At 41.5% G+C, this 237575-nt stretch overlaps 36 protein-coding genes across 55 annotated transcripts; 19 read left to right on the top strand and 17 right to left on the bottom strand.

The window, feature by feature from the left end:
- The first annotated feature begins 18250 nt into the window (after positions 1 to 18250).
- On the top strand, positions 18251 to 19617 carry LOC108028279 (uncharacterized). Its single transcript, XM_017099984.2, has 5 exons — positions 18251 to 18396; positions 18461 to 18624; positions 19051 to 19184; positions 19243 to 19313; positions 19380 to 19617. The coding sequence occupies exons 1-5, from the start codon at positions 18316 to 18318 to the stop codon at positions 19470 to 19472; spliced, it is 543 nt and encodes a 180-aa protein (XP_016955473.1). The 5' UTR covers positions 18251 to 18315; the 3' UTR covers positions 19473 to 19617.
- A 48-nt stretch (positions 19618 to 19665) lies between these two features.
- On the top strand, positions 19666 to 22849 carry LOC108028278 (dynein regulatory complex protein 11). The gene is made up of 8 exons (XM_017099983.3): positions 19666 to 20401; positions 20462 to 20786; positions 20838 to 21127; positions 21180 to 21336; positions 21401 to 21664; positions 21725 to 21882; positions 21943 to 22526; positions 22579 to 22849. The coding sequence occupies exons 1-8, from the start codon at positions 19666 to 19668 to the stop codon at positions 22681 to 22683; spliced, it is 2619 nt and encodes an 872-aa protein (XP_016955472.1). The 3' UTR covers positions 22684 to 22849.
- Positions 22790 to 42899, bottom strand: LOC108028280 (fat-like cadherin-related tumor suppressor homolog). Of its 3 annotated transcripts, none has more exons than XM_044095266.2 (22): positions 42885 to 42899; positions 35206 to 38658; positions 35040 to 35146; positions 34775 to 34982; positions 34651 to 34712; positions 34414 to 34569; positions 33959 to 34331; positions 32883 to 33891; positions 32624 to 32809; positions 32389 to 32563; positions 32064 to 32326; positions 31275 to 32004; positions 31035 to 31212; positions 30539 to 30979; positions 30075 to 30475; positions 29708 to 30016; positions 24338 to 29633; positions 23997 to 24278; positions 23750 to 23938; positions 23446 to 23475; positions 23103 to 23234; positions 22790 to 23042 (listed from the first exon to the last, which is right to left on the bottom strand). In XM_044095266.2, exons 2-22 carry the CDS (start codon positions 38630 to 38632, stop codon positions 22906 to 22908), a joined length of 14091 nt encoding a protein of 4696 aa, XP_043951201.1. In that variant the 5' UTR covers positions 38633 to 38658; positions 42885 to 42899; the 3' UTR covers positions 22790 to 22905. The 3 variants fall into 3 exon arrangements, with proteins under 3 accessions (XP_043951201.1, XP_016955474.1, XP_043951202.1); XM_017099985.3 differs by lacking the exon at positions 42885 to 42899 and adding an exon at positions 41648 to 41856; XM_044095267.2 differs by lacking the exons at positions 23446 to 23475; positions 42885 to 42899 and adding an exon at positions 41648 to 41856.
- Positions 42900 to 44366: 1467 nt separating this feature from the next.
- Positions 44367 to 46661, bottom strand: LOC108028092 (fibrinogen-like protein 1). 3 transcript variants are annotated; one of them, XM_017099736.3, is made up of 4 exons: positions 46559 to 46661; positions 46391 to 46471; positions 45237 to 46315; positions 44367 to 45035 (listed from the first exon to the last, which is right to left on the bottom strand). In XM_017099736.3, the coding sequence occupies exons 2-4, from the start codon at positions 46460 to 46462 to the stop codon at positions 44903 to 44905; spliced, it is 1284 nt and encodes a 427-aa protein (XP_016955225.1). In that variant the 5' UTR covers positions 46463 to 46471; positions 46559 to 46661; the 3' UTR covers positions 44367 to 44902. The 3 variants fall into 3 exon arrangements, with proteins under 3 accessions (XP_016955225.1, XP_016955226.1, XP_050741762.1); XM_017099737.3 differs by having other exon boundaries at positions 45237 to 46312; XM_050885805.1 differs by lacking the exon at positions 46559 to 46661 and having other exon boundaries at positions 45237 to 46312; positions 46391 to 46552.
- Positions 46662 to 47139: 478 nt separating this feature from the next.
- Positions 47140 to 48717, bottom strand: LOC108028672 (mitochondrial import receptor subunit TOM20 homolog). The gene is made up of 3 exons (XM_017100604.2): positions 48521 to 48717; positions 48384 to 48459; positions 47140 to 47599 (listed from the first exon to the last, which is right to left on the bottom strand). The coding sequence occupies exons 1-3, from the start codon at positions 48648 to 48650 to the stop codon at positions 47290 to 47292; spliced, it is 516 nt and encodes a 171-aa protein (XP_016956093.1). The 5' UTR covers positions 48651 to 48717; the 3' UTR covers positions 47140 to 47289.
- A 1087-nt stretch (positions 48718 to 49804) lies between these two features.
- On the top strand, positions 49805 to 52053 carry LOC108028671 (4-aminobutyrate aminotransferase, mitochondrial). The gene is made up of 5 exons (XM_017100603.3): positions 49805 to 49989; positions 50044 to 50168; positions 50337 to 50508; positions 50682 to 50844; positions 50977 to 52053. The coding sequence occupies exons 1-5, from the start codon at positions 49953 to 49955 to the stop codon at positions 51938 to 51940; spliced, it is 1461 nt and encodes a 486-aa protein (XP_016956092.1). The 5' UTR covers positions 49805 to 49952; the 3' UTR covers positions 51941 to 52053.
- Positions 52054 to 52792: 739 nt separating this feature from the next.
- Positions 52793 to 58419, bottom strand: LOC108028673 (neurocalcin homolog). The gene is made up of 6 exons (XM_017100605.3): positions 58328 to 58419; positions 57172 to 57228; positions 53609 to 53708; positions 53428 to 53546; positions 53147 to 53335; positions 52793 to 53069 (listed from the first exon to the last, which is right to left on the bottom strand). The coding sequence occupies exons 3-6, from the start codon at positions 53676 to 53678 to the stop codon at positions 52875 to 52877; spliced, it is 573 nt and encodes a 190-aa protein (XP_016956094.1). The 5' UTR covers positions 53679 to 53708; positions 57172 to 57228; positions 58328 to 58419; the 3' UTR covers positions 52793 to 52874.
- Positions 54406 to 58417, bottom strand: LOC108028674 (neuronal calcium sensor 2). Of its 2 annotated transcripts, XM_017100607.3 has the most exons (6): positions 58328 to 58417; positions 57172 to 57228; positions 55698 to 55912; positions 55486 to 55629; positions 54804 to 54932; positions 54406 to 54699 (listed from the first exon to the last, which is right to left on the bottom strand). In XM_017100607.3, the coding sequence occupies exons 3-6, from the start codon at positions 55806 to 55808 to the stop codon at positions 54523 to 54525; spliced, it is 561 nt and encodes a 186-aa protein (XP_016956096.1). In that variant the 5' UTR covers positions 55809 to 55912; positions 57172 to 57228; positions 58328 to 58417; the 3' UTR covers positions 54406 to 54522. The 2 variants fall into 2 exon arrangements, with proteins under 2 accessions (XP_016956096.1, XP_016956097.1); XM_017100608.3 differs by lacking the exons at positions 55486 to 55629; positions 55698 to 55912.
- A 1179-nt stretch (positions 58420 to 59598) lies between the features above and the next one.
- Positions 59599 to 61310, top strand: LOC108028055 (flightin). Its single transcript, XM_017099693.3, has 4 exons — positions 59599 to 59667; positions 60233 to 60508; positions 60568 to 60723; positions 60789 to 61310. Exons 2-4 carry the CDS (start codon positions 60237 to 60239, stop codon positions 60919 to 60921), a joined length of 561 nt encoding a protein of 186 aa, XP_016955182.1. The 5' UTR covers positions 59599 to 59667; positions 60233 to 60236; the 3' UTR covers positions 60922 to 61310.
- Positions 61311 to 61852: 542 nt separating this feature from the next.
- LOC108028803 (N-acylneuraminate cytidylyltransferase) lies at positions 61853 to 62886 on the top strand. 2 transcript variants are annotated; one of them, XM_017100786.3, is made up of 5 exons: positions 61853 to 61927; positions 61981 to 62171; positions 62225 to 62429; positions 62483 to 62650; positions 62704 to 62886. In XM_017100786.3, the coding sequence occupies exons 1-5, from the start codon at positions 61860 to 61862 to the stop codon at positions 62810 to 62812; spliced, it is 741 nt and encodes a 246-aa protein (XP_016956275.1). In that variant the 5' UTR covers positions 61853 to 61859; the 3' UTR covers positions 62813 to 62886. The 2 variants fall into 2 exon arrangements, with proteins under 2 accessions (XP_016956275.1, XP_016956276.1); XM_017100787.3 differs by having other exon boundaries at positions 61855 to 61927; positions 62013 to 62171.
- LOC108028800 (uncharacterized) lies at positions 62887 to 64988 on the bottom strand. The gene is made up of 2 exons (XM_017100784.3): positions 64318 to 64988; positions 62887 to 64165 (listed from the first exon to the last, which is right to left on the bottom strand). Exons 1-2 carry the CDS (start codon positions 64859 to 64861, stop codon positions 62940 to 62942), a joined length of 1770 nt encoding a protein of 589 aa, XP_016956273.2. The 5' UTR covers positions 64862 to 64988; the 3' UTR covers positions 62887 to 62939.
- A 128-nt stretch (positions 64989 to 65116) lies between these two features.
- Positions 65117 to 66764, top strand: LOC108028801 (uncharacterized). The gene is made up of 2 exons (XM_017100785.3): positions 65117 to 65534; positions 65596 to 66764. The coding sequence occupies exons 1-2, from the start codon at positions 65296 to 65298 to the stop codon at positions 66638 to 66640; spliced, it is 1284 nt and encodes a 427-aa protein (XP_016956274.1). The 5' UTR covers positions 65117 to 65295; the 3' UTR covers positions 66641 to 66764.
- Positions 66765 to 66912: 148 nt separating this feature from the next.
- LOC108027992 (transcription factor SPT20 homolog) lies at positions 66913 to 73230 on the bottom strand. Of its 2 annotated transcripts, none has more exons than XM_017099618.3 (4): positions 72943 to 73230; positions 69616 to 69860; positions 69330 to 69548; positions 66913 to 69274 (listed from the first exon to the last, which is right to left on the bottom strand). In XM_017099618.3, exons 2-4 carry the CDS (start codon positions 69696 to 69698, stop codon positions 67195 to 67197), a joined length of 2382 nt encoding a protein of 793 aa, XP_016955107.1. In that variant the 5' UTR covers positions 69699 to 69860; positions 72943 to 73230; the 3' UTR covers positions 66913 to 67194. The 2 variants fall into 2 exon arrangements, with proteins under 2 accessions (XP_016955107.1, XP_050741761.1); XM_050885804.1 differs by having other exon boundaries at positions 72946 to 73230.
- On the bottom strand, positions 70933 to 191276 carry LOC127010806 (uncharacterized). Of its 2 annotated transcripts, XR_007763604.1 has the most exons (4): positions 191122 to 191276; positions 190949 to 191059; positions 190264 to 190426; positions 70933 to 70958 (listed from the first exon to the last, which is right to left on the bottom strand). XR_007763604.1 is itself a non-coding variant. In XM_050885813.1 (3 exons), the coding sequence occupies exons 1-3, from the start codon at positions 191251 to 191253 to the stop codon at positions 190316 to 190318; spliced, it is 354 nt and encodes a 117-aa protein (XP_050741770.1). In that variant the 5' UTR covers positions 191254 to 191276; the 3' UTR covers positions 190250 to 190315. The 2 variants fall into 2 exon arrangements, 1 of the variants encoding a protein (XP_050741770.1); XM_050885813.1 differs by lacking the exon at positions 70933 to 70958 and having other exon boundaries at positions 190250 to 190426.
- On the top strand, positions 71534 to 72650 carry LOC108028036 (uncharacterized protein C16orf52 homolog A). The gene is made up of 2 exons (XM_017099673.3): positions 71534 to 71732; positions 71798 to 72650. Exons 1-2 carry the CDS (start codon positions 71627 to 71629, stop codon positions 72196 to 72198), a joined length of 507 nt encoding a protein of 168 aa, XP_016955162.1. The 5' UTR covers positions 71534 to 71626; the 3' UTR covers positions 72199 to 72650.
- On the bottom strand, positions 74427 to 114452 carry LOC108028485 (adenylate cyclase type 2). 2 transcript variants are annotated; one of them, XM_017100348.3, is made up of 21 exons: positions 114195 to 114452; positions 103978 to 104325; positions 88277 to 88410; positions 87558 to 87755; positions 87365 to 87487; positions 86349 to 86543; positions 85923 to 86150; positions 85446 to 85573; positions 83226 to 83384; positions 80526 to 81283; positions 79692 to 79790; positions 78627 to 78745; positions 78020 to 78246; positions 77746 to 77953; positions 77218 to 77528; positions 76935 to 77097; positions 76653 to 76865; positions 76431 to 76535; positions 76294 to 76308; positions 75596 to 75838; positions 74427 to 75115 (listed from the first exon to the last, which is right to left on the bottom strand). In XM_017100348.3, exons 2-21 carry the CDS (start codon positions 104156 to 104158, stop codon positions 74984 to 74986), a joined length of 3939 nt encoding a protein of 1312 aa, XP_016955837.1. In that variant the 5' UTR covers positions 104159 to 104325; positions 114195 to 114452; the 3' UTR covers positions 74427 to 74983. The 2 variants fall into 2 exon arrangements, with proteins under 2 accessions (XP_016955837.1, XP_016955840.1); XM_017100351.3 differs by lacking the exon at positions 76294 to 76308.
- On the top strand, positions 96703 to 97460 carry LOC108028488 (uncharacterized). 3 transcript variants are annotated; one of them, XM_050885809.1, is made up of 4 exons: positions 96703 to 96906; positions 96965 to 97059; positions 97111 to 97267; positions 97329 to 97460. In XM_050885809.1, exons 1-4 carry the CDS (start codon positions 96762 to 96764, stop codon positions 97412 to 97414), a joined length of 483 nt encoding a protein of 160 aa, XP_050741766.1. In that variant the 5' UTR covers positions 96703 to 96761; the 3' UTR covers positions 97415 to 97460. The 3 variants fall into 3 exon arrangements, with proteins under 3 accessions (XP_050741766.1, XP_016955847.1, XP_016955848.1); XM_017100358.3 differs by having other exon boundaries at positions 97323 to 97460; XM_017100359.2 differs by having other exon boundaries at positions 96876 to 96906; positions 97124 to 97267; positions 97323 to 97460.
- Positions 98079 to 101103, top strand: LOC108028490 (uncharacterized). 4 transcript variants are annotated; one of them, XM_050885811.1, is made up of 11 exons: positions 98079 to 98260; positions 98352 to 98387; positions 98454 to 98539; positions 98597 to 98759; positions 98822 to 99152; positions 99202 to 99234; positions 99294 to 99364; positions 99427 to 99587; positions 99644 to 99979; positions 100034 to 100204; positions 100916 to 101103. In XM_050885811.1, exons 1-5 carry the CDS (start codon positions 98140 to 98142, stop codon positions 98902 to 98904), a joined length of 489 nt encoding a protein of 162 aa, XP_050741768.1. In that variant the 5' UTR covers positions 98079 to 98139; the 3' UTR covers positions 98905 to 99152; positions 99202 to 99234; positions 99294 to 99364; positions 99427 to 99587; positions 99644 to 99979; positions 100034 to 100204; positions 100916 to 101103. The 4 variants fall into 4 exon arrangements, with proteins under 4 accessions (XP_050741768.1, XP_016955849.1, XP_050741767.1 ...); XM_017100360.3 differs by lacking the exon at positions 100916 to 101103 and adding an exon at positions 100261 to 100637; XM_050885810.1 differs by lacking the exon at positions 100916 to 101103 and adding an exon at positions 100256 to 100637.
- On the top strand, positions 100072 to 101686 carry LOC108028487 (uncharacterized). Of its 2 annotated transcripts, none has more exons than XM_050885808.1 (3): positions 100072 to 100204; positions 100916 to 101099; positions 101154 to 101686. In XM_050885808.1, the coding sequence occupies exons 1-3, from the start codon at positions 100091 to 100093 to the stop codon at positions 101375 to 101377; spliced, it is 522 nt and encodes a 173-aa protein (XP_050741765.1). In that variant the 5' UTR covers positions 100072 to 100090; the 3' UTR covers positions 101378 to 101686. The 2 variants fall into 2 exon arrangements, with proteins under 2 accessions (XP_050741765.1, XP_016955846.1); XM_017100357.3 differs by lacking the exon at positions 100072 to 100204 and adding an exon at positions 100712 to 100871 and having other exon boundaries at positions 100929 to 101099; positions 101154 to 101462.
- On the top strand, positions 101517 to 102338 carry LOC108028486 (uncharacterized). 2 transcript variants are annotated; one of them, XM_050885806.1, is made up of 4 exons: positions 101517 to 101658; positions 101716 to 101883; positions 101942 to 102082; positions 102160 to 102336. In XM_050885806.1, the coding sequence occupies exons 1-4, from the start codon at positions 101517 to 101519 to the stop codon at positions 102273 to 102275; spliced, it is 567 nt and encodes a 188-aa protein (XP_050741763.1). In that variant the 3' UTR covers positions 102276 to 102336. The 2 variants fall into 2 exon arrangements, with proteins under 2 accessions (XP_050741763.1, XP_050741764.1); XM_050885807.1 differs by lacking the exon at positions 101517 to 101658 and having other exon boundaries at positions 101745 to 101883; positions 102160 to 102338.
- LOC108028731 (rho GDP-dissociation inhibitor 1) lies at positions 120848 to 124994 on the bottom strand. The gene is made up of 5 exons (XM_017100696.3): positions 124821 to 124994; positions 122732 to 122934; positions 122560 to 122669; positions 122387 to 122501; positions 120848 to 121787 (listed from the first exon to the last, which is right to left on the bottom strand). The coding sequence occupies exons 2-5, from the start codon at positions 122913 to 122915 to the stop codon at positions 121591 to 121593; spliced, it is 606 nt and encodes a 201-aa protein (XP_016956185.1). The 5' UTR covers positions 122916 to 122934; positions 124821 to 124994; the 3' UTR covers positions 120848 to 121590.
- Positions 121800 to 122372, bottom strand: LOC122819042 (uncharacterized). Its single transcript, XM_044095103.2, has one exon. The coding sequence runs from the start codon at positions 122035 to 122037 to the stop codon at positions 121933 to 121935; it is 105 nt and encodes a 34-aa protein (XP_043951038.1). The 5' UTR covers positions 122038 to 122372; the 3' UTR covers positions 121800 to 121932.
- LOC108028819 (angiopoietin-related protein 7) lies at positions 125245 to 126922 on the top strand. The gene is made up of 3 exons (XM_017100806.3): positions 125245 to 125517; positions 125574 to 126595; positions 126654 to 126922. The coding sequence occupies exons 1-3, from the start codon at positions 125443 to 125445 to the stop codon at positions 126784 to 126786; spliced, it is 1230 nt and encodes a 409-aa protein (XP_016956295.1). The 5' UTR covers positions 125245 to 125442; the 3' UTR covers positions 126787 to 126922.
- LOC108028831 (metaxin-2) lies at positions 126963 to 128445 on the top strand. 2 transcript variants are annotated; one of them, XM_017100820.3, is made up of 3 exons: positions 126963 to 127124; positions 127196 to 127905; positions 128346 to 128445. In XM_017100820.3, exons 1-3 carry the CDS (start codon positions 127041 to 127043, stop codon positions 128350 to 128352), a joined length of 801 nt encoding a protein of 266 aa, XP_016956309.1. In that variant the 5' UTR covers positions 126963 to 127040; the 3' UTR covers positions 128353 to 128445. The 2 variants fall into 2 exon arrangements, with proteins under 2 accessions (XP_016956309.1, XP_016956308.1); XM_017100819.3 differs by having other exon boundaries at positions 126964 to 127124; positions 127196 to 128445.
- On the top strand, positions 128538 to 129606 carry LOC108028062 (GPN-loop GTPase 2). Its single transcript, XM_017099703.3, has one exon. The coding sequence runs from the start codon at positions 128601 to 128603 to the stop codon at positions 129522 to 129524; it is 924 nt and encodes a 307-aa protein (XP_016955192.1). The 5' UTR covers positions 128538 to 128600; the 3' UTR covers positions 129525 to 129606.
- LOC108028041 (zinc finger protein sens) lies at positions 141033 to 146015 on the top strand. Its single transcript, XM_017099679.3, has 4 exons — positions 141033 to 141431; positions 142016 to 143064; positions 144852 to 145002; positions 145212 to 146015. The coding sequence occupies exons 1-4, from the start codon at positions 141272 to 141274 to the stop codon at positions 145442 to 145444; spliced, it is 1593 nt and encodes a 530-aa protein (XP_016955168.1). The 5' UTR covers positions 141033 to 141271; the 3' UTR covers positions 145445 to 146015.
- LOC108028766 (POC1 centriolar protein homolog) lies at positions 152797 to 154575 on the top strand. Its single transcript, XM_017100741.3, has 2 exons — positions 152797 to 153950; positions 154010 to 154575. The coding sequence occupies exons 1-2, from the start codon at positions 153060 to 153062 to the stop codon at positions 154310 to 154312; spliced, it is 1194 nt and encodes a 397-aa protein (XP_016956230.2). The 5' UTR covers positions 152797 to 153059; the 3' UTR covers positions 154313 to 154575.
- On the top strand, positions 155166 to 155528 carry LOC108028765 (ductus ejaculatorius peptide 99B). The gene is made up of 2 exons (XM_017100740.3): positions 155166 to 155314; positions 155366 to 155528. Exons 1-2 carry the CDS (start codon positions 155212 to 155214, stop codon positions 155419 to 155421), a joined length of 159 nt encoding a protein of 52 aa, XP_016956229.1. The 5' UTR covers positions 155166 to 155211; the 3' UTR covers positions 155422 to 155528.
- LOC108028741 (transmembrane protein 19) lies at positions 156417 to 158359 on the top strand. 2 transcript variants are annotated; one of them, XM_017100708.3, is made up of 2 exons: positions 156417 to 156956; positions 157022 to 158359. In XM_017100708.3, exons 1-2 carry the CDS (start codon positions 156848 to 156850, stop codon positions 157915 to 157917), a joined length of 1005 nt encoding a protein of 334 aa, XP_016956197.1. In that variant the 5' UTR covers positions 156417 to 156847; the 3' UTR covers positions 157918 to 158359. The 2 variants fall into 2 exon arrangements, with proteins under 2 accessions (XP_016956197.1, XP_016956198.1); XM_017100709.3 differs by having other exon boundaries at positions 156420 to 156956; positions 157034 to 158359.
- LOC108028740 (uncharacterized) lies at positions 158768 to 160015 on the bottom strand. The gene is made up of 2 exons (XM_017100707.3): positions 159948 to 160015; positions 158768 to 159897 (listed from the first exon to the last, which is right to left on the bottom strand). Exons 1-2 carry the CDS (start codon positions 160009 to 160011, stop codon positions 158903 to 158905), a joined length of 1059 nt encoding a protein of 352 aa, XP_016956196.1. The 5' UTR covers positions 160012 to 160015; the 3' UTR covers positions 158768 to 158902.
- On the bottom strand, positions 160918 to 162236 carry LOC108028137 (uncharacterized). 2 transcript variants are annotated; one of them, XM_017099793.3, is made up of 2 exons: positions 162079 to 162236; positions 160918 to 162004 (listed from the first exon to the last, which is right to left on the bottom strand). In XM_017099793.3, the coding sequence occupies exons 1-2, from the start codon at positions 162107 to 162109 to the stop codon at positions 160989 to 160991; spliced, it is 1047 nt and encodes a 348-aa protein (XP_016955282.1). In that variant the 5' UTR covers positions 162110 to 162236; the 3' UTR covers positions 160918 to 160988. The 2 variants fall into 2 exon arrangements, with proteins under 2 accessions (XP_016955282.1, XP_016955283.1); XM_017099794.3 differs by having other exon boundaries at positions 160918 to 162001; positions 162079 to 162147.
- Positions 163544 to 164535, top strand: LOC108028059 (nucleolin). Its single transcript, XM_017099698.3, has 2 exons — positions 163544 to 163662; positions 163729 to 164535. The coding sequence occupies exons 1-2, from the start codon at positions 163635 to 163637 to the stop codon at positions 164442 to 164444; spliced, it is 744 nt and encodes a 247-aa protein (XP_016955187.1). The 5' UTR covers positions 163544 to 163634; the 3' UTR covers positions 164445 to 164535.
- On the bottom strand, positions 164449 to 165823 carry LOC108028060 (uncharacterized). The gene is made up of 4 exons (XM_050886730.1): positions 165769 to 165823; positions 165369 to 165706; positions 165178 to 165207; positions 164449 to 164909 (listed from the first exon to the last, which is right to left on the bottom strand). Exons 1-4 carry the CDS (start codon positions 165821 to 165823, stop codon positions 164547 to 164549), a joined length of 786 nt encoding a protein of 261 aa, XP_050742687.1. The 3' UTR covers positions 164449 to 164546.
- On the bottom strand, positions 165809 to 166401 carry LOC108028061 (uncharacterized). Its single transcript, XM_017099702.3, has one exon. It carries the CDS (start codon positions 166391 to 166393, stop codon positions 165941 to 165943), a length of 453 nt encoding a protein of 150 aa, XP_016955191.1. The 5' UTR covers positions 166394 to 166401; the 3' UTR covers positions 165809 to 165940.
- Positions 191277 to 193926: 2650 nt separating the features above from the next.
- Positions 193927 to 200327, bottom strand: LOC108028742 (uncharacterized). The gene is made up of 9 exons (XM_017100710.2): positions 200228 to 200327; positions 199907 to 200172; positions 199303 to 199850; positions 198153 to 199195; positions 195956 to 198089; positions 195170 to 195313; positions 194832 to 195109; positions 194611 to 194772; positions 193927 to 194203 (listed from the first exon to the last, which is right to left on the bottom strand). The coding sequence occupies exons 1-9, from the start codon at positions 200248 to 200250 to the stop codon at positions 194023 to 194025; spliced, it is 4779 nt and encodes a 1592-aa protein (XP_016956199.1). The 5' UTR covers positions 200251 to 200327; the 3' UTR covers positions 193927 to 194022.
- A 21089-nt stretch (positions 200328 to 221416) lies between these two features.
- On the bottom strand, positions 221417 to 221958 carry LOC108028223 (uncharacterized). Its single transcript, XM_017099890.2, has 2 exons — positions 221813 to 221958; positions 221417 to 221761 (listed from the first exon to the last, which is right to left on the bottom strand). Exons 1-2 carry the CDS (start codon positions 221831 to 221833, stop codon positions 221537 to 221539), a joined length of 246 nt encoding a protein of 81 aa, XP_016955379.1. The 5' UTR covers positions 221834 to 221958; the 3' UTR covers positions 221417 to 221536.
- Positions 221959 to 237575: the final 15617 nt, after the last annotated feature.

Genomic DNA, 237575 nt, shown 5'->3' with positions numbered 1-237575 from the left:
TCCCAGTGCAACATCGCCCCCCTGGACTCCCACTGCCATGCCAGTACATATGTATGATGCTGTGCCAACACCACATGAACGTGGGACTTTGTTGGCTCAGTCCTGGCTGTTTGTCATATACCGCTAATATTGCCGAGCCGTTGGCTGTGGCTTAACATTCAATATGGGCGGAAAGCGGGCTGCTCTTGGCTGTTTGGATGCTTTTGGTTGCCTGCAAATGTCGAGGGGCCTTGGCCGGATGGCAGCTTGCACTTAATTGCCAGGCGAACAAGAGCACAGCATTCCAATATCGCCGTAGACATCGAAATGTTATTAACTCAATGCATATTACATTGGAGCGTACTTCACAGGAAAGTTTCCTCTCCCAATTAGTGAGACATGACGTTGCACTTGGCACTCGGCACACATGCCTCTTAATTGGCGACTAATCCATCAGAAGTACTAAATATGCAAATTCAAAGTGCATAAATCCAAATGCAGTCATATGCCAGCCAATGTATGAATGTGGCACGTTAAGTAATTTTTAAATTATTCAGCAGTTTAATATCCCACATTATTTCTAGCTTAATTTCTAGATACAAATGGAAAATGATACAAATATGTAAAGGTGCCTTTTGAGTTAGTGGGTATAAACTTTGTTTATCATTAAAAATATATTTTCAGTGATTTGAATGGACCATATTGCAAGACGAAGACAACTATGAACGGGACTGTGGGCATTTTCTGGGGCAACTGGTACAATGGCAATGGATACTCGCTGAAGTCCTGCAAAATGCTGATCAGTCCGCACGATTGGAAACCAGAGGAGTGCGCTTAAGAAACATTGTTTACTTTATGGGACGTTCTAGATTGCATGTCTTAATGCCTTCGGATGTCTTAATGCCCGCATTTCCCCCAGGAACCTGCGGAACAGATCCCCAATATACACACATACAGCTGCCTGGCTTGCTTTATCGCATGCGACATGCGTCAATATTAAATTAAAGCGATAACAAATTGTAATTACCCAGCATGTGGCGCTGCGCGGAAAACACCTCCCGCCCCAACCTCGACCCGAATCCGTGGAGTCTGGGGCTAATGGAGTTGCGCCGGCGACCGCAGTGCGGCACATAAATATCCAAATTGACATAAATTAGTGGAGATTGAAAAAATTGCCGGGGAGTGGCGGCCCGGGATGTGCCATCAGCCAAGTGGCCAATGCCTTTGGCTTTGTCTTTGTCCCCGTGCCGGTTATAAATGTCTACTTCGTGGCCCAGGCCCATTGGAGCCGTGTAAAGATGTCGGCCAGCATTAAATACTCGTATCCTGGCGCTTACACACGTCCTGCGCTGTGTCCTTTGTCCTGCGGCATAAATAAGAAGCCAAATAAGGTCAACCGATAAATTTCAATTTGATTGCCCCGAGGCACGCTAGTCGGCTGCAAGACTCAACCAGTTGCTTCTGAAGCATGGAATAGATTGGAAGAGGAGTTGCCAGACCTGACAACGATCTTAAGGATGTGGCACGTCAAGCTAATTTTACCGCTTTTAGAAATCTGAGGCATAAAAAGATTTTTAAAGGATCAGTAAGACTTCGACAGTGTTCTGTATTTATATCCCATTACTAAAATAAGTAACTTTTGTGTTTTATATTTATATCTTGCCAGCGTAAGCTGCTTGGCTCTTCAGTTCTCGATTTTCAGTGCCTGACATGTGTTGTGGATTTATGGCTTAACGTTGAAATGGGGCGTGTGCTCACGAGTTTTGTAAGCTATGCAAATGAGCCTAGGGCCCTGGACCGGGCTCTGACAAGTCGCTTAGGGCGTATTTAAATTGCAAACAAATATTTGCCTTCTAAGTGCTGCTTTTGGACGGGGGAAGTGGCTTTCGCTTGGCCGTCAAAATGCTGATAACATTTTAACAAGCTCAAAATGCTTTGCCAGTGCGAAATGAAATATTTGCCAGCCAAAAGAACTTAAATTGAAAACGTCTTTGTTCAAAACGCACACAAAGTTCCAAGTTTCCCGTGAGCCCACCCCAAAAAAAACTGAAACTTGAAACACCGTCAAGAAATCGAATTTCATTTCCGTCCTGCCATTGCCAAGGTGTTTCCAATTATTTATGGCACTGAGTAAAGATTTTCAATGTCCTTGGAAGGGAAAAGTGGAGGGCAGCGTGTGCCACTGGGATCTTTCAACAGGACACCATAAATTGACAGGCTTCAATTTGTGGTGTACTAAGTACATGTGTGGAATTGGTGCTCTGTAATTATAAATAAGAGGAGGAAATGAGCTTATCAAGTTGTATTTATAAACTTTAAAACCAAATCGATAAGTGAGGTTTAAAAACTGTCCCCCCTGCCTATTATGCCGTGTTGCATATCGATTTTGAAGGGAAAGTTCGTTCATCATACAGCCATCATCGGAGCCTCCACCTGTCGGACATTCAGTGCAAAAACACATTTTTCCCAGCTCCACTCACGAGGAAATGACCGAATAATTTTCCCCTCTACACACCAGCACTGTCTGTTGATTAAGCCCCTGTGTGTGTGCTTTACATTTCGAATGATTGATTGCAATTTGATTCTAGATACTGGAAATTGCTTTTCGGCCGTGGAACAGGGAGTAATGCAGGGCGAAACATGGGGCCAATCCAATCCCTATTCAAACAAATTTCAAAATCAAAAACCGTGGCGCGGAATAGGCTTCCAAAGGGTTAAGTATTTACGCATATGGTCGGCTGATGGTGGTTGAGGTTTATTTTCCAATTTGCTACTGTAAATATTTATGTGTAAAATGCTAGTAATGAAATGCTCAAAAAGAAATTCGAATTTTGTCAACTTTGGATGGAGCTCGAATCTCTAGTTTCACCATAGTGAGATAACATCTAATTATAAGTACAGGCCATTAGCCCGCCTATACTGTCACTAAATTTGGAAAACAGAGTTCGCACAGCACAAACTCATTAACCAAAAAAACAAATTCCACCAAAAGGCCGAAAAAGACAAAGACATCACCTGACTGAAGCAATTTGTCAGCGAGATGCCCAAGAAAACAAGGGAGTTACTTCCTAATGAATAACACAACAACAGAGGAGTGAAGAATAATACAAGGGAATTTAACCCTTTTTATCCCTACCCTTTTGTGTTGACCTCTTTTCCTGGGCCCAAGGCTCTTTTTCTGACCAACAACCTTGTTTCTGAATTAAAAACGCTTAAAGTTCCGAAGTTGCCATGGCCATTTGCAAAAATGTCGAATAAAATAAATGACGTCCTTGGCTGCCAATAAAAACCCCTAAAAACAAAGTGTCATTAGCATGACATGAAGCGTTTGTCCAGCGCAAATGAGAACAGAAAACCAAGTTGGCCAAATAACGAAGCATGAATAAGTAACTAATTCAGTAGTTTTAATTACTTAAATAAAAATGTTGAAAATAAAATGAAGACATTGCCAAGAAAATTAAAACACAAGCACTCATTTTCCTCACCGGGGACAACTTTTTACTTGCGCAGTTAAAAACGCAATAAAAAACCTAATAAAACATTTCACGAAGGGGGAGCGAAATAGTAGAGCTAAAAGGAGACCCAAGCGAACCAACACAAAGGGGAAAAACAAAAAGTTGATGCAGCAGAATAATAACCCAAAAGCTGGACAGGACATTACCGACAGGATGCTGAAAGTTTTGCATAGAACATCACAAACCCAAGGCTAATTTATTGAAAGGAATACGCTTTTTCCTCCCACTTAAAGCATAGATTTGAGTTTAATGGCCATCGCATTGGAGCCCAGAAACAGTGCAGCAACAAAAAGAAAGCAATTGAACAATGAAATTTGCTTTTAAAAACAGCTCAATGACTCAGTGCCGGCTACTTAGCCCTACTCCCAAGGACCAAGCGGCAAAAACAACAGGATTTGATACGCCCCTCGGTTTCTCATTTGTATTAGTCAGATACATTGTGAGATACTTGACCGCAGCGAACATTTCTCAAGCTTAACTATCCGCTGAAGTACCTAAAAAAATGGATAGGTCTTGGCAACAATGAATAACTCTTGAAATGCCTTACACAATTTCCACAGCTTGATTTTTGCCCTTCTGATTGTTTTAAATTAAAATGTGATACAGTTTTAATTCTAAAACATTCTACCTTCAAAAATTATACAAAAGTTTGTAGATACGCAAGCTATAATGTTATTTGGCTTGTTAATTTATAATTTATGTTTAATCTGTAAAAAACACACCCTTTTTGCTGTCAACTGACCCTCAAACTGGTGGAAAAAGTAATATAAATATATCACTTACAACAAATGCAATAAATTAATGTAGGCCTCTGAAAAAAAGTTTTAGGAAAAAAAGATCAGCAAAAAGGGCAACATTTAATTAATTTAATGGGCAGGCAATTAAGTGGGTAGTTATAAATGTGCGTTAAACTGTGAGTGCCAAATGAAAACAGTAAATAATAAATATGTCAGAGTTTTTAATAACTATATTTGCAATGCAAACAAAGTATTCAGCCCGGGTAATTTTCCCTTTAAATTCACCTTAAATTTTAGAGCATCCCCAACTGGCTTGAAGTCCTCGGGCTAATCAGCCGTCGAAGAGTGTGAAGGAGCCGTGGCCGCGGCTCATCCTGACCTGTTAGGCCTGAACTCTTTTCGCATAAATCACGGCCGGGAATCTGCGCCGGAGGGGATACCTGCCGTCACCGGATACCCGCCGCAGAAATGTCAAATTAATTTAGCAGGCCTCTAACTCTGGCTCCGGCACTCGAGCCCGATGCCTTCGCCTTTTTCAATCAAGCTAGACGCTGTGGAATCATTTTGCATTTCTTGTCACGTTTTATGAATTTGCCGACACAAAAACGCCGTGCCATCCTCAGAGAAAGTGGCTGAGACCGAGCAAACACGCCTCTTACACTCAGGAAAATATAGTATATATTAGTTGTATGTAAATAATAAAAATTAACTTTGGTTTCATTTAAAATGTTTTAAAACTAGTTCTTATATTGCAATTTAAAATGAACTTTGCTTTTTATACCTATAGAAAAATACCTGTTATAAGGCGGGGTTTTTAAGGAAATATCTATCAAATTAATATCAAAGCCATGGAAAGATGTTTGTAAGGCTCCGGGATTCGTTTATGTTCCTTATCCCACTGTAATACTCAATTTTTTAGGCGATGTAAGGGATTTGCATGCTATTTGTGCCGTGTGTACACAATATCCAGCTGAATGGTGAAAATGTCGCCGGCACTCGGCATAGATAACGCGCCGGCGGGCTTAAATGGCTTTCGCAGGGCCTCGCTGACTTCGGGGCTCACGGCTCCAAGACGGAGCTGCAAAGGGTCTCCACTTGGCTCCGGTGGCGGATGCGTAACGACAAACACGCATAAATTACTCAATTAGTGGGCGGGATGCGAAGCGATGCGAGGCGGCCTAACAAGACAGCCGGAAGTGGTGAGCCGTGCGCCCCACTTGACTGCTCCTGCCCGACTCCTCCGACTCGCATTGAGTAATCAAATGACGGGATATTAGGCACGCGTTCCCCGCCCTGGCACATCAGCCCATAAATCAGGGCGACCGGGCTCCCCGGCAGCAAATGCCACGGATTTCTAATTACAACGGCCGGACCAGATCAGATTGGAATCTCGAGGAGAGACCAGGGGAATTTTATTCATTCATTGGTACGGTTATTTCGGAATCTTATTTCATTTGGGTGTTTAACTTTGGGTGTCCCCAAAAACATGAGGATTAAATGGCTAGCATTTCACTAAAGTTGCTACTCCTACTTTTAGGAATGCCAGTGAACAATTAAATATTTATAAAAAATTTGTAGAAATATACCAATAGAACTATGTTGTTCTCCTTACCAGTTCCTTAAAATAAATTTAGAAATCATTTCTTTCGGTGTTTAAATACCATTTAACTGCTATTATTTGCTTCAACTACTAATGCTATTGTTTGTTGTGGCAAATAAGTGTTTCAGATCGGTTTTATTTTATAACGCATTTTACTTTTAGTTATTTTATTTAACAGGATTTCAAGTTTTTCTGTAGCAATCGGGTGCATTTAAAGATATCATTTTTGTTTAGTTGCGCATTGCTAACAGTTTTTTCTCCTTGAAATCTAAGCGTCCGCTTAAAACTCGAATGCGATTGAAGATTAGAGAGATTATATGTGGATTTCACTTCGGTGTTCGTGCTCTTGTTGATAATTAGCAGCATAATTTGTTTGCTCGTGGCCTTTGTCACTTCCCACTGGCCGTGTTGACGTGTCCGAATTGCGATAATGTGGCTATTTGCTTTGTTGGCAGTGTCCTAGCCGACAGTCCTGTCGTTTCAGCAAGCAATTAGAAAGTGCGCACAGTTATTATTAGAACCGTCGACGCCATTTGCTCGGACAGTGCCCAAGGCCCTGCCCACACACCTGGTGATGGCTATCAGCTTACGGAGACTTATTAACTTGATGAAAGTGAGCAATACCTGCTGGACAAACACGTCGAGGTGGCCGAGAAGAGATACTAAAAGGGCCCATCACAGGCACTCATTATTCAGGCCCAAGTACTACATTAATTAAAGCTGAGCATATTATTATTAGTAGGTTTGTGGTGCGACGGATTCGTGAACTTCTATTCTTTATTTAAATATTCATAAATATTCTCACATTTAAAATTACTCTTTATTCAACAAATGTAATGAAATAATTTTATAACTGATTGAATTTATAATAAATACAACGGGGTTAGTTGAAACAACTTCACAAAATGAACTTCGCATCAACACGGAGTCATTTGTGCAGAATGAACTCCCATAAGATTGTCATATGTTCATCCAGAGAATGAGTAATTAATTGCACTACTGGATAGTGCGTGCGTGAGGCATGACTTCCTCTGGAATCAAGGTCACTTCGAATGCCATTAATCAAAGCGGGGGAAAACAAAGTGGCAACAGGCAAATGGCCAGAATCCACGGCCCAAAGCAAACCCACCTAGGGATCCAGGTCCTTACCATCCCACCCCATCCTGCCGGGAAGCGTGGGAGGCCCACGGCAAGGAGATTGGAGTGAAAGGCCCGCCTCAAGTCACGTCACTCGCAAGATGGCGACGCGAAGTGTGCGAGGTGTACAGCAGTGCGTATGATTGATGTTGTTCAATGCGCTTCTGACAGCACCATTATCTGAGGTGTGTGCCTTGCCGGATCCGTGAGTGTTCGAGTTTTGGCTCGGGTTCGGTCTGTTTGTGTGCAGCCCGCACGTGACAAACAACATCAACGGCAACAACAGCCAGCTTAAATAGTGGTGGACACTCGGACATTTCCTTAACCCCCTTAATACTTTTTGATTGGAAATACTGTTTAAGAGATTTTTCAGAAATTACATAATTCATTTGAAAGAAAAAACGGGCTCAATTTCTGAATCTAATTATGCACTTTTTGTTCCAAAAAGAAAATTATTCCTTTAGATTGATTTAAAATTTCCTAAGAAACTATACCTGTCTCGACAATATTTTAAAATTATTTATTTATATTCGTATATATTTTTCCGATTGAATATTATTAAATAAAAATGAAGCGATTGGCTATTTGATCACCTCTGGCTGTCACCACTGACTAGCAACCCAAGGAGTCGCTGAGTGCCCTCAGCCTGGCAGTGAAAACAAAGACGAGCCTGCAGGAGAGGAAACCGAAGGAACTGCTGCTCCAGACCCCGCCACCTCCTTCCTGACGGCCATCTGGGTCCTTGTTTCAATTCCCCCTGACTTTGACAGGCGTCCGACAAAAGTTGAGCAGCCCCAAACAGGAAAAAAGGAGGGCCAAGGGGAAAAGACACAAAGGAAAGAAAACACCAGGACTGCAGGTCGCCATGCACCTCGGCTGCCAAGTTGGCTTAATTAAGCTGCCAAGCTGTTACCAAAAGCCAGGTCGCAAGTTTAATGCCCTTTAAAGGCTTTGGGGATCTGATTTCAATTTCTCCAGTTGAATATTTAAGTAATGGAAATATATTTTCTCCCCAATATCATACTTTATGTCCAAAATAAGCAGAAGAATTTTTTAATAATAAAGAGTTTAACCATTATTGATTTGCTTATTTTTTAAATTTTGTGATATTAATTAAAAGACATTCTAAATAAAATAATCAAATAATAATCAAATAATGGTAGTTAATATACCATTTTTTAATTGTATAATTAATTTATTGTTATGTTCTTAATTCAAAAGATTTATGTATCCAATCCCATTAAAAATATCTCATGCCTGACTTTTTTTGAAAACGAAATGATCAAAAATTAATTATATTTGGGACTGTGGGAACTTAATTGTGTTTTCCCCATTATTATGCAACAATGGGGCTGACAAGGGATGCCACCAGATTGCGGAATCCGGATCCGGTCAGCTCATCCACATCCCCGGCAATCCCATTTTAATCAGCCAAAGTCCGCGATAATTGCCGCCAGCGAGAACGTGCCGGCAGTCCGCGAATATAATTGCACCTATCGATGGCAAGGACCTGTGTCCTCTAGGACGCAATCGAGGGTCCTCCACATGGTAATGCAATGTAAATGAAACGAACCGCTTTGTCCCTGATGCGCCTTTGCCCTGCCTGAATTTCCACAGTGGCCGACCGTTTTCCACTTCATTACAAAAAGCATTCGATGAAAACAATTATTATGTATGGCGAAATAATAGTCCGGCGGACCATTGTGTTTGCCCTGGGTCGTTTTTAAGCTGATGTGCGTGCAGATCCGTAAAAACAATTAAGGCAAACAAATTTGAATAAAAAGTGGACCGAGGCAATGCCAAAAGCGGGTCACAGTTTGGTTAAATATTTTTATTTTGTCAAGTACATAATAGCAGTTTTTGCCATTTGCATCGGCCATAAAAATGCAATCTGAAGTGGTTTAACGCAGCGGAATATTCATATTTGGAATCTACATCTTTTTTATAATTGGCTCGCATGTAAAATATTATTTTTCATTGATTTGGGGATAAATGAGCACTGATATGTCTATTTTATCGACCTTTAAAACATGGGATCTTAAATTTAATTTGATTTACATTTTTTCTGCCGACTTTAACGCACATTTCCGAGAGCTCACGACTCAGCTGCACTAAGATGGCTTGCACAGAATAATTCTGTTTGCAGCTGCTTTATTTGAATTATTGAATTAAAGCCATATTATCCACAAAGGCGGTGACCACAGGGAAAAGTCTGAGGCGCAAGAAGTGCAAAATAAATTGAGACCTCGTCGTGGTCTCCACTTTAAGCCAAGAGCTGATCAAAGCAACAAGTTGCAGGGCCCCGGGCAGCTTGCCACTTGAGCACAGCGATTTCCCTGGAAAAGCCATGGAGGAGAAAAGAAAAGCCGCGTGGGCGGCCAGAATAAAAGTCCAAGTTGGTCCAGTTTATGGCCCTTGGCGAGAGAGCTGATCAAACAAAGTCCTTTGCAATTGTCCGGCCAAGGCCAGGCAGCACAATTAGAAGCCTTATTCTTTTACAGAAAATAAATAAGATATTAGGCCGTCACAGAAGCCTAAGCCGTCTGCCCTTTAAAAAAAACCACAAACATATCTTTGGCCAAAAAGAACACGCAACAGGTTCGTCGGATGAGGGAAAATCTCAAAATGTCAAAGGATGTAAATTCCCAAAAATGGAGTAAAAATGAACGCATGCGCCTTCGAACTCACTCAAAGTCTGGAGCCAAACTCCACTGATGAGTGAGTTCATCACTCTGCTGCAATGTTGGCACAGAGATTGGTTTCCGCCCCATTAAAAACCCAAAATGAAGCCAAAAACTGACCGGAGGATGTGAGTCCCTTGGGATGTTTCGTTTGATTTTGATTTCTTTTATATTTCCGCAAGAAATTAAATTAAATGTGGCTTGTAATATGATTGCAATAGAGACGAACAATCGGATGCGACTGGCGAACTGCAGGAAGTGGGCAATAAAAGGACACCAGGCGATTGCTGCTCCTCTCCGGTTTGGCAGGAAGCGGAAGCATTAGCCCAGGTCCCCCTCCTCCGGCTGGCGACGGACTCCTCCGACCTGGCTTCCAATACATTGGCCATTGTCAGACCAACCAGGGTGCTGCGAAGCGATTACTGGGGGCGGAGGAGCGCCATTTAGGTGACATGACCGAGTGAAGACGATGGTACGACTGCCTTCGCGCTTTCCACTGAAAGTGCTTTCCCTAACTGCTCATTCAATCCGAATGCTTTGATTATACACGGAGAACAGGAGTAAAAACAGTTTAAAACAGGATCTAACTAGTGCTCCGATTATCTGCGAACCGCTGAGAGAACTGCATTATTGAAAGAATAGAATAGAATATAATAAAATAAAAATTCATTTTCTATTTACCAAAAATTTTTTAATAAGATACATTTGTAGACTTTTAAAATTTAAATGATTTAAGCCATTTCTTTTTTAAATTATTTTATAGAATAATTTGCCGTTTAAGTCTGATTAAATAAATTTCTAAACATTTAATTGTATTATTAAGAGCATAAACGAAGATTTTCTATTGCATTCAATAGATATTTTTCTCCAGTATAGTTTCCCGCTTTCCCTTTTTCTTAGTCGGGTTGTTTTGTTGCTGCTGCCACTGAATGGTGCATTGTTTGCTGATGTTTGCTTTCAGTTCGCCCCTTAACCCCCTCAACCCCTGACCCCCTCGGGGTATTGCTCGAGTGTCAAGCGATGTCGCGTCGACATTTGAAGCTCAAGCACCCGCAAGGCGAACAATAAAAGGTGAACCAAGTGCGTGGAGTGCTCGACTCTTCAGAGGTGCACTGCCAAGTCATTAATATAAGTTCGAATTTGTCGAGTCAGTCAGCGGTAACAACAGCTTTTATTTCATTAGGGTTCGAGATTAAGCGGAAGAAATAGAATATCCCAACGAAATCAATGAGGAATTCCAATTTCAAACACTTGCAAGGCGAGCAAGGAGTGCTCAGAGTTTTCTTATTAACCTTTTCAATTACGTATCAGGGAAATTGGATGTGAGAAATGGGAGACTATTCTTGATTTGATATTTGAGTAATTAATTTACTTTATAACTTTACTGATGGAAAAACTGATAAGAAATAGTGCCCAGCTTGATAAATTTTCGCTTCATTATTAACTTTATACTTTCATATACATTTTCTAAGGGGAATTTATTCTAAAATATAATTTTCAAATTATCTTTTATATAATTTATTAGAAAAATGGAATTTCACGTTGAACCGGACACTTCTTTTTCTGTAAAAGGGCTTTTATAATCATGGATATATATTAAGATAGTATTGTAATTTGAATGTTTGATTGTTTAAATGAATTGAATTTCTATATATTTTGTAATTTCTAGCGTGCGTGAGTTTGGTCCTAGTCCGTCTCTATTGCGGCCCCAAAGACCCTCTTTTCCAGGTGTGTAACCTCCACCCCCCTAATTCAGAGTTGAAGAGGACGCCGACTCTGCCACCCCAAAATGCTTCCTTTCCCCGGCAGTTAATTGCAAGACAAATTACTTCTGTACAAGTGGATGGAGCTTTCATATTTTTATAATTACTTATTGCCATGTGAGGCGGCAAAAGGAATTCTCAGAATTATTCCTGCCGAGCGTAATTGTAAAGGCACATATGAAAGACTTTGCTGGGGTTAAAGTTTCCCCTACGGCCAAGCGGATTTCATCCTGTGCAACGATTGCACAACTTGGGTTGCAGGTAACCTTCAAAATTCCAAGTAATTTTGCAAATACGATTCCAGGGAAACCAAAGGATTTGGGCAAAGCTGAGAGCCACAGGAATTTGCATTCTCCATGCGGGCCTACACGTTGTTTACCTACCTTAGACTCGATTCGATTGCACTTAGTTAAGGCACTATTTCCGAAATTCAGAGGGAGCAAATCAGACAAGGCATTCAAGGTTTCTGAGAATTATAATAATATGAAGAATATTTAATATCATTAGCTGTTAATACCAACCACATATTTCAGTAGCTCGCACACTTTGCAGCTTAAACCCATTCAACTGCATTCCGAACTGCAATTCAATTTCTTGTTAAAGCGAATAATACGATGGCGACCCATAAACGCTCATGAAATTATTATAAAACATATTCCGCACACAACAGAAAAGATTCAGAGGCCAACGGTCCATAAAAATAAATTCGCATAAAATGAGATCGCAAGGGCACGCAGCCATATGAAGCATCAATATACAGAAAGCAATAAAGTGAAATGGCCAGTGGCGCGGCAAGGGGACTGGGGAGGTCGACTCAGGGGCGGCTGGCGGAGGGGGCGTGGCTGAGTGCTGCAATAATGCTGCACTTGCCAGAAGTTAAGGGCACCATCAACGATTTCCTTACAAAAGCGAAATCACTTACAAGTTTTATGAGCCGATTATGAGGCACTTATTTTAGAAATGTCAAAGGTTATTAAAAATATAACTATTCAACTTTATTTAAGATTTTAAAAAGCTCCGTAATTTTGGAATTTATTACCATCATCCTATGTTTAAAATCTTAACTAATGAAAAATATAAGTATAATATAAACATTTTTCGAATAAAGAAAAAGCTTGCATCGTGAGGTGTTGTATATTTTCCCATTGTTTGCCGTGAAGTTGAGACCTGCTGCTGGGTCAGTAAATAGTACATCAACCATATCAGCGGGACTTCAACTGAGCTGAGTTTGCTTTATGAACACTGGGGCTGTCAGCCAGTCAGTCGGTGCATGTGCATCCGTCAGGTGGAAAGTCAGGGAAAGCCTGGGCAAGCCAGGGAAACCTGGGAGGCCAGGTGGGCGGCACCAGGCTCGCACCGAATTCCGGTTGCACCATGCGGAAATTGCATTTACACGGTTGCCTACCAACGCCATGCCCATGTTTCTGGTCAGGGCGCGGGGCTTCCATTGATTTCGGGGCGAACTTCGATTACAATACAACACCGCCCACCGCCCATCGCCCACCCACAGTCTTCAAATATAGACGAGCACTCTGTAAACACAGCGGGTTCAAAGAGGTGGCTTGCGGGGGCTCCATCCGAACTTTGGTCATCCTGCCCCAGGCGCTGATAGCCCTAATCACCTGGTCAGGAAGACGTGATATGAAAGCCAAGCCGGCGAAGGTATATGACGGCGGAACTATGGCAAAGGTTTCACTGGCACTCAGCCACATTGAGGGAATTAAAGGTCAATTTACTCCCTGCTCCTACTGCAGGTCTAATGGCATACGTAAGAAATCGTAATGGATTGTGAGCTTAGGGAAAACATATATTGTGCATGTCCTCTGAAGAAAATTGCAGAAAGGTGATAGCTCTAATTGGCATATAAGCCAAAATATGCCTATCCATGATTTTACTTGGTACTTAATATGTAAACACTATATAAATAGGTAAATATATTTTATTTATCTTTTAAATCGAACCGATTTGCGTTGCAAATTTTGCACTTAAATATTTACTCAACTCCCAGGAAAACTAACCACACATGCCCAAGCCTGACTTGACCACAGGGCGCAAAACTCTAACCGAAAAGTAAAGCAAACACAGGGAAAACCAGAAAATCCGTACACATAATCGTAGCCAAACTATAAAAGCTTGTAAGTGCCGGAATATCTATTTTCAAACTGAAAACAAACAGGCGCCCAAGAGCAAAGACAAGTCCCGAACCGAGATGCCCCCGAAGATTAATCGGCGGGCATTCGAGCGGATCGGGGGAGGTAAATTCAAATAATTTGCGGCAAACTGAACAAACAGACCAGACGAACCGCTGGCCAAGATAATGTAAGTGGGCGGCGGCGGGGGAGGTGGTCTGAAAACTTTCACCGAAAAAGTTTGGCTCAAAAATTCCCCAAATAGTCGAGGTCAGGGTAGCAGAGGGGGCAATAAAACAAATCATAGCATACATCAAAGCGCAAACGAAGCGTGTGATGACACCGAGGATGGGATGGGAGACAGCACTACGGGCGGTCAGGGCGACAGGAGGACCGACAACAGCTGTCGGCTTGTTTGATGGCCAAAGTTTGGCAACAAGTTCAATTACTTTTCACCTGCCCCGAAAAAACAAACAGTTCGCAATTTGGCTAAAACCTGACACGTGGTTTTCCTTTCCTCGGCTGAAAGTGAATCCTTCAGCCGCTGCGGTGAAAGTTTCCTGCTTCTTTAAGCGATTTGATCTGGTGCTTGTTGTCTTCAGACACAGGTGGGCTATTAAGTTGTCCTAAAGTTAAATCTTGCGGCTTCTTTGGTGTGGGCAGGTGTGATTTCAAATTAAAAGTCAAGCTTGTGTGTAATCCCAGGTTCGGTTCTTGACCACACAATGATTTTATAAACTTTACTTTTCTCATATAATCTAACCCATTATTCCAAATAATGTCCCTCAACATGTAAAAAATAAAATAGTAAATAGTCAGCACCTGCATATTTCTGTTGCTTTATATTTTTAATTAAATACATAATAAATATTATTTACTAACCATTTTAGTGTCAAGTTGCCTTTATTAAAATGTGGTTCAAGGCCTCTGTAGCTCAAATGTATCTTTGCAGTTTCTTGGAAATCTCTTTATATTGGATAACCATCTTGTTACTTGCATATCAACCCCTTTTAATTAATTAAGCTTTTGCATTCCGTAACGGGTAATCCGATGCTGTAACTCACCGCCAGCTGTGTGTAAACAGAATTTACCATATTTGCTAATGGTCCGCCAGGTGGGAAGTCTGCTGCCTCGACTGTTTTGCAACCCCCCTGAAAAGAATCGATTTGCAAGCAAAATCGCGAGCAACTGCCAAAGCCAAAATGATCCACCGGTGTCAATTGAAAATTAAGCCCGGCTAAGTGAAATGTCGAACAGAAATAGAGCAAATTGCTTTGCGAAACGTTTTCGGTAAATTAAGGCCAACAATCCGGGGACAACGAAATCGAAAGTACCACGAGCCACCGCGGAGGAAATTGAATTGCATTCCAAATGCAGTTGTCGCACTCGCAGATGTCGTAGTTCACCTGCAGCTTAGACCCCGTGTAACATAAAGTTTATGGATTTTCCAGCGATTTATGACGGCTTAAATGGGGCAGTGGGAAAAATAGACGGATATATTTTTACCCGCTGCTTGGGATCGATATTTTTCATTTCCCCACAGTAGTAGTAGTTGGAAAAAAATCATTCATTCAGTATTTGAAATGATTCCTTTTAATGTAAAATAATATAACTTTAGAAGAGCTTAAACATATTCATTTTACACACATCAGCAAACGCTGATGCCTTTTCTTATTTTTTTATGACTTATATTGACGACTCCTAGACCTCGTTCGCTGCATTTTTCTGGGCCATTCCAAGTTGATCGTTTACCTTAAATATAGCTGCATAATCAGGTCCAACTTTATCGCCTCGGTCGGCGTTTATGGCCAAGAGCTAGCCAAGTCAACACAAACAAGCTGGGGCAAAAAAGTTACTGGAGTTGTAGGATGCACAACTTACACAGAGAGAAAGGGAAACCAGGTCTTATAAGGTTTATAAATAATAAAATTAAGTCTTTTCTATACTTTAAGGGTTGTCTTTTTAATTTAAACAAAGTATTCGAATTCCCCCTATCATTATAAGCAATATTCATAAAAGTTTGAAATAATCCTTATTATATTTGTACATTTTTGTGTAGTATTCAGAAATATTCATTATATTTTAATTTTTTTAGAAATATTCCCTGATCACAGCGCAGGCCTTTGGAAAGGCAAGTGTTGTGCATAAAAATGTTGTTCTTCCTGCTGTAAGTTTGCACCGCACTGTTTATCCGGCGAAGTGGAGTGGAGCTGGAAGGCGGAGGACGACGTGGCATCCGGATGCTGTCCGCTTTGCATATTAAAAACGCTGCCGGCGCACTTTTGCGGCCGGGCTGCGGGGCTCGGGGTAGTCGCTCCGATAATCCCCAGTTATTCTATGTAAATTGGGTTTTCTTTGTCGATGCAACAATGAGCCCGAGGATCCCGAACCTGGATCCTGGAGGGCGTGGCCCTCCCATGCGGGCGTCGAGGCTGCAAGTCTGAGGCGTAGATAAAACACCAGCTGAATCCAATCAGCCAGGACTTGAGCCGGGCCGCAGGCAATCAAGTGGCAAACTGCTTCGTGGGGGTTCATTAAGTCGTTAATGTGGCTGAGGTTTTTCGCCTACAGTTCCGCCGCGGAAGCCCATCCAGACCAATTGAGCTAGCAGAACTTGAACTGCGCAAAGCCATTAAATTAAATAAATACATGAGGGGATTAAGGCAAGAGGTAACTGCAAATGATTTTTAAAGCCGGAAAATCATTAACAAGAATCAGAATCATTTATATAACCCAATATCCCCTTCTATATTAAAGCGTATTGAAAAATTACAATGAAAGTCTTCGACTCGCAGACAAGAAACCTCAGACATATGCACGCCTTTAGATGTAATGATCGATATCCTTTGGGGCCGTGTGCATGCGGAGGATAATTGAATTGAATGGAAGCGGCTCCTTGTGGCAGTTATGAAATTTCTGGCCCGGCTTCCGCAGCCAGGGAACGGAAACAAAAGCGAGGCGAAATGAAGTTACAAGTTACCAGCGAGTGTGAGAGTGCGTCTGCCGCAGTGGATGGATATGGTGAGCCTGGAGTCTGGAGCTGGAGCCAAGGATCAGGGGATGAGATGGTGGCGAACCATCAGGGCGCACAGCAGTGATGCCAGCTGTACACTTTACAAACAGAATAAATTCACTTTAGGAGCCGGATAAGTGTTTCAAAAGATCAAAAATAATTAGGAAATAATAAAAATCTGTTTCTTGGATGACATAATTTTTGACTTCAATGAAAAGTTAAAATTCTTATTGAATGACACTCATTATGTTTAAAGACCCTAAGTGTTTAAATTCTCAACCTTAAAAAAAATGTAATACCAATTGGTTCAATGTTTTTGAATGCTAAAAATTCAAATACAACTGAATAAAATTACTAAATTGTGTTTTTCTACGACTTATATAAAATGCATTTTTTAATTAGCTTTTTGATATATCTTAAAGTTTGTGGAAAAAATGTATTCTGTAATAAAAAGTGTTTAGTTGTTATTTAGGAAAAAAAGTATTCTAAATTATTTTTTAACCACCTCTATATGCTGGAAACCCTATTGAGACCACATAAGAACCTAAGAAAGCGAAAGTTTTAGAATTTCCATGAAAGAATAACCTGACAACACTGGCACATGAGTTCCCATGTCTTGCAACCTCGGCAATGAATTTGCGTTTCCGCCTCGCTGCTTTTGCCATCATGGTTAACCGCATCGTTGATTTAAGGGCCTTCCTGCATGGGGCTGATGTGCTTCGCATCCCTCGTCCTTTTGACGCGAGCGACACAATTAAAAATGTGCAGCCCAATTCATTTGATTGGCACGAAGGAAGAGTCGCGATAAGCATCTTCCGTCGGCTGCAATTGCGACATCTTCATCAATCAATAATGTATATGTTTTTATGTGCTTGTGCCGGAGGATGTGGCCAAGTCGAAATGAATTCGCCATAAAATGGTAATGTACACGTTGCGTATCAAAAAGTACGTACATAAGTTCAGCTACAAAAAATTAAACAAATTGCAAAAACAAACAAGATGAAAATAAAAACTACATTATTATATGCCGACTAATTGACTGAATAAATATATATTAATTTGTCAACTCTAAAAAGTGTATATTAAAAGAAGATTTTAATAATATTACACTTTGTCTAAAACAAAATAACTAAGCCAATGGGCTTAGGCCGTAACGTTTATTTTTTGAATTTCGATAAAACAACACTGAGCGGCGTTGCCACCAAGGGCTTATACATTTTACTTGGTTTGAGATCTCGCTAAAAAAAAAGGTTCGAGTCATAGATGAACCTCTCCCATTTTGGAAAGTTTTAATAAAGACTTAACCCGGTGGTTTGTGTTTTGGGTATTTTTTACAATATATTTCCTGCTTTTGAAAGAGAAAATTTTAAAAACATCGTAATAATAGACAAAAATATATAAAAAAAAATTGGTACAAGATACAATCAATCGCCGAAAAGAGATCACTTGCCAGTATAGAAAAGAGGCGAAATTCAAGCTTCATATATTGTCCTGTTCCAACGACAAGAGTGGAAGCCTGTTCCCTCGTCATATCTTTAGCGCTTGGCTATCCATCAGCATCCAATTTGTGCCCTGCCCCGGAAGGGATGATCTTTACTTTACTCTTTTAAAATTAAAAGCATTTTAAAATTAGCGGGAAAGGATTTGTTTTTTATTGGAAAACCAGGGCTGGTTGAAAACATTTGGCATAAGAGCCGTTAAACAGTTTGGTAACACTAAAGAACTTGCATAAAATAAAAATAAAGAACAATTGCATTTAGGATGGATTATGTGCACTCTGTTTGGAGCTACTTCGCCTCGATCTGCAACTGCTGGCAATGCACCGAGGACACGGGTGCCCAGGTAACCTACATATCAAACTCTTCAAAAAATCCGTCCATACTGAGCATTGCGCTCTTATCTGCAGCCCAATGAGCCGAACGAGAGGACACACCTTCTGGTGGATCCCGTGAACCATAGTCCTGCCCTTCGGAGGAGCAATTCCGATGGCCTCAGCAACGACTACGCCCACTCCCTGCCCAAGAGGGACGACCAGAACGCCCTCTCCAGACTGGTGCAGAACACTGCGATGTACGTAGCCCCACGGGCGTGTTCCTACATGGGACCTTAATCTTGTAACATTAGCTTATGTTTTCTGATAGAGGTTTGAGGTCTATGGGTCCCATTAGCTTAATTGTAATGCAATATTCAGACTAGGTAGGGGTAGAAACAATACCCAAATGTTTAAATGCTTAGCGACTGTTTAGACGACCGCATGTTAAAGTATAGGTTTTAAGCGAATGAAAATGTAAATGTTTTCTAGATTGTAGTCCTAGTTTACTTCTAGCAAGTGTTCCATTTATATAATTTAATTATTTCACTCCCTAATTTGGTTTAAACTCGGAACGTTTGTAAAAATTTAGATCGGACATATGGAACTTTTGTAATCTTACATGTCATGATTATCTTCTACTTGATAACAAAGCCAATACTAATATTCACTCCTTTGTTCTTCAGAAACATGATAAACGTGGGGGCCATGGACTGCCACAGTTTGGAGCACCAGGAGTACGCCGACAGAATAAGATTGTACTCGCAGCGCTTGCATCAGCAATGGAATAATGTTCAGCACCCCAGTATCTCTCTAAAAGGTTTAGTCTGATACTACTCAATGATTTCCATTATTACTAACATGTTTTCCAACTGCAGGCCTCCTTAAAGATGTTCCCAGTCATCAATTCTATCTCTCTAAACCCATTTTAACCGAGGATACTGCTCAAGTAAGTCACTAGCTGCCGACTACATTATCTTCTCATTTTAAAGCGTAAACCGATTTATATTTTCAGATGAAACTCTTTACCGAGAAAGCACACATCAGTGTTTCGCACATTCAAATCGACCACAAGGAAGCTGTGGTTGTGCCCTTCCGGATTCCCTGATTACCTTATCATAAGTGAAATAAAGTGATACATTTATATGAAATCAAAATCTATATTGGTACTAAGTAACCCTTGAATAATCAGGTAATCGACTTATTTTTATTAAGTGTACAGCAACAAATAAATACGATCTATATTCCTATCACGGCTAGGCTCTTTTATTTAGCAAGGAACAAATAAAGCCAAAATCAAAATGTCCTTCGATTTGAATCATAAATTTTGGGTGTCCACTCGAAAGGAAATCGGTCAACTAATTAAAAAGCAGAACCGCTTGAAGAAGATCGATCCTCCCCAGGAAAAAGCCATATCATTTAAAATTTTCGCAGAACTCTACGTTTTGTATGTGGAGCTGGTCGCCAAGTTAGGTTTCATTTACCACAATACCTTCCAAGTCCAGAAGCGGGAACTGGTGCGCGTGTTGGTTGAGAGTGCGACCCAGCAGCTGATGCAGCTCAAGGAGGAGTTAAAGGAATTGGAAATGAGCGAGTACATCTATATAGATAAGGCTTTGATCGCCAGGAAGCTGACGCCGCGAGACCTGGTCATATGGAGATCGCCTCAGTTTCTGTACCGCCGCCCACTCGACATTCAAAATATTCTGGCCGACAACCGATTGTACATGAACGATGAGGAAAAGGAGGAGAAGGCGGCACAGGATTGGGTTCCCATAAGTGAGGCCGTGAAGCTCATCCAAGCTCATGAGAGGGCACGACGGGCTCGAGTATATAAATCCAGCATTAAATACGACAAGAAGAAATTCCTGAAGGTGTACCAAAGAAAAAAAATCAACTATAAGTTCACCTTTAAACCCGATCAAGCGATGAGTATTCCCGTCAAGAGAACCATATTTTCGGCGGATTTCTTGAAAGCTGACGAATCGTGTGAGAACTTACGAAAAAGGGACGATGTGGCGGAGACAGCAGCGGATGGTGCATTTAAAATGAATTTAGTTTGTTGTTTTATTTTTTACTTTCATTACTCTATTCTAGATGAGGAAGCCTTAAATAGATTAAGAAATATTGCTGCTTGTAAAATCCAGAGCTGGTGGCGAGGTTACAGAACAAGGAAAATAGTTAAAATACGAAAAAGATTTAAGGAAGAACTGTACGGAATGAAGAAAATAAGAAAACTGAAGAGGCCGAACCAGAATGCAAACTCCATTATGGAAATGTACAAAAACGAGATGCTTAAAAGAAAACTAGACGACGACTTCATTAACCTGATCAATGATGAGCGCACCAGGCTTTTGCAAGTTCGAAGTCCTTGGATGATGGAAGATATATCCGATCACATTCGGGCGTGGTTCAAAGAATTGTAAGGTTATTTAATAGGAATACATAAGATTAACATGATAATATCCTACAGCTACGAAAAGACTGGAAACTTTCATCCCTATCCTGATCCTGTTAAAAAGGGAACAGTGTTGGTTGTCATAGATGAAACAATGACCCCAATGGAGTTTCAACAAACCCTAGGTAAAAAGCCGTTGACTAAAGCAGAGAAAAAGAAAATTCGAGACAAGGAGAAGAAAGATAAGAGAAGAAAGAGGGAAAAGGAGAAGTTAATCAAAATGAAGGAAGCGAAACGAAGAAAGAAATTAAGAGATGCTGGAATCATCGATATCGGCTACGAGTTAACTGCAAGCAAGGCCATAGGTAAATTATTTTACTAATTAAGTTACACGAGTAAATTGTCTCTTATTTCTAGAAAACATTGAGGAAACCATGAAGAAATATGCTAAGGACTGGAGAAATGTCGATGAATATCTAAACAAAAATCACGATCCCATCAAAGATTGGGTTACAGAGGAAGAGCTGGCTAAGATACACCAGGAAGTAAGAGGTTTGGTCGACGAATACATGAGGTAAAATATTTCTTTAACCCCTATTTCAAACTTATAAATTTAAGAAAACCTATTTTAAATTTAGGGTAGAATATGAATTGCTCCGGGAAGCTTTAGCAAAGGATAACAATGAAAAATATAAGGCCCTTAAAGTAAAGTATCCAAAAAAGAAGAAGAACAGGAGGAAGAGAAAACCGAAGGATATCACGGGAGATAGAACTCTGGAATCCTTGTACCAAGAGCTAAAAGATGCTGGAATAATAGAGAAAGTTGCTCATAAAGACTTTGATGAATTTATTGCTGACTTTAACTTTGTGGCAGACGACACTCGAAATGAAGATGACTTGGCGTAAGTATTTATTTATTTTGAAAAAGATTATTTAACACCTATAAACTTTCTCTTTCTTAGAACTCTGGGTCCGGCTAAAGGTGATATCAAAATGGTCATTCAAGAGTCGATGTTAGGAATGGGAGAATTCGATATACCGAAACCCAAGTCTCTTCTATTAATTGGACCTCTAAATAGCGGAAAAAAATTACTATGCCAAATCATTGCATCTGAATTGGGTAAGTTTTTATTTTATTTTATTTGTTTTTAATCAGTTCAAAACCTAACTTAAAATATAGACGCAGTTTTTATGAATCTAAGTCCAGAGAAGACGTACAAGTATGCCGATGACTTGAAGTATTTTCTACATGTTGTTTTAAAAGTGGCGAAGGCATTTCAGCCGACCATAATGTATTTCGAAGAAGCCCATCGATTGTTTTGGAAAAAAATTCCGCCAGAGGCAGTCGATATAAAACCAAGACTTCTTGGGCCTTCCATAGCCAGTAAGATATTAAAGCCCTTAAAGAAAAACGACAAAATTGTAGTCATTGGCACCAGCAACATGCCATGGGCTGCCAAAGGAGGTATTAAAAGGGCGTTCCAAAAAGTTCTGCTTATTCCAAAGTGCGATTATGGCACCAGTTTCCTACTTTGGCTAGAACTGATGACCGAAAACGCCCCAGATGATATGAAGGAGCACGCATATTCCGCTCTGGCAAGAGTCCTGCAAGCCTATACCTCCGGCGACATCAATGAAAATGTAAAGCAGACCTTAAATATCGACCGAAAAATGCGACTCAAGAACGAGGCACTGGATCCGAACGAGTTTTTGGAATACTTTTTGAGCAAGAATGACCCGCCAATTTTCCCCCCAGAGGAGAAGGTAACTTTGCATCTATACTGTTTAACAAAAGTGAAACGTTTTTTCTTTTCAGCTCATGGAAAAGTTTAACAAGTGGTTCGGCAGCGCTAACAGATTGCAGAAAATGCGAAAAATGTATGATGCTCAAAAGTTGGCAAAAGCAAGCAAAAAGAAATAGGCAGCAGCGTAGAAATCTATTTAAATTAAAAAAACAAATATCTATGTCAACGTACCTTGGAAGAAACGATCCCATTAAATTTGTAATACGTGCTCAAAGTCAGAACTATATTTATGTATTTTTTATTGAAAATATATAACCAAAGTTTTTCCTATGGAAAATAGTATCTAACGAAATCAAATAATTTGTGTAAAATGTAGTTCTTATATATTAGCATGTCATTTAATTGTTTGTTTGTTGTTGTGGTAAAAACTCTTCCAACTCAGAATCTTCAATTTCACACAGTCGAACCGAAATATTGCTGTTGGAACCAATTTCTCCGACAGCGCATGGAAATAGGTATGCCTCCTCTGAATTCTCTGCAAATAATAGACGATTGTGATATTCCCAATACAAGGAAAAATAGTTCTTCTGCTTACCACTTATCGTCCTCCTGGTTTTCATTTCCTTCCTTGAAATCGGCCCCTCGGTCATAGAGCTCTCTCCATCTGTCTCACTTGGAAAATGCATCGTCGGTAAATACGAGTCAGGATGTCTTAAATATACTTTGCCTGTTGATTAAAGAAAATGAGAGTTAGTAAACCTGTTCTTATTTGTTTTGAGCATTTTCATAAAAACTATGTTAAATTAAAAGCTATGATTTAAAAAATATAAAAAAAAGAAATATCATTTTAGTTAAAACCTTGAAAAGTGTGTAAATAGGGAAAACTATTGGATGAAAAACAGTTCACCATTTGAACATGTAATGAATTAAAAACTTACACGAATGACTAACTTTCGACGGTAAAGGCACTGATTGCGTGAAATGAAGTAGGTAAGTAGATTAGTATACATAGGTGTTATTATAGTGGAAGAAAGCTCAAAGAAATACAATACAAAAAACAGAACCAAAAGCCTATAATTGATCAGAAAAATTAAATAAATAAATTGGGGTATTTTCTTTTTTTTTTAAGATACATTTTTTTAATTATAAATTCCCAGTTAGGTTTCCCAAATTCGTTGAGACAACATAGGTGCTCTTACAAAATATTAAGATTTTTTCATTAACAAGAGCAAGTTGCATTACCTGTATTTGATTTATAGTCTTCATTCTCGATATTATTAAAAGAACTCAGTCTTGAAAGTGGCTGATTACTTGATCTCGGCAACATAAACGGCTCCAAACAGCTCTCCGCCTCCGAATCCAAATACTCCGATCCGATATCCTCGTTCAATGCAGCTATATCCCTAGTCGGATCAACATCTCCGTCTTCCCCTGTTGATAATAAGCATTTTTATTATGGGAAACTTGAGTTTTTAAAATATATACGTACTGTGGACGAAGAACGCTTTCTTCGACTTGGACTCGTTGCTATCGTTGCTATGTAAGCTCGATGAGTCAGCTATTTCTGCTCCAGGAACTTCGGTTATGTCTGGCAAGGGATTATGGCTTTTGCGAACCCAGTCGGAACAGTCCCAATGGTACTGACCATTGGCAAGAGCTGAATAATCAACAAAATTCGCACTGGAAGAGTGGCACACGTTTGGCATTTCAACTTGGATTAGTTTTCCAGTTGAAAAGCGACTGACAGATGGGCCGAAATCTCGTTTGAGTTCTGAAAGGTAAAGGTTTTAGTATTTGTTCTTGAGTTATAAAGAAGATATATGAACTAACCATTGTTCAGTTTGTTTTCACTGAAGGTTCTTAAATGCATTTGCTCGCACCATTCCTGTTTGTAGGCATTGTCTGCATCGGCGGCATGACAGGAGTTTATATTTACGTGCTGCTTATTTCGATTAACCTTCTGATACTCGAAGGGCACATTTTCCAGTTCATCGCCGGCCGAGCCGTAGCTCCGCAATATATCCAAATTATTTACAAAATTCCTATTGCTGAGGAACAGGTTATCGTTCGGGGCTGCAGTGTAGCTAATGGGTCGCTGGTTGACTTCCAGATTACTTAACTTTACGTTGGGCTTGCAGTAATTGTCCTTGTCCACCAGCGAGTTTAGGTTCGCCTCCTTGTACGACGGCTTGTTCTTGTCCTTCTCCAGTCGGTTCCTTCGTTTCGAAGAGGAATTCCGCCGAATGACCACGCAGCATAGAACACAACTAATGATCACTAGTACTACAGCCACGCCCGATATGATCCCGCTTATGTGCTCTAGCGAAAAGTTCTTCAACTTCGTGGAAATCGAATTCGAATACAGGGGATCTCCGCAGCTAGCTCCTGTGAGGTAGGATGGACATATGCACCTGAAGCTACCGGGTTCGTTGATGCAGGTCGCTCCATTTCCGCACGGCTGGTTCTCGCACTCATCCACATCGATCTCGCAAGTGGGTCCAGTGTAGCCCCGGCACATGCAGTGCGATATTCCATCGCCTTCCTCGCAAATGCCACCGTTTTTGCACGGATTCGGAGTGCAGAACTTGCCGTACTCACATCTTCTTCCGGACAAGTGAATGGGGCATGTGCAGCTGTAGTTGTTTGGCCCGTGATAGTCGCACCTTCCGCCAAACAAGCAGGGTCCGGATGAGCAGGGATCAAGATCGATTTCACAATGTTTGCCGGAATACCTGGGCTGGCAGGCACATTCAAACACGTCCGTGTCCAGTTCTTTGCAGATTCCACTGTTGGCACACGGTTGAGATCCGCAGATACCCAGACGGACCAGCACATTCGACGGATCGCACTTAAACTCCACGTTCGTGAACCGCTTCAGGGCAGCAATGGTACTTCCGCCGGAAATGTACAAAGGCAGCGACTCCTTGGCGATTTTTATGTTGGCCATGCAGCCAATAAAGCCGCGTTGAATGTCCTCGTAGCCGATGATCGATGGGTGGGGTCGAACTTCAGCGCCCACAAAGATATCGTTTGACTGGATGTTCAGAATGCCATTCACACCTGGAGCACTGCCATGCGAGACGTGCTTGTTATCCACCATTACTTTGGCACTATTGAGCGATCGCTCCAGACTGATTAGATGCCACTCGCCATCGGAGATGTTTATGCTCGACACACTGATGACTCCCTCGCCCGAACCCAAGTCGAATCTGTACTGAACCGCTCCGTTGATGATCTCCAGGATATTGTAGTCCACCTTGCCGCTGGCATACAACAGGGTGCCAGTTTGCTGCACAGTTCGTATCTGCAGCGAGTAGGAAAATTCATTTTCCAGCGTAAACTTGGCCTTGATTTTGTTGATCTTATAGTGGGCATAACTCTTGCCGCCGAAGGAAACCGCGGTGAATAGACCCATATCACAGGATTCATTGCTGCACTTCGAAGACTTCCTTTCGCAGTAAGTTCCTGAAAAACCCTTGGGGCAGACGCATTGGTAGCCCAAAACCGATCCCGATGGCATGCAGATCCTCTGTGGGGAACAAGGATCCGTCGAGCAGGCGTTAACCGTCTCATTGCAGTGCTTTCCATCGAATCCTGGCCTGCAGACACATCTGTTCACCTGATTATACGAAGGAGCTGCAAAACTTATCACATCCGTAAAGGTGGTGGTAACGTTGTTCTTCTGGATTCGCAACGTCTGCTTGCACTCCCCGTGAACACAGGCGTCTTTGTTGCTCTGACAAGAGGATGGTAGTATATCCTCCACGACCAAGTTTGTTTCGTTTTCAATCTCGTTCTTTTTGTCGATCAGTGTTTGTCGAATTTCGTCACTGGTGAAGAATTCATCAGAATCGGGTATTATTTGCTGTTTTCGCACCGCAAACACCACATTTAAATTGGAGTCAACTGATCTCGCATGCCGACTGGTTACTGAATGCTTTTGCGCTTCCGGTTGAAGGGTTATTAGAATCACATCCTTTTGGCGGCATCGCATGATATTGCGAATCGAGCGCATGAAAGTTTTCCTGTGACTGAGCAGAAATTCAGATGCCGATATCCTGCTGAACCGAATTACAACTGATTCCTTGAGCATATCATTCGTTACCAGTTCCACATTGATCTTGACAATCGAGAAGACGTTGTATTTTCCATCTGAAACCGACACATTAAGCTTGTAGAGACCAATGTCCAGATTCGATATGGCATAGATCTTTCCAGTTTTGCTGGAAATGTTAAACAACTTAGAGCTCTGATACATGTCTTCCGATCCAGACACCAAACTGAAGTTTAATTCATCGTACTTGTCTTGGTCGGAGGCATGAACCTTTCCAATAAACGCGCCAGAGAAATCGTCCTCGAATGAATTAATTGTGACTTCAAGGGGAGTGACAATTGGAGGGTACTGACTTTCCTCAATTATTTTTACAACCACCCAGGCATCGGAATACAATGGAGGTGTGCCATTGTCGAACACCCGAACTTGAATCACGAACTCATCCTGAAGGTTGTGGTTAAATCGCGAGGCAGTGCTCAAAGACCCGTCCTGCTCCAGTCGGAAAAGTCCTCCCTCATTTCCAGATCTAATATCGAAGGTGTATGGAGTGGTGTTGGGTGATTCGTCTGCGTCTGATATTTTGAAAGTCAGGAATATGTAACCCAAAGGTCGGTTTTCTTGAAGAACTACGCTATAATTGGCGCTCGAAAAGATTGGTGCATTGTCGTTGGTGTCCAAAATATTTATATTTACTGGAACACTGTTGCAACGTTGAGGCACTCCCTGATCACAGGCTTGAATTTCCAGGTTATAGTGCGAAATAGTCTCGCGATCTAAAGGCCTTGACACGCTAATTGTTCCGTTCGTCTGATCTATTGAAAACTGGCCTATATTGTCACCCTTTTCAATGTTGTAAGTGACGAGCCCATTAATATCAGAGTCCTCATCAGTGGCTTTGATATCGAGAATCTTGGATCCTACGAAAATATCCTCATTGACATTAATACGGTACAAGTTTTGCAGAAACTTGGGGCTATTGTCATTGATGTCCAGAATAGAAACGTTCACATAGGCGTTGTTGCTAAGTGGTGGGGTGCCTCCATCGATAGCTTGAATGGTCAAGAAGTAAAACTTTGACATTTCATAGTCCAAAGTTGCATTTAACACCAGGTCGCCTGTCATGGAATCCATTTTGAATTTTCCTTGTTCGTTGCCACTCATGATATAGTAGTGAATATCCGCATTCACCCCTATGTCTATCGAAGCGGCAAACACCCTACAGACCTCAGTGCCATGGGTCGCGTTTTCCAGAACTTTGCAGGAATACTGACGCATACTGAACTCTGGTGGATTGTCATTGATGTCCAATATGTTTACTGCCACAGTTGCAATGGAATGTAATTTAGGAACGCCACAATCCTCCGCTTTGACAGTTAGGTTAAATAACGAAATTGTCTCCCGATCGAGATTCTTGTCCAGCCTTATAATACCAGTCGATTTTGATATTTTGAAGTAATCATGGTTTTCGCCCATTAGGGAATACTTGATTTGTCTATTAACCCCAAAATCTTTGTCCATTGCATGTACTTTCGTGATCAAAGTATTCAATTGAGCATCCTCAGGCACACTCACTCTATATTGAGCCATGGAGAAAACAGGAATATTATCATTAATGTCGTTGACTGTGATGATTACTTCCGAGAAACACTCTTGGGTGAAGTCCTTGCCATCCTGAACATGTGCTACTAGTTTATACTTTGGAGTTGTTTCCCGATCCAGTGCGTTTACCACCTTGAGAATTCCGCTTTCCTTTCCAATAGTAAAGTCGTCTGCACCCTTGCCAGAGAGATAGAAGCGAAGTTTGCTTTGTAAATCGAAATCTACAGCCTCGATCTCAACTAGTGTTGTTCCAATAGAGATTGATTCATTAGTGGAGATATGATAGCGGGGTTTTAGGCAGTAAGGAGTATTGTCGTTTATGTCTTTTACATCTATTTCCACGTTGGCTTTGGCAGTGAATTTTCCATCAGTTGCAATAATGCTTAAGTTATAGAACATGATTTGTTCGCGATCTAAGGGTTTGGCAATAAATAACTCTCCGCTTTTACCGATCTGGAACTGAGCTTGTTTGTCACCAGAAACAATGAAGAAGTCCATTTCCTGTTTTTCAATATCCGGATCAATTAGCAGTAGGTTGATTAACACAGTACCGGGCAGTGCATTCTCGAACACAGCAATTCTTTCGATGGGTAACTTAAATGCTGGTGCGTTATCATTATAGTCTACAATTTTAATAGTTACAGGTACTTTTGCATCGTGTTTTGGGTGGCCATTGTCGGCTGCAATTACTTTGAAATTATATTCAGACTGAACTTCTCTATCCAGAGAGGTCAATAGGGTGATCCAGCCAGAGTAAATGTCAATGTCAAAGATATTTTGGATGTTTTCGGTATCACTTTCTAGGTAGTATCGAATGTCTCCATTTGGACCGGTGTCAGCATCAGTAGCTGATACCTTTACCAAAGAGATGACCTTTTCACTGTTTTCCGCAACACTGGCACTGTAGAATGTGTTGTCGAACTTGGGGTAGTTATCATTTTCGTCCCTCACTTCAATTAAAACATCAGCGTAGGCGAAAAGCACCGGCACCGTAGAAGTTTCAGCCACAACAATCAAATTGTGCGATTCCTGTTGCTCCCTGTCCAGTGTTTGCTGAAGGATCAGTTCGCCACTATCGGATATCATGAAATGATCCTGATCTGCTGCTATGGAAAACTTAATCGTAAAGTTTCCAACCATGTGCAGCTTTGTGAGCACGGTTCCTGGAGAAGTCGACTCTATAATCTTAAGCAACAGGGATGATTTCTCAAAAACGGGTATGCTTGCATCTGTTTCAATTATTTCGACTGAAACTGGAACTTCCGAGTGAAACTTAGGTTCGCCGCGATCAGAAGCACGCACGAAAAATTGAAATGTGCCAACTCCATAGGTTCCGGCACCTTCTTTAAGGACAATATCTCCAGTTTTTTCGTTAATATCAATAACATTCTTTGACGCCTCGTCGATAGACTTTTGAACAATCTGGTAGTAAACCGAACCATTTTCATTGATATCGTCGTCCTTGGCTTTGACCTACAAATTATATTTAAATGTTTAATTTTTGTCAACACATTTTTAAAAAACATAAAATTTAAAAATATCCTTACCGTTAAAATAGTTTTGTTCGCTTCAGTCGTTGTGCTTACAACAATCTTGTATTCCTTTAAGAGGAAGTAAGGAACGTTATCGTTCACGTCAACTACCATAACCTTGAGGGACGCAAATCCGAATTTACCGCCGCCATCTGACACCTTCAACAGCACCACATACTCATCCCTTTTCTCACGGTCAAAAGTTACTTTAGAGGTTACAACCCCCGTAGATTGGTCGATAAGAAAAAACTTTTTCATTTCCTCCGATACAATTTCGTAATAAAGGTTTGAGTAAGTGCCAAAGTCACCATCCGTTGCTTTAACCTATAAATTACAATGTTTGTTTATCAAGTCTTTTAACTTTAGATATACCGTAACAAACCGTGATTATATTGTGCCCATGTAACAAATTTTCTGGAATGTTTGCCTCGTAAGCACTTTGTTCAAACTGTGGACTGTAAACGTTTTCTGGTAATAATGATATTTTCAAACGAGCATAAGCCGTATGCACTCCATCAGAAACAGAAATATTCAAGACTGTGCTACTTTTATCGGTGAAGTTAAGCATGTTTTGAAGAGATATCACTCCTGTCAGTTTATCAATACTATAGGTTTGCAGTTCATTTCCGTAAACAATTTTATACTCCAGTGAATCAGTATCAGAAATATCCTTATCGTAGGCCTTAGGCAGAGCCACAAATTGGCCACGAACAGCTGCGACTGACAGTTTTGTGAAGTAGGAAGGCTCAACAAAGCATGGCGGATTGTCGTTCAAGTCTTTAACTAAAATAAAAAATGTTTATAATATATATCTTGAATGACACCACAAATTATATTAAACAATACCTGTTATGAAAACATTTGATCGGGAACTTAATGATGGCGACCCGTGGTCCTTTACATTAACAACAATATGATGGTATTTCGTCTGCTCATAGTCCAAGGGAGACTTTAGGAACAGATTTCCATCTGTGACATCTATGTAAAACAGTTCAGAATTGTTTTGCCCATTGATGGATTCAATATAATAGGACAGTTTTGCGTTTGCTCCGGAGTCTTTATCAGTTGCGTTAATCTTCAAGATTTGAGTTCCAAATACAGAATTTTCCGGAATGGTTATGTTGTAGATATCACTTTCAATCTCTGGATAGCAGTCATTGACATCAATAATGGAAACAGACAAAACGACTTCTGCATAAACTCCAGAAAGACTATCAGTCGCTCGAATAGAAACATCGTGGGAATTCATTTGCTCATAGTCCAGTTCATTTACAACAAAAATTGATCCTGAAAAATTAATTACGTACAGAAATTGCAAAAAATTAATAGAATATAAATGTACCTGTATTGTAGTCAATTTCAAACGACTGACTGTCTGAAGATATTGTATAAATAAGACTCCTGCCCAAGGGACTCTCGGCTTCAATGGATACGGAAAGTGCCGAGTACATTTCCACGTCTTCCTTGACGCTAACAGTGTAAAACTGCTTCTCAAAAACGGGCATCGAACGATCAATCACCTTAAATATGAAACGCCAATCGTTATCAAAAAGTTTCTTATTTTAATCCTATGAAAACCCACCTTAACTTGAAGAGGTGCTTCGGAAGAACAAGGCGTTATGGCGCCATCATAAGCAGCTACTGTGAGCTCATAGTTTCGGTTGTGTCCCTCCACATGCTGCTTTATGGATAACTCTCCAGTTTTTCGATCCAATTTGAACAACTCCCCATTTCCCTTTTTAAGTTCATACCGAACTTCACCGTTTTCTGCACTGTCCAAGTCAACGGCCTTCACTTGCATTATAATCGTTCCCTTTGGATCATCGATTGAAACCGTGGCATAATACGGCATATTGACAAATAGCGGGCAGTTATCATTTACATCCAATACAGATATATAAACAGATGTTACTGCCCTGCGCACGTTTGAGTTCATTCCGTCGAATAATACTGACTTGGCTTCCACAAAGAGTCTGTACAAATCTTGCACTTCGCGATCGAAGATGACTCCTGTGGTCTTTAGGGCTCCCGAACTGATTCCAATATCGAACAGTTTTGTGGGATTCAAAATACGGTACTCAACGTTTTCGTTCAGTGAGTTTCCAATCACGTTAACCAATCCGATGGTAGCCACCTTTGTGTTATTTTCGAATGCAGAAAATCTGTACGATTCCCGTTGGAATGCAAAATTGGAGTCCAAAGCAGACAGCACCTTAATCTTTACTATTAAAATTGCAGAGAATATTCCGTCAGAGGCGCGGATGTGCAAGCTATAATCCTGATCATTTTCATTGTTTAAGATTTCAAAATTTCTGAAAAGATAAGGAAGTTTTGAATATTCTTTTAAAGGTTTTTTGGTGGCTATACTAACCTTGTTGTTATAATGCCGGTGTATTTGTCAATTTGAAAACATTCATTTGTGTTTCCATCCACAACGTCAAACCTTAAAGTATCATTATCAGCATCCTTTGCATTAATTTGGGCAACAAAAACATTTTCAAAAGTTGGAAGGAACAGGGTTACGTTGAGTTCTCTTTCATTAAATTCTGGAGGACAATCATTAACATTGATCACACGAATTGTGACGTGTGCCGTTGTAGTGGAATGTAGTTTGGGTTTCCCCATATCACTAACCTGAAATATAAAAATAAAAAATTTAAAAACCAAAGCTACAATTTCACTTTTATGTTACTCACCGTAACATCGAAAGTATAGCCAGCGTTCGTTTCGTAGTCCAAGTGCCGTAACAGTTCAATAGCGCCAGTTGTCGAGTCTATTTTGAATACATTTTTGGCCAGATCGTCGTTTATGTGGTATTCAACTATTCCGTTTACTCCGACATCAGCATCCTTAACTTGTAAAGTTAAGTGACTGAAGTACAAAAAATAAAATTACCATCAGCATTATTTATTAATATTTACAAACACCTACTCTTTGGATGAATCATGCACTTTTAGAACGTAAGATCCAATTGCGGCCGATTCGGACAATGCTCCAACATACTCATTTTGAACGAAGTACGGAATATTATCGTTAGCATCTAGGATATGTATAATTATATTTTGACAGGATGACTCGGCTGCCATGTTGGTTCCTTTAACCGTAAGGTTGAATACCCTAGAAAGAGCAAATAAAATATTTTGTAGTAGCTTCATTCATATTAATCTCTATTCTCACTTATATATCTTACTTGATTATTTCGTAGTCAATGTTTCCATTAATAACAATAACCCCAGTGGATGGGTTTATGCGGAAGCTTTCATTTGTGTTCCCAGAAATAATATTGTAGAATATAGACGACGAGGACCGAGCGGTGACTTGAGTAACAAAAGTTCCAATGCCAAGATTTTCGAAAATTTCTATGGCAATGTTGTTCGTTAAGAACTTTGGTGGATCGTTTTCAGACATTGTAACAATGATGTGCACCGGTATCTGCGAGGCCAAAGGAGGGCTACCCCGATCGGCAGCTATCACTTGGAGCATGTACTCTTGGATCTTGTTGATGTTCAAGCTGCCAGCCAATGTGATTATACCGAAAGTCGGGTCGATCTCAAAAACACTGCCGACGTTACCCGAGATGATCGAGTACTGGATCTCGGCATTGTGGCCACTATCTCGATCTATGGCACGCACTTCGGCCAATTTAGAGCCTATAGCTGCGCTTTCGGGCACCTTACTCTGGATAATTTTCGATGTAAATTCCGGGTGGTGGTCGTTGTGGTCATGTACATTTACAATGATCTTGGCATAGTTTCTTTTCCCCGGCGCTCCTTGATCTTTAACAAATACGATTAGAATGTGCTGCGCCGTCTTTTCGAAATCCAATCTCTGAGTGACAATAACATTTCCGCTTATAGAATCGATTCGAAACAAAGCCAGGGATGAGGGATCCTGGGTAGCGTGGAGGTGATAGAACAGCTTCTTGTCTTCATCTCTGTCAGTGGCGTGAAGTTGCATTATAACCGACTCCTCTTCAATGTTCTCCGATATGTTGACATGATAGACATCTTTAGGGAACTGCGGAGGATTATCATTTATATCGATCACTTGAACCAATAGGTGAGTAAATGATGAAAATGTGCCATCAGTGACGCTAATGGTCAGGTTATATGACTTTTGGGTTTCATAGTCCAAATACTTAGAAAGCAAAATGTTTCCATTATCTTGGCCAATATAAAATGTGTTGTCCTCATTGCCGTCTATAAAAAGGAATTTAAAAGTTAACGTTATTCGCACATTCATTTTGATTATGTTGAACAAACTTACTGGATATGTTGTACCACAGCTGATCGTTGTCATCATCGACTGCCAAAATCTGAGTGACCAAAAATCCAGGCTTGTCGTTCTCCGTTAGATCAACGACGTTATCAGAAGTCTTTTTAACTATCAACGGTGCGTTTTGCGAATTAGGATTAACAGGAACAACAACTATATTAACTCTAGCAGTTTGACTTTTCTTAGGAATCCCATTGTCCTCAGCCTTAATGTGGATTTCAAACTCGTTATCGGATTCCAATGGTTTTGCTATATGAATGTGGCCTCTTTGGCTGTCAATGCGAAATTTGTTTTTACCCTTTCCGGATTTGATGGAATAGGTAATGCGGCCATTTTCCCCGCTGTCGTTGTCTATAGCATGAACCTGTAAGGTAACACATAAGAAATAGTTAATATATAAATGTTATATACACCATTCCTATTAACAATTTAAACCTTAAACTCACCTGAAAAATTGATTGATTGACAGTAGCTGAAGACGGAACTTGCACTTTGTAAACACGTTGGTCGAACTCTGGGCTATTATCGTTAATATCTAAGACCGACACGACAATTCGCGAGGTCGACGATAGTACTGGAGAACCATTATCCGATATAGCCACCTGAGAAAAATATATGTTTTTTTTTTTACAATTTCAATGTAAAAAGTATACAAAATATATTTATTTCTATTGTTTTATTACCTCCAAAATATGTTCTGCCTGATTTTCTCTGTCCAGTTTACGTTCAGTGGTTGTTATAACTCCTTAAATTATAATAATTTGCATTAATATTAAACAATAAACTTTAGAACCGGAAAAAGGGTACCTGTTTTTGAATCAATTTCAAAATAGCCGACTAGATTTCCAGAAACAATATTATAAGTAATGGACTGGGTGGGGTCTATATCTGGATCCATTGCATTCAGGGTGATGATCTCAACGTTTTCTGCACTCGCTTCAGTAACATTAACGTAGTACACTGGCTTGTCCGTCAGTGGAATGTTATCATTTTCGTTTTCGACTTCGACGTAGACCTAACAACAGAATGCATTTATTAATCACCTTAAGAATTAGTGTAAATATGTACTCACCTCCACACAGTTGCTGAGGGGAACTATTGCGCAATCCTGCGCACACAGGGTGAGCCAGTAAAAGTTCTTCGTCTCGGCATCGAGTTGTGTCAAGGAAGTTATTAAACCTGCGATATTTATTCATATTAATGTGTTCAAAAATGTCCAGAACAAGGCCAACACAAACCTTGGTCGTTGACCGCAAAAATTCCCAGCCCATCGCCACCTGTGATGGAATACGTGATTTTTGAGTTCAAGTCAACCGTATCCATATCCCGGGCAGTGACATTCATGACAAACGTTCCCTTGGGCTTGTTCTCCTTTATTTTGCCCTCATACACAAAGTCCTCGAACTCGGGTGAAAATCGGTTCTCGTTGACATCAATGATCATTATAACTATGGACATATCCGAGGTTAGAGAGGGATCTCCGCCATCGATGGCACTGACAATAAGGTTGTGCACTTGTTTGTTCTCGTAGTCCAGGTATCCCTGAGTTCGTATAGCACCAGTGTGCTTGTCGATCCGGAACAGTTCTTCATCAGAGGTCTCCTCCTTGAGGGAGAAGAGGATTTCGGCATTGGGACCAATGTCTTCATCCACCGCCTCGATTACGGCCAACACTGTTCCTCGGGGCAGATCTTCGCGCACTTTAAATATGTACTCTTGGACTCCAAAGACCGGGGCATTATCGTTGACATCGTCGACCAGAACGTAAACCAAAGCCTCCGAGGATAGCACAGGATTTCCGCCATCCTTTGCCGTAATGTGAAGGGCATAATTATCCTGCTTCTCGCGATCCAGTGGTTTGTTTAGACGAATGCAGCCCGTTGTGGCATTGACCGTAAAATCACTGCACTCAACCGACAAGGCATAGGTAACCTGAGCGTTGACTCCCGAATCGGCATCCGTGGCATGAACGCAGTGCACCACAGTACCTATCCTGGCACTTTCTGTCAACCGGAATGTGGCCAATGTCTTCTGTATAGCCGGTCGATTGTCGTTTACATCGAGGATCGTAATTGGCAGCATTTTCGACGTCGATTTGGTTGGGCTACCCAGATCGTACACTGTAATATTCAAGACATATTCATTCTGACGTTCCCTATCCAAATACCCAATGATCTGCAGTTCGCCGCGATCGGGATCAATCCGAAAAACCGAATCGTAGTCGCCGTCGGAAATGGCAAACACCAACTTTCCATTGTAGCCCAAGTCCCGATCCTTGGCCTCTATCCAAGCCACTGTTTCGCCCAACTGAACACTTTCGTTGATGGACAGCTCCTGTGGAAAGTTTATAAACTCAGGTCTGTGCACATTCTGGCCATATCGACTGGGAGTCAGTGATAGGTCACTGAAAACCGATGGCGACACACTCTTTACGTTGTTTTTCTCGGCCAACGCCAATGTTTCCACCAGCCTTCTGGCTACTCCGGTTTCACGGCACTCAAAGGATCCAAATCCGTGTGGAATACTGGAATCTCCACCCAAGTCCTCAGGCATTATATGCACATTGATGATCAACTCATCAGAAAAATGGGTACCGTCCGTGGCGGATGCTTTGAGAATACGATTTGTTAGAGAGGTTTTCTTCAGGTCGCAGGAAATGGACAGGGAACCGGATGTGGGGTCCAAGTTAAAGCAGCCGTCCTCGTTGCCATCGCTCAACCGATAGGAAACTATGTCGCCAGCATCGAAATCAATGGCGGAGGTAACGAAAACTTCAGTACCCATGGGCGCCGATTTGGTGACCTTACCATAGCAGTTCACCCGCTCGAACTGGGGCCTGTTATCGTTAATGTCCTTTACGGCGATGGATAGTTTTACCTCCGTCTGCCTTCTGTACGGCAGTCCCCAGTCCGAAGCACGTATTATCAGTTCATAGTTCCGCTTCATTGTTTCATAGTCAATTTGAGATGTGGTCTTAACTATGCCGCTGAAGTGGTCGATTTCAAAGGGAACCGTGTTAAGATTGGCAATACTGTACGATATGTATGAATTCTCCCCAGAATCCCTGTCCTTGGCCGTGAGTTTTACAACGAACGAGCCGGCCAGATTGTTCTCGTTGATACTAATTATTTTATTTACATTCTCGAAAATGGGGTCGTTGTCGTTCATATCCTGAACGCTTATTTTCACCTTGGCTGAAGATTGTTTTCGGGACCCAACGTTTGCCTGATCAATGGCGGAAACGGTAAGGGTGTAACTGGATTTCTTCTCGGCATCCAGCCGCTTGGCTGTGTACAGCATTCCGGAATCGGGGTTGATGCGGAACTCGTCGCCCTCATTGCCGCCCACTATTTCCAAGTAGACCAATGCATTTTTACCCAAGTCTGGATCGCTCACTTTCAGCCTTATCACAGGCATGTTTATGGGGGCCGTTTCTGGAATTGAGACTTCGTAAATCTCCTGCGTGAATATGGGTATGTTTTTGCTCTCCGGCGTTATGTGTATCGGAACGGATTTATAGGCGAACCTACGCGGAGTTCCCAGATCCTCTGCCCGCAAAGTTAGGTTGTAAATGAAATGTTGTTGATTTAAGTGCGCGAACTGATTTAATTCGATATAGTACTCGTCTTTGGTCTCTGCTGCCTTCAGAAGAAACGTGCCATCCGGGTTTCCGTCGACTATTTCCAACCGTCCAATGTTACCATCGATCCCAGTGTCTTTGTCGTTCACGCGGACAATTCCGTAAATTAATGGGTTTGAAGTTGGCTTCACGCTCGAAAAGGTCTTTGTGAAAATTTCTGGAGCGTAAAAGTTAACCTGTTTCACCGAAATGCTGACCTTGGCTTTGCTAGCCTGGTGGTTCTGGTGGTTCACCCAGGATCCCCGGTCATAGGCCAACACCGTGAGCTCAAAGTGTGAGTTCTCCGCATACTGAAGCTGCTGCAGCAGGGTGATTTCACCTGTGGTTGGGTGGATGGCAAAGTGTTCACTGTCCATCAGAAGACTGTAGTAGATCTCGCCATTGATGCCGAGATCCGCATCGTCAGCTGTGACCTTTAGAATACTTTGATATTTGGGAGTGTCCTCTGGAATAACTACGGTGTACTGGGTTGGGTAAAACAGAGGACTCAGGTCGTTGCGATCCAGTACTCTGATGTGAATATTCGCCTCCGTTTCATAGCTTGATATATTTCTTTCGTGAAAATGTACATGTGCTTTTACTCTTATTACGTATTCCTCAGTTTTTTCTCTGTTTAGCACAACGTTGTTTGTTCGAGTTCGAATGGCTAAGAAGGCAAAGTCTCCGACCAGTTTCTCCTCAGCTTTAAACAGCTTCTCCTTATCGCCACTAATTATCCTATACTTAACTTCTGAGTTCAAGCCAACTCTCATGCCGGCCAGTCTTTCATGCAATACTCCCTTAGCGTAAGTCTTTCCCAGACTATTTTCTGGTATGGTAACATTATATACATTGTGGCTAAACCGATATAGATCTTGCAGTGGGTTTTCTAGTCTATATTCGAGGGTCGCCGAGTGCCTTTCATCGGGTTTGCTTTGTACAGTGGGGATGGCCCATAGACTACACAGTAGTGAAATCCATTGGAGTATGTTGAAAGCTTTTCTTTTTACAGGAGTTACATATTTTTTAATCTTCATAGTAAACATATACTGCTCTTATTTCACATAATATCCTGCAAGGTAAACAACAAATATTTTTTATTAAACAAGGAATATTGAACATATTTAACAAATTATAATAACTATTTAAGTCATATAGTTTAGTACTGAACTTCTTTTTAGATATACGATGTCGATTATAATAGGATCAAACTCAAGTAACACTCAAAACAAGAAAGTCATCGAACACTTCTCCTTGTGTTTGATGATTATTACATTGACATTAAAATTCAATGTCTTAGGGCAAAACGCAGTCTCAGACGAAACTTATAAATAAACCATATATCAAGCAAAATTATAGAAATTGCTAAATAAAAGAAGCATCACTGATAAAGAATATTGTAACTGGTATACAAGCTTATCGAACGATTGTCCAAAATAAATGACTAGTAGTGAGCATAGTAGTAGTACTCTATTAAAATAAATAACTTCAACATTGCTCATATCCAAAGTGGCACATCTTATCCTTCCTTTCCCTAATAATTTTAAGCTGGTCTACTTTATCTAAAATAATGATGCTGATATCAACAATAGTACAATTTAAAATATGCGTTTCATATTAAACCGGCCACCCTCTTTAGTTTACTTTTAAAGTGCACAGTTAAAAGTCTGTCAAAGCTCTTTTAAGATTAATCCTCAGACGACATTGCCACCACTCTTTTGCCGAGTATCAACGTGATATTATAAGTGGCGAACGAAAGACACGATTTTTTTGAATCAAAAGCAGGTGAATGTGTCTTTGGATGGCCGATTAGGAGAAAAATGAATTTTATTTAGATGCACAAGCCTTTTTTACACCTAAAAAAAGGCTTTCAGCCAAAGGGCCTGACGAAAAATTCTATTTTTCCCAAGAAGCTGTCACTTAAACGTATTTCAGTTCACATGTTTCAAAAGGGGATCTTTGCTGAGTAATAAGATATGATTTTTTTTTAATATATATATAGATTCTTGTTTACTTTCACAAACAAAATAACCAGCACATCTATTTCTTATTTGCTGATAATGGCATTTTAGATGCATACTTTTCATGGTCACTGCGTCGCACACTTTCATACAAAGATAATTAGGGTCACCAAAAATTCTTTGAATGGTACTGAACGCAAAAGATAATTAAAAAAGTGATTAAACATACTCAATGGGAACAAAGATCATATTGTGAAATTATTGCTTTGAACTTTGGTTAGGTAAAATATTTTATTGTGTAATGAAAAGCTGAAAAATTAAAAGTTTTTTATTGATATTTTGCGAAAGACTTTAACATAAAAAGTTAAGAGCGCTTAATAAGTTTATTGCGATAAAAAATTGTTCGTGTAACGCAAAGAAAATTACTATGTTTCAGCTTTTTAAGCATTGCGAGAGAAGGTAAAAATATAAATAAGAGTATTAACACTTCACATTTAAACGCTGATATCCAAAGAACCCAAAAATTAATATGTCAGCACTTTAGCGAATGTGATTTATGAACTTCCTTCTGTTCTTTTAAAGTTAAGTTTTTTATGATTTTCAATTTCCGAAAACTATTTAGAAGTTGTAAAGCCCGTTTTTTCAATCGTTTTGACCTACTTTTGCATTAAGGGCACGACCACCTTATCAGTCAACGCACTGTTTATTTTAGTAATACGTTTTTATTGTTAGTTGGCTGATATGTACACTTTGCTTAATTTGGCTCGTAATTTTTGTTTTAATTATGGCTCTTAGAAAATTGAACTGCTGCTTGCTACATGCATTTGTGTACCCAAAAATACGTAAAGCTATATAAAAAGAAAAATATTGCCCAGAAGGGGAACATCTATTAAAAAAACCACTGAAATGAAATCTATTAATTTTCTGTGCTACGCCACAGCAATTACGAAAGCCAAAAGATAAAACTTAAATAAGAGAAGCTTAATGTTAATTTAAAATATAAATATTTGTACCTTAGGGGTAATTATGACTTTAAAAAATCGAATATTTCATTAAATTAAGATGCAATAACCAAGTGTTCTGGTTAATGATTTTTCTAAAAACGTTTTTTCTTAGCTTTTTCATTTAGTCGAAATAAAAGTTGAATTTTTTCAGTAGGTACTTTTTTTGGAAATTTCTTCAAAATAAACTTTACTAATTTTAATTTGTTATAAAGCAAGATAGTTCTTTTATCAACTGTAACCCAAAGAATCCCCAACATTTTTGTGAAACTTTCAAAAATATAAACTCCCATAGGAAACGTGAATTTCTCCATAACTTGATACTCAACCGCTGGAGCTTCCTACAAAGCCCTAACTTGACACCTTTAACAGATAAGGAAAACTAATGAACCAAAAGTGTGAAAAGAAGGGCTGCTTTTCCCCTGTACACCTTATGAAAGAAGTTGTAGGAATATTTCACTAGCTCTCTTTTTTATAACCGGGAGAGAGGGGAGTTTTTAAATAATTTTCTGCTCCATAGACTTTTAAAGCACAATTATTGTCACTTGATCTCTTGATGGAAGACCACTTGTTGGCAGACCAAATTTCGAAACGATTCGTGAAAATGTGAGGTTGCGAAATCGGTGCGGCGCGTAGGTATGTAATTATGAGTAATAACCCCGCAGTACATAAGAAAAGAAGTCGAAACGGGTTAAGGGGCACCCAGTACGTGAATCAGTGGGTGGTGCAGATTTCCATATCTGTAAGATCTCAGATCTCAGATCACAGAGGTTGCCCCTTTGCAAGGCCCTTTCCTCACTCCGAAAATCAGTCCGAACTCCAGTTCTTGTACATAGGAGTGCAGCGTTTACATAGGTATGCAGCCCAAACACACACAGACATGTGCACGGCGGTGTACACAGATAACATGTGTCTCTTTTCCGTGGGCCTAATTTTCCGATAAGGTAGGCAAACACCACACTCCCAGTCGCCGTGATAACTCCGTGTGGGCAGCACTTCGGTGGAATAAGTCACAGAAATGCACAATCCGCAGCTGAGTCTTTCAGCCTTTTCGAAAATGTTTGGCCACATACAAGCGCACGTAGGTGTGTGTGTATACCTTTATGATTCGGAGTTGAAGCCACTGCGCAAACAGCTTGGCTGGAAGCCACTACACTCGACTTTTCGTTGGTCGTTCGCTGATTCAGGGGCGATCACTTTACGTTCTCATTTCATTCATCACCGGATTCTGGAGCACTACGCGCGATTTAAACATTAATTAAACTGACAGCTGCATGTATGCCTTTAACTACGATCGTCGATAACTGTCGATAGCCCTCCGCCCGCTATTCTCGCCCTCATCGACTAGATCGATTGGCTTGGCTCGCGAGATCGAATAGCCGAGAGCCGATTACTTGGTCTATCGAAATGTAACCGCCAGAATTCAAATCAAATCGATCAGCGCATTGCAACTAACTAAAAGTAAATAATACAGAAATGCAACAGGGCCTTCAGTTAATCCTTAACTGCCACTTTTAGCCAAACAGAAATGGCTTCCCATAATTTATAAAACTGTACGTATATGTAACTCTTTATTGTTTTTATAACACCCAAGCAACAAAACTTTAATATGGTCAAGTAAAAGTAATAAAAGCTCGGATATTTTTGCTTGAATAGAAAGAATTTCTTTGTAAAAGTTTTTGCCTCATATTCCTTTATATTAACGGAAAAGGCGATGGAATAGTATAAGGAAACTAGGGAAAATCAATATATTCCATTGGACATATTGTATATATTACTATTGAGCTGCACTCAGTCTGTTTAATTGAAAAGGTAAATATTTTCTGAGTTCATTTTGTCCAGTTAAAATGATTGCTTTTCAATTGCAGCTTATACAAAAATTAAACTAGTTCCAGAAGCAACAGCGGCAATTGAAAACTTGACTTAGTAGCAAAAGGAATATGATACTTTAAGCAGAAATTCTAGCCCTTTGTAATCCTTCTTAATGCGTTGACCTTTTGGTATTATATAACGAAATATCTAATAAAGTAATTTCCGGCGGAAATTCTTAAAACCAAGGCAGGAAACCGAACTCTGAGCCCTGCGTTCCCCATAATCCGCATTGCAATGGTTTCGCAATTTAAGAAGTGTCAGCCAGTCGATTGGGGAAGTTTCCTTTTCAATGGTGTATTATACTGCAGCTAATTCCACTGAAATTTGTTGTGTATATTCCGTCGCTGGAAATCTGCTTCGCCACATGGGGTTATGCAACCTTTAATCACGGTTTCACTTATTCATAGACAATATTATCATGGTAAGCCGTCGACTTGACCGTACTGTTGACCATACGTACGTACATATTTTAGCATTTTTCGGACAAACATCACTAGCACTGGAAATGCGTTTTGGCGTGGAAACATTTACTGAATCGCATACCGTCGTTCAAACACGCAGTCATATTAAAAGAACAGCGCGGCCTTTGATTGAAACATACTTTTCCTTCATTCAATGCAAGCTACCGACACACAGTACTCCGCGATCTAAACCAATATAAACCGCAGTCAATGAGAACAGAAATTCAACTGATTCGACTGTTCGCCATCGCAGTTTTCCTGGCCACCGTAGGTCCTTTCATGTTGGCTGATATCCTTTTGCAACCACGAACTGCAACCTCGAACAACAAGCCCCGTCGAGGTTCGAGGAACCCCTATTTCCCCTGACAGTAGCAGGCCCAACCTCATGTTACGGGTCCTGTAAATTAAATATTTTTAGATATAAACAACTTTCACTTTTTTTATAAAGTTGCTTAAATACCGATATTCGGATATTAGCAACAAAAAACATGTATTTTGGTATCAGTAAAAAAAAGATTACAAAAAAGAGTAAGACTCTGTTAAAAATAAATTAATAACAGTTAAAAAGGGGAAATGTAAGTAACACTACGTTTAACATTTTACCTTTAATGTTTATTTTTCCCAGCCTCACAAGAAATTCCCTTTTATTCAACAGAGAAATTAGGTAATGTCCCTACATTTCAGCCATAAAACCGCTGTGGCGCCACCTAGTGCGTATTTCCTGGGAAATATTTACGAGTTTCCCAAGTGAAGAGAAATTGGTATTTCATTAACAATTTAAGCGAAACTTGTATTCAATTTGAAGTTTCAGTTTTGTGTTACGCCCTTATTTAAATTATAAGTAATACTTGAAAATAAAAAAATGTATCATTTATTGTAGAAAAGTTCTTATTCTAAAGTATTTATTTTTTTTCGCAACTAATGTACAATTTCTGTGTTGAATTTGTACTTAAAGTCAGAGAGCGTAAAAATGCCTTTCTAAAACCCAAGAAACTAAATTACTGTTTTTCATGTACACACATAGTTTAAATAAGTTAGATTCTCCTTCTTAGCATAAGTATCCTTATATACATTATTCTTAATTTTACTGAAAGCCGTTCAAATAACCACCCATTTGTTTGCTATTACGAGATAGGTTTTTCTCTTCAGGTTTGCCGCGACTCTTCTTAAGAATCTTCGGATGATTGGAGGGGGAAAATTGGTTTAGGCATGTCCCTCTCGCTCATAGTCCAATCAACTTCTTCAGAGTTTTGGCTATTTGAAAAGCCATGATCGAGAGTTCTGTGTTTTGAATGACTGAAAGGTGACCAGTCAAATATTTCACTATATTATCAAAGTGTAGTTTGGGCGCAATCTCTCAAAAGAAGAATTGGGGAATTTCCAAATAAAATTCACGGTGGCATAAAAAACAAAACAACTAATAAACTATCACTAATATTCGATAGCAATAGCTTAATTCAGAATCCAAAGTGAACTCACACGGCATTTATTTAATTTTATTTATTGCCTTTATTCATAATCACCTTAACAAACTAACCCGACGAAAACTCATACATTAGAAACCACGTTTAACTTTGTGCGGTTACATTTAGAACAAGATGCTCAAATTACTAAAAAGTTAAAGTAAAGACAATTAAAAAATTTTCGCTTCAATGGTCTTAATTTGAATTTTAGGTGTGCGATGTGCTGTTCCTTCTCCTTTAGATTGGTCTCATGTTCCTGTACTTTCATATTTAGTTGAAAAAGTTCGGTGTGCATGTCTTGATTTAATTTAATTTGAAAATATTTTTCTTATATTGATTATTAAAGTATAGAGGCTGGACGAATTTTTTTCGTTAATTAAGGCCTGACTCTCGTACTAACCAACGCTATAGATTCCACTACAGATTTATAAATATAGTTTATATCCTTGTTAAAGTCGTAGTTATTATACAAAACACTTTATTTTTCTCTTTGCTTAAGTATTTATCAAATTTGCTTAAATTCAGTGTAAATAATAGTATAAAAATAGGTACATAATTTTACGGTTTTGGCCTGATTAGCATTTTACATGACTTCAAGGAATAGCGTTTCCCCATGTTCCAACGACCCCACCAAATTCCATCGCATGTGTTCAACTGAACTTTAGATCTGCAGTATGTTCCGTTCAAATTACTGAAAAAGTAAGAAATGTTTAACATGTTAATGTACATCACCATATAATCTTTGAAAAGATGAAATAGAAAGTGAAGGTAAACTATCCAACGAATTAAAATTCCTTTTAGAACAAATAAACCAAGGGACTTAAACGTTTCTAAATATTTTTCGATCAACAATACCATTACTATTAGACACTCTTAAAAAAAGTATACGTACCAATCATTTCTACCCCACCATTTGGAACTGGGAGCAAAATAAGAACTGTCCTCAATGCTGGTGTGGTTTATATGACTCCGCAAGGCATCGCCCGCATTTCCTGAGTATTTACCAAGGGAGACCAACTTGTACTTATCATTTTTGCCTCCAACAACAAAGTTATCATATCTTGCAAAAGCAGTCACATTGTCAAAGTCGACTAGGTGGATATATAATTCCAATCTACGACTTGTCGTTATCCTATGCAATTTTTCGAGGCCAATCCAGAATTCACCGTCCAGTTCTCCACAGCCGTTTACCAATTCTGGGACTATGACCTTATCGAAGCTTCCGTCGATTCGACGTTGAATGACCATCCAACCAGCGCCTGCTGAAGGAATATCTTCAAAAACCGCTGCAAAGGGTGCGAAATCAGGAAGTGTAACCAACTTCATTGAAGGCACTTTAGAAGAGTTGAGAAAAACGTGTGAATCACTTGTGTCCTCAGTACCCAGGGTATAAGCAGACAATTTCTGGGCCATTTCCACTAGTTGGTGCTCCTTATCCTGAACCACACCCTCCAACTTCATAATTTTGAGCTTCGATTCATCTACTTTGAATTCAAGCCTGGCGATTTGTTCTTCTTTTTCTCTCAGGTTCTTTTCATAATTCTGTGTTTCATCATTAAATTCGACAAGTTCGTCGCTCTTCTTTTTTAATTTTTCTATTTCCGAGTTCAGCGCATTATTTTTTTTCCCATGTTGATAGTTGGAGTCCGCCGATCCGGATGTTGAAGTACTGCTCTTGCTCAAATCAAGAGCGTTTTGCAATTCCACTATTTGACTTTGCATGCTCTGTAAGCTCAAGTCTTTCGTTTGGTTAACCAAACCGATGGACATTTGTAAGGTCCTTATAACATTGTCCTTATCCTTTATACAACTTTCAAGTAAATTGACCTTTTCTTTTTGGGCCTTGGCATGGATTTCAGCCTCTGCCAGCTTTCGCTCCAGCTCACATATTTTCCGTTCGTGGTTTTCCTTAGTTTTCCGAAGTCCCTGAGCGCTTGTCCCAACAAATTCCATGTCAGAATCACTGCTCTGCTAGAATTAAATGCCGCATTTAGAATTGGATCGCTCTAAGTACGCACACATGTATGTGTGTTTATTATTGCTCACCGAATTGTTCTCTGTGCTTGAGTCTCGGGACGATCGGCCTTTCGACAAGTTGTTCATGCTATCGGGTTTCATGACCAATTGCTAAGCAATAATAAATGATAAATGGAAAGCGATTGTGTATCAAAACAGGGAACACAAGTTGTCAGCGATGAAAATACATGTCTTTACCTCCTGGTGTGACCAGCTGTTCACTATAGCGATAGTGCTTTTTCCGCTGATAAGGCACAACTTATATTTAGGGTATTCCCAAATATAATCACCTTCACGGTTATATTTCAGCCTTTGGCAGTTGTCCTAAATAATATTGTATATATTAACCATGTATATAGGTTGGTAGGAAAAAAACGATTGTGTGTCAATACAATAACCAACAATGAAGAATGAAGCCTCTTTATCCTCTGGTGTGACCAGTTTTGTACTAAAGCGATAGTGATTTCTTTTACTGGTAAGGTAAAACTCCTAAAAAGGGTATTCCCAAAAATTGATCACCTTCACGATTCCGATACAGCCTTTTTATAAAAAATAAAATTTCTTTAATATTAATAAATAAATAAGGTGTAACTCCATATCCCAAGGTTTAAAACACTTTTGATATTTACAACATTTTCATAACCTTTTATTGTTGTTATACTTTCACACATTAACATACCCGTCATATGAAAATGCTTGGCAAAATACAGCTTTGTAGGGTTGATCTTTAATAATCGTTTAACGTCACTACCACACAAAACAAAAAAAGAGCTCAATCGTTAAGTGTTAACAGTTTACGCATATTTATTTTTATGTATTGGGAACATCCAGAGAAATCAATATATAAAAAAAATATTAGGTTTTTATATGAAGCCCTTAATTTCTACTGCTGAAATTTATGTTTCAATTTCTGTAGCCATCTCCAAATATTATTCAAGGTCATCGATACTTGCGTTGCCAGACGAAACCTCTATAATTTTGGCGCCGTCAAGCTGCTGCCCCGAACTTTGCCCCAAAACGATTGGCCCATCGTTACCCTCGGCCGCCCGATTGCCGAACTCCTGCATTTTGACGATCAGCATCGCGAATACTTGAGCTGGAAGGGAGGATTGCAGCACCTGCAGCAGTCGAGCCGGCTGGCCACACACCACGATGGCATTAGCCAAGTGCTCCACGCCAGTCTCGAAGTCTCCGCGGGCGATCAGGGTCTCGCCCAGCTGGATTTCTTGTAGGAAATATCTGAAAAGAATGGAAGAGATTTATAAAAGAAAAGAAAACGACTTTAATATATGCGAAGAAAGAAATATGGTTACTGATCCCATTAATGTGAATTAGATATTAACAGAGATTAAGAGCTCTTATAGTTTATAATAATAACATAAAATAAATTGTTGACGTCCACGATTGCATTAAATATATTAACATTTTCGCTTTTGTTTTTTTTTTAGAAACAAAAGGATTACCTATAATTTTATTTAAACAAAGTAGCTTTGCTGCCGTCACTACTAGTTTTTCATATTGAAAATTACAAATAAAGATGTTTCGATTTTAAGATTTGAAAATAAGATTTCGTATTAAATAGAAATTACTTGCTACTTCTATTTTAAAAAACATTTTTGGGGCTTGGGTTTTAAACAAATTATTTGTGGCGCGTTTTCATTCACTTTCCACCAAAGTTAGGCGGTTTTACGAACATGGATGATCGAGTCGGTCGTAATAGTATTAGGTTGGAACAGTGTAAGGTCTATTTTCAACCGCGTTGTAGGTGGGGTCAAATGTCAGCTGTAGCCAATAGTTTTTTTTGCTAACAAACGTAGCTTAGAATCACTTATGTTTTCGTCCCTCCATACGAAAATTAGGAACCCAAATCGGCCCACCCTAATGTATGCATACATCTGTACATACATACGTACATCGATTTCGTTGGGAAAACATGGACTTGCGTGTATGAATGGAGCTGTAATGAATCGGCACCACTACACGTGCCGCATTATATAATATAATTTCCATCGGGAAACCCTACCTTTCAATGGCTTCATGGTCGTTCAGGTTTGGAATGCCAGGTTTGGCAGTGCCGCTTTTCCGGTTGCGACGGCGACCTAAAACGTGATGAAACGATCAGTTTCTTTCATAATTTACTTGCAGCCCCGAGATTCTTACGCTCACGGACTTTCTTCTTGTACTCGGGGTCGTTGCGGCGCTTCTTGTCGAAGTAGATGCAGTATCCAATGAACAGAGTGCCAGCCACCCCCGCTGCAATGCCAATTGCAGTTTTGTTCATTTCTATCATTATTATCTCGCCTCCAACTATTTTATTTTACATTTAGTAGTGCAGTGTGACTGTGGAACTGGCAATCAATAATCCCGTCCGGAAATATACTTTTAATACCATTTCTGTTTTGTAAATATACCGCAAACATACCATTAATATACTTAATAATTATGCCAATAATCCTAAAAAGAAAAGAGTTTATCGTAGTTAATTGGAAAATAGCATTATGAATCTATGTATAAATAGGGAAAGCATTGATATCTATAAGCATTTTTAAATGTATGTTTACAATGATATTTATATAATTTTAGACTTAAATATAGACTTATTTTTTGCATGAGTCACTGCATTCACTTAGAGATTATTTAATGTCTTTCAGTAATATTTGCATCTATAAATTAGTTTTGAAAAAATCCACAGGGTCGCCATCTGCCCAATAGAGGTTTTGCCCCTCGGAAAATTTCCCACATATAGCCTTTTCCCACTGAATAGATCCGCTTGGAACAGTTGGAATTTTTTTGAAATAAGAAATTCGTATTCGATAAATGTACTTTTACCATCCAGTAGTAAATAAATTGAATTGCTGAAACTTGGTAAAACTGCTATGTTCTTAAAACCTGTTAATTTTTTTTAAAATCTTTTTTGTCTTTTTATAGGAATCTACCTTCAACCTTCAACGCACATTAGTTATTATTTACTTATTGAGCAGCTTGTTCGGATACATCTACGTTAAATAAAGTGGGTAGAACAGATTAAACATTGGGCAGGAATTGCGCTGCCGCTAACAACAAACTTAAATTAAATAAGTTAATCCAAAAAATTAATCTTTTTTTTTTAATTTTTAAATTTGTTTTTAGCACTGGTTGGTTTTGGTTTCTTAGTAAGTGCACCACTGGTTTTATCATAATTATAAAGTTATGAAAACACCCGAGTTGTCAAGACTGGCCCTCAAACAAATGAAAACATAAATTTTCTATAATCAATGCATCAATACTGAAAACAATTACTCAGCTTTTTTGTCCAACTCTACATTTTTGAAAATGTAACCAGCGAACTTCACTTTTACTCGAAAACATCTAACTGGCGCAGAACCATGATGAATTCCAAAAGCTAAATTGATAAGTTCCGAACTGAGAGTGTGTGGTTGGGCCCAAGAGTGTGGATACGTGTATATACGGGCATACATAAGAGCCTTTATGATTGTATTCTGTAAATATTCATTTCTCTTTAATAAATAGGTGTTAGTGGCCCGTTGTTAGGTTCCCTATTGAACAGTTCCTCCACTTGACCCGGGAGCACTCAATCGACCGTAACAGTACCATGCGGAGCTTGTGGCTAAATACGTTGACCAAGCAAAGTAAGCGGAAATATTAGCTAAACTCTTTCTGAAACTGATAGGGTATCGTCCTAGGCTTGTATCGGCTGAGTGCCAAGAGGTACTCCACCAACAACGAGCCCAAGGAACCCGTGGTGAGGACTAAATCGATACCTGGCCCCAAATCACTTGAGCTTAAAAAGCAGCTGGATTCTGTTCAGGTGAGTTTTATTTTCCCTTATCAAGAGCACAGCTATAAATAATAGTTAACGAGCTCGTACGTTTTCCTCCTAAATCTAATTTCGACATCAGGCCATATGTCCCACTTAAAGATAACTTTTAGACAACGCGGAGTGTCTTATTTATTAAAAGAAATTGCTTGCTTATAGGCAACGGGAACCATCCAATTGTTTGCTGATTACGAAAAGTCCATTGGAAATTACCTCTACGATGTTGATGGCAACATCTTACTCGATGTCTACACTCAAATCTCATCAGTTCCCTTAGGCTACAACCATCCCAGACTGTACAAGGTCTTTAACAATGAGCAAAACGTGAAAAGTAAGTAGGGGAAACTCCTCTGGTGTTATTTTGCATGAGTTATTTTAATGGGTATTTAAAAATTAAAATCTATAATGGATAGTTACAGCACCTAAACCAATTTGATAGTCTCAAAAGCACAATAATATTCAATTTAGAGCTATATTTAGACTGTCCCCTTTGACTATTTCCAGCTTTGATTAACAGACCTGCCCTAGGTGTCTTCCCTGGCAAAGAATGGCCGGAAAAACTACATTCGGTTCTTTCGAACATTGCACCGAAAGGACTTAACAAGATCACAACGATGATGTGCGGCTCGTGCTCGAATGAGAACGCCTACAAGAGCATCTTTATCTGGTAAGACTTAGAAAACATCTTAGAAGAAAAATAGAAAATTATATATTTACTTGTGAAGTAATGAATTAACTGTGGATATTATAATGCAACGTGTAAATATTAGTTATTAGCTATATTACCTATTTTGCACAGGTACCAAAACAAGCTTCGCGGTAACAAACCCCTCACTGAGCAGGAGAAGAACTCTTGCATGATCAACATTCCGCCGGGAGCTCCGAAACTAAGTATCCTCTCCTTCAAGGGAGCTTTCCACGGGCGTACTTTGGGTGCCCTCTCCACCACGCATTCGAAGTATATCCACAAGCTGGACGTTCCTTCCTTCGATTGGCCTATTGCCTCGTTCCCGGAGTACAAGTATCCCTTGGACGAAAATGTAGCGCACAACAAGAAGGAGGACGAAAAGTGCCTTAGCGAAGTGCAGGATCTCATTCAGCAGTACGCAAGCAAGAATCCTGTCGCCGGAATCGTGGTGGAGCCCATTCAAAGTGAGGGTGGAGACAACGAGGCATCGCCCGAGTTCTTCAGGAGTCTTCAGGCCATTTGCAAGAAGAACGGCATCGCCCTCTTGATCGATGAAGTCCAGACCGGCGGAGGCAGCACCGGCAAGTTCTGGGCCCATGAGCACTTCAACTTGGAGAGTCCCCCCGATGTCGTGACCTTCAGCAAGAAGCTGCAGCTGGGCGGCTACTTCCACAACGATGACTTCATTCCGAACGAGCCGTACAGAATTTTCAACACCTGGATGGGCGACCCAGGAAAAGTCCTGCTCCTGGAGGAGGTGGTGAAAGTGATTCAGGAAGAAAAGCTTTTGGCCAATGTCGATGTGGCCGGAAGGGTTTTGAAGAATGGTCTGCTAGACCTGGAGAAGGAATTCCCACATATCTTGAACTCCACTCGTGGACGTGGAACATTCTTGGCCATTAATTGCACCAACACCAAAGTGCGAGATCAAATAATTGGCGCCCTGAAGTTGCAAGGCATCCAAACCGGAGGTTGTGGAGAAATTTCCATAAGATTCCGCCCAGCTTTGATATTTAAGGAATATCATGCAAACATCGTCCTGGACCGCTTCCGCAAAGTCCTTCAAGCTATTTAAGAAGACGATATAAAAACCCAAAGATGATTGTGCTCTGAAAATTGCAAGTGCATGCAGTTTATATATGTTACCAAAATGAATAATAAAATGAAATTATTTTATCCCTCTGTTAATGGGGTGTTTTTATGGACTCAGAAGAAAAATGGGACAAGGAAAATTAATTTTTGTTTTAATTTATGAGCAGGAGATTAAATCATCAGGCACAATTTCATTAACATGATAAAGAAAAATATGCCAGAACCAAAGCCTCCCCAAGATAAACGTAAGTTAAAGCCACCAAAATATAGTTATTAGATTATAGTCTATATAATCTATATACCAAGCAGATAAGGTAATCTTATCTTGGTGAGAGAAAGGCAACCAAAAACTAGACATTAAAAAATTATAGAGAAATTTGAAATAGAAATAAAATTTGTGAAGATAGCAGTTAAACGAAAAAAATGTTTGCCAAGGGGAAAAATTTTACCGATAGAGTGCTACTATATATTTACAACTAAATAAATGAATTAAGATTTCATTCTTTTAAGATACGAATTGCGCATAAAAGTATGCAACACCGATTTTGTGAGAACATTTTAACTCCCTGAATAAGTTAAATTTTATATAAACATTTTCACATTTTAAAATGAGCAAATTAGAAAAAGTGTAGTTTTTCGACATAAGTTTAGCCGTGCTCACCATTTTTATATTTTCCATAATAATTAAAAAAACGCTTCCTTTATGATCATTTTATTATGAAAAATTTAAAACCTCAACATGGGTGTTTTGGAACGGTCATAATAGATATTATTTAATATTATAATTTAATATTATAAGAATTGTTTATTATTAGAAAGAAATATACATAATGGCCATACTGAAACAAAACAATTTAATTCGCAATTACTCTATACACGTTTAAATGATTATTGCTTGCTTTTCAATAGTAATTAAGTTAATGAGACTGTGGATCACACTGTAATAATCGTACTATTGATGGATCACTTTTGGCTCCTTCAATGAACTCTTCCAAGCTTAACTTTCCATCTTTGTTTCGATCCATTTGCCGAAAAATCTTATCGGTTCGTTTTTCCGGAGTACTTTCGTCCTCTGGCATTTTCATCACCGATCCGACCATTTTATATATTGCCTGAGAAGGAGGATATATTTTTATTAGCTACCTGTGATGCAGAATTAATCAATTTTATCCCCATTTTAGAAACTTACTGTAACAATTTCTAGCATTTCCTGCCGCGATATGTATCCGTTTCCATCTAGATCATACATTGAGAATGCCCATTTCAGTTTTTGCTCGAGTTTGCCTCGAGATGTGACACTTAGTGCACATAAAAACTCTCTAAAGTCTATAGTGCCATCGCCGTTTGCGTCGAATGTTCGAAAAACATGTTCTGCAAACTAAAAAAGGGATAAGACACAAGGTTATAAAAAAGGTAAATGATAAATCGAAATGTATTTCTGTTCATAGTAACTTAAAGAACAAAGTTTACCTTGCTGGCATCGCCATATGGGAAGAAGTTCCCATATATCTTCTTAAACTCCTCTACTGATAAGTGCCCACTAGGGCAGTCCTTAAGAAAGCCTTTATACCATTCTTGGATCTCAGCATCTAAAAGAATACAATTATTTTCGCCAAGCTTATCATGGGGTTATTATCAGGTTTGGACTTACCTGTGAACTCTGTGTTTTGCTTGAGATCCTCCAAAACTTCAGGTTTTAGTTTACTATTTTGCTTTCCCATTGTTGCAGAACAATTTCATTATACAGTTATCTTAAAATGCAATATAATATTTATCATTAACAACTATAAATTGGACAAACGGAAATTGTTTCATCGGGTACCGAAGTTTAAATACTCTTGCAGACCGATTGTTTACGATAAGCCAAATTAGGCCATTTGAAAATGTACTACCTTCCTGTAGTGTAAACCTTTAGTTCGTCTTCTTTATTCTTATAAAACTTAGTAAATATACTTAATATAGTTTCACTGAATGCAAAAATAAGACTATTACAGAACATTCATGAACATTCCCGGTGTGAATTAGTATATATATTTAAACTAAAAAATAATAGCTATTGAGTATGATAGCTGGTGGAAAAAGCCTAAATACTTTTTATCCATGTAACCCCTGTAAATAACATCAAGCCGTGGACAAAATAATATCTATGTCTGAAACACTAACTAAGCGCTCTAAAGCTAATTAAAATCGCATTATAACAAAATCCAGCACTAAAGAAAAACGCACATCCTTATTTATTTCGAATCTGTCTTACAATCCTTTACTTAACATAGCACGTGTGATCCAATAAGTTGTCATATTGTGAGTTTGAAGAGTGTACCGCCGTCGTGACCAAGCCGAGGAAAACCACTACCAAAACGTGTGATCAATGCGAAGAAGCAAAATTAAAAATTATAAATGGGATGATACATTTTTAATGTATTATTTTGAATGACACACTGAAAATAGTTTAATGATTTCATAGTTTTATAGTAGTTTAATTTTAGTATAAGAAATATAAATTAAATATTTATACATTTCATTACTGATTTCATCAAATACACACATATTGTAGGATATAATTGTTTATGGTGCCAACATTTTTGACAACTCCTCATCTTGCAAACATCCTTTCAAGAACTCATCTTGGGTTAATTGACCATCGTTATTTTCGTCCATTTTTGCAAAAATATTTTTTGCTCTTTCTTCTGCTGAATCAGCTGGACGATTAGATGAGCACGCTCCTAGCATGTCATAAATTGCCTGAGAAGACACAAATCACGTTAATAACGACAACTTAGAAGGTTCATACATGGTAACATGATAGAAACTGAATATATATGTCTTAAAAAGACTTTAGTTCCCACCTGAACAATTTTGGTCATTTCTTGTATGTCTATAACACCGTTGCCATCGACATCGTACATTCGAAAAGCCCACTTTAACTTTTCTTCCGGTGTTCCGCTCGAAGTTACATCTATTGCGAGTAAAAATTCCTGAAAAATATATTTTGTTTAGGAATTGAAGATGACATAGGAAATTATCCACCAGTAACGAAATATATAAGACAATTACGCTGTAAAGTTGTCAAATAATGATGCATCTATTATTTTAGTTGGTTCATTATTTAAGTATCATGCGCGATAGGGCCCACAAACTGACATAGCTATACAATAATAGCACAATATGCATTCTCATCACATATACAATATACATACGATCATCCACAAATGAGGGACATCCAAATATGTACAATCGGCTTTAAAAAAATTATAAAACATTTCAAGTCAACAATCAATTGAATGGGATGGGCTGGATCAGATCAAAGAAACCTACACTCGAAATCATAAAAAATAAACTAGTGTTCTTCAAGCCTGTCCAAAAATATTAAAACATCTCAGCGAGTATTATTGAATGGCAGATTTTTAACAAAGTTTGTAACCGAAGTTTGCTGTAATTATCAAAACCAACATAATACCAAGAGAAAACTCTCACAGTAACCCTCTATCGACGGCAACGAAGTAGTAGTAGTAGTAGAGGAACAATTACCTTAAAGTCAATATATCCATTTTTGTCCATATCGAATGTACGAAAAACATGGTCACAAAACTCTTCCGCGTTTCCGGATGGGAAAAACATTTTATACATATCGACAAATTTTGCTGGCGTCAATCGGCCGTTGGGACAATCTTGCTATATAAACGAGACGAACGTACATAAAATGAGACTCTTTTCTTCGGTGGTGTAATTTTTGTACTCACCTTAAATCCTTTATACCACTCTTTAATTGTGGCTTCGTCATATCTCGTATGCGTTTTTAAAAACTCCATGTCTTCTTTGGTTAAACGGTCTTTACTACTTAAGCACCCCATGTTTTCACTGTTTATAACTTTTTAGGAGCTAATTGGTTTCTATTTAGTTCTTTCTTTGTTTAAATTGCTTTGCCTGGTCTGTACATTTGACTTAATGTTTATTTCTGGACAGAAAAACTCCAAATCAATAATTGTGTTTGTATAGCATTACGTTAACGATATGTATGAATTGCGGCACGAACAAATGATGATTGAACGAGCGACTCATTTATAAATTTTTCTTGATAATAATAAGCAAAAATGTACTTGACTATTAACTTGTATATTTCAAACCTGATGTGTACCGAAGGACTAATCAAATGGTTGAGGCGCATGCGCGGAAATTGTCTCTATACATGACGATTATTGGTTAACCATATTTTCTGTACACGGTAGGACTTTTTTAAAAAAGGAAACAGGGTTGCCACGTTCACCTACAACATTTAACAATTATGTCAGCTTGCTTACTACAGTGACGTTACTTTTATTTAATATTGCTAAATGCTAAAAGGTAAAATATGTTGAATGAGAAACATGAAATTAATAGACTTCAAAGAGTTGCCCCTAGTAAGGTTATTCCGCAGCATAGAAGCTTTTTATTTTAATAGCAAAGTATGCTTATAGCTTTCCGCTTTTTGAGTTATTTAGAATAACAGATCAATATATTTAGGAAGAGTTTAATTTGTGTATCACTTTTTATGGTTATTGAGTATTATTTATAAAAATGTACAAAAAGCGATGCAGAGCCGCAAATTAAAAAGTGTGTCAGTCGATTCCCACGTAGAACGGTTACCTCACCTTCAAAACAACCGTCACACAAACTGCGATCCCGTCAGAAAAAGCAAAATGCCATTCTGGAGAAAGCTAGATCAGTGGTCGAAAAGTGCAAGAGATGAAGTATGGTTTGGTTTCGCACAGCCACGAAACAATTTATTTTTATTTAGCTCGACGATAAATTTTATAGACTGTTCCATTTTCGATTTAAAATTTTCGTTTTCTCTACCGAGAAGACAGTAAGATTATAAAATATAAACCGCGTATGATCTCCGTTAATATACGTCCTTGTTGTCAATAAATGTTTTTATCAAAGAAAAATGCGTTCTTTGACCAATATTAAAAACATCTGCAAGGGTATTTTTTAGGGTTTAATAATAAATTTATTGTTGGTTTTATAAAATTCGAGTGGAAATTAAACATGATCAGTTAGAATGATAGATTATTGTAAAGGTTTACACACACATTTGGAAAATATTTAGTACAAATCGTATATTTTTATTTGGCTGCTTAAGTATTGGATTAGTCATGCATTTTAGGCTATATAAAGCTAGGCACAAATATTAATGGTAGGATTTAATATTTGCCTCGTACAAGACCGTTTACTCACATGAGATTATTTTCCGTCGACCAAGTCAAGGCATCATTTACCTCGGGGGTTAATACGCTGAAAATAAAAATGACGGCTGATTAATATAACAATATAGTGTTTAGGGGACTTAAAATTAAAGAAAGCGTTTATTTTAAAACCTATTTTAAAATAATTGTGTAGGAATACATTTATGTTGTGTTTCGTTTGGTAGTTTAAGTTCAATTTTTATAAAAACAAGAGGTTTTTAGCACTCAATTTAAAACTTTGGATAAAATATTATAAAGCTAAGGTCAAGGCCAGTATAAAAGTAATTAGTCCGCTCCAAAGCATCTATTGTTTTATATAGGATTCCTCGAGTATATTGCACTTTCGAATGCGTATCTTGAGAGCACGATTGGGAGCAAGGCTGCCCAGCATTCGGGTCACTTGGTAAATCTTGTTTCTTGGTCAGTTGTTACTCTCTACGGCGGAATAGGCGAGTGCGAAGCCAATGCAGTTTGGGATCTGCCTTCATGATGGACTCGTTGGGCGAAATGGAATTTTGGCACACGCATACGCCTGCGTGTCACGTGGGGAAGGCACGGCCCGCGCCTACAATTTTGTGCCCTCCCAGAGTTCGGTGTTATGGCTCTTTTTGCACACAATATTCACACACATCGGGTTGGGTTCGAGATAAAAAAACTTGGCACTTCCGAATCAGGCCGAACCGAGTATTCCCCTGGCTAGTTCCGGCAGGGGCTTACTTTCGACTGGGTGGTTCAACTCCCAGTGGGGATTGGGCTCTCGACACTCCGCCGTCTTACATAAATTGACACTATTTTCGCTCGCAACTTGGGTGCATTAATATAACCGGCTCGCAATGGCGGGGCTTCAATTTAAATAAAGTACTTTGTTGTTTGTCCATATGTATGTGCGTGTGTGGCCAATTTGTTTGTCGGGCCACTTGCCCTCAGAATATCCAGGGAAAGCGCCAGCAACCTACACATTTCTTATATTCCACATGAATTCGTCCTAAATTGTTATTTTCGATGTTTTATTATACGCATATATGTGCTCCCAAGTGCATATATACATACGTACGCGCACAATATATGCACGCAAAATGAGTAAAGTGTGTATATAGCTCGGATCACCCGGAATCGGGTGCCTCCGTGGGCGTCGGAGCGTTTATTACCTGACGAAAAACCACACATTGATTCCAGGCACATTTCTGACACCTGCCAAATTAAGCAGCACCACTTTTTGCAAATGCAATAAACTTATTCGACCAAAACACAATCAATACAACAAATTTAGGGGTGGCTAAGCCAGCCGATATATATTGAATTAGAGGTGTATCGATATGTTTTGCTGTCCATGCTGTTGTTGCTTTTGCTTGGCTGAAAACCACAACAAAATTAGGGTGGCCGTTTCACGGTTGATTATACCCTCTTTCCACGGCATTTTTTTACGATAGTTTTTGAAATCTTCTTCTAACCCGTATAAATTATCTACTTCGAGAACGTAAACGAACCAATGCCTAAAAAATCGTAGAATTGTAGATGGAAAGGACCTTAAATGGTACACATGCATTTCAAACAGCTGAGATTAATTTTTAAAATTTACAAAGCTAAGAATATATGCCTTATACATATTTGTTAGGAACTGATATGATATTGAAGAACATACTGGTTCCAGAATAATAATAACATTTTTCGAAAATGTTGAATAAACTCTTCACTCTCTGGGAAGAATCTACGAGATACGATTAAATTCCACTTCTATTTTATTAAGTAAAGATTTTATTTAAATAAGTTAATTTTAAATTGCCCTGTTATACCAGTCGATTGGTAACTAACGTTGTCTTTATTCAAGTACTGATTGAACCTTTTTTTTTCGTATTAAAAAAATACTTTTTAAGAGTTGACATAACTCTAAATGACTTTATTTTACTTGATGGGATGTCATGAAACCCGCCAAAATTTTGTACCTAGGCATTTTTTTTGTGTCCAACACATATTTAATTGAATTATAATCATCATCTTTTTTATTCTTATAAATATACATAAAAAATTAAATTCAGGTAAAAAAATCAATTAAAAGATAGAATTTTCAGAGGGAACAAAATGTCAGCGACTTAAGTTTTAATTTATACCCTACTAAAATAACTAGTAATCATCTAATTCTTGCTTCTTTCAAAATGAATTAAACTACACTAGGAAGTGGATAATTAATCAAAGAGAGAGCTTTCGCCCTTTCGGTTTCTAAAATAAACATGATCTTTCAGCTTTATACTGCTCACTTAATTGTAGGACTAATCTGTTGAGTTCGCCCAGCTGACTGACTAGTATATACATAGGTGTTAATAGTGATTTGGCCAATTAAATGTAGTACGTGTGTATGTATGTCAATCAATGTATATAGATTCTGCCTCTCGATATATTTAGATTAAGTTTTCAAAGTGCATTTGTTTCGAGCAGCAGTTCGATCATTTAGTCTTTTTTCTTTTATATCAGTATCAACACTATAGTAAAGGTATTGTCGCTGAATTTTCTAGCGAACCCAATATCCTAGATAAGCTGTGCTAGGTGATAGAAATTCAATGTGATACCTTTGCCCAAATGACAAAACAATGTTTTTGCAGTTCAGATAGTGCAAGGATATTTCCATATCCCGACGCTTAATAACACTTTCCTTATGTTCTGCGATTTAAGTGGTTTAATATTACATTCTTTCAAAGATAATTCTAATCAAACTGATAAAAATAGTTTGAAACCCATTCTGTTTGCCGAATGATGTAACCCTTTATATATAGATTTAGATGCATTGCACCATTTCAATCGTCCTGAATTCGAAACACTTAAAGAAATGCGAGCAATTTGGGTGTCCTTGTTTCGGAGAACTTTAAGAAATTCGATCTAATTTAGTTTATTTTTAAATGAGGATGAAATTTGGGTGAAGCCATGTTATGCAACTTTTGAAAAGGTCACTGTGCACTAAAAACAAGAAGATGATAAGTAATTATACTTTGGGACCTTGGTCTTCAGTGGCATATGCTGTTAAAGATTTTTGACTTACAAACCCACCGTTTGCATTCCAGTAATATGGCAGACGAAGAAGATCCATGGGGTTTCGACGACGGCGGCGAGGAGGAGAAGGCGGCTTCATCGAACCAGGCATCCAACCAGGGAACTCCGGCCCCACCCTCGAAAGCACCGAGTGTGGCCTCCGATCACAAGGCTGACAGCGTGGTGGCAGGCACTCCGGCCAACGAGGAGGCTGCTCCTGGAGAAATCGAAGAAATCAAAGCGCCGCCACCTCCGCCAGAAGACGATGGGTATAGGAAACCGGTGCAGTTGTACCGGCACTGGGTCAGGTTGGTGCTGCTGAGATAACCCGGGTTCCAACACATCTTATGCAATCTTGTACTTGCAGGCCGAAGTTTCTCCAATACAAATATATGTACAACTACAGAACCAATTATTATGACGATGTAATTGACTATATTGACAAAAAACAAACTGGAGTGACACGGGAGATCCCAAGACCCCAAACGTGGGCGGAACGTGTCCTGCGCACACGAAATATCAGGTAAAATATTGAAATTACGCAAAAATTTAAAATAAAATATATCTCTTTATAATCACCCATTTTAGTGGCAGTGACATCGATTCCTACGCACCAGCCAAGAGGGACAAACAATTAATTCAGACACTGGCGGCCTCGATAAGAACTTATAATTACCACACCAAGGCATATATCAACCAAAGATATGCGAGTGTTCTTTAAGTAGGCACACCTAAATGTAATAATAGAAACGTCATAAAGGATGAATACTCGTAGCTATAAAAGATGATATCATTTCTAAAAGATGTATACTTATAGACAGTCAGTAAGCGTTTGTATATCTGCGCATATCCAACTCTGTATCGGCCTTAAGTAGTGAGGATCGAAACACTTTTCAAGAGACAAAGAATATATTTTGTATATTTTCTTACACGCGTAATTTCTGTTAATATATGGGTACATATATTTTTATATATTAACACAACTTACCTCTCAATACATGGTATTTTTAAGATTATTTACTTGCATTTTAGCAAAGTAAATAAATTAAAAAACTTATTTATATTGTAAAGGCTAAAATAAAAACTGTGCAATAAATAAAAATACATAAATTTTGTTATTTTATTTGTATGCTATTTGAGGGGTTACATTACGTTTTCAGATAAATAACACATGTAATTATACAAATATATATATATTGTCTTAAAACTATTTAATGCCACTTTTTGTACTTTCGTTTATGGAGGTAAAGATTAGGTAACATCCAGATGGGTCGACTGTCAGCTCGATACTGCTCTCTATTTCCGAGTATTAAAACACCAGAACAGTCCAAAGACCGCCTATATAAGGTGCAATGCAGAGATTATACTCACCCTAATAGCACATAATAGAGTAAATTAGGCTATTGTGTGCGTTGAATTAGTGAAAAATTCAGAGTGGACAAGTAGAGCTTTTTTAGTTTATGTGTTCCAATATTAAATTAACACTATATATATATAAAAAGAACCCTTAAAAAGAAAATTTATAAAATTATTTAAGTGGTTTTTATATTACAATTTTGTAATTTTATCACACTGGTCCACCTTAACCAAAAGTTTTCGTATGGGCTGCTAGTTTTGGTTTTCTTTGTTATTCAGAACTGAAATAGGAAGCACCGCGCAATGATCCAACTTAAAACTGTGATTTTCCTTATTTTGCTTGTTTTTGATGCCGGATGTACAGAATTTTGGTAAGATAAACATAAATAGGCCTTAGTCTGCTGTAACTGGTCCTTTTTTTCAGCTTGAAAAATGATATTCATGCGTTAATTCTAGCCAGAGGTGGAAGCAAAGGCATTAATCTCAAAAATCTTGCTGAAGTGGGCGGCTTGTCACTATTGGCCCGCACTATTATAACAATTCAAAATTCTTCTTGCTTTAAACACATTTGGGTTTCCACGGACGACAAGAGGATTGCATTTGAAGCGCAAAAGTGTGAGTTTTAAATAAATCATTCGGCACCCAAGTTCCTTGAATGGTAATTCCAGATGGTGCCATCGTACACCGTCGTCCTGAGAAATTCGCCAGAGACGATACCCCTTCGATACATGCAATTTCGGAATTTCTAGATGTGCATACTAGTATCCAAGACTTTGCCCTGTTTCAATGCACATCTGTCTTTCTGAAAACAAAATACATTCAGGAAGCTGTTAAAAAATTCGAGACGCATGACTGTGTGTTTGCAGCTAAGAGGTGTGAAATATCTTACCCAAAAACATTCAAAAACCGCTGATTTTATTTTTTAGATCCCATTACTTAAGATGGAAAGTGGTTGATGATGAATTGATTCCAGCAGAGTTCGACCTAAATGCCAGACCAAGACGTCAGGACTGGGAGGGGGATATAGTGGAAACAGGAATGTTTTACTTCTCGCGAAGGAGGCTGGTGAAGAGTGGGCTGTTACAGAACAACAGGTAAGATAATATATAACTGGAGGTTTTCTTTTAATATAAATATGGTCTTTAAGGTGCTCAATTGTGGAAATTGATGTCAAAGACGGTTTAGAAATCGACTCACACCATGACCTGACATTAGCCAAATATATTTTAAGCAGTGAGACGAAAACTGATTTATAAACATAAAAATACCTTTTGTGTAGAAAAGTGAAGTAATAATAATAATAAATTGTAAAAGAGAAACATTAAGTCGATCCCCTGGATGGTGTTTTTTATTTGTTGATCTGATCCCAGATAGATACGTAGTCTAGGTTGTGTCTACATTTGATTTGACATTATTTGTGGGCCAGGCTATCACCGAGGTGTAGCGACTGATTCGCTTGGTCAGGAGACGGGGCATTATGGCGGTGCTGATGGGTCTCAGGATCAGGCAAGTCTTCCCGCAGCGAGCTAGGTACAAGGGGGTTGTGTTGGAACTGCTTTTAAAGGATGAAACACCTCCCACCGATCGAGGAGCTTCCCTGCTCGTCTTCATGTGGCTTTGGTGATCTTCTTGGTCCTTCGATTGCTCTTGGGCTGGCGGTTTCGGGTTCTCAGCAGGCTTCTTGCTGAATATGTGCTTTAGTCCATCAGGGTTAGTGGGTTTTCCAGTAGCTTTCAGTACTCTTACTCCTTTGGATGGTGTTTGTCGTTGCTGGTTCACTTTATTGGGACAGCAGACACAATGAGATTGCTGCTGCTGCTGCAACTGTTGCTGTTGCATCTGTTGGTTGTTAAAGAACCCTGGGCAATGGCAGCAAGGATGATGATAGACTGGCATCCTGAGGTGGGAGCACTGGTAGCAGGGACACAAAGAGTGGCAGGAGCAGCCAGGATAGCACCCCCCGGCAATCGGAATGCTGCCTTGCTGCTGCTGCATTGCTGAAGGCGAAGCTGTCAGGATGGGGTGCATCATGTGCTGACTGAATTGGCCATTGTATCCCATTGAAGGATGCGTTTCCATACTCGATATAGGACAGCAGGACCCGCTGCTAGGAAAGGTCTCCGGCTTCAACATGCAGCAGTTGCTGCCGTATACTGGATTTTGTATCTGACAGCAACCATTGGTCATCGGCATTTGGCACACTTGGGTTGCCCTCGACGGGCAGCAATTGCTGCAGCTGCAGCAGGAGCAGCTGGACATGCTGCTCGGTGAGGCACTCAGGAATTGCTGGCAAGGATACATCACAGGACTGCCGGAAGCTGCTCCCGGCTGGGTCATAGGTAAGAAACTAATGGTCACATATGGAGAGTTGTTGCCAAATTGCTGTTGCAGTTCCTGATGTTGCTGCTGTTGCAGTTGTTGATGTTGCTGTTGTGCCTGCTGCTGCAGTGGCTGATGTGGCTGCTGTTTCTGACCACTCAAACTGTTGCCAGCCCTTTTAATTGATTCTGAAACCGATTCCTGCTGTTTATTATTCAGAGTAGACAGTTTCTGACGGACCTGAGCTGCCGTTTGCATGGATAATTTCCGAGGAGTTATTATGGCATTATCTACAAATAATGTGGTGTAACAAAATATAAAAGTATATTTAAAAATTCAATGGTGATACATTTATGAAATTATTGTGCTATAACCAACTAACAAATTACCATAACTATAATAATTGTAGTAGAGACATGGACAGTCGCTATCTAAGACCTACCTTTTTGGCAGATATTATTGGCGGATGTCACACTCTTCTTGGGGCAAGTTTCACCCGTTTGAGATTCAACATGGGAGCTCTGTTGACTTTGATCCGAGCTCGGCTGCTCCAGATCCTGTTTAATCCGACTTCGAGCCGAAGCATCTTCGAGAACCACGAAGGAAGGCCTGTTCGCCAGGTCCTTGTTGCAGATCTTCACGAAAGGCGGCACAACTTCGGTTTTCTTCTCTCCTTCAAGCGATTGCAGATTGCTGTTGATCTTCTCGGGACTTTTAGCAGGTCCTTCGTCGATATCATTGGTGTCCTCTTTAAGAACGGCTATGCTAAAGCGCTGTTTCTTAGGCACCATATCCGTAACCTTGTTCGCCGATGTGGGATCACCACTGCATATTCCATCTTGAGGTGCTTTGCAGTCTGGATTGTGGGAACTAATTTCGATTAGCCCGTCACTTCCCACGGTAATCACAAAGCAGCATTTGGCTACGGTTTCTTCGGTTGATTTGGCACTTTGGTCCAAAGATTCACTTTTGCTTTGGGACTCCATTTTTTACTCTATCTGGGACTAGTCGCGATTTTGATGTTCTATCCGGGGAAATTGCTGTGTTGTTCGTTTTCCAGCATTTCTTTGTGTTTGAGGTGATATTGTCAGTTTTGAAAGAAATTTAACAACACAAATAATGATGTTAACTTTGTTTTCTAAAGACAGGGTGCTTCTTAAGTTAAGTTGGGAGGGTTCATTACACAAAATATTTATTTCCACGCAAGAATGTGCTTTTTATCTAGAATTTACAAGGAAAAGTATCTAAGAGATCAAATTATTTTTGAGTTAATAGTTAATAGATACACTACCCAGCAATCTATATTTCTCAACTCAATATTGTCAAAAATTTCCATTCTTTTTGTGACCTAACATGTACAAAATTGTTATATCCCGGGGTTAGCCACTGCTAGCACTTGGGCCAAATCGGAGCGTTGAAGATGTTCTGCACGGAGAGCTGTGAGCATGGATGCAATGCCACATCCTCGGGCAAGCTGATCCCTAGTGGAAATGGCAACGGCACTGGCTTGCAGTCGCAGACGAGTCCACAGCAGCAGTTCAACATGTGCTACGCTCCACCGTCGATGCAGCCCAACATCGAAGTGGGTTGCAGCAAGTGCGAGGTGGAGCCACCGCGGGTGGGAATGTGCCTGGTCACCGAATGTCCAGAGGGTCTGAGGTAGGTAGCTACAATTTAGTTGATTATCCCTTTATCCCATTCCTTTATATTTCTTTTCAAGCATTGACTGCAACGTGCCCCTGCCCAACTCCTTCAATTTGGATGAGTACAAGAACCAGATGATCTGCTCCAGCTGTTCACAGTTCAATGGGGGCTTCTTGGACACCTTCTGTCCGCCACAACCAGCGGCGAACAGTGCGATGCCCCTTCCCAGTCATAATCCCAATCCGAATGCCAGTCCTGTCCAGTCGCCTGCTTGCAGCTTTCAGTGCCAGTGCTGTCCCATCGGAGGAGCCTGCTCCGGATACGAAACGCTGTCGGCTCCAAAGGCTCCAGTGAGTCCTTTGCCAAAACCACCGGTGACACATCGACCGGAGCAACCGGTGATGACGGTGGCTCAGCAGGGGCCCGGAGCCACCGTTGTGCCACCTATCTTTTGCCTGACAGCACCCACTTCCGAAGGTGGCTTCTATCAGCCGGATCACACGCCCGTTTACTTTTGCAGCCTGATTCCAGTGCCCCAATCCTGGAACCTGGTGCCCGTGGCGGCCCATTCGCAGCCTTTGCCGCCGCAGCAGCTAATGACGAGTCCTGCACAGGACTCGCCGCTGCCGTCGCCGCAATTGGTGCGATGTGACCTGCCCTTCACCCGCCTCCTTGCCGAGCTGCGAAGGGATCGGGAGAGGTCCTGCTGCGAGCTCCAGATGCCGTCGCCCCTGGCCTTCCAGCTCTATGCGCCCACGGTTAAGTTTTTGGATCAGCCAGGACAGAGTCCAGCCAGGAGACAGGCCCCTGATTCTCCGGTGGCAGCGCCTTGTGACCCACCTCCACCATCACCACCCCCGGCAGCAACTTCCTCCTCCGCCGCATTGCCCCGGTCTCGTTCAGCCAGCCCGAAGCGCAGTCGATCCTGTCTCCGGAACAAGGATTTGTGGGCCAGTGGTGGCGCCACCCCGAGCCACGCCCCCTATCCCTCAGCCGCCCAACATGGTGCCGGCAACGTGTGCATGAAGTGCGGCAACTGCTGGCACTGTCCGCGCTGCACTTGCTCCAACTGCTTCTGGCATCCCGGCTTGGGACGAACTCCTCCGAGAGACACGCGATAGAAATAGAAGCCTTTAGAAAAAAATAAGTATAAAAATCCTGTTAAAAATATTTACTAAGCATAAGAAACTTGGAACTCTGGAAGGTTATTATAGTCATAAAAAAGCGTTCTTTAATACTTTCTAAGTTTTAAGACTATTTTAATTAATCCGTATTCGATAACAAAACACTACACTCAAATTAATTTATAAGTAATTTATTTAACACACTTAAAATAAAGAAATAATTAAAACGAAAATATCTTTCGAAGTAAAATATACTCATGGATAAACTTTCTGATCTATAAAATAATTACCATTAACTCGAAAGTTATAACAGTCAGAGCGAGTTCTGTTGAGGTGACAGTAACATATTTTCTTAAAAAGTAGATAAACGTTCTTTTTAAAATCCTTATTAATTTTTATTTTACTTACAGTAGTAATAACAAAAATAGGACATAAATGAGCCATTTTAATTTTCGATTAACAAATTCCTTTTGGCTTAAACTATGTTTTTACACCCTTAAAGAAGTCTTACTTAAATCACAAGAAATTAGCAGTTCATGCTGCCAATGTAATTATCTTTCAGCACGCATATTCATCAAGTTGGCCACATAGTTCGTCATGACAGAGGCCATACCGTAGGGTTCGCTTCTGGGCTCGTGCACTTGGGCTGCGGGTGGACTCATATGTGGGCTCCTCTGGAGTTGCATGATCTCTGCAGCGGGTGGCAAAGGACCTCTCAGTTGGGTCCTGGCATAGGGATCTGTCCTTTGGTCGGCGGCTGGACGATGTCTCACCTTCCGCGAATTGGGGCTAACCTCAGTGGAGGTCCTGCTGTTGGATTGGCAGTATGGAGGCGGTGGCAGGAGCAGTCTTCTCTGCAACTCAACTGCTGTGGTGTGCGACTCTGCGGGATTGTAGTTCTGCTGATGGTCGTGAAAGGCCTGTATGCGCTGCTGGTACACAATGGATTCTTGGTAGGCAGTTGGGTATACATAAGGTGGAGGATCGTACAGGAGCGACTGCTGCATGTATGGTTCTTGGTTGGGATAATGAGTTTCTTGACTGTGATGATGGTGCACAAAATGGTGTTGCTGTTGCACCAGCAATTGTTGCTGTTGTAGCTGCTGCTGCTGCTGTTGCTGCTGCTGCTGCCAGGACCAGGCCAAAGCCTTCTCCTCCTGCTGGCGCTGCTGGTCCGCCATTCTCAGCTCCAGAGTTCTCAGATCCGATCTCAGTTGGCGCTTTATGTGCTCCCTGTCCGACTTCAGTTTTTCCTCCACCTTCCTGATCTGCTCCATTTTGAGCATGAACAATCGCTTCTCCTCCGCATGCTGGCGCTCGCAGGACAACCGATCGTCCAGGAGCTTCTTCAAGGACTTGCCCAGCTGATGCAGTTGCTCCTCCTCCCTGCACTTGATCCTCTGGTACATGACCCGCATCTGCTGCAGTTTATCCTCCGCCTCGTGCTGATGTTGCTGGTAGATAGCCTCCTGTTGCTGTTGGCTGGACGACTGATGGAGCTGCTGCTGCAGGTATTGCTGGTGAATATGCAATTGCTGCTTGTGAAACGGTTGGTTTGGTGGGTTCCACTGAGGACTGGGATCACTGGCAGCTGAAGCACCGACATACTGGTGATGTCTGAGATTTTGATTGGCTCGATCGGCGGCGTTGTTGTTGCAACTGATGGATTGGCAGACCTGCTCGTTGCACAAATTCGGCTGGACAATGTGATGTATTAACTGCTGACGCAGTAGGGAGTCTGCTGTTTGACCAGACTCTTCAGGGGATCCGGATGTTGCAGGAGGTTGCATGGTGGGGTTAGTGGCAGGCACTTCTCCAGCGACTTGCTCTTGGAGCTGAACTTCAGGGGTTAACTGGTTCTGAGCGGGATTGTATAAGTAGCTGATTGTCTCTGGTTGCTGGGACTCCACTTCTGAAGGTTGTTCAACGAGATCAGGAATTGGTATATCTTCAACTTCCGTGTCTTCCGTGGATTCTAAATCGTTGGTATCATCATTACCATCTTGAATTTCCGGCTCACTTTTGGTTTTCCATTGGCTCGTGGGTTCCATCTTAAAGGGCAGGGCTTCTCTTTCAGGATTGTGCCAGCATAAGTAGGGATAATGCGTTCGCCTAGTGCTGCTGGTCCTTATCACACTTTCCCGCTGGCTCTGCAGGATTTTTCGGTTCTGCTCCTCCAAAGAATCGTTACTCCCAACCTCCTTCTTCACCAAGTCGAAGAGCTTAACGCTGATTTCTTCATCGTCGGGCAGTTGATTCTTCACTTCACTTTCTGCACCCAAATCGGGCATATTCAGGGGCCGCTCCCTTAAGTCCTGAATTTCCTCGGATGCCTCCTCTAGGAACTCTTCCTCTTTGATATCCACGGGGTATTCGTTGGTTTCGAATTCGTTATCGGGCTCCTGGCATGTTGGTTGGCTATCATCTCGATCCTTCTTCATTTGCTTGGCCACGTAGCGAGGACGACCGGATCCCACGGGGAATTTCAGCATTCGCAGGTGGTACTCCCGATTCTTGGCGTATCTGCTGAGGCTCCTTGTGCGCTGCTGAAGCTCGCTCCGAGCAAGTTCCTTGGGTATGAACAGGAGTTCGTTGGAATACACACTGGCTCTTCGCTTTTTTGTCTCCGCTCTGTGAGTAAGTAAATGAAATATGAACTTATACCCATATTTAAGGTCGAGCTTACATGGACAGCGAGTGCCTTTCCTCCAGAACAAGAGGCCTTGTTGTGTCTTCCTTAGCTGGACTTTTAATATCCGTCTGACGCTCATCCAGGTCCTTGGGCTCAGCAATGTCTTCTGGACTATAACCTTTTCTGATGGTAGCTGTTCGATTCTCGTCACACTCAGGACTTAGATCAACCTCTCCTTCTTGGGCAGGAGTGCTAAGCAAGCTTTCTAGATTTCTTAATATAGGACAGCAAATTAGTGTAAAATCGAGGCTAAACAGTAGGTTTTCCTTCTCAACCATACCCGTCGATGGCTGCCTGGTGCTCACTCATAGGTTCAGGCTCAGATTCAGACAGAAACTCGGATTCTGATTCGGACACGACCATGTCGTGCCAAGAACTGCCGGCAGGCAGCTCTCCGCTTCCTTATTATAAACGAAACTTGTATACAAAAGCCTAGCTATTGTTTGGCCGTGGTATCGAGTGTCCGGTTTAGCCTTTCAGATTCCGTGGAGTTGGTCTCAATAAACTTTTGACAGAAAGGTAATACTGTAAATAAAAAGTTGAGAGGGAATTCGATTTTGTTTAGGATCTAAATAAATAAAAAATTGAGAGCCAGATAAAAAATATTACTGGTAAAAAATACTAATTTTATTGCAGAGCTTATATTCATTTATAAGGATTTAAATAAGTATAAATGAATGAACTTCAGTACTTTTGTCTTAGTTACAGAATTGATTTTTCAGAGCATAAAATATAGAAGAATAGTAACAATTTTTCAATTATTCAAATATTCTTAAAAAACAATAATTTAATAAAATTTAAAAATTAATTAGATGCCAAGGGTGATACTAAATCTTTCTGTTCATGCTTACCGCCCCACTGTGCGTGCCCCACCATTGGAAAACTAATCCAGTTTTGGGTTCACAGCCCAGCATAATTTAGATACGTTTGCAAACAGGAACCGAACTAATCAACAAACAAATCTCCATTAGTAAATAGCCCTTCCGGCAGGATTTCGCGGTGGTTTCGATTTCGTGTTTGGGCTCCTCGGTGTCGCGACGGAGTCAAATGTCAGCGGAGAACCGAGCCGCGCTAGTGTTGAGTTGCACATCCGAAAACTGAATGAATGCAAATGAAATTCGCTAATAATAAGAGAATTACTTGGCCCGCCGGGCGATAAAAACACAGCCCCACCAGCTCCTGGCCGGCAATTATGGGACATTGGAGGGGCTGAAAGAGCGCTGTCCGCTGGCCTCCCCGACAGATATCACCGGGCAGATACCTGAGCAGAACCCACCCCGTTTACAACGCTGACCGGCCGCATAACCTGGGTCAACCCAGACGAACTAAGTACACTAAGGACACGTCAGCGGCGCTCATGTGACGTGGCCACATTCAATTCCCTCACTTATAATTGGAATTGGAATTGTAACTTTATTTTTATACGCCGGACAGCCCCAAATGCCAGTGCATGGCACACGGGTGCATTGCTGGCCCAGGGAGTTGTATGCAGTTCTGTCCGTGGTTTTAATTACCCTTATGACCGCAATTAACTGCGGGCACTACAGTTCCCGGCCAGTTCGCCAATCTTGTTTTTAATACAACTTGAATATAGATATTAACCTATTTTTTTGAATTTTACAACTCTATAAGTATAATCCGCATCTAAAAAATGTTAATTAACTGAGCTTTTGAAAATCTATAGGGGTCGAGAGCCTTATTAATAGAAAACTCATGAGAAACTGCAAAATGCAATGTATAACCGACCCCTTTATACTGCCTTGTTATGCCTATTTAGTCCTATCTACCAACTAACTTTCAAAATAATAAATAATCTTGATTTCTACTCGTTTCAGTGGGCGGAGCTGTTACAGTTTTCAAGATCTCGACTTTTATATGGACTGACACGCATGGCTAATTATAAATATTTTTCCATTATAGGGGCGGAAAAGCTGAATGTGCTATTTGAACCTCGCAAAGTTTTTTTGTTTTTTGGATTTACTCATTAGATAGTCAAGAATTGGTCCTTATGTTTTTAAAAAATTTAAAATTATAATACTTTAAGAGAAAAAAAATTCCCCTATTATCATGTTTGAATTTCGCGCCAAAAGCCACCTGGTGGGCGATCGATGAACTAAGAACGGAGAAGAGATAACCGTGACTTCTCACCTCGATAACAAATCGACTTCTGTTCAGTTAATCAATCGCTGTGAAGAAGTCACGGTTATCAGTTCGTGGTCCATCGCTAACGAATATAAAAACAATTGACTTGCGAGGATTTTAATTTAAATTTCCTTTTGCCGTTGATTACAATGGACAAACTGACGACAATTAGTGCCACGCTCTTTATGGCGGCCGATGTGTTTGCGATTGTCAGCCTGGCGCTGCCGGATTGGATCATCACGGAGTCGGGCACAGGTGAGTGGAAAAACACGGAAGTGCCACTGTCTTATTATGAATCCCAAAATCTTAAAAACTTCCAGGTGACATTCGACTGGGTCTGATGTGGACCTGCATGACGCTGTACAATCGACCCCAGGTGTGCTACACCCCCGACCTGCAGCCGGAATGGCTGATCGCCCTCATCTGCATCTTCGTGGGCTGCATCTGCGTGACCACCACCGTCATCCTGCTGGCCTCGTCCTCCTGCAACCGGAATGTGATTCCCTACGCCCGCTGGGTGGGATTCACGGCCATGGTGCTGTTCTGCATGGCGGCCGTCGTCTTCCCGCTGGGCTTCCACGTCGAGGAGATCGGCGGCCAGGCCTACCAGCTGCCCAACACCTTCAAGATCGGCATTTCCTACATCATGTTCGTCCTGGCCCTCTGGATCACCGTGGTGTCCGAGCTCTTCGCCGGCAAGGTCTGCCTGCCGCACTTCTAGAGACGCGAGCACGGCATCACCGGATTCCTGATTTCATTTGCAGTTTGCTCTGTGATTTGTTATACCTTTTGTTTTTCCCTGATTTTTCTCGCTCTAAATTGATAGGGTGACTTCCCGTCCCTACTCTGTAAGCAAGTTTAAGTATTTTAACATCTAGTTTCTCGTCTCCGAGCTGGAAACTCGAAAATTACCTGTCTTGACCGAATCTCCCAAGCTCTCTCTTCCTGTCCTCAGCTAAACTAAAAGTACCTTTTGTATATTTTGTATTTTCACAAGCCACCTTTAGCTTAGTTTTTGTACTGTGTTGTATGTCAACTACTAGTTCAGTATTCCAGCTCAAAAATCGAGATCCTGTGTCTAGAGTAATCTCACAAATTAAACCTAGGTTTAGGAACAATTTAGTTAGTACGATTTTGTTACTCGAATATACATATGGTATTTCAACAGAAAAATAGCATTTTTGTGTGTCAATTTAGGCTAAGATCAATTTTCTCCCTTTTGTGTTGGTAAATGGAATGCAAATTTAATCAACTCGCGAAGCTAGGTTTCTTAAATTCTCGTGCTGACTCGCCTAATTTATAAACTCAATACACTTTTTAGCTATTAAGATCATTAGAGTCTGGTTTTTGTAATCGAATTTATGGACATATTGTACATTATTTATGTACATATATCCTCCAATATCATACTGATATTTCACTAGCTCGTGATCTTTTATTTAAATTTAAAACCATTGAAATTTACCACTGTATTTATTTAGCAATGGGTGGAATCCAACTGCACTTTATAAATATTCCAAAAGAAGAACCACAGATGTTGTATAGCTTTTGATTTTATTAAAGCTGAATGAAATGCGGATACACTTAACACTAAAACATATAAAAAATAAATCCGAGCGAGGAACTTAAAATTTTGGAGATACTGTCTCTTGGTAGATCGCGACGGCAACTGAATGTCAAGGCAGACTCGAGTTGGGATCTCGACGGGTCTCGTGGTCTGCGCCTGCGCCGTGTGAATGAGCTCATGGCTATCCGAGATCCCAGAGTGCTGACCAAGCTCCCTGGCACAGCCGATTCTAATAAGGGCTGTGACATATGAGGCGCAGTGGTTGGAGCACATTGCTGACCCCAGCAGCATTTAAGCTCGCCGGGCACGTTATCGGTCCTGCACTGCTTACAAAATTTTGTTTGTAAACTGAGAGCCCTTCACAAATTCTTTCTCATCAGACGAGCACATAAACAAACCCTCCACTCAATTCGATCCCAAATAACCTTCCTTGATCGATTTTCAGCAACTCTACACCATTATGACATATTCTTCGTTCTCGAATAATTCCACTGGCTGAGTTTTTAATTTTTATAGCATATCACCATTTCTTTGTGAGGTTTGAGGTTTAACCCAGAGAAGATAGGGCATTAAAATTATAAATAGTAAAATAAATAATATCAGATTGTTATGGAAAAAAAGAGTAGATTTTCGGCTATTTATTGTATCTACTCTTGAGGTTTGCTTTAAGCACATACAACTTAATGAACTCGGTCAAAACTTTTAACGCAAGCCATGTAGTTGAGCTTATAAGTCCATCTTGAGTACTGAGGATGTGCCTGGTCGCTGGCATCCTATAAAGTTACTATTTTACTCTTTGGTGGATCAGGCCTGGCTTCGAATTTGTACTGGCTGAGTTATTTATAGATAGGGCTAAACTCCACTTGACACGCACATCGAGATTAGAAATACTTACACAAATGAAGATCACACTTGGATAGTTCCCATACAGAAATAAATTAACGCTTTCGATTAAATACATCGTAATATTTTGCTGATTTCCTTTATTGATCATTTAATAAAAACCAATTAAATTGTTTGATAATATCAAATATTGTTCAATGGATCTACTTTAAGGACTACTGCAGCGTGCTTAGAGTGGTATTCAAACGTTTTACCCAATATTTGTATTCCAGCACAGGTATTTCAAAAACAGTTTCCAAATCTGTGGAGTTCGATTAATATCCATTGGTTGTGCAATGTGCACATCGAAGCAGGTCAGTTTTTCTCGGAGGTATTGAGTAGTTTGTTGGGATATGTTAGGTACACGAGATGCGGTTGTTGAGCTCAGATTTGTCTTAAGAAGTAGTTCGCTTTGGTGGCTTTCTCTTATATAGTTATATACATAAATATATCAAAACATGATGCAGTGAATAGTTCGGTAACAGTAAAATACGCTTGAGTAAAAAAATATATAGAGTTTTAATTGATTCTTTTTACAGAATTTAACTAGTGTCGTTTGAAAAAATAGTATAGTTATAAAGTAGTGAATTATATAGTGCTCGATCGGGAGGAATATCGACAGAAACATATCTTGAGAGCCTCAGAAATGAATTTAAGCAGTTAGTAAAGAGATATGTTTTTGGCTACATTTATTTGTTGGTTAATTTTTGGGCTAGGGTGGGTTAATTTGCATTTCTTTGTCTAACGTTATTTTAATTCGAATCGTATATAATTATTCGCTGTTTAAGTGATGGCTACGCATAAGATTAGCTAACAAACTGTACGAAATAGTCAATAACCTTTAAATTCTACTAACTAACTAAAACAATTGTTGCTAACAAATACTTAACATGTGCGTGTGATGGGCACCGTACCTTAAATGCTTGCAAATTCATTACAACTAAAATGAAAAGCTCAAAATAAATAAGAAGATGCTTCGAAGTGACTTTGGCCTACGCTACGTGTACATGATCATAAATATCCATTAAATAGTAGGTATCAACAGCAACTGGGTGATTTACAATTTCCCGTCGAAAGGTGTCTTTACAAAGTAGGTGACTAGATTGCCCTTGCCCTTGACATAGGTCAGGCCGCGGCACTCGCACTCGTAGCCGGCTGCCATCAATATCTTGGCCGTGTTTTCCGTCGTCTGTGGAGGGAGGAAAGGTGTTATAGTTGGGTTTTTATTTTGTAATCTTATTTTTCATGTAATTTTCTTTCTAAGAGTTTAATTTCATAAAGCTGATTGAATAAGGAATCTGTACAAGCGACCTATACGGGGACTTTGGATCCAAAGATATTTGATCCTATACATGAAACACGCGGATATATAATTATACTTATATTATTAATACTGTGGTTCTGTTTAGAATAGGTTTTTCAGCTTTTTACTAAGCAACTGAGAACTGACTCTTATCATATCCACAAGTGATGTCATAACTTTAAGGGGAGATCTATTTTTAAAGTTTTGTAAAAGAGTAAATCTATAAATTTTTGTATACGTTTTCTGCAGTCTGTGAAATTTGATGTACTAAATGTACATTAATTTTAAAATTGGTTGCTTACAATTTTAAAATGTGGTTTTAAAGCTTACTTTACAATTTGGGGACCTTCATGACCCATCACTCACCTGAAGCCGTCCCATCACGCCACATGAGTCCATGCGTGAGGCCACGTTGACCGTATTGCTCCAGATGTCGTACTGCGGTTTCTGGGCGCCAATCACGCCGGCAATCACTGGTCCGTGATTGAGTCCTATGCGGAGACGGAATCGTTGGAAGGACTCGCGATTAATCGAATCCAATATGGACATCAAAGCAATCGCAAACTCGACCAATATGACCACGTTGTGCTCCTCCGTTCGCTTCTCGTCCTTTATGGGAAAAACGAAAAGCAGAACTGCGTGAGTCCCGATTCGATTTAGTCATAGTCGTCCTCATTGCCCTCCTCCTAGGAACCCTCCGCCCCACCGGATTCAGCTAATCCCAATCCCTGCCCGCCGTTCGACCCTCATTTGGCGACCCTTTTTTATTGGTCTCCCCTTGGCCTTTGTTGAGCCAATGTGATTTGATTTCCTCTTTGTTTGGTAGTTGTAAAAATTTAATTAAAGCGCTAAGCGGCGATTAAAAGGCATTTGAACAGTAAATAACATTCGGTCGATTGGGATTTATTGGGGGAAAAGGGCCAAAGGTTGGAATTTCAACTGGATTCCGGCATTTTTTGTGTGGGGTTGAATTGAAAACATTTAATTTGGAGAAGTACTGGCCAATTTATCATCGTTTTGAGCAGAGAATGTGAAAACTTTAGAAGATAACTTTCAAGACTTACCGCAAAGCTACGTGACTAGATCGGGCAATCAAGTCAGGATGTTATTTACAGGATTAGTGAAAGCATTGAAGGGATATAAGTAAGACAAGATAGACTCAGACATTATGAAGAAGGTCTTCGAGAGTAGCTTTACTTACCGTAGCGCCGTCTTCCTTGCCGGGCCTCAAACCCGAAGCGCACATGTAGGTGCTGGCTATGGTTTTAATCTTTTCGATTCCACTGAACTTTGGCTTTAACAGGAGCTGGAAAATATGTATTTTTAAGATAAAGTTTTTAATTTACTGGTTTTATTTATTTTTTCATGGCTGAGTTCTTCTCGTGCCACTAAAAAATGTATTTAAAATATATTTAGGGATTACCTTATCGAAATCGCAAATGATTTCGTTCAACAGACGCAGGCACTCCAGGCCCTGTTTGTTGACATCCGTCTCGTCGTAGAACTCCTTGTAGTTGGGAATGGAGGCGAACATCACGGCCACGCAGGAGTAGCTTTCGTGGTAGAGCTCCGTGGAGCGTTCCAGGTGCAGGAAATGGGTGGCCACGTGGGCTGGCAGGATGTTCTCCAGCAGAATCTATGGATAAAAGTCAGCTTTTAATTGGCATCGAATTTCTTTTATGCATTTTAATATGGTTGTTCGAACCTTGTTGATGCCACGCATGGTCTCGACCTCCTCCTGTTCGACCTTCAACTTGGCCTTCCACAGGAAATCCGTGCGGGCCACATACTCACCCTGGCGATCCAGAGTGTGGAGCACCAGGATGATGACCAAGAGCAGCAGGAAGCCCTTGATCTCCAGGGCTAAGCTAGTGTTAGGAAAATCAAAGCCATTTAATAACTCTTTTTGCAGACTATTTCATTTGGAAAATGTTAGTGTAGTACATTATATAAATCTGTTTTTAGTTTAGTTTAGAAGTTTTCCTTACCCATATTTAATATTTGTGTCGTTGTAAATAACAAAGAGATCGCTGTATCCGAGCACGGTGACCTGAGCGATTACAGCCACCAACATGGCGATCAGCTTGAGGATAAACCCAGATCTTAGAAAGGCGGAAATAGCCGCCAAACTAATGGCACAGCAGTATAGAAACACGGGAGCAATGTGTATGGAACGGGCTATGTCCCACGGCTGCATCTCCTCCTGGGTGGCGTTCAAAAGGTCACTGAAATTTCCGACCAGGCTGGTGGCATTAGGCGGTGGCTCACTGTTTACCCCATCGGGTACCGTGTAGTTAATCTAAAGGGGAATAAAAATGAAGAGTATTTCAAAATGTATAGCAAATATAGAAAGTATATATAAATATAAGTATTTAACAAATAAAATGAAACAAAAATCTTAATGCACAGGGAAAACAATTTAATGATGAATGATTATTTCGACAAAACTTGACTTACTCCGAAGATTTTTAAACAAAATATAATGTTGACTGTTTTGAGACCCCAGCTGGACTTACCACACTGAAGACCGCGCAGGAGGAGATGAGGATGTTGACCACGACGAACATGGCCAGTCGCAGGTAGCGACTGCTGGCCACCACCTGGCCAGGACCGTTCCGCTCCGTGGCCGAGGCGTGCACGTCCGGCACGGACATGTTGCTCAGGTAGAGGAACAGGGCCAGGGACAGAAAGCTGGCCAGGAGGGATCCGAGGAGGGCCAGGTTCCTGCGGTTCACACAAAAGACCAAGGATGAGTCGATGGGCTCCGTAATGCGAGTTGATCTCACCTACAATTCGATTACAATCAGCTGGACGATGGCCAGCGAGAGGAAGAGCACGAAGGCGCATATCAGGTCGAACCGGAAGTGCGTGTCCGGCTGGGCGCGGTACATGCCCTCCCGGGGCGTGTTGCGGTACCACATGGTGAACGGTTTCAGCTCCGTGGGCGGTCCGAAGAAATTAAAATTGAAACATTTACGCTCCGGCGGCAGTAAATTTGATTCAATCATGGCGATGCTCTGCGGGCGGAAAGGGGAGAAAAGCGCAAAGGACACATAATATTATAGTTGGCTCCGGGTGCCTCAATATATCTACAGTAGATACTGTGTACAAGAAAACTTCACTTAAAGATAGATTTATTTAAAGGGATATTTAGTTAGAATTCATAAAAAAACAAGTGGTTTACAGGAATTTTTTTTGATTGGAAAATGTATCGCCTGGTCTTCTTCAAAAAATATCAGAAATTCCTTAAATCAAATATCTGCTGTACTTAGTTTACAGCCCAAGCAATCTAAGAAAATGCTCTGCTTGCCTTATCCAATTTGCTGATACTTCCTGGCCATTTAAATTTGATTTCCCATACTGAACCCCATTCCTCTCTATTCTGGGCTCAACTCACCGCCAGTCCAATGTTCTTGACCAGTTTGGATTCGGCAATATTGGCAAAGGGTCTATCTGCCCCCCAGCACTCCACATATTTGGTCATCTTCGATGAGGGACGATTGCGTGTGACATGACCTGAAAGGGTTCAATGTTGTATTAAAGTTTAGTGCAACGACCGTGTTTTTTTCAAGCAAAGCTGCACATGTGATATGATAATATTTGGAAGAAAGCAACCAGTAATTTAGTACCAACAACCACTTTCAAATGTATATATTTGCACTAATTTACTTATTTATTTTACATTGGTTTCATAATTAATTAAACTCATTTCATTCATTTTTTACCATATTGCCTAATAAAGTGAAATTCGGTAATTGAATAAATTTATTTATATTTTTTTATAATCTAACTTTAAACTGGTTACAAAAAATTGTGTAGCGCTCAAGTTAAGCACCACACAAAGTAAAAATTCACACTTTTTTAAGTGCCATCCAACAATGTGATAGTTTTTATATGAATACAGCAGATATTCCAAGTACCCCAACAGTTTTACGACTGCTTTTCGGTCCAGCAAGACCCCATTAATAATGAAAAATCTCTCCCAAATCGCTGGCATTATTGCACCTCGAAGGCTGCAGAGTTTTTCAGTTGAGCTAGCCTGACAAGCTCATTAAAAGGCACCCATTCGCATTAAAAATGCCATCAAAGTGACTTGGCCACATGCCGAACTCGATGTCCTTGGCAAATTAAAACTCATAAACCGACACAAAAGCCCGGGGCCTCACGTGCAGAACCCGTCCCACCCAGACCAAAATATATTCCACTAAAAGGGCCGACGCAGCCCAGCTGGCTGTCAAAGGAGCTTAATTGCCTGGTCCATGGTCCATGGTCCCTGGCTCATGGATAAAGTTTTCACAAAGGCCAATCCGCAAACAAATGCAAGCCTGCGATAAATTTACGATGCAAAAGTTGCGCTGCCAGCGATAAAATTATGCATAACCTGAGCTCATTTGCGAAAGTGATTTTCAACTGTTGCGTTTTACGAGGCGGTGGGAGGTGGGTGGTTGAGGTGGCAACTTACCCGCATGACTGCGGAAACTTTCTCCGCTGTGGATGGACAGCTTTCGTCCTTCGATGAAGGCTCCGGAGGAGCGGCGTCTGTCGGCGAAGGACATCAGACCTGGCGGGCAGAGGAGCAAAGGAGGTGGTCACATAAATAAGAGCTATCGCACAACGCCAAAGTGTTAATGCCCATTACAGGTGGTGATTGATGGCATGTGGATGATTGCGTAACCTGCACAGGCGACTTTTCATTTAAAAAAACAGCAATTAAAGGGGGCTTTAAACTTAATATTGAATAAAACCCCCGTTTTCAGAACTTGAATTTAAAATATTAGGTTCCCGAAATTGAGTTTAAAGTGACTTAAAAACTTTTCAAATCAGTACTTTATGAATATATTTTCTGTGGCAATGCTTATTACAATTTTTTGAAAATTAAGTATTTTTAAGAAATGATTTCTTGAATGTACACAATTTAGGCGTTTTAAATTGTAAATGGAATTAATTTATGAAACTTGTGAAAAAATAAGTTGTAAAATTATTTGGGAAATAGTAAATTTATTCCATTTTATTTTATATATATATAATAATTTTATGTTAATTCAGGGCAGGACTTAAAGCAAAATATCTCGAGGACCCATGCCGGAGTTCATAAATGATGTTATGGCTAAAAAGTTGAATTATTTTATAATGCTAATTTATAAGAACAAACTAATATTTATATTGTTAATATCAATTTATATTAATACAAAATAAAGTCGATACAATAAATATATCGCTGATATTCGATTCATTAAAGTAAATGTTACATTTGAAAATATCGCAATACTGTATTGATATATTTTATTATTCTCACCTTGAACGGACAACTTCCGGCGGGATCGCTCCGGGGCCTCGGCCACAGTGAGGCTGTTGGTGCCGGAGGAAGCTCCTCCGGCGGGGGCGGCTGCGGTGGGCGTGACACTCGTGGGATTCGAGGATGGAGCCGGGGTGCCGCTGTTGGAGATGCCGCTCTCCGAACCGCTCATGCTGAGCAGATCTTCGGCTGGCAGGGAAAGGGCGGTGGACTTGGCCGCGGACTCGGAGGCGGCGGAATCGCCACTGCCGCGGTGGCCACCGTTGGGCTTGACCTCCTGGCCTTCCTTGCTCTCCTGATCCTTGAGCATCAGGGGCTCTGTGACTGCGGTGGCCTCGTCCGCTTCGTCCTCCTCCTCGGACAGCTCCTTAATGGACATGGAGGCAGTGGAGGCGAGTGGAGCGTGCAAAGGAACCTCCTGACTATTCGTCGAGGTGGGTGACATCTTTTCGTCGACGACCAAGGGTATGGGATCCACCGTAGCCGGGATTAGGCTGTCGGTCACATCTGTGCCCTCGTTGGACTGATCCGCCACCTTGGTCTCCTTCTGCTTCTCCTCCGTGGGACTGGGATCATTGTGCTCGATGCACTCCACCACTCGCGGAACGCTGTAGGTGTAGGCCGGCTTGGGCGGCACTATGAGGTACGATTCCACCTTGTGATCCGCCAGATACGCATCCCGGTTGCCACCCTCTCCTTGCTCCACCTCGAACTTATCGCCCAGGAAGTCCAGAGTTTGTTTCGTGATGTGGACGCGCCTGCAGGGGAGACACAAAAGAGAAATGATGATGAATGCTTGTGGGGTGACATACGGGGCGTATGAGCAATCTACATTTATGCGCTTTTTAAGGGTCTTTTGCTGCCACACACTTGCACAGAAATAAATAATCTTAAGTGGCTAAAAGAAACTAGGTTAAATGTTCACAAATTAAAACTATTTAAGCCCTTTTTTTGTAACTGAAGGTAGAATTATTATATATATAAACTTCAATCCTGATAACTATTTTAAAATTTGTATGCAGCTTCTCTAATATTTCTTAGCAAAAAAAAATGTCGTAATATTATACTTGGCTTTTCAACAAAATGTACTTTAACACTTTTTTTCAAGTGTACCCGCACAAGCTTATGCAAAATAATTTAGGCTGCCACTGTCTTTGTCTATTTATCTAGATCCCTACGTAATTTTGTTTATATTTTTGCCCCGGAAAGCGGAACTCGTGCGAAAGGACCGAATTGAGGCGTCTGAGTGTTTTCCGGCTCATTGACTGCAGCATTTCAATTCAATTCGAAATAATTGAAGCCTGCGTATGTGACCGCAGGTAAGATAAAAGAAAATCATTTTAACATGTTCAGCTACCATTCATCTGAAAGACTCGAGTGTGGCTTAAGCACGCAAAATGAATAAACCCAAGGAAAATGGTTTGTTTGGGGGGTATAAAAGTCAAACTGTTGGGGCGGCGGGAGAGTTTTAGACTTTGGTATCTGCAAAGCAAACATGCGGAATTTTGTGCTACAAAGCTGTAAAGGTCTGAACAGCATTTTAAAAACATTTTTTTTGAGAAAAATGTGGCCTACAGAAATTGTCATGGGTATAAACAAGATTTAAGTAAGAGACTCTGCCAAAGAAATGTTTTTTCTTTATTTAATTTATAAAACATCGCACAGCCGTAATATGGAAATGTGAGAAGCGTGAGTATTAATTTGAGCAACCCAACTTCATAATTGAAATTCCCAACCTCAAATGCATTACGAAAATTTAATTAAAAGCAAACCTTGGTAATGCTAATAATTAATGTTGGCATATGTAGGAATTCTTAAATTGGCAAATTCCTTCTTGTATTCTGGAGCTCCTTCTTGTGCTGCAGCTCACCTTAACCTTTGCAGTCGGATGTCATGCAGACTTGAACTGAAACCCGTTTAATTGGGACTACACGAGGCTAATTTAAATTGCCATTACGACTGCTTGACTCGCTTTGTGCTGCCACCGCCATTAGAGGCGCCTCCCCAAGCCCCATTCTCGCCACCCGCGGGCTCCGCGCTTTGTTTATTTATTTCTGTTCGCCTCGCTCGTCATCGTTGTCATTCGTACAAACATAATGGCGAAATAAGGGAAAGCACTTGCATACACCGAAAAAAATTAATCAAAGTCTGGCATGTGCTTTGGTGGGGTGTGTAAACTAAAGTAAAAACCCTACTAAATTTATAGTTGTAAAAAAAAAATATTTTAAAAAACAATATCTCTAATTTTTGTGGTAACGAGTTGAAAAGACTTAAAATTCATAAAAGAATTTTGTAAACTTAATACATATTTTAAAAATATAAATCTAAATTTTTATTTAAATAATTTTAAATGTTATCAATATATATATATTTCAAGTCGAAGTGCTAATTTGATATTATCTAAAAAGTTGAAATGAGAAGCCGCTGCATTATATCCCAAATTATTTATTCAAATGTGTGTAAATTGCCCGAATCTCATCAAGTTTCGATATACTTAGAGTATAAAAGACATACAATTCATAAAATAATTTATAAACTTAACAAATACATAAATCTTAATTTTTATTTAAATAATTATAAATGTTATCAAAATATATATTTTTTAAGTTAAGTGTTAAATGTGTCTATATCTATCCTAATATTTTAAAAATATTTTTTATTAATTTCAGATAATTTCTCCCAGTGTGGGCACACACTTACCCGGCGACACCGCCGCTCTCCATGTGGTTGGCCAATGTAACGTCGTCGCTCCAAACATCAAATTGCCACTTTCGGAGGCCAAGGACGCCGCAGAGAACGTTGCCAGTGTGGATGCCAATTCGCATGTCAACATTTATGCCGGTCGCCTCACGCACGTGTCTGCCGGAATAAACGAAGAATAAGCGAAGGGCAAACAATGCAGGAGCACAAAGCAGCAGATGTATTATTAAGGATATGTGCGCACCACTACAGGCTAGTTGGTGCTTCGTATTAACAATTTTATGGGCCATAAAACACAAGCGGACCAGGTCGACTCCAGCCTGATGTATAGTATGATACGGCCAGCGAGTGGGGACAAACACACAACATACAGGTACACTAAGCAAAATCAACAGAATGATATATAATGTGAAATAGAAAATTGAGAAATAATGCAGTGTAACCGCTAAACCGGGTGGAAAATCGAGAAACATCAAGAGAATTTAAGTATATAAAATAAAGTAAAAATTTGGTTACCAATGATTTAAGAAAACTCCATACTTCATCACATTTTTAAAACTTTAAGTAACATCAGAATTTTCTAAATAAACATTTTTATGTAAGCCTAATTAATTAAAATGTTAAAAAAGGGAATAAATTATGTCTACTTTACTGGTGATATTATAATTGACTATACATTTTCTACAGTGTCTAATCTAGTATGGCCTGTTCAGGAACTTTAGTTCCACGGAAAGTGGCTAGAAAGCGAAGGTCAACCAACAACGAGCTCTTGAGTTATTAACGTTAACCGGCATTTTCTTTGGCCTGACTGCCGTCGGGGTCAAATGAGCCGCATCGAAGGCCAAATCACAGGGGAGCCCTTCAGGGTTTTATTTGCTTTTGCCCTTCCTGGTCACTTGGCTAGCAGGATATGGATATGGCCGCAAACAAGGCAAACAAGGAATTGGATTTTCGATCCGGATTTGGGGATTGTGAATTTCTAAGTGCCAAAGTTTTGCGAAAACAAAAAGTTGTCAAATTCTGATTGAACTGCATAATTCATGTAAATATTTCCCAAAACCCAGACAGATAAAATCAAGTGACTTTGCGTCGAAAAGCATAGCATACTTTTTGGGCAGCGCGCCAGCGGAATTAAAGTTTTACGTTGTTCTGGCTTTTCGACAAAGGAAATGCAATTCATAATTAAATGATATTTCCTTTTCGGCTCAAAACTTTTGGCATTTTCCCCGGGCGGCTTGTTAAGCTGCCCGAAAGTCAACAGCACGAGTATCTTTTTGACCAAGTTTGCGGCAGGAACAAAGCCAGCGTCTCTGGCAACTTGAGGGGCATTGTCCGGGGCAAAGATTAAAAGGCCACGGCTCCCGAAAAGTAGCGGAATCAGGGAGGGCCAGCCGGCCAGAATAAACAATGGGAATAAGCACAGAGTCCAATAAAAAGCACGGGAAAAGGCCAGCAAAAAGCCAAAATGAGAGGTTCCTTTCGGTCCTGGGGCCACTTGTGCATAAATTCTCGCGTGTAATAAAATGCCTTTGTGCCGATATTGTTTATTGTATTTTATGATGTTTCTCTGTGCCATTCGCTTTTTTTCTCATCTCGTTCGTGTGCCTTTATTGCATAATACGTTTTTAATGGGCCTCCATAAAACCGATACTACAAGGGAGTGACTTCAGCAGGAATATCCCCGTATATCTGGCGGCAATTAAAGCCTGGAACCCGGTCACAGATGAGGATAACAGATCCCATGCGATGTCACGATTTCAATTGGAATGAAATGCGAGACAATGCGGAATGTACATTTTTAATTGGTTTTAATCTGTGCCACATTCATTAGGGGAAATTGTCGTAAACAATTCAGCAAATAAAAATGTATTGGAACCAATAAAATGGTTTAAACAATACTTCGTTCAGTAAACCTTTATTTTAAATTTAATATTCTGAGGCGTCGAACCTCGAACCAAGTCCTAAACCAAGTAAACAAGGGCCGATTTATGGCCCAGTTAACTGTGAATGCAGCAAAGATTTCCATTTCCCGCTGGCCGCAAAATCAACAATCACGGTGTCAAATGGCCTTGGCCAAAGGAGCTCCAACTGAAAGTCAAAGGCTGGCCAGGAGCGAAAGACAAACAAGTCGTACACCCGATGACGGGCCCAATGCAAACATTTGCACTGACAGCAAAGCCAGTCCGAACCGAGCCAGACCCACTGGCGAGGCCCACTCACCTGATGGCATCGATCATCTGCAGGCCCATGTTGACACAATTGGTTGCATGTTGGGGCCGGGAAATGGGCAGGCCGGACACGCAGTAATAACAGTCCCCGAGGATCTTGATGCGCAGGCACTGGTTCTCCTGCGGGGATAGAGCAATTAATTATTATTAAGACTATACACACATGTCGTACACTTGTGTAGAGTGCTTGTTCGCATATAATAATGCTTATTAGTGGCTTTTCGATGAGGGTGCTTCATAGTATGAATAAAACTCATTTTGATGAGTTTATTGATTTTATGGAAACATAAAGAAAACCGTGTTTTCTTAATAAACATTAGGAGAGAATTTTTTAATTATTTAATATTTTATTAATACGTTAAATTTTTTAGGGAAATTTTTTCATAAATTTGGTTTTAACAAAATGTGATTATATAAAATTTTTATGAATTTATTCCCATAATAATTTAAATTTATTATTGAACTTTACCTGAGCTATTTGATCGAACCGTCCAAACAGATCGTTCAGGGTCTTGACCAAGTCGCTGGCCGTCAGGGAACTTGAGAGGGGCGTGAAGTTGACGATATCGGCGAAGAGAATGGTGACATTGGTGTGGCGCTGGACATGCAGCTCGTGGAACCGAGTGGCCGAGGTGGAAGCCTGTCCCCCAGCCCTCTGACAGGCATCCGCCATCTTCAGCATGATGCTGCGCTTCACCTGAGAGGGAGAAAATACCATAAAACTTTGCATACTATTAAAGGGAAAAATCAAAATACATTGTTAAAGTGCCAACCAATTAAGAAAGACAACGTATAAAAAAAAGAACTACGCCTTTCTAATAAGATAATTGATAAAAATTCGGTTAACGTTAATGGGTTCTATATTTTCCACCCAAGAAATTTTATTTTCACCCACCTCTGCGGCAATGTAGGCGGGGATGACGCTGAGGAGCAGCTGCTCCTGCTGCTCCCGCTCGCACTCGAGCTTCACGCGCTGCTCGATGCCCGTCCGGGTGCCATCCACGGTCCTGTTGTGCGCCGCGTCCGACATGATGCGGTAGTAGAGCCCGGAAATGGAGGCGCTGGCCAGCATCACAATCTCCCCGAAGAGCTAAGAAATACAAGCGGGTAAAGCGGGTGAAGCAGCACGTTCCATAAATAATAAATGTCTAACCCGGAATGGCAATTACCAGCTGGCGCACAGCGCATCATAGTGTCCTTGCAGCGCGGCAAAAAACACGATGCAACCTAATTAAAAAATCACGGAGCAGGGGGACAAAGGGCTCCGTGGATCCGGGTGTCCGGATATCCCACCGCAACCCATTAGGGGAGTTGGGGGAATTGAAACGAGCTAGGAAACAAATTATTTCTCACCGAGCTAGCGCAACAGAAATTAAACAGTTGCAGAAAATGGGTTGAGCGAAAAGTGCTTTTAAGATATGAATTCTGCTTGGCTGCATTCGTTGTTCTGCAAATAAAATAATCCGCGCTTTTCTAGAGTGTTTTACCACCGAGATTTAAGAAGGGTTTATGTATACTTTATATTTCAATTTTTGCGATAAATAAAGTTGGCTTAACATCTTTAGCTTTTTTTTTAAACTCTTATCTTGAGAGACACCTTCTGTTTTTGACTATAAATTTAACATTTAAAATCCATTTTCAATACATCTATCTAATGTCTAAATATGTATATGTTCAATGCTTGACATGCTGGGAACCAAAAAAAAAGCTGTGTAAATGTTGGTTTTAGTTTTATTAGACATTACAGAGCTCTCAATTAATTGTGCATCCTGATCCGCGGTAAGCCCCACTCTCGTCACAATTGTAGTCGCCAAACTCATATAAACTAATCCAACTGCTGGTGTCTGGCCGCATTAATGGGGCTTTATGGCTCTGCGGCTCTATGGAGAATGCAAATGAACGGGGACTTACCATTGGCAAATTGGGCGCGTAGTCGGGACTTGTGCCGATCCGGTAAACGATGTGGATGGCGGTCATGAATAGGGCCAGCACCACGGAGACGGGCCACGAAATGGGCAGCATGGAGTGGATGCACTGCAATGGACGCTCGAGTATTATAATCCCCCGGAGGAGTGGGATTGCGACTGCGATTGCACCGGCTTACCAGGAATAGGGCGTACATGGGCAGCGGGGCCAGTTCATCCCCGGTGATGGCCGCAATTGTGCCCAGCGAGAAGGTGGTGACGATGGCGAAGGCCAAGGCGGCGGCCGGGGAGCTCAGCACCGCCGGAAACTGCAGAGCCGTCAGAATGGATCCCGAGATTAGAGCCGCCAGCACCAGCAGCAGAGTTCGCAGCAGACTCTGTGGATACACAGTGAGAAAAGTGATGAGTAGGAAACATAACTTAGTGGACGCTTTCATGATAAAATTATAGTTCCAAGAATTTTAAAGTTCTCAAGATTTAACTTAGTAATATAGAATTTAAAAATCTTGTTTATTATAGAAAATGTCCCTATAAATGTAAGAATTTTTGTTTGAGATAAATTTTCAAAAACAAACATATTGGTTATTTAAGAAAGGTCTAACAAAATAGATTTCTAAACTTAAGTAACAGTATTTTTTTAAGAAAGATTTTTATTGTTTTAAAGAAAAAACTGCGAGCATATATTTTTTCTAATAGTTTTTTTGAATTTGCTATTTTGAAAATAATGGTTCTTCCGGTAAATATTAAGAATACCTTTAAAAAGTTGTTATAGCTAAACTTTCCCTTTTAATATTCTCATATTTCGTTGGAATAAAAAATAAGGTTCTCAACAATCTTTATTTTCTGTGCCTAAGTTCGGTTACCCATTCGAGGCAATCTAAGTGCGGTAAGTGCTCACCTGGTCGTAAGCGATGCCAATTATTATGGACACAACACATGCCAGCAGCGAAGTTAGGAGGCCCGATCTGAAGAGGGACTTGCGGAGCCTCTGGCGGTAGCGGGTATATAAATCGTTTAGGTGGATGTCCTCAGCTGCAAGAGAAGAGAAGTTGCGATTATTAGCTTCCATTAGGTAATCACTTCTTCAAAAGAAAAATGGCAAAGAGGAGTTCTTAACTAAGTGGAAAAGATGTGAAGCTTTCATTATAGATCCCTAAGGAATACTAGCTAGAAATTATAGAAGTTCAACTTTAATAAAGGTAAACAAACTCAGAATAGTAAACATTTTCAACTCCTTAGCTTTTTCCCAACATTATCTAGATTCTCATAAATCTATCATCTTCATTAGTTTAACATAGAATAAAGTTCAGCAGCCTCCGGGCGATTCTTGGCTTCTGATTCTCACGTGATGGGCGCCTTTTGAAACACTTTAATTGACCGCCCACTGGAATAATGCCGCTTGTCTGGCATTTAAATTTGACATTTAACAATGGCATACATTTCACCGACGCTCACGCAAAGAAATTGTATACTCTACAAAGGCTCCACATCGTTCCACCGCCGTTCAATTTCACAGACAATTGTCTTTGAGAAGCAACTTAATTGAGCTGTCAGGGGCCAGAGCGTGCTGTCGGGCCTGGATGTATGGGAAAATATGCAAATGGAATCAAATATCACCTTTGGATAAATGAAACGCTCCCTGAAGGTTGTTCGGAAATAACGTAATCAATAACGAAATAATTTAATGGGGCAAACAGAAGCCAAACTTTAAGGAATTACCGGTAGACATTCGGAAAGCTTTAAATGCTGCATGAAAATTGAAATCGAGGGGGGCAAACAAACATTTGCCCAGCTGCAATTAAGGGAAATAATAATATCGCTGCAGTCATAAATCAACAAGCCAACACACACTCACAGTTCCCCGTAAAAGTTTTGAACACGCACTTAAATTACACTCAACATCGAAATTAGCATACTGCGCTGGTGAGGCCTTTGTTGATATTTCCCCCTTTGTACAATTTGTAAATCGATACGCTCAGATTTATAGCTCGCTAATTGACTGGGGGCATTTAAAGCGTTGGATTTATTTATGGTCGCAGACAGGCCAGATAAGCCAAAATGTCCGGTGGATGTTTGGATATTACAGATTATTCTGTTTTTGTTGGGGTCAGCCTATTTATAGATGCGTTGTGGGACTTGATTTTTTGTCTGCCAGCTAAATTGATTTTTTCCCCTCGCACAGGCCTTTTTCTGGCATCAGCTCTATCAAGCCGATCCGATAAATCAATATAAGGCCAGTCTGAGAGCCCTTAATGAACAGAAATGATGACAAGTCTGAGAGGTTGGGTCAAGTTGACCCGTCTAGTGGCCGAAATACGTCAGCTTAATTAATGAGGGACAATCCCGCAAATTATACGCACAATAAAATGTGTAAACATTTCGAGGGGTTGGACAACTTTTGTGTATGGGTTGTAGGCTGTGTTCTTTGGGGCTACCTTATTTGGGGTAAATTATTACGTTGTAAGCGTCTTAAAATTTACTAATGGGAAATATTTTGTCACTCTTAGCTTTGAAGCATACTTATACTAACAGTTTGTCAAAAGCGATTAAGATATACAACCCTTTTTAAAATATTTTATAAGTCACTGTAAAATAATTTAAATCTGTTACTGTCGACCAAAGTGTATATACCCAAAATTTATAAGAAAAGACTCCAAAACCATAAAGCACAAAGGGAAGCAAGGGCTATAAAGCCGCTCAAAATGCATTTTTATTAAAAGGCAAGTCATAAACGTAATATGGCTTTAGATAAGCTTGTTTTATTTTTTTATGAAAGCTTTAAATCGGATACTGAAAAATACAATTTTCGGCCGTCGGCGTTATGTTTACTGCAATCATTACGCTACAAAACATCTTAACCACAAAGTAGGCATTAAGAACCTTAAAAGCCAAACAAAGCGCATTAAGTGCATTATTATTTATAGGCAGGGGTTAAGGTATAAAATACATATAACAACTGCTGGGAGGCTATAAAATGGAAACCGCATTTAACCGCCTTGTCGACATTGCATTTAGCTAAGGATTCTCCAATTGCTGCACAAGGTCTGAGTGAAAATTCTGGAAAAGCCGCAGGCAGGAAAAAACAAGTCGAGAGGAAAACACCAGACGACAGCGGCACATGCTCGTAGAACGAGTTTTCGTCCCATGATATATGGCGAGTGGAGCTGCCTTCACTTGTTTATTCTCTGCAATCAAACAGAAATTCTTTTGACACGAACCGAGATCCTGGAAGTGAGGGCGTGTGTGCCTCTGTTTTTGTAAGCGCCAGCACAAACACCAGTGCTGGGCGACAGATGCCATGGTGTGTGTATTAGGGTGGGTCTTGGGCAAATCTAGACAAAATTTAGGGGAACACTTACGAAATCTCTCTTGAAAAGATATTGATTTTATGAAGTATTAAGAGGATTACGATGATTTTCAGAAAAAAAGGTTTGAAATCCTTTAAAAATGCTCTAAAAAGCATGCTACAATATGTTTTGAAATTAGATTTTCGTTTCTTAGCAGCACAAAACTTTAAACACATTCTCAAATAGCTTGCGACACTAGTTTACAAAGTCCGCACCTCTCCTAAAGCATATCTCCTGTTTTCCATCCAATCGAACCGAATCACCCCAGTGTCGAGTATCTGCGCGTTGGCTCATAAAAAATAAAACGGCTAAAGTGAAACAGTTGCAGACAACCTAGACGAAGACACGACAACGACAGCAACGGCGACATTGGCGAAGCTTTCGGCATAGATTTTATTTCATCCCGGAGCTGAAACGCTGAGATCCGCAACGGCTTTCCCTGCTGTTCCTCCATGCGATTAAGTATGTGCGGACACATTGTCAAGGCATCCTGGCAAGCCGTTGACGCGGGGGGCAGGCGATTAGGGGGATTGAGTTCGTTGCTAACGAATTTTCATGTGGGCTGCCATCACGTTAAAGATGCAGATCACCAGGCCCGAACAGAAGCACAAGATGGCTTAAATCCAGCCTCGGGTTAAGCTACAGGGTAACCGGCTTAGTTACGAAGCCGCTTTCAGAAACTGCATCCCTTAACCACAAGGGCATGTCAATAGGCTGGTGTGGGTAGAAATGAGTATATATTTTACACCAATAAAAACAATAATTTAAATATAAATTTTTGAGATTTCTATACCACAAATAAGTACTTTATATTTAAAGTAAAATGCCAAACAGAAACCTGTCAAAATCAAGTCAATAACCATGTCACTTTAATATTTCCTCACTTAAATGGTTTAAAGAGTAATCTATAATTCTGACAGCCAACAAAACCATTTCTCTTTATCTTTTTATATGTTGATTACCAGTTTTGATTAAAAATTAAACTATTTATGGCTTTCAATTGCACATTTAAATGATTTACGTTTTGCGGTTCTGACAGTTTTTCCATAACTATAAATTAAAATTGCGTGCAGCTGCGCAGGTACAAAAAGATATTCAATTTGTGGCTGTGCTTAAACTTTAAATCAGTTCAGGTAGATTTGTTTTATCTCCGGCTCGTTACCTCCTGCCAGTTTTCATTTAGTTAACAGCCGTTGTGAAATTTTTCAGGTACCTCACGATTCGGTTTTAAGCCAGCCTGAAAGTTTGCAACACCATTCGCCGTGGCAATGGAGAGAGGAAAATATTGCACATACGACCCGTTGGCCCAGGCCGACAACATAAAATGCAACAAAATGCAAGCTGCAAATGCCGCACATGCCTGTCAGCCGACCGAGAAGCCACTTCAAGCTGCAACCGCCACCTGCTGCAACATTGTAAATTGCATCCTTCGGGCTGAGACAGGAATTACAAGCTTTTTGCGCTGAATCGTGGGCCGCATGGCAAGCAGAAGGCACCAGGAACATGTCCTTGCCAAGGATTTGAAAGTTGGCGATTTTAGCGCGTAGCCTTGGAGTGGATTCCTGTTGGAGTCGCTGCTTGTGTGGGGCTTAGTCGGACGATCTACTCAATGGGCGGTTTGCTTGCACTCACTTTGATTTTACAGCCCATTCAATGCGCAGATATATTTGAGGGGTTTTTTATGTTTTTAAAAAGACAACATTTGCATATGTAAGGAGGAGTTTCCTGGCATGATGTGGGTCACATTTTAACATGTTTTAGCCCTTAGCCACTTGCCAAACACATTTTCATCTCTGAATAATTTCAGTTATTCAACATGTACTTGCGCTGTGTTTCAGTATTTTTTGACATCAATTTATTTATTATAAATAGTTTGTGTAAGAGAATTCCAGATAAACAACTAATATTCTGAATTGTAGAAATTTAATTTCAATAAATATTTTTTATATTAGTGAGGACATAGTTTTGTCTCATTTTTATCACCGCAAACAGTAGATACATCAACTTTTCTGACACGGATCATCAGCACCTAGCCGGAATAAATAAAAGTCCATCGCGTAAGAAAAGAAGCCGCATCTGAACAAATTGGTGACAATACAGCAACGGAAAAGGAAACAATGGAAATGCCCGTGACCACAGGATATAGCTGGGAGTGGGAAAAAGGCGTCCTGGCAGCGCATTAATCAAGGTGCAGTCAATGGAGCCTTCGGTGCCGAGCGGTGGCAAAAAGGAAGCCAAATTGGCAACAGACGCTTAAGGTAATAGACGTGCCAACGAAGTCGACCCTGCGGGGCACGTATTCTCCTGTGGCCCCATAGTTTTTCTGGCTTTTCTGGAAGGGAACACAGCTGCCTATTTGAGTTTCTGTGCGTGTCGCTGGCACGATGCTGGTAAATAATGTCCTGGCTAAGACAAAAGCCGTAGCCAGTCAACTCAACAGTCTGCCGTTGACATCGAGAACTTATTCTGCAGCCAGCTCTTTTAGCTATCCCTTTTCCATTTGCTTGGCTTGACACTTTTTTGTAGGGTAAACCTAGTATTTATGGGTATGTTGAGTGTATCTAAAGGTATGTTTTCCACACCAGTCATCTGCACTTTATTACTATTGATCTGGTTTAAAATAAAATAGTTTCAGTACACCTTATTTTAGTGCTTCTTTTAAAAAAAAAAGACCAAATATTTGTAAATACTTTGTAAACTATTAGGTATCTTTTAGTTTAATACTTTGTCTTTTTACCAAGGGTATTTTGGCTTCCTACTGACTTTACTTTGGTTCTAAGGCACGAAAACCAATCAGCTGTAAGACCCACACCGCTTAAGCTTTCATTTTTAATAATGGCCAAACAGTATGTGAAGTTCTTTTATGGATTTTTCATAAAAGCAAAACAGTTTGGGCAAAGTGCTAAACTATTTTTAGGAAGGCAAAAATAATGTTGTTTAAGGAAAATTGTCTGGAATTCCTAACCTAGAAAAGTAGACCTGTTTTATTCAAAAGATATTTATTATTCTCAAGAAAGAATGTTATTGGTGTCAACATGTTGATCCCAAAAGGCACTTAACTTGCCCATCGATTAGGAAAAGTCTCTTGCTGACGTGAATATTGAATTTGTAGCGCATCGCTATCAATTTCCTATTAAACGATGTTTTCCGTCGGCTATGCAAAGTGGAGTCCCCCAGAGCAAGGCAATCTAGAGATAGATCCGAAAAATCTGTATCCGTAATGTGCATATTTTAGCAATAAAACGCTGACACTGCTCGAGGCGGGTATTCACTGTCAAAGTAATTTGCATACATCTCTGTGCTGGTTGCTATTTTTGCTAGGCTTTATCTTTGGGGGCCAATTTCGCGAAATTCTCATGCTGTCACCTCCGACCCCGGCATGCAAATTCCTCAGGCGGTCGACGGCGTCTATTGTCGGAGATATTTCGTCTTGTGTTGAATGGCATAAATCTCATATCGGCTGAGCCGCAGACACACTCGTGTACACACGTGCCGGCACGATGATGAATGCAAACTCATAAACAGATGGCTTGGCCGAGCAGACACTGAGGAACGGTGGCCGCATAATAAGCCAGACTGCCAGCAAAATGCAGATTCATCGCCAGATGCAGATACAAATCCCGATGTTGATGTGCCATTTCTCAGAGGTGTGTGCACCGGAGCTCTCATTTCGCATGCAAGTTGCATTCATTTGAATTTCTATTTGTCTGATTCGTCTCGCTGGTGACAGATTTTTTCCCAAAGGGATTATGATGTGTGTGGCACAAGACTGCATTATTCTGGAATTTTTAATGAAAGCGCAAGCACCGAAGCTGGGTGCTTAGATACAATAAAAAACGTTGAGCGTTCAAGAATGCTTACAGCATTTTTTAGCACCTCTCTGAGTTCTGTGATTTGATTTTACACCCCTATTTACCCTTAGGCGAACATTATAAAACATGAAACACAACCGACCGCAATTACTGCTCACATAGTGGGAGGTTTAAACTTTTTGGTGCTTTATTGCATAACCCACTAACCACCGAAATTGGTTTGTTTATCTTGCACTGGCCCACACCTACCCACAGTCGAATCAATTTACAACTGTTCAGTCAATCACAAACCAATCAGAGTGCAAAATATGAGCACAATCACATCAAGCCAATTGAGAGTCGTTTTAGTACACTTAGGTGTGCACTTGGAGAAAACTAATTGCCGTTTGATGGTAATGGAATAATTAAATGACCGTTTTTTAACCCGGATGTTTAGTTAAGGGAAAAGATGCGACACTTTAGAGTTTAAAAGCTACTTTGAGCTTGAGTTTATTAACATCGTCTTGGAAATAAAAATGCTGTCTTTTATAGGCGGCGGTTCTAAAATTTTTTTATTACCACTCATTTTATTAATTGCAGGTTTGAATTTTTAAAAGAATTAACCGTGAACCTAGTATATTATTTTATTTTGTACCTATAATTATAAACAAACATTCAAAAACTATGAAATTTCATGCTTTATGTCGTTATAAATTTTGTTGGTTTAATCTATGAAAAAGAAACAAATAGAAATTGACAGCTATAGCAATTAAGCCCCATTTGAAGGTCAGTGTCTTCTTAACTTTTTAACCTATTTTTAGGAAACGACGAAGCCAGGGTCTTTTTTTTTCAGTGCTTTGGGACACGGCGCACTGGGGACGCTTTGTGGCCTGGACGGCGCCATCAAGAGCCAGCCAGGCGGCGCTCAACTGGCAGCTGAATAAACAGCATCAACAACAACTGCAAGGGATCGAATGGTGCGGTACAAGGGAATGGGTTTTTAAGGGGATGGGACCGTGCTGAATACCGTCTCATCGACACTTTTTTATTGAATTCAATTAAAAGCGAAATTGAAAATTGAAATTCAATTAAGATGCTATAAATACCCCAGATGGGGTGTTGGAGTGTCAATCGGGGGCACAGAGGATGCAGGATACAGTAAAAGCATTCCCGGATAGAAAGGACTCATGCCAATGATGATAGATGAGCTGCCAGTGGCTGGTGGAAGTGGATGAAAGAGATTCGCACTGGTCCTGGAATCGATCGATGTATAGAATCGACGAGGAGGGGAGAACAAGGCTTATGATATGTGACATTGCCTTTTTCATTTTAACTTTCCCTTCTGTCAGTTTTTCTCCTGACGTTTAATGGGCCATCAACACGTGGCTTTCCCAATTTGATATCGGGGTATTAATGACAAATAAATTTATGCTGCAATCAATCAAAAAGGGAACCGCCATATGGTGCACAAAGATAATGAAGTCTGGGAAAACAATACACTAATCTGATTAGCCTCATTAGTAGGCTACAATCTAAAAATGTACTCCATCATTTCTGAGAAATATTGTCTTTAAGGAACCTAATCAATTCTGGTTTGTTATGGAAAGCTTATTCGACAGGGCCGAATTGGAAATGGAAAGTTTAAGTGCATCTAAAGTAAACTTACTGAAATTTAAAACAACTAGAGAGGTATTACTTTTGAGTTCGTATTAAAACCTACAATTAACACTTGATATTGAATTGATCTGTATCTGTTAACTTTTAATTGGCCAAGCCCTTCATAAGCAAACTATATCCTCCTTAATGCCTATTTAAGTAAGTTTACAAACAGAGTTCCTTATTAACCTAGATCCCAAGAAATTGTCTAGTCGATTGGAAGAATACTTTTTTAGACTGCTGCTGCTTTCAATTAACGCATTAAACAAGAAACAGCAACGAAAAAGGCATCTGTTCCTCCTTGCTCTGTAGAGGATGTGCAAAAAAGGCCAAGGGACTTTGTCCAACTTTCTGAAAAGCTAAAGTTTCTTGGGGGAGGGTCGAGGTCGTTTGAAACTTTGTTGGAAAAGATGGACTGCAATGACCTAAGACCAGAGGAGATGCAACGATTGAGTTTCGCCAGCTGATGGGCAAAAGACCCCGGAATATTCAGTGAGGGCTTAAATGTTAAGGAGCTTTCGAGTTTAAAGTGGCAAGAATTGTTTGTCAAATATGAGGCTGTTTTTGGGAATTTACTTATTTTTGTTTCATGCCATTTATAAGGAAGCTGATTAGAAAGAAATTTTGCTTCTGTCTCTCCCTGACTTCCGGATGCATCATCATTTCATTCTACACCCTGTTTTTCGGGTTCCTCAACGCGGGCACCACGGTCGATGAAGTCATTTACAGAGAAAGTAAGTAAAATAGAGCAGTAAGAAAAAGTTTCACTGAATTCGGGCACCCAAAATGCAGCATTTAAAACTGATGTATGGGCGAAATGGTTCAACGTCTTTCACATAGCTCTGATGATAGCAGCTGCAGTTGTCCTGCTGATATCTGTTATGATGGTGAGCCATAAATCGTTATATCGATCCTTATTGAACTCTTAACTCTCTTAGAAATATATAAAAGTGGTTTTCATATGGATGGCCATGTTCATCATCCACATGATATCCTACTACATCGTCTTCAATGCCTTGGTGAACGTTCGCAACCCATTCTTCGCTAGTGCCCTAGCTGCATCCATGTACGTCCTGGTAAATCTCGTGACGTTAGGTAATCTCTATTATAAAAGTCCTCAGCTCCTGTGAATAATTGTCAAACCTCACAGCCTTAGATATATTTTGCCTCATCAAAGTCTATTCTTATTACTACGTGAAAAAACATCCAGATGAATTCAGACCGCCATGTGTTGACAACTGAGACTCAAAAGAAGCCTCCCGAAAGATAATAAAATGAATACCTACGATTTGCTCAGTTTATATTTTATTGGATAAAACAAATGGATTTTTAAGGTTATAAAACACATTTTATGTCGATCAGTGTCTTTTACCACATGGTAAAAAAGTGTGGATAACGCTCTGGCTGTGCTAATATGGCAGACTCAATTTTCTTTATAATTTCATTAGCATCTTGATGAGAACTGAAAACGATTCCACGCGTGCCTGCCACACACAAGCACACATCCGAAGGAAATTCTAGGCTAATGCTAATGAGGCCATAATACAAATTGCTTAAATTGAAATTATGCAAAAAAGTTAATACTCTCGTTCGAGAGGATATGGCGGCAAATGAGGAGGCAATTTCGCCTAAGTTTGCCACCAACAGCTGGGAAGGCAATACAACAATATTTGCCTGAAACTTCCACTGTGTTAATAAATTACGTATACGCCATGTGGTAGACACGAAGTCATTTATTGCTACACAATATATAGGGATTCTTTGCCATATTTAAAAAATGTCATCTACTCTTTAATTTTCAGGGCGAAATATTTAAAAACAAGTTTATAGTGCAGACAGAATTTAGTGACATGTACTATGTTCTTTATTAGTAAGCCTCTCTTTTTATTTTAAATCATTAAATCTTACAAAGATACAATATTTGTTGAGTGGTTAGTTTTGTATTTTCTGTCAAAACATCCCAAATTATGATTACGGCCAAAAAATGTTGCTTCTGTATATCTTTGCAGACGGGTTGCATTATTATTGCCTTGATGGGATTATTTTTGTCCGGAATGAACATTGACTATATAATGTATCTATTAAATAGTAAATAAATGCGAGTATATATTTTTAGATTAATTCATTTTATGATTTAAAATAAACTGGTATTTTTATATTAATTCCGAATTCTTAATAGGAACTTATTCCCGAGAAACTCAATATAAATTCCCAGGTAACGTATCTAATTATAAAAATAATTTTAGAAATTTCATTAAATATATTATTTTTTTAATGTTAGAGCAAATACTGTACACGTGCTTGCAACTGATTCCAGATTTGCTCTCTGTCCTGGCATCATGTCTGCTGCTAATTGCGATCATTTCCGTAAGGTTTAGAAAAACAAAATGTATTATATTATATTAACGAAATAAATTCTTCTAGCAATATTTTTGGCTGTTTTGGACAACGCTTTTTATTCAAGCTTTTCAAGCGGTGTACCTTGTTTCTTTCAGTATTATTTCGTCTACGATCGGATTCAATGCAATAATAAACGAAAGCTTTTGGCATAATATCACCTATTGGATCTATGTGGTACTTTGGCTGGGTAAGATAAATCTATATATATATGAACATACGTTAATTATGACAATGTTTTGTTTACTTTAGCTTTGACCCTATATTTTATGTACGTAATCTACTCGTACTATCGACAGCTAAAGGAGAGAGACACTGAAAATGTTGTAGAATAATTGGTGCAATAAACATATAATACTTTTCTTGATTTTAATAATAAAATACTAACTGTATTGATGTCTGCAACTGTATAACACTGGATTTATCGTCATTTCCCAAAAACGGAATTGAAAAAATTACAATTTTTTTAAAAAAATGTGTAGAGTGCAAAAGTTTTGCTGTTGTATAAGCTTTCCAATTGGCTGCACTATCATTTCATTTTTTACCTTTATCTTGTGTATCGGGCACCTGGCTGAATTTTTTCGTAAATAACGATTTATTAAATTTTATTTATATTAAGGTGTATTTTGCAGGGATAAAGGAGAATGCTGTGGTTTATGCATCCGGTAAAGTAAAAAACATCCAAAATAATTATTTAAGAAAACTTTTCATTCCCGGATTTCAGACTGGTTAAATATTCTTTGGGGAGTGCTACACCTGGTGGCCGCTATGTTTTTATCGTATTCTATTCTGGTGGTAAGTGCAAAGGAATTACACTTTTGAAGATATGTTTCCTAACTAAGTGTACATTAGCGCAGATCTCTCATTCCCATTTTGACCTACATAATAATCGAGACTTTCTACCTGATGTACGTGATTATTTATGCCTCGGTATCCTGTGCTCTGGGAACAAATACAATTGCAAATTATGGTCCCACGTTCAGTATTTTATTCTGGATATTTGTAGTACAAATCTGTGGTAAGAACTGAAATAACATTGCTTTCGATTGATTTTAATCTTTAAACTCTTAATAGGGATTACCATTTATTTTCTTTACTTTGTCACACCATATTATTTTCTTAGAAGGCAACAGCGCAATGCGGCCAATCAAGAAGCTTAGGTTTTTTTAAATATCCTCATAAAAAATTAAAGCTATACTTGGTTTTATTTTTTATTTTGTGCGTCAGTGGTATTTATTTAATTTTTTCAGCCAGTTTATCAAGTAGGTGGACAGCAACATGTCAAATATTTTTAAAAAATGTCTGAAATAAAATTATTTTTAGCAATAGTATTCATTTCTTTGGCTCTCGAGAGTACCACCCTGTTAGACCAGAGATCAAAAAAAAAGATTGGCGGGAGTTACTCTTTAGGTAAATGACTGAAATGTTTCATTTTTTAGTTTATTTATTTATTTTCCTGCTCAGCTTATGGATACTTAAATTTTCCTATTTGTCTAAATTGTTCGCATATTATAAGCGTGCATGGCACTGCTGGTTTCTCTTGTCATTACGGAGATGAGGGAGCCATTAAAAATAAGTCTGGGGACAAGCAAAATAATTATCCAGAATGCGTACCAACGAAATTCACGGTTAATGGTAAGTCTCAAATTAAAAATTGAAAATTGGTAAGCATAGATGATATCCAAGAATAGGTCTTATAGACAAGTACTGCTGCTTTTGGTCACCGGAAGCGGGTTGCTCAATGTTGATCGGTAGGCAACTCTTCGATCTAAACATCGACTCTTGCGAAGCTTGCACAGAATCTTGCGCCGGTCTAAGAAGTAATCTTGCATCGAACGGAAGTAATAGGGTCTCGGAATATGGATATTTAATTTCACTTCATTTTTTCTGTCTGTGGATAAGATCAAAAGACCAACATAACTATGAATAGTGGATTTTGTCTCGATTTTAAAAAATTTGATTATACCATCGGTATAATACGACGGAGACTTTTTAGTTTATATTTTTGCCCAAGGCACTTGTGTTGAAATAAATCGCGGTTGCCAATATTATTGCCCTCAAAACGGAATTTTGACAAAGTTTAGCTTTCGGTAAATTTAAACTTAAAAGTAATTGATTTAAAGAAAATCGATTGGAATTTTTTTAAAATAAATATAGGTCAAGTCGGCAGAGACAAACTTTTTAAAGAATTATCCCACCAGTTTTTTCAAAACAATATCAATGAAATTTCTTGTACTAATACTTTGCATTGCATTGGGTGTCGAGGGCGCTATTCCAAAAGATTGGAATTCATATAAGACTGGTAAACTGATAAGGTATTTCCTATGCAAATTATACCAATTTAAGAACCGTCACATAGCCATACTGAGAATATCGTTTCCGATGTGCGCAAACTGTTCGGATATAAAAAACTTTCGAACCAATACTGGTTTCTCATGCCACTTCAACGATGACCTAGCCATAGAAGAAAACTTTGAGAAATTGGAGAATAAATATCCGGGGTGCCTGCCAAATGAGTTCACTGTATCTCGTGAGTCCAAATGAACACAATGAAAAATAATAATAAAACAATAATAAATAATAGGTGAAATAAAGCACTACTGCTGCTTTTGGTCTCCATCGCTGGGATGTTCGGCCCTCATCGGTAGGCTGCACTACGATAAATATCAAACTTTCTGCTCGACCTGCGGGAGGTTTTGCTCAGACACGAGGCACAACCTTGACGTTGAAACTGGCGGAAATAAAAGGACGTCGGCATATGGATACCTCACTGCGCTGGCCTTGCCAGTACTCTGGCGATGGTTATGAACTCTAAGATATGTTGTTTTATGTTTTCGGAAATCCCTTGGTTGTACCTTCTCATTTCAATGTAATTACAGGCCTACTTTAGTAACGGAAATTGAAAACAAATTAGTCTTAACGAAACTTTTTGTAAGTAATCTTCCTAATGATAATACTATATGGAAAAACCCAGGTACACAAAGATATATCTCTCAAAATTGATCCAAAGATGTTCGAAATTTCAGTAAAAATATTCACACTTTTTTTATTTTTTATTTCTGCGCAAGGAGATAGTCCTATAAATAAAAGTATGAACATTTTATCTTTTGATTATCAGATATTTATTAACATATTTTACACGGAAGCATTGCCCAATGTTCCAGGTTGTGAAAGCTGTACAATGGCAAATTTTAAGTACGGCAATAGGACAGGCTATCAGTGTCACTATGAAGATGGGACTGCAGTTAGGACCAGATTCGGATCAACTGAATATGAGTACCCGGAATGCGTTCCGAGGGAGTATGAGCTAACTCGTAAGTTGGCAATGGGAAATGATTACTCTGGTCACCTTTAGTGTAACCCAAATTTCAGGGGATATTAACGAATACTGCTGCTTCTGGTCACCGGAACTGGGTTGTACGGTACTGCTTGGGGGAAAATCCCAAGATCAATTTCTGAAAACCTGCAATCGATGCCTGGAAATTTGCGACCATCAACAGGTCGATGATAATGGTGATGCCAGTAGCGATAATAGCGCTAGTTCTGAACATATCTCAATCATACTTCTGGCTCTACTTTTTCTGTTTCAGTGGGGATTATTGTCATGAACAGTTCTAGAACCATGTTGAAATTGAAATATGCAATGTTCAAGTTCAAAATGACGCCAGAACTCTTCATTTCCCCTTTTGGAATCAGTGACAAGTAACCCCAGAAGACGGCGACACAGCTGTCAATATACTAAAACTACGTAGAAATTTCTTAACTGAAAATGTTATTGCTCCCTTTATTTTTTCTTGTGTACCACATCCACTTAGTTACTGTGCAGGCTAGTAGTTATCCTAAGAGAAATCATAATCACAGTAAGTACTTAGAGTTTGAGTACTTCAAGGACTAATTGTCTTCCCTATGTTAGCGCCTAGTCATGATTCCTTCGGTTGTGGAGATTGCTCGGGGGTAACTTACAGTGCTGGCGCTGGATTCCATTGTCATCCAGCTGATAAGTTATCAATCATAAGAAACAAATGTCTAATTGAGAGTCCGTACCCGAAATGCGTGCCATGTTATTTCGAGATAAAGTGTAAGTCATTATTGCATCAAGCCGGTTTTAAGAACATCTTTGACCACTTTAAGAATAGATCCCATTAAGGAATATTGCTGCTTCTGGAGCTCAGAGCTGGGCTGTGGAATATTAGTTAATGAAAAGTATTTGGATGACCAAGATATGTGCTACAAAAAGTGTCGATGTTTTTGCCAAAGGTCGCAAAGTGGGGCATGGAAAATTCCATTTAAACATGGATTGGTAGTACTACTTTTGATGTTTTTCATCGCCAGCAATAACATGTAAAACCAAGTTTTGAACTCAAATATAATGATAGAATTGGTTCATAATCATAAGCCCAGTGGATACTGGCTGACTTTTGACTTTTGACTTTTCAACTTAACCCACTCAACTCCACCTAATCAAAAATGAATAGTTGGAGTTACTGTTTTGTCATCATTATTAGGGTTATCTTTATGAACTGTGCCCGGAATGGGGAAAATTTAATTAAAACAACAAACGCGCGATGGGCCAAAGAAAGCAGCCGTCGGTGGAAATTGTAAGTGGAAATAGGGGAGAGCCTGATGTTATCGTGACAAGCCCAAATTAAGTAGCGCACGGGGTTACATCAGCCCGCCAGGGGATAAGGCGGGGGGCGAATGGGGAACCGGGGTTGGGCAATTCAATTTAAAGACCAAACCAAGGCAACCAGCCAACATGGCCCTGAGCTGGCCAAAAGATGAATGGCAACCGAGCCCGAGGCTCATTTAATAGACCAGCCAACACCCGAGCCCAAAATGAAGCATAGGCGACATTCGGTAAGTCACACCATCGAAAACCAATTTAAAGCACGCTGAAATGAGTGCGTTTTTCGTGGCCTTTTAAATATTTTTTGCTGGACCACGAAAGGAAAACGCCTGTTGCTGAACGAAAAGGCAATAATTTGTGGTTAAGAGAGCAACAAAAATTTTATAAATACTAAACATATATTATTTAAAATCAAAGTTCAATGAGCAGGTACAATAACACTTTATATACTCGTTCATATCACATTTAATATTTATTTAAAACTTCTTAGGCTTCGAATCTATATAAAATGTTTTTTTAAAAGTAAAATTCTATACTAACGATTAAAAAGAATAAAATGTATCCTGAATTATTTAAGAACAAATAAATGTATTTATATCTTTCCGTTAACTTTCTTAGTATTAAAATATTTTTTTCCGCAATAAAATGCAACATTGAAATAATTACATTTTCGTTACTTGGAAAGTTCCACCGTATTATACAGAAGGCTGCCTTTGTGAGACTAATTTGATTTTGAAGATGCCTTTGCCATTCAGGGATTAACAGGGATTTTCACACTCACCCGTGGTTCCGTTTTCCTGCTCGCTCAAGTCGGCCAAAGAGGCCGAGAGGGCCTCCGTCATCCTGGCCGCCGAGGACGTCATCGTCTTGGGCTGCGATGCATTTCCGCCGGCTTTCACAATCAGATTCGTTGCACTCGTGCCGTTTTCCGTTTTTGCAGGCTCCGCATTGTGATTTACCATGGCGAAAATCGGTGGCGGCTAGCGGCTATTGGGGGACACTCCTTACAGCCGCCAGCTGCGCGTCCTGATTGCGTCACCCTGGCCCAGAGTTCCACTGATTTCCGCTCCTGGGGATCCAGCACTTGTTGCCGACTTCCTTCCTTCCTCGCGGAAATGGAGAGAACTAACTGAAGCGAGGCGGAAAACGAAAATACTGGTTTAGTTAAAAAGCTTTTCTTCCGATATATAATTTTTATTAAGAGAAATGAGATGAACACTTTTTTATATTATTTTTTATAATTTGTTATTTTTAAAAATATTTTTAAGCAAGCTTAGACATTTAATAATATTCTTCCGGCTAGTGCTTCTGCCAATATGTTTAGCAGGGTCATCGTTAGTAGTTTAACGTCCTTTTCCCATTTCAAACTTTTGCCGGTAGCAAACTAAATTCAAAAGGAAGTTCAAGATGCAAGCAGTAGCTACAAGTGACAGCTTCGAATTTAGTTTCAATTTATGTTGCTAAACGTTGTTCGAGACCCAGCATTTTCCTTACGCATTTCCACGTGGCCCTTCTTGGCAGTTGTTTGTACAAAGGAAATGTGTGTGGATCTGTATGTAAATATGTTTTGCTTTTGTGGTCCTCGCTGGAAAGTGTCTAGGCAGCAATTAGAAAAGTTGCCAGCCAACACACTTCAGAACGCAACAAAAGTAACTTTTTCCTTGGCATAGCCAGTAAAGATAATATTACACTTGCAGCAAAAAAAAAAAACAAATTTTAGAAAATAAGCAAACATTTTTTTGCGAATATAAAAACATTTTGATATATATTCTGTTTCTCTTAAATTGTTGTCCAATGTATTTATTTGTCTATAAATTTTTTTCCTCCAAGAATGAGTATAATTTTTAGGGAAATACATCTGCCAGTCCTCTGAGCACTGTGCAATAAATGTCAGTATGTCAAGCCGGCCCGGTTGAAGTTCTCGCATATCCTCAAGGCATGCGACATGCGACACGCTCCTCCCATCCTGTCGCTTTTGCCAATGGGAAAGTTCTTTCTTCCTTTGTCAAGCCACCGAACTAACTACACTTTGGCTCCGCCGTTGTTCATTCAAGTTGGCGAAACTTTCTGCCACTCAGAATTGCTCGACGTTTTGCTTCTGAGTTTGCGGTTGCATCTGTGGGCCAAGTTTAATTGTATCAGCTTTATTTGAAGCGGGCGAACATAAACAGACTCCAGATTCGAAGAATCGACTGCTAAAGTACTTTTACTCTTTAAGAAATGTATCGTTACCGATCTAAAGTCTGTTTTCTTTCATTTGAAATCGCTTACAAATATGAAAACGCAAACGTAGAATTAGGATAAACAAAAGTCGGAGTATATTTATTATTATTGCACTTTTAATAGTGTTAATTGAAACGAAATTTCGCACTTGAAAAGATCAAGAATTGGTACCAACAAAAGTATTTAGTTTTTTAGCATTTTTTTTACATTTAAAAAATATTAAAAGCTACAACCAAACTATTTTTTAAAATCCTTCTTTTAAATAAAAATAAATATATAATTTTTAAAATCTTTAATGTTTGGTTTACTTTTCTAAAATCTCTCTCGTGCAAAAAATGTATTTCTTGACCCCCCAGAAATTCTCGTTTCATCTGGCCTTCCTCAAAGACCTCAGATGGGGCGTATAATAGCGCCACTGATAAGCCTCAAGTCCAACTTAAATTCATTGTCATTTTCACCTCAGCCCCGCTTTTATTGTGAACACTTGGGGAATTTCGCATTTGCAAGCGGGCAACTGGGGAAAGGCGACCACGCGTTTGACCTCTGTCCAGAGCAGAAAACACACAAAGTGGCGGGGCACTCGCTGAAACTACTCATAAATAAATATACGGGGATCCATTGTTGTTCAGCCGCATTTCGCTGGGTTTTGGATGGGTTTAGCTCTTTTTGAATTGCTTTGTTTGGCTTTGCTCGCCGGTTCGTGTGTTCGCTTTTTGTTTTCTTTTTTATAAAGGCGGTTTGTTTACGCTCCGCCATCGCCGAGAGGGGTGCTTCAGTGGGAAATGGAAATAAATAAACAAAGCGTTTTGCAGGCTGCTTAAATTCATATAAAGATTAGGTTCAAGTTTGTTTATGATTTTCGCAAATATTCAATTGCACTTTTTCAACTTGATAATACTTATTGTGTATTTTACGTTTTTTTTATGTTTTTGGCCCAAATCGGTTTTTGTTTGTTCAATATTTTGTAAAAGCTTTTTTATTACTTATAAAAACCAATAAATATAGAGTTTTTTTTTAAATATTATTAAATGTGTTTTATTTTTTTATACATTCTAAAATAGGTTAAGTAGCAAGCCACTATACAAATTTCAAGTTTTATTCCCTTTCATTTAAAATTTTCGAATTTTCCTTTACAACTTAGTAAACAAACTTTGCCCAAATGCTTATCCCAAGCGTCTTTAGCACCCTGCATCTAATTTGCTTGAGTAAACATTTTATAAATTATCTGCAGTTTAGCCATAAGCCATAAATATGGCTGTGCAATGTGCATTTCCTTGAAAATCTGCACTGCCATATTTTTATAGCTTGCCGGCGAACGTGGCGGATGAGCAATCTCATTCGCACTTGCACTGCTTCGCTCTGGTTCTCTGGAGAGTGCACTGAAAGCGAGGGCGTAGCCTCTCGTCGGCCAATTATCATAATTTTTGCACTTAGCCTATTACCATAATTATCATCTTTCATATTCCTGAGGCAACAGAAATGGGAAGACCGGAAACTCATAAATTTTGCCCCTCTTTTTTATGTGTGCTTTTCGTTCATTGCAGTTTTAAAGGTGCACAAATGCCTCGGGGGTGTCCGCTTCAGGTAGATAAAAACATGAAAATGTGTGTTAATATTTCAAATTTGGCAAATGTGACGTCGTCTGTTTGCTATCCGCGGGCATTTATCACCCAAACAAAAATTCCCCACATTTCCATTCAAGCCCGCAGCTATATTATTTTTTTCTTCAATAAACATTTATATACAATTGTACTTGCCCAAAGAGCCTTGTGTTCTTTGAACGATGTGCTTCCCAGATCGCTGTGTTTGTTGTTTGAAATTGATTAAAGTAGCCCCCAACCATCATCCAGAAAAACGACGACTGTTCGCCAAACAATTGTGCACAGAGAGAAGTGTCGTTAGTCATCTCAGTTTGCTTATGAAGCACAAAAATAAACCTTTATGTTCCTTCGTTTTTTTTTTATATATTTTAATAGGGGTATGTTTTAAAGCTTGCCCATCTCAAAAATTCACTGATGCAAAAATGTAATATATTTAGTTTTTTTACCGTAATATTAACACTTTTTTTTAAAGTTAGGCATCTTTTTCTAGGTGTACTCTTGATTGAATAAGCGTGAGTGTGAATGTCAGTGTGTCAGTGGGTTTCTCGGTGTGTGTTTATACGTGTGTGTATCTGTTTTTTGTATCTTTGACTTTGATCGCGCATGATTAATGATTACGCCTGTGTTTATTGCCATCGCCACTTCAAGGGATTCGGCGAGTTGGGGGTGATAAAAGTTTTCTTTCCGCCGCTTCTGGGGATTTTGATGCCCAGCGTGTCTCTCATATTTCAACTTGAGCACCTCCATTTGGTGGGCTGGCGGTGCGAAGGGATGGGTATTGTATCCGTGCGTTTGTCATCATTTAAGTGTAATTGGACAAACTTGGCGCACAAGATACATCACATTTAAGAGGAAGGCATTAAGGATTAACGTACTCAAAATATATGCTGGTTTTAGGTAGAGGGTTATAAATATAAATATCTTCATCAGTATATTGTCGTTTTATAATACTTACTATTTTCAAAGTATCCGATTTAATTTCGGTTTTATGAACAACAAAATCCAATTAATTCTTAACACCCCCAAAGTCTTTCACACTGGCACAATCCCTCTGTTTTATGTTCTTATCATCCCCTGGTCATCCCCAATTTTACTCGTGTTTAAACATTTGTTGGAATGGTCATAAAGATGAACATATGTTTATAAAATGTGTTGTAAAAAAGTTGTGTTTTAGGGTGGACAAACTTGAAATACACTTTCAAATGAATACTTTGTGCTTGTAAAAATATATTTTAACAGGGTCAATAGGATCTGTAGGTTTCTAGCTCAGTTATGTTAAAGATTAATATATTTTCGCTTCTTCCTAGCAATATATTTCTTGGATTTCCTGGAGAGCTTCATCAAATTGCTTTCAACTAAACCAAGTTAGAGTTGCGAGCTTCCGAGAGAGCATTAAAGGCCTAGTAAGCAAAAAGTTTCCCCTAAATTTGTGGGTGGCCTGTCTTGAGTTTATGTCGGCGGCCCCGAAAACTGTTGTCCGAATAACAAGCTGAAAATTAAATTAACGTTTAAGAGAAGCCGCACGAAGGAAACAAAAGTGTGAATCAAAACTTGGGGCCCAAGGGAAACTTTCCTAATTGAATACCGAAAAACGAGGGGCCATATGGGGGTTTGGTTTCAATGCAATTAGATGGAGTGCAGGTCCTTGCATTCTTCATCTGCAACCAAGTTCCAAGTGGCCGGCCACAAGGGCATCGAGTATTCAAAAGTGGGCTAATTTTTGTTTTCTAAGCTCAATTTGCTGAACAAAATATAAATATGAAATAGAATGGGCGAGGTGCAGTCATTATGTATGTATAGTTGTGTTTCCCATGGCTCATGAATGCTGATTCATTAGCCGAACCTTCCTGTCCGCAGACTGAGAGCCATTTAAATGCGAATTAGCCTAACCGCCCTTCGGCTGAGAGTGTGTGTGTTTTTGGAGGGGGTGTGTATGGTGTAGCCGTGTGTGCGTAGGCGGTGTGCGTTAGGGGGTGTGGCTGTGTGGTTCGGGCGGTTCTTGTGGATCCAAGACCCCAGTTCTGCGGTTTCCCCTGGCACGTTCACGCCTTCCCTGAACCCCAAATTGCAGTTGGTGGGTGGATGAGTGACTCCTGCCTGATGGTGTTTAATTTGATTTGGCCGAGTATGCATAAACTACTTATAAGGAAAACATCAATTTGGGTCTGGCATGTACTTGAGCTAATTAGGAGGACGCCAATTAAAATCTGGAGAGGGATTCACAATACATATCTCAACAATGTAATTAGCAATTAAAAACTTTGGGAGCAGTTTCCCATTCCTGTAACATGATGAGTTCAAAATGATCTGTTGACCTTAGATTTGAATGTCTCCTTTCTATCATAGCTACTGAATTTTTATTGACTGAAATTGCGTTGGCCATTAATTATTTTAGAGACATACTGAAGTGCCTGGAGACCAATTCTCATTAGATTCAAGTGCCAACTGGCAGGCAGGCATTTCCAAAAACCAATTTCAACCGGCTGTACCAGTTTCTGTTCAGTTTCGTTTTCGGGAGCAGATTTTCCTAACGTTCTCGGCATTTCCATAGGCAAAAAGACCTCGTTAGGACCATTTAATTAAATGTCTCTCCATTAGCCGCTGCATTCCATTGGCTGCGATGATCGCGTTATGATATGCCTAATTGCTCTTTTATGGATCAAACAGAGATGTTTGAAACATGTGCTAAGCGATTTTATTAGCTACCGCCGGCTATTAAAGTCGTCGACATCAAAAGTCTAAAAATAATGCTGGCCAAAAGGCAGCAAAAAGTAGAGCCAAGGCAGAAAAAGGCAAGCGGCTGCCAACGCAAAACAACAGGTAATTAAGAATGCAAATAAACAATGGCAAACATTGTGAATTCGCGAAATGCAGTAAATGGCTTTCCACTCGTCTCTCGGATTCATTCTGGATTCTTTATTGTGCCAAAATTCTTGTGTGTCAAAATGAAATATTCGTGCAATGTGCAAGACAAACCTGATTTGCCATAAAATTAAATTTCGCGCCCATTTGGCGAGGACCAGTGGAGCGGCCCAGCCCAAATATGTGTGCAAATGCCCAAGCCAGTCGAATAGAATCAATTTTGGCTTCTGGCACCGCGAGGCTGCGGCCTCTGCAATATGGCCAAAAAGCCTGGGCAAATAAATCAATTGGCAATCGCTCGAAAATGTTGAAAAATGCTGCGCGATCACTTGACATTCTCGAGTCGGACAAGTGTGAACGGAAATGCCTACAAATCTATGTGTAGGAACTTTCGACAAATTTGCGACGCTCGGAAATTGATTGCAATAATTTAAATGTGCTTGGGCAATATTTCAACAAGGTTCAAGCTGCAAATTATTTACGTCAACGAGTTGCAGCCAACGTAAGCAAACTGCGAATAGCTGGAATAAAAAACGTAACAGAAATCACGACCGAAAAATTACATTTAAAAATTGTCAGCCAAAAATTAAAGTATTAAAAGTATACTTTAAAAATCTCGAATTAAAAATAGTTATATGAAGAAAGTTCTCAGATGAATTTAAGCCAGCTTTTTTCTGAAAGTATTATTTTATTTATTGATAAATAGTACAAAAACTTTTTATGAATACAGCATTTCATGAGTAAATGTAAATGTAAAAAAAGAAGAATAGAAATTTAATTTATGTTGCTTTGCCTTCCATTAATGGAAACAAATTCTAAGACTGTGCCACTTTTATTGAAAGCAATTTAGTCTGTTAAATAATTTTGCCAGTACTGGTAGTATTTATCTCAATTAAATGTGAATGATCTACTACGTTTTGTAATTTATCAATTATAGCAGCCTGCAATCGTTTCCTATCACAAGTTGAAAACACTTTCTCACATTAGTCTTGCTCCGAGACATTGTTTCTTATAATTACACTTGATTAAAACGAAACGGGTTTTATTCTTTTTTATTTATATGACCTGTTTACAAATAAATTCCCTTGAGAATGCTTTCAAAAATCAGCTTTATTTTGAATTTGTTACAGTTTTTAATTTTTGTTGTTGTTCTGTTTTGGTTTTTACACTTGTTCCCCATCATTACACATGTTCATTATACATGTGTTGCAGAGTCGGCCCTCTTTTACACTGATAAAAAATAATATTATAGGTCAATATGTAAAAATATATGTTTGAGATTTAATATAAACTTTTTTGTAGGTATAAGTAAATCCTAAGTTATGCCAGTTATTTAATTAAATATGCACCTATACTTTTTTTGGGTATTAATAAAAATTATTATATGAAAGTTTCCCATTTTAGAGCTATTTTCCCTCTGTGTAGGGTTTGGAATTCGGCTGATATAGCCTTTGTTGTTGTTGTTTGATTAGGCGTCTAGGTTGACACATAGGGGGCACACAAACAGGGACGGGCGGACATATAGACGGATCGGCCGACCGACAGAAAGTCCCTCATAGATAGTCACCCATACAGAGACCGAAAACGAGAGACGGACGGAGACACATGTGTTGAAAATTTAACACAAATGTGCAAATTTAATTAAATTCAAACGAGAAATAAATATAAATAAGCTTCGTTCGCATATTCATGTAGGTATATGAGTATGTCGGGTAATACTATATAGTGACAGAGATCTGGTGAAAATAAGAAGCTGTGTGACCTAAGGGAAAAACAACAAGCACATTTGCTGCTGCAATTGTGTACGTAAATAAAAACGCAATTTTCACAATTTTTTAAACTTGACAGAGTCACAGATGAAATGTGCAAAAAAAGGAAAAGCAAGCGAACAAAACACTGGGCAGCATGTTTCCTGAACGCAAACATTATTGGATTTTATTATATATTGTTTACATTACATTTAAATATATATTGTTTTTTTACCCTACATTGAATCTTCCTTATACTTTTATTATAATAATTTGCGAGTTGTGTTTTGTTCACTAGTGTACCCCGAACAGCGGGCCGTGCAAAATGAGGGCTCTGTAAATGCTGTAAATTAGCCGAAAACCCCAAATAGAACATACCTACTATAATAATTTATATTTATTCGCAAGCGCGGAGATAAGGTCTCTAAAATGTAGACCCTGAAAAAGTGTCTGGCAGATAAGAAATTTCCCCAAGGAATCTTGATTCTCACTGGATAATGACTCACACTTCGTTTTGAATACATATTAGGCAGCGCCATTACTCATTGATGATAAGTTAAACATGCCATTGACTTTCAGGTTATTCTGTCAATCACTTTACAATTTGATTAGGAAATATAAAATTGGTTTGGCAAATGAATTTAAAATACAATTTGTCTCATTGGACTTAGTGCCGGCTCTAATGAAGTATTTTATCGGCGCTATCGCCATTTGATAATGGTCCCGCCCAAAAGCCCCGAAAATAACCCCGCCCAGGTCGCTTCTTCATTCCGTTATCGGGGCAGCATATGCCAAGTGGCTTTGATTTGGTTTTTATTTTCACTTATTTATACACGCGGCGTGACACTTTTTTATAGAATCTTAACTCGGTTCTTTGCCATAAAGATAAAATAAAAACTGGAAAAAATGAGAAACGCCGGGCGGGGGCGTTAATTTATTAATGCGGAGCCGTGAGCCAAAACAAAATCTGCGGCAACACTTTTATAACTTGATTTATTTAAAGACAAAGGCATTTGGCATTTGGTGTTGTTAAGTATGTGGTTAGGACTTAAAAATAAATCGAAATTATGGCGCATAAGCAGAAGGACATTGGCAAAGGTCGTTGTTGATTCTTAGATTTAAAAACATAAATGAATAAATTTAATTAGTTAATAAATTGTCTGGGATGTTTCACGTCTAAATTCGTTATTGCCAGAATTTTCAAAGCACGGAATTTATCTTGGCAAAAAAATTATAAATTGCCCCATTTAAATAAATAAATAAAATAAATTCCTACCTAAATCCATCCTATTAGGAGATATGCAACTAAAAATACTAATAGTGCCAAAGTCAGCTTTTGAACAAAAAATAAAAGAACGGCTGTGGTCAAAAGTGTAGCAGTGCAATTTTCAATTTTCAATTTTTCATTAATTATAATTCTTCTTATTAACAATAATTTAATAAAGAGCTCATGGGGTTTCAACACTTCAATTTCAATCTCCACATTGAACAGATTGCAGTTGTGAATTCATTTTTGTTTACATACTAAAAAGTAATGCAAGTTTTTGGGGAACTCTTTAAGCATTTAACAAGCTCCATTTATTTGAACACAGCTGTTGGCAAACTACATACGCAAACGAACTCATATGTATATGCTTCGTATCACTTTTTTCACCAAACATCCACACATAGGCGATCATCAACTCGTTCGGCCGTTGAACAAAAATTGCAAATAAAAAGAAACCACTAAAAAACACGAAAGAGCTACAATAAAGACCAGAACCGACGCAGAATTTCGCTGCCAGCTGCCAAGTTGAAAGCAGCATTAATTTTTTATTTTAATTCGGGGACACTTGTTGTTGCTGCCGCTGCAGCCTTTATTTTTTAATTAATGAACGGCTACCAAGTTCGAACGAAAATAATAAATACTTTTTAGAAAACCCGAAATCAGATGCGATTAGCACTATCAAGAAGAGCAGCAAAAAAGAGAGAGAGGGCTGTGAATATATAATACTTCGATCTGTCGCTAACCATTCAGATTCGTTTGCTTGCGATCTCGCATCGTATTTTTGTATTTTTAGCTAATTTCAGTTGCTATTGAGCTTGGCAATTAGTTACACTTGATTATATGAAAGCAGATCGCGAGTAAACACTTTGCCGGTCCCCCAAGTCCGATGTTTACTTTGTCGAGTTGTATTTTTGCTCGTATTCCACTTTGTTGTTGAACTAGTTGTAGTTTTTGAAATGGAAGGAAATCTTTAATATGCCATAGTTTTATATTTTAACGATCACATAAGAAACTTAAATGATGCCAATTTTGGGGTTTATAAATGAAACGCGAATAAAATTAATTGCAAACTTGTTTTCGTATTTAAATTAGTTTGGGTTCTAAATTGGGTTTTTAAATATTCCATTTGGAAATTATGCGGGGAACTTTTTCATTCAGAACGGAAACTTTTTACAGCACTGCCCTTTGTTTTATTTATTTATTACATTTTGTTTACTTTTATTTTTTGATTATTTGCTTATAGTTTAGTTTCCCATCAACTATACGCTTCAATTTTGGGTAAACTTTGGTACAATACCTAATTGCTGGGTGTTGGTTTCGCTGCCGCCGAGTATTTCCTAATCATTTGTATCAATAAATTATTTATTTATATATTTGTGCATATATGTGGGGAGACCTTTCCCAATGGCACATGTTGTTTAAAAAAATCACATTAACACTGACACTCGCGCACACACACACTCGCTTTTCGGCTGGCAAGGAAACGCGCGAAAAACGCGTCCGCCCGAAAACCGCTTGTAAACCGCTCTCAGAACGCCAGCGAACCGCACCCGTGCACGTTCTAATCAGAACTGAGGCCGAGCAGCGAAGAGTCCAACAGGCTGAAGCGCACCACCCCCCACAGCAACATGTTGCCGACCTTGTCCATTGAGCGGGAGAGCCGCTTGGATAAAAAGAGCGCGCGAGTGTGAAGTGGTTTCGGATTAAATGTTTTCGTTTTGATCGTGACTGAACGACAGGGAGCGAAGGGCTAATATTATATTTTTATAAAACAAACTGAAAAAAGATATAGAGGAGTTTCTTAATAATAAAATACCCAGTGATTAACCTCCAACAAAAAGAGCAAATTCGGCGAAAGAAATGCGGATTGCAAATGTAATATTACTCATACGCCGTGTGGATTATGCCTTAATTTATGCATATTGTTATTTATGTGTCAGGTTTCAAAATAGTTTTTCAAAAATTATAAAATTGAACACATGTTAAGAAAATAAACCTTTTGTTTTTGATTTAAAGTTGCAATACAAGAGAACAGATCTTTAGACATAAAAAGAACTCTATTGTTAAATCAAACAGAGTTCCATGACACAAATCAGTCAGTTAGGAAATAATCAAGATAATTAAAAGTTCATGTTTTGATTTTAAAGCAATTAGTGATTAATTCATTTTATGATTTCATTTCTGCGGCGGCCATTCAAGGCTTTAGAAAATCCATAATTAAGAGTATTCTAATAGCAATGTGCGCTGAACTATGACATAATTTATTCATAGCTTTAAACACAGTCCTAACGCAGTTAAATGCAGTTTTATATTTAATATTTAAAATATTTTTTATTTGTTGTGGTATTCAATATTGTAGTTTTAAAAGTTAAACTTCAAGAGAAATGTTTCTAATCAACTCCAATGAATCAATCATTATAAAATCTGATAGAGAGCCATGAAAAACGCCAATTTCACGTTTTTATTCATTCTTTCTAATCATTTCAAGTACGTTCTTGAAAGTGCAATTGAATTTGCAATAGTGGTGCCGTAATGAAGATAATGTCTAATCTAAAACTACTTGTGACCTAATAGAGCTATTTCTTCAACTGATTAAGATTTTATTCTTTTGTATAGCTTAGCTGGCTAGATCTAAAAATCGAGCCTTCAACCTTTTGAAATTTATATGCTTAAACAGCCATAGTAGAATAGTAAGAACCACTTCCCATGTCCAAATGATTACCGGAATAGACTCTCCGTTTAATTGTCCGGGTCCAGTTGATACACCTTTGATTTGCACCTTGTGCAATCGCCACGAACACCACTTCAACCTCAATTTCCTGAAATTAAATTACTTACTAGCAGCTCAGTTCGTTCCCAGGTAATTTCAGCTTAGCAGGATATTGTCAACACCCGTCGCCAGCACCCGGGATCCTGTTGTCCGAGTGTGGGGAAATGTTTGAACTGCTTTGTTGGCACACAAACACCTGCACAAAGCAAGTACTTTGCTTGCACTGTGTTTGCTGACTTGTGCAATTTCCGTCCGACAACACGGGGCGTATACGTAATGAACTTTGACAGAGCCCGGCCACAGATGTCCGCAAGTTAGCCACGATAGGTGGATACCTATGTTTTCAACTTTCAATTCATTGCACTTTCAACCCTAATTTGGTATAAAATTCGTTGCTTTAACTATAAGCAATCTAATTATATGCTGCAAGCTCTGGCAGAGTATAGAGTAGTGTTACAAAAAAGCCAAACAATGTAAAGATCATGAAATATTTTAAATGATAAAATATATACTCTCATTTGTCGTCTTTAAAATTCCTTACATCTCATCTCATAAGCATTAATTGCTGGCGTTTCACCGCAAATTCATTTGGTGTCCAATAAATTATTAACGACCCAACACGCAAAATGTATGTGACACACACCTTAGTCTGTGGACAAAACTTCGCGGGCAACGTTGCCGCGGAGCTGCTGTGGGATTCGGGATTTGCATAAATAATAATGAAATTTCAACTGGTGAATAAACAAAAATAAAAGCAGCTTTAAGCATCAGCCACCATTAAAAGGCAATTCAAAGTGTGTAAAGCCACCCACCGAATTACCCGAGGATCATGTCAAATTAACTAATTGAAGGCTCAAGTAGACTTTGCATACATTTGCGGGCCGATAAAGGTGTCTCGCCAGCCGATAGATTAAAGATGGCATCGGTAATGGCCGGTCCCCAAGGTCAAGGTGGGATTCGATGATCACCAGATCGAAATCAAAACATGTTTACTTTCGCACGCCGCTCGGCATAAGTTAGTCCTGGCTCAAGGATGGCCACTTCAGACAGGTGGGCAATGAAAGGACTCCCTCTCCCCGGGGCTTTACTAGGCATTTCCATGGGTGGGTATTTAGCTGGCCTGGTCTTGAATTTGTAATAGGACATACGATTTAAAATGAATAATTTCTACAGAATTGAAGGCACTCCAAGCGCTCTACTGAATACCAGATTTTATAGTTAGTTTAAAGAAGTTAGGTTACTGATGATTAGTTAAACACATTTTAAATATCTTTTTTATGTGTGTATAATAATTTTTTAAAATTAAAATTATAACAAGATCATTGATAAATTTAGCAAGCTTTATAACACCGAAAACGTTCCCTTTCTCCTTTCCATAAATCATTTTCAAGGTTCAACTTTCTTTGTCATCGGTGTGTGCCATGAAAATAAAACAAGTAAATGATAATTTAATGAACGGCTATTAAATGTCAGTCAATGCCATTTACTGGGGGTCGTAGTCAATACAGCAGTTTTTTTCATTTTTAATGGCCTCCCTTTAGCTTTTTGTGTGCGGGAAAATCAATTTTAACAACAGAAAGGTCAAAGATTTTTTAAATTTTTCACATACTTGGTTAAGCCGAATGAATAGCTGAGAAGTCGGCAGTTGGCAGTTGGCTACGAAATAAAGCCTAATTACGAAATGTTCCTTAATTAGTGCGCTCGACTTAATTACAGAACTGCAAAGTCAACAGAAGCAGCGCCAGAATTCGCAACAATAATAAACCCGGGCTGCCTCGGGATCTGTGTCCTTTGGTCGACAATCAACCGGCGTGGGAAAGTGTGTGTGATTTCATGTGGGGGCGGCAACAGCTTGTTGACATCGTCCTTTAAAGCGCCGGAAAGTATGCTGTGTCCCTTGATATTCGACACATTCGCCTGCAAGTTTTAGCAGAACAGTCTGACAAGTTTGGAATTAGGGTTAAATTGCCTGAATTAATATTACATATTCCGGGGACACGCCATAAACCATAATGAACACTGGCTTCGTTAAAAATTCACTCTTTTCAAGGCTGCTTTGTATTTTAGTTAGTTGGAAAGTATTTTTACTACACCGTTTTAAAGGGAGTATCAATCAAAACTTCAACATCAACTGAAACAATTCCATTAGTAGAAAAATACCTAAAATTTAGACATTAAAGCCACACACCTGTGGAACAATCCCACCTTCCCCTCAAATCTTTCTTATAAAAAACGCCGAGTAAACTTTGATTGCCAATAGCAAAAATCAATGTTGAAATGTAAATGAGGAGAGCTCCGCAAGACCATTTCAATGAATATATTCAGAAATCATGCAATTTCTCGCCAACTTCGGACTGACTCTCCAGCAGAAAACAGCACAAAAAACAAATTCAATATAAACGCAAATTATTTTTGCTGTCCGGTGGGGGCAAAAGCAAAAAAAGAACAAAATAAAACCGGCGAGCTTTGAAAAAATGTATGCCGATTGGGGCTGTTTCTGTTTGGTTTTTATGTCCTGCCGGCCACGCATAAATCTGATGACTAACTCCTCGGGCTTTTGACGTGTTTGACACTCCCCGTTAAAGTTGCTTAACCTGCATGTGCTTACGCAAAGGCACAAAAGTATTAAAGTAATAAAAATAGCGATTTATAAAATTTACGAGCGAGGCCAGGAAAAATGGTGTAATAGAAAAAAGACTGGCCTTTTATGACTTCGAGAAAACAGAAACACAGTTTTTACTCTATTTTAAAACGCTTGAAAAAGTGAATACTTAGACCTATTTTTTAGACCTATCAAAAATGTAATAATGAAAACACTAAGCTGCCCCTGTTGCTTTATTTCTATTTTCCCCCGAAATACCCAGCGAATGTTAAACAAAATTCATCATACATACACGTATGCGCCTGTGGCCGAAAACAGGGGAAAACTTTCTCACGTTGCTCCGTGTGCTGACCCGCATACCAAATTAGAGACCAGCAGAAACCGAAAAGTTGCTCAAATCTTTGCTAGATTTAATTATGTTTAAATAGGCTTAGCAAAACTTGCCACAGAGGCAGAGGAAATCCAATAAAGGTGAGTCACAAATACATCAGGTATAAACTGAAACTAATTGAATTTTGCACAAAGAAAATTTTACTCTGCCACAAGACCGGTTTTAATTTGATATTTAGTTATGGCATATTTTGTGGATAAATGCCTTGTTGTACGGCTTATTGTCATTTTGATTTTAAATCCTTTGGGTTTTCTTATTAAATTATGAAAATTTTAATAGCGTATTATTAAAAGAAAATTCGATAAATGTTTGTAAACGGTTTAAATAAGGATTTAACGTTTTTAAATGGCACACAAAGTGTCAGTTGGCCGAATGCAAACAGCCAAAGCCCATTAGCAGAGCACGTACAAGCATTCCTAGAGATTAAATATGCATTTTTGCAGAAAAGTTTAAATGGCTTGACATCAGCTGCAGTTCATGGCTTTTCCAGCCATTTGCAGAGCAACAGATGCCAATAAGCCTAGCCTTTCTGGGGTAAAATTATTAAGGTACTTTAAAAATGTACGATATTAACTAAGATATGAAATAAAAATAATCTGTGGAATATTCTCTTGACAAATACATTTTATAACATTTCTAATGTACTTTATACTTTGTATAATTAAATTCTGCATATTCCAAGACTTAAAAAATTACACGTAATATTTTTTTTTAAAACCCAACATTATTATTATAAAATATATATACTAACTTCGTAGTATGGTTCTAAATATACTTGATATTATTATATTAGCAAGCAGTTTGCCCCGTGGCAAAAACAAAATGGCCCCTTTTTCAGCACTGCTTGCAGGCGGACAAAATGGCCGCCATTCGCATTTCCGCCCCGAGTGCCTGTGTGCGTTACCGTGAGTGTGTGTGCACTTAGCCTGTTGCGTTTTCTGGTTTCCTTTTTGATTTCATTTCCTTTCTACTTTATTATCCCCACTCCAGCCGCTTTTGTTTTTCCCATTCGTTCGGTTTTATCTGCAAATTTCATTGAACCTTATCCCCGGATGCAATGGACCGTAAAGGAGGCGGCGGACAATTGCCAGCATCGGGTTAAAAGGCCACGTTGGCCCACATCGCGCTGGCGGAATGAACAGTACGGGTGAAGGCTAAAATTCGACGTCCCGTCCGTCAATCAAGACATCCTCGACGGACAGGGATGGACGTGAGTGCTGGATGCAGAAATATTGGCATTTCATAAAGCCGAAGTTAACAGGAAACGAATCGAACTCGAGAATTGGGATGCTGAATTTAGCATAAACTGAAAATTTGAGTGCCCACGTCAATCATTTGACTATCGATCAAAAAAGCAATAACGCAAAAACTAAAGTTTTGATAGATTTGACTAAGGTTTATACATATTTTAGTGTAAAATATCTAGGAATAAAGGCGTTTATAAACACTATTGGAGATTTTACTAACAAATATAATCGAAATTTTGTCTTCTGGAAAGTAAATTCACGTATGTATACCCTTAGCTCCAGTTTTTTAATTTTAGTATTATCATATCTGTAATTACTTTTCACCTAATGAAAACAATCAAGCAAAAAAATAACAATTTTTTTTGTCCCTTTTGTGGAACCGTATCCTGGGTGATTACGAGGGGCAAAGGTTTCTCGAGCAACATGACTGCCCCAAGCTTTCCCCCAACATATTTGTGTTGTTTTTCTTAAATTACGCAATTTTCCCTCTGGCAACTGGCGCCACAAAACAGTTTACTTATTCATGCAGGTTTTCGCGAAACTGAAGACAAATGAGCATTTGAATATAAAATGTGGTTATTATTTTCCGCGAATGTTGAGCAACAAGTTGCCCCAGCTAAGTGCAACAGGCCGGCCTCAAAACTGGAAATCGTGTTGATAGAGTCGAACGTAAACAGAGAACGTATCTCTCGGGTTTTTTGGCCCTCTCTTTCATACACCTTGAGAAAATACTTAGCAGTGGCGCACATGGCGTATGAGTAATTTCTTGTGTTTCTACCTTTTGACAGCAATTTATGACGTTTACCCCTTGACAAAGTGTACTGATAAGCAGTTTAAAGTGTGAAAAATGTAAATTACCTCTAACTAAGGAAAATATTACTATTATTAACACAAGAATTAGCCACTCATCCCAAGTTATAATGAAAACAGCAAGGGAAAGTATAGCTCTCATTTTTAAAATATGTATATTTTATTATTTATTGCTCTTCGGTTGCATTCAATCAGCATTCGCGTATATTGTACACAAAAATACACAGAGATAGTATATAGTTCGAATAATGTAGACTTCAGTGTTTGCATGCTCCACAAACATCAAATGCATTATTAAGTATCAGCTTTAGTTACATTTAGCAGTTCGAATTGCATGGTTTCGTATGGATGCTGACGATGAGTTAATCATCTTTGGGTATTATTTGCTTTAATTGGGGGCTTGAACTTACATTTAACATAAACCTTTCCGTTCATTTATTTTAAATACATAGCGAAATGCAAACAACTTTCTTAAAGTTTATTACTCAATGTTAATCTGGTTGAAGATATATGTTAAACATAGGCAATGGCAATTAGAACCAAACGACTGACTGACTGGCCTAGTGACTTGACTTGGATTTGACTTGACTGATCCACTTGCCGTCTTACTGAGGACTTAGGCGAGAAACGCTTTTCATCTGCACACATTCAATTAGGCATTCAATGGGTATCAAAAATACTTATCATGGCTTTTCATTACACTTTAGATACAAAAATATTTTAAATTTAATACCGTTAACGAAAATACTTGACGATCAATTACATTTTGGAAAATCTCGCTTACACCTTTGGAACAAAAATAAACTCATTTACAAGACTTGTTGGGGAAAACAAAAAGCGTATGTCGTGTGTGTGTGCTATTTGATGTGCTGCTTAGGCCCAGTCCTTTTTGATCTCAAAGGTCCAGTCCCACTCCAGGTGTATATGCTTGTCGTCATCCGTGAAGACCGAACTGACCGAGTAGGTGCCGCGGGAGAATGTGCCAGAGGGAGCCTCCTCGGCGGGCGTCAAGTAAAATTGAATTTCCTTCTTCGGCGGATAAGAGCCAACCATATGCTTCATTTTGTCAACTAGATAATGATAAAAAGATTTTCGTTTTAGTAATTTATCACATTATTGTGCATTCAGCGCCAGCTTACCCACAACTTAAAAAATCATACAATCCGAAATTAGAGTTTGGCATTGAAGATAATAGGATATTTATTCAAGTTATTCTCAACACATGACTAGAGTTACTATTGCAAATGTGAAAAACAAAATATAAACAGCACCGCAGAATCCCAACAAAAGGGTCGTGCCATCAAACCAGCTTTTTCCCATTTCGAAACTAAATTTACGACTAGCCTGCACAAGAGTCAATCAAGAACTAATGTGTACAACTGGCAATTGTGCCTCGGCCTCTACCGAATTGAAGTCCCAAAAGTGCTTAAATCGTGTAACGCATGGGAAAACCAGAATAGCAAATAATGTGGCGCGAGGTTGCATTTAATTTGATTCTTCTTTGTAATTACCGAAAATGAAAAGGATTGCAATTTAATAAAACAAACCTTTAGCCTAAATGTTTGCCAATGGGGGAAAAACTAAAAATCCGACTTAAGAACTATTAATTGGACTTTGTTTCAACCAAAAATCACAAAAAAATGTAAATTAGGGTAATATTAGTACTTACCATTAACACCCAAGCGAGAAGTCTTTTGCACATACTTAAGGCCATGGACAATTTCACGTTGCACAATAAAATCAATGCGCACCTTGTACTGAACACCTTCTTTGATCACAAAAAGCTGTAAGAATAAGGTGCATTAGTAAACCTTAGGTAGTCAGATAAGTATAATAACTAACCTGCTTTTTGAGCTGGCTAAGGTCACCGGTAAGATCCAATTCCATGTCATCGCGTCCTTCCACGACAAGGGCAAGTTTCTTCACAATCACTTTTCGGGGATCATTTGGTTCTGGAAAAGGAAGTTAAGATTGGTAAACCCTTTGCCTCATATTCAAGCAGTTTTTCCCTTACCAACAATAATTTTCTCGGTCTGGGCGGCTCCTAGGAGTGCCTCCTTGTAGCGCCGCAAGCTCTCGTCCTCCTGATCGGCGGCCATTATCTCCTCGATGGTCTTTTCCGGCGGCGCCTGGTAGTTTGCATCATGGACATCCTCATCGTGGTGCTCGGGATGGGGCTTCGTCTCTGTTTCGGCCATGGCTATGTGGAACCTAGAACTGTCCAAGCAGAACTGTTTATTTACCAATCAATTACGTTTTAATGAGCAGCACCGGCTATTGCTAAATGGCTGCTTGAGTTTTTGTTTAGTGCTTCTCAGCTGCTCTGGGAGAAGCATGTGGGTCATAGGCATATTTTTAGTAGTGTGAGTAACATGTTGACGATAATGATATTGTTTTGTATATATGTAAGCCTCCATTTAAAAGTATGTGCGATTCCAATGCTGAACGCCTATCGGGGTAAAAGAAAATATTCCTGGACCGAACGATTGGGAAAGTCTTCTTTTCTTAGGTTGTCACACTTAGAACACTTGAACTACTGGCTTGTCGGGGCTGGAACTACTAAATAAATTTATAAAAATGTATAATGTTTATAAATTTAAGATTTTAAATTGACTGCTAAGATCAGAAAAAATCAATATTACAAATATTGAGTTTGGAAAGCTAAAATACATTGTGGTAAAAAATGTATTCAATACCCCGCATAGCTGCCTGCGTTATCATTCAGTTAACATCGAGTGGGCTTATTCGTTTTTTGGCTATGGCAGCGAACAAATGTTAGCCACTTCATATGGCCGCTCAATAATATTGATTAAATTTCAATTATTAACGCATTGATGAACTGACGTGTTGACTGGCAGCGGGCGGGGTGTGGAGGCGGTCGACTTGCAGCTGGTCCGCTCGGAAAATAAAAAGGTCCAACCAAATACGGCGAGTCAGATAAGGCAAGAGCGTTCGGTAGTCAGGGGTCGGGGAGAGGGAGAAAGAGCGGATATCGGCATTGAATAATATTGACCAGAACGGGCGACAAAACGCGAGGGCCTCCGCCCACCGCCCCCGCCAGCGCCTTTATTATTATCTTGCTTTGTTTCCCATTATCTAAATACACGTCGCTGGCTTTATGTCCATTTTCGACGAAAGTTGGCCCAATAATAATTCTCGGTTCTCCAGATTTGGCCTTATATACACGCCGCTAGTGCAAAAAATGTACATGAAATTGAAATGTTATTACTTGACATCAAGTTGTTGAGCGATAATAAAAATGTATCTATACAGGGGATACTTCCAGGCACATGTGTACACCGAAAGCAAGAACAAAGATCTTTTAAGGATCTATATATGCTTGGTTTTTTAAATATTTACAGATGTTTAACTCCTATATTATTATAACTACTTTATGCAAAGCAATTACAAAAATAGGAAATAACTTAAATGATACAATTAAATTTTGTATTATAATGCTAAAAATCGTACTTCTCCAAAAATGTTTTGATACTCAGATAGATTTTAGAATGCACCAGATATTTCTCCCTGTGCACGTGTGGGAATGGCAAGAAATAATAAACATTTTTCGGACTCACAAAGTTTGGGCCAATAAATACAATCGGAACAATTAAGGTTGGGTGGGAAAAGGTAATTTCAAGAACAAATCTGCCCAAACAGAAATTTAGAATTCCAAACAAAGTGCGAGAGCGAGGGAGACGGGGGAAGAGAGCGAGAGAGAGATGGACGACCCCCCGCCAAAGTGTGGGGATAACTCAGGGAAAAGTACGAACCATGCCAGTTTTTCGGTTTTTTCGGTTTTTTCAGTTTTTTTGATAAAGAAATGTGCACGAAGAATGTTAAGGCCCCAGACGTATGAATCACACACACCAGGCCGCACACACACACTCGCACCAGGACCGGCACATGAATCGCCACGGATCCTCGAGTATAACTTTTTGGGAGTGGTTCCTCGGCCAGCAGATAACCACCAGTACTGCCAAAAACTCCAGCTGACATCGAATACGATATTTAACCATATTTAAATGCGAGTTTGGATTAGCAACATGCATTGGAACGCAGCACACACACACTCTCGCAGTGCGGCGACGACGCGCACTCACCTCTCTAGTATGCAAAATGATGCGGAAACTGTGCAGTCCTCGAGAGTGTGTTCTTTTGGAATAATATAACTAGTTTTGTTTGTTTTTACAATGTGTGTCCTACTAACTTTTAAACAAAGCAAAATATAACGAAAAACACTCGGCGAAATAAGAAGTGTAAGTGTGAACGCTCGCTCTCCTGCGCAGAATACCGAAACGCCTCGAAACAGGGATTGGAAAACGCAACCTTTCACACTGACCGCCCAAGTTCTAATTTTCTAGAAATGTTCCTATGTAATAGATTGGCTAAGCTGCTAGAATATTGAAAACTCAAATAAAAATAGAGAAAAACATCTTCATATAAGATTGTTTTATTCTTTTTAGGAATCCCCTCATTGTTTTGTACCCCGCAAAGGTTAAAAATACCTGTATGGGCAGAAGATGGTCACACTTTAGGCTAAGCCCACTTCTTTCTTCTTAATTTTACAATTTCTCGTGAAGCCCACTTTTTATTTACGTTTCATTCACATCCGCACATATAAATCGCGTTGCTTCTGTCATTTTTGTTAAAACATAAGTACTGTATTTATGTTATAAAACCTAGTTACTTGGTAAACAACGAAATTGCGCATTTACGACAGCCATGAAACCCGATAGCTTGAACAATCTCTCAGAGACACCTCGATCGTGCGAGGACTCAGCCACTGAAAACAATTCGGTGGGTATCTTATAGCTATCCATAAATATTAAGATCACTTACAGCATTCATTCCAGCTCAGCAGCGATTCGGATCTCGAAGATAGGCGCTCGGAGGCAAACGACCAAAACAGAAACATCCAAGGATCAAAGATTATTAAGAAATGTAGAAGCAAAATAAATGAACTGGAAACTCGGCTGGCAAGTGAAAAAGAAAAGTCCCATTATCAGGACGAGTTAATCAAGTCCTTACGCATGTCGATCGATCTAGTTACTCAAAACAAAGACTTAAACATAAAGCAACTGCAAAAGCAAATCGTCGAGCTTGAAAATGCGCTTGATATAAGCAGAAGTCTTATTGCAAAAAAACAGGAACAATCAGCAAACTTTGAGAGGAAGTCCGATAATAACGAAAGTAATATGAGGGAGAAAGATGAGCAAATCAAAAGGCTAGAGTGTATAGTCCAAGAAAAAAACGACGAGATTGAAAAGCTAAATATAAAAACCAAAACCCTGTCAGATAAGGAAGATTACATCACCCAGCTAGAGTCCAAAATCAAGGTCCATGACGCGAAGATAAATGAATGGAATCAAAAATTATCTCAGATCACCCCATATACTGAAAGTGCAAAAAGTCCAACTGACTTTGTATTTCTCAACTGCACTAAAATTCCTTCAGTTAAAATGATTACGCTCCCTGATTTTGAGCCATTCCTAGCAGTTTTTGAAGATACTTCATATGCCGGTTCCGACTGGATGGTTATACAGCGGCGTGTCGATGGAAAACTCTCATTTGAAAAACCTCTTAGCTTATATGAAAACGGCTTTGGTGATCTAGGAAGCGAATTATGGCTAGGCATCGAAAAAATTCACAGGTTGACAACAAATCGTAGGCATGAACTATGCATTGAACTAGTCGATTTTGACGATGCTACTGCCTTTGCACGATATGATCACTTTGTTGTAGGAAGCAAGAACGAAAAGTATGCCCTAAAGTCCCTGGGTAACTACTCGGGAAACGCAGGCGATGCTTTGCGGAGTCACGCAAATGAAAGTTTTATTCATCATACATATTGGCGATGGTGGAACCTACACGATTGGTATGAATAATATTAAAAACCATTGTTTCCCATAGTTCTAAAATTTTGTGTTTTTCAGTAATTTGATGGGCGAATACGTCGAATCCAAAGTTGAGTTAAATTCCTTGTTTGGAATTTATTGGGGTCGTTGGAACTTGGGGAAACTAATTTCGCTCAAATCCTGCAAAATGCTGATCCGGCCAAAACTCTGACACGATTTTTAATTTAATTAAATAGCTGTAATCTTGATACCATTTTCCAATGCAAAAAAGTGTTGTGCTCTAAGCCTTATTATATTTTTAAGGTCGCCACGAATTAATATTAAAATAAAACTATGTTATAAAGCGATTTAAAGATAGCATCAATAATCTGGCAGCACTTCCGGCTTGATATTTTCCATCTGGCAACGCCTACACAAACAGCTGCTTATTACTTCATCGGCGAGTTTTGTGTGGATCTTTTAAAAATGACTTCCCAGTACCTGAGTCAACTGCACACGGCCGACAAACTGGCCGCCGAGCCGTGGCCCGAGGATGCCACCCTCTATCAGGTGAGGCGGGTCGCCAGAAGTCCAGCTCCATCAGACAATTTCACCGTTTCCATCCCCTCTCTATCCGAAAGCCCTATGAAGCGGAGCAAATTCTGCTGCCGGAGAACGCCAGTTGCCTGGCGGTGAAGGCTTACCTGAAGATGTGCAACCTGCCCTTTGGGATCCGGTCCTGCGCCAATGCGGAGCACATGTCGCCGGGTGGCAGGATGACCAAGTTGCCCTTCATCCGCGCTGGGGCATTCATCTTTGCGGAGTTCGAGCCTATTGTGAACTTTGTGGAGCAGAAGGACCTGGCCATTGGCAGCTGGCAGGACGAGGACGAGAAGGCCGATATGCGCACCTATGTGTCCCTGGTGGAGAACATCTTCACCATGGCGGAGCTGTACATCAGCTTCAAGAACGAGCGCGTGTACAAGGAGGTGACCGCTCCCAGGAACGGCGTCGTCTTTCCCTGGCCCCTCAACCACATGCAGAACTACGGAAAGCGGCGGAACGCTCTGCGTTTGCTGAAGGTATACCAGTGGGACGACCTGGACATCGACAGCGTCATCGAGAAGGTGGCCAAGTGCTGCGAGACCCTCGAATACAAGCTGAAGGAGTCGCCCGAGACGCCCTTCTTCTACGGCGACCAGCCCTGCGAACTGGATGCCATCGCCTTTGGACACCTCTTCAGCATCCTCACCACCACGCTGCCCAACATGGCGCTCGCGCAGACGGTGCAAAAGTTCAAGCACCTGGTCGAGTTCTGTCGCTTTGTCGATGAGAAATACTTCCAGACCAGGTTCCTCTAAAATTAGTTATTCATAGCTCTCGCACTAAAATGCTGGCATATAAAATGCCGATTTGTAGACGTAGTTATTCATTTATTTTGATGTGCATAACGAATTCTGCTAAAGCTATTAGAAGCATTTGTTCTTAACGCTGTAAATCAACCTGCTTTTGTAAACAGATACCCGCATTTAGAAATGGCTTTTGTTTAGGCTGAGAAAGCCGCTGCAATTTAATTTTGATTATAAAAAGCATTATTTCTTATGGCAAACATGTAAAAATTACATCACGGATCCCGCAAAAATAATTATAACCATGCCGCCTTCGATGACAAATTGTGCATGTTGCACTTGCCCTTCGATGTGCAATATGGTGCTTATCCCACATGTTTATTTTAAAGTCTTCAATATTTAGTAAAAACTAATAATGCTCTTTTATACATTTTACTTTCAGCAAATGATTTGAGGTCTGAAATTTCTTAATGGAAGTGTGTAAATTAGTAATCATTATGTTAAATACATCAAAATAAATTGTTTGTTGACGATACAAGAAATGTTACACAACTTTTAAATATAAATAGAAATAGACAATTTTTTAACAGTGCATGTGGAAAACTAGGGGTATTCGTTTGTAGTGTGCATTTCTCGGTGCCAGAACTCTGGTCACACTACTTTTTGTTTACTTTTTGCTCTTCAATTTGCCGCAAAAATGTTGCAAAGATTCCCGACGCAGCCGACGGTGGAGAATCCCCGCTACGGCCAGCTGATCATTGGACCTCCTGGCTCCGGGAAGACCACCTATTGCGGCGAGGCCTTGAAGTTCTACCGCGAACTGGGCCGCCAGGTGGGCGTGGTGAACCTGGACCCGGCCAACGAAAACATGTCCTACGAACCGGTGCTCAGTGTGATGGAGCTAATCACCGTGGAGGACTGCATGGAGCACCTGAAGCTGGGTCCCAACGGAGCTCTGATGCACTGCGCCGAATATCTGGCCGAGCACCTGGAGGACTGGCTGTTGCCGGCTCTGCGCAAGCTGGGCGCCACCCACAACTACTTTCTGTTCGACTGCCCCGGGCAAATTGAGCTCTATACTCATCATACCGCCATGGCCCGGGTTTTCGAACGCTTGGAGCGGGAGCGATACAGCCTGGTCACCGTGAACCTCATCGATTCGCACTACTGCTCGGAGCCCGCCAAATTCATAGCCACCCTGCTGATGGCCTTAAATACCATGCTGCGAATGAGTCTGCCCCACGTGAATGTGCTGTCCAAGGCCGATCTGCTAAGGAAGCACGAGGCCAAGCTGCACTTCAACGTGGACTACTACACGGACGTCCTGGACCTCAAGTATCTGCTGGACAAGCTGGACGATGATCCCACCATGCGCAAGCACCGCAAGCTGAATGCAGCCATCTGCTCCATGGTGGAGGACTACGCCCTCGTTTCGTTCCAACTGCTGGATGTCTTCAGTACGGACAGCATGCTGCGCCTGCGCAATCACATAGACAAGGCCAACGGATACGTCTACAAGGCGGGCGAGGAGCAGACGGTCAACTCACTGCTTGCCTGCGCCGTGGGGGCAGAAACGGAGGCTGCTCGCCAGCAGCACGACATCCAGCCGTATGTGGAGTAGGAACACTGGAATCGATTGAAAACAGCCTGTGATAACACTGCATGTATTTAAGAGGAGACATTCGAGTGCCCAAGAAATGAAAGCTGAACAAATAAAAACCATATTCGGGTAGTGTTTATAAACTAAATGAATTTATTTATTGATGCAAGAACTAAGCCTGTTAAACGATTTCTGTGGCAACCCGAATACGTAAGTCTATACTTTAAATTAAGCGACTTCAAATGAATTTAACGCCCAGAGACACCTGTTGATGAAGTTCAAAGGCTGTAAAACCACCACTAGATGTCGCTTAGGATCTTAAAATAGGGTGTGTAAAATACATGTAAAATTGTAATCGTAAAGAGGCAGCAGCGAAATTAAAGACGGCGCAGAATTACTTTGATTTTAAAAATATAAACGGTGTGTCACATTTACGCAAGCACCATTATAAGCTTCAATCTTTTGTGATTTCTGTGAAGCCCTTAAACAAATAAGTGCACCTTTACATAACTCAACTTCTAAAAGGGATAAGAAAAAGGAATTTTAAAATGTAAAATCGAATTGCAACATATCATTTTTATAATCTTATCGTAACTGGCTAGCTCTTGGACGTAAAATTGTATAATTTTAATTTACTATTTAAGAGTTTTAGTTTAGGACAATTAAGTGGTAATGTTATTTTTCGTAGCAAAGCCAAACTCAAACCGCTTACTAAAAAGAGCTTAAGTATTCATTCGGTCACCTTTCCGCAAGTGGAGATCAATCCCTCTATGCCGTCCTGCAAACAAATGGCTCGACGAGCTTCGGGTTCAGCTTAAGTAGGGACTCTATACTTTGATTTAACTAAAGGCCAAAGCCTCGTTAATATAAATAAAAATTAATTAAGCCCAAGGCGCGTTGTTCTGCGAGATAAGAGCTCGATCGACCGCGGAACATCTCGTGGCAAGCTGCAAAGTGTGGCACGTGCACCCCAAAACGGGATCGCTATAGAGTCCTCACCAAGTCCAGGTCGTGAGCACTCGGGGGGCATTTTTACAGGCGAGTAGCGATATAAAAAAACAGCACGGGCCGGTAAAATTAAAAACTAATTCATGATATACCCTTTCCAATCTTTCTTTATTGGAGTGGTAGAACTTAGATAATTATAATTATATAAGTAGAAAAAAACACTTTAAAGTTGCAAAAAATTATGTCCACTTTCTTATTCGCCACAAATAAATAAGATAACATTTTTGAAACAGTTCAAGGTATACTCTATTTTAGAGACCAATAAAACTGTTGAGACAGGAAAGAGTCTGATTGGCTAAGATCTAGAAAGTAACCACATTCTTATCGACGAGAAAGACTTCTTTTGATACATTTTTAGGACAAAAATATTCCGAAATACCTGGCTCTACTAAAGGTGGCAACTCGTTTCAAAACTAAGAGTATGGGGAAACAGCGGCAAAAACGAAAACAGTTATTAAATGCAGCAGGCTCTTTTCAGATTGCAGCAGGCTGGCTGCCAGTTCCCCAGACCCGATCCCCCAAAGCCCCGATTCCCCTGACCGCAAGCCAAATTAAAATAAACGAAAGTGGTTTGGGCCAGGACGAAGTGAGCCAGGCTCGGATTCGCCTTGGCTTTGGGATTTGTGTAAGGCAGCGGGCTGCGGTTTCGTTTTCGGCACACGCTCTGCAGGATAGTTCGCCCCGACCCCGAAAAAGGCCACAAGTGCGATCCCCTGCGATGTAAGCGCGCCAAGCTCAACAGTTAAGCGACCTGGCCTGTAGGAGCGCTACTTCTGCTTGGTTTTGCTTTTCTGGCGGGCCCTGTCCTGGCAACGATTGCGGTCAAAAGACGCGCGTCCTGTGCCCAAAAAGCAGGTGCACACCAGCAGCGGCAGTCGGAGAAAAATTCCAGCTAAGAAGGAGAAAAAAACAAGGGAGTCGGCGTACTAGATGCATAAGACTAGGTGATGACCTGGAATATATTAAAGTAAGTATGGTACACAATAAATAAAACTGTGAGAAAACATTAATAATTGATTGGTCAATAACAAAGCTTTTTGAATCCTTGAAATATTTTCGATTTTCCAAAGCCCATGAAAGGATAAACTGGCTATGATGTGATCAGGAAAATATTATATTCCTTAGAAAGCTTCAGGGGTGATATAAGAAAACACTAGGATCGACCTATTGTAATAAAAATAAATTCATTTTTTGTGTTTCCTAGTAAATAAAACATGTTATGCCCACTTTTTCTTACAAGCTACCTGCAACCATCATACCTTGCTGACACCCTGGCATCCCCAATCCCTATTATTACACGGTATAAGTGCCTAAAAAACAGCCAGAGTCAAGTGGGCATCTAGATGCGAGTAGAGTTCCTTCTAGGGAGAGTTTACCTCGGCGAAGGCAGCTCGATACTTGATTGATCTTTTTACATATTCCAGCAGGAGCGGGAGATGGCCGGGACCATGTGAGGGATAGGAAGTGAGCGGACCCAAAACTCCGCTCGTAGGTAGGCCGGCATTGCGATGCCGAGTATCCTGCGTATCCTGCGTCAGTTGTGCTGAAGCCACAGCAAGAGGAGTGAGAACGCCATATGCTGCACTTGAAGCGCAGGCAGCAACCAAAGGCATCGGCCAAATCATCAACTTAGTTTTAACGGTGGCCCCGCTGCATTGTCTTCATCCCCGAAACAAAAGCGGAACCAAATGCTCAATCTTGACCGGAACTGTAATTTGATCGAGCCCGCGCACAGATATTAGAGACGATAAGATCTTCCATCTCGCAGCAGCAGCTTTTTCCTGTCGAAAATTATAAAATTAACCAAGCGTCCCGATTTTCCATTTCATAAGGAACTCCCAATTTATCTCATATCCGGGATAGTCACAGTAATGTGGAAGTAAACTTAAAAACATAGGGAATTTTTGTCATACTTAAAAAATATATAAGAATGCACCCTTTGTCTCTAAATATTAAGGGACAATGTATCACTTAGATATAACTAAGCTAAGAGAAGAACCTTTGGTGAACACCTTGTGACTACTCCAGTAAGCACAATGTGCTCGTAGCTCCATAAAAGTTTAATAATAACAATAAAAACTCCACTAGATCGAGATTCTTTGAGGAACGTCTCCGGGTTATTCACCCGACTCGAAAGATCACCCAACAGTTGCACAACTTTGGGTCCTTTTTCGCTTTTTTCCTTGCTGTTGCTCTTTTTTGCCATCCTGTACCTGAGTTCCCGAGTCGTCTTTAGGTTTCTGGATTTCGGATCGGGGCGCGTGCCTGCTGTCGTCGTTGTCTTCGGCGGGTCTTAAGACCTCGCATTCAATGTATCTGTATCTGAACCGAGCACATGACGCTGCTCTGCTCTGTTTCGCCTTTTGCTCTCTGTTTTTTTGAGGTTTCTGGCTTAAACTGTAATTCGGGCCTCTGCTTATGCAAATATTTTGATCTGAAGCCGAGACGAGGACACTTGGCAATCAACAAGATTGGTAACAAAGACCAAACGAAGTTCAAAGAGACTACATGGTTCTAAGTTTTGAGAATATTTCAAATAAATATTATGTATTATAATTTAGATCTTGTGGTTAGCAGATATTAGGAGAGTGTGGTAAAGGTCCTGTGTAACTTTTTAGAAGATCTTGAGTAAATTATTCAAACCTAGGTTCTCAAACCCTTTTTAATTGTTGCTCAGCCGATTTGAGGAGCCAAACAAACTCATAAATCACCTCCAACATAGCTTCTTTCCTGAAGTCTGCTACCACTTTTCATACAAGACGCGTTGACACTTATGAATTGCTTGGCAATTTACGCGACAGAAACCGCCAAGACACCCACTACCAAGGCAACAGCCATAGCACAAAAAACATCTGCACAGAGAAAAAATCTCAATCTTAGTACCTATTTGTTGAGAAATATTTGCAAGAAGTCGATGAATAAATATTTATTGCTGTACTGTTAATTTGAACAATATAAAATATATGTTTTTAAAAAGTAAAACCTAAATATTGGATTTTTTATGTAAGTCCTACTCTTAATTTAAAATGCGGATGAGAAAGAGGCATGAAAGAAAGTGCAGAAGCATCTATAATTTCATTATGCAGATAGCTCTACGTGTGTAATTACTATATAATTTGTTTAGGTGTAAGCCTAGCTCCACACGTAGCCTTCGCGGACGACAATTTACACCAAGGGAGAGCCCGAGAGCGATGATACTTGGATGCGGTTGGCGCCGACTCTTCGTCTTGAATGGGTCGCTAAATCAAGCAATTATGAGGGCCTTTGTCGCAGCACGAAAGTACCGAAGTACCACGGAGAAGTACCAAAACATATGCAAATCAGCCGACCAGTCAGGTCGGACGGGCTAGAGGCTGCCGGAGTTAAAGGGAAATCTGTTCAGGCCGGGGAATTGATTTTCCTGCGCCCATAGCCATTCGACTGCCTGACTTACGCGAATTGGGAACGGGATCGGGGCTAGTTTATCGGACAACTGCCACGCCCCCCGCCGCGGCGCGCCCCTCGAGCCCTGCCACACTGCATATATGCAAAGCAACCGCCAAAGTCAAAGGAGAGTTTCGGGAGCTCGTTTTGGTGCCGCAAAGCATCCTCGGCTGCCGCAGTTGCTGCGACTGCGTAGAAGCCGCACGCCACATTTCAATGATAAATGTTGCCCAGAGTCCAGTAACAGCGGCGGACCCACACTGGAAAAATATTGGTGCCAATTAAAAATCAATTAAGTATGAGTTTAATTATCTTAATTACTCGTGGATATAAGTAACTATTCAAATTCTGTCGAAAAAGATTTACTCGAAATATTGGTTACATCAAAGAAATATATCTCTATTTATCTTAATCTTGATATTAAAAATGCCTCATAACTATATCTTTAGATACACGGTATTGTATTCTGACAAAAGCAACAGTAATTAGCGATACATGTTAAAATGTTACATAAATAGTTATTATTCTGCTTTACAAACATGTTAATGTTAATCTAAAAAATTATGAATAGTTAAGACTTTCACCGAAGCACTCAATTTTTTCACTTTTCAAATTGAAGAGCTGCATATAACTTTGGAAAACTTAACTTTATCATTACTCCAACCTTTTTACAACATATATATTCTGGTCAGTTTTCCATTTATTTCAAAAGCTTTTGTATCCCGACTTTTGTCAGTGTTGCTACAGTCCGATGCCAGGTTAACCAGCAGATTGCTCTTGGGCCGAGCGCTATTTTGGGTAAATTGTTTTATTGCAGTTCAATTGTTGGCCGGGCTTCAGCTCCTTTGGGTTGGTTCGCTGCCTGGGATCTTGTCAAGCGGCGCTCGTTGGAGGTCCCCGAAGCGAAACAGTAGCCGCAGTTAGCAGCAGTAAATTACCGTCCTCCCGAAGGGCATTACAGCTTTATAAAGTCAGGTGACCGGAGCAATAAATTCAATTTTAAAGTTGCTGGCTAATCACTTAAATAAACTATAGCTAATTTAGGAGTACAATTTGTTAAAATAGTTTGAGAAACATTCTCTGTATGCAACTAATCTGCGGTTAAACCCAAACTCCATATAAACAGTACCGATTTCAGGGCATCCCGCCTTCCAAGCGATCCTCCTTCGGTTCTATCTGCTTGCATCTTTCGGCGCTGCAGATAGCCGTGGCTTCTCTCCCATGTGTCTAACCGTAAGCGGAGATTATGGCATCATTCGGAGGTCTTGTGAAAAGTTAATAAATGGCTTATCTCCGCCGGGGACGACATGTGTTTGGCTTAATTGTGTCAGCGTGTGGGTTGCCCGGCTGCCGGGTTGCCTGCATTTCGAAAGTCAGAGTCAGCCGACTCCTGAACTTTCGCACAGCCCGGCCAGAAATGGTCAAAATAGCCCAGTACCAAGCCGCGGGGAAGGGAACTACATGCGGAGGTATCATAAGCTAACCATTTGGCTGCTAATTACGACAAACGACCAATGACCAACGACAAACGGCGTTCAACTGTCAGAGATTTGTGCGGGCGAGACCCCGGGTCGGTGCCTTATTTGTAGCCCCGGATCGTTGCTCGTGGCGCCAGCCCCTCGAAGGGGTCGGGGGTCCCGATCCTAACACAATCCTAACAAGCCACCGACATAGTCCGCGAGTGAGAACTCGCTGGCCCGATTTGTTTGGCCTCCTCCACCGCGTCACCAAATAAGGCGGCCCATTGGAATTCAATCTTAAGGCCATTAGCAATTAATATCAAATGAAATTGAAATAAATTTCATTTAGCCACCTAGCAGGCGGAGCCGGGTCTCGGTCTGGGTCTGGGTTCTCCATCCGCACATTACCATAGGCTTTTCCTGCGCACTCGCTGATTTTCATCATGCGAAAGGGGTCGGCTCTGCCCCACTGCCATCCCATGTTGGTCAGTTGGGGCCACTCAACGGCAACCTTTTGGCTCTGGGCTAATCGCCCATCGGGGCTCTTTTGGCCAGCAACAATAATTTTATCAATTTTGTTTTATAATTGTGCGCAGACGCAGCGGAGGGACACAAGTTGGCCAAAACAAAGGAAAACTAAGCAAAGCAAAGCAGAGCGGTGCTGCCAAATGGGACCAAGTTTAGTTTGAAAGGGATGGAAATGTGAGTAAAAACGTATACATTAAGTGTTAAGAGTAAAAAAATAAAAACAAATATTAAAAAAAGGATAAAAAATGGAAATGAAGAGAAATCTGTTCTGAAGAAAGAGTAGGTATAAATGGCCTAAGGCATCACTCTCAAATATTAAAAATGTACAATTTTTAAAGCATCTACAAGATTATACAATTTACAAAAAAATTTAAAAAATCGGGATATTTATAATATTTTAAAATTCGAGAACTATGCCATAAAACTATAATCATTAATTTATAAGGTGAGAACTATTGAAAAACTCCAGATATGGTTATTTGGGATCTAGTTTTTAGGGTCTTAAATTTGTAATTCTAAAAATTCTAACAAAACTCAAATTTTACAATCACTTTACAAAATATTCAATACCATTTTAAAGGCACGTTCCAAAATATTGAGACTTCTCAGCTCTGGTCACATCTGAGGTCTGACTAAGCTGGCCCATTCCGACCCCTCCCTCCCCTGCTGGGGGCCAAAACAAACTACGCAGATTTCATTGTTAGCCTCGTTGGCAGCATGTAAATGTCCGTCTTTTGTTCGGCTGACTGCGGCCCAAGTGGCCAGAGCCAACTGTCTGGGCCCGGTCGGCTGTTGTGCCCGCCGCCGTTGTCTTAAATTAATACCAAATTGTCAACGCTGGCGAAAAGCTGCACAGCGCGCCAACGCCGCATGATAAGAGCCGGGAGCCAGAAGAGACCAGGCCAGGAGGAGCCACTGGAGATCTGGATACACTGGAGGCATAGGGAGCGGGTAACTGGTGGCTGGCCACTGAGAAACTGGGAAATGGGAGCCCGCTGACTGCCTCTGCGCATGCGTCTGCGCTGGGGATTTCGCCTCTGTGCGCGGCGCGGCTTTCGCTCGTTTTGGCCCTGGCTCGGCGGCTGGTCTAAGGTCTTCGATGGTCGTCAATTGATAGCCAGATTTGTGCAATTATCATTTTAATAATTGCCAACAATCTGCACGATATGAACCGGCGACAGCGACTCCTCCTGGTCGTGCTCATAACCAGTAGCCGGTCGGTCGGTGGCCACGGCCACTGTCGCCTCGCCGTGGGCACCGTACCGGCCTCCATTTGTTGCCAGCACAATTATAATCCACATGGCCGGGCCACATAATAATAAATTTATTACAGATTTCCGCCTGATTTGTTGGAAGGAATTCCCCGGCCAGCAGCACCCACTGTGAGACAAATAGGGAATACTTAAATGGTCTCTTAGTGCTCCAAACGATGTCGGCAGATAGTCCGATAAATCAGTGGAGATCGGCCAGCTGGCCTAGGAATCTCGGCAATTAAACAGTGTGCAAACTACTCGTTTGTTAAGAAAATCAGTAAACTTTTTATGATTCCTAAATACCCGATTATTAGAAGACCTTGAGCGTTGTAATAAAACCCTTAACTTAAAAATATAGAACCATTAAAAACTTTATTACAAATACCAAATAGTGGATTAAAAAAATATTTGAGGGATTATTTAGGTTCAAATTTTAAATCTTAAAACAACGAAAAATAGTTTCATTTTTGAAAGGTGTAGTTAAATTAATATCCTACTTCAATTTTATTAGGAAATGTATCTTTTGTACAGAGTTGATGAAAGTTCTTTTTCTAAAAATAATAAATTCCTTTTATTTCATTTAAAAAAATGTAGGTTAAATCAAGATTCAGGACAGAGTGATGAAATATTGTTAATGAAATAAACAGAGATCAAGCTTACAACGCATATCATTCAGTCTGCTCAGCTTGTGAGATATCAGTTGATATTGCGCTCCATCTAGCCATTCACTGAGCCAGCCCGACCATTCATCACGGGGTTTTCATTCAGCCAATCCAACATCTATCTAACGGTCCGCACAGCCCACACACCTCCGAAGCTGGCCAGAAGCGGAAACTCACCTCAGCTCACCTGGCTCACACACACAGGCGCGAACCCGTTCCGTGTAGGTGTTGCCCGCCCTCTCGGCTTTCTTCTGGCCAATCAGCGGGCCGAGAGCCACGAGCCAAGTGCAAAGGCATTTCCGAGGCACCGAGTGTGGGATTTGCTCAAAGACAGGGGCTCTCAGAGGGTGTCTTAAATAAAATGTCGCCCGAATCGAACAGAGAATGGAAATTATTTACGACTCACGGGCTGCTTTAACAGATATACAGTGCACTTAAAAAAATTGTAGCACTCACGCCAGCCAAATGTCTCTTAAAAGCTTAAACTGAAATGACCTACAAAACAAGTTTTTCGATTTGGGCAAGACTTAAGATTAATTATCAAAATAAATGATCCATGTTCTTTAACCGGACAAATTTGTATTCAACTAATCTTTTGCTAACCCATTATCCTATAAGGTTTTTAATAATTCAAACTTTCTATACTTCAAAAAAGTATTTTAAGCTTAAAGCACCATCTGCTAAGTAAATATTTTGAGTTAAAGAGATTATTAGCTGGATAAAAATATAATTTCTTCCTTAATATTTTAATGGGTTTGGTTCGTTTAGCAATGTTTATTTCATGTGAGACCAAAACTCCATTATCAGGAAGTTAAATATGCAATATCTCTAATAATTTTTAGACTTTATGAATCTTAAACCAATTACTTCCGCTAGTACATTACCATTTACTACATAATTGTAACGCATACATTTCTTAAATCGCTGATATGATTATCATACAACAAATATTTTTTGAATGAAAATTTGTTCCAGTGCATGGCATATCAAACTTTGATAGATGTGAGCGGCATACGGTGAATCCGTTACAAAGCGGCAGGGGATGAGCACGCGCCCTCGGTGCGGCAGTGAGAGGAGAGGACGCCGCCAAGCGCAACGATGCCACCAAGTTCACTTGGCCAGCCCTCATCGCGGTGGAAGTTCCCCCATTTTGGCCCGCTTTGAGGCCGCGTGCCTCGTACCGCTTCGCTAGATCGGACAGGCAGAACCCGTGGCGGACTCGTGTCCTCTGGAATTCGGTGTCGCCTCGGCCCTGCACATGTCCTGTTCCCGGCAGGGAAATTGCGCCAAAAACTAGGGGACGGGAAAAAATTGCTGACAGGGCCGAAGGAAGAGGATCGTTAAATGTGGAAGTGCGCGCCCGCCACTTATTCTTAGCTCGTTTTCTAGCCACTAGGCAGGTGTGGCCCGCGCCAAGGATAGATAAACTGGAATTGAGGCGGCCAAGACGAGGTGGCCAAGCGTGGCGAAGGACCAACTGAGGAGGAGGACCCGAACAGCCAAAGGATAAGCTCGGGAAAAGGTGCAGCGACCGGGAGTGGGAGAAAGTGGCAGGTGCTCGTCCTATCCAAGCGGTTTCATGTGTGCGATCCAACGATCCTTAATGTTTTCAGTTTTGTAATTGGTTTTTATCGGAAAACAAACCATTGCTCGATTAAAACGATTGTGTTTTAAATCGCAGATCGCGTACAATAATGTCTGTTTATGAAGTAGTTTTCATCATGGTTTTGAGTATTAATTTTAAAAGCAAAATTTGTAAATTAATATTTTATTATACTACTGTATTAGGTCAAAATCTAATTTAAAATTATTAATTGGTTTATACATATATAGGAAAAGAAAGACCACGGATAACCTACTAAAATATATACTCTACTCAAGGAACATTAACAAGGTTTTTAGTTTTAAATTTTATCATTTTACACATTTCTGATAATGTTTAAGTTATGGTATTATTCCAAACACAAACCTTTTGAGACAATTTAATTAATGTATTTTCTTTATTTCGCTTACCAACTTAAATATTTATATAAGTATTTATAACTATCGACTAGGACAATTGATAATATTGATAACGCTGGTAGATTTTATTTATTTTTAACATTAAACACTTTTTTGGCAAAGCGGCAATTCTATTGGAATTTAGAAAATACTTTTAAATGAAAGCAGAAAGTTTGGCAATTTCACCAACTCATTTCTGGGATCAATAGATTGTGTGTTCTTGATATCTTAATATGAGTTTTAATCAAATGATTAAGTGACTTCAAAGCTTAAAAATCGGCTAAAGGATTAATTTATCAGGAAAGTAATTATTTAATCATTAGACTTGATGGACATTAAATAATATAGGTACACGAATTTCGTTTTTATCATGTTTAAATATTTCCTGTTGGGGTTCTAGATCCAGCAGGCATTTCAATACGATTTCCATGAGATAACACTGAACTGAAAAATTATATTTGTTTATTTTCTTAAACGTTCTCCGTAACAATTAAATTATAATTTTTAATCATAGTTAAATCCAAAAGTAATCTAAACATAATCCCCAACATTTTTCTAGTCGGACGTTGAGCTGCCACGACAGATGTTAGATCTGTGGATTCATCCACCTAAATATTTGTGGGCTACCCCGCCCGGATCCCGCCCTCGTCCCTTCCCTATCGGCGATCAGCAGTGGAATCCTTCCCCTGCCCCCACCGGGTATTCCCGGTGTGCCCGGGCCAACAACAGTTGGTGGCAGCAACAGCAACAGCCACAGCAATTGTAACAGTTACAGGGCAGCGGGAAAAGGACAACAAACGGACGCCCGCCAACTTAAACTGCATACCAATTAGTAGGGAACGCGTGCTGCCAAGAGGAAAACCAGTAGTAGTGCTCGGGGTCAGGGAGGGAAGCGATCGCACAGGGTTCCTAACTGTGCGTCTTGACCCCTGCAACGGCAACAGCCGCCAACTGCTGCCAAAGGTGAAAAACCAGAGTTGGTGGCAACACGGACACCAACACAGGCAAGGGCTCTCGGGAGCCACCACCAAAGAGCCAACACCACCGCACAGAGGGCCCGTTTTGATTCGACTTGGCTTGCTGCCGCACTCACACAGAGCCAGGGGCAGCGAAAAGAGAGCTCGACTCGTACCTTTTTCGGGCCAAGTCAAGTCGCTTCACCGTTGGCTCAATTTAGAACCGAGCCATCGACCAAAGATTCAGTCAGGTGCGAAGCACCGAGCGATACGGACGTGTTCGTCTCCAGAGAGCCAGAATTCCGCACGAGAAGTGTATTGCCCATCGAAGATCCGTTCGCAGCGAAGATCAGTCCGCCCAGAAAGTGAGATTTGTGCAGTGAAACACTGAGAGTACTGGGAGCAATCGCCCAAAGACTGTAAAATCAAGTACCCATCGGCCCAGTGAGCTCGCCCAAGTAAAGACCCGGTCCCAAAATGAATCACCTATCGCCGCCGCCGTCGCCGCACTCCCAGCAGCCGAGTCCCGCGGGCTTGGGCTGCCATGGAGCGGCCCTGGACAAGCAGTGGATGCAGCGGGCGTCCGCCTTCAACACCGTGATAGCCTCGGCCGCGGCCCAGAAACTGAATGGGAGAGGTGAGTTCCAGATCCTGAGACTCATCTGGATTGCAGAAAATATATGGGCAATTTTGGACCCGAACAAAATTTAGATATCCAGTATCGAAACTAAGTGTTTTGAAGTGATCTTAGAACTTAATTCTATCTGGAATTTATGAAATATGTTTGGAGAAGTTGGGAACCCAAACAAGTTCAGGTTGTCTTCGGTCAAAAGTGCTTACTTTCAATTAACTAGATGCTTTCGAATCCTGAAGGGGAGTAAGACCAGATACATAATGATCTGTTGGTTACGATATTGTTCGAAAGTAATTCTTCGGATCATTTTACAAAAAGATATCATTCTATTCCGAAAATACTAAAACTACAATTATTTTAAAATATAGCTGGTGTCTTTGAGGAATACGAATAATAATAATAATAAGCTATTTCTTAATTGCTGTGTTAAATTTGAAATTCTTTCCCTTGCTTAAAAACACTGTTTTTTATCTTAATATAATACAATCAATAAGAATAGGTCAAGCTCTGATCAGTATTCCAAAAATACTTACTATTCGTAGCTCCTAGCTCCAACTGACCTGGTTTCTTTTTAAATCCCTCCCTAGATCTTCCTTTCTTGTATAACCCACTGCTCTACTCGAGTGCCCTGCTGTGGCCCCAGTTCCTGCTGTCCTCGGCCAGCGCACTGGGCACGCCCCTGACGCCCATGACCCCCAAGTCGCCCGCCTCCGTGGTGCTGGGCCAGCGGGATCGGGACTTTGCCCTGACCCCCGAGAAGGAGCACGAGCTGCAGCTGAACAACAACAACGAGGTGGCCAAGCAGGAGGATCAGGAGCAGGACGAGGACATGCCCCTGAACCTGAGCACCAAGGAGCGCATCACAGCAGACCATTCCAGCCAGGATCAGTACCACAGCAGCAGCAACAACAGCAGCAGGAGCAGCTCGAGCAGCGAGGTGGAGCCACTGCATCCGCTGAACGTGACCCCGCCTCCCCTGAGGGCGGTCCACCTGAAGAGTTCGGGCACGCCGCAGCAGCAGCGCCAGCGATCGCAGGGCAACATCATCTGGTCACCGGCCTCCATGTGCGAGCGATCAGCGCGGCGGGAGCAGTACGGCCTGAAGATGGAGGAGCAGGGCTACGAGGATGAGCACCAGGTGGACCCCATAGTGCGCAAGTTCAAGTACGAGCGCAGGACGGCTTCCATACAGTCGCTGCAGTCGCCCATCTCCTCGCTGTCCGCCCCGCCCTCCTCGAACTCCGTCCAGGACCTGGAATTCGAGGTGGCCCAGCAGCAGTTGTACGCCCATCGCAGCGCTTTCATGGCTGGCTTGACGGGGAACAACCTGGAGCTGCTCACCCAGCACCTCAAGCAGAAGAGCGGTGAGCAGCCGCAGCAGCAACATCGCATCAAGGACGAGCAGCAGGACAGCCGATCGGCTGCCGCTCTCATGAACCTGGTGGCAGCCGCCGAGTTCGGCTACATGCGTAATCAACACCAACAGCCGCAGCAGCCGCAGCAACAGTTGCATCACCAGCAGCAGCAGCAGCAGCAACATCCTGACTCGACGGCCACAGATGTTGCGCGTCGCTCGTCCTCCTCGTCCTCTTACCAAGGTGAAAACGAGGAGAAGCGCAGCGGCAGGAATTTCCAGGTAAGCAGACTCAGAACAGGATATGCCCCGGGGGAAATGCATAAAAAAGGAAAGGAAATCGAGGGCAAATCTCTGGACCCCGGCCCCCACCCTAATGTTCTTATCACGTGTCCTTCAGGACCCCTTGATCCGTGGACCCCCAGCCAAGCCCTCCGAGCTGTAATACTTTCATTGCATAAGCTCGCGTGTCCCCGGCAATTCCCCCGTGTTAATTGTTTCATATTTTGTCCTCGAGTGTTTTAATTGTCACCGAGCCAAGAAGAGGCCCCGTTCAATTTGGAAAAGTGGCACAGCAAATACTGTAATAAAATTGGTAATGCAAGCCCGGGGCGATAGAGCTCTATGGAAATTCAATTAAGTCCCATCGAAATCACGCAATTAGTTAATCAAATAATTTTGATTGGCGGAGGTGGGGTCACGGGTTAGGGACACCACGAAGATTTATGTACAAATTAGAATCATAATTGTAATTTCGATATTGGTTTGCGCGGCGGCAGGGGGGCACACGACCCCGAGGAACTCGATAGGACCTACCCTCATGCCTGCCCCGATGTCATATTGCGTTTATATCCATCAACACCCGCCGCGAGTCCTTTTTTCCCAGCCTTTTTTCACACATCCAGGGGTCAGTGAAATGCGATAGGTTGGCAGTAGGGTCCGCAGGACCGCCATATGGCCAGAGGCCTGGAGAAGCCAGTTGCCCGAGTCTTTGGCGCAGGCGCAGGCCCTGTTCTTTCGCCGTCTTATGGATAAATTCGATTTTTTCTGTAATTCGTGCCTTACATCAGTTCGCCGTTGGAGGCCCACCCGGCTGACTCAGACTTTGGGGTTTCTCCTGAGCTCTTTCCCCCGACCTTTGCTTTTGCGAGCTTGCCAACTTCCGTTCCGTTGTCGGAGCTAAGCAAATTGACACTGTGGCTCAGGGCGGCGGACAATAGAGCAACTAATTGGGCCTGAGTCTAGCCAATATGTGTGGATACTGGTCCACTCGAATGCAATGCGCAAATAGAAAATCCCAAAAACAAGGCATCACAAAAAATAAATAAAAATCAATAAAAACAGGCGGAGAAAGAAATTCAAAAACCGACACTTGTGTCAATTTACAATTACGCGTAGACCGGGCTGGTTTTTATTTTTTCGAAAAAATTGTCTCACATTTCCCCCCATTTTCGTGCTTAATAAATGTCGCCCACGTAGGCCGACGATTTGAGCCGTGTTATGTCAATGTTTGGTTACTTGCATGTTGCTGCAACTGGCAAACTGTTCAAACATTTAATCTGACGGCCGAAGATGTTACGGCCAGCGGACCCACGATCCACATCCACCCAATCCGCGATCGATCCCCGCGGCACAGCTGTGTTTGGCCCCCAAACACGGAGTAGAGCTGCCGGGAGAATGTGTCTCACTTGAGATTTAGCATTGGGCCAGGAGAGACCGCCCCTCGCCCTGTTTACCTAGCTGTTTTGGAACCGATAAATGCAAAAAAATGCCAGCTTATGTGGGCTAACCAAGTTTGGCTTGGGTTTTCCCTGCCTCGTCGTCACCTGTCTGGCAAATATTTGGCCACTCACAAATCTAGTTTAATTCGTGTTGCCACTGCGAATTTGGCTCAGACGCACACAGCAGGCGAGTGTGCTTAAATATAGAGTGGCAATTCTTTTCAGATTTTCTCTTGGGGGGCTACGCACAGGCTGTTCAAATATTGGGGGCATTCTGGATTCCCAAAAATCGTGACTCGCCCTGTCTGAATGTGCTGCTAATGCCGTCTCTGCCATTGTTTTTTCCAGTGCAAACAGTGCGGCAAGAGCTTCAAGCGTTCATCCACCCTGTCCACGCATCTGCTCATCCACAGCGACACCCGGCCGTATCCCTGCCAGTACTGCGGCAAGCGGTTCCACCAGAAGTCGGACATGAAGAAGCACACCTACATACACACGGGTAAGCCAAGTTCCGGGGAAATCAGAGCAGAGCTCGGGGGACTGACAAGTGGCCGGCAAACAGAGCAACCCCCTCGCGGGCCGATCGCTATCGCCTTTCAATTTGTCTAATTGCTGCAAAGCTGCCGCTTCCCGGCCACAATTAATAAACTTTGAACCGGCATTCGGGCATTTGACTAATTGTGTTTATCGATTTCCCTGCGATTCCAGGCGAGAAGCCCCACAAGTGCACCGTCTGCCTGAAGGCCTTCAGCCAGAGCTCCAACCTGATCACGCACATGAGGAAGCACACGGGCTACAAGCCCTTCGGCTGCCTGCTCTGCGACCAGTCCTTCCAGCGCAAGGTGGACCTGCGCCGCCACCGCGAGAGCCGCCACGAGGAGGCGCCCCCGCTGGAGGACCTCAAGCCCCTGAAGATGGAGGTGAGCAGCAGCAGCTGCTGACCTCGGCCAGGACATCTCTGACGCCGCCGACAGCCCGGAGGTCCCAGTATTAGCCGAGCAGGATCGCAGCAGCCGCAGTTGGCCCTAAGTCTAAGTCGTTGCTATGAAGCCAAAGTTTGTTTGTTTAGGCCTTCGCAAAGATTTACCTAATCGTTGGAAATACTTTTAAGTGTCCCCTCCCCCAAGAACACCCCTAGCTAAGATACTGCCCTAAGCCTGTACATAGTTATGCGGAAACAAGACTCTTCTTATAGCTGTTAGGCCCTAGCTTGGTAACTAAGTTAATTTATTGCATTAACCCTTATTGATTTGGTTTGAACTTAACCCAAAATTGGCAGCTAAACGTACCAAAGAACAACCTCAAACAATCGAACTACCACTTGGCGACCACTTGTCTAAATTTAGTCTCCTAATTTATTTAAGTTTTCGATGGCATGCCCGCCTTATTTATACGATTCATGCGAATGTTTAGTTTATTATTATTTGTAATTTGCCCAATGACTCTTGCTGTAATTATATTTATTAAGCCCTATATGATTTTTGGAAAATAAAGTTGAACGCAAAAAGAGAACAAGGAAAAATATCGATTTTTAAAAATGATGGATGGGTCAAATGGAAATGGGGGATTTCCGAGGGAAATACTTAAAATAGAATCAGATAAGCATAGTCTGTACTCCTTTTTTTCGGGTTATTTCTCAATATCATGTGTACTTTTGTCATTGAGTCAAATGGTTGTTATATATATTTATATATAATATTTATTTTTCTGATATCAAGATTCTGTTTGTTCGAAAATTCTTAAGTGAAGGTTAAGTTCCACTTTTCTTTAACTTGGAAGATAAGATCGAGTGAGTTCGGACATCTAACAAGACATAAAAAGCACGGATTTTTCTTTCCAAGAATTTAACCTATCGTTAACTTTCTCTGAAGGCCAACAAACTAGAACCTTAACACGACAATGAGAAATCGGCCCGTAGCTAAAATGTTAATGTGGGGTAAATATCTCATTACTTCGATCATCCCCTCGCAAGCTGAGAAATTCCGCAACATCAAGGACACAGCCTCCTCCTTTGAAGAACCTCATTTCGATACGAATTGTCCAAAGCGCTCCGGATATTTTTCGGGGGTTTGTTCGTAAGCCTGATTTTATAGACGAATTCCTGCACGTACCCAATTGATGGGGAATAAGTTGCTCCTGTTTCGGGTGACGCGGTGATCTTTGATCTGTGCCCAGCGCGGCATTTGGGGAATGCCCTTTGTAAGTCGCCGCGTTACAGCAGGTACTTCCCCGCGGGCACCCACCTCCCCTCCTGGGGGAAAACGCCAATAAGTGTTCGAAGTTCGGGCTAATTGCTGACGGAACAAAGTGAGAGACGGGGCTGGCGGGGAACGAGGTCGGGGCGAGGAGGAGCAATGGTCATTGAGGACTGCTGATCGCAATTTTCGGTAATCGAAATGTCCGAATGCATTTTGCGGCACTTTAAAACGCCCGAAATGAAGTTTGGCAGTTTACAAATCACCGACTTCCCTCATTATCGCCATTCATCGGCAGTCGCAATCAGAAATCGACGAAATCAGCGAGCTGGGGCCACTTTCCGCGGCCAAACTCGATCGTCGGGCTGTTCTTTCGGCTTTGGCACGCCACAAATTGATCGAAATTGACAAAATATTGAACAAAAAACCAGGAGGGAGAGGAGAAGTATGCAGTTCAATTGTTGACGAAGAAAAATGCAGTTCAAGGACTCTTCCCCAAGTGCCGACAAAGCGGGGATCAAAAGTAGATGCGACTGGGGCTGCTCATCGCACTATTGAAATAACTTTTGCATAAGCTCGGCAGGTGGACTAAGGAATTGATCAAGTCAAGGTCGAAAATTATGTGGAATTCCTAACGAACTTTGAAGTAAGTAATCGATAAGCAAAAATGGTGTACTGAAGTGGTGGTGAAATGGTGTAATGCAATTGGAAGGATTTTATGGAGGGTCTTAGGTTATACCACCTTGAAAGGTTAGGAATTAGAGATCAGAACACTAAAACAGTTCACTAAATCTACGTTAGACTGCAGAAAAAAGGAATACGTTTTAAAGAGATCTTTATTAACAATTACAATAATTCCCCAGCTTGTTATCCTAGGAGATCACTGCCATTAAATTTATACAAATGTAAACTCTGATCCAGAAAATATAGTCATCACATTCAAGATAGTTTGCGAATAGATCTTGGTCATCGGCACAGCTCTATGTTAAGGATGTTAACAATGCTTTAAGGTTTTATCAGCATGTAGTGTAAGGAATCCCTAAGCCATTTAAGTTATTATATTCCCAAGGGATCGCAGTTTTAGCTTTCTACTAATGTACTTTAGACTCCAGAAAGTATAGCTTGCCCTCTACAATGCACACCCGATAAGATTCAGAGATAAGTCGCCCGCGCTGGCTGGCATATGCTGGAGTTTCTCCGCAGCGCCGACTCTCGGTTTATTAACCCCTTTTCCGCATAACACCTGAGCCCACATAATTTGTCATGCCGTTTGGAATTTATTCAACAGTCAGGCCAAGCCCCCATGGAAACAACGGAGAGCTACGAAAAGAGTATGGCTATCAAGAGACCGGAGGAAAGCTGCAACCCCAAAACGCAGACAATGGAAAACCCGTGAGTGGGGGAAAATGTGAAGAGGAAATTGATCTTAGAAGTGGCCCAAAGAGGCCGGAGGACCCGGGTCCGCAACATACCTAGGTCCTTCCCCTTCCCCTGGCTCCCATTTGGTTCCGTTTTCCGGCTACCCCTAGCTCTTTGGCTCTTTGGTGCCGGGCAGGTGACTTTTGACTTTGGCTATTAATAAAAATAATAGTTGCGGCTAAAAAAAAAACACAGAAAATAAAAAAGGTGAAGAGCCCGGCCAAGAGCAAGGGCAAAAAAGATGTCTTAGGTCAGTGCGTTGCAGGTGAAGTCGGCACCGAGAGCCGGGCTCACAATTAAAATTCGGAGGGGATGCAGTCGAAAAGGCACCTGTAACACACGGACAGAGGGAGACGGCAGGAGCCGAGGATCGGGGAGGAGGAGCCGGGCAGCGGCTCAACATTACATCGGCTCATTTATGTTTATGTCCTTTCGTTGTAAGCAGGCTGGCGCTGATTCCCGATTCCCTCCAGCGGCATTGAGCACCTGCTGCCGCTCCTGATGCTCATTCTCCTGCTCCTGCTCCTGCTCCTCCCCTGCTGATCCTGCTCCGGCTGCTGTTGCCGCTCGGATCGGAGTCCTGGAACCTGTCGCACAATTATTGAGCCAGGACGAGACGAGGCGCGTGCTCAAAGCCGGTTTGCGGCAAAAAGCCATATGCCAGGAGGCAAATTACAACGGCGACCTGCAACCAGTTGACATGGGCCACACGACACCAGCCAAGTCGGCAGCACTGCACGAAAAATCAGGGCGAAATCAATGTAATTGTGTTTTATTGGTGGGACTTAAAGGGAGTCCCAACCTAACTTTCTGTAATAAAGTTTGGGCTCGTTTAGAAATGATTTTCTTGGTGAAAAGGTTATGTACTATGGTATCTACAAGATATTTTGGGCATTTTTGTAAAGATTTATAAAATTTTAGTATATAAATTTAATCTGTGAAAGCAAAATAATTCATTTCAAAGAAAGTTCTTAATTGCATGACCCAGTTGATTTGTTATTTACCACAGAACTATGAGTTTCTCTCATTTTATAAAGACCTAAATACTCTATAATTTTACTTCCAGTGCAGGACCACGAGCAGCACCTACAGCAGAAGCCAAAAGACACGACAGTCGTAAAAATCTCTCCCCCAGACGGACAGACCGCAAAAACATCCGAGATGCGAGATGCGAGACGGAGAGATCTGCATCTAATCTTGGCCCTCAGGGGAGTCACTACCGAGTGCGTTTTGGGCCACAAGCTGTCGCTGAAAATCCACAAGCGAAGGTGCAACAACAGGCGCAAGTGCGCCGCTGCACCTGTCACGTCCGATCGATATTACAAGATCGCCCTGTCGGCCAGGCCAAAGTGACCCAATTTCAGCAGGCCGGCGGCCTCTGCCTCTCGCCGACGTCGCCTTTGTCCCTTCCATTTTCCCCTACGAAGCTGATAAGTTATGATTGCTTCACTTTTGTTTGATTGAGCATTGTCACCTGGCTGGCAAGGCGGCTCGAAGTTGATTGTTAGACGAGCCAGGTCCTCGGGTTGGGCCCATACCATTTTAATGCACTCTCTAGGACAGCTGACTGCTGCATATGCTGTCATAAAAATATATGATATTCTCTCAATTGTAAAGTCATTTCGAGTCCTTACAGTAGTCGTATTTTGATTAGTTCTAGAGGGAAAGGAGGTGGAGGAAGGGAAGGCTGGGTTATTTTTATATATTTTCAATATCTTTGGGGAGCAGGTGTCATTTAGGATGGGTTAGTGGAAAAACATAATAAAAATGATTTAGGAAATGCTAATATAGGAGAGGAATGTGTGTTAAAAAGTAAAAATAGTTTATAACTAGTTGCAAAATAATATTTTCCAATTGTTGTTGTGGAATATTATCCAAAACATAGATAACATAATTGTTCTGTAAGTTCTACTGGCTAAAATATTGTCATATCTTTTATAAGGATAAGGATATTAACCCCACGCACCGCAAAGGCGATCCCAAATCCTTGTCCTCCCAAGTGAAGATTGCATTGACCGGCCTTTAATCAGACCCGGCCGAGAGGCCGCACAGTGCTGCAGTTTGGCCAAGTTCGCTGGCCAAATCGGAAGCCAACAGAGTGCCGTGTCAACGACTAGTCGGCAGGTTGCAGCTTAGTCTCCAACCCCCGGCAAAGAAAGCAATCTTAAGCTGTTTCGATTTGAGTGCAGAGGACAAATCCAAGTCAGATATGCAAATCAACCCCTGGCCCGAGGGCGAAATGTGAAATCTATTCGCCGAGCTTAATTGGCAGAGGCGAAGGCAGGCAGACAATGACCAATCCGAGGGGTTGCGAAGACGCGAGCCACAACAAAAGGTTAAGCTAAGTCCAAACAGAAGGGGTAAGGCCTTTGGCAATTAAAATGACAAAATCTAAACACGAAATTGGTGCGGGTCTTGTGAGAAAAGGTGCAAAGTCGAGGGGCAGGGGCGGCAGACAGCGATCTCAAGGTGTTTTCGACTCGGAGCCCAAGGAACACAGATTATAGACAGATTTTGAGAGGCGGCAGCAGACGGAGGCAGGCAGACACACAATGGCCAACAAATTGCGGCCGAAGATGCAACGTTCAGGGGTGGGGAGCCACGAAGCCACGAAGCCAGGCAGCAGATCAGCAGATCAGCAGGTTGAGGACGCGAGCCGGCCAAGTCATTATGAGAATTTAAGCGCACCTTTCGTTTTGTTTCCAGGACCGGGATTCGAAATCGAGTTTGGGCTCGTATTCGTAGTCGTTTTCGGATTCGGGCGACAGGTGCTCGGCAGATAAGGGCAGCGGAGAACGCAGCACTGCGCATAGCGGTAGATGATTCGGATCGCTTGGATCGTTATCCTGCTGCCGCCTTGGTCCTGCTGCTCCTGCCGCTTCTCTGCTGCTGTGCCAGATTCTGGCGAGCGGGCCAGCAGGGGCTGGCCAAATTAATTCCTTGCCATATTTTATAATTCAACAGATGACACGAGCCAACGAGCGAGGCACGAGGGTCCGCTGCTTGATTGGCCGCTCGGTGGTTGGCTGCTCCTGGCCCCTGGCTTGGGGTCTTCCCGGGGTCCCGATCCCGATTCCGATTCCGATGCCGCTCTCTGGCACCACAAGCCACATGCCACGCTTCCAGGACCTTTGCCGAGCGGCTTTTGCAAGGTCCTGCCAAGGGTTGCATGTGCTATGTGGTTGGGCTTGCAGTGGCCAAAGTCTGGGTAAAATGAGTTTGAAGAATAATCTCAATATTATTTATCCCATATTTCAAATGTGGGTATTTACTTATTTATAAAAATAATAATAATAATAGTATTCAATAATAAGCATATTGTTTTTAACCATCGTATAGTATAGCCGAGTATATAGACCCTTTGGGGCATCCAGAAAGAGTATTCACCTCGCAGCACCTCCTCCGTTCTTCGACCAAGGATTTTCGCTCAGCTTGAGGTTCTGCCGCCTTTGCCCCTGCGGCACATTAGCTTAGTTTATTTGAAAGTGCAACAGTTTTTTGATAAAAGCAGTTTGTTGAACCCTCGCCCAGGATCCCCTCAGGGAGCGGACGACAACGACCTTTTGTCTATGCGATCTGCGGGAGCGAGAACACGGCCAGGGGTTGCACGTCGGTGCTAACTGCATTTTGGCCAGGAAGAACAGTTACGAGTTACGGGCCCGGCAGCGCTCCACGCTACAGGTGGAAACCGAGTGCTTGTCACACTAATTTCCCAAAGTTCGCGTTCGGTTCTCGATTGGGATTGGGATTGGGTCGGTGGCTTCGTTTGTAGTCCGCACCCCGGGCCGATGCACTTTCACAGTTGCACTCCTGTCACTTTTCGTTGTTTAATTTGATGTCAGCTTGCGGACCTTTCGGGACTCGTGGACTCGGGGACTCGTGGACGCTGGGACTTTCGGACTGCGGATGGCCGGCAGTCCATTGCCCGACATGCTGGCGAACGCATAATTAGCCCATAGAGATGGCCGCAGCGGAGAGGAGGCATTGAACCTGGCCAGAATCCAGCAGAGGATCATTAGAGAGCTGCTCCGGCAGCAGGTTGAAGTTGAACGAACTAGCCCAGGCAGCTCGGCGCCCCGGTGAAAGGATAATGACAGCAGGTAGGGACACTTGCGAAATGGACAGGCCCGAGCATAATTCTCTCACGTCTAATGGTCCTCGGGGGTGACTGTCACCAAGGATGAAGGATTCCCATCAGCAACCTCTTGCAGAAATCCGACTTTGGGTAAGCCTTGAAATCACAGAATTTTTCTTTTAATTGTTTTTAATCAGAATAAAATAAATAAATAAAATATGCCATATAATCTTTCTTAAACTAGGAATACGAGCAGTGATTGTGAGTTTTATTTAAGAAGTAATAAATATTATATTCTACTATATATTATTTTAATTAAATATGATATAAGGAAATTTAAAGATCTGAACGAATTTTTTATTACATTTTTGTATGTATGCAGGAATATTTTATAATATCCGTCTAGTAAGTAAATTCCTTATAAATTGATCGAATAAGATATTTGTACACTAAAGGTGTTATCCAATATCATCGTGCAATGTCCAGTCGTAGAGCTTCGGTGAGCAAAGAATGGAGGAATTTCTATTGTCGAAGTCAAAACAAATTATTTTCCAAGTTCTACATTAATTTTCAAAATTTTCCTGCCTTACATTTTACTTACGTGATTTTTTTCTCTACAAGCACTGCAATGTAAACACTTTGCCGCCAGTTGATTTTACATCATACATTTTACATTCTACATATGTAGCCCTTGATTTGGTATATTTCTCAGCCTCTTTGGCATATTTCCTTACTCCCAAGCTGACCACACTGCAGGGTTGCCCTGGCGACAGCGTCGCAATTTTCTCAATTTCAAACTCTAGCGGCAAAGCAACCCTGTTTTGGTGAAAATTCCTTGACGAAAACACTCAAACGATTCGAAATAAAATGAAAAACGAGATGCAGGGATTGTTCAGTGACCCGGCGCTGGAGCGCCACTTCACAGGCCACTCGGGCGGCATCACGCAGCTGCGCTTCAGTCCCGACGGCGCCCAGATCGCCACTTCCTCGACGGACGCCTCGGTGATCCTGTGGAATCTCAGCCAGGCGGCCCGCTGCATCCGCTTTGCATCGCACTCGGCGGCGGTCAACGGGGTGGCCTGGTCGCCCAAGGGCAACCTGGTGGCCTCCGCCGGCCACGATCGCACGGTGAAGATCTGGGAGCCCAAGTTGCGCGGCGTTTCCGGGGAGTTTGTGGCCCACAGCAAGGCGGTGCGCAGCGTGGACTTCGATTCCACTGGCCACCTGATGCTCACCGCCTCGGACGACAAGTCGGCCAAGATGTGGCGCGTGGCCAGGCGGCAGTTTGTGACCTCGTTTGCCCAGCAGAACAACTGGGTGCGCAGCGCCAAGTTCAGTCCCAATGGCAAGCTGGTGGCCACCGCCAGCGATGACAAATCGGTGCGCATCTACGATGTGGACAGTGGCGAGTGCGTGCGCACCTTCGCCGAGGAACGAGCGGCCCCCAGGCAACTGGCCTGGCATCCCTGGGGCAACATGTTGGCCGTGGCCCTCGGCTGCAACCGCATCAAGATCTTCGACGTGGCCGGCAGCCAGTTGCTGCAGCTGTACGTGGTGCACTCGGCGCCGGTCAACGATGTGGCCTTCCACCCCAGCGGACACTTTCTGCTCTCCGGCAGCGATGACCGCACCATCCGCATCCTAGACCTACTGGAGGGCAGACCCATCTATACATTAACCGGCCACACGGACGCGGTGAACGCGGTGGCCTTCAGTCGGGATGGAGACAAGTTCGCCACCGGCGGTAGTGATCGGCAGGTGAGATCGGCTTGCTTACTGAATACATGTTTACTCCTTAATATCCTCCCGCCTTGCAGCTCCTGGTCTGGCAGTCGAACCTGCACACCTACGACGCCTCCCAGTTTGAGGCCAAATCGGCCCTGGCCTCTTCCGGCTGCGACACCAGTGCCGTCTCCTCGAAACAGAGCCTAGCCAGTGGCACCTCCAAGTCCAACGACCTGAGTATCCGCATTGATCCGCGCCAATCGCAGGCCTACCAGCTGTCGGAGGAGAACTTCCAGGTGCTCGACAGTAAACACTCGAATCAGCCACAAAACGCCCAGGAAAAGATCCTTGGCCGTGGCATGGACTTCAAGCCGCAGAGCCCGCGCTTCTTCTAACCAAAACGTTCAATAGCCCTTGTCGCACATAACTAGCCGAACTTTCCGCAGGTGCTGGACGTGTCCTTCGAATCTGGCTCGGACTCGTGTTCCTGTTCCGCGCAGCTGGAGGAGATCACGAAGCTGTTGGCCTCGATCGACGAACGTGTGCGACGATTAGAGGGCATATACTCTTTGTAGCTAACTGATCGCCTTAGTATAGTTTGACCTAATGTAATGAAGCTAATATAATTCGTTGTGCTTTACAATGATCATAATTGAAAGATGAGTAGTTTCGAGATATCAAGAGCCCCGTGCAAAGATATGATAAAGGTGAGAGGCTTTCAATCATCTATTGACATGCTCCGAAATGGAAAAAGAGTGGTTTTTTTAGGAGATATTTGAATATTTTCTGCGAATATATGTTTCTTTTCCACTCATGCTTATGCTTGGGAGTTTTTTGTGAATTATTATTATTGATAGTAGTCGTTGAATGAGATGTTGAGCGTGGTTAATTTGTTTGCTTGTTTAAATGTAATGGTTGTGTACTCTTGCCTTTTTTCCAAAAAGAATTCTTTACTCAGCCAGACAAAAGAAGTCGAACCGATTTGTTTTCTGCAATCCCACTAGGATTTAAATTAATTTAACTTTTTAAACTTCTTATAGCTTTCATACAGATTTATTCTAGGCTGTATCGCTATAACTTTCCACTATTAATATTAACGAGGGAAAAATTATATTTTATATTTTGAGGACGCACGAATTTTTCCAATAAAAACGGAAAATGGCTTCATCGATTTTAAGAACGATGGGCATGGCTTGGACTTAATTAGTCACTTGGCCGCCTGCTGCCAAGGTATATAAAAAACGAAAGATGTCTCAGTTCAACACAATTCAATCCGAACACATCCAATCCCACAATGAAGGCAGCGGTGTTTCTACTTTTGGTCCTCGCTCTCCTGGCTGGCATGGTCCTCTCTCTGAATAAGTCTGATCCCGCCTTCATCAAGGGTGAACAAGATCGTAAGTATCAAAAACGGACTCACGGTGTTTTTCTAATACCAGATTTTTCAGGCAAGAAATGGTGCCGCCTTAATCTTGGCCCTGCTTGGGGCGGAAGGACTTGTTGATAGCCCATTATTTTTGAAAAATAAATGTGTGCAATTGGTGCTGCCAATTGGCGGATTCAGGATCGCCCTAGTCCGTCATTGATGCTAGCCAACTTTGAAAGCAGATACATAGCCCTGTGTGTTTTTTGTACTTCTAGTCAGCATTTGCTCGACGTTTTATCAGTCGGCACTAGGCCGTTTTCTCAAGTGCCGGTTGGATCGGTCGAGCAGGGATATCGATCTTCCTTTTGATTAGTTTTCTTGTTGTCGTAAGTATGTAAAGCAAGCTTTTATGCTCCTGATCTGCACGACCGCCGAGTTTTTAAAAACTATAAAAGCTACTGAGTTGGGACTAGACATACTGATTCTAGAGATTCCTGCGCAGCGCCCACTTTTTTTTAAAGATTTGGTTACAGCGTAAATTTAAATCAAACAAAAACACCTCTTAACGAGGTACAAATCTAGTGACGATAGCAGCTTCAGCAAACAAAATTCTGATATCAACTTTTGTGACGAAAATGAATTATAAGATCTGCTAAATAACTATATTCAAATTCAATAGGCTGGGACTAGGTTTAGCTGCGTGCCGAATGTGCAAAATTAAGTAAATATTTATTTTGTAGATCGTATCATAAGAAAGCTCAAGGGCAATCCAGCTTGAGATTTATTTTGAAATCGCTAGAGTCGTAATAATTTTTTGGTGGTATTAAGACGAAGGAGTGCAAAGTATGTCGAAATACTTTACTTACGATATTTAGTTCATAAGCTTCGGGTGTACAAAAGATGGCTAAAACTGTTAGTTCGCCAAACTAGCTAGTTTTTTTTTAAGTGGTGGAACTAACTTCTCTTTTATAGAGCTGTTTAACATGGTCTTGAATTTTCAAAACCCCAAAGTAACGTATTTGGGCAAACTGACAAACAACATAAATTTTCAATTTGAGAAGCCACTTGGCTAGCGTATTTTTTTTGAAGGGAGCACTCGACAGTTGAGGTTTCACTCTATTTATTTATTTCCACCGGCCCCAACAGATAAAAATTTTCAAAATTTCACTTTTAAACTTTCCCCTTTTTTCTCCCAGGCCAACTTCTTTAAGTCTTGGTATGCAATCCTTTTAGTTTTTGAAATACATTTGGTTGATGTATCACTCATAACAATCGGACGATTAGGGTATATATAGTAGGGCGAGTTAACGAAGGAACACATTAGTAGTCGCCTTGGCACACCCCCTGGAGCGATTCGTCACTACGTGGCCTGCCGTCAAAGTAATTACCGGCTTTATTTTAAAAATGAATGGCTTTGGGGCTGTGGTGAATTTCTAGCCAGGTTCACCACCACTCCAACGTACTCACATTTGGTATTTCGAGCGAGGGTCTCACTGTTCAAAAAATAAACAAATTCCGGCGGAGAAAGTGGCGATAAACAAACCAGAGTATTCGAGACGTCAAGATGCGCGACTGGATGCCTGTGCTCTTCTGCGGACTGTCCGTGCCGCTGTCGCTGTTCATGTGGCTGGGGAACGTGGCGGTGTCGAAGATCTGGACGAGCGACTTCGAGGGTGAGCGGTCGAGTCCGGCCTTCGGATCTCCTAGCGATCACACCGGGGTCAACTAATGCCAAAAGGTTATCCAACAGAGTCGCGGGTGATTCCGCCGGTGCGCTGGCTCTTCTCCACACTGGCGCCCCTGGCCCTGATGACGGTGGCCCTGCGCAGGAGGAGCGTAAGCCGATCTGGCGCCGCCCTGGGCATCCTGGTGGCCTTCATCCTGTCCATCGCCAGCCATCCGTTCTTCGCCAGCCTGGTGGTGTTCTTCTTCAGCTCCTCGCGCGCCACCAAGTTCCGGGCACACATGAAACGCCGCTTCGAGAGCGACTTCCGCGAGGGCGAGGGCCAACGCAACTGGGTGCAGGTGCTCTGCAATGGCGGCATGGCGGCGCAGCTGGCGCTCCTCTATCTGCTGGACTGCGGCAGCGGCGAGAGGGCGGTGGACTTCGCCCGGGAGTACCGCTCCAGCTGGCTGGGCGTGGCCGTGATGAGTGCCTTTGCCTGCTGCAACGGCGACACCTGGTCAAGTGAACTGGGCTCTGTGCTCTCGCAGCGCGATCCCGTGTCCATCATCACCTGGCGACGGGTGCCGCGTGGCACCAATGGCGGCGTTTCGCTGGCCGGCATCGGGGTGAGTCTGCTCGGCGGACTGCTCGTTGGATTCGGCTACTTTGTCACCGTACGCTACACGGTGGAGGCCAAAATGCTGCTGGTCAGCCCACCACAATGGCCCATCATCGCCTTCGGCGGCATCGCTGGACTTTTTGGCTCCCTGCTGGACTCCGTTCTGGGCGGCCTGCTGCAGTTCTCGGGCATCAATGAGGAGGGTAAAATCGTCGAGGCACCCGGCAAGGGAGTGCGTCACGTGAGCGGACTGCGCATCCTGGACAACCACAGTGTCAACCTGATCTCCAGCATCGTAACCGGCGTCACCATTCCCATCCTCGCCCAGAGATTCTGGCCCGTGCGCTGATTTCCTGTTTTTTTATTAACATTAGGATCATCGGGCTATTTACTGGGCCTATTATAGGGTTAAATTCTTGGATTATGCAACTGAAGAAGTGTGCCTCACCAGATCAAATCTATTGTTAAACATAATCACCATTTTAAGTGGACCTTGAGACAGCTATATGTTACCCATTTATCACCATTATCATCAGGCCCAGTGAACACCGTCCGCATATATTTTTGTAAAGCTTCCAAGTCGCCAAGCGAACCAACCGACTAAATAGACAACGATTAGGGCAAATGCAGCGGGCGGCCAGTGCAGATTGTTTATATTTTACGCCAAGGTAGCTGACCAGGTTCCTGCATGGATTATGACTTTGTTGATACTGCTTAGAAGCACTGCGACTGTCCACCTAGATTATATGTAAAAACGAGAACTTGATTAAACACTAACCTTTCTGTGAATACTTTATTGCTATCGAATTGAAATTCCGCTGCGTGACTTTGGGCATGTTTCGATCTCATTATGTCATCATCGCCAATTGTTTTATATATTTCTGAGAACGCTGATTGCTCCCAGCTGGAATATTATAGCAGACCAAAAGCGGACTTGTTTGTGCAATGAGCAATTTCGACGACCCAGAACAAATTAAATGTGGATTATATGTATGCAAGGAATAACGAAAGTCTATCATTTAAATATTTCTCACTAATTCTGCTTATAAAAAAGGAAGTTAGTGGTTACGAAAAGTGAAGAACACTTTTACATTAAACATTCAAGCAAAGAGTATAGATATATTTTCATACTTTTTGAGTCAAGGTTTAAGTTTATGAGTTGATTTTATTTAATTCTTTATGTACCACTTTTTATATACAATACTTAAGAGAGTACCGTGGAAATTATTTAAATTTCACTTTTTCCTGGAAACTTTACCAATCCATCTTATACACAAATTTCCAAAGCAATGTAAAATAAAATATTGTTATTATCTTCAGATTATAACCTTTATTCAATCTTTTTGAACTTTATTGGCTCTTTTCAACTTCTGGAGTTCCAGGTTGCGAATAAAGTTTTGGGAGAGTGCGCGCAGGGCGGCATCGTTGGAGGAGTTAAGTGAACTGGAGGAGCTAATAGCTTCACCCGGTGTAGCTGGCTTGGCAAATCCGATGGAGAACTTGATCATCAGGTCGCCAATGGGCGAGTTAACGAACTGCGAGCCCGTCGAGATGGTCTTGAAGATGATGCGGCGCTTGTGCTGGTAGACCTGCGGATCACTGGGCAGGCTGTTTGCCGGATGAGGATTCGGCTTGGAATGGCTACTGGATCCAATTTTGGGTCTGTGACTGGTGGTGGTGGCTGGTGGCGGTGGCTCAGTGGGGCTGGTTTGGTTCGATGGCCTGGCTGTGATCCTGGGCTGCGCAGTGCTCCTGGTTCTAGTGGTTCGAGGCTGGGAAGTGGTGGTTGTGCTGCGTCGCCTGTGCGGTCTGCGAGTAGAGCTACTGGGAAGGCTCAGCGATGGGGCCTGATAGCTTGCCTCATGCTGCTCCTCTTCCTCGGGTGAGCCTGACACAGCATCCGGTTTCTCAGGGTCCACGGCATAGCCCTGATCCGTCTGATCCTCCTCGTCCTCGTAGTCGTCCTGAAGATCGCCATCCCGATCTTCGCCGGAGAAGTACGGCGGTTGGTGTGGTGGCTGCTGGTCGCGCCGCTCCTGTTTCTCCCGCTGCTCGTAGATGGGATCGTTGGGAGCCGACGAGGCCAGCACTTGCTCCATCTGCTTCTGGAGGATCTCGTAGAGCGGGGCATTCTGCTCTTCGTCCAGCACTTCAGCCGGCTCGCTGGGCACAAACTTATTGTTGATGTAGGCGTTTCTTCCATCCAGGTCCTCGTCCACATCCAGGACATCGTCCTTGCGGGAGCGAGACTCCGTTAGCAGCTGATCGGGCGGTGGATGGGTCACTTCCGCGGTTGACTCCGCTGGAGCAGCTCGAACGGCGAGTAGAACTGTGAAGGGGTGTTATAGTATTTCGAGGGAAAACTGACTAATATCTCACCTGCACTCAACAGGATGAGTAGCTGAATCTTCCAGGTCCGGGTTCCCATACTTCTGGCTCCCATTGCAGTTGGCCAACTTCTGTGGTTTGGGACACAAAGTCCCCTGCTTTTATAGGCAAACTCAACTGCAACCTGCTGCATTGTCCATCCCACGCCCAATTAGTTTTTAGGTTTAGTGCCTGGCCCGGGATGATGGCCCTTTCAAGCTTCTGATGTCAATCAGTTTATAGAACTCGTTTGGGGGTCAATGCACTTGAAAGCAACTGCATCACCTCAAATGTCTAACCAATTTAATTACGAAGAAATGAATTTGCCTCTACGACTGTTGTTAAAGGGGTCTAAAGGGAGAGAAATACTGGAGTAGTTAGGTAGGCAATACATTTTGATCTTCTCGAAGATTATATAATTAAAACTTCCCATTTATTTAGCTTTACCGACTCTATAAAATACATTTTATATCCCACATATGATACTGACTTTAGATTTAGAACAAAGATGTACTTAAAGATTCTGAACAAGGTAAAAGTCCAAGGGGTTTTTATGACACTTTATTATTATGGAAAACCCATTGCATTTTTCAATTATGAAAGCATAGATTCCCCCAAAGCGTATAAAAATCAGCTAATTTCGAAAAAATAAAACAATTTACTATTTTAAAAAATGTATACGCAACAGAAGTCATAAGCAATTTATCTGTATTTTTTTTTATGTAAAATATATAATCAAGTTTAAACATTTTTAATTACATAACATGTATTGTTTATTTTTTCCCAGTTCGGCCCAAGTTAGGAGTAAATCGTTCCTATTCAAAGACTTTGTGGAGATGGATAAAAATAAAACTTCCATCCGGACCAAGATAGTGAAGCTAAAGAAGAGTCAAAAAGCCTTGATGAACTGCCATTAACCAAAAACACCGAGCAATACCCGTTTAAACCAGAAACTGTGTTACAAAAATCAATCAAATTGAAATATTTTAAATTGTGTTTATTGCAATAAATTAAATAAATACTTTTTATGAGATATTTCTGGCTGTTTCCAGCTTAAGCTACATGGTACTTTAGTCTACTATTGTCCTGGTTTCTGGATTGGGTCTGCTCCTTCAGAGATGCGATCTCGAGTGGCTTGGGGGTCGGGATCTCCTTCAGGGGCATGGGGGGCAGGGCGATGTCCTCGGTCGTCTTCGCAGGCTCCAAGACAGGAGTGGGCTTGGGAATGGCTATTTGGGCAGGAGCAGGCACTGGAACCAGCGGGGTCTCCACGGGTTTCTGGAGGGTCAGAGTCGGGAGCTGCTCCTCGTCCTTCTGCTTTTGGTCCTCCTTCTCCTCACTGCTTTCGCTGCTGTCCTTCTCCTTCTTCTTCTTCTCAGCCTTTTCCCGCTTCTTCTGCTCCTTCTCCAGCCTGTGCTTCTCCTCCTCCTGCTTCTGCAGCTCCTCCTCCTGCTTCTGTTTCTCCTCCTCCAGCCTCAGCTGCTCCACGATGGCTGCGTCCCGGAAGTACGGGGATGAGCGGAACTTCTTGTCGGCATAGGCCGTCTCCTGGGGATACTTCTCCTGGCACTCGGAGTAGGCGAAGTCGGACCAGAGGCCGTGGGATCGGCACTTGGCCACGCTCAGCTTGCACTTGTTGTAGAAGACTGCCACCTCGGAGGAGGTCCTGCCGCAGATGGGTTCGTAGAGCTCGTTGCAGTCGTCGTCGCACAGATACCCCTCGCTCAGGGACTGGGTGGCGCTGTTGATGGCCGCCGAGTTGGAGGTCTGGCAGTCCTTCTGGCCGGACCCACAGCTGAACCAGGCGATGGGAATGGCCAAGTAAGGCGGACTCAGGCGCTTCTGACCATCTCCATTCTCCCCGGGCGCCGCATAGGTGCGCTTCACGTAGTAACCATGCTCCTCGGTGGACACCTGGGTGGTTCCGGCCAGATCCGTGGAGCTGGACCACTTGGTCTTCGTCTTGGTCTTGTGGGGATCGGACTTTTCATGATGGTGATCGGAACCCTTGTGCTTGCGACGCTTCGCCTCCGCTGGTGTCGCCTCCAAAAGCAGCAAAGCCGCCACTGCTGAAGGGAAATAGATGGTTAACATCTAATTACAGGATGTCCAGAACTGGTCGGGCTTGGTTTAGCAGACTCACCTACGATGCACACTACTTGGTATGGCCTCATGTTGAACTGGTCAGCTGCTCGTCTCCACAACAACTGATCGCATCTTCTGGCGAGCGGTGCTTAAGTACCAGTCTTAGCCACTCGGCGGGGAATTCTTCGAGCGCCTACCGGTTTTCCTCGCCCAGCAGCTCTCCCAGCGGCCGGTTCTTCTTCCCGGGGTTTGTTTACACTTCGCACCGTCTCGAGATCGGAACGAAAGTACGCCAAGTTTTCGGTACCACTCGCATCTTATTTGGTGAAATTTTGTGCAAGCTCATGTGGCCGTACCCTTCCCAGCGATAGCCATCTAGAATGTCTCGGACCTGGAACTGGTTGTGTGTTTAACACCTTCGCTGCCCTCCATTCGACGACGCCCAGCCTCCCGAGCCGGTTCTCCGAAATTGGGTCAATCTGGAAAGGTTCGGTGATCTGGTTGTTATTTTACGAGGTTCTGCTGGCCGAGATCGCCGGCAGCTGCACTCGCTCGCAGGAAATCCAACTCCAATCAAGCGTTGTTACTCTGTTATTCTGCCGATCTCTGTTGATCTTTGATCTGTGGGAGAGATCACTTACGTCGATGGGAACTGTGATCTTAATTAGAACGACCTTTCAGGTGGGGCATCGACTTACAGAAGGGTTATTCAAAGTCACCATATGTAACCAAGAGGTAAATATAATAATCATGATAAATAGGTGGTATATACATTATACATTCAAATTTCCCTTACCCAAAACACGCTTTTCGAAGATTGTAAATCACGTAACTTCAAAGACCCAGCCATAATTGCATTTGTTATTACCACCATCGATGACCACCATTTGATGACTCATCCAGCTCGTGATCACTTCTTGTTGATTTTGAAATGGAGTTCCATGGAAAAGTTTTCAAGTTTCCCATTAGCATTAGAAAGTTAACCGATCTGCGATGCACTGCCGCCTGGTTGGGGGCGAACCGATCGAAGGCGACGCCAAGCGTGTCTAATTACATAATTGGGGCTCTGACCGAGTCCCAAGAAAGGGGGGACTAATTGATCTTGTAAGCAGTTTTGCATATCAGCCGGAGAGCGGAGTTGGGTTCGCCAAAAGGCGCTAATCTCTCGGGCAAACAGATCCAAGCGCGACCGTCTGTGGACCGAAAACAACAGATTTATGAAAGAAGTCGCCGGAAAGACGGTAAAATTTGAATAAATGATTTCGGTTTCTTTGGGGTCTCTTGTAAGCCACCGGGTAAACAAAAGAGGTTCGTCGAAAAGAAAGAAACCAAATGAGTTGGGCCGAGCGGTGGGAGTGGGAGTGGGAGGAGAGACCCAAGAAAGCTCGGGTGCAGTAAAAGCGGCTGGACAACGCTCCGGTTAGTCCGCTCCAGAGATCAGGGGCCCAGATCTCGCCGAGAGCGGAGCGTCTTGGGATCGCCTTGTTTGCTCACATTTACTTTCATTTTTGGAGGGGCTATAAAAAGCGAAAGCAGAGCGCTGGATTTGCTCATAAAGACCGCAAAACTGCAAAAGCCCACTACGAAGCCAGCTGGAAACCAAGGATTACCACAATGGTTAGACCCATCTACCTGGCCCTCGGTGAGCTGAGTTAATCTCTGTAGGTCTTCAGCTGTTCTTACCTAACCTATTCCATCGCGAATCCAGCCGCTCTGTTCGTACTGACCTGCTGTGTAAGTGCAGCTCCGTTGGGGGAGTCGGAAGTCCACGACAGTTCCGAGCTCTCGGTCTCCAAACTGGAGGCGGAGGTCCAAGACTCGAGTGCCGGCAGTAGTGAGGAGAAAGACGAGGACGATGAGGAGGAGGCTGAGGCCCAAAAGCTGGATGAGGTAACCGACGAGGATAACGATGATGAAGAGGACGACGACGATGAGGATGCTTCGCTGAGGCGCAGACGTCGCGGGGCAGATACCACTGAGGAACCCTCGGAGGAGGAGGCCGTCACCGAAGTCCCCGCCGAGAACCAGAAGGTGGAGGCCACCACCGGAGCAGCTCCGACGCGCAAGCCGGTGCTCGTGCTCATCCGGGATGCCCTGAAGAAGGTCACCACCGATCTGCCCACCGCCCAGGTGGCAAACAATGCCCTGCAGTACTTCCAGCAGTTCGAGTACTTCATCCAGCAGGCCATCGAGGAGGTGATCGGCGACGACGACGACGAGGAGGAGACCCCGGCTACTGTGATTCCCGAAACGGAGACCACTGTCGAGGACATCAAGAAGCCCGAGGTGGAGAATGCTCCAGAAAAGGTTCCAGAGGTCGAGGTACCTGCTGAGGTCACCGGAAAGGAGACTCAGGCCGTGGAACCCACCAAAATGCAGGAACCTGCCTCTTCAACCTCAGCGCCCGTCAGCAATGCTGTCTAGTCTAGCTTCGTATTAGGTTCCACAAGTCTCTCCTCAGATATTTATTGTCATTTATTTATTGTTAGCCATAAACTCTATGCCATATTCTTAAGCAGTCGGATTTTATTGCATCGGGGGGTACAGCAGATCCTTGCGATCCTTTCTCTCCTTCATCGCGTAGATGTGACTCTTGAGCTGGCTGCGATGGCGATTGGTGGTTCGTCTCTTGGGGGACTCAATCTGCTGCAGCAGGCGATTGAAATGGGAGTTGGGCGCCTTGGTGGAGGGATTTCTCCGGCTAGATCCGGGTCCATCGGCGTTCCGCAGGGACATCTCCTGCTCGCCAATGGTCAGCTTGAGGGGCAGCTTGCCACCCGTGCTGATGTAAATGGGAATAGTTATGTAGATGGGTGAGCCGGCAGATTGGGCAGCCACCATGGGCAATTGGGGCTGTGACTGGGATGGGCGTTGTGGCTGCTCCTGCGGCTGAGAAAAAACAGATCTATTATAATCTAGTAAATGGAAAATGCCAAAAAAGGTATTTAAAGTATTTAACATTTAAATATTCAATTAATTCTAATTATGAAAAATTAAGTCTGCGAACTATGAACCCATAATCAAATAAAGATGAGAGAAAATAAATGGCAAATGGAATGTATGAATATTAAAGTGGGATATCAAAAAACGTCTTAAAATTTGGTTTTATTGTTACTAAAATTAATTTATGGTAGGATCAATTAAACTGAAAGCTTACCTGATCAACCTTTTCTGGCGGAGGAGACATCTGCTTGTAAAAAATAAAACATTTAGGTTTGTAAAATTAGAAATGTATTTATTATGGTTAAAAAATAAGTTAGCGATGTCCATAAAAGCAAAAATAAGATTTAGGGGCATGAAAAATTAGAAATGGCTTTACATTGTAATCCAAAATAACATTTAAATCACCTCCTCGGTCTCAAGATCCAGAGGCTGCTGCTTGAGGAAGTGCAGCGGGTTGGCGTCTTCGCCCAGGTTGTTGTACTCATCCTCTGATAAGGCAGGCAGTCGTTCGTTGTGGAAGTTGTCGTTCTCCTCCTCGACTTCGTGAGCCTGCACCGAGGTTTTGGCAGTTGGGTTGTTGTTCGGATTGGGAGTTGGTGAGGCGGTACTGAGGGAGCTCGCCGAGGGCTCCACTGAGGTTGACTCCAGCAAGGACTTCACGTGGATGCCCTGTCGCTGTCTTTCGCTATCTTTCGACCCTGAGGCACTCTGACCGGAGCACAACACCGAGCAAAGCAGCAAAACTAAAAGACCGCAGAGTTAGAAATGTATATTATGCCACCTTTCCTTTGAACTTAAGATAAACTTGAAACGTTGATCGCTTGAAGTAAGCCAAGCAGGGTGCCTTTTGCGATTTTCATGTGATATTTTATTTGATAAAATATTACAACCTAAAAACTACCGACTAACTTAAGATAATGCCCCATCCCAGCCTAACATCCCGTCCCCGCGTGCGTGCTCCCTCCGATTTCCACAGACTACAGGGTCGTCTTCTTGCCGTTGAGGATCATCTCGGTGAGGCCGAGTTGTCGGAACTGCTGCAGGCGCTCCACTTGATGGCAGAGGCGTTTCTGGAACTGCACCTCCCGGCTGAGTTCCTTGAGCTCCTCCACACTGCTCATGGGATGGCAGCTGCCCATCCTCTTGGCGATCAGCTGGGAGGTTAGCAATATCTTGGCCTTGGAGAGGCGGAGGTAGGAGAAGTCCGTGCTGGCTCGCTTCAGTTCCTGGCGGTACAGGAAGAGTTGGTAGGGGAAGTTCACGGCGGCGGCATTGCGACGGAGCTTCTTCAGAGCCCGCTTCTTCTGTTTCTTCAGCGGATCGTGGGTCTTCACCTTGTGGAGCTTGTCGGAACGCTTTTTCTCTAACTTTCTGCTGGACTTCTCCGATTTGCGGCTGGACTTGTAGTGGTCAACCATGGTGTGCTGCATGCTCTATGTCTCTGGAGTGAATGATGCCCGGACCAGTGGGTGGAGGTCCTTTTAAAGGACCTGATCGGCAGGTAGATCCTGCGACCAGGTAGATCCGGTAATTAGCGGGTGCCAGTCACGCGCTTGCATGTCCGTGTCGTAAACCAAAACCGTTGACAGACACTTCATTCGGTTTTCCTGAACGATCCGGGTCGCCGGGAATTTCCCCCGGCTCGTTTATGGCTTTATGACTAGCCAGATATCCGCGTCCCGGCCTAATCCTCAATTATGGCAGCCAACTTAGCGCCGTGCTGGCAGATCCTCGGGGTTTCGCGGCGGTTTTCCAGCCAAGCCCAGCAGGGGATACCCGCACATCCTTCGCAGAAGTCGGGGATAGTTCTGGAAGCCCATTCGGTGGAAATCGGCGCGGAGGCGACCCTGTCCCCCTAAGAATTTCTAGCTAACACTTGGTTTTCCTGGAGGCAAGAGCTGCCCTAGATAATTTCTTCTCACACAGCCACTTTGTAGTTCTACTTCTTTCCCCAGTGATTTCTCGACACCCAACCCATTTCGCAGACCACAACGCACCTCCGCAAATAAAGCTCCAAGTTGTCTTCATGTTTCGTGCTTAAAAATAATACTGAAACCGCTTTTGGCATGAGATCTCTATTTTATACCTGGGAAGGCAAAGTTTTTGGCTCGAGAAATTTCACTTGAATGGGAACAATGCGAAGTTCTACCGGCAGAAATTTTGCATATTAATTCCTCAATAGTCTGGCTCCACTTTTCTCTTTCTCTTCGAACTATGCAAATCTAGCTTTGCCTGCTTCTGGCCCCACAAATTTAAGCGCCGATGTCGTCATTGATTGAGTCTCTTGTTAAAGATGGTCGGGCGGTTGGGGGGAATCGAATAAATAATGATGATGCGCCACTTTTTCGGTTTATTTTGCATGCATTTTATGAATTTCGATTCGAGAGAGATTCTTCCGCCTCAGCGGTCGACAGAAGTTGTGAAAGGTCTACATATCTTCGTATTGCCACATCTTTTCTGCACAGAGAGAAATTGATAATTAATATATACGTAACATATTTTTATGTTTATGCATTATTTACTTTTTGTATTTCACTAAATCATAACTTTTGCGATTTCAAAGTACTATGAGTACCATAAATTAATATTAAAATATTTTCTTGCACTACAAAATATTATTACAGTACTTCTTTGTAATGTGAAATTTAAGAAAATATTTATTTGATCTATGAAAAATTATTTAAATATTTTTTTCTGTAACTAAAATCAGTGCGTTTCAAAGGAAGTTATGGTTTGAAAGAAGTTAAAAAAGCCCTGAAAAATATGTTATGAAATTATGTTAATATATGATAGCCCAATCAGATAATGTTTCCTGCCAGTGTGGTCACTCGGAATTAGCTCGGACCATTGGAAAGTCTTCGACGGGTGGCTGCATCCATTTAAAGTTCAGTTTATTTATCTTGCAGCCAGACGGGGAGTCAGGGCATTTCCATTTGACTTGGCTCCGACTGCCTTGCATAACGCTTCCCCAGTGTCCTTCATCTTCTGCGGTTTGCGTTTGTCATTAGACGACGTCTAGACCGAACCCAGTCAGCCAGTGCCAGGCATCGATCTGCGGCGATGGCCCCAAGAAGTTGGCTACACAAATTTGGCCATGGGGAAGTGGTCGAAATTGGCAGCGTTTTCCGAGGCAAACTGTCTCGAAATTAATTTTTTCGGTTAAACAGAGCGGACACATAACGACTTTGGCAAAACGTTTACATCTAACGATAATTTTATTTCTTATTTAAACTTGTATTATTTATGGTCACAAAACGATGCTCAAATAATGGTATAGAACCTAAGGAAAGGCTCCTAGAGGACCAGAGTGCCAATTTGTATTATCCTGCCACTTAGTCAAATGGAATATTTTATACGATTTCGTCAAGTTTATTCCCCTGATAGAGCATCAGTCAATTCTGCCTAACTGTCTCTGGTTTTTATGGCCGACCCTTCGGCCGTTTTACGATCCGCCCTTTATAGATTCCCAATTATAAATGCAGAAAAAGTAAAGCCAAAGGAGGGAAACTTTTTCATTGCATCCAGTCGAACGAACGGCGCAATAATTTTCCCATCGCCATTGTGTGTTTGCAATTTGTTAGCCCTGAGGCCAATAAATTGGCCAAATATGCGCCATAAAGTGGGTGGCAGAAGGAGCCATCAGCCAGGAGATAATGTCCAGCAGAGGGAGGCACTGAAGGAAGGGATCCGCCGGAACCTATGCACTTTGTAATGAAATAAATGGACTTTCATGATGGACGGGCTGCCAAATTAAATGATTTTTTGTTTTCGCCGGTGGATGCCTCTATTTTTTGTTCAGCATGCTGAAACACAATAAAATGCACACGACTAAACTCCTCTCGCGGAGTTATATTGTTTCATTTCATGTATCGCCCTTGTTTCGGTCTGTAAAATGCATTTCACATTTTATTGTGCACTCAATCAAAAATCCATTTCCGTTTGTTTCGAGCCCACACGTCTGTTCCAGCCCGTCTGTGGGGAGTGTGTGGAGATTCCGGATCCAACGGCAGGTGGTCCGCGGGCTCCCGGATTGGCAGCCAAAAGTTTGATAATTGAGTTGGAGCCACGCGTTGAAGTTGCGCCCATCTCCACCTATTGAGGCGGGGGTACACCTTAAAAAATTCGGTAAAAAACATTCCAATTATTATAATTGCTATTTTTAACTGTTTCCCGCATTTACCTAATTAAAAAATTAAGGTGTCAAAAATTCGAAATGGAAAGATGTTGAAAACGTCGTTGTCGGAAAAAAGCCTTTCGGACTGGTGTTCATTTGCAATCAATTCTTATAAATATAATAAATAAAGTAAATTAGGGATTTAAAATGATAAAAACTATAATAAAAGCATGCTAAAACAACTTATATTTGCTAAGCTTATATCTTTGCCATAAATACTGAATCCTTTTCCTCAGTGCACCGCCCACCCTCTGCAGTTCCCAATCATCATCAGCTTTTAGCGACCCGGGGAGCAGGCCTCCTTTTGTATGCGCAGGACGAATGCAGGAACTTCAATCGTGTTGCACGTGCGGCATGGCAATTCAATCGACTGTGGGGCGAGGAGTCAACTGGGCGACCAAATATCATCGGATGGATGGCTATCCTGACAGCCAGAGTTCCGCCCCCGACCTCCCAGGGCCACCTCTGCTCGCTGCAGTCAAAGTAATGCAATCCCATTGCAGGCGGATGGGGCGAGTGGTTGGGGATCCTTGCGGAAGGACCTTTATTGTGTTTGTGCAGACCATATGATGGAGTCCTTGCCGGCAACTGACTTTGAAATGGTTAAACGATGGTCAAACGATGAATGAATTATCCGCCTAGCAAATGAGACAGTTGGATGTGTAATTTAAGCAGCGCTGTTGATTCAGCGGCTCTCTAAGTATCTCTAGTTTGATATAATTGACAATTAAAAGGAACAAGTAAAAAATTCGATGCACTTAAAGAAATATAGAACGGAAGACCACGTATGCTAAATTTGATGACTTGCCATTTCAGTTTTTCAAGAAGAAAAGTTCTTAAAATCAAAAAGGAAATGCTCTTGTTTTTTGAGATTTTATTCTTAATTTGACATGACTGAGAATATTAAGGGACGTGTGAAAAAAATTCGATGCACTTAAAGAAATAAAGAATGGAAGATCCTTACTCTAAATTTGATGACTTGCCATTTCAGTTTTTCAAGAAGAAAAGTTCTTCAAATTAAAGTGGAAATGCTCTTGTTTTTTGAGATTTTGTTTCGAATTCAATGAACTTAAAGAAATATAGAATAGAAGATCCTTATTCTTAATTTGATGTCACGTCCTTTCAGTTTTTCAAGAAGAAAAGTTCTTCAAATCAAGATGGAAATGCTCTTGTTTTTTTGAGATTTTGTTCCGAATTTTTGGGAAGAAAATTTGTTGGGATCGAGCGGAAAATACTCTTTTTTTTGAGAGTGGGTTTGAGCCACGTATTTTTCTGAGTGTGTTAGGATTAGAATTTCGGTTATAAGTTTTAAGTCAGACAGTACATTCCTCGTAAATATGTGTTTTTTTTACTTTTTTTATCTCATTGCAATTAAATTCCCATCCGAATAATTCAAAAGAGGGTCAAAGAATTTGAATCGAAAACCAAAGCGAAAGGGAGGAGAAACAGCTTATATCATATGTACGAAAAATTGTCGTGCAATAAAAACTAATCAAATAAATAAATAAATGAACAAAAGCTGGCGCAGGGGCACCGGCAGAGCAAATAAAGTGACAAAATAAAGGAAAACAATTGCGGAATAAATGCCACAAACAATTGACAATAAACTACAGGACATACGGACAAATGTGCCTGTGAGTGTTTGAGTGTGTGACCTGATTCGCAGTCGCACATACACACATGTTTGCATGCGTTAAGGATATAAATAAACTGAAAAGAAGCCAGCAGAAGAATGGGGCACAGAGAAATAATAAATAAACTACAGTTCACGTCATGTCAGCAAGGATAACAGAGGAGGAAGGACCAACAGAACTGACAAAATGAAATTGAGGAGAGCAACAAAGCACACAAACACCCGGGGAGGAGGAGGAGCAGCAAAGATAATAATAAATATGTAGAACAAGTGAGAATGGCCAAAAGTTCTTCAGATGCTAGCAGTTAATTTGACGAGCTCTTTAAGTTGTCCAATTTGTTGGCTCCCGGCCGAGGGAATTGAAATAGGCCCAGTAAACACGAACGGACACGCACTCACCCACAGCCTCCGAAGGACATTTTTGGATAAAGATTAGGATAGGAAGTGGTGGGAAACACTTGGGGAGTTCCCAAAGCCAATAGAGCACTAGTAGTGGTGGGCTTGGGTTCTCAAAAGTGTGAAAAAACAAACCGCAGGGATACGGAGAAGAGGGTAATGGGGCATTGAAATGAATTTCTTTGAAACAGATCCTTAAAAAGTAATATCTACTTACTTAATTTTGTACTTTCGGTTTCACACCCAAAACTGAATTTCTGGACTCCAAAACTCGAGTTATTAGATTCCGAATTATATGAGGGATACCTCTATGAGTTTGTGGTGAAAATTCCTAATGTCCTACATTGAAATATTTCTTTTAAAATAGGGTCATATTTTTAACCTACTTTCATGTCCGATTTTTCTTAGTTCCAAAACTGAACTTCTACTTTCCATAACTTGAGTTATTGGATTTCGATATAGACATGGAATAGCTCTATGAATTTGTTATTGAATTCTTTTATATTCTGCAGTAAAATATTTAGTTTTTATGAGTCAAAATTTTAACACATTTTCATGTCTGATATTTTCGTAATTCCAAGGGGTTTAAGAATGGGACCAACAAAGTGCATTCTAAATTCCACATCTTGGGTAATCTAATTCCGATTTAGACTCGGGAGACATTTATAAATTTGTGGCAGAATTTCCTAACATGCTAGATTTAAATTGTATATTTATAATTGATCGAATTTGTAATCCATTTTAATGTCAGTTTTTTTATTTCATAGGAGATCCATTATGGGAACCCACAAATGCACTTCTGGATTCCATAACTCGAGTTATTGGATTCCGATTTTGGTTTGCGATATATCGATGAGCTTCTAGTGGAATTCCCTAATGTCCTACATTGAAATATTTCTCTCAAAAGAGGGTCACCTTTTTATTATACTTTTGTGTTCGACTTTTTCTTAGTTCCAATAGTCTCCAAAACGGGGCCAAAAGCCTTACTTCTAGATTACAAAGCTCGAGAAGTTTTAGTCCGATTTTGATGTGAGATAGCTCCTTGAATTTGTGTCGAAATTCCCTAGTTTTTCCATTAACATTTTTTATTTTAAAGATGAACCAATTCATTATTAACGAGAGTTAAAATTTTAACATATTTTCATGTTATCATATTATCATATATTCGCAATTCCAATAGCTTACAGAATGGGACCAAAAAATGTGACTTCTAAATTCCATATATTGGGTAATTTAATTCCGATTTTGTTGTGGGATATCTTTATGAATTGGTGGTAAAATTTTCTAACGTGCTATATTACAATTGTATATTTAAAATTGGATTACATTTTTAGCTTATTTTCATGTCAGATTTTTCCGTAATTCTTACTGATCGGATTTTGTGTCAAACATACAAGGCATTAAGTTTAATTGAAAGTAGATACAGTAGAAAGGTTGGTTTGTTTTAAAATCCCCTCAACTCTGAGCTGGGCCACCCTTGCCACTCTACTTGGGAGCTTACTGCATGCCCCAGCAAAGCCCTTCTTCGACTTCCCATTAAATACGATATCTGCGCCAACAATCTGCTAAGTCCCTTTCAACATTGTTCAGGCAATTGCAATCTCATCGCCCCACCATTATGGAACCAGTCCATATCCACGCCCTGCGCCTCTAGACGCAGCATCGAGGCCCCGCTTATTGGCCATAAATTTAACGTGCCCATGGTCTATTAACTCCGCCGAGATCTGGCGAAGGGTGCCTCTTAATTTAGCCACGTTTATCTGCCAGGCGGCCGGGGCAGGAAATCTCTGTGCGCACAAATCAAAATATATAAACCCATGGCAGGGCCAGCGCGCATCCGACTTTGGCGCCTTATCTATCGGCTATGGAAATTGAATTTCCCCCCGATGAGCAGCGAAGAACGGGGCGAATTGGCAGTGGAGTCACATGTGCAGAAAGGATGCGTCCAGATAATTGCGCGATAACAGGCTAATTTTCAATTAGCGCCATTTTGATAAGTGCACATAAATTAGGCGATTTCTTTCGCCCGACTTCGTTCGGTCTTCATTAATCGGCAGCAACAAATTGCCAATGGATACTTTCGCTTGCTGCTCATTTCCGGCCGCCGATGGGATTGAATTGGCCGGGGTGCCACAAACGTGACTAGTTTATTGATTTTGATCGGACTTTCACCGCCTCACTGGCGGTACATAAATTAATAATAACACCGTGGAGCAGTCGGTAACAATTTGCTTTGCTCTGCAAAAGCCGGCGAGAGCTCTCGATGACCAACTAAAAGTCAAACACCACCCGCTGCTCCCACCCGCCAATATACGTGTTGGCCATTTTGACGGCATCGTCGTCGTCGCTGAAGTTCGAACCTTTTGGCCATATAAAATTCCAATCATACTTGACCAAAAGCAAAACACTGGAGAATTTCCTACGCCAGAAGCACTGGGCGGCAACGGGAGCAAGGGAAACGGCATCGGCAGAAAGTTAAGTGAAGTGGGGCGTTTAAGCCAGAATGTGTGGCGAAAAGGGGTAGGAGGGGCTGTTCCTGCTTCTGGCAGCAGTCAGCAGAAATTTGTGCTACTCTCTTGCCAATAACTTACCGCTGCTTAATGTTGCCCCTGCCTTTTTGTGCCCTCCAATGGCAGGAGGGTTCTAAAACTTTTCGGCGAAGTTAGAAGCTTTTCAATACAATAAGCCTTTGGAAAAAATTTGAAAAAGGTTATGCCATTGAAAACCTGTCAAAAGTCGATTGGTTTGCCTTTTGCCTAGGGCAATATCCCCCAAAATATTCGCATCTATTTTGGTGCTTATAAATAAATAGATTTATTTTTTTAAAAGATGTACGAAATTCGTTCGTTTTAGTTTTCTTCTTAAAAACAAAGATGTTAAAGGAAGATAAATAAAAATATATGGTATCTTTAATTCCTCCACATTATTAGTTTGGGTAAAAGATTTAAAAACCTAATTGTTAGCACCTTAGCACCTCCGAAGGGCATTCCACCTTCAACTTTAAAGGGGCAGATTTTATTCCTTTACAATTTCCAGGTTACTTTCAAACTTCAGGCCCCGGCCTGACTGCCAAATGGTCCTTCCTTTTTCACCTCCAGTTATTTGTGTTCTGGGGCTTATTGCCAGTGGGCAAAAGTGAACAATTTTCGACAGATTTTCGGAAAATAGTTGCCGACTGCATAAGGTGAATGCATCGCTCCCAGCGCCTCGTTTTGCGGTTGGCCTTGTGGGAGCATTTGGCCCAAGTCCAAAGCCAGCCAGTCGGGACAAAAAAAAAGAGTGTAGAGTTGGGGAATTCCTTTTCACTTTTCAAACGATAACCTTTAAACATTTCCGAAGGACGAGGAGCCAGCGGAGCCAGCGAAAGAGAGGGGTTCTCCTTGGAGCAGGTAAGTTGTCGCAGCTTAATCGATTTGGGAAAAGTTGCCATGTCCTGTGAGCTACCCTTGCCATGCTACTTTATTTTTACGCACCATTTGTTCTACCCCCGCCCCCCGGTCGACGCCCCTGGAAAATTGCAGAAAATGGAAAATCCGCTGGTCGACCCTCTCCGCTTCCAATGATAAACTTTCGACACATTTTTCATTTATTTTCAACACCTTTGATTGATATATTGAACACTTGGCACCCAGCTCATGCAACAGTCTTTGGGTGTCCTGCCTTCTGCTCATGCTCTTCACTTATCCTTCACCCCTCCTTTTTGGGGTGATTGTGTACTCCACTAAAGTTTGCACTTCAATATTAATTTGCAATTGTAAAATGTGTTTTTTTTTATTAGGTGTGGTAATTAATTTTGAACATTTTTTACGAGAAATAAATCGTGATATGGTTGCGAAATTAAAAAAAAACAATAAACCCCATTTGCTGTTTTTTTTGATTGCATAAGAAATACTTTGGCTGATGTAGTTTTACATTTTTAATTTTTTGTTAAAAAAATATCAGGGATGAAATAGTTTTATAATCATATTTCTGTTATTTAACAAAATGATTTAGTATTTTTCAGTAGTTAACCTTGGACTATTAGGGGTTTCGGCCAAAAATGGTAAAAAGTACAAAATAAACGGTGGAAAATGGGTGTTTAAAATGACTTTACTTAAAATCCGACTTCTGGTTATCTTAATTTATTCAATACTATTTTATAAACTGCCATATCTTTGTGTAAAAACTTTCTTATTTTTCAAACTTGAAGAACTTGATTTTCGGAGTGTATGACGGAAACTCGCGTCAGCTGGCAGACATGGTCCCGGGCTTTTCCAGACAAAGCCGGGGTAGAAGCGGGAGCAAGAGGGCAGTCATGTCAAATGCTGTGACAAAGGTGAAATCTACCTCCCATTCGGGCCACCACCCAACCCCTCCCACTCTGCCCGGCTGAGCTGAGAGCTGGCTTACGGGTTAAATTGAAGTGCAGGACACACTTCCTTTGAGCACGCAGCATCCTGGAGGCAGTGCGTCAGATCCTTGAGCAGTTGATCTACCTCAATGTGGGTTGATAGATGGCTCCTGATCCGGCAGCAGAGAGCGGAAAGCGACAGGGCAGTCCTGCATTTTATTTGATGACCCATGGAATTCCGGTTTCCTTTGTCTCGCAGCTCAACCAAAGTGGCCTCCGAGCAATCTGCTTTGTGCACTAACTTGACAATAACTGGCCATAAATAAACAAATATCATTAAACTTAAGCAAGTGCCCGGGCTCCTGGCCGCCATTCAGGCCAATAGCTCGACCCGCAGCAGTCGACTGAACAAAACCAAAAGATATGCCAAACTATGGCCAAAGTGGCAACAAGGAGTCGAAGGAAGCGATGGCGGATACCAGCGAAGCGGGGCAACTTTTCATAAACATTATTAACAATTATTGTTGTTAGCTGAAGTTGCCCGGGTGGGTGGGTTCTGGTTGCCACGACCCACTCGCCTCTGTCGCGTGCAGCTAACAAAGTCCTTCGGCGCCCGCCTCCTGGCAAAAGTTATAAGCACGGCCAAAAGTTGATAAGAATGAGCCATAGACGTCGTAAGGCAGCCACTTTTGGCCTGAGCTTCCCCTCGAGTGGGCGGATGGCGGGGCGGGGCTGGGGGAGTCCTTAACACGGCCCAGCTTTGTGCATTTTTTATAAACTAACGCCCTAAAACGCGACGGAGAAGAGAACAGCAGCAGCAACACTAACGATGGGGTCTGAGCACCCCGTAGGCCATGTCTGGAGATTGTCAGAGGTACTTGTAGGTGGCAGCGTGATTCGTGAGTAAGGGGTCAACTGATGGGTGAATACTAGCTTCATTGCGAGTAAATTACATTTATAACAATGTAGCTGCGAATCTTCAGCTGCACTTCACAGTTCTGAACGCGAATTCTCTAGATTACAGTTTGAAGGGCGAATTCTTCAGTTTCTTTAGCATCTGCTTAATTGAACATATATAAATACTTAGTTCATCAAATACTAAAATATTTTATAACAAATATTTAAAAATAAAAACTTGTATTAATCCTTGTATCTTCTCCTTCATGTAATTTAATTCTAATAGTAAGCCTACCTTGACCTTCGGTTTATTACCCTGCAGTCAGGACTGCCATCTCCATTGAAAAGTTTGCTGCAGGTTGCTACTTCCCGAGCTTGTTTATTGATGTTGTTCTTGCTGCTGCATCCATTTTTTCCAGCACTAAGCAGACAGTTATTGTTGTTGCCGCTACTTGCACATACTTCAAATAGTCTTACAGAAGTTGCACACTATCTTCCTCTGCGGAAAGTTCATAAAGTTGCGACGAAAAACGCCCACAGGTTGGCCACGTTCAGCGCTCGACGTTCGCCATTGCTCATACGCCATGTTGCACGGAGGAGACTGTGGAGGGCAACTTCTTTTTATTTCGGCGAGTGAATGAAAGACTGAGCCAAGTCTCGCCCTCGTCTCGGGCCCCAGCACAAAAGTTGAGAGCATTGCACGAAAGTTTAATTGAGAAAGTTAAGGAATTTCAATTAACTGTGGATATTTGTTATTTTTATTCCGGGGATGCCTCGTCCTCTGTCCTGCTTCTGGTTCTCCGCCCTCGGCCTGGGCCAAGTCTCGGCTGTAGCATTTTTTGGCCAAGTATTTTGTGTGTTGAGTCATGTGTGCTATTGGCTGGCAAGTTTTTCCCCCAGCCCGGCTAGTTGTTTTTCGTGTTGCTTGCAGCATCGTGGCTTAATATCCCATTAAGTGGAGTCTATTAGCCAGCAGGGCCCAACTCATTTACCCGGGCGAAACATGCACTTAAGGGAGGCCATGATTTGGCTATGCTTGTAGTCAGTGGATATCCTTTATAGTTTATACTCTGGCCATTTGCCAGCCCTTGGCCGCGCTGACTCACTCGATCGTTACCAAATCAATCCGAGCGGCTCAGCCCTTAATCAGCCAGCTGCAGACTTCTTTCGCCCACTGGCCCCCTGTTAATCGCATTAATTGCACTTAATTGAAACTACAATCTGTTCCTGATGATGCTGCTCTGCGCGCTGCTGGCTAAGATTTGCGGCCTTCGGACGAGGCCAATCAATCAATCAGCCAATCATTTGCAAGTGGTCAGCGCCAAATGTTCGCATTTAACCTGGACTTTGGCCCGCTGATCTCGGTTGACAAGTCGTGTAAGTCGCTCGCCACCTGCTCTTGTTTAATTATTGTTCGCGCTGCCGTCGGCTTACCAATATAGCGTTAACCGCTAACGAGTTAAGTGCTTTGTGCGTCCTCCGAGAGCCGACCGCAACCCACGGGCCGGAGCAAAGTCCCCGGATCCGGGAAGTGGGTGGCGGGCGCGCCAGATGGGCGGTTCAAGGGTAAGCTGACATATCGTTGATGAGTTCTGTTGACCAAAGTCATTACACGGCGAATGTTGAATGATGAAAGGGCCCACCCGCCCCTCCCGAGCTCTTTAAGTCGACGCTGTGGGTGGCTGTGTGTGGTTTGGCGAAGTGATCACAGGCGGTGCGAAGTGGTGCGGGAATTTAAATGCTGCGGTGGCTGCGGATAACGTGATTGAGGCCGATTGAGGCCTTGGATAAGCAAATTAAGGCAAATTCCCGGGATTAGTTCGATGCTTTGTCAGCAAAAAAGGCCTTGAAAAGGCTTCCCCTTTTTAGGGGGATGGGGATGTATAAGGAAAAATGGTAAGGATAAGGATTTTGAATTTATTTTACGATTATATAATACTTTTTTGTTTCTCAAATATTTATTTTATAATTATGTGATTATTTATATGACAGAGTAATATAGAGATTGTTAAAAGTGGCTGTATTTCTAAACAACTTTAAGGTTATTTCAAAGTTTGTGCCTTATTTAAATTTAAGAAATAAAAAATGATTATTATGCACAACAATAATTACCCACCCCTTAAAAGATAAGCAATTTATTAATTATAAAATAAAAATGTCGATCGTTGCCAGTGATTAACAACCCTTTTATCGATTATTTCAACACTTTTCAAGTGCAACCTTGTCGACCTATTAAATCCCATTAAAGCCATTTGGCTTGTGGTCAAGCTTGTTGATTCGGCACGTCCTAATCCGAGCCCACACAGTGGCAACTGGCAACTGGCAACTGGCAAATCTATAACCGATAACCGATTACCAAATGCCCGTCCATGGGCAACCGCAAAATGAGCCCGACTTAAATGCCCACAAAATGCCCAACACCAAAAAATGGCAGGCTAATAAATAAAATAAATACTACCGAAAATGTTTCAATTTAAGCACATTTCATTAAGTTTGTTTGTGTTTGCGCATGCATTTGTTTATGTTTCAGTTTTCAGTTTTCGGTGAATGGTGAATGGCGAGTGGGAAATGCCATTAAACAATTATTTACACGGCTTAGGCAACAATGGGCAGAATGAATTGCAACAAAGTGCAAATCTAAGCAAATAAATAATAAATATTTAATTCTATTTCAATTCATTAGCTAATGTAATTAGTGGACCACACCCACGCCGCGTCGAAACTAATGTGGCAGGACCGTGTAATTGGATTAAACTCGTAGTCAAAAGGCCCCAGGATGCTGCGGGGGATGCCGAAGCACAGCCGGGCTCACCTCGCCTATTATTAAGCGCACACAAACAGGACAAAGTGGTTCTGCAATCGGAATAATGCAAATATGACAAAACAAAGGCGAAACTTACTGAAAGTAAGCGCAGTCGAGGGGAAGGGCGGCGGCCCACCTGTACGGCGGTTTAATTACATTTAAAAGGCTTGCCTGTGCGTCACACAGGGCGTATGCTTAATAAACCAGAACGCAGCAGCGGAGGAGCTCATTTTTGGCCAGGAGGGCTGGGGAATTCACTTGCCTGTTTGTCTGTTTGCGTGTTTTGCACATAATTCAATAAACAGAATAACGAGTGACGTGCCACAAAACTAATGAACTTAAAGAGCGACAAACAAACAATAACCGGATTCGAGTGCCGTACTCCATGTTCAGCTGCATTCGTCACGTTCGCCAGTCTGTCTGTTTAATTAGGCAATTAGGCCGGAGGAGAAATTAATTTTATAGCAAGATACAGAGAGAACTGATTAAAATTTTACTTTCCTCTGCTGCAGTTTCTTTTGTCGCAGCTCCTAATGGAAAGTCTCTTAAAGTTGATACTGCAACACACTAGCTGCCATCTTGAGTGCAACTCCAGCCGCAATGGCCCTGCACCCCCGGCACCCCGGCGGGGAGAGCTAACATGCAATCACGTTGACAGACTCTCTTAAGTAGAAAATGCTCGGGTGCAAAATGCAGCAGGAGAAAGAAAATAATCCCCCAGTCGGTGGGGAAAGGGGGCAGAAGTCAGTGGGGATTTCCACAATAGTGATGGGAGCAGAGGTGAAAAATCGCAAGAGTAGCTAGAAGGCTGTGCTGGCAAGTAACATTAAAAACATGTTTGTATGTGAAAATGGGAGAAGTGTATTAAAATCCAAGACATTGTAGTGTAGGGAGAGTGGACAATATGTTTAATGATATTTTTAACATGGCAACAAAGCGGATAAGCTGTAAAACATCAATCCTTTACCTACCTTTTCCTTAATTTTCATAAGATCATTTTAAAAAATAATTTTTAATCACACTCTTTAGATCCTTGGACCATATATAGGACCTTCCTCACGCTCTCACCTCCAAGAGTGACACACACCTGCTGCGAGACGAGCACATATGAGTTGATCCCTGCTACTTAAGAAAAACTAAGTGAAGCATATAAGTAGCAACTAATTTTCAAGCTGATGTAACAGCAGACGTCGACGAGGACGACAAAGGACAAAGGACTCGAGCTGGAGTGGGTGTGCGGGGAGTGTGTGGGCGTGTGTGTGGCACCCATTTTGGCTCTTATCAGCTGCCGCTTCTTGCTCCTTTCAACTCCGCCAGATGCGCTTAATTTGCGCTCATTGCTCGCCAATGCGTAAATGGAAGGAAACAAACGTTAGCGTTTGAGTTCGTTTGCTGGGAGCTGAAACAAAACCGTTGCATACTTTCCGGGGAGAGCCGAAATCGCAGGGGGTGTGTGCCATCGAAACTTGCCCAAAACAATTTAAAATTACCTCACGTATGTGTGTGAAATGGCAAACGTATTGTGGGCGTGTCACCGCCCCCACCGCCCCCATGGCCAATATATATGGCAGCTTATAAGTCAAGTGCACAGGCAGCTCCAAACTGAGAGAATAAAGAAAAGGAAACTCTACTTTGCAGCTCCAGTGCCGGCAACTTGGCCATTTTATACCTCCCAATCGAGTTCTTATTAAATGGAACATTAAAGAAGATGAGTTAAATATGTTAGAAATTAACTTGGGAAATAATATATAAAATTTTAGAAAGCTGAATTGGTGGAAAATAACATTCCTTGTGTTAAAAATGTGAAATTAAAAAAAATATGTATCATACCCAAAACAGTTTACAAGAAAGAGAAAAATAGTTCCCTGAGACACGTTTGATTGTCAGTCATATAATAAATATGTCACTTCGATTTCGAGATTTAGATTTAGATTTTGATTTACGTTTATAGGAATATATTTTCCACCTTCCATTACATTACATTGACCAGCACTGCTGTACTTTCTTCTTTTCTCAACTGTCTACAGCAATTTTCGTTACAAAACTTTCGGCTAAGCAACTCGAAGCGAGAGTGCGGGCGTGTGGGCGTGGCAGGGGCGAAGGCAATGCTGTGGCATTTTAAGTAAAATTTTATAGAGCATACCTTGCGGGTGCTTTTGCAGTCGCTAACGATGTGTGTGTGTCTGGATGGGCGTTGCGTTCGAGGGGCGGGGCCGGAAAGGTGTCGGAGAGCTGAGGAATGCTACTGATGACGTCGCTAGACGACGACGAATTAAGTGTTTCGTTATTGTTGCTGGATGGTTTGTGCAACGAAGCGTACTGCAGTTCTTGCTGTGTACACACAGCCAGGGGACAAGTTGGTCGAAGTGGTAAAAGTTTTAAATTATTAACTAAAAAATCTATGGAGTCAGAAAGTTTAACTAATTGAATAAGAATACCCTGTAGCTTGCTTTAATAATGTTTGGATAAAAAGGAATTAAAAAAATTAAATAAAGTATAAAACAAACTTTTGCTTAAATTTTATGATATTGGTTTAAGTAAAAATAAAATATTAATTACAATTATCTTAAGTTCAATTTTATTTATTTGAGATAAAATCTTGTAAGTACCAAGATTAACTAATTAAATAAGAAGACCCAGTCGCTTGCTTTAAAACTTTTTGGATAAGTAATATAAAGGAATTTAAAGAAGTTTTATAAAATGTATTATTAATAGAAATAAACTTTTGCTTAAGATTTGTGATATTGGTTTAAGTAAAATGATTTTACCATATTCCTTGATGTTGAATTTTTTTTTTTAGCTTTACATCTTGAATTTTTATTCTTTGTCGCCGCCTGGCAATTGTCTGGCCGAGTCCAAGTGTCTAAGTGAGTTTGTCTGCCAGTCACTGTGAGTGCGTGCGACTCCTTTGCTTTCCCAGCCCGAGTTCCTTTGGTCCTGCCGGCTTCAGCTCCAGCTCCAGCTCAGCAATGCTGTTTCCTTTTTGGCTGAGGAAATGCATTATCCACTTAGGAGGCAAGAGGGAAAAAGTGGCTCGCTGGGCTAGCAGCTACTTAGCGCACCAGAAACAAAACCCACCGATGCCAGACAATCCCAAGCGGAGGATAAGGCCCTGGGATGGATACTTCATTAAACTTGTGCTAATTCTCAACACCTTTGATTGTGTGTTCTCACCCACTCACGGCAGGAAAACCGATAGACACGCACAACCAAAGCAATTGCAACCATTGTCCATTGAAGATATGCAGAAAAAAAAGGTTTAATACTTAACAATTGACAAATTCATTTTTGTGTCAACCGTATGTGCTGGAAATATTAGATAAAGCTTTGATGTAAATTAAGAATCAGTTACTTTTCATACTTAAAATTGAAGTGATCTTTCATTACCTTAATTATAAAGAAAATGATAAATAAATAAAGAAAAGAAAATTGGTACAGCCATCTTTTGGCAATATTTTTCTCTGTGTGCCATATCTCTGGACAAACACTTCAACTCTAATGAGGCAACTTTAAGTGTGCTAAACTTTCACCTGGAGGGGCCAAGTTCTGGTGTGCTCTGCTCCGGTCTGGTCGGTATATTGTGGGTGATGCGAGCCGTAAAGATAAAGCCCAAAGCGCAGACAGAGGCGAAGACAGATTCGGATAGCGATATGCGGGGCGGGGGAGTGGGCAACCACTTTGGGAGTCACGTGCAGCTGCTTAGCATCCAACAAAGCAACCACCATCAAACCAACCACCAAGCCGAGGCTTCAACTCCCCCACATTATCAATACGTGGAGTGGGCTCGGAGATCCGCTCAATCTCAGTGATTGACATGCGGGCTCGCATGATACGCATCACATTTGGAGCCAGCATTTAAATGACAAACCAGAAATCACGGAATTAACTTAAATATGGCGTTGGGGGAATGAATTGGTTTCGATTCAAGACGGATTTAAAGGATTGAAGGCGAAGTTGTAGTGGGATGTGGGGATGCGTCTGATAAGAGAATGTATTCTTCTTCAAAAATCAGCATTCATGTTTTAAAGTTAGGGAGAGAGAGTAGAATTATGGTAAATGATTCTTTATCTTTACAAAAATTAAGTAGAGGATAGGTAGTGCACTTACGAGAAGTATACACTTTCATAAGATGAGTTTTGTATTTCTAATATCCTGATAATCAATATTTCAATGACGGACGCATTTTTGAAGACAAACACTTATAATTGAAGCCATTGTTACCACTTTGAACTATAAATACCATATGTGATGTCAATTTTACTCCGACTTCTTCGCGTAAGTTTGTCCTGATCAAAGTTTCAGCTTCATCAGCCCGAAAGTAAGACGCATCCTTGCAGCTCTGGCCGAAGTGAAAGCCATGGAATATATTTCCCGACCCCGTCCGAAAAGTGCAATCAATGCCAGAAACAATGAGCGAACAAGATGAATCGTTGTGCTGACTTTTAGCAAAATTTAATTCAGCCAAGTTATGACAAAGTTTTCGTTCAGCGCCTCCATGTTCAACTGTCAGCGTTTGGCAACCCCTTTCCGGTTTTCCACTTTCCACTTTCCCACTATGCCCCCTTTCCGCTTTCCCACTTTTCCTCTTTTCCCATTGCAATGTCAGACAGAGAGCCGTGTCCTGCAGGAAGCTTTCTTGCTGAGCCGTTTGTGATATGCTGCTTAGCTCTCGAGGATTTGCCAAGCCGCTTTTGTGTTTGGAATATTTGAAAACGCGTTTTACTTTTTATGTGCTCTGATTTCGCCTGTAAGAAGAAAAATCTTTTATTTTTCTTCCCCTTGTTGTGTGTAATGCAAATGCCAAGGAGCTCAGCACGAGGGTCTCACATTTCAAATGACTCATACACGCAGAAAATGAAAATACAGCCCAGTGAAAATGTATCTTGTAGTTGGGCCACATTTGGACTTATAAGCAACCGTTATAAAAACATCCTTAAATCGTTCTAATAATAATACCCATAAAATAAATAACACTTTGATAGGAAAGATCGGTCGTAATGCAACAGAAATATAAATATTTGTATTCCAGGACTTAAAGAGAATTATTAGAATTTGCTTTTCTTGTTATAAAAAATTATTAAGTTGATATAAGATTCATAGTGTAAAAACAAATTAACAATGCACTGGTTTTAGTATATTAAAAATTCGTATTTAAGCATTTTAAAATATTTCTTTGTATTTATTTTTTATTTATTTTATTTTTTATATCTATCCGTTTTTTAACTAAATGTGTAATTTTAAAATAGGAATGCTCAAGCTTAGTACTCCAAAAGAAACAAGCCGAAGTGCCCAAAATTACTAACTTACTTAACCCATTTCACAGTATTCCCCGAAAATATCCCTTTTTCTCTCAGTGTGGGCAGTTCAAGCGTCTTAAAAGCTTCCGTACCGCCTGCCATGGCATCACCCGTTTTGGATTACACACACATGACACCCAGACCATCAATAACCATTGACAAGCCACAAACGGCAACAACAAATGTGTATGGGGCGGGATATTTAGTTGGGAAATCCGTCAGCCCCATGAAAGAATGCGCCGGATTCCTCTTTATGGTCCCTCAAACTGCAAATCGACGACGCAGACGATGACATCCATCGAAGCCATCTTATTTCGTGGGGGGAACTTTCAACTTTCGTGGCTTTTTTATATGATTTGATTACATTTTCGTTTATTTTCCTGGGGTTTTCTCGTCGGCTGCACTAAGTTCAATTGACAATTGAAATACAATATTTTTATTTGTCCCCAGCAGACAGACGAAAATCCTTGCTGTCATAATAATATGAATATTATTTGCGCCTGGGCTTTTACTGCAGAACGATTTGATGTAATGGCTCGAAAATGTATGCCAGGGTATCGAATGATTTTCGGGGGATTATGGGCGATGATGGAATATTCGCTGATCTGCATAGAGCAGAATCTTGGATTGAAGCTTGTGCTTTTCTGACTTTGGTTGAATTTCAATATAATATGCTCACTTTTTTAGTATTCTTACCTGCCTTAAGGAATAATTTAGTCCTAGTAATTGTGTGCCTTCTAAACGATGCTGCTTCAATGTGATGAACAAATTCCCTTCCTATTTCCCAATGGTCACAGCGATGTTACCCCTTAAAGCGACGTTTCAGATTGCCAGTAACTCGATCTGCATTAAAGGAAGCTGGCAAGTTAAGTGCTTGCCAACGCCGCTGTTCCCAGCACCTCTTTATCTGCCAACGCCCATCAAACTCTGCAATGAACTTTAGATTTTAATAAACTGCTCACTTGCCGGTGCCCCTCCACCCGCCTGGAATTCACGCGCTTTAATGATGAAAAAAAGGATAGTCTGGGCGCTAACTAACACTGAAAAGTGTATATCCTTTTGAGAGCGCGAAAGGAGGTGCAACAAAAAAGAATCAACTAAATGAATATGTGTTGCTTGCGCTGGCAGCTTTGAAACTGCATGAATTAATGCCACATAAAATGGCGAGGCGGCGTGTGGGGGCGTGGCAGGGGCAGGGGCAGGGGCAGGGGCAGGTTGCAACATCAAAAGCGACAGCGGCTCCGCCAACCGACCGAACCCAGCGACGTCATCATCGTCATCGTCGTGGAGTGTTCCAATTAAACTCAACACGTCAAACAACAGAGGCGGACATCAAGTATACGCCACGTTGTGCTGCTGGTGGCATTGGCCATGCCGCTCGCCGGGATCTGGCTCTAACGATATACTCGTTAGTCACGCGGTTGAATTTCACATGGCGAGCGCAAGGCAGCGCGGCGCATCTTTTAAGTTTTAAAGCTGAAACCGCCATAATGCCGTAATTCGTGGGTACAGTAGATATCGTTTAGATGAAATGAAAGCAGCAAAACTTTTAAATTCATACACCTGTTTTATTAAATGGCTTCATAAAGTTCTAATGGAAACTGACGAATAAATTTCTTTTGGTCTAAACGTATTAAATATTTTGTATAGAGAGCTTTATTCTTTATTCTATTCTAAAATTACATTTCTAGATTTAAAAATTATATATTATGATAAATGAATTTTATTATTCTAAATAATCATAATTTATTTTATTTCTGCTTGTTCCGTTCTAAGGATAAGATATCTCATGAGCTTTTATAATCAATATTGTTTTATAACATTGCTCTGCTATCAAACTTTGCCCTATCTTTATATTTCCATAGCAAATCCAAGAAACTATACCATTTTGAACGACCTAGACCTATGAGTCATGAAAATCCCTGGAGCACTTACGAGAGGTTTTGAAATTTAAGATCCTACTGGCCAAGCACTTTAGCGGATTTTTTCGGAAAATATCTCCAACGTTTCGTATACATAGTGTGCCTGGCAAAAAGCGATATCCACTGTATTTTCCGACGCTTTTTTGCAGCGCGTGTGTGGCGTGTTTTGATGGCTTGTAACTGCTCAACTGCTCATGCATATTCATGCAAAACGGCAGCCAGAGCAAACGAAGCGACGGGATTGCTCTGGGGCCGCCTGCAAATCAACGCGGCCACAGTCGAGTGCTCACAAGGATGTCATCGAGGACTTCCTGGCCACCACTGTCTGCTGCACTCCGCAGTCTTAGCGCTAAGGCAGCTGCTGCCGTCGATTTTCGTTGTCGGAATACATGAATATGCAAAGGACCACTCCGTGGGCCGCGACTCCAACTCAACTAACTCACTTGAATAGACAAAAGGTTGTGGTTTGGTTCTTGGCAAAAGGCAATCAATGGCCCAAAGCTGACGCTGAGTGGCTGGGAGAGCTCTCGGGAAATCCCGGAGTAGCTCCAGGTCTGTACACGGGCAGAAACCATGCTCATTCATCATAGTTTTTGATATTCATTTCTTACAATTATTTTATATATTTAAATCATACATAAATTTGTACACATAAAGATGTTTCTGTTTAATAAAAGATATTTTTGATATAAAATATGTATATTTTTTAGTGCAGAGTTAACACCTTAAAGGTCATTTCATTTTGAACTATAAATTAGGTACCTTTAAATAGGATATCCTAAGGAATTCTGCAGAGATTCCAGTGACACGAAGAAAAGCTTAGGGCAACAGATTACTAGATACGTACAATAAGAATCCCTGGCTGGTCCCTCGATATTATTGAAGTTTAGTCCTACCTGCCGCACCTTAATATACATATTTTCATGCTCGCATTTCGAATGCATTGAAATGCATGCAAAGAGTTATGTATGCATTCGTATAAAGTCATGCGAAGGAGCAGCCGAGGAACTTAAATACTTGTCATGGCAAATACTTCGATGTTGTTGCTGCTGGCACGCCGATGTTGCTGCTGTTGCCGTTGCTGCTGGGCAACATGCAAGGAGCAACATCCTTCGGAAGTGGCAAGCAAATGTGTCTGTCAGAGTGCCAGTGTGTGTGTGTGTGTGTGTGTGCGTGTGCTCCGTGCTGCAATGTTGTTGTTGTGCATTATGTTGCATTTGCAATGCAAATGCTTTTGTGCTTTTTGTTGATGTCGCTACGACAACGACGACGATGAGGCTTATGTTGCTGCTGCTGCATTTGTTGCTGCTGCTGCTGAGCCTTTTATTTCTTTATTGTGGCTGCCACATTGTGCGTCTATTCAGCTATAAATGCATCTGGGTGTGCCGCTCGGTGTGTGTATTTGCATTTGCTTTCTGCTGTTTATATTTCTAATAAAAATTGCACGTTATTTTATGCTCCGATGCACTGCACTAGGCACACTGAGCAAGGGCAGTGCTGTCAGCGTGAGGATTCTAAAGAAGTTGCTCTATATAGACCTTAATAAACACGCCAACTTACTAGCTACTGATTATAGTACGTCAGAATGATCTATGGAATGGAGGTGTATCTTAAAGTATCTAAATATTACAAGGGGGTTCAATCATAGATACTATTTGTTACAAAATATGTTCAGTAACTACTTTTATAATATTTTCAAAGGACTTATTATATGTTATTTAACTATTTTTTTTTGGATTATACGTGTTTTTCAAACCCTACCTTTAGTATTTTAAGAGTACTTCGTATCTTAAATGTATACTATGTTTAAAGCCTAACTATGTTTATGGCACTATGACAATCTACAGTTTACCACGCTGCCATCTTCGAACACCGAGTAAAAACATTTCCCTGACGAGCCCATCCCCTGGGGCGGAGTGCGTGTGGGCGTGGCTGGAAAAGCCCCCTTTCTGTGGGGCAAAGCAACTGGCTGATAAACACAAACAAATGCGGGCGACAACAGCTCGAATAGGCGACGGAAAATGGTTGGCGTTGTTCCCGCTTCGGCTGCCGCGCAGCTCCCGCTGCATTCCATTAACATTACAAATGTATTCATTGTTCGCAACAGGCAGCGGCAGCAATGACGCCATTATGCGAAAATGTGACAAGTGATGGAAGGGATAATGCCACCCCTCTGCGTTTTGCCCCTCGGCCTGCCGCCCGGAAAACTTTTTCCTTTGCCCTTGTTTTTGCTTCTTTGTGCGCAAGTGGCTTTATTATTTGTTTTTCCCGCTTGCACTCTAATATCGCCAGATGTGTGTGAGCGTGTATGTGGTGTCTGGCTTACTGCAGATGCTGCACAGCAACAACAAGAACAATTTCCAGGGAACTCATTTTCTGGAAGAAGGCCTAATACCCTTGGCTCGCATAATGGTAAGGGTTTCTTCAAAAATAAACGGAAAAGGACTTTAAAATTGCACCCAAAAAACATTATTACTTCTTCAAAAATTGGGTTGTGATCGAATATATTTTATAATTTAATTTTTATCATTTTAAATATTCTTAAATTTATTTGCATTATAAAAAGATTTTAGTTGAGCTTTGAATTTCACTATTTAATATATATTAAGGGATAAAAGTCCTAAACGCTAATTTCAAACAAGTTAAAATTTTAATACCTATATTATACATATATTAACCTATATATTTATGACCAAAACTGACTTCGTAGTATAGGAACTTCTCCCTTTGATGGTAGAGCACCGAAAACTAACAACAACAATTGTGAAAGGATGACAAAATCACAGAATGCCAAATTGTTTTCCTATTATTGTTGCCATTGTTGTCGCTGCCATCACCGTGCACGTTGTTGTAGTTTTAGTTGCAGTCGTAGTTGTCGTTGTAGCTGGTGCTGTTGTTGAGCTTATCGTTATTTAAATTAGCATTACAATGCACTCGCACTGGCACACACACTTCGTGACATGGCAACCATATTGCTGCTCTGGGAGCTGCTTGGAGCAGCGCAGAAGAGGGCCGTTTTCCAACTGGGTGACACTCCTCGAGTTCACTCCTTCCAGTTCACTCCCTTCCATCCCATTCCAGCGATAGTGTCACAGCATTTAATAAATTTTTAATTAAATGCAAACCCATTGAGAGCGACTGAGGAATAAAATATATAGAAAATATAGAACTAGTTCTTACAGATGAAAATAAATAAAATAAATAAACTTAAACTTACTCCTATTAATATAACATAGTTTATAGGTGCTTGATATCATTAGTTAAGTGCAAGAAATTGTTGAACTTTCAACTGAAACTAGCTCTTTTTGTATTGCCATCCAGCTCAGATGCAAGCGAATTTATTTGCCCGTTCGTGTGACAAATTTGGATTCCAGCGGAGGGTAGCGACAAACATAAAAGATCGAAGGGGTGGGAAAGCCCCGACGCTTTTGAATAAGAAAAGCTCCGAAAAAGAAATGAAAACATTTATAAATTTCACACAACAATGCCAATGGCACAAGAGATTGGCATCTCTGGACACCCAGATATACACGAGTACATAAAATGTGTCTAAGCAACAATTTGGCATTATCCAACTTCCGGTTGTGCCACCTCTGGACCCCTAAAAAGAGGACAATCCACTTTGATACCATGCAATCGTGCGCGGCGGAGGAGTTCGATTGTGATGCCGTACAAATGCCAGTACATTATTCATGCTTGCAGCTCAGAAAGGTGTGCAAAATAACTGGCAGATAATTCACACACGCCTCGCTTTCACAGCTATCTATTTCTGTAGTTGCAATAATTTGCCAATTGCTTACTGTGCATTAGTACTCCAAAAAGGTAAAGACTTGATTTGAATTTTACACATTTATTATAGACATTTTTAGCATATTAAATATATTGCTATCCATCAACGTCTTATTGTGCTTTGCTCTGGAATTCCTGGATATTCTTGTTGGCTTCGGCAGACACCTTCTTAGCATTCTCTACAGCCGCACTCCAAAATTCGCCGAGCTTGTCCTGGTATTCCTGTAAACAAAGCGACTCAGTTAGATAATGATATTAGGTAAAATTAAGATTGTTTCGGCAAGCCGATGCTTTCAAATTTTTGGAGTGCTCCAAAAATCTCTTTTTTTTCTTGGGGTCCTGTACACATGTCGCATTTCAAAAATTGTAGGCTTTGGTACTAGCAATTGATTAAACAACTTCGTTACTTTAGCTGAATCGAGCCTTACTCAGGTAACCAATGAAACTTATTGCCTTCTCAGTCGATTCGAACAATTTAAGGTATTCAAGTATTGACAAATGACAAAAATTCTGATGTTTAAGACCACAAAGTTTATACAGACAGGCGGACATGGCTATATACTCTGAAATTTTGGGACTGATCATGCTTTCAAAGCACACGGTACGAGAGTACGGCTGTTAATAGGTATTGTAAATTATGCCGAATTCTGAAATTTAACCAAAGCTGACAGGCGATCAGACTGGTAAACACGTTTGAAGCGAATTTACAACAGTTTAATACTATAACGTATTGGTTCGGCTTACCTTAATTTTCTCCGGAGTGGTATTTTCCGTAAAGAGCTTGGCGACATCGTTAGCGAACTTTTGCACAACATCAACTGGCTCCTGGCTAGGGACATTAGCAGACATGGCCACCTGAAAGTAAAGGCCCGAATTATCCTAAAGTCCGTTCCCTGATTTGATGAGCATCAACTTACGGCGAACAGGGCGAACAGGAGGAAGATCAGAGCAATCTTTGCCATTTTGAGTTTGATTTGGTTACTGCTGCGGAACTCTGTACGGGAGAACGTTGACTTGAGTACTGATTGACCGTCTGCCAAACTACTCATAACGACACCTCGTTTTGCGCCGCAGCCGCCCGAATTCGAGCCCGGCTTATCGCCACTAGGAAGGCCGGGCGTTTAGAGCTACGGAACTGACCCGTGATAAGCGTACTTTTTTCTGCCGCACGCTGGGTATTCTAGTGCTGAGTATTGCCTACACACAACAAAATTTCGTCGATAAAACTGACCAATGCAGGTAGCTAGTAAATATAACAAAATATTTAATTACTATTTAAAATGTTTGTTTAGGACGTTCTTTTAGTTACCCTTTACATTGATACTTAACAGTTGTGCCAAAATATTTTATTAATTTTTTGTACTTCGTTATTGGAATAGTAAATAGTTGAGTTACTTTTGATTAATTTATTAATTTATTTATTTATTTTTTGATTTTGTTATTGCAATAGTAAATAGTTGAGTTACTTTTTAAATAGTTACCCTAAAATAAAGTTCTCTGCAAAAAAATATCCAATAATGTGTTCCTTATAATTCCCAAATGGGTCTAGGGTCTCGTACATGATTACCTCGTATGATTACCTAAAACAGATGTATGTTCTGTAAGGTCTAAAATTTCACAAACTGTACTTTGGAGGTTGGATGACTATAAAAATAGTAAAATTGCAAAGTGTACATTTTTAACTTTATATCGAATTATTCTTTTTTTAATGTGTAGCTTCCCAGCTGTTGTTCTGCTTTAATAGGGAACCTCAAATTTGTTGTTTCCACAGGAGGCAATGGCTATATGTAACCGATTGTTAGTATAGTGATGTCTTTGGTTGGGGTATCCTTAAACCTTTTTAGTGCTGTAAAAATATTAAAAACAACGAAGAACGCAGTAGTGGAGTGCCTCGACTCAGATACCCGTTACTCAGCTTAAGGGAGCAAAAATTAAAATGGAAATATGTATATAAGCAGCAAAGCAATATGGTTATGCGCCATCTACCGGCTATTTCGGTATATGTTATGTGGGCGGCAGACAGTTTTAATCGTTTTAGCCGTTTGGGCGTGGGAACCTTTTTTTTTTACATGTAAGAACAAATTTTTTTTTTTTTGGCAGGACAACTGTGGTTAGCACAGTTTTAGGAAGTACTAGCTCTTATAGTTTCAGAGATCTCATCGTTCATACGGAAGGAAAATCGGAAAGACGGACATGGCTAGATCGACTCGGCTAGTGATCCTGATCAAAAATATATATACCTTGTGGGGGGGGGGGGGGGTTCGGAAACGTTTTCTTTTACGCGTTACATTCTTTCTGCCGAATCTAGTATACCCTTTTACTCTACGAATAACGGGTATAAAAACCGGATGATGTTAATATTTAAATTTTTAATTTAATATTTTTGTTTTTCAATTAAAAATGTATCTCTCTTATCAGTTAGTATTTTTCTGGGGTGTTACTTAAAATAAATTTAAATACTCATATATGGAATGCCTACTGTAATTCGATGGCTTGGAGTGCCCAAACTGAGCCATGTTGAAGGCATTTTAATCCAGCACCCGGAAATATGCTTATCTATTATTGTTTGTTTTCCTTTTTTGTAAAATGTTTAAGGCCTTGATTTTGTTTCATTTTTCTTATATTTTATAATCAATTTTTTGTTTGAGCACCATCCATTACGGAGGTGCACGTGGCAAATAATTTTAGCCTGATAAGAGGCCTTTTTGAAATTTCCGATAAGACGACCCAGATTCCAGCCGTTGTGGACAATCATTATTGGACTCGCTCTTTCTATATTCATGGCACGGAAAATTTTCAATGCCAAGCTTATACAAAGAAATGTAAACTCAAAACTTAGAACTCATTTTCAAAAATTAAAAAGATGGGACGTTCTTACCTAGGTTTCACTTTATGACAGGTGGCTTGATCACGATGATCTTATTTTTAAGTGGCGATAAAATAAACATTGTAGTAACCCTACCAGACAGAGTGCGGTAAAAATACCAAGTTAGTGTATACAGAATCTCACCTCTAAAGGTTAAAGCTTTTAACTTTGGGCGCGTACATACAATCTGCTCATAGACTTTTTGTGAATGATTTGCAATTCAGTTACAAAAATAGACACACTGAGCGAATGAAAAGTACAGTTCGCTGGTTTCGACGGGCAGGCAGATAAGAGGCTAGTTTACTGGTCAGAGTTCACCTAGAAATGACAATGTTTATGATAGGTAAATAACTTTGCCTCAAAGCAGTTTTCAAAGGAACATATTTGGGGATTTTACTTTACTCTTTCTTAAAACAGATAATAGTAATGGATAAAACGGGTATTTTATATAAAAACATGTTCCACACATATACTTGGTCTGGATCGGAAAAGCAAACTTATGGTCTATTAATTTAAGGAAACATAATTGTGTCATTGTATAAATTGGTTCCTAAGTCTGGCAAAGATTTTATTTCGTACGCTGGTCTCATAAGAACTGTAAGTTATACCAATGTATACCCACAGACAAATTAGCTTGGCTCTAACTTGACGCCTGATTTCAAGAGAAATCCATTAAACCAATAAATGTTAAGTGCGGCGCTGAAGGGGTTTTCGGTTAGCCAGCGAGTCTAAGCAGCAAACAGAGCTCAAAGTGCATGGCTTCGTGCGGCGTTTTGGTAATTTTGGTAGACACAAACAAACCCAATTAAGTGGCGGCGGAACCAGATCCCAAGAACCCCTAATAAATTTTCATTTGGCGCAATGAAAATATTTAATTGCAATTTTGCCAAGTGGCTAAAACTTGGCCCCTTGGACTGGTCTGCTGGCTGGGTTTGGTCGGGTTGAACTGCTCCTAGGGCACCGAACTGAGGATGTGCTCCGGCACCGGCGGATGGCACTGGGGCAGGGGCGGACCCAAAGTGGGGTAGGTTCGCAGACGAAGTAGCTCCAGAATCGTCTGCAATTCCAGCACATGGGCGTAGTGGCGGCGCACATTCTCCATGAGCTGCCGGTGGGTCTTAATCTGCGACATTCTGCGGGAGAGGAAGAAGGTGGTCTTATCAGTACACAGGGAAAAATAATACACAAATCAGTTGATTCAGACTAACATTATTTCGCTAATAAATTGATATATGCTTTTTCTATCTTTAAACAGTGATTTCATATAAATCAGCTGGGCTTTGTGCAAAACTTAATGAGCTTAAGAAGTAAACATAACTAATTTATATGTCATTAAACATAATTCAATGGATAGAAAGCTAAGAGTATAATGCACCTTTCTAGTACCCGCCTTACACCGCTAATCCCATTGTTAGGGAAGTCTGTTCTACCAAGTTCTATATAGAAACGCATTAAAAATTCAGCAGAAAAGGAAGGCACAATTTTTTGCAGTATTCTGGTGCATAATTCAGCTCCCGTTGAGGGAGAGAGGTTATCTCACCGCTCGCGCTGCTCGCGATCCCGCTTTTCCTCCATCATGGTGTCGCGCATGGTGTTCTGGAAAGTGACGTCCACCTTGATCCGCTCGATCTTAAAATCGATGGCGTGATTGCTGCGCTTTACCTCCAAGGTCTGCGCCTTTACCGCATCGATTTTCGTGTTCCTTGGGTGGCAACAGGCTTGGGTTAAATCTTGGCTAGCCCCGAGAAAAGTACAACTTACACGCGATCGATGTTCTTCTTGAAGATGGCTATCTTTTGCTCAATCACCCGTTCAATGGCCCCGGCTATGTACTTCTGTCGCTCCGTCTTGACCTTTTCCCAGTTGCGCAGGATGTTCAGGAACTCCATGGACACCTTGCACTTCTCGATGGCGTCCAGCATGTACTTCAGATACGCTATGTTGGCCTTGTAGAGCTTGTGCTCCCACTCCTTGAAGATCACCTGGCGTCTGAAGACGGCTACTCGCTGCATGGCCTTGATCTTCTTGTTGCCTGCATCCTGTGGTAATAAAACTAGAGTATTAAAAAGTTCCTCTCACCTGATTTCTCCGAGGCTCACCTGTATCTGGCGGTTCACATCGTTGATGTCGTCCACGTGCATTAGAACTGTGTTTGAGAGATTGGTGAACTGGCCCAACACCGTGACCTCAACCTGACCCTTGGTGAGGGTCAACTGGATGGTCATGTTTCTCATCTTTTCCAACTGCAGCGGGGAAAGTGTTGTTGGGAAATAGTTCGTTTTTATGTTGAATTTAAATAGTATTACATTTGCTTCTTTACTTTTGCCTATTTACCTATAACCTATTTTTACCTATTACCTATAGTACCTATTTTTGCGCACATCATTGTATTGTAACCATTTGGGAGCTTTAAGCTCACACGCATAGCCGAAATTGCAGTGCAATGCGTTAGTATTAGAACATCACGCGATCGTTTTTCTGTTCTTTTTCTGCACGTTTTGCAAGCCGGCTGCATTCGCTTGTTGATATTAACCGCAACCGCTCGCTGATAGCAACCCCGCTTAAAGTATTGTAAACCCGCTAAATAGTGAAAATAAATGCATAAAACTATAATAAAAACCATAATACAGTCCACTATTCATAAACAAGTGTATATATATTTTTTGAAAAGAAATGGTGTAAAAACTATGAGCTAGATGAAGCCCAAGAGTATGCTGTAATTGTAGCTTTTCAAATTTAGTACTAATAGACTTATGACATCGCCTTGTGGTAAGTTAATAATAACAATGCGGTGTGATAACCGAATGAATTTCCTTTAATTTTTTTAGAAAAAGGATAAATGCAGATCTATCAAGGAAAAGAGTAGTAACTGGAGCTCTACTTACGTATGCTTGGATGCTCTCCTCGGCATTGCGCTGCGTGAGCACCTTGGACTCCTTGAGCGCCGCCAGGTCCTTGTTGAGGAGGCCCAGGATGCCCTGGCTGTCGAGCAGCTGGTAGCCAATGCCCTTCAGCCGCAGCTCGCTCTCGGTCTTCTGGCGCCGCAGCTTGACGAAGGTGTCCCAGGACTTGGCGTCCACCTGTGGTGGACACTGCTTTGGCTGGTCGAACTCGGAGAGGTAGTTGAGGAACTCGAGCACGTCGTCGGGCAGGGGAAAGGGCGTCCGGTGGCTGGGCTTTCCGCTCAGCTTGTTCGAGGCCTCCATGCAGATGAGCACCGAGTTGAAGACCTTGCCTGGCAGCTTGGGGCGCTTCTTGAAGAGCTTGGTCATCTCGTGGGTGGCATGCGGGACCAGGGGCAGAAACTGAGCCCTGAACTGACGCTCCACGGCCCGATCGCGGGTCTGCTGGGCCTCCAGTCGCGTCTTCACGTCGAGAAAGGCCTTGTCGTAAAAGTCGAGCAGGTTGCCGTAGCGCGTCATGTAGTCGTTCAGCTTGTCGATGTCCTTGCGAAACATGCAGAAGCGTTTCTGCAGCTGGACCCGACCGAAGTTGATCTGCTCCATGGTGAGAAGACGCAACTGGCCCTGCTTGAGGGCAAAGTCGTACTTCAGCTTCGTGATCATCAGCTCGGCCACCCGCTGGTTGAGCTTCAGGATCTGGGCGGCCTTCAGGGCCAGTGTCTTCTCCTCGTTCTCGTGCAGGATGCGCAGGTACTTGCGACGATCCAGCTCCAACAGGTGCACCGCCTCCTCATATGCCCGGAAGATCTTCTGCTCCTCGAGGTTGTACTCGTGCGGCTGCTTCTTCTGCATGAACTCCGGCTCGGGGATGTCCTTCTTGATCTCCTCCTCCCACAGCTTCTCCAGCACCCCGTCCATCATCACGATAAGGGCCCGAGCCCAGAACTCGGGGCTCCACAAGAGCAGTCTGCCCTTCTTGCCGCCCGTATCGATGGTCTTGGGCTTCCTGCGGTTGATAGCCTTGATCTCCGAGTCGTCCACCTCCATGATCCGCTTGATGACCTCGTCCTGGGCCAACGAAGGTACCGTCAGTTCCGGAGGCTCAAATTGATCCATGTTGAGCAGGCGCAGCATGATGTTCATGTTGTCGTAGATCTTGTTCAGCACAACATTGGTGTTCATCACACTGTCGATGGTGTCCTGCTTGAGCTGCTGAGCCTCGTGGAAGAGCTTGTTGAACTCAGCCTTGAGGGGGTCGTTCAGGTAGTAGCGGATCTTGCAGTTGTAGTTGAACAACTGGTTCGAGGTCACCAGGTTCTTGTCCTGCAGCTGGAAGACGGGTGCCATTATGTGCTCGTAGACGCTGGGTCCCTCCACCACGAATTGCTTGAGCTCCTTTAATCCTTCGACGACCTCTTCCTTCACCTCATCGCCTTGCTCACCCTCCTCGATAGCAGGAGGTGGCCCATGACCGCCGGCAGCCGGAGCCGGGGCCTCCTCTTCCTCGAAGGAGCCCAGAGAGACGCGCAGGTGGTCCTCGAGGTCGTAGAAACGATACTTGTCGAACTCCGTCATCTCCACCTTGCGTCGCAGTGAGAAGCTCTCGAAGTTGGCATCCGCGAATATGGAGCGTACGCGATAGTTGATGCTCACGGCATCACGGGTCACCAGGCGCAGGATCCAGTCGCGAATCCTGGCCTGGTCCGCAATGGCCCTTTCCAGGGACTCCCGCTCCAGGGCACACAGCTTGTGAGCCTCCTCCGTGAGGGCATCCAGCCAGCGGTAGTGGAAGCAGAACTTCTTGAAGATCCCCTGGGTTTTACCCGTCTTCGCCATATCATAGTCGATCAGGGCAGTCACTTTGGAGGCAAAATCCTTGATGCTGGCCAAGAGCTTGTCCCGCTTCATCAGATCCGCCCGAGTGTACTCCTCCTTGACCTCCTGGCGCAGACTCAGAGGCACAAACATATCCACCTTGTGGACCATCTCCTCCACGAAGCAGGGAATGCCCTCCTCCACGGGCAGCGGCAGGGCCACATTCTCCCTCACAAAGTCCGCCAGGGAGGGTAGTCGCATCACCCGCATGCTCTTGTTCGCCAGCAGGATGATCAGGTATCTAAAGATAAGTAAACCCTAACTATTTATCCATCCTTGGACTTATGGGATACCTGATACTCACTTGGAATTGAAGCACTCCTTCACCCGCAGTATGTACTCCGTCTGCATGCCCAGGTTGAGGAAACGGCAGATCATGAAGGGTTTCTTGGCCCGTTTGTGCTGCTTGAAGTGCACCAGGATGCCGCCAAGACTCCAGGTGACCAGGTGCTTGGTCATGCCGGCGCCCAGAATGAAGCTGAAGTGCCCCGACTTGGTGGAGGCGATCCACTGAAGCTCGTCCCGTTCGTTCAGCGCGAACTGGTCAAAGTTCAGCGTGTTGTACTCGGTGGCCACGATCTCGATGACGGCCCATCTCCCCACCGGCGGCTGGACGCAGAAGAAGCCGTACTCCTTGGGCAGGACATACTCCCGCCGGTGCAGGCGCTTGTCCTTGCCCCAGTTGTAGAGCCAGAGCTCGGTGGCAAAGCCCGGACGCTTCATGCTGTGATCCCGGTTGATGAAGACCATCAGGCGCGGTCCGTCGGCCAGGATGAAGGTGTGGACGAACACCTGCCCCAGTTCCGGCTGGTTCATCTCGAAGTAGTGCGTCAGCTTGTGCGGCCTGTTGTCCACCTGGACGACGTGCAGCAGCTTGGCCTGATCCTGGAACACCAGCCAGCTGTCGTTGAAGTCCAGTGCGACCACCGGCGCCGTTTCCAACTTCAGATCGCATAGTACGTGCGGCAGACTGGCCCGCTCGAAGTGGATCAAGACGAGGCGCGCATCCAGAGTGCCCACGGCCACCAGGGCCAGGCTGCGATGGTTGCACATGGCCCCTGCTCCCGGCACCGAGACCTCGCACAAAGTGTGGCCCTTGGCCAGGTCTATCATGGCCACCCCCTCGTCGTGCAGAACGCACACGCACTCGTCCTTGAGGCCCTGGAGCACCCGGAACGTAATCACGGGCCTGCCCGTGGGCACCACGCACTCCAGCGAAGCCGTCCCGTTCTTGTCCACCATCACCTGGTCAATGTGACCCGGTCGCCGCTCCGCGTAGAGCTCGCCATTGTTGTTGCTCTGGAAGCGGACGACCTCGTGCAAACGTGACTCCAACTCCCACTCGATCTGGAAAAAGTCAGAAGATATAATATTACATGAATCTTGATGATAGGATACTGCTGACAAGAAACATAGAAATACATGATTACCTCTCAAAGACATCAGAAACCTACCTTGTAGGCCCCCGCCTTCTTCTTCACATAATAGGCGTTCGTGCTGTTCCAGATGATAAACCCAGACCGATGGTAGGTAAGGCCGTGGGCGCGGGGCATCCGTTCCACGTCAACTTCTGATCCGTAGTTCGGCTCCCACTGGGGCTTCAAGGCGAAGCAGGCCACGTCCACCGTAAGGAGGTGGCCAAAGTCGTTGGTCGCGTACAGGATAGTGTCCTCGCCGAAGGTGAGGCACTTTTCCCAGGACTTGAGGTAGTCCTTGCCCAGCTCCACCTCGGCCACCTTGTACAGGAAGGACTCCTTCTCGACGGTGCAGATGTCGTAGCACAGGATGCTCATCTCCTGCTTGTTGAACTGTATGATGCTGGGCAAGCTGGTGAAGCTCATCACAATGCCGCGTGGCACGGTGGGAATATTGGTGGGTTGCTCCAGGACCAAGGTCCCAGTGCGGTAGTTGTAAACGCAGAGGCAGTAGTCGGGATAGCCGCCCACGGCGACCAGAAGGTCCAGCTCTGAGAAGCGGATGTCGGAGTAGCTTACCAGGTGAGCTATTCGGAGATAGAAATTTGAAGGTAGATCAAAAACTTCCAACTAGGCTACTAACGTGGAATGGAGCTAAACTTGGCCATATCCGGATAGCGGTATATAAAGATATTCGGTCGCAGGACGACCTCGGCGAAGGCGAAGAGCGGAAAACGGTTGTGGCCAGCAAAGGCACTGATGCTGAGTCCGGTGGCCACTGTCTCTGGCTTGAAGAAACTGACGACCTTCGTCTGCATGTGGACGAACTTGATCGCATTGCCATTTCGCAGGCACAGGACATCGGGACCCACATTCACAATGGTGTTCTTGTCCCAGATGTTGCACCAACTGGGGATCGATCGAATAAGTCTTTGTTGACAGGGAATATTCGCTAAAAACTCACCAAACTGCAGATGTGATGTTCATTTTGGTCCTGTTTAATAAATACTTCCTGCTTTTTGTTTAACTTCGTTTCGACTGGCAGTCAAGAAGTTCCGGGGTTGCTAAGATAAGTAAACACCTGCTAGAGTTTATCGTTTCCCTGGTTACCCGTATTAAAAGTAAAGAGTTTGTAGCTTTGTGTTTATTGTTTACCCAAATCTAAGTTCTTAAAGATTTAAAAACATTAAGTTATCTAATTGAGAATCATAATTCTTCGTTTTTCCGTTTCGCAGTCAAGATGAGAAGCTTTATTTTTTGGGTTCTTTTAGGTACCTGAACCCTAAGGAATATCAGAGTCGGTACTAGCAGACTGACCATAAACGAGAGCTAAAACCACCAACTTCAGCCACATCTTAAAGGGCAATAGCCAAGAGAAAGGTTCAATTCCGAAACTGATACAAATTCAATCAAAGCGAGGCTGTATCACATAACCTATAAGCCTAAGTCCGCTTAAATAGGGAGGTCCCCCCACAATTTCCGTCACCGAATTTCCCAGGCGACAACTTCTTTGACCCAAGTAAATTGCCTTGGACACTTTCCCTCAAAAGTACAAACAATAAAAGTCCTGGACTATAAAAGCCAACGCCTTGGACAGCCGCTGCCTTTGGCGCAATTATATTTGTTTGTTTTCTCCCTGGCTGAACGTTACTTTAAAATTTGATGCGGCTTGTTATTTTTACTGCCCCAGCGTTATGGTAAATGGGTTTCTTTTTTCCCGGCTCTAAGCGGGGATAGGTAATTTTTACGGGCCACCGGGGTGTCGTTGTTTGTGTTTGCGGTTATTATTAAATTTCAACCAATTACACAATTTGGCCATTGCTGTTTGCTATAATTTATATCGGTGGAGCCAAGCCTTAATGTTATTTTCAAAAAATTATTGCATACAGTAATTAAATAACTAAGGTTAAATAAAGATCTCAGCTGTTTTGGAACAATTACGCAATTTACAATTTTCCTTTTAAAATGGACCAATCTAATGAGGCTAAATTAGATAAAATTGGCTTAAACGCACATAAATTAAATCGCTTTCCTATCGATTTATTCCTAGAGGAGGCAATTAAAAACATTTTAGCACAGATTTTCATTTACATGGGCCCATAAATTTCATTAAAAGCCCGAAATATGTTTAAATAAAATCCCAAAGCCCGGCTCAACACCGACAACTAATGGCTAACAACAAATAGAATGCATGTTAAATTGGGCTAACAACGGAAATGGTCTTTAGGCCGTTGGGCCAGATTTGTTTGCTGGCCATATTAAAACTAATTTGCCGGGTTTTCTATTTAAATTTGTTAAACATTCCGCACTCTAACAAATTAGGTTGAAAAGTGTGCAGGGCAGAGCAGAATTTAATATTAATGTGGGGATTTCCCGACCCGTCGAAATGCTAATGAATAAAGAAATGAAAAATCCCGCCGCTCCATGTGGGTAAGGCAAAGAGCTCGAGGTGTTTGGGTCAAAAGGACAACCCCAGCCTGCTCCTTGGTTCCCTGCCAGCCGCTTAGCCATCTGCCAGCCAATTGTGTGGCCTATTCAGCTGTTGTTGACAAGACGGAAGGAAGGAATTTTCAGCACATCAGCGCAATCTTTCCTGCAAAGTTGCCTTTTTACGACGGTCGCTACCTGTGGCGGATGTACTATGCATGTCCCATCGTCCTCTTGTTGACGTCGTCTGGCCTTTATAAAATATTTATTGCCGCCACCTGAATGGGATGGTCGGCCTCCCCATTTGGATGCCTGGGGATGCGGATGGCATTGCCCCCAGGTGGGGTTATTAACATGTTAAGCAGATAAGCAAAAAATTGTGAAAAATTGCTGGTTTCGGCGGCCATTTCTCTTGATGCTTGGTAAATGCGTTCCGTGGGTTGAACTTGTGATACTTAAGGGGAATTCCTCAATTCAAAGACATGAAGGAATCTTGGTTTAAGGTTTAGACAATATGGTGGTGTCCCTTTAAAAAAACACACTTTTGTGGTTCTTATGTCTTTATTACAGCTTAAATTTAAAAATACCAACCAACTCCGGTTAATTAATTTTGAATAATTTAGCAAATTTTAAGAATTTAAAATATTTATTCCTCTCTTCCATGCTCACTGGACTTCAAACTAAGAGTTACACCCTGAATAAAAAGCATCTGTGGTCTGTCTGAGGCCTTCGACCCGGGGGTCAGTCGGTAGGATAACCATAGGTTGCCCCTGACATGGCTGAACTTACATATCCGACGCCATACACATGTACAATTATCGGATGACATAACTGCTGCCAGATGATGCCGATGCCCCGGGGAGTGGCAGGGAGAGGTACGAGCCGGCTGAGTGCTACTTATGGCACAATAATGATTTACATTGCATAGTTAATGCGTTTTTAATGAGTGCCTGCATGCTATTATAAAAAGTTGTGTGCAGCGGAAACTTGTCACCAGAGATTTGAGATTTCCCAGCCGCACAATGGGAAAGTTGCCGGCATCGTCGTCTTGCCGCAAAGCCGCCTTAAGCGTTTGCAAAACTTCTGCAGCACTCGAGTCATTAACATTAAAGACATTCCGTGTTGCCAGCGTGGTGTGCGATGCGGATGTGGATGGCGAAAAAGTTCGCCCCTCATGTGGGGATGGCAACCCTGGCACTGCAGGGGCACATAAATAATTGAGTGGCGCCCCAAAGTAGGCAGCAAAGTGCACCCAGCAAACTGCAAACTGCAGACAGCAGGTGCGGCCATCGGATGTTAAATAGGATGGCTCAGTGGGTGGTTGAGTGGGGTGTTGAGTGGGTGGTTGAGGGGGTGGTTGAGGGGTGTCGAGGTGGGTGGGCCAGCCTTCCGAGCTGCTTGGTTATGCGAGTGCTGCGGGCTGCATTTACTTAAATGGAGAGGCCGCAGGGCGAAAGCGAATGGGCGTGGTCTTGATTTTGGTTTCCTATTCGCTTAAGGATATTGCATTAAATTAAGGCAAAAGTGAAGAGATGTTATTAAGGCAACGCCACTCACACAAGCTCCAAAGCATTTTACGGGACGATCACTGAATGTGTAAAATGTTTAGGGGTAGATTCTAGGTCTAGCCATTAGACAAATTAATTTGAAGGGTGAGATAGTTGCGAGTGCTCTTTAAAAATAACTAGACTGCTTTAAAAGTTTAGTTTGAAAAGTTAACAATTATTAAAAAAATATTTCTATATTTATTTATTTAGCCTTACAAAGGCTTTTAATTTGTCGTGCACAGTGAGAATTTAAGTTAAGATTCCTTAAGTCCATATACGAATTTGATCGAAATTTGTATTATAAGCCATCTTAGCTGCTTAAAATAAATATTTTTTCAATCTTAAAATATTGCTTGAATCAATTGTTTCGTTCCGCCTTTCCAACGAGCTGTTTATTATCAGTTCGATGGCGGTCTCTCGCCATCTCACTTTTTGTGATCTGCAGAACTGGCAGCTGATTATGCCGTGCTGCTATGCGTTACAAGAGCTGTTGTCGCGCAACTCGTTAAATTTCCATCAGGGAGCGTGTTGTGCACCATATTGCCCCTAAATGTCACCCAGCCGAGGACGAAGCTCCGGCAATGAACTCTGATGTCCTCACGTATTCGCATGATATCGATTTGACTTACAAAACCCATACACCCGAACACACTCACTTAGCTGTCACACATGTCCGTAATTGATATTTTATGAATGAAATGTAAACACTTTTTTTACGATTCCGGGCAAAAGAGTGGCACAATGGGTCCCATAACTTTCTTATGGGTAAGATATATACATTTTTCTTTGACATTTACGTTATTTGACCATTGTGCAAGAAAAGTCTTTAAAAAAAAAATAAAAATAAAAATTGAAGCTGTATCATATCATTAAAAACAATATATTAATATAATTCCTAAATAACCAAAATCATACAACTTTAATTTTTTTTTTTTTTTTTTTGTTCGGCACGTGGCAGCTGCTTATCTGTACAAACAAATTATATTTGAGCTTGCAAAGAATACATTCTGATAAGAGGCAAACAAAATAAAGTGAATATTTTGTGTGCCCTACTTTTGCAGCAGTTCCTCAAAATGAAAATAACGTGAACTCAAAGTATTTTAAAAGCTGCATAGAAAACCCACAGAGAAACATTTCATTATGCTACTTTAGTAAAGCTTTACATAATTTGCAAGCTGACTTACTTAGAAAATGGTAAATTAAATAATTTTTAAAAGCACTTGCAGTGAGGTCATGTGTGCTTCCACAGTGACCAACCAACTTTGGAGCTTCAAAGTTGTCAAAAACAAAAAGAATTACCCAACTGGCCGGGACCAGAGCGGTCGTCAACGCCTTTTGGCCTGCACACAATTGCCCAGACCCATAAAAAGCCGAACGCCGGCGAGCCGTAAAGAGCTCTCCAAAGCACTTTCGTACCAATATGTGTAAGCCATTAAACTCCACAGGCCCCGAGCTTTTAACCCACAAGACCGAACAGAAATACACAAATATTGCATTTAACGTATATACCCTATATGTTTTCAATTCATTTTTGTGTGCATATTAACGGGGGTGGGTTGGTATGGGATGGTATTGTTTATAATACAAAATCAATTTATTGATGATGTCTTTTAATCGAGGCTTTTCCCAGCGGTTTGTTGTCTCTGAAAACGTTTATTTTAATTGTTCGAGTAATGCATGCACAAATGCAGTGTGATTTTTCCCCATATTTTTAGTTAATACATTATTCTTATGCGGGATTTAAATCTAACATTTTAAGTGCTCTGCTCTGTCGTCTTGAGCAGCAAATAGTGCGTATGATTGATAGTGGCGAAGTTGTGAGCTCGACGTGGTTGTGTGTGATTTTTGCAGGAAAATATTTTTCTCCTATTTGATTGGTTCGCTCAAAGTGCGTCATCTCGTTTATTGCCTCTCAAAGCGGAATAACATCGAAAATGTATCGCATGTTTTCGCAAGTGTGATGGATTCGAAAGTGTGTGCGGGGCACTCAAGTAGATGGGAGCCCCTTGATCTATTCCGTGGATACACTTGGTGGCCACAAGGCGTGGCTTATATATGTCAATGACAAAATCAGGCCGGGCCTTGTTGTTTGAACTGCCGCTGGCATATGCAAGACCACTCCACGATGATATACGATCTGGCTGGGAGACACAATTACCCAAAGACTCAGATCTGTGTGCCGGCAAGTAGGCGAAGTAATTCAAATGTGCCTGCCATAAATCACTGGCAAACTGGGCAAATCTGTTTGCAGATAAGCCGAGAGCGGCAGTAGGTTATTGAATCCGCAGTCAAGCTGGGCCTCCAACAGGATTGGAACTCTGCCGGATTGTATGTGTAAAGTTCCAGCTTGGACCGGAGAAAATAAAATATATATTTCCGTCTTATCCGATGAGATATATGGTAGAATATTATGTTATCGATGTTGATACCTTTAGAAGACATCTTCAATCATATTTGTTTTTTCGATCCTATTTTTTTATACCACATTATTTTGCTTCGGTGTGTTTTTTTGTATTACAAACCAACCCATAATCAGCCCCATCAAATCTCCTCCCCCTCTCAATCTCGGCAAGCTCATTTCATTAGGCACATCTATGGCGTTCTCCTCATCAGCAGATTCATTCAAAATTCATCAATGGTGCATAAAAGTATGCTGCGAGAAAAATGCCAAGTATCCCCGATAGGTGTCGCCCCACCAAGGAGACTTGACAACTTCTGGCACGTCCTCAATTGCCAATGTTGCTCCTGCCGCTGCCGAATCCTGTTGTTGTCATCAGCATAATTTGCTTTCAAGTGAAACTTTGGGCCAGCCCCCGAGACGTAACTCGACTTGGGAGCCCAGCACAGGTACACTTAGCTCGATTTATTCGGGGCACTGGAAAAAAGTTGGTCAGTTTTATATATATTATAATGGATGTATCTTTGCCAATATAGAATTGTTACTTTTTATTTAATATTAAAGCTTTTTAGTAAAATACCAAATTTAATATTGGTACAATATTAAAAAAAAACGTTCTTTAAGACTTGTGAATGGGTAATAGCTAATACTTGTGAATGGGTTCTATAGAACTGGAAAATCTTTGGTTTAAAGGAAATTAAAAATACAGATTTTTTGGAAAAATGTAAGATAATTTAATGTTTATAACATTTTAGATTCAAAAAGTTGTATACCTCTGAATTACCTTTATTTTTATAATTTGAGGAACATCTTTATGATTTTCTCTGAAAATTGAAGTGAATGTAAGTTTACTGTGCAGCAAAATACACGATATCATTGCGACACGTAAGCAGAGTAGATTTCTGTGGCAGGGGCTTGGATGGAGGGGGCGTGGCTGGGTATTCGCAATAGGCTGCTCAGGTATGCCGTTTGCTCAAATCTGAAATTGAGCATGGAATCTGCGTAATATGTAGGCGTGTGCGTGTCTGTCTGCCCGTCGGTCCGTGTGTGAGTATTTGCGTGTGTTGTCGCATTTATAGCATGCAAATATGTGTGAAGGCATTTCCGCTCTCCCCTTTCCCCCCTCCCTCCTGCCTTACACTTTCTCTATGTTTTCGCCTTTTTCATGCCTGTGCGTATGAGTTACGTGCCCGAAGCTCAAAATATTACGCATACGCAACGTTGCTGCAAAACGATAGAAAGGAGAATTCATTTTGCCATCGGTCCAGTCCATTGATTGCAGCTGAGAATGAAGTGGGTATTAGCATGAAATCAGGTAGGATTGAGTGTTGCTAGGGGAATACTTCGTGCCAATGAAGTGAGATACTATTGTAGGGATATAGTGATGTATTTAATTGACTTTTAATACTTTCGAGTACAAATAACGCCTTCTTCTGCCTCCTTTCCAGGGATTTTAATCAAGTTTATGTGTTTTTCTGCCAGTCGAAGGCATGAGCAAATCTAAATCCTAGACACCTCGGACCCTATATCATTCACTCCCCCACTTTGAATACCCCTGCCAGTCAAAAGCTCACCACACACGTTTGCCGGCTGTCGTGTTGCGTCTGGCGCGGAAATGAAGTTAATTTATGGCGCTAAAAAGGATTTGACTGTCTCTGCCCTTGGCTCCGCAGTTTGTTTTGGATTTCTGTTTCGGTCGGCGGTCCCTTGTTTTAAAAAGTGAACCGCCGGCTTTGGTATCACCGCCATAATGATTTGTGTGCTTAACACGGCGCCGTCGCCGCCGTCCTAGATTATAAACTATCTGGCGTATGCACAGAACTTTTCCGCCATCCCCACAACATATGTCTGCTTTGCTGGGGGTGTCACTGGGAGCCTGAGACCGCGGCGACTTAGTAGCAAAGTTTTGTTGAATTTGTGGCTAAAAGTTATAATCATATCAGCGCCAAGTTGCCCCAACTCCGGTACTCCGGTGCTCTGGCTTTCAGGCTTTCGGGCCCAGGAACCCCCTTCCGCGGCTTAACAAACCGATTCTAATTACAATTTCCGTTAACATTAATTAGCATGTCTGTGTTTTTCGGTAAATGGCTTTTCATTTCGCCACTGGCATTGCCATTGGCCTTGCTTTCGAGTCGCGGGATGGGAAATTATGCAAAATAGATGCTGGCGAAATGGTGATGATGATGCTGAGGCCATTATGGCAGCTGAACAGTTGGGAAAGGTAAGTCAAGTTGAATGGAGCCAGCCATTCAAAAGGTTTCTATGAACGGGGGTAGAAATACTTTCAGCCGATTGGGGAAATTAAAAAAAATATTAATTGTTGAATGAAAAAACTATATATATATTATTGCCGTATAAAACATAATTGCTTAAAAAGGCAGTATATAATTGTTTTTCAAATACATGTTTTAAACATTTTTAGATTGATCTGTGCTTAACTCTCTTATTTATTTTACTTATTTTTCAGGGCAAATTTTTTTACACTTATTGGTAGGTTGGAAGAGTATTTTTAGCTCGACTTTGGGACTCCTACAGGGCTTTATGACTATCAAAGCGCCGCAGACGTTCATTAACTTGTCATTGGGGGTTTTCCGAAAAATGTCAAGCCGAGACGGCGGCAGACAAAACAAAGGCTCACCTGACTGAGCACCGATTTTTCAGTGGGCTTTCTCTCGCATTCGGCAAAGTCAATGGCATTTTTTGTCTTCTGGTCGGCGGCTGTCTGCATCTGATAAATGCCTTCAGGTGGGGCAGCGAGGAGTCGGGGCCGAGTCTCGATTTACGGCCTTTGAGCTGTCTGAGATTGCGGGCCGGGAATGGTTTTGGCTTTTTGGCTCTTCGGTTACTTGGCTTTTTGGCCGGGCCAAAAGTGGCACTGCACATGCAGCCGGGAACTAAAAGCACTGACATTTACTTAAGTTACTCCCCTGATGCAGCCGTAAAGCGAGGCAGTTATCATAACAATTATGTAGCATAGACAATGGCCGTCCGAAGTGCAGAAGGAGTCGTCCTCAAACAAAGCCATAAAACAATGAAGTGGGTGTGGGAAGTGCGGAGTGCGGAGTGCTGAGCGGAGCTCGCAGGATTGCTCTGGGCATTGTAGTTTGCAAATTAAATAATTCCCAGTTACATTTCCGTTGCGTCGACAATATTATTTCCCCCAACTCCTTTGCCCGCCCAGCCGAGTTGTTTCCGAGTGCTAATTGTGCAGTTGGCGATGTCGCATTTGCCTTTTGTTTGAGTCCCGAGTCCTGCGTCCTGCGTCCTGTGCTCGGTGCTCTGGATCCTGCTGCCTGGGATGGCCGCTCGGAGTCCCGTTGGCAATCTCTGGAGTTATGCGACTGCAATAACACTAAATTGGTCTGATATCTCGCGGTTTTTGCCTTTGCGCTCGCCACTGCAATTCCTGCCGCGGAGCTAATTAACCCATTACCGCTCAGCGTCCTGAGAGAAGGACGGTAATCTGTGGACAAAGAGTGAGAAGAGTGTTTTGCCTTGCACTTGAAGATGTGAAAAATGTATTGCTATATTTTAGTACGGGCTTAAATTAAAATAAAATGACAAATTCATGAGGAATGCTTTACATGTGGCACTTTAGATTATTATATCTATATGTTATTAATTTCATATTTAAAATCAATAAATTTAATATGTACAATACTGAATTGTAAATAATATGGGTTTTCAAATTATTGGTGTTTTACAATAAGTGCAAATATTGTTAGGATAAGTCCCAATGCAATTACTTTTGACCGCTACAACCAATTCCCTTTTTCATATCCGTTTTCGCACCCCAGTTTCAGTGGGTTAATGGTTTGTGCGCTGAAACTTGCCGCTATCGCCCAGTGCATTTAGCTTTTAATTGCAGCCAAGATTTTTTCTCCCCTTGGTTAGCTGCATTTGCATATCATTTTGTAGCGGCTTTGCCACCGCCCCCTCTCGGCTGGCGGGCTGCTGATGGCCAGCCCCTGGGCCGGAGGGGCGTGGCTGTCACTGGCACATCGCCTAACCATATGCAATGCAATTGCACAAAACTGTCCATCAACGCTGTCATTTGCTGGCCAACTGGCCCAAAACTCTGGCCTGGCTCTGTCGTCACTGACTTGGATATATTCGGCTGACAGGCCGGCTCCCCATCGCATCCTGTGGGCATCCGGCTGCATTTGGTAGGCATTTCTTAAATGCCGGCCTGCTCTGCAGAATTTATTTAAGCGCGGTCCTGTCATACACATGACATATGCATACGCAATGCGTCATCGTCATTCTGGATCTGAGTTCTTTCCGCCCTATCTTGGAGGCGGATGGCAGAGGGGCGTGGCGTTGGTATTGACTGACTTGTTTTGTGGCCTCGTTGGAATTTAATGTAATTTGTACGGCTGCCAATGACAGGCGTCTCTGTTCAAGTTTTTAGCTATAAATATAGAAGTGTAATTATCTTTTGACACGTTTGGATTTCTTCAGATTGAACTCTAATTGAAAGTGAAGCTAAGAATTAATTTACTCTCATATATTTTTGGCATGTTGTATTATTGATTTAAGAAAACCGTTCAAGGTGGAGTGTAAAATCACAGAAATTTGTTATTTACTTCTATATACTCATTTATTTAACGCACTTGGAAACTATATAATTTGTATTACTATATGTAAAAAACAAAAAATATTATCATGTTCCCCAATTAAAATAGAGATAACCCATCTATCAATACCCTTGGAACTGTCTTCAATAAAATTAAGAAATTAAAACTGTACAAGACCCTATCAATCAGGACACTTAACCGTCGCGTACATATGTATCTTCAAGGTGACAGGGCTTTAAAACATTGCGGTTTCCCCAGCCATTTCTTAAGCCAGCATTAGTTGGCCCAGTAAAAGTTTGGGTAAGCCACATGTTACATTTCCTTTACCAATCAACAGCCCTGGGTGCATTTTAATGGCACTCGAAGCGAGTCCCTTCCATCTGCAGTTGGGTGTCCTTGAGGAGGGTGGTTTTCAATGCACCGACCACAGGGCGGGGGATCGGAAGGCGAAGAACCCAAACCACAACAAACCCGAGCAACAGCAAGTAGTTAGTGTAAACAACAAAAAAAAAGGAGGAAAACCCACATGGAATAAGAAAAACAGAGGGGGGACGGGGCGGAAAAGCAAAGAAAAACTGCAGGCAACATTGGAAAAACAACATGTGAAATGGGGAAAAGAAGAACAAAAAGCAGCTGAAGGAAAAGCAACATGAATCTAGACAATGACAGCTTCTCAACGTTGTGTATAAAGCCGCAGGCTATTTGTCATACGAGTTTCCCTCGTTATCCCCCGCCACGCCCCCTTTTGCAGCACCGCCCCTCCCTGCTGAAAGTGCATCGAAGGCGAAAGAAAGTGAAGGAACAATTTGCTGGGAGAAAGCGTGCAAAGGGATGCGGAATAAAAAGCAAACCAGGCGAGCAGCACCTGTCAAAAGAGTGGAAAACGAGGTTAAGGCTATGAGCGGTCCCAAAACCTTTACAAGGGCTAATAATTGTCAAAGAAATGCTAATAAACGCGGTGTAAAGTGCCAAGGACTTAGTGCTCCCTTTTAAGGGAAATCATGAAACTAAACAAACAAGAAAATTTAATTATATATTATAAAACTGACAATGAAAGGGATTTTTTCTAATTGTGTATAACATCTTTGGCCTAAAATAAATTACCCTAAGTGTTCGCTGCAATTATTAAATACATGGCCTAAAGGAACCCACACGATTTCCAAGCAAAAACAAGCTTCGCTCGCTCTGGTAAAAGCCAATATTTATATGGCATATTTACATTCCTATGTACGCACAGCCAGTGTGTGTGCACTTTGTATATTTTGCGCATAATTATGCACAGTTCACATGCGTTTTGTTTGGCTTAAAAAAACACTTTGAGTTTGCGGGCAATAATGTAATGAGTGCAAAGCAGGCGCTCACGAGGGGATATATATAAATTGATTGCCAAAACGTAAATCACTTTAAATGCAAAAAAAGGAAATGCTTTGGGTTAATAATAGCCAGAGTTGCATTACCCATAGATCCCCTTTGAGAACAATTAGGCCACGTCTCTGGGCGGCCTCCTGCGGCGCTCGGTTCATGCGCTCTAATGCTAAAATAGTTGCCAAAGCGACCGCACGAATTTTCTTAATGAGCTCAAACGTCACTAGCACACACACATACCTACTATACCTACTACATATATCCCTGAACTTTAGCCCCATTTACCCAGGCCACTTTAAGTCTCAATTTTAAATGGGAAAAATAATTTGGCTGAAGGAGAAGAAATTCCACATCTTGAGGCGAGGCCAAATTTAAGCCAAAACGCCACGCCCTCTCACCGTCGGCGAAACGGGAATTCCCGGGCAGACATAACAATTAAAATTCATAAACCGCCAAGCCATTTTAGCATAATTATTTTTTACAGCCGAGACGAAGGAAAAAACTGAGCAGCAAAGTGCGAAGGAGGCGTGCGAAGTGAAGGGCATGGTCGGGGAATAATGGAACCCCAAGGTCCCATACCTTTTTTACCCTGTCGCCGACTGGCAAACTGGGCGTTGGCAGCTGTTTCCACTCATTAGGCGCTTTATTAAGCGAGATAATTAGCCGAAGCACGTAAAGTTGCAGTTAATTGATATTATTTGAACTGTTCAGCAGCTCGCGCTCATTACATGCCCCGACCCCCGACCCCTGACCCCTTGGCCCCTCGCTCCCTCGACCGCCTCGTAATCGCTGCAGTCGCTTAACCTTTGACCCGCCTGCAATTGCGCCGAACTTGAGTTGCAAATTGCGTATTAATGTTAAGTAATTGTTTATAAGCCTATTATCGCCACCGGAATGTGTTTCGGCTGAACTCAAAGTGAAGCAAAGGTACTTGATAACGACTCAAGTACTTTGAAGAGGTTTATTTCTGAGGGAAAGTTTGCTGGTCTTTATGTTCGCAGCCTTTCCCCTGAACGATTCCACTAGCTTCGTTACACCAAAATTAAAGTAAGGAAAAACTATTAAATAAATAATATTACTTTTCTAATTTACTAATAGTTCTGTGAGATGTTTTAAGGATACCTTTTAACTGTTTTAAATTGTTACTTTGTTCTATAAACTTTTAATTATTCCATAAAATGGTCTGGATCATATACATTTTAGTTAAATATTTTATTGAACAAATATTAGTTCTACAACATCTAGTCTGAAAGGAGATTTTCTCCCAGTGGTCGTTAATGACTCAACAACTTGTGGGGCTTTCGCAAGTCGATTTATTCACGCTCCTTTAGTTTACCGCCCTGGAAAGCTGTTTCTTTATGAGCTCGTCGGCAAACTTTGGCCGCTCCGCTTGGCCATTTAAATCTATGAGCTGATGACCCATTGCCCACCTGGCTGTTCATTAATTTGATTTGAAACTCACCGCGCTCGTACTACACCACGATTTAACGACTTTAATTAAGGCAAAGTCGCCGCCCAGGAATTGACGTCGCATCTGACCTCATTCTTTATGGTTGCCATAAATAACAGAAATTATGTGCAGGCCCAACTGGACTCGGGACTCCGGTTCGTTCTGGCTCTGGATTTCGGAGCACAGAGAGTTGCGTTTTGGGCGCGTTTCTTTATACGTTTTCAGCTTTTTGGGGTGCGAGTTAAATGCGCTGCCATGAATTTTAATTCGACGACACTTGCACAGGGGCAGGAAAAATACAGGACACACGCAACGCGACAGACGCCGCATAAACCAAAGAAGAAATTTAAGCAAAGTACTCGGACTGCGACACAGTGGGCAGTCCCGCACAGTGGGTAATAACCATTAGGGATGGAAAATCAATTAGTGGATATTGTCCGAAAGCAGAAACAAATGCGAAACTGGCATAATAAAAAGGAAAATAGAATGCTATTTAAATAGGTGCTATAATAGGGGGTTCTACAGAGAAAAACACAAAAGGGTCAAAGCAAATTTATAAAATATAATATAAAAATTAAAATGCTCTCCAAATAAAAAAATTAGATAAAAAACATTTTTTATCATGATAAAATTAATAGTGTACATTGCCATAATTTTCATCTTATTATATAATTTTTAGTAACCCTCAAAAATAGTTATGTTTATAAGCATCGGCCACTGTGCGTATGAGTAATATTATGTGTAACCTTGCGTATAAGTAATGTGTTGGCTTTAAACGAAACCAAACCTGTTTTTCTTATTTTTCATTTTTACATGATTATAAAAATAATCTTTAATATATGGCAAATTATTTTACATCCGACCCACTGTCAGCGTATTGCGAGAAATGGAGAAATTGTTCTGTTTTTTTTGGTTCCAGCCCGGTCGACGCCAGTCCAGCGCCTGTCCAGCCGCAGTCGGTATTAATTTAGCGGAAGTAATGCGAGAAATTGTTGTAGCTCCCTCCCCAGCGACCTTTCACCCCGCCAGCGCCCGATGAAAAAGGGGGACAATTCGCCTTTGTTTTCTGTATTGAACCCAGAGCTAATTGTATCTTGGCTCCTGCTCGGCATATATTTCATTGCTATGGCAGCTGAAAGGGTTTGTAGCCCGAAATAATTCTATGCTTATTTTTATCATTCTCTTGCTTGGTTAACTTTAATGTACACAAGGCATTTAGTTTTATTTCCGTCGTAGGCGCTATCCGTTAATTAAATAAACATGCTTCCCTTCCTGGGCTTCCCATTTTTTTAATGACCACATCGGTTTTTATCGCTTAATGCCTTTGGGTTGGCTAATGTAATGCAGTCGGTTGGGCCTCGGATCGGGGACTTGGAATCAGGAGCTGGGCCGCCAGTTAATTGCTTTTGGTCCTATCAAATCATCTTGTCCTGCGAGGAGAATATCGTTAATAAAAGCACCACATTGCCTGACTCGTTTGTGTTATGTTAATGTCATTATAACGTGATTTATACAAATACGTTCGGCGGAATGAATATAATTTTAATGGCCCATATATCATAGGTTCTGAAATTAATGGCTAGTTTAAGGTCGATGTTGATCAGTGTAGGAAATGTAAATAACCTGACTTGGTAGAAAAACCGATAATATTCAAGGTTTTCAATTGAATTCTGCAAACATTTTAGCCCATCCTGCTTCACGAAAATTCGACACATCTTTAGACACTCGTTCACACGTTTCGGCCAACTTATTTAACAACTCAGGGAGAACGAGAACAGAAACAGAAGCCAACCGACCAGGATCTTTGCACATTACTTTGCCGAGCAACTGCTCAGCTTGAATGCAATTTAAGTACGTACTTCAAGAGCAAATGTTTTATAGAGCACCGACACACATTTACACAATTCCCCATCCTTAGAACTGAAGAGCACTTTCAGCATTTCCACCCAAAAATGAAGGAAAAAAGAAACAGGACGCTTTACTTCTTGGAAGCTGCAAAGGCGGAAACATCCTCTCGTCCTGCCAGAACACTCAGGCCCGGTCCTAGACTCTTCCCCTCCTGGTACTGTATTTTATTATTTAAAAGCCTAAAATCTATAAAGTGCGGTGCAAATATTTGAAATTGTCGAGGAAACATCTCTTCCCTGCCTGACTCGCTGACTGCAGTTGACAAGAATATTTAATTTAACTGATATGCTAGCGCCAGGGGAAACACAAGACCGTTTCCAACCCAGGCACACATGTCGAGCATTTGCATTTGATTTCAGTTGGAGTGTACAAATACTAAACTCGGATGGATCGGCTGGGTTGTGTGGAATAGACCCGGAAGATGTCACTCTTCGAAAGCAATAGATTTTGTTTGTGAATAACATTGAGCAGTAGGTTTGGAAAACATCGATAGTGGGTACTGTCGATATTTTTGGCTATTGATACTGAAAATTATCGATAGTATCGATACACTCAAAAAGCAAGGAAAATTAATTTAAATCAAAGACTTGAATTATCCAAATTTTAAGTAAAACAAAGTTCGATGTTTATATTGCCTTCGGGTGTTAAAATAATATTAATTTATTATTCAAAGAAGACATAATAAATTAAGTTATTTTGTTGGGCGATACTATCGATAATAAGCACAAACGATCTATATCTCTTATGTTTTGAAAATGTAAAATGTCTTCTGCTTATGATAGTTTTTAGGTCAAACATAGTTTTTGCGCTTTACAACTTCCTAAATAATTATACATATATTTTCGAGTATGACAAGTTAAATTTTGTCGCGTTTTTAATAACAATCCTTGTCCAATTAATTTACAAATTTTATCTAGGATAACGAGATATATTCCACAGTCTCTTACATCCTCCTTGATTGAGTAGAGTATCAACGTCGTGCCTTTTATTTGTTTCTTCAACTTTTTAAATGTTCTCTCGTCAATGGCGTTTTGGGCTTCACTTGTTTGCCCAGCTTCCGCTTCCTGTATTTCTTTATCCACCGCTTTGGATTTCATACCACTCGTTTGCCCTTCGTGTTAGATGCAAAAGTTGTGGCCCGGCAAGTTTCTTTCGGGAACTACGTGCACAGCTGGTGGTAACCGAGAGAATTTCCACACATTGACTTTCCCAGACGGGGGCGAAAAGCCTGCGTCTGCCCATTTAAATTATAAAAATTTCACAAGCTCTATTTACGGTAAATATTTTCGTAGTAATTTACGCAAATTTACATAAATAAGCAGGCAAGTGGGGTCGGTCGGGCCGCTCTAACCTCATTTGAAAAATGTCAAACACAGAAGGACTTGGCGGCTCCGCCCGCTCCACTCCACGCGGCCATTTAATGGGTCGCCTATTTTTCCACACTCAACAAAGGAGCCTATAGTCCTGCGCCCTGGTCGTGTCGTTTGTTGTCCTAATAGCTTTTCTATAATTTATCATGCAATATTTATGGCACGCGCTTTTCCATCTAGGAATTATGCATTTATTATTCAGAGGCGGTGGCGGCGGGTCCGGGAACTCGGCTCTAAACGTTGTCAGCATTTAGGGCCACGTTTTTTTCCCAACTCTGCGCCGGGGCGCCCAGTCCAAGTTAATTGGTAAATTTAAATTGAATAAATATTCCATGATAGTGCAATGGACTCGGCCACAAAACTTTTTAGATGCCAAACGATTCTAGTGGTTGTCATACGAGGGGTCGTGTGTTCATGTCAGGATGTTTGGCTGTTTGTCCTCTGGCCATTATTGTTGGTTTATGGCTGTGTCGGAATTAAGCCGTTTAATGTAATGACTACGATTTATACGGTTCGACCAGAGTAATTGGCAACTCAAATGCTTTGAAAACTGAAAGCCAAAATGATCAAAACGGTTTTGTTCGCGGCCGATTGATCGGGATTGCTGCCATTTTAAAATAATTGAATTGCCCTGTCACATAGCTCTGAGCATGAAAACTTTTTGGGAATGAAGAATGGCGAAAAATATTTTTAAAAAATCTTTTTTGCAGAATTAGAAGCTGTGAATTATTAGAAAAATTGTTTAAATTTTTCTTTTCTACTTTATATATTTTTTAGTAATGATACTAACAACGCCTTAATTTCTGTTCTTATTACAATCTTTTAATGGTCTGTATTTACACAGATGCAATGAGCTAAATTATTGAAAGCTTTTTATTTATTAGTTTTGCCAGACGTATGTTAGTTACGCTTTTATCAAATTTTAACTAGACCTACTGGGAGGGAAGAGTAGACACGGTCAAAAAGAACAATGCAGAAGTATTATACATATATCTAAATTTATCTCTGACTTAAAACTTACACTAATACTAAATTACTTATACTTATTACCACAATAGTTGCTAATTCGTTGGGCTCCGCGGGATCCGAAATCACCTTGGGATACAGGTCGAATCCTCCTTAAAGACCTCGATCTGCTGGCGACACTTTATCTGTCAACTTTGTTGCCCCGTCCCTGCGAGGGTCCCGTTTCTCTGTTTGTTTTACAATTTGCACCTTCAAGGACTTTTAGCAGGACGTCAGCACGACGCTGGACACAAGGACGCGGCGGCGGTAAAGCAAACGCAAGTCGCATTCAATTTAGCAACAAAACCAAACTTTTTTCCACGTCGGACAATAAGCGAAAGCAAAAACTTGCCACATGGAGGGAAGGGAGAAAGGACCCACGAAAGTAGGCAACAAAAGTTGCCGCAACGACTTGAGATAGTTGCAAGGATCCGGGCGAGAGGGGCAGGCGCCGGAGGGAGGGGGGGGGGGGGGACTTGCCACTGCAACGCGCTAACATAAAAAGCAAAACTTTTAACTGATGCCACAAGTAAAAGGTGCTACTTGTCGGGGACAGGCGACTCGTCCCATTGTTTCGTAATGGAGAAATATTGTTTAGCATGCGAACAGAAGTCGAGGAACAGGAACAGACAATGCTGGCATCGGACAAAGGACAGAGGACGCAGGGAAGGGGTTCCTGGGGACTGTTCTTGGGGATCCGAAAAGGGGACTCCCCGTGGCTTTTGAGCCGCTGCAGCGCTCCAGCGACGGCGAGTGGGGGTATTATTATGCATAATGGTTTCTGGTCTATTGACATTTATGGCACTTGGACTGCAGTGATGGGAAATGTTATGGTACTTAGTTTCGCTGGCTTCTTACCTCACTTGGGTACAATAAATATTATCACTTTCCCTGCTAATTTTGGATTATTATTTAGCAATATGATTTTGCAGTATTTGTGTGTGCTCTGGAAATTTATGTATCTTGTTGATGGGATTTCTTTTATACTGCCTACTCATTTTAGTATTTTTTATCCCATCACTGATATACCAAGGGATCATAACCGAGAGTTTGGCTGCGGTGTCGCTAAAGTTTACTTGAATAAAAGAAACTTTAGTTGGAATTGGATAGTTGCAAGTCAGGCAATGGAAATGGGAGACGGGGACTTAGGGGCAATGGTAAGGGGACTTTAGAAGAAAGTTTTCACTGGGTATGGCTATGGCTAGGCATACCCATACAGAATATATTAGAAAGTAAATATTAAATTGAACAAAGAGTGTTATTAATTGTTTAAGCCAGGGCCTTAGATAAACCTTAAGTTAGGCCACTTTAACTTTCCTTAGGTGCTAACTTTGGAGGAGCCTTAAAATATTTATTCTCGTATGCATGACTATCAAAACAAACTAAACTATTTCAATCAAAGCTCACTCTGGACCACCCAGCAAAAAACTTGATTTGAAAGCAGAATCAATAGAGGGGAAAAAGTGCCAAGAACTTGAAAAAGTTCACTGTTTGATTGGGCTCGAGGAGGAGGTGGTCAGGAGTGGAAATCGCCCGGTTTCGGAGTATCTCACTCGCATGCCAAAGTTGGCATAGTTTACGCAACTGTTTGCTATCATTCCTATGTGTATAGAAGCATATCCAACTTTTTTATGCTTTCAATTGCGTGATTTAAATAAAAGGAAAACAACTCTGCGCTAATTGCCTTCGCTCTGCTCAGCAGCTTCGCAAACTAATTTTAACAAAATATTTAGACACAGCGCAATTCCACCATTCGAAAGTAAATTTCCTATGTTTTTTTTTATTCGTTCGTATAAATTTCCCCATAATTCTATTTATTTTCATATGTTGATGGCCCCCCCTTTCCATGTCGGCCTGCTCCATTATCATGTGCGTGAACATTTATCCATTAATTTGCGCAAATAAAGTTGCCGCAACATACGCGCACTCACGTAACCGCAATCGAACTGGGCAAAAATAATAAAAAATACAAACACCGCCCGTCGCTCTAGCAGGGAACAACAAATAAACACCGAAAGAGATAGCTGCGTATCGCTGTCTCCCTCCAGCGAGCCGAGGCTTAACGCCGCTGAAAGGTAAACAATTTTAATTTATTTACCCAATAATAAACCCATCAACTGGGCGTTGATCCCCCCGAAAAGGGGCCAAGGGGAGGCTTCTTTGGGCCTAAATGAGCGTTGAGTTCCGCGTGTTTGTTATTCCATGTCTGCGGTCCTTGCACAATGGCTCGTAATTTGAACTCCAGACGAGATTGCATCGGTCACCGGCAATAAGTGGCTATTAGGTTTAGAATTTCACCATTATTTTATAAGAAAAATTAAAAAATTGTATATCTACTGTTAATATTATAAAGCTGAAGGACTTATAGTATAATATAATTACTAAAATATTTGATTTTGAAATTAGGTAAAGAATGGGTACAACATGCGTTTGTTGTTATTCGAGTTAATAATTCATCAAAAGGTGAGAAAGTGTAGTACTATAGTATCCCTAAAAAACAGTTGGTTCATTGTGCATGTTTTTGGTAAATTGTGAAGAATTAGAGGGTATTTATATAGATCAGGATCAATAGTTTTAGTTTCCCTTAAATTGCAGTTGGTAAACTTTTTCTGTTTTAGGATTTAGATATTTAGATTCCATTCAAATAGAAAATATATGTTTTTATTTGTTTTAATTCCTTTAAAGTATTTAATCTTTTGAATGTTGTTGATTTGGGTCTTGACCTATTAATAAAACCAGCGTGTGTCAAAGTAACATTATTTTCTCTGTGCGTTAAAACATAATCAGCTTTTTTAAAGGATAATTACAAATAATAATTTAATACATTTTTACCATCTAGTGAATAAAATATTCCAAAGAAACTCAAGCAGTAATCTGAACTTTTTACGACTCTATAACAATCAATCGCTTTAATTAACAACCCTGAATGGACTCATCCCATAGCCGGAATCCGGGCGATTAATCATTATACGGCTTACAGAGCTTCATCAGTGAACACGGCGCTGGCTGCTTTTGAGCTTTGCAACGCCTTTTAATTCAATTAAGCCCGGCTTTTGTGCCGTGCCCTTGCCAAACGGAGGTTGGCAATAGGCAATTACCAGTAATCGAATTTGGGGCGCAGAGAAATCCGTTTGAAACAATAAATTTTTCACTGGTTTGCGAGGGTTGCAAATGCGGAAAACCCTGGCAGGGAGAAAACCCCTCGAAAGAGTCGAGCCAGGGGAAAATGCAAAATGCAAATTGAGCGTTTCGCGTCGGGACATTAAACTTAGTCGCGGCTTAGGCGGCTTAAGCCAAAGCTCAACTTTCACTTAACCGCAGAGTGCCGGAATTGCCAAAACTCACCCCCAACCCCAACTCGAGTGCCGCCCGCATTAATTCCTAATTAAATGCAAGTCTCTCGGCGAGGGTGGAAATGGCCGGGAATTCATTTGCATTTTACAGCGGATCTGGACACTCGGTCATCCTGACAATGACAAGCGGATGTATTTCATCTCGGGAGCGCAGGACACGGCTTCCTTCGGCTGCTCCTTTATCCCGTGTAAATATTTCATGGCTCCTGGAAAACAATTCGTGCCCGTCGCTCAGCTGTTGCACTCGCTGAATAAATTATCAGCTGTCATTAAGGCTTCTCCGGTGCAACTCCTTCACTCCTTCATTTGTCACCCGACTGCGTTTGACAATTAAAAATTGTCCAACTCTGGAGTGCTGAATGCAAAAATGTCAAAGTGGATGGGGAAAAATAAAACCGTGGCAAACAAAACCATCTCAGAGCATACTTGGAAATGAATCAGTTCGTCTGGGTACAACTACACAATTTATTATTAACAGTTAAAGTAAATAAATAGGTAACAAATTTAACAATTTAGTTCAGGAAATGCTCCTAGTCGATTTCTCGATGAAGACAAAAAAGACAAGAAAAGAATATCTTTTAAATATATTTAATTTTTATTTAGTATTTGTGTTTCTGGTTAGCTTCCGCTAACAAATAAGTTATTGGAAATTCAAAAAATAATATAGGCCTGACATGGAAATAGTTATCCATTTTCTAATACGTATACAATATTAATTGCATATATTTCTTTTGAATAAGAACCAGGGATATCTGCACTCTTCTATGGCCGCAGGGCTTAAAATGCCTTTTGGGAGTTAATTTATTTCAGTAAACAAATCTCCCAAGGCAGTTAACACAAATCAAATATAACACTATCAGCAACGTAACACCTTTATAGGTGCCGGGCTAGGGGTTGGAGCTCATTGTCCTTCCAGTCCAAAGGCGGTGGCTCCACCTCAGGAACTTGGTTCTGGGGCAATGGGGCTGGCACTGCCTGATCGGTTTGGGAGCCGTGTAGAATCCGAACGTACTTGAGCGCATAACCCAACTCTGACATGGGCAGCTCGTTCTTCCGGATGAATAACATGGCCTCGTTGGTCTCCTCCTCTGTGTATTCCTAAGGATTAAAATTAAAATGGTTCTTGGAAATGCATACCGAGAATCTCACCTCCTCTTCTTCTGAAGCCATCTTTTCTACAACTTATTTTTATTAGAATTTTCCTTTAAAATTTCTTATGTGTGGTTTCAGTGCCGGCTTTTTGAACAGTGTTCACTGTGAGAATGTTTTAGTAGCCTACTGAGCGCCACTTTATCCCAAAACGAAAAAGACTTCAAATGCACAAAAATGATTTCTGCATTGCCAACACACACAGCATGTGGTCGAAACTGACCCATCAACACTTTGGCATGGCCTTTAATATGGTCAGGGAGCAGGACCAGTTGCCCCGGCCAGAAATGGGAACAGGACCTGGAGCAGGAACACCCCAAGCCAGGATATAGCCCCTCCCAGCCGAACCGAACCGAAGTGAACCAACCGCATTTTGCATTTGCAGTTTACTCGGTTAACCGCTTTTATAGCGGATTTAACACATTTCAGCCTCAGTCGGGCGACAACTGAACTGTGGAACGGAATTATGATAAGTTATGATAGGTCAAAACAGAACTTTAGGTTTTTGACTAAAATAAAACACACTCTGAATAATACCTAAGCATTTTAAGTGTTTAATTGAATTATTGCTAGTTTTAATGATATTATTTTTTGGGTTATAATTTATTAACGTTTTATTGCACAATAGATAAATGTTATGTTTAACAAACATATCTTCACCAATAGGACGAGTTACAATCACGGTTTTCGTATGTAAGTAATAATATAATTTTTATATTGCTAATGATTTAATGAGTTTATCAGTGCATTATTCCTTAGGAGTTTATAATGCTACTTATTCTACTTAAACTATTTTATATACATTCCTTATTAGCGCCTTGCTGCGTTTTGTGATGCAATAACAGTTTAATATTCTTTGTATGGCAATTATTCTTTTTATCTTTAATAATCTGTAATAGTAGTGTTAAAATTGTTAATTATTATGTTCTATAGTATTCGTTTTTTCAATGATTCCACTGTACTTGGGTGGCTGGGGCGAAAGTGAAACTAGTTCAGCTGCCCGAAACATGCCAAAATGTTTGAATCGGACAATCAACGCACAGAGAGGGATTCAGTGGGGCTTGTGGAGATGGAACGCTGGTGGATCGAGGGCAGGAATGGGAACGGCATAGCTCATATCGTGAGGCTGTTTGCATTTGCCATTTCCTCAGCAAGCCGACTAACCCGCCGCCCCCAACTGAGTGCCACGCCCACTCATATGTCAATGGGGAATGCATTTCATTCAAAGTTTTTTTGTTGTTTTTATGCCTCACAAAACCCGACTCGTCTGACGTTGTGCGAATGTTTGACCCCCGGGGTTCAACTTTGCGCTAGGTGGGAGGTTCCGTTGATGGCGGGATGGGGGATGGTCATGTGGGCGGCGGTTGGTTTCGGGTTGAATTCTAGCCAACATTCCTTTGTTATGGCCAGCAGGCCAATGGGCTTTGGGGCCTGACCATTATAATTTCAAGTGCAAACTTTGACACTTGAATTGCTGGTCCACAATGGGTTAAATGGCGCCAAAGCGGGAGTCCTCAGACTAAAGTTTTCTTTTCGATCGAGCTTTAAGGAGCAGCATTTTTTCCAAGAAGTCTCATACGCCCTCGGCACGAGTCAAAGAGATAAAATTTAGCGCTTGATAGAAAAAACAAGCAAACAAAGATAAGAAAATGGGTTCGGCGAGTACTGGCAAATAGAATTGCACGAGGACACAACAGAGCACAAAAGGCAAACAAAATTATGTTTAAGGTTATATGCTATGCATAAGTAAGTGAGGCAGACGCAGACGCAGGGGAGCGGGTCAGGCGAGCGGAAGCGGAAGCGGAAGCCCAAGTAGCAAAAAGAAAGTGTCTAACTGGCTGGGCATGTGTGCTGGTGTTGGTGATGCCGTTGGTATTAGTGCTAGTGGGTGGGCCTCCCCCTCCGCCCACTCTCCCACAGGCACATCCGACAATTGGCAAAACAAAACACTCCCACACACAGGCAGAAAGAAAGCGCAACCGCAGGCGACTTCCAGGACATGGCCTCTTCCTGTCTCTGTCCTTACACAGCGAGAAAATATCACCAGGTTTCAGTGACAATTATGTGGACTTATTTTAAAGATAAAGAAGGACGTAAAACATTAAAAGGACTACCTTCTTGATGAATACTATTTGAAATAACGAGAATGAGCTGAATTTTCTTATTCATCTCTATGAATATAATGTTTATAGTAGCAAGCCAATACTCATAAAAGATTTTAACTCTTTCATATCTGTCATACAGAATATATTTTTATAAATTAATATTTGTTTTTACTATTGCACCTTAAATAGATAACTCATTTTTCCCAGTGCACTTCGGCTTGCACACGCGCCGAGCGAGATAAAACATTTGTATGCTCTGATAAGAACGCATCCACTTACTTTTGGTCGCACATGACCTGAATTTTCGCTCTACGGGGAAACAGGAGTCAGACGAAGAACAGACAAAAAACTTGAACTTGCACACGGACCGAAAGGCAAATGAAGAAATTTAAATTTGATACCAGCCAGGGCAATCAGACGATGTGAATGATGCCCACTTTGCACACCCTGTAGGTGAATGGAATGGGGTATATGGTTTCTTAGAGATTATAAACAATACATTACTTACTACACCCAATACTCAATATGGTTAGGGAAGATACTGAAAACATAGTTGTAAAGTATCTATTTTAATAAAAGTATTTTAAAAAACAATTGTTTTGTGTGCTTATTCCTTTTATGTTTTTGTTTACACTTGTTTAGTTTGATAGATTTGCACCCTAGTTTAGAGGCAACTTCGCCAGTCGATCTCCGAGTTCCACCCACATATTGGAGCTCGTTGACTTTACCAAGCGGCACCATAGAGCAGGCAGCATCCACTCCCACTTCCAGCTCCATCAACCACCCTCCATCTGTCTGGTGGTAACATTCCTTTTTGTGCCCTCTTTTTTCTAAAGTTCCAGTTCAGTTACACGAAATTTTGAACGGAAATACGAAAATGAAAGATTCGTATCTGGGCAAAGTTGGAACGAGATTGATGTGTGCACGGGCATGCGACCCACAAAAAAGCGAGCAGGAGCATCGGAGCGCCCGCAGCACTCAAATGCGGTTGGTTCGCCTTCTTTTTAGACCGGCTTGTCTCCGCCCGTCAGAGTGCGGTCCTCTTATACGAAAATAGGATTTGCTTGCAAATTTTAGGAACCCCTTGCAGAAGGTGGGCTAAACTGGGGGTGACGGGGTGCGATGGAAGGAGGGAGCAGGCCTTGGGCTCGTTTTGTTTGTTTGACACTTGCGTGGTTAGTGATTGTCCATATTATGTGACAGACGACTCGGAAGGACTCTGCTGGGAAAGGATAGACGGAAGATTGGGCAAGGGAGTGGCTCAATTTCGAAATGCACCCAGCTGAGTTGGCACTTTTTATTGGGCGCCTTCGAGCTGTCACAAAAGTGAACCTTTGCCACATGACAAGGTCCTTGGAGAAGACAGGTTCAAAATCCTGAGATACAGTACTTTATTTTATTTTAAAATGATTTAGATACCATATGTCTCAGTAAGGTATATTTAATTATATATTTTAACTTTGTAACAATGATATTAGTATTTTACTAAAGATTTTCTTTAAATAATACATGGTAATAATAATTATTTACTCACTTGTAATGTTAAAGTTCGATTCTTAAGCAAGCAACCTAAAAATGTTCTGTTAAGTTATGGATCCTTAGAAACGACGTGTGATTTTTCGAGACGCCGACAGACCAAAAGCGATTATTACCATACATCAAAGTCACAAGTGCCCGGCAATTAACCATCCGTCAAAGCCATAAATTGCCAATTTGCAGGGGCAAAAGCATGCAACTTTAAGCGGCTTAAGTTCCCGCCTGCTCAATTTAACCAGAGAATCATCGATGGTAATTAGCCCTGTCGTCACTCCAAGAAACGGCCGGGAATTATTCAAAGCGAGCTGGGAAAGTGTCAGCTGGCCGAGCTGAAATTAATATTTCAGGTCGAGCCAAATAATAAGCCAGGAGCCACGACCCGGCAGGAGGTCGCAGCAAGGCTGGAGTATCGTTTAACACTTCATTAAAAGCCATTCCGACAACTTGTAGACAATTAAAGACAAGTTCTGGGCAGTGGAGTGGGCGGCACTTAACACATTTCCAATGTTCATTGACCGGCAAATGAAATAAAAATTGCAAACATCTTCAGCTCCGGCAGCGAATGCTTCATTTAACAGCGACAAAAACAACATCGCAGAGAGCTATTTGCGGGGTCGGAGGACGCAGGACAGTGGCAAAGGACTCTCCACACCGAGGCAATAGACAAAGTTCCCAGGCCACAAATTACACTTTGGTTTGGCAGCACAAAATGGCGTAAAAATTGCAGCTGTTTCTGCCACTCGAATGCGAACAAAATTATTGAATGTCCTTGCCTCCTGTCCTCCGAATCGGTTGTTCTGAGTATCGAATTCGATAGTTGCTAGAAACTATCATGGTACTGGATCTAATCATACATATTTCCTATAAATTTAAAGATTGTGATACACATTTATTCATCTTACCTTTTTAACGCTCAAAAACTCATACTTTTCAGGCGGAATCGCAAATGGGAACCTCTTCGAGTCCCAGCCTCCTTTCAGCTCCCTTTCTGGCCATGGCTCTCTGTCTGGTCCTGTGTACGCCTGTGTATTTTTTATGATGCTTGAAAATAAATAAACACTCAATACCAATGCCAAAGAGCAGACAGAGCCAACTTTCAGTGGCAGATACCGGGGAATCCGTGGCGGAGGCGATGGGAAGGCAGACTGGCAGCATCGCGCACATTCAATAAATCTTCAACTGTGAATAGTCACTTGAGACGGGGTCGGAGGAGGAGCAGCAGGAGCAGCTCCCCAGGATGCTGGGACTCGAACGGCTTTCCCTTTCACTTCCAGCTGCTCCTTTCCCCGTAATGGCCGCACTCATGAGCTGCTGGATAATAATAATGATGATGCTCTCGTCCCGGCGCAGAACGTGTTGTGCGGGGCATATTAGAGCTAGTGTGTGAAAAAGCGCAGCCTGCACGTATGAACGACGGACTTAAGGCCTCTAATAGCCTCATATTTTGCACTCCAATACATAACTCACTTCGGCACAGGAAGCGGAAGTCGAGAGCGAACGACCGAGATCAAGACCAAGGCCAAGAGCGCAAGAACAAAGAACAAAATAGGAGACAAAGCAGAAAAGATTTGCCGAAATTTTTACATCCTTGATATATGATTGGGGAGTTAACCTTTAAACAAGTTCATTGCCTATATTTAAAAATAATATATAACCAATTTAAAACACCATTAAATGTATGCTTATCAAAGATTTTGCTTAGTGTTTAAAAACAAAGAACTTTAAAATTGTAATATTTTTACGGAAGTTAAAATAAATATGTAAATATTAATATTAGTATCCTCCCATTTCCTGGAACATGGGCATCCTAAACAGAAACGCCTAGCAGTAGGCAACATTCCTTGCTGAGCACAACAAAATGGAGGCGGATGCAAGGAAAACGTAAATCAAACGGGGAAAAGGCAATCGCAACTCCCGACCCCGAGCAAACATTCAATCTATAATGGCATTTACACGACTAGGAACAGGATATGTAATATCCTTTTGGGGTTTTTAGCCAGGACTGAAAACCGAAAGGCTCCACTCCCCTCGTTCAGTAGGCAGGTCCTTCGAAAAAGCCGGCTGACTGGGATGCAACTTACTCTCAAATAAATATGGCGCAGCCCTTTGGAACCCCGTCGCCATAAATCTCAACAATTTCCGCTGTCTGTGGGAGCAGAGGGTCCGCTGCTCCCATGGCCATCTATGGATTTGCTATTGAAATTTATGCGCATGGGAGTGTCTGGCCAAGTGGATCCTAACTCTTTTGTTTTATTTACTAGCGCAGGAAGAGGTGGGCCGGCCGGAGATACTTTCCCCGTGGCTTTAGTTTCGGTTAGTTAATGGATGCGTTAGTTTGGATTCAACGGGGTGTCCGAAGCAATGGGTGAAGCATTCGATGATTGACTGTATCTAGCCAACTCCTTTGAGTAGTCCCATTATTTTATTTATTTTCCATTTGCTGTGTACGTTTCTTTGCAACTAAACTATGTCTGGTTCCCCCATCCAATCCTAAAGGCACACACTTGCGCCTTCCGCTCGAGTTTAAAAGGTGCTTTGGTCCTCCACGCGCCAATCATAATTCCTAAATCTTAAACAGCCACATAACACTCGAGTGCGAGGCCCACTTAGCGCGCTAACAACCGAAAGGAGGCCAGGCTAAAACTCCGCTTGGCAATTTAAAAATTAAGGCGAGGGGGTGCGAAGCGGAGCGGCAAAACACTTTAACTAAAATTAGAAAAACGCAAACGAGCAGAATGCAGGCGAAGTCCAAGATTCCCTCCTTCTTACGGTCATAATCAGCACTTGCAACTTGGCTAGGAAAACAAGCAAAGGATGCACAGAAAAAACAGGATACAGTGAATGTGTCTTATAGAATTATTGATTGGATCAAAAGCAGACTAAAACTAAGAGAAACATCACACAACTTTGTATTTTAATATAGCGGCTTATGAAAAGAAAAAAAAAGGGTACTAAATTAATACAAATGTTTTCCCCTGTGTATGAGCCAAGGAGGCAATATGCAACAGCAACATCAGCGGCAACTGCAACACGGCACTATAATGAAGCTATCAACCGTAAGATGGCGCTTAGGCACGCAATCGTACTTTGGAAACCTTAGAGACCCCGGGCTATATGCGACGAGCTCGCGAGGAGCGTCATGTGTGCTAACTGGGAGTTCCAGGAAAGAATTTCGGCAAAACATGATCTAAGTAAGACTAAATAAGCCCTTGAGTGTTAAGCCTTTACTCAATCTTGTGAAGAGATTATATCCAAATACATGTATAATCTAAGGATGTTTCTTTAGTGGCCTGGTTTTATAAAATTTGTCATTTAGCTATTATGTTTACCACTATAAGAAATATGTCAAGTGAATTTGTTTGTAAAATATCTTAATTTTTATCCCGCTAAATCAATTTCATTCGCCTTAAATTAAACCCCTCCCGATAGAGTTTACTTATCCCAACCCTTTTTCCAATTCTCGAAACATGCGTTGTCTCTAATTTCGGAACGTGGGAGAAATCCATTGCCAGAACCACCCACAGATCAACTAGCCTGCCTCGCTGGAGTGGCCGTTTTCGCAATTTTCGCTATGCGGCATAAGCACGGCAAGCTCTCACACACGCGGCGTATGCTTAATATTTCCGCCGCATCCTATGCGCATATTCATTTTTGACGACGCTTTGACGTCGTCCGTACGTTGACCGCTGGGGAATCGCCGGTGGGGGCTTCAGCATTAGCGTCTAATAGTAGACGACGCTGTCCTGGGCGCTGCCATCTTGCCAGCTGTACGGAAAAACCCCGCGGTGCTGACCTAAATTTCCCGGTTTATGAAAAATATATGTGTGCAATATAAAATGTTTCCCCCTGCCGCATGCATAAAGCGTTGGAAAAAATGTATTTGGTATATATGCACACAGAGCTGGGCACAGCGCGTCATATTTATATTTATTTACATGGGCTGGGGAGAGGGCGGCGGGGGTACTGGCCAAGTTTGTGAAGCCCCGCCCGTTCGCTTTTTAGCCAAACTCCGAATGGCGACAGTAATGGCGGCATCTCAAACGGAAATGCCACTGCGGTGGTGCAATGAAATATCAAAGGATTTGAAGAGCACTTTTAAAAGGTGCTCGTGGTGGGCGAGAGCTTTTGGTAGCAAACATTATTTTTTGGAGCAAAATTTAACCTCCTTCAGGATTAACACGACAATATCCCAGTCTGAGGAAGCATCAGCTTCATTCCTCTACCAACCTTGCTATAACGAAATGAAAAACCATTTATTTTAATATGTGTCAGGTCCAACGCGTTTCGATTACAATTTTTCAATAAGCCCCAGAAGAATGTCAAACGATTCCTTTTGTTAATGTTTTTACTGATACCCCTCACCTGATTGGGGTAAAATAACGACAGGTGTGATTGAAGCCCGGTGACATCTATAGCAAACCGAAGAAAATAATATGAAAAATATTTTAAACTGGTTACCGCACCGCAAAACACCCTGCAGCTCATCTTAACATTTTGTAGGTTATAGATACAATCAATAAAAATCAAATGTTATGATCATAAAAGGAATTCTGAGAAATAATGGTCGAATATGCCAAAATCAACTTGATCAGAGAGACTTGCCTTGAGATGCTAATAAAGAGTATTCATGCCACATTTCCAAGAATACATAGCCCCTGTTCCCCAACATTACCGAGTGTAACTAAGAAAACAAGGACGATGAATAAGCAGTCGAGTGCAGAGCTCAGCAAATGTGGCCCGTTGGCTTTGCACTTTGAAGTGCGGTCAAGCATTTTGTAATAATATTTATGCTGATTCCCAGATTTCTTTCCTGTTTCGTCGAGTAAGCGTAAGCACCATTGTGGGGGAGGTATGTATATGTACAATTGCCAGCTGGGGAGGCCACAGGCCACCGTCAGATGCAAAACCAACTTGAATTTATGAACAATTTTTGGGGGAGCATGGAGCTGCTTATCATAAGCAATAAACGCTAATGGACGAGCTTTATGTCGGTCAGGAGGGGGAGCCGCACTTCTGGGCACACTTGAGGTCCAACCCCGAAAAGGTGACAAAAGATATCGCAATTTTATGAGTAATCCTCTGACACCCTGACAAGGACATGCACTGATTACACTCTCGCCGACTGCCCTCCACCCCGCCCGGGAAGCGGTAATAAAATTCTCACTTCCAGATAGATTTTAGCATTGTCTCGCTTAGTGCAGATAATATGTCCGACTGTGGGATCCCGTCGTCCTTTCCCACCTTCAGTCCGCCCCCCAAAAGTCTGCCCGCCTGTCTGTGCGCTCGGATGTTGTTGTGAGTCATATTAAAAAGTAACGAGCAAAATATTATGAAGCCAGACAAAAGGCATTTCCGGCAGCAAAGGGCGGCATGGGGCTGGGGATCTCCTGCTATATTGGATTCACACGATGCAATGTTTTGTGAAGGATGCCAGCCAGCTTAACTCTTGTTCATTGCCCGTTGTTGTTTGACCGGCCAGCACAAACCCCTCAGCAACCTCACCATCCCAGCCCTCCCAGTATTATATTGTGTTCTGGGCCCAGACAAGTCTGCATTGCCGCATGTACCATGTCCTGTCTCGTTTCCGAGGTTATCTCGTCCTTTGCCCGGGGCAGCTCACACAGCATTATTAATAACCATAACTCAAATCTATTGCCGCTTTACTGCTCATTGATTCTGTTTATGGCCATGATTTCGTCAGTTCTTTTTGTTTGCCCTCCCCTCTGCCGGGGCATTTTCAAAAGTTTTGATTTCACCGCAAAGGATGAGTTTTCAGGATGAGGGACGTCGAAATGGAGTTGAGAACTTAAACAGGCTGAAGCACTTCAGTAGAGACTGTAGGCACAGATCATTGCTTTATAACTAAACTGAGAATTATATTTGACTTTGTAAAATCACAACCATTTTTATAAATACTGCTTTCCTTAAATTATTATGTTATAAATGAATTTACAAGATGTTGTTAAGCATTATAGCCACACCCATTCTTTCAATTTGTTCTTTTTTTAATATTTAATTATTATTTAATATCTTCTTTAAATAATAATTTTGGTGAATAGAAGTATCTGAATTTCAATAAATGCATTCAAAAAGGAGTCCATTCTCAATTCGTAGTATACTTTTAGTCACCTAAAAAGGCACAAAAAGGATTTTTAAAGTCCTAGTGATTTGTGTAGCAAAAACTAAATTCCCTCTGTCAGTTTCGAGCTCTAATCGATTTCTGCGCTCCGCCAAAACCATATTTCCCCTTTTTCTACCACTCCTGCGCTTTCCTCTACTGCTTATCACTCAAAGCTGGCACTTGCGAGATATCCCAGAAACGCCACCGCCAACTGGCCTTTTGCGGCAAGTTTTAATTGTGCTCATATCTCAAGAACTCTTCTGGATCGCTTCGCTGCTTGTGGCAAAGTTTGCATTTGGCCATTTGTGTGTGGGCCAAACTTTTTTGGGGCACTCACACACACTCCCTGGCAAATTGCTCAACAATCCATGTTGCCATTTTACAACACTTGGAATTTCTTTTGGACAATTCGCCTTTGGCTTAGACCCGCTCTGTATGTTGACTTTTACTTGGGCCAAGTGCAGCTTGGAGCAGCGCTCGCCGGGCGTATAATTTCAGCGCTCACTGTCGTAAATAGCCTGGCCACCGCCGAGAACGATGAGTATTTTCTTAATTTTCTTGCACTTCCTGCAGCCCGGCAAAAGTTTTCCCAGCTCTGCCAGCTAGAATCATCATCAGTAGCAGCAGGAGCAGCAGAAAGAGCAGAAGCAGCGGCAGCAGCTTTTCCGTTTGTCAGCTGACAAGGGGCTGGAAAAGGGCCTGGAAAACGGGGGACAAGCTCCGACATTAAAGTATTATGCAAGCGTATTAATGCACTCAACGGACATGGAGATAAGACAGACGGAACGGAATGAAAAGTGACCGGCTACACTGAAAAAAAATGCTATAATTAAAATTAAATTATATGTGTAGTAGTAAATTAGTTGTATTACTAGTTGTATTTTAGTAGTTTACTAAAAGATTAGTAGTACATATTCCTTAATTTTACTATGATATTTAGTTATTTGATAATCTTCTTTAGGTATGATCTATACAAACCTTCGAGATGGTTTCTATAATATTATATTACCTAATATAAAAAATATTGTTTTGTACCCTTGAATATTTAATTTATTTATTTTATTTGGCAAGAACATGTTTATTTTATTGCGTTGAGGTATTATAGTATGTTTATTATTACTATTTATAATCATTTATTTTATAATGATCCTCATATATGTATTTTTCCTCTGTACAGAATAAGCTTGAGAGCAGGATGCTGCAGAAGGACGGCAGAGAAACATCAAGCTGGAGCGAAAGTTTCCACCAGCAGCAGTGGCAGGAAGCGTCTTATCCTGGCCCAAAGTCTTGGCTTAGATATAAGCCCATCGTGGCTGATTCCGAAAAGGGAATGCATCATATTAAAAGCGTAAACAAGTTTATTAAAAATACAAGCAGAGGCTTTTAAATTTCCCCTAATGCTACAAAGGCCAGCCTTGAATTGGAGGCTATAATCACACGGGATTCGACCTAGGCGCGGGCCTAATTCAATTAGGCGTTAATTCTCGGGGGACCTCGACCCATGTTGAGATCAAGTTGCTGTCTGGTCAAGACGGCTGTTGTCTGACGTTGTGTTGTGTAGCGGTGTCTTGTCAACTGTCAAACTGAATGCCGACCCAACCCGCCCACAAATGTACATAAGTACACACATTGTATACAAACTCCCACATGCGTTTCGCAGGCTGAGTATTCCCAAATGCACTTCGATTTGACGCCTCGGTGATACCTACACGGAAAAGAATTGAAACAATGTGTATCACCAAAAAAATGTTATCAGAGTGGAAAAGATTTCAAGTTAAACAAAAAATTATAAAACACTTCCATTTTTTATGGAGCTTTAGGATATATGAGTTCCTTAGGACTGAATGGTTAGGCTATTGAACTACCAGTCTTGTGTGAAACGACATCTAATGGACCACCTTGACAAGGAGATCAACCCGAAGTAGTCAGTCAGTTTTTGCCATTAAAGATTAATCTTTGAAATAAATAAAATTAACTTTTTTATTCCTTTTAGTTATCCTGGGGACAGGTGCAAGGACCACACATGTGATTTGATTAGGAAGCCGGGACAGGACAGTCATTTATTTTACAGGCTGGATGTGCTATTTGGGCGTTTACTTCCACCGCCTGTCCACTTGACATATTTTCACGGTTGAAAAACTCGGATGGATCGGGCGCTCATTCATTCCTTGATTCGTTTATTCATTCATCAATCAGCGTACGCGACACAGCATGAAAAATGTCAGTGGGGAGAGCGTCAACGCGTGGACAGGAGTGGGTTTGGTTTCGATCTGCCGGATACCCAGGAAGATGGGCATTACCTTACTGACTGCCAGGCGGAAGCTGCTCCTGGCCCGGCTTTTCCACCGAGGGTATGGCAGTCCCGGGGGAAACTCCTTTGCCACCCCCCGTCGGATGGTTTTTCGCCTTGCCGCTACCCATTTGGGCGATGCGTTGTGAAAATTGGCAAGTCACTTTTCAACATTTTCCGCGAGCCGTGAAGCAATCAATATTGATTGCATAATGAATGACAATCAGCGCTGCGCTTGACACTTGCCACCGAAGCATCGCGATTCGCGAACCACCCACATTTCATATTTTTGCACAGAGAAAAACAATAAAGATGGGCGAGTCTTTAATGAAAAGATTATTAAGAAGATGTTGCGTTTAATGCTTAATCGATTTCTTTAAATCCGATTACCAGCCATTCTTAGCTAATTTGATTTTTTAATTTTCTTAATATTCTAGAACTTAAATTACATTTTTATTTCAATAAAGGCCCATTAATTGTGACTGAAAATAAATACTACTTTACACTGAATCTGAGGTAAATTAGTTTTTAATAAGATTCTTCTAATTATTTTGGTTACTAAATAAGTTATTCTATCTACCACCTACCGAATAGGCACCAAAGGGAAATCTAGCTTATCTTTTTGTGAGGATACCAGATTTGGCTTTCCCGCAGTGCGGCGATTTGCCCAAAGGTGGGACATGTGGACCTGTGGCATTCTAATTGCGCTGGCTCTTTTCCGGGGCTCAATTGGCAGAAGCAACATAAAGCATTCCTGCGCCGGTGAAGATGATTCAATTGACATTCCCATTGCCATGGAGGGGTCCGGGATCCGATCCGGATGCTCCGCTCGTGGCGTTCATGTGAACGTCCGGAGGACGAAGGACGTCCAGTCAACCAAACCGACCAGTCAGCCACACAATGGCCGCCACTTGGCTGGTCGCTGTCATGGCCAACTTGGCCAGCTTGGCCAACAATGATGGCGGTTCCAGTTCCTCTGGCCCCCTGGACCCCCCCGTTTTCCTCTGGCTACGCCACTGTTTTTGTTAACTTTTCGAGCTCAGTTCGCTGGATCTTCTTGTGTACGTGTGCGCCACTTTGGCCCGGCTCTTTTATTTCTCGGTGCCGTCCCTGCTTTGGCCGTACTTTGTTGCAGTTTGTTCTGTGTTTCGTTGGCTGCCATTGCGCCATTTTAGATGTTGATGTTACCTGCTGCCATTGCTGGTAATACTCTTCCATGAAAATAGCGTTTCTGGAATCACCGGCTAAAACGTTAAATATGTTTATATATTTAATACTATATATTTTGTTTTAAATAAGTGAATTCTATATAGAAAACCATACAGTACAGATGAACTATCTTATAAAACTGAGAGCTGCGGCTAGCCCTTAAATTTATAATAAAATTGTATTTACAGAAACATTAAAATATATAAATATTTTTACCCAAAATTTACAGCTGGTATACTTTATAGAAAAAAAATTGGAAATAAGGAGCCAATAAATAGGACCTATAATGGCCCTTGCCTTCAAAATATTAATGTCGGCCTTTTTTTAAATAATATATGTTTTTAAAAAGAAATCTACAGATGGGCCAAAAACACTTTTGTATGATAAAAATAATGTTTTTTTTAATATAATTCGATATTCGTTCAGGAAAAATAAGTCCAGTTTTTGTAACTTCCATTATAAAAACAGAGTACTGCTCTCGCTCATATGGAAACATTTTTTGGTTATTTCTCAGTACTGTTCCAGTTTAGTGTGCATGTGTCACTCAATAGCATTGAATTCGATGTGAGTGCTGAAGTCTGTGTTCCTGTTCCTGGGTTATTTTTTAAATTGAACATATTTCCGTTCGAAATATACGTTTTTTTTGGCTGCCGCTCCATCAACGGGGTATTCATTTCCTGTTTGTTACGGTCGAGACCGAAAACTTTCTTCAGCGAACTGACCAGAAACTGAAGCATTCTTCTGCCTTATTGAGTTGGCGACTTTAAACAGAAACATTTGACGACCTATTAGTTGGATATTACGGCAAAATCGTTTAAAATATGCAGCTAAAACCTAAGCGCAAACACTGCAAATTGCTTTATGCATGTTTAAAATCAATTAATTAAGCAAAATTCGTTTTATTCACCTGGCCGAGTGTCCTTTTTTGCTCCTTGCTTTGTTGAGTTTAGTTGGGGGCGACAAGAATGTGAGCAAATAAAGCAATTCCAATTTAATGAATTTCAGATTCCCTTTGTTGTCCACTGCCATTATTTCGTTATTATTCTCACATGCTCTATTGCGCCGGGCACAAAGGCTTTGCCAGCAAATTATTTAAGCGAAATCAATTTTATTAACTTTTATTGAATTTTTCATTGGGTTCAGCCAATTAAACCTATGGCTTTTCCGCCTTTTTTATATACTTCCGGTTATACTTTTTCAGTCTGACCTTTTTGGGCTTATCATTATTGTTGGGGGATGTTTGTGACAAGCGAAAGCCGATAATTGACAAAGTGCTGTTTTACAATGGCAAAAAGGTGCAAATGGAGAATAGAGATAAGGTGGTTCCGGAGTTAAGATTCACCGGTTATTTCAAAAAGGCGTTGTTATATACCCACATTTGAAAATGGTCCAAACAAGTAAATAAACATAGTTTCCTGACATAAATACTATTATTTGTTCCTGGTGATCATATATTAAATATCCGCAAACCTGTGAAAACAAGTATAATTGTGTGATAATCAACCTAATTATTTGGAAGGCCTTAAAGCCAACATTAAAATTTATAAAATCAGTTTATGGAAAGGTGTAAATTTCGAACTACCATAGTCAGCGTTTTTACTTCCCGCCCAAACATTTATGTACATTTTTTCACCTCCGATTCTCCTCCAGCACAAAATAAATATTTTAACAAGTGTTATTTTAATTGCGTGCAACTGCAGCATGCCCAGCATTTCTCCTTGCAACTTGTTGTTTTTGCCGCTGCTGTTATTTACCTTTGACTGTTGCTGCAATGCACACATGTCCGGGGGTCAGGGGTCAGTAAGTGCGGCGCTGACTTCGTGCTGCGTGAGGTCGCATAACTTTGCGGACGCAGGGCAAACCTAAACTCATGCCCTCGCATGAGGAGCGAGCCGAGGCTGAACCTTTTTATCTGATTAACGCGATGGCTGCATAAAAATTCCCGGCATTCTGATTTAATTTGCTCAACTGGGGCCAAGGAAAAGTTTTCACTTTGTCACCTTCCTTTTCCAGCGCCGCGCGCTGCATAAATCAATTCAATTTGTAATAAATTTCAAAACTTTTCATTTTATATTAATTTTGATGCCAGCCAACGCCTGTCGTCAGCGCAGTTTGGCCCTCCTTTTTTGCCGCCACAAGAAATCAATTTAATTCTAATAAAATAAGTGAGGGGAAAGTTCCGCCGCCTTCTTCGGCTTTATCGCACACGGAGAGAAAAGGACTTAGCAAAAATAAAAAAGAAGGGATTTGCTGCCATTAAAACTGCATGATATATGTAGTTTTTTAAATACGTAAATTAATATTTTCATGGCAATATTTTTGGAAAAGGTTTTTGCATTTGTGAGGGGAATAACTTGTAGATAAAATAAAATTTTTCTGTGCAGACAAGACGCTGTCTCTTTAGTCTTTTTGCCTCGCATTTTGTGGAGCATATTTCTGCGCCCCACTTTTCCGCAATTTCCTTTGTCCTGCCGAGGTCCCTTCCCCGCCTGTTCTCCCAGA

Source organism: Drosophila biarmipes, chromosome 3L (assembly GCF_025231255.1).
Source record: "Drosophila biarmipes strain raj3 chromosome 3L, RU_DBia_V1.1, whole genome shotgun sequence".
Lineage (NCBI taxonomy): Eukaryota > Metazoa > Arthropoda > Insecta > Diptera > Drosophilidae > Drosophila > Drosophila biarmipes.
This window is presented reverse-complemented; position numbering and strand designations above follow the sequence as displayed.

Excerpts from the sequence above, each read along its gene's own strand:
- LOC108028279 (XM_017099984.2), top strand. The coding sequence starts at position 18,316 with ATGGATTATGTGCACTCTGTTTGGAGCTACTTCGCCTCGATCTGCAAC. Across the intron at positions 18,625-19,050 it reads CTGGTGCAGAACACTGCGAT|AAACATGATAAACGTGGGGG; the intron begins GTACGTAGCCCC and ends TTTGTTCTTCAG. Across the intron at positions 19,314-19,379 it reads TAACCGAGGATACTGCTCAA|ATGAAACTCTTTACCGAGAA; the intron begins GTAAGTCACTAG and ends TTATATTTTCAG.
- LOC108028278 (XM_017099983.3), top strand. The coding sequence starts at position 19,666 with ATGTCCTTCGATTTGAATCATAAATTTTGGGTGTCCACTCGAAAGGAA. Across the intron at positions 21,883-21,942 it reads AATCATTGCATCTGAATTGG|ACGCAGTTTTTATGAATCTA; the intron begins GTAAGTTTTTAT and ends CTTAAAATATAG. Across the intron at positions 22,527-22,578 it reads TTTTCCCCCCAGAGGAGAAG|CTCATGGAAAAGTTTAACAA; the intron begins GTAACTTTGCAT and ends TTTTCTTTTCAG.
- LOC108028280 (XM_044095266.2), bottom strand. The coding sequence starts at position 38,632 with ATGTTTACTATGAAGATTAAAAAATATGTAACTCCTGTAAAAAGAAAA. Across the intron at positions 34,713-34,774 it reads TGAAATTGATTCAAAAACAG|GAGTTATAACAACCACTGAA; the intron begins GTACCCTTTTTC and ends TTATAATTTAAG. Across the intron at positions 31,213-31,274 it reads AAGCACCTCTTCAAGTTAAG|GTGATTGATCGTTCGATGCC; the intron begins GTGGGTTTTCAT and ends TTCATATTTAAG.
- LOC108028092 (XM_017099736.3), bottom strand. The coding sequence starts at position 46,462 with ATGAAACCCGATAGCATGAACAACTTGTCGAAAGGCCGATCGTCCCGA. Across the intron at positions 46,316-46,390 it reads CAAGCACAGAGAACAATTCG|CAGAGCAGTGATTCTGACAT; the intron begins GTGAGCAATAAT and ends ATTTAATTCTAG. Across the intron at positions 45,036-45,236 it reads TGGTGGGGTAGAAATGATTG|TAATTTGAACGGAACATACT; the intron begins GTACGTATACTT and ends TTACTTTTTCAG.
- LOC108028672 (XM_017100604.2), bottom strand. The coding sequence starts at position 48,650 with ATGATAGAAATGAACAAAACTGCAATTGGCATTGCAGCGGGGGTGGCT. Across the intron at positions 48,460-48,520 it reads CAAGAAGAAAGTCCGTGAGC|GTCGCCGTCGCAACCGGAAA; the intron begins GTAAGAATCTCG and ends ATCACGTTTTAG. Across the intron at positions 47,600-48,383 it reads GACCATGAAGCCATTGAAAG|ATATTTCCTACAAGAAATCC; the intron begins GTAGGGTTTCCC and ends CATTCTTTTCAG.
- LOC108028671 (XM_017100603.3), top strand. The coding sequence starts at position 49,953 with ATGCGGAGCTTGTGGCTAAATACGTTGACCAAGCAAA. Across the intron at positions 49,990-50,043 it reads AAATACGTTGACCAAGCAAA|GCTTGTATCGGCTGAGTGCC; the intron begins GTAAGCGGAAAT and ends GTATCGTCCTAG. Across the intron at positions 50,845-50,976 it reads TACAAGAGCATCTTTATCTG|GTACCAAAACAAGCTTCGCG; the intron begins GTAAGACTTAGA and ends TATTTTGCACAG.
- LOC108028673 (XM_017100605.3), bottom strand. The coding sequence starts at position 53,678 with ATGGGAAAGCAAAATAGTAAACTAAAACCTGAAGTTTTGGAGGATCTC. Across the intron at positions 53,547-53,608 it reads GCAAAACACAGAGTTCACAG|ATGCTGAGATCCAAGAATGG; the intron begins GTAAGTCCAAAC and ends GTATTCTTTTAG. Across the intron at positions 53,070-53,146 it reads AAATGCTAGAAATTGTTACA|GCAATATATAAAATGGTCGG; the intron begins GTAAGTTTCTAA and ends CCTCCTTCTCAG.
- LOC108028674 (XM_017100607.3), bottom strand. The coding sequence starts at position 55,808 with ATGGGGTGCTTAAGTAGTAAAGACCGTTTAACCAAAGAAGACATGGAG. Across the intron at positions 55,630-55,697 it reads AGTGGTATAAAGGATTTAAG|CAAGATTGTCCCAACGGCCG; the intron begins GTGAGTACAAAA and ends TCGTTTATATAG. Across the intron at positions 54,700-54,803 it reads AAATGACCAAAATTGTTCAG|GCAATTTATGACATGCTAGG; the intron begins GTGGGAACTAAA and ends GTGTCTTCTCAG.
- LOC108028055 (XM_017099693.3), top strand. The coding sequence starts at position 60,237 with ATGGCAGACGAAGAAGATCCATGGGGTTTCGACGACGGCGGCGAGGAG. Across the intron at positions 60,509-60,567 it reads TTGTACCGGCACTGGGTCAG|GCCGAAGTTTCTCCAATACA; the intron begins GTTGGTGCTGCT and ends TTGTACTTGCAG. Across the intron at positions 60,724-60,788 it reads CTGCGCACACGAAATATCAG|TGGCAGTGACATCGATTCCT; the intron begins GTAAAATATTGA and ends CACCCATTTTAG.
- LOC108028803 (XM_017100786.3), top strand. The coding sequence starts at position 61,860 with ATGATCCAACTTAAAACTGTGATTTTCCTTATTTTGCTTGTTTTTGAT. Across the intron at positions 62,172-62,224 it reads TGCATTTGAAGCGCAAAAGT|ATGGTGCCATCGTACACCGT; the intron begins GTGAGTTTTAAA and ends TGGTAATTCCAG. Across the intron at positions 62,430-62,482 it reads TGTGTGTTTGCAGCTAAGAG|ATCCCATTACTTAAGATGGA; the intron begins GTGTGAAATATC and ends TTTATTTTTTAG.
- LOC108028800 (XM_017100784.3), bottom strand. The coding sequence starts at position 64,861 with ATGGAGTCCCAAAGCAAAAGTGAATCTTTGGACCAAAGTGCCAAATCA. Across the intron at positions 64,166-64,317 it reads CAATAATATCTGCCAAAAAG|ATAATGCCATAATAACTCCT; the intron begins GTAGGTCTTAGA and ends CATTATTTGTAG.
- LOC108028801 (XM_017100785.3), top strand. The coding sequence starts at position 65,296 with ATGTTCTGCACGGAGAGCTGTGAGCATGGATGCAATGCCACATCCTCG. Across the intron at positions 65,535-65,595 it reads GAATGTCCAGAGGGTCTGAG|CATTGACTGCAACGTGCCCC; the intron begins GTAGGTAGCTAC and ends TTTCTTTTCAAG.
- LOC108027992 (XM_017099618.3), bottom strand. The coding sequence starts at position 69,698 with ATGGTCGTGTCCGAATCAGAATCCGAGTTTCTGTCTGAATCTGAGCCT. Across the intron at positions 69,549-69,615 it reads CACCAGGCAGCCATCGACGG|AAATCTAGAAAGCTTGCTTA; the intron begins GTATGGTTGAGA and ends TCCTATATTAAG. Across the intron at positions 69,275-69,329 it reads GAAAGGCACTCGCTGTCCAT|AGCGGAGACAAAAAAGCGAA; the intron begins GTAAGCTCGACC and ends ACTTACTCACAG.
- LOC108028036 (XM_017099673.3), top strand. The coding sequence starts at position 71,627 with ATGGACAAACTGACGACAATTAGTGCCACGCTCTTTATGGCGGCCGAT. Across the intron at positions 71,733-71,797 it reads CATCACGGAGTCGGGCACAG|GTGACATTCGACTGGGTCTG; the intron begins GTGAGTGGAAAA and ends AAAAACTTCCAG.
- LOC108028488 (XM_017100358.3), top strand. The coding sequence starts at position 96,762 with ATGCCATTTATAAGGAAGCTGATTAGAAAGAAATTTTGCTTCTGTCTC. Across the intron at positions 97,060-97,110 it reads TGCTGATATCTGTTATGATG|AAATATATAAAAGTGGTTTT; the intron begins GTGAGCCATAAA and ends TAACTCTCTTAG. Across the intron at positions 97,268-97,322 it reads GGTAAATCTCGTGACGTTAG|CCTTAGATATATTTTGCCTC; the intron begins GTAATCTCTATT and ends CAAACCTCACAG.
- LOC108028490 (XM_050885811.1), top strand. The coding sequence starts at position 98,140 with ATGATTACGGCCAAAAAATGTTGCTTCTGTATATCTTTGCAGACGGGT. Across the intron at positions 98,388-98,453 it reads AACTCAATATAAATTCCCAG|AGCAAATACTGTACACGTGC; the intron begins GTAACGTATCTA and ends TTTTAATGTTAG. Across the intron at positions 98,760-98,821 it reads CTATGTGGTACTTTGGCTGG|CTTTGACCCTATATTTTATG; the intron begins GTAAGATAAATC and ends TGTTTACTTTAG.
- LOC108028487 (XM_050885808.1), top strand. The coding sequence starts at position 100,091 with ATGGCACTGCTGGTTTCTCTTGTCATTACGGAGATGAGGGAGCCATTA. Across the intron at positions 100,205-100,915 it reads AACGAAATTCACGGTTAATG|AACCGTCACATAGCCATACT; the intron begins GTAAGTCTCAAA and ends TACCAATTTAAG. Across the intron at positions 101,100-101,153 it reads AAATGAGTTCACTGTATCTC|GTGAAATAAAGCACTACTGC; the intron begins GTGAGTCCAAAT and ends AATAAATAATAG.
- LOC108028486 (XM_050885806.1), top strand. The coding sequence starts at position 101,517 with ATGATAATACTATATGGAAAAACCCAGGTACACAAAGATATATCTCTC. Across the intron at positions 101,659-101,715 it reads AGATAGTCCTATAAATAAAA|CATTGCCCAATGTTCCAGGT; the intron begins GTATGAACATTT and ends TTTACACGGAAG. Across the intron at positions 102,083-102,159 it reads TCAACAGGTCGATGATAATG|TGGGGATTATTGTCATGAAC; the intron begins GTGATGCCAGTA and ends TTTCTGTTTCAG.
- LOC108028485 (XM_017100348.3), bottom strand. The coding sequence starts at position 104,158 with ATGGTAAATCACAATGCGGAGCCTGCAAAAACGGAAAACGGCACGAGT. Across the intron at positions 83,385-85,445 it reads CAGATGATCGATGCCATCAG|ACACGTGCGTGAGGCGACCG; the intron begins GTGAGTGGGCCT and ends TTATTCCGGCAG. Across the intron at positions 75,116-75,595 it reads GCGTGATGGGACGGCTTCAG|ACGACGGAAAACACGGCCAA; the intron begins GTGAGTGATGGG and ends CTCCCTCCACAG.
- LOC122819042 (XM_044095103.2), bottom strand. The coding sequence starts at position 122,037 with ATGGGAAAAAGCTGGTTTGATGGCACGACCCTTTTGTTGGGATTCTGC.
- LOC108028731 (XM_017100696.3), bottom strand. The coding sequence starts at position 122,915 with ATGGCCGAAACAGAGACGAAGCCCCATCCCGAGCACCACGATGAGGAT. Across the intron at positions 122,670-122,731 it reads GACCGAGAAAATTATTGTTG|AACCAAATGATCCCCGAAAA; the intron begins GTAAGGGAAAAA and ends TTCCTTTTCCAG. Across the intron at positions 122,502-122,559 it reads TTAGCCAGCTCAAAAAGCAG|CTTTTTGTGATCAAAGAAGG; the intron begins GTTAGTTATTAT and ends TTATTCTTACAG.
- LOC108028819 (XM_017100806.3), top strand. The coding sequence starts at position 125,443 with ATGAAACCCGATAGCTTGAACAATCTCTCAGAGACACCTCGATCGTGC. Across the intron at positions 125,518-125,573 it reads CAGCCACTGAAAACAATTCG|CTCAGCAGCGATTCGGATCT; the intron begins GTGGGTATCTTA and ends CATTCATTCCAG. Across the intron at positions 126,596-126,653 it reads TGGTGGAACCTACACGATTG|TAATTTGATGGGCGAATACG; the intron begins GTATGAATAATA and ends TGTGTTTTTCAG.
- LOC108028831 (XM_017100819.3), top strand. The coding sequence starts at position 127,041 with ATGACTTCCCAGTACCTGAGTCAACTGCACACGGCCGACAAACTGGCC. Across the intron at positions 127,125-127,195 it reads AGGATGCCACCCTCTATCAG|CCCTATGAAGCGGAGCAAAT; the intron begins GTGAGGCGGGTC and ends TCTATCCGAAAG.
- LOC108028062 (XM_017099703.3), top strand. The coding sequence starts at position 128,601 with ATGTTGCAAAGATTCCCGACGCAGCCGACGGTGGAGAATCCCCGCTAC.
- LOC108028041 (XM_017099679.3), top strand. The coding sequence starts at position 141,272 with ATGAATCACCTATCGCCGCCGCCGTCGCCGCACTCCCAGCAGCCGAGT. Across the intron at positions 141,432-142,015 it reads CCAGAAACTGAATGGGAGAG|ATCTTCCTTTCTTGTATAAC; the intron begins GTGAGTTCCAGA and ends ATCCCTCCCTAG. Across the intron at positions 145,003-145,211 it reads GCACACCTACATACACACGG|GCGAGAAGCCCCACAAGTGC; the intron begins GTAAGCCAAGTT and ends CTGCGATTCCAG.
- LOC108028766 (XM_017100741.3), top strand. The coding sequence starts at position 153,060 with ATGAAAAACGAGATGCAGGGATTGTTCAGTGACCCGGCGCTGGAGCGC. Across the intron at positions 153,951-154,009 it reads CCGGCGGTAGTGATCGGCAG|CTCCTGGTCTGGCAGTCGAA; the intron begins GTGAGATCGGCT and ends CCCGCCTTGCAG.
- LOC108028765 (XM_017100740.3), top strand. The coding sequence starts at position 155,212 with ATGAAGGCAGCGGTGTTTCTACTTTTGGTCCTCGCTCTCCTGGCTGGC. Across the intron at positions 155,315-155,365 it reads CATCAAGGGTGAACAAGATC|GCAAGAAATGGTGCCGCCTT; the intron begins GTAAGTATCAAA and ends CAGATTTTTCAG.
- LOC108028741 (XM_017100708.3), top strand. The coding sequence starts at position 156,848 with ATGCGCGACTGGATGCCTGTGCTCTTCTGCGGACTGTCCGTGCCGCTG. Across the intron at positions 156,957-157,021 it reads CTGGACGAGCGACTTCGAGG|GTTATCCAACAGAGTCGCGG; the intron begins GTGAGCGGTCGA and ends TAATGCCAAAAG.
- LOC108028740 (XM_017100707.3), bottom strand. The coding sequence starts at position 160,011 with ATGGGAGCCAGAAGTATGGGAACCCGGACCTGGAAGATTCAGCTACTC. Across the intron at positions 159,898-159,947 it reads ACTCATCCTGTTGAGTGCAG|TTCTACTCGCCGTTCGAGCT; the intron begins GTGAGATATTAG and ends ACCCCTTCACAG.
- LOC108028137 (XM_017099793.3), bottom strand. The coding sequence starts at position 162,109 with ATGAGGCCATACCAAGTAGTGTGCATCGTAG. Across the intron at positions 162,005-162,078 it reads CCAAGTAGTGTGCATCGTAG|CAGTGGCGGCTTTGCTGCTT; the intron begins GTGAGTCTGCTA and ends ATTTCCCTTCAG.
- LOC108028059 (XM_017099698.3), top strand. The coding sequence starts at position 163,635 with ATGGTTAGACCCATCTACCTGGCCCTCG. Across the intron at positions 163,663-163,728 it reads ACCCATCTACCTGGCCCTCG|CCGCTCTGTTCGTACTGACC; the intron begins GTGAGCTGAGTT and ends TCGCGAATCCAG.
- LOC108028060 (XM_050886730.1), bottom strand. The coding sequence starts at position 165,823 with ATGAAAATCGCAAAAGGCACCCTGCTTGGCTTACTTCAAGCGATCAAC. Across the intron at positions 165,707-165,768 it reads TCAAGCGATCAACGTTTCAA|TTTTGCTGCTTTGCTCGGTG; the intron begins GTTTATCTTAAG and ends GCGGTCTTTTAG. Across the intron at positions 164,910-165,177 it reads CGCCAGAAAAGGTTGATCAG|CCGCAGGAGCAGCCACAACG; the intron begins GTAAGCTTTCAG and ends GTTTTTTCTCAG.
- LOC108028061 (XM_017099702.3), bottom strand. The coding sequence starts at position 166,393 with ATGCAGCACACCATGGTTGACCACTACAAGTCCAGCCGCAAATCGGAG.
- LOC127010806 (XM_050885813.1), bottom strand. The coding sequence starts at position 191,253 with ATGAGTAGTTTGGCAGACGGTCAATCAGTACTCAAGTCAACGTTCTCC. Across the intron at positions 191,060-191,121 it reads TCCTGTTCGCCCTGTTCGCC|GTGGCCATGTCTGCTAATGT; the intron begins GTAAGTTGATGC and ends CTTTACTTTCAG. Across the intron at positions 190,427-190,948 it reads CCACTCCGGAGAAAATTAAG|GAATACCAGGACAAGCTCGG; the intron begins GTAAGCCGAACC and ends CTTTGTTTACAG.
- LOC108028742 (XM_017100710.2), bottom strand. The coding sequence starts at position 200,250 with ATGAACATCACATCTGCAGTTTG. Across the intron at positions 199,851-199,906 it reads CAAGTTTAGCTCCATTCCAC|CTCACCTGGTAAGCTACTCC; the intron begins GTTAGTAGCCTA and ends ATCTCCGAATAG. Across the intron at positions 195,314-195,955 it reads AGGAGAGCATCCAAGCATAC|TTGGAAAAGATGAGAAACAT; the intron begins GTAAGTAGAGCT and ends TCCCCGCTGCAG.
- LOC108028223 (XM_017099890.2), bottom strand. The coding sequence starts at position 221,833 with ATGGCTTCAGAAGAAGAGGAG. Across the intron at positions 221,762-221,812 it reads TGGCTTCAGAAGAAGAGGAG|GAATACACAGAGGAGGAGAC; the intron begins GTGAGATTCTCG and ends TTTAATCCTTAG.